The sequence below is a fragment of the Oenanthe melanoleuca genome, chromosome 3 (genome assembly GCF_029582105.1).
Source record: "Oenanthe melanoleuca isolate GR-GAL-2019-014 chromosome 3, OMel1.0, whole genome shotgun sequence".
In the NCBI taxonomy this organism is placed as follows: Eukaryota; Metazoa; Chordata; class Aves; order Passeriformes; family Muscicapidae; genus Oenanthe; species Oenanthe melanoleuca.
Genome location: NC_079336.1, coordinates 34,144,589 through 34,404,884, shown reverse-complemented (window position 1 = coordinate 34,404,884; position 260,296 = coordinate 34,144,589). Strand labels below are relative to the sequence as shown.

General features: G+C 38.7%; 3 protein-coding genes across 3 annotated transcripts; 2 read left to right on the top strand and 1 right to left on the bottom strand.

Moving 5' to 3' along the window:
* Positions 1-22,485: 22,485 nt before the first annotated feature.
* Positions 22,486-24,868, bottom strand: PNRC1 (proline rich nuclear receptor coactivator 1). The gene is made up of 2 exons (XM_056486457.1): positions 24,209-24,868; positions 22,486-23,646 (listed from the first exon to the last, which is right to left on the bottom strand). Exons 1-2 carry the CDS (start codon positions 24,587-24,589, stop codon positions 23,206-23,208), a joined length of 822 nt encoding a protein of 273 aa, XP_056342432.1. The 5' UTR covers positions 24,590-24,868; the 3' UTR covers positions 22,486-23,205.
* Positions 24,588-26,018, top strand: BORCS6 (BLOC-1 related complex subunit 6). Its single transcript, XM_056486951.1, is given in 4 exon segments — positions 24,588-24,653; positions 24,699-24,770; positions 24,772-24,950; positions 24,952-26,018. Coding segments are annotated over 4 exon segments (1,119 nt in total). The 3' UTR covers positions 25,754-26,018.
* Positions 26,019-43,016: 16,998 nt separating this feature from the next.
* RNGTT (RNA guanylyltransferase and 5'-phosphatase) lies at positions 43,017-210,389 on the top strand. Its single transcript, XM_056486456.1, has 16 exons — positions 43,017-43,228; positions 48,980-49,089; positions 54,837-54,940; positions 55,098-55,186; positions 59,771-59,846; positions 62,969-63,218; positions 68,857-68,966; positions 69,701-69,802; positions 85,439-85,574; positions 92,080-92,151; positions 106,256-106,420; positions 123,107-123,175; positions 147,561-147,661; positions 176,861-176,927; positions 204,654-204,777; positions 207,577-210,389. The coding sequence occupies exons 1-16, from the start codon at positions 43,165-43,167 to the stop codon at positions 207,738-207,740; spliced, it is 1,803 nt and encodes a 600-aa protein (XP_056342431.1). The 5' UTR covers positions 43,017-43,164; the 3' UTR covers positions 207,741-210,389.
* Positions 210,390-260,296: the final 49,907 nt, after the last annotated feature.

Genomic DNA, 260,296 nt, shown 5'->3' with positions numbered 1-260,296 from the left:
ATTTAATTACCAGAAATTCCTTTTTATCCACTGTATTCTTTCTCCACAGCTTTTCTGTCAACTGGAGAGGTGCTTTGGTGTGCTGAACTGCAGGTTTCCCCTCTCCACAGAAGATAGGGGAGGTTCTTTTCTTAGTGACACCCAAACCCTACAGGACTCTCAGTGACTCCAAGAAGAGCTCAGGCTCCCATGCCTTACATGTGTCATGAGCTATTTTTACCCTTGCAACATACTACAACAAGTATTATGATTCTGGTCGGTTCATTCCCTCCACCCCTGAATTCTTCCAAGTGGAATAAAGCCATCAACACCAAAACATGCTGAACTTAGTTTGAACTCTGGATACATGTTGAACTATCCTTTGGATACATGCAGTAAGTATTTGGCAACAGCTGAGGGGGCACATACTCAGCAAAGGGTCATGTAATTCAGATCTGTTTGCCAAGGGATTTTTAGGGCTGGAAGCCTTTTGGAGCAGGCAGAATGTTCCTGAGGATAGTGCCAGGCCAGCATTCTTTAGGAACAATCACTCCAGGCTTGCATCAAACTCAATCACTTTTGCACTCATGGAAAAAGCTGGCTCACACTTTAAGTTTTAGTGAGGAGGCGGAATATATTCATAATGTATTTTTTCTTCCCAAGCACCTTGAGGCACTACTATAGTTTTGTATTTCTTCAATAAAAACACAGGGTCCTATTGAACCTGCACAGATTCATTTGGGACACTCTGGGGCTTTACCTACCTGATCAGAAATGTGGCATTACAGCTGAGGATGCTGAGCCTCAGAGCCACAGCTGACAGAAATGGTGAGACTTGGCCATGAAGCAAATTGCACTCTGGCAGCTGCCTCCAAACAAACTGGCTGCTTATTTGGAGGGCTGAAGAAAGTAGAGAGTGCACAGGAATGCCAGCATCTGAAAGTGGGATAGAGTTAGCACTGGCTCCTCCAGGAAAATTTACCACTCGTGGGGAACAGCTAAATTACTTTTAGGGATTATGTTATCTGCTCACAGCTGGCGGTTTTCCTTTCCAACTGAGATATCTCAGATAATCAGAGGGTTGAATTACTAATGTGATCATTGTCTCATTTGCTTGAAAATAACCTTTAGAATATAGTTGGAATCCTCTTTGTCTGCTGTGAGGATTTGTGAAGCATGCAGCACTAAGGTAATAAATTTATAAATTTAAGCATTACAGAGTTTACACCAGCTTGAGAGTTCCAATTTGCATGTTTGAAAACTGGTAATATGTATCATAATTAGTGTTAACCTCAGTTAACATAATAATGGGGGTCTTATTTTGGTTCCAATTCACAATCCCAGATAATTGGCAGACTCTGTGTACAACCTGCAAGTGTGCCTCCTTGAGAGGGACTTACTGACTGGGAGAGTTTCCCTCCATACCTCCTGGAATGGGCTCCTGCTGCTGCTTTTCTTGTGTGGATCCAGCAACCATGTTGCCTTCAATGAGCTAGTTCAGTCAGTGGAAATCTGCTTAGAAAAGAAAAATGGGTATTTTTCATCTGGAAACAGTTTTGCAAGACACAATAGGTCTCTACTTCCAAAAGTTCAGAGTTCCAACATGATTTTCCCTAATCCAGCCAAGAATTTGTGTCCCGCACTAGGCTGTCTTTGGTATTTGTGGAACCTTTACCTGATGCAATTCACTAAAATGGCTCAAAAATAACTTATTCAAAAAGTTTGATAGTTTCCTGTTGGTTTAGTGAGTTAAATTGGGCAAAGATCCACAAAGAGCTGGGACAAGGAAGTTGTAGTGAGACCAGGTGTGTGAAAGCATGAGCTGCTTAGCCAGCTCAGCCACTCTGATAAATCCAACCCTGACAGAGCTGCTGGGAGCATCACTATCAAGGACAGCCCACAGAACTAAAAATAAACACAGCTGCAGCACGTATTAAGCAAAGTCGGGGGCTTGGTTATAAGCAAAGCAAAGAAATATCTTCGCATAAGCTGAAGACTAAGCAAGGCCATAAGAAATTTCAATCTGGCACAATAAAAACAGTGCTGTGACTCCTGAAATCAACCAATTGAGGAAAGACAAAGGAAAAGGTGTAAAGTTCTTTTATTCATAAGAAGCAGAAGCATATTAATGAGGCTTCCATTCCTTTAATAAAGAGCCTTTGCACTCCTATTCTTGTTCCTATTCTGTCTCCTCATCAGTGTGTGTTGTTTGTGTAGAAGGACTACTGGATATTTACCCCAAAGATGGGGTAGTACCTTTCAATTTAGCAATAATTTTCTTGCTCCTTATACTAGAAAATTTCAGGTCTCAGTAATTACACGATCATGTTTTTTTTCTTCTAATTTAGGAGAAGGCATCAGTCTTTTGACTTTTTATGCTGATTTGAAAATTCATTTAATATCTTCAGGAGGAAGACAACATTTATATTCAGTACCTTCATTTTCTATCGGTTGTACCTGAGGTCATGATTACAAAAATGTTGTATTATGTTTGATATAATTTATTAAGTCTAGAAAATGAAAAACATATAACCATAACATGTTGTTTTCTAAGACAGAGGGAACATATTGGTCCATTTTTAAAACACAAGGTTAAAAATACTATGATGATATTTTGATTGTGCTAAACAAATTATAATGGAGCATTAGACTGTTTAAAATAGCTTTACTATACACAGAAAATACAACCCGGGCAACATTTCTTTGGGAAAAGCAAGAATTTTGCATATATTTGTTCATAAATAAACAAGAATAAACCTCACAGCTGCTGATTCAATTCATATTCCTGGAATCAGGCTGTAAACAAATGCCTGTATTTTTGTTTTGGAGGGTGGATGAAGTTCAGTGGCTTTCCATTGGTCTAAAAGAAGGAACATCTGTTGTGGCCATAAAAAACTGGATGATCAAGTTTACCACATCCCACATTAGCAACATTAGGTATTGAGGTTGAAATCCAGATCAGACTGAACTCGGTGAAAGTTTTGCTGTTGAATTCCGGGTGGCCTGGATTTCAAGCCAAAATCCAAAGCTTTAAAAACAATAGCACAGTGAGTATTAAAAACAAAAGTGGGCTGTTGCTGTGTGTAGGAGCTATACACTGGCCTGCCTAAGATAACATTCCAGCCTGGCTTACAAATAACTTTATATTAGGAAGTATGTATCAAGACATACAATGCTACTACACTGAAGCCTATGTTTAAAAAAAAGCATGGTAAGGGCTTCCTTGGGCCAATCACAGTATCAATATCAACATAGAGCAGAAGAATTTTAAGGAACTCAGGAAGAGAAACAGCTTGAGTCACTGAAGCATACTGTCTCTTTTAACCATTACTGGATCAAGGATCCCACTACCTGTCTTATACATTTCTTATTCAGAGAAAAACATACAGGGTAGGTGGGTTCAGAAAAATGAAATATTCTCCCTGTAGACATATCATTCCCACCACTTAAGAGTTAATCACAGTGAGGTCAAAAATACAGAGCAGACTGAGCCAGAAAACATGAGGTTATTGCTCCCTCTTAATGTCTGGTTACATCATGTACCTGTCTGGTTACATCATGTACAATACTCAGAACTAAATCTGAATCCCTCACACTGTGGGATTTTTAGCTATTTGACTTAGTGTTTAAGGCCTCACCATTTGCCCAAATGCTGTGAACCTGTACCAGAAAGGTAAAAGACACGCTTAGACCCTCCCTGAGAAAGCTGTGGCTATTTGCTGCTGCCCCCAGCTCTTTGTGCCTGCCAAAGATGCCTGCCCCAGCTCTGGAGGCAGAATGGGACACAATTGCCTCTGTTTCTTTGCTGTTTCAGTGCAAAGTCCAAAAGCTTAATTCAAGCTGCCCCCTCCCCCTTTGCCATTTTATGCTTTAAATACTGGATTTTATCCTGAAGCAGCTTAGAGTTATCTGTGTTCTCAGTCTGCTGACTCCTCTATGTGGGTGGTATCCTCTGGGAGACAGGCAATAGTATTTTAAACCAACACAGTTATTTTCAAAACAATCACTTTCATGCACCATTAGCCACAGAGGCTGGTATAAGCTTTGCCAGCTTTAGACTGGTTTAACAAACAGTACTTTTCTATCTGATGCAGATTTTCATTTGCACTCTGAAAGCTGCAAGAATGCAGCAAGGGCTTAGCTGTAGCTATTTTTGCCTTTTTTTATTTTTTTTCCAGCTGGGGTGAAATTGTTTTAACAAGGAGTATCAGTTAACTCCAAGAAAAGTTCAAAAATTGCCTGACTTAAACGTTGCCAACTAGAGCAGATAGCTCTAGTATAAAAAGGCAGGGCTAGATAAACTTAGATTTCTTTCTTTGGCTTGTCTCTCTGAAGACTTACATAAAACTTATCAGCTATTATGGGTCTCTTAGAAGTATGCACAGCATAATGTAAACAGAGAATTAGATTACTGATATCCAAGACTTTTAACACACAAAACTTACTGACTACTTGCTCTCTCCTTCATACTCAAATTTTACTTTTGTAACAGCAAGAAAAGTGTCAAATATCAGAGATCTTACCTCAGCAGAAAATGCCTTTGAATACCTCTCTCTCCTCCAATAAAAAATCCTGCTCTTTTGTACTGTTGCATTTTCGTATCTATTTTAATCTGTGATACTGTCATTATTTCACATTATACTATAAGTTAATTGTTACATTTATGTAATTTCTATAGTAGCAGCATCATTATAGTCATATTGCTATCCCAGTTTGAAAAAATTTGTGATGAAAGCAGCCTGATCACATATGTCTCTTCAAGACACTTGATGCCAAAACAGCTCCATGACTGACAACATGAGCACTTTTTTTTTTGTTTTATTTACTTAAGTATTATATTATTTGTTATGTTATATTTGGTTGTAGCTTAGATGCTTAGTTCCTTTCTTCCTTTAAGAAAGAGGCAGATCTTTTGTATTTAATGTCAGACAAATTCAATGATTCATTTCATAGCATTGATGCCTTAAAGACCTAGAAATAAAACAACATACTTTCAAGACAATATTAGTATAGGAGGTAATATAAAGGCTGGTCTTTATTGGAGGCCTCCAAGAGATAAATATGGAAAAATGCCCACTCTGAATAGGGTGAACACAGTTTTATAAGTTTAGAAAATTAGCATAATTGACAAGGATCCCCAATTAGAATCACAAGTGATGAAATGATTGCCCCCTTTTGTTTCCACCTCTTCTGTAGCCCCCCTGTAGATAGGAACTAATCTTTGTTTATGAAAAAGTGTCTTGCAGAGCTGGTTTCAACCGTGGCTTCCAGGAAGAATCAAGATAGGATAGGGGCCTTGAACCCCCCAGGGCTGGAGCTTCTGGAATGTGTTTTGTCTTTCTGCCCATTAGGGTAGGGAAAAGTACTGGAGCTAGCTAGGAGCTGTATAACTCTATAACAATAGTCTACAGATATATGAATAAATATGGAAGAAATATAAAAGCAAAAATCATTCTGGCAACAGCATGACTTACAAACAGCCCAGAGTGGAAGGAAAAGCTGATGATGAGATGTGAAAAGCTCAAGGCTCTATGGCTGCCAGCTCCTTTTCAAAGCCTGAGGTACCTCACCTTTGGGCAGGAGAGGAGCAGGGCAATGAGCAGGGACTGCAGCTTTCCCACTGTACGTGTGCTGGCTGACTCACAGACCACAGCATGGAAAACAAACACACAGAAAACAGGTAAGTGTGCTATGACCACAAACTGCAGCTGCTCTGTCCATCAGTGAACTGCCCTCCACTGCCTCTAAAAGAGAGCTAATCCATCTCTGTGCACACAAGACCAAATGTTTTCCCTGTTAAATCCTGATAGAGCTGAAACCAAGGCAAAAATTGTTACACAGATCTCCACACATTTAATTGCTTCTCTCAGCTCCCAGTTTAAAAATGGTTAATAACATTTTTCATATTTGCAAATATAAGTGAAAAATGAAATCTAGATTGTGTTAAACTTTTCAAATGAATGAAAAAATTTTATCTCTCCTGATGTTAAAATGACCCTTTAGTTAAGCCACCAGTTATTTATATTCTATGCCACTAATGCTATTAGTTATTTACATCCTATGCTACTAAAAGCAGTTTAACTTTGCTATTGATTCAAACAGAACCACAGTTAGGTCCTGGTTCTTTTATTCCCTTGGAGAAAGAAAGTACTTCGTACCTCTTAAAGTTCTATAGTTTTAATACATTGAGCCTTTGAGGTTTTACTGCTGTTTGTTCATAAACAGTATTCTGTTTCTGGATTAAACAGAACAGAATATGACTACTCAACTCAAACAATTTAATATATAATTTTCTATTTTTAAATTTATATTTAAATATAGATGTACCTTCCCTTCTCACAAAATTTACGTGAAAGCCTCGAGTTTGTTTCATATGAGTATACTATTTTGCAGATAGACAGTAAATTTATTATATATTTGCAATCCACAGGAATCTTAAATGGATTACATCTGTTGGACAGATTACTATTAAATACTTTGTTGTGGATTTAGTGGTACTGAGGAGCTATTGAGACAGAAAACCAGCAGCTGACTGTGTCTAATTGAAAATCTCTTTACCCTCAAAGCTTTTATGTTATTTTTTTTAAATCAGAAGTATGATACATTGTATATTAATAAAAACACTTGTATTAAGTGCTGACATTTTTCATAATACCCTGGGAAATTATATTTAAAAGAGTAATTTTTTTTGTTCTTGATTTGTACCAATTATGAAAATACAAACACAACAAGACTTAAGGGTGCTCATTAAAAAGATATTAATTTAAAAAAAATTAATTTTCAAAAAAAATTCAAACCCATACTTCATCCAGTCACGGTGGGAATATACAAAGCAATAACAGTAGCTATAACTACTATAGCACACAATGATTTTTTAGTATTTTTTAAATTTTAATTTGTAGTATCACAAATATAAGTAAACACAGAGTATGTTTGCACTCACCATGTATACTTCTGGGTTTACTTTTGACAAAAAGAAGTGTACAAGTACAGTGAATGTGCAGGTTTCCTGGAATTGTTATCAGTTTTCTGGGACAAAAATAAGCAGATAAGTGAAAAAGGAGAAAAATATATTTGTCTCCAGGGCTACTCGAAATAATCATATTTCTAGTTTACAATACTATGAACTTTGCTAGTTTTGTACAGATGACTCATGAGAGTGCAGTTGGATTTCTTCAAATCAATGCAACACATGTGCAGAACTTTGCCAGAATTTCAGGGTCATTTTGAACTTGTGTAGTCATCACTGTGAAAAGAAGAAAATATGTTTTTAGAATTCAAGGAAACAAAGGCATCCAGTATATCCAGAAACCTGTGAACCAGAATTGACTATTGCAAACAGTAGAAGTCAAACTGTATTACTGAACAAGCTAATTCAGTCCATTTTGGTTTCCACTAATGGTTAAGATGATTTTGAGGTGAAGTCATACATTGCCCAATGATATCTGGCAAACTTAGGTAATGTGTTCTAGTCATTTCTAGCCCAAGAGGGCTTGATCTTTAATTACCTCAGCCTGTTTGTTGTTGCCTAGAGTTAAGCTGTTTGTTTTAAAAGCACATTTTAGAGACGCTGAGCTGCAGTTTGTTGGGGTGCTTTATAACCTTGTTACTGTTAAACACCCAGCTAGTAGAAAAGTGATCAGGGCCAGTTCCTTTAACTAAAAGCCTATCTCCTAAATTCTCAGGCACAATTTTCATGTACCAATATTTGTGTATGCTGTACTATGTTTTATGTATGTTTTATGTCACGTGTATGTGAGTTCCCCTCTCCTTACCAATGCTGCTTACTGTACCACATACCAAGGATATTTGTTATATTTGTGTGCAATGCCAGTGTTGCACCCATGTGGACATGTGCCCTTCCAGAAATTTTCCTGTGGATAACTTGAATATCGTTACTTAAAATCAGTTTTTAATGGGGTTTTTTAAACTCATCCTCGCCGTGTGTGGGTAATTCACTATAAACAGGCACATGGCAGAAAGCTGAGAATGCTGTGCAAGGAGCTTAAAGACAATTGTGAATGTGAAATTCAATTCATTTGCTCACTGTAAGAGAAAAAGAGAAGCAAATTTAACTGCAGCCTGAAAAGACCCACTGTGTACCTATTTGGGGACTGATTGCTCTCCTAAGCTTTCAACAAGGCTGCTGGAGAAGCAGAAAGCAGGTCACGAGCACCTCTGTTGAAAGCAGTATTGCCCAGGATTCAACATCAGCAAAAAATTCAGGCCTTTCTTGTTGTGTTCTCTCCCCTCTCAGCCATACTCACCTCTAGTACATTACTTCAAGACCTGCACATATTTGCCTTATGTGATTGAACAAGCTGTTGTGATCAGTAGTCTCAGTACATACAGCAGCTAGGTAGAGCAACAGGGTATTAAAAATACATGTTAAACTGCAGGAGACCACAGGGAATCTGGAAACCTCTGTGGGTTTTAAGTGTCAACAGATGGCACAGCATGACCTACTTTGGAATAAATAAATGTAAAAAGAAAGGGTAAAGTTGCTCTGTCAAGAAGTTCCTCTGCTGGTACTGGGAAGCTGCAGAGCTGCAGAGCTCAGGGGACTGACAATGGGGTGTCTGGAGGCTGCCAGCTGACTTTGCAGCCCAGGCATCATTAGTATGTGTTGGCTGTTCAGTAGCCTACTCAATATGTGCTGGCAATATTAATCTGGGTTTCCTAGCAGCAGGTGCCTCTATCATAAGATTTTCTAGCCTGATTACTTTGCAGATTGGCAGAAAGTCCAAGGTTTGAGTGACTCAAAATAGCAATATTAAATTTTCAGCCCTAGCAATGTCTCTTCTGGAGTCAGGTACTGAGTCTGTGGTATCACCTTTTAATTTTAAAGGATACTTACGAAAAAAGGCTTCATTCTCCAAAGAAAAGAATACAGTCCAGTACTTTCAATGAGCACCACACACATAAAAGCAATTGTCAGATTTTTCAACTCTCCTCTTATATTTGCTTTAAGGTATACACCATCTATTGGTGCTACTACTGATTTCAGTGGGAAAATCTCAGCATTGTGTTATTACTATAGCATCAAGTGTCCTCACTCTCCTCATCAGCTATTTCACAAATTTCACTTATCTTAATTATTGTATCCGGCCTTTTCCAAAATGCCTCCTAAAAAAAGAGCAAATAAATCTTTCCAGAAGTATAAAGAAAAAAAAAAGCAAAACTGGATAACATTGTCTATTGTAAGACACAATGTGCAGACACAATGTGCAGACAGGTCAGATGCTTTTCTGAGCTCTGCTTCTGGAGTAACATGGACGTGAAGCTCACGGTTCCAGCAGGTATTCACTTGATTTTATGGACAGTTAATGCAAACCTGCTATTTGCTACCTGGCAAAGTGAATGAGTTATCTTGAGCCTGCTGAGCATCCTGTTTGTAGAACAATATAACCAATTAATTATGCAGTATGGATAATTTAGGGTTTTTTTAATCTGTTCAATTTTTTTACAATTTAAATGCATATAAACATTCAGTTCAGTTATTAATACAGTGTGTGTACTTGGCATCGTGTGTGTAACATAAGGATATACTTTCCCACCAATCTGGGACAAATCCTCTCAAGGGACTCTAGACTAAATAACCATTTGATTTTAGATGACAATTGAAGAATCAAAACACTTTATACAAGACTCATTGTGATTTTTAAAATCTGCTTATTTTTTTAATCCTGTTCATTCTTAAACATTTTATATCTTTCAGCCCTTTTAACTCAATATACAGGTAACAGGGAAAGATTGATCTTAAAGCTTTTCCATGTTAGCATTATGGAGATATATTTATACTCTCTGACGGGGAGAATCCTGTATGACAGAGAAAGGCTGAAGGCATTCAGCCATCCAACCCTCTGCCAGGCTCCATTTCAGATGATCAGAATTGGCCCTGAGTGAACCTGGCCTGACCTAGCAGCCACCCCTGCTGTGAGCAGGAGGCAGGACTGGAAGACTCCTGAGGTTCCCTTCAGCCTGGATTACCTTATGGCTGGGTATTGGGAGCTACTGTTTGCATTAGACTTTAATACAGTGAGCCTTAGCAAAGCAATTTTTCTGGAGTGCCAGAGGACCTTCCAAATCTCCAAATGTGCAGATGGACCTGCAGCTCTCCCCATGGAGTAGGTATTCAGCTTACACGAGAAACATCTCGGATACCCCACCTTGGAGCCACACACCTGCCTTGAAAGAGAAGGAGAAATTATTATAACTCATTGATATCCTCAAAACATACATCTCACTTCCCACAACAGCTGTGATGTCACTTTCTGCTCCTTTACTTAATACAAACCATGAGCCATGGCCACTGGAGGTCCCAGGGAGGCACCCTGGAACTCAACCACATCATGCTTGCACAGACCTTCCCATCAAGCAGGCACAAATCCTTGCTGCCCTCCCATGGCAGCAGATCTGATATCACCTCCTTCGCTGGGGAGGGTTAGAGAACTGCATGGCCTGCAGCACACAACTTGTTTTTTCCTGCCTCAAAAGGATGCAAAAACTTTGGATGAGTACATCATTGAGGTGATGATGTAGGAACAACACACCCTCCTCACAAGGAAGGTCTCACCCTAGTCCATGGGGTGACCACTATCTATCATGTTTGCTTCCTTAGTGCCCTTTGTGTAAGGGGAATGAAATGTAAGGGAATGAAAATTATGAAGGTGTAGATAGAGTGTGTGGGGAAATAATTAGTATCTTCATGGTTAGCATGTAAACATAGACCTTTGGTAAGGCCCTGGGCAGGAGCACAGATTCAATACCAGAATGCTCAATTTTGTTCTGAATTGTCACATCACTAAGTCCACTCACCAATAGAAAAAATAAGTATGTGTGTAAGTGTCTGTAGAGTCAGGCCTTTGACCCATGGTGACATTTTCTGTGACTGATTTCATTTGGTGTGCATGTTTGTACTTGTTTTTTCTTAGAAATATCTCTCCCAGCACTTTGAATGTCCTCTCCTTAGTACTGCAGAAGTCCTGCTGTCTGGACAGGAGACCCACACTTAGTTAAAACGCCAAAGGATGAGAACTGTCCAGACATGTGGTAAATCTCCCAGGGTGAGGTGCACTTTATCCCATTATTATGAAGGACTGAATCATTAATGAAGGTTTATTTAGCTTCTTGGCCAGGATGTCCCTAAATTTTTATCTGTTACATATCTCATTTGCTTTTATCTCCTCTAGATTCTTTGCTTAGACAGGAATACTCAGTTTACATGTAGAATATAAAAAAAGTTCTTATGCAATTACTTTGAACAAAGCCCTAGATTCACAAGAATCTGTCAGCACCATTTTCATTTGAGGAGATGGTAAGGATGATGCTGTCTTTTAAATGTTTTCTTCTATCTATTCAGCTGATGATATCATTCAATTCACAGCAATATTTTTTATTCTTCACATGACTAATTTGGTAGCACAAATCAAAACAAGAGTTGTCAGAAATGCAAAGAAATTATTGTTAAATATGAAAAGCAGTGTTGTGAGGTATCTAGATATAAGACTAAGCAATATATATGAACACTGTTTACAGAATTGACAAGACAGATCAAGGATGCATGACTAAGATGTAATTTCTGCTATAAAAAATACTTTAGTTTTCCTGAGGAAGTGCTGTAATAATAGTGTGTTGGGTTTGCCTGTCAGAGTATGGGTGACACTGTGGCACTTCCACAGCTGAGATTTGATAACTGAGATGACAGTCTCAGTTTCACTCCAGATCATTTCCAAGATGCTGTAGATTAATGGGGTGATCAAGGACAAAGTCACAGTCTGAATCATTACATGAAAGGTTAAAGAATGTGGAAAAAAATCAGTGTCAAGCTTCCAGAAAAGGTTCTCAGGTTCAGGAACTGGTGTTTCAATCGAAAAGAGAAAATCTGTCCTGGCACAGTGACACTCCAAAACCCATATTAAATCAGAGTGACTGTTCATGTGAGGAAGCAGAGTAGAAGGAGAACTTCAGTTTCTGATGTTCTGGACCTAGATGCTGCTCAAGTGCCTCTGACATGGAAGTGATGCTATGAGTACCTTCAGAGCAGAGCTGAGGCTGAACTGTCAAGTCTTGCAAAACCTGTCAAAAGCTTTGCTAATTAAAAAAAAAAAAAAAAATCTAACTCAACAAAAGGCTAGGCTGAGTATGAAATAGGATCCATGCTCTGAAGTGCTAGCTCATTTGGGTCAGGTGAAGAGTTGGATTAGTTTCATAGGGTATTGTTACAATGCTTAGGTTAATCACAGTGAAAGGTGATGCACAGGTAAATTAGATGAGTGATCATCTGGTATCTCACATAGAAATTCTACTTTAAAAGTCAAAATTAAATATATTTAGTTAAAAGTGCTTGGGACATTTTGATAAGCTGTAATATTTTTTGATTTATCCTGTGTAGAGGAGGATTTTCAGTTATGATAATGTATGACTTTTAGGCTTTTAACTGAAATGTTAAATGCTTTAACTCGTGTTAATTATAAAGTATGAGTACAGTCCAAGCATACAATTTGGTTGGTTCTAACTTCAGAGTGAGATGTTATATTATAAATAACATGTTTTCAACAATTAGGATGCTTTTAATTAAAAAGAAACTTTAAAATACTTCCTTCTTTTTTCTTAAATATTTTTGTCAATTGAGTAATAGCTCTCACTAGCCATGAGGTTTCCTGTACATTCATGTAGCAGTGAATCTTAATTTGTCACTTAATGGGCATCTAGTCTACAAAATGTAGTGCTTAACAATACTAAAGTTAAAATTCAGGCCTGAAAACTATTGTAACTTATTTACATTTATGAGTAAAATAATTAGCCAAAATAATTACAAATATTTTAAAAAAGGAAAGTTTGAAGGAGAATGAAAAAGCATTGTATTTTATACTACTCTCTAAGAGCTTAAAGGAGATTTCTTTGGAAATATATGACTTGATACCTATCTCTTCTATGTTCTGACTAGGTTAGTACTGACAATGTGTACCAGCCTAGATAAACCAGTGAAGTTCTGAAAAACAAAATTATTTATAACCTCCTCCAAACCTGTAAAAATAACTGCTAGAAATATATATGTCCCCTTCTGTTTGCTGACTGTTAAGTTGAAGCCAGGGTTAGACATAGGTATCTAACTTTCAGGCCCTTGATTTATGACATATTCTGTGTTGTTATGACATATTCTACACTGTGATAAAGCGACAGCATAGAGAGCAACAAGATACAGTTTTATTTACTGAAATTTCCTCCAAAGTTCATAAGTTTGCAGTAGAAAATGTAATTTTTCTAATTTTTTAAAACCCCAGAGGTGCAGTATTTATTAATATGTCATGAGATTGTGTTTTACAAAAGATACTTTTTTTTAGTGTATTTTGTACATTATGCCAAAAGTGCACAGGGTGTTTTCATTTAGAAATTAAGGTTTCCTGCCTAATCCACTTGTTCTAATCTCCAGCTGTCTTTTTGGTAAACCATGAGCTGAAGAAAAACAAAAACATTAACTTTTTTGTTTGTTTTCTTCTCTTCCTTTTTGGTTGCTATTCTTTCATTGTTCTGACACACCAGTACAACAATAATTCAAAATTATTTTTGCCTAATAAATTATTGTCTGCTATTCTCTGCATATAAATACATCACACTGAGTCACAAATACAGATTGAGCTGTTGCTGGCTGTGTTTTTCATCTGCAGAGCCTTTCCCCAAAGTGCCTGACGACATCACATAGATTATTCTGACTCACTGGGATCTCATAAAGCCTCTTCCTAACGCAGGTATTAGCAGCAGCAAATATTAGCAGTGGACATCAACTCAATGAAGCAGCAGAGTAGAGCAGATAGAGCATTTTTAAGAGTGGTTGAGTCTGCATGTGATGAAAAACAAATAGAGGGAAGGATTGATTTAATCTGTTTACATAACTGACTTTAAATTAACTTGCAATTAGGCCCTCACCAAGAATTACTCAGTGATTATACCCTCCAGCTGCCTAATACAAGCATGGGTTCTGGGCAAGGCTGTGGTGGGGAGGGATGAGCTGCTGCTCCCCAGATGGGTCCTTTTGGGGCCCCCCTGAGGAATGTCAAAGCAAGCCACTAGAGTGAACTCAGCCTGTGCCCATGGGGCCTTCACACTGGGCTTTCCCTACTACTCACTGCCTTGGACCCTTGAGCACAGCACACATCCAGCCATATGCACGAGCTTTAAAGACACCTGCAGCAGTAACTCCATCTGCTGAAGCAAATGTAGCAGTGTTCCTCTCCATCACATGTGCACATGGCACATTTCATTTTTTCTGTCAGGAGTAATGTGGTTTTTTAACCTTTTGCCTGTTAATTTCTTTTCTTTCCTCCTCACCTCTTTGTCTACCTGGTGTCAATACCCCCTGGAAGTGAACCAAAAAGTTACTGACGGTGTCCGTGGTTACTTGGTGTGTAAAATGTGTTACCTACATTTCTGGAACAGAAATTAAGGGTGGAGGTGTTCTAGAGGTCCTTAAAAAGCCATATCAGGGAGGCTGCCTGCAGCTGAGGAAGACAGTATGGAGAAAGGTTTCTGTATCAGCAGAGCTCCTTCCTCTGTCATCAGATATCGGCTTCCCACTCCTTCACCTTCTTCAGTATCTCAGTGAAGCCCAGGGGGAAAGCACGTCCTTCCCACATCACCATCTCAGCAGTGCTAAAAGTGAGCAAAGCCCTTCCTAAGAAAATTGTGACTAAGATGACATTTGGATCAAGGCTGCAAGACTTGATCAAGATTATTTTTTATCCTTCCCCCACATCTTCACATTGTTTTCCCATAGTATTTGAAAAATAGGGCATGTATGTGTTAAAAATTATATAAACATGCAGCAGTTTGGAAAACTGGAAATAATCTGTTATAACAGCAATACAGGTTAACTCTTCAGTGTTGCCACAGGAGAGAAGATAACATCAGGGGTTGTGTTGCCTGCACAGAAGTTTCTGCTTCATCTCAAGGCTATTTAAGGGAGTGGGCTATCCTCTCACTGAGTGCTACTTCTGGGGCTGTGAAAGGAAAACTGGAAAACCTGGGGTTTTTTTTGGAAGGCTGCCTTCTTTAAACACTCTGAAATACACTGATACAGCCATCAAAGCTGGCATGTTTCAGAACATTACTGAGGCTGGTGGCTATGAGATCCAGATGGGAGCTTACCAGAACTGGGGGTCCTAACCTCCTTTCACCCCAACACTTCCTAAAGACAGAAATGTCAATGTGTCTGTTGTTTGTTCATTTTTTTGGAGAGCTATGGCTCTCCAGAGTGTCAGCATGTATTCCCAACATCACTGTAGTCAGAAAAAGAGATAAAAATTCATAACTGAAAAATAAAGAGTGAAAATGAAAAGTGTTGAAAATAGGAGTTCAGCTGAACTAACAGTACACAGGCACAGTTAGTTGATCAGAGTTATCTCTCTGGACAAAGTAATGGTACCTGTGTTACCAGTTTCTCTTTATTAAAGTTGACTTACATGCAGCAAGAAGTCACATGACTGCTGTTGAATTCAGTCTCAATGGCTATACATTTGAAAGATGACCCTTGACCCAAATGAGAGAAAACACAAAGGAGCAGTGTAAACTCTTACCTTAAATTGCCTACAACACAACCAGGTCAGAAATGTTTGTCTTACCATGGAACAACCACTGAACACTCAGCCAGCCACTGTCCTACAGCAGGAGGCTAAGGGGGTTTGGACACATGCAGCAAGCAGACTGTATGTGTGACAGGCTCTCCAACAGCAGACCCAGCCTAGAAAATTAGATAAGAAGCCTTGGTTCATGAGTGTCCGAGTTGCAGAATGCATTTTCATCTTCCTGGCACATCCTTCTGCCAGTGACCAGTCCATGTCAGACCTCTCAGACTTCCTGATCTCTGAGGGAGCAATTATTAAACTCTAATTTGGGGTTTTGAGTTGTGGTTGACAGATTAATTCTATGGTATCTGTATAGACCAGTACATCAGTCATTTCTAGTCCTCCAGGATACCAAGTGAGGTATGTTATGGTTATCAAGGCTTGACAGGTCAATTCATATCAGGTTGACAGAAGAAATCTCAAAAGAATCATTGCCTTTTGTAAAAATCTAACTGCCCTCTAGGAAAAAGTACACACTGTCTTGGAGGAATTGTACCCAGAACACAGCAGAATAAAGGTAGAACACTCGATTTGATTTTTCATATTAAAAATCCTACATGTATGAACACTTGCCCAGAAGTGAGGGAAACCGAGAATGATTAAATGCATTAAGGAGGAAATACAAGAAAAAAGACACAGCTGCAGTGAAAAGTAAAGAAAACACTTGGGGAAAGTGATGGGAAAGCTGTGAGGTGTTAAGAAGGACTGGCTGGTGGTAGAGAAAAATTTGATCACATGCAAATTGCATGTTCTGTCCTCCTGGAGGAAGATGCTCTCTCTTGGGAAAGACTGGGCCTCTCTCTTTCTTCCAGGATCTAATGAAAGGCTAAAGATAAAGCAAATGCAAACTCAAGGAACTGCTGGCTGCAGCATGTTTGTACAGTGTTTGTACAGTGGAGAGCAGCAGCTAATGAGCAGAAACTATTGACTTATCACCAGCCTCCCCACTGCTGGTCATGGGGTAGAGGACAGCAGTGGGTATAGATTATATATTGTATCAAAAGATCCAAGAAAAGGTGGAGAAAAGTGTAATAGTCATCTTTATTGTGTGAATTACTAAAACTATTGTGTAATAAAACTGTGTACAACACAAAACCTAGGTGCATCCTGATTTAACTCACCAGTCCTACCAAACTACAAACACTTCTAAGCAGCACCTTGTATTAAGTGCATTTTATATACTACACAGTGAGACAAGACTTGCAGATCACACACGACAAACCATATACACTGGCAAAGGCAATACCTGGCTGGACCTCCAGACACTAGATTCACTTTCTGGGTGAATGAACAGCCTACTGAGAGATCTCAAGCCAGCTAGTTCCCTTCTGCATGCCTGTTTTCCCAGCTGTAAAATGTGAAGGCTTCTAACATTCAGTAATGTACATACTTGATCTGGCTGCTTCTAAAAAACTGTGAAAACCTGAGAGCAGTAAGCACTTGTGCAGCATTTTGTGACACTTGAAGCAGTGCTGACCATTAAGAATGCTGCACCAAGGTGCAATTTCTAGTAATGAACAGTAGGTACTGACCAGTCAGAGAAAAAGCCAGTTACAAGATCTGTCATCTCACGTTGTCATTCTCCAGATGGTCCCAGTCGAGGAGTAGAAGCAAACTGAATTTCTGTGGGAGATAGGTTGTGAGCATAGCGCAGGAGGCAATCTTTCCCAATGAATTACAGATGTACTGGTTACCAAGGAGTAGAAACAGCCTTGCCTGCCCAATGAGGGTGGGTGCTATAAAAGAATGGGCTAGCTGGCCATAAGTTGTAGTTGGAGCTTTAGGCCGAGAGTCTGCTGCATTTTGGGATTCAGTCTGTGATGTGAGGAGGTAAGGGACATGTGGCTGTGCAATGGACAGACAGGGTTAGGTGGCTGGGTTAAGGGACAGCTTGGGGTTAGCCAGTCATGTAGCAGGAAGAAGGAAACTTGCAGAGAGGAGTCAGTGCTCTGTGAAGCTGCCTGTAAGAAAAGGAGTCAGTGCTGTGTGAAGCTTCCTATGAGGGAAGGAGTCAGAGTTGGTTGAAAGAAGGTGTGAAAAGTTTTTAATAAAGGACTCATGATGGTGTCAGTCCAGTCTGTCTTGATATAACTACTACAAGTTTCATCCAGCTATTAAATTTGCAGTAACATCAGCTACCTCAGGAGATAATTTTTTTCTTGCAGTATCTTTCCTTCCGACATTGAACAATGGTGACTTCTACACTGCTTCTCTCATCTCTTAGTTTGCCTTGTTTTTCAGGATATTTTTTTCTACCTGTCTCACCATTTTTTTTTCCTTTTCACACCTAGTACACAGGAGAAGGGGCATAGAAATACATCATCCCTTTTTTATTACTTGCATATGAAGAATGTCTAAAATTTGGACAAGGTCTATCAATTTACTACTCCATTAATTCCTACTTTAAATTCCTATTTTAAATATAATAACATGCAATTTCTGAATATCCTGATGCTAGGAATGAAACTTACAAAAGCTTCATGCCATATACACACATATACAAAAGCAAATTACAGATCTCAAATTATGCATCATTTTAAGTAAGGGCACACCTTATTCTATATCATTAGGCAGTAAAGAACACAAGAATCAGGCAATGAGAGAAACTAGAGGAAAGTCTGGCCCTGTATACTAAGCCCTTTATTAAATGTAGCTTTAGGTCTTGTTTCAGGAAATGAAAAACGAAATAAATTTTATTTTGATGGGTCACTGCCATCACTACATATAAGGACACTGGCAAATTAAAGGGTTCAAAGGCCTACTTGATGAAAGCACACAGCACACCGCTTCATTAAGGGAGTAAATGGTATCTTTAATACAAACAGCAATCTCCTCCAAACCTTTTGCTCTATGACCCTAAGAGTGGCACAACAGCCATGATGATTACACCACTTCTTGAAATAATACAGCCACTTACTGAACTACAAGAGTGAGCAAAGTCTGACTGTATGAGAAAAGTCCTGGATCTTCAAACACTTCCTCTTCCAGGTATAATTTAGGGAAATGACATAAGCGTACTCACCACTGGCAACCTGTAAGTGCACATAACCAGCCTAGTTATCAAACTGAAGACAAAGGTTTATGAACAACTCAGACTAAGTGATGCATCTGCCACACACTTGTAATAATGTCACTAGGCTAAGATTAAATGAAAGTACCAATGCAGCCTTCCAAGAGAGTCAGGGCTTTGCAAAATCTGAAGGCCTGTTTTCTGGGGGTTGAACAAATGAGATTTGATGACCCCATGAGAATAAAAGTTAGAGATGCTGACTTCAACATGGGGAGACTCTGCTATGACATGTTTGTTGTGCAAATTAATTCCTCAGGAAACTTTTTCAAATTCAGCTGAATTGAAGTTGACCTTCCTGTCTTAGCTCTGATAACATTCTCGGTACACTCTCAAAGCAAGCCAGAAAGTTCACAGCCTCAAAATTGCTGATAACATTCTATTGCTCAACTTCAGCACTTAGGTCCTTTTATTGGATAATGTATATATCCTTAATTGATGAATAAGCCCTTCATCAATCTTTTCTAGTGAAACAGCACCTAAATATTTATTTCTAGCTATCAAAAATATATAATGCAGTAGTTCCTATTCAACAAGGTAGCATCAGTTTTTCACAGTAAATGTTTACATTTTACAACTTTACCTCTAACTTAGATCATAGCCTCTTTTGGGCAAGAACTAGCCTACTCCTAATAGAAAACCATCTTAGAAATAACAACAGAAAATAAACTACCTTTAAAAGTTCAATGAAGCATATAATACGAAAAAAAAATTTAAAGAACTCATTGTAAAATCAAAATTCAAAGAGCACAAAAAGTTGTAGAAAAAAATTAGGAATATGTTTAACTCCATAAGGGAAGTGTCAAGTCCTTCCTTCCAGAACCTGAAGGAAGCCTACAAGAAAGTTGGAGAGGGGCTTTTTACAGCAGCATAGAGGGACAAGACAAGGGGCATGGCTTCAGACTGAAAGAGTGTAGCTTTAGATTAGATGTTAGGATGAAATTCTTTGCTATAAAGGTGGTGAGGCACTGGAACAGATTATCCAGAAAAAACTGGGGTTCCCCCAGCCCCTGGGGTTCTCCAGGCCAGACTGGATGGGGTCTTGAGCAACCTGGTCTAGAGGAGTGTCCCTGCCCATGGCAGCAGGGTTGGAACTAGATGATCTTTAAGGCTCCTTCCAACCCAAGCCATTCTATGTAGAAAATAAAGGTAAACTTATTTTCAAAATTACAATGAAACATACCTATTATCTTTAGGCTTCATGTAGTCTATAGAGCTTGTACTTGATTTCAGTGACAGTTATCAAATGTTTTCTAATGCAGAAGCTTAAAAAAAATCTTAAAACAATTAAAGTACTGCTTAAAATTACATGTGCTGCATTAAATATTAATCAGATGAAATAAAATTAAATTTACCATCTCATATGCAGATTGCTTAAGTAATCAGCAGAATTCAGCAAAATCTCTGAAGAGATCCTGTAATAAAGTTCAAATGCACATAGGATTTCTAGCTCCTGTTGCATTAGGAGGCAGAAACATTTTAGCCTTAGCAGAGAACCGAGCCAGCCATTATTAATGAAGCTGTTTAATGGGCTGAGCCTTAGCCACACATGAGAACCCAACAACAGATACTTCTGTCTTCCATGAGATCTAATTTTTCAGGACCATGAATGCATAATATTTAACTGTTCAAAAGTAAGGTGGTAGTTAACTCTCAGTTGATTCCCCTGCAGCTCTGCACAGCATTGCTTTGACTTTTAAACAGAAAGGATTTCCATTATCTAACTGAAGTGCTAATGCTTAATTTCCTTAATGACCTCAGAAGATTTAATAAGCAATTTATTTAATTCCTGTACAGCAGACACGTGACTAGCTGATAACACATCCACTAATTTTGTTCATTTTCTTCCTTAAAGGCTGGTCACTCTGTAATTTTATATTACACTGCAAACAAGCCCTCTAAATATGACACTAATATTTTGCTGGCTCTGAACTCAGAGTATGTTCATGTAATACAATAGCTCCTCTTCAGAGAACTGGGATAAGGAGTCTGTCAAAGTGAAGGAAATCATGAAACTCCCTATAAGATGATATTGTAGAAACATAAAGGAAAAAAAGCAGGAAAGTGACATGTGAAGTGCAGAATACGGTCCTAAAAGATGACCACGTTCTGATTTTCAGCTGGTCACGTGGAAGTGTATGTTGCACTTAGGCCTAATATACAAACCAGACCTTTGTGCAGGATGAGGCTCAGCCCAAAGATCTGGGGAAGACAGAAACATGAAGTGCTGCAACACTTCTGCCAGATCATTGACACAAACGTGTGCTAATTAAACGTTGGGTTTTTTGCTATTGCTTAGAAGCACCAAATTGTTATCTTACCCTTTAGCATCCAACAAGGTATGACAAGTTTTAAGTTTTCAACACTTCAGAAGTCTCAACCACCAGCTCCAAAAGAATGGACTGAGGAGCTGAGAACTATTGGCAATTAACATTTAATGAATTCTTTAACCCTGAGGGATGTGTTGGCAAATCAGGGCAGGAACAAAAAGGTCTGTGACACTAATGAATTTTATCCAGGATCAGAGCTAGCATTCACACTGCGGCTTGGAAGGGTAAGGAGGAGGCTGATGGTAATGAGATAATAATCAGGCAAAAAGGACACATCCTTCTACTAAACAATACCAACCCACAGGATTGATGCAAACTTCCTCTTGTCAAGCTAGTTAGCAAGATTCATGGTGACCAGGCAAAATTAACCATTGCCTAAAGCTATGGGCAATTGTTAAGGCATTTTGCTTTGCACTTGGGTGAAACTCGGGCAAAAGAAAAAGGAGGTGGGGGTGGTGGTGGAAGGCAAAACGACAGATCAATACAGCATTTAACCAAATATAGCAAACTGGGACTTAACAGTATCTTTGAGTCATCCTCAGTGAGATTCCAGTGGAATTTTTCTTTGCCCTGATACTGTTCATTTAAAAAAAAAATAAAATCCCACAAACAGAAAACTAGGATGGGTTTTGTTCATTTTTAGAATAGAAGATGGGGGACACTAAATTATGTAGTATTTAGATTAGGCAGGAAACTGGGGTGTTGAAGCCACACACTTGAGTACACCAATACCAGCCTCTTTTGCAAGACAGTGAACCTCTAATTCCTTGTGGTAAACCAAAACCACAAACATACCTAACGCTGTTTAACCTGTTATCTCTGCAAACTCTGCTCACACTGAGGAGCCACCTCAGCTGCATACAAGCAGCTGTTTTCCTCCTACGTATCACTCCTCTCCTAGGACACTGGAGTATAGAGAGTATGTTGCTTTTGGTGGACCCAAAACTTAAGAATACTTAAATACTTTTCTATCTTATGTAAATGTCACATACTTCCTAGTATTAGTTTTATTTAAACACTACATTAGGAAAATAACTCCAAATCTGTTATCTCCTCATCTCCTCAACATGCCTGACTAATCCACAGTCCGATTCCGTAAGAATTTTAAGTCGGTGAATGTATTTCCCAGCATAGCTATGAGCAAGAGACAAATCTGGTGAAAAATACAAAATTCTACTTGCTCCATTCATTTTCTGTCACTGCTACTTTTCCATAGTAAGTGGTTTAATAGTGACTTACTATGCAAACATTTAAGGAGCATTACTGCATGAATTTCAATGTCTAACTGCCCAAATTGCTTGAACTCTGACAAAGGTGACTTTTTTTAAAACATAATGAATTCTCGGTGAACTATTCAATGTCATGATTTTGCCTGAAACAGTTAAAAGATAAGCATTTCTACCAATGCACTAAAAGGCAATCAAGTGATTTAAATTCACATACTTGAATTAACAGACACACACTCAAAGAAAAACAGAGACATGGATAAGGGGAGGCCAAATTGTTTTATTTAATTTTTTAGTGACCAATTGAATTTTGGCAGAAAGCTCTGCTCTTTCGGGTTTTTTCGGTTTTTTTTGGTTTTTTTTTCTGGTTGGGTTTTTTTTAAACTTCTTTAAAGAAATCAGCAGCGCTCAAATTGTTGGGTGGGAATTTTAGTCAAATTCCAGTTAATTTTAAAAATGAACAGATGAACAGAAATTCCAGATAGTTTCCAGAGTAGAGGGCAAAACTTCACATTTGTATGAAAATTCCATGTTTGTACTTGATTGGGAGAAAGAATGTGAAACTATTGTCAGTAGTGCACGAATAAAACATTCACATTTGATCTGGAAACTTAATTAGAAAGCTGTACTCTCCTTCCAAAATTTTCATTGCCTTGTGCAAAGCAAGTCAAGTCTTCATGTGTCAAGCACACACGTAAAATTGTCCATATTTTATATACAAGACATCTACCAATCAGGCAGTGCAAAATACATCCTTTCATAACAAAACTAAAATGTACCTCTCAAAGTATGAACAAGAATATACACATAATACAAGATGTACATTATTTACACAACCATAAAAAATATAATACAAGGATTTTTTTTTTTTTTATGTGATTGTAAGACTTGACAGTCTTTTGCAATTTTTGTTGCAACAAGGCATGTTTAAGTTTCCTGGATGGAGTTTTCTTTGCCAATTACTTTAGAGATCTTGGAAACTATGCTTGAACTTTTAGGAGAGTTTTCAAGTGGACTGCCATCAGCTCCCTGTTTTGGTCAGACAGTTCAGCTGTGCCACCCACCCAGTGGCTGGGAGGCTTTGGAAGGACACTGGGAGATGGTGGGTCACTAAACTTTGCCCCAGCGTAATTTTCTTTTTGGCTCACTTCATTTAGGGCAATAGGTTTCTTGGACTTGGCATTTCTGAAGTTCTCTGTATTTTTAAGTGGCTTTTTCTCCTGCTTCTGAACTATTTCCGGCGACACAGAATCCTGCCAAAAGTTCTCTATCTTTTTCGCCGAGGCGATCTTCGTCACTGGCGTGTTACACTTACTCTTCTGTCTGTTTATCTTTGGCTGTTCACACAGGTGTAAGCTGTGAACGGGCTGGCCGTAGGGGACGGCCGCCTTCTCTGTCTTTCCCATCTTGTTTTTTAAGAACTGCGGAGACAAAGTAGAGTCACATCAACCACGAACCCTGTCCTCCGCGCTCCCTCACCGCCCCCGACACTTAGTGAGGCGCCGGGGTCCACCTCGGCAGGGGAAGGGGTACGGAGAAACCTTCTCCCCGCTATTTCTCGCTTATCCCACAGCTCCAGCCAGCGCTCAGCCGGCACGGGCGGCCTGAGGGCGCGGAGCCCCCCGGCCGCCATGGGGCGCTGCGCGCCGCGCACGTCCCGCCTTCCGCGAGCGCGGGGCGGGGCTGGCGCGCGGCCAGCGGCAGCGCTAAATCCGGCTTGTTGCTGGGGCGCAGCGCCGGGCGCTCATTGGTGGGCGCCGCGCAGCCAATCGCCGCCCGCGGTTCGCCCTTCAGCCCCGCCCCGCCCCGTCCGAGCGTAACGGAAACTCTGCCGCCCCCCCGCCGGTCCCCCCCTCACCGTTCTGAGGGGGCGCCCCGCTCGCTGCTCCCCCCTACCCCTGGGGAAAGGGAAAACGAGCCCCCGGCTCGCCGGGCTCCGGGAGAGGGCTGAAGTGATGAGAAGTAGCGCAGCCTTGTCTTTACCTCCTTCCTGAGGGGTTTGCCGGGCGCGGGTCTTGAGGGGGCAGGCGCAGGGGGCTCCTCTGGGGGGGCGTCCGTCACCAGGTCTGCTCCCAGCGATGTCCTTCTCCCCAGCCCGGCGCGATGCTGCTGGTACTGCTGATAGCGGCTGGGTAGGAGCCCCGCGGGGCCGGGCCGGATCTTTCCCTTCCTCCGCCGCACCCTCTTCAGCGCGGGGCGGGCGCTGCCCCCCGGGCCCGCCAGGCAGCAGCTGGGCTGGTTCTCGCAGTTGCTGTCCCCGCGCCGGAGGCGCTGGAGCAGGGCGGAGGGCGGCATCCGCCGCGGGTCTTCGGTGCCCGCCGAGATCCGAGCCAGGAAGGGCGGCGGCGCCGTGCTGGTAACCATGGTGGGATGTGGGTACCCAGAGTTGTGCCGGGGAGCGGGGTCGAGCCCAGGCGGGGATGAGCGGGTCGGGTTGCTGGGAGTGTCTGCCCGGGCTTTGTGACGGGCTGAGGAAGTGCTGCTGCAATCAGAGCCGCCGCTAGGAGAACATGGCGGGGGAGTGAGGAGAGCCGCCAGCAGCTCCCCAGTGTTGTTACCCGGGCGCGACCCGCCCACTTCCGCCTCCGCGCCAACCGCCGTGCGCTGACGGCACCAGCACTGCCCCTCCCCGCCTCGCTCCGCCAATCGCGATGAAGCGGCGGCCTCCCTGCCCTCGCTCCAGCCAATCGGAAGCGACACAAACACTCGGGGCCACGCCTCCCTTGGGGCCGCCCAATCCGGGCGGGCACGCCCCCAGTCTCCAAGTCACGGGCTCGCAGTGCGCGGCGGGCGGGCGGCGCTCGCCGGCCAATCGCGATCTGCACCGTCAGCCGAGGCCACACCCCCGCGGCTCGCGCAGCCAATCGCGGGAGACGTAAACAGGCGTCGGCGCGCCCCCGGTGGGCGGTGGCGGCGGGCGGGCACGCGTCGCTCGCCATGGAGGAGCCGGGCACGGCCGCCGCGCCGGCGGAGGGGCGGGACGAGCGGAGCCTGGAGGCGCTCAGCCTGGCTAGCGGCGGAGGGGCGGCGGCGGCGGCGCGGCAGCTACCGGAGGGGCGGCGGGCGACGCTGGCGAGCGCCCTGGAACTGGAGGGGACGGTGCTGCGCGAGGGGCGCCTCACCCAGTTCGTAGCCAACAACCTGGAGCGGCGGATCCGGCTGAGCGGCGCCCCGCGGGGCGAGCCTCCGGCGGGGAGCGGCGGGTCCTCCATCCCCGCCATCGACCCCGGGGCGCTGCAGGACGTGGTGGCCCTGGCCGGGCAGGTGGCGGCGCAGGTGGACGAGCTGCTGCGGAACGTGCACTGCGGGCTGCAGGCGCTGACGGCGCTCAGCGTCGGCTGCATCCAGACCTACCGCGACGGCGTGGAGAGCCTGGGCGAGGCGGCCGACCTCAGCATCCGCGCCATGTACGCGCTGGTGGCGCGCTGCGAGGAGCTGGACCGCGCCATGCAGCCCGTGCCCGCCCTGGCCAAGCGCATCCGTGACATGAAGGGCACGCTGGAGCGGCTGGAGGGGCTCTGCAAGTAGCCGCTCCCGCCGCCGCCCCTCCCGTGCCGGCAGCGGGGTCTGGCGCCGCTGCGCTCTCGCTCCGCCGCTCGCGGCGGCCGCCTGCACATCCTCGCTCGCTCTCCCCGTGCGTGACTTGCCGGCATCAGTGGCCAGATCCACTGTGCTGGTCTGGACGAAGGGAAATTTTTGCGATCGACTAGAGAAAAGGTCCCGGTTGAAAACCGCGGGGTAAATGGCAGATGGTGCTTTTTAGCTTCAGCTCCATTAAAGAATTTGGATTCCACATGCCTTACGCTTTCTATTTATTGAGGGCTAAGAGAAACTAACGATTCTTAATTAAAAGTAGCTTAAATAAAATTCAAAATTCTTGTGAGTATCTGCTTGATACTTACAGGCATATGTGCTAATTTGTAGTTGATTCGGTGCCTGAAGAGTAATTGTCACCTATGCTGTTACAGCAAATAAACTCACAGAACACCACTGTTTCTTACAGGACACAGTTTCAAGAAAAGAGTAAGTTTAATACATGCAGCAAAAACACTTGTTTTCTGAGAAGAGTATAAAGTCCATGGAAGATAACTGAGATTCAGATAAGAACAAACCCATAAGCAAGTTCTAAATAAAAGCCTTCAGATGAAATGTGCTTTGCCTCTATTAATCGTTAAAATTTAAATGGCATCACTGTGAAATGATCCTGTTATTTTTTTAGTTTACTTTTCTGTTGGTTTATTTTTGGGGGGGGGGGGAGTTTTTTGTTTGGTTTTTTTTTTTTTCCAGTTGAAAAATATCTAATTACATGAGGAACACGAGTACATGATGACATTACATGGGTATATGACTGACATAAAGTGACTGCTTTGGAATAATTTATTTGTATAACTTGAAGCTTTTGTATACGCATCACAGTGTGCAGAAGTGATTCTGCTGTATCAGAGAGTGTTTCCTCTGAGACCTGAGAGTAGCTGAATTCTTTACTTGCTAATGTTCCTATGCAAAAAGCCTCTTAGATGATGCTCTTAGCAATTCATTTGGGTCACAAATGTCCCTGTACAAGATTTCAGCAGAAAAATTATCACTGTGGTCTTGTGTAAATGTAATAGTGCTTTTGGTGACGAGTGGCTCCTAAAAACCTTGGAATTAAGGTAAGCAGAAGTACTGCTCAAGTCCTGTAGCTATGTTGAAAAGCAGACATATTTATGATGGGCAGAGCTGCTACCCCACCATAATCTCATTAAAAACACTGAGGGATGAACAGTCATACCCTGTGCTTGTGCATGCAGACAATACTGAATTATAACAAAATAATTCATGTTAATGCCACCCTGTTTTGCATGATGCCAGTGTCTGGCCTGTTCTGAGCCCCTTGGCATGGCCATGTCTTTCCCTCAGAAACAGGGATGTGTTTCATGTGTTGCCCTAGCAACGGGACAAGACTAGACTTGGGCTGTGCCAGGGTAGGGCTCTCTCTGGTACTGTCTGCTGGGGAGTAGCTGTGGCTCCAGAGGGGGACCAGAGCCTTAACAGGAGTTAGGGGGGAGAAAAAGACCTAAACTGCTGCTACAACCCATGGCCCTAGAAGACATTAAAGATTGCTTAACACCACAGCAACAGCTGTACTTGTAATGGTTTTGTTGTTCCTGGGAAAGTTTGAACTCGTCTATTATGCAGATGCAGTAGTTTTGCTAAGTGTGTTTGGTGTACGCCAAGAGTGAACACCAAAGGTTGATCTTGCGCAATTTGTGAGTACTGTTGAAATGTACAGGAAAGACCTGCAAGCTTATTTGTGTAGCCACATATGTACAGCTACTCTTCACTCACACAAGCTAAGGCAAAGCCTTTAAAGTGTTCCAGTACACTCCTGGGTTTTGATAGTGTTTAATTTGCAGTCATCTTCATTCAATGCTAATTCCCTACTAAAATCGTTGAGTCTGTAGAATAAAGTTATTACTTTTATGTTTTTAATTGTTAGTGATTAGTTGTTGTTGAGGTGTTTCATTTATTGTGTTTCTTATTTGGAAAAATAATTTGAAAGCTAATTTAAACTCTGCTCCTGCATCTGCACAGAGGCTTTTTAATGTGATTGCAGAGCTGGTTTCAGCCTAGGTCCTCAGGCAATAATTTCTCACAGTGATGTCATTTACGTGATGAAAAAGGAATGACTGACTAGTGAATTGCAAGCATGAAGAAAGCAGTAATTATACTGTTTGGGTTTGTTTTTTAATATTTTTCTGAACACATCAGCTTTTTTGAAGGGCAGATTTAACTGAACTTGTTTAAGTGACTCCTGTTCCCTGGTGTCTCCCTTGTGCCTTTGCCATCCCTGGGGCAGGCACAGCCGAATTTGATGTCAGCCTGTTCTGTGCCCCCGCGATCGGTATCGATTGGTAACCTCATGGCTGCTGTGGTTTCCAGCCCCCCTGTCCACAGCAGCCCCCATTGCTGCCGGAATGGTGACACTTGCAGCGTCTCTGTCAGCGCAGCTCTGGTGCCAGCCCTGCCCTTGGAATCCCGTGTGAACTGCCTGTGAGCTACGTTCAGCTCTGTAGCTTCTGGTGAAGCCGGTCCTTCTGCAGCCATACACTTCTGCACTGCCCCTTTGATCCCAGTACAGGCTTTCTGGTGCATATCCTGTGTTAGTTCTAGCACCTTCCAGCTTTTGGATGTTTAGAGTGAAAGCTTTCAAGTTCTTTTAGCCTTTTTTGCTTAGTCTGTGGGTGAGCAGTGTTTTCCAAGACATTCAAATGGCTTGCATATATTTTCTTGCTTAGTCACTCAGCTTTACAATTGGCTGCTTTCCTTATCAGCTGCCAAGTGAACTTTCATTGTAACAACATGGGCAAGGTCAGGGAAGAAAATCAGCAAAATAAAATTATGTGCATAGCACTAAGCAAAGCCGTATGCAAAATTAGCTGTGGACTAGGAATGGCTTCTCTACTCTGAGAATCACCAGTGACTGCTGTAAGAATTGGCTTAGTCTGATAATTTTTTTTTTTTTTCAAGTGTAAGGCCTGACTGTGGAAATCCTTTTCCTGATTAAGGTATGGTTGGTTCTGCTTCATTCAGTGCATTTTTAGTCTTCCCTCCTTTGTGAGGTTTCCTATTCCCTGACTGATCCAGTTCCATATCCATGTTATTTAAAGAAGCTTTACCAGATAAAACCTTACTACAGCTGAGAAAAACCCTGGTCACACAAAGCAAGGCAATTCACCTTTAAGACTTTTTTTCCAGTGTTGCTTAACTGCATCAAATGATCACTAAATAAATATATCAATTTTGTGTGTGTCTTGTATCTAAAGTACACAAAATTTTTGGCTGCGATGTGCAGCTTTTTGGTGGTACTTACTCCCATGAGTAAGGTCTTGACTGAGTTACCAGTGTGAGGATCAGCATGTGAGTTGAATCCAAGAGCAAACCTCTTAGCATTTCAGATGCAACTATTTTGAAATGCTTTCAAACAGCATGGTTATACTACCAGAAGACAAAAAATTGCAAAGCTTTCAAATTACCAACAGCTATTCAGAGGAGTAAAATCAATTCTTTTAGCAAATTGTTAGCCAAACATGAGAAGTGTTAAGACAGAGGCCTCTTGCAATAAGGTGTCATCCAACATAACACAGGTTCTGGCTGTCAGATGCCACACTACCTTGTCCTGATCAACACTAGTGTGTACTCATGAAAAAACAACTTTTAAAGAACAGCAGATCATGTTTACAATACTGTCACAACTTGGTTTTATTGCCCGAAAATTACTTTGAGAAAAGAACATTGCTATAAAAATTACAAATTAGTCCAATTAGTACATTTTTGGGAGCATTGTCTGTACTTCTGTCATTGTCCCCACCTGGCCCCATCCTGGAACTTCCTACCATGCATGTAAGAGCACACATGGAAAATTCATGACACTTCTCTTTTAGAAAGTTTGACGCAGTAACTGCATCAGATGCAGGAATTGAAACATGACTGAATTTCATGTCTGCCCCTTCAGCTTAGTGCCTCAGGAAAGCTTTTGTTACTGTTGTTCTCTGTTGTTTGAAGCTCCAAAACTAGAGATGTGATCAATGGACTAGAGCCCACCTTAATGGACTAAGCTTCCACCTTAGCAGTAAAGATCCTTGTTCCCCTTACTGTAGTAACATTACTCTTATCTTGTAACAGGAAAAGTAATAATCAAACTTTGAAACCTTACTGCAGTTCTGGTTCACTTCTACTATTTATACATGTTAGAAGCCATACAACAAACAAACAAACAAAAAACTCATAACCTCTTCACCCAAAGACTCTTAATTGATCCTCTTCCCAAGTCTGAGAGAATGTGAATAGGTTTGCTAGCAGGGTTGGACTGTCACGTGCATGGGCCAGGATGCAGCAGCACTCATTAAGTGGGGGAGCAGAAAAGCAAAGGTAAAACAATCTTGGTTATTTTCCTAGATTACAGCTACAAAGTGCTGCCACTGTAATTGTTTCCAGAATTTGAGTTAACGTTGCTGTGATTAATTACTTTGAAGTACCTTTGTTGAAAGTAGATTTTTATCAGAGAAGGGTAATAATTTATGGCAGTATTTTTATTTTTATGAATGCTAGTTAGAGAGGTAAGAATCCTAGAATTTTATTCAACACTGTATATTTTGTCTCATTGTCACCAAGGAAATTTTTCCATTGTTTACTTTATAGACAAGGTGGAAAAATTCTCACTACTGAACTTGCTAGCAAGACAAAGAGTCATGCCCAGTGAATTGTTCAGAAGGGTTTAGTTAAGGACTTCTTTGTCTAGAAATACATGTAAATTAAGGGGAAAAATTTCCACTAACTTGCCTAATCCTGGGTATCTGGTTTGTTAGTGGCATCATTTTACTACACTCAATAGCTGAAAATTCAAAAATTCCCAGGTTGAAATCTTAGATTTTTAATAAGTGAGTTTCTTTCAATGGTCTAATATCAGCAGTGAAGTTTACCAGTCATTTTCACTCTAATGAGATTTTTCTTGTCTGAACTTGAGCTGATGCCACTCAAGGAAATGCTAACCTGAAAATAAACTCCTTTAAAGCTAAAGTATCATTTGACTTTGTTCCACTTTCTGTTTTCGCTGCCTATGCAGTTTGTTTACTCAGTGGATTTTTTTTTTTTTTTCCCAGGCTGGGACTTTTCCAGTGACGTGTCCTTAGCTGGAAGGTGAGGGAAGTTTCTCACCACTGAGCAACATTGTGATTTTCCATTTTCCAAAACTCTTCCTGCATGCCATTTATAGTTGATGATACCAATCTTGTTTGGTTTTGCTTCCCTCTTTAAAGAAAGAGATGTGCAACTACAAGCCTTTCATCTCTCCTGCTCCGCTGCCATCAGCTTTCTTTTGTCTGCTGAGAGGAACTGGAAAGTTACAACTCTGTCCCCACCCCCTCTTTCCCTCTCCCCGGTCACCATTTTCGACAGGGACCAGCTGTTCTCCATTTCCCCTGGCAAAACCTTGTTCAGGCCCTCATTAGCTCTCCGTGCTATTCTCTGATCCCGCTTATCTTCTGTCCACAATTGTATGACTTACTACATCTGTGTTATCGTTCTGGCAACGCACCATCCTTATTAGCTCAGTTATATCCTCTTCCAGCTGCCCTTGTTGTTTTTCATTCCTGTTTGCCTCAAATTTCAAATGGCTTATCTGCAGGTCCTGGCCAGGGCTTCTGCTGCCTACCTGACCTATTCTCTTTTGATGTCATACATTCCTTTAGCCTTTAAAATGTCACAGTAAATTACCTTATGCTTTCTTTTTCTATAATTCCTTGCTGCTGTCTTCTGCAATGCTTCTTGTATCCAGAATAGCCACCACCAATTGTCTTTAAAATCAAGCCTCAGGCACTGGCAAGTCAGAAACTACATATATAGCAGATAATTATACTAAACAGGAGGCATTATAGAAAAATTAAACATCTGTAATTGGAGAGAACTAGGTCTTTTTATTTGGTTCTGATCTATTTTAATAATGCCAACAAATGCAAATAAAAATTACAAACTGCTTGCAAAATAATACTTGTATAACTGTGAGAGCTCTGATATATCTGATAACAGAGGTGCAAATCAATCAGCTGCTGCTCACGTAGGCTCCCAAGGCTGGGGTTATAGAGCACCAAAGAGGACGTGACATGGTGAGGTGATGCAATATGTGCAAGCAAACGATATTGTTTTTCTTTTTAATCATAGAAAGATTAAGTAAATACTGTAGTAAGGCTACTGCTAAATGACTGGTCTCCCTGCCTTCATTTTGGCATGCATTCACACAGGGCTTTTGCTGACTTTACAAAGAGCTGTATGTATTTTTGTGGAAGTTATGAAACTCAGTGGGATGTGTTATATTTATTACTTGCAACAGACCTTGGAAAGAAATTGTGGTAAAAAAGGATGGGATGGAATGTTCAGATTACAGGATATGCCAAAGCAGTTCCTTTCTTTTGTTCACCAAGAATCACGTGTACATACTTTAGTATGGCAAATCAATTGCTTTTAACAAGATTATTCATACTGTCTGTGCTGCACAGACAATGGAAAAAATGCAAGTCATGACCAAAACACTAATTCTGCATAAGTGATAATACATCTGTTTCAAAACAAAAATTAATGTTGGACTGTATTGAGTAGAATAGCTATAAAAAGTCAAGCATAAAAGTTGTTAAAATTCAGGTTTTAATAATGATCAGCTATGCAGATCTTAATAAGTATGAACAATCTTTTTTATTAAAATACCTATCAGCAATGATTGCAAAGACATCAGTCCAACCTAATGCTAGGGTCTGTTTCTTACACTTTAACTGAACAGTGAGGTAACTGGGACATTCAGCAAAGTACGAGTCATGGAACATGTTTCCCTTACGTGTTAATATAAACCAGAAAATTTGTGTAACTTGGTGATGACTACTGGAAGTTGCGTAGCACTGTAGGAATTTTTGGTTTCGGCATTTATTCATCAGCACTTACAGTTGTGAAATCACTTGTACATGCTCTTTGCCCTTGATTATTTATAAGCTATGCTTCAAGATAAGGGCCAATGCTTTGTCTCAGAAATAGTTCAGCTTGGCTAACAGACAAAACAAGACTGGGACAAAACTATATTTGTTTCTCTACCAATCTGTAAATGAGACTTGAATCAAGTATCCTGCTGATATCCATTTTACAATACCTGGGAAACAAAAGTTTCCTGGACTGAACATAACACCTTGTTACACATACATGGTACACACAGGGCAGCATGACTTGTCACTGCTGCCTGCTAGATAACCTGTCTTTAACACTATGTATTACTTCTATGAAGGGCAGCTGGGTGATGCAAACACTGGGGAGTCCTATCAAAAGGTTTCTCTGTTACGCTGTTTATGTGTTAGGTTTTTTTTTTTCTGATCCCTATTTGGTTCTTAGCATTCTCCAGGGAATGCTACTACTGAGCCCTTTTTTTCCATTCCCAGCTTTCCTTCCTGGTTAGTGGATTCTTTTTTCTAGGTTACACTGTTGTTCTAAATAACTTCTAAGAAAGTAAATTAACAGATGTACTTTGTGCATACATCATGTTGGCTCAGCCAGTGTGCTAGTAGGCTGAAATACTTGTATTTTGGCAACCTGTTCAATAGCAGGTGAGATTGAAATCGAGTTTTCACTGCAGAAGAATTTTTGCCAGTTGCTGCAGAAGTGGCTTGCCCTTAGGGCAGAAAGAGATCAGCGATCCCACAGGGAGCTCTACAAGCTTGGCCCAGGTTGCTTCCCTAGAAGGCAGAATAAAGAATAAATAGGGCAGGTGGTAGATTGCTTGTACCATCACAGATTGGCTGGGGTGGATCTGCGGGGCCGGCAAGTACTCACTGCAGGCCAGCCTCTCCTTCAATGGCAAAAATTACTGTATCTCCAAGGTGACTAATGCTGTTGAAACTGGATACACAGTTACTTATCAGGGTTTTGGATGTTATGGTTCATGTAGAAGAAAATAATATTTAACATTAAACAGATGATGAATGTAATTGAAAACCATCCTTTGCAGCCTTTACCCCATTAAAAAAAAAAGAAAAAGAAAAAGCAATTACAAATTTTTGCACATGTGACTTTGCCACCCAGAAATTAAAAAAAAAAAAATAAATTTATGGTGACAGTGGGTATCAGTAACAGACGGAACAAAATATAGTAGATCAGGAACAACAGAGGATATGACCCTAGTTTGATGACTGTGGTTATGTGAGAACTGTCCTGGGTTTAACTTTGTCTTTTCTATATTGCAAATCTCAAGAGACACAACAATAAAATTCCCTTCACATTCTTCAGTTAAAGTATAAATGACATGTTTGTTTCAAGATCTGGATTACTAATGTCAGTTCTAACTTTAATTAGTTCAGCTTTACGCATAAGGCTGACCTAGATTTCCTTGGTAGATAACAAAACTAAGAAAATCTGAGGCTCTATTTTGATATTTGGCTGCAATGCCAGGCATGTGTTAAAGCAGCCTGAGCAGCTGCTTTCCTGTCCAAGCCATGCCCACTCGTTCCTTTTCATCCCCTGCATTTCCCTCTGAGTTTATCCAGACCCTTGTGCAGCCAGAAACAAACCAGAGTGAGGAACTCCACCCAGCTGAGCCAAGCAAGGAGAGAGTGGAAGACTTGTTTGTTTTTTGGCTGCATTGATTCCCAGCCTTGTCCCACTGCACAGACAGTTGCTTAGCACAAGGGAGGAATCCTTGTGGAGAAGAAAGGGTGTTCCAGCCAGATGCACACAGCTGAGATAAGGGAAATGCTCAGGGAGGGTTTGCAGCTGCTACCACTTAAACCACGTTGACCCACAGCCTACGCAAGTGCGTTGCTTGTTCTGGTGCTTGGGTTGGCCCCAGGAAAGAGGCCCATAGTTAGAAACAGGGTTGCTCTGAAAACAGTTATTAATGCCTTAGAATTTAATTTTGTGCTGTTAGAGATATAAAAACTCTTTTCAGCCTGGCTGAAATTTCAGCTTCAAAGTGGATAAAGAAGATCACCTAGCAACAGCTCTACCCATTTCAAAGCTGATACAACTGCAGTACAGAGAAGAATAGAAAATTATGAAGTGGGCTGTTTTTCAGGACAAAATGTCTTGTCTTTTCGTTTTTTCTGTTCCCTCTGTGGTAATCAAACTTTGTATCTGAGATAAATAATCAAAAGAGGCTTCCCATTTTAAAACAGCATAACCTTGTGTATGACCAGCATTGTGTACATGCTGTTTATACTAATTTGGGCATCTTTATCCCTGTGGTGTTGTTCAATAATTTACATTTAATAAATAATTTTTAGTTCTGTTCATGACTCTTTGCTGTCATATAACAACACGATGGCATATTTTTCTAATTCTCTGTGTTAGAGAACATGTATAGGTCATAAATTCACCAAGACTGGTAAGTCTTTCCCTGAGGTTTAGAAAGCCTAGTATGTGTGACATAGTGGATCTCTGACAAAACATCCAATTATATTAAAAAATACAATATTAAAATAATTTTAGCAGATCTAACTCCTTGAAAGTAGAAGGACATGTGAAGATTTTTCTCCCAAAGGGGATTTTTGAGAAGCTGTTTCTGTAGAACTAAGCTAGATCCAGGACTTCACAAAGTGACTTTTGTGATGAAGTCTTAACATTTTCCAGTAATAGCCTGCACTCTTTCAGAGTATATGGATTGCAAACCCAAAGCTTTAAACTACTCAGAGATCTTGGAAATTCATTTCAAATCTTGGAAATTAATTTCATTTTCTTACCTCCTTCCCTTCCTGGAGGAACTTAATCTCTCTGAGAAATTCCCTAAAATAGTCCTGGGCAAGGACATTTTCCACACAGAGTGAAGGTTTGAGTATAAGGATGATAAGGGTTTTTTTTCATTAATCTTAACCTAGTTGCAGTAGGTAAAACAAGCAGTGGAAAGATGTGGCATTGACTTCAGCTATAGGAGTATGAACAGCAATGGACCACAGGACTATGTTCTCTGAGGCCATGTCTTTTCCATTATGCCCATCACAAAATATTGTTCTGTGAAGTCTAAAGTGGTGAGAATGTGAAAGGAGCATAGGAAGTTACAGACATATTCCAAACAAAAATTATTTTCTCTTTCTCTAAGGAATGCTTGGATAACAAGAATTTACAATCTATTCAACAGCATTATTTAAAATGACATTTGCCAGTTTATTCCTAAAGTTCTCTAGATCAGTGATGCTGCAGATGCAGGATATGCTTCCCTCTCTCTATTTTGGAGTGAGGCTTTTTTGGGAAAGAGTAGCATATGTTCTTGTACAGCTTGTTCCACAATGCGTACCAACAGAAAGCAAAACAAACCTCACAAGAGCAACGTTTGAGCATCTGATTATATATATAACCATACATATGTATTACCATAACTTAATTTGTATAGAATATATATATTCAGATTTGATTTTTAAAAAGCCTGTGGAGCTGTCAGGCTGATCCCTCTGCTTCAGTCTGTATTCTGTTCCTTTGCCTTTGGCCAGTTTCTTGGGGTATTTTCAGGACTTCTCAAGCACCTCAAAAGAGAGACTGTAGTCTTAATTTACTTTTGTACAGTATGTTTCACATATTTTGTATAATAAGGTCTTATAAATATAATAAGGTCTGTATGTATTTTCTCAGGTACTTTATTATAGCTCCTACATGTATTATTCTTCACAGGCTATATATTCATACACAAAATCATAGCATATATATCTATAGGTACAAAATTATGATGCAGAAAGTCTGAGAGAGTGCCTATGGGTAATAATCTTTTCTTTGTGTGACTGATCACATGAGAAAGATTTCTGCCAGTATAGTAACCCAGATCTTAATCATCATGCATGCAGGTTTATAGGCTGAAACACTGCCACTCTCTTTGCTATTTCAGGCTGTAGAGAAGTGGTAACTCTCTAACAGCTATTTCTGCCTCAGTCTGCCTCCTGCTCTAACCAGGACCTCAGTTACTCCATTAGTTTTAACCACAGCCTCCAGTCAGGGTAAGCTTTTTATTAAGGTGTCCATATTCAGGCAGCAGAGGAACTAGAAAGTATAGCATCAGAACACTGCTCTATTTTGTGGAATCCAGTCACTCCTCAGCCCAGCTCCAAAGACTATGAGTCATACTTTCCACTTAATTAAATTAGATGAGTTTCTCATCTATCATGTCATACTTTGCCCTACTGCTAGTCATCTTCCATCGTGACATTTTAATTGTTTGATTGCTTTATCTGTACTCAAAGCACAATACTATCATATGATTCATATTATGCAGTAGAACATATACTCTTCAGTGTTACATGTGGATATTTTTTACAGTGTGGATTTCCATGGAAAAGCATCCTTCAGAGCTGATGCAAGTAAGGCCTCAGCTGTCAAACTGTAACAACACTAGGGAGACCAGTGTTAACTCTTCAGGAATGACAGGCATCTTGCTTACAAGCTTGTTGTCCGGCTTCTTATCTCTGATACATCAAACACACCATCATTTCAGCTGTAGAGGATCAATAGCAAGGCATCTTGTTTTTCAGGCCTGCAAATCAGTGCTTGAAGCCACAGCTGTGTCCCTCTTCAAGCACACCAACCCTCTGGACAGACATCTTCTTCCCAGATAGATCTGCTGAGTAAATCACCTACTAAGTAAATCATCTGCCATGTCTGCATGTCTTTGCCTAAGACAGGTGATGCCCTCCCTTACAGTGGGAGATTTACATGTCATCAGTGCAGGACACACCAGCTTATGGTGATTACCCCAAGCATGATGCCCAGCCCAGGGACCTGGATTTGAATCAGCTCTGTCCCAAGATCACTCTGTGCTCCCTGCTCATACAGAGATTCTCTCCACTGATTGAACTAACACTGTGTTACCTTAGAGGCTTGAGCTGAAAGGAAACTTCATGATTTAAACAGACTTGAAAGGAGGCTGTATATATAGCATCCATTAATCTGTTAACTTTATTACTCTTAAAAAAAGGAGGGTGTAGTCTATATTCTACCGAATGTCTGGGTTGTCCTCTGTTTGAAATTTTATTAAGAACTGTATCATCACCTCACACTAGGGAATGATTCCAGGTGTTGATTTTGCTATTTTATGCTGTTCCCTATTTACTTTGGACAGGAAATGTAACTGTACTTAAACTTACATCATTACAAGTCTGTGAGGTTGTGGTGCCCCCTAATGTCATTAAGACTAAAGACTGGTAATTTTGTTGCTGACTTTCTCTCAAAGCTCTCTGTAGAAACAATACTGTAAATGACATTTTATTTTCTCAAATATATTGTGGCACTCAAAACTTTTTTTCAACATCTCTTTTTCATATTGTATACACATAAGGAATAAAATCCATTTCTTTTTAAATATTACTTTCATCATCAAACCTGAAAACATAATTTGTCTCAGCAGTTAGGTTCCTAAATATGTATTGACACCAAACAAATAGGAATCAATTTAAAATGTTGCATTCCTAGAATTTTCTTTTGATTTTTAAGAGTCAGTGCATACTCATACATTTTAAATGTAGAAGCCTACATATGTATTAGAGAACATAACCATAAGCAACCACTGAAATTTAAAACTATGCTTTAATGTTACTATTTTAGTTGAGTTTTTTTCTTACCATTAGAATGTAGAAACTATTGGAATAAAACACAACTACTGTAACAAACTTAAAATATTTATTCACCAGTACTCATCCATCCCCACAAAAGATTCATGCATGCTGAAATCAGTCATAAAGGAACACTGTACTCCTAAGTCAGCCATGAACATTAAAGCCAATAAGCAAGGAAAAAATCAATTGAATCAGTAAATAAAAGCTGCATTTTTCTATGTTCCATTTACTTATGAGCTTATTGCATCAAGTCTCTTTCCAAGTGAACACCTACACCACAAAGGTGGTGAAAAATAATATATGAATCACATTTGCATACAGTTAGCTTCTTTCACAGTTACTTTCCCTTAACTAAATTCTTTTGCAATTTCAGTTTAGCAAATAATCTCTTTGTTGGGGGGGTTTGCTTTTTTTTTTTTCTTTTTTTAAGAAATGTATTTACTAGATGGAGTCAGAAATGTCTGTTTCATGGAGCAGCCCAAGGGATGTTTTCCATATTACATGCATTATTACTTATGAGCACATGGAAAATAATGCTATACTGAAGCAGAACAGTAATAGGGACATTGACCTGTATCACTATAGAAGAGGGCAACACCATGTGTTCTGTCAGGAGAAGTATCTAATTTATTCATTTGCTGTAGAACAGTTAACTTACATTAATATTATAAGTAGCTACATAATTTACGACATTAAAAGTGTAAAATTATTCATCAACAACAATTTGGGTAAATCTTCAGTATGTAATTAGGAAAAAGAGTTAACGTGTGTGTGTGGTTCCTGTGTGATACTTTTTTATGGTTTAAAGTCAAGGAAGAACAAAAACTGAGCTCCCCACTACCTAAACCAACATGGCTGAGCTGAACCCAAAGTAGTGATACCCATGGCACAGAGGATGAACTGCATCCTGGGAAAGTGACTTCTTGATTGTAGTGTCTGCTCTGCCAGGAAAAGGACTAAAATTGGTGAGCAAAAACCACAGTTAAGTGTACAAGCATTTAAGTACCTCTAAGGTAAAAGAAAATTGATATATAGTAAAGAAGAATGTTACATCACAGATTATTAACACCTTGCAGTTGTTTTCTCAAAGCAATCCTTGAAATGACCACTACAGCCACCCTCACAGTCCTTGTTCAGACACAGCCATGTCAGCTTTGGAAAGTCAAGGAAGACACTAGAGACTTGGATTCCTCTGCTGGTACACCAGAAGAGTCTGATTAACTGTTGGTATAAAAGCAAGCAGGACATGCCTGTTCACAGAGTGTTTGATGTCACATGCAAACATCACCAGATGCCTGTGTAAATAGTTTCAAAGAGTCTAATGGGGCAAAGTCCATATATATGCATATAACACAACATCAGCTGCAAACAATTACTTGACTTGTGCATTGCTAAATAAAATATACCCTCCTATTTTAACAATATATTATTTATATAAAACATTATATTTTTGATGTGCAGCTCTTACACTTGTTTAAAAGCATATCAGAATCTTAAATCTACGTGATGAGAACAGATGACTGCTCATTCATGATATCTTTTTGTATTAATCTTTCCCTCTCCAAATGATTTCGTTCCTAATTTTGCCATACTGCTGAAGTTGCAGCACGTTGCTCCCAATTTACTGAAATCAGATACTGAGTATCTTGCTGTTGCTCTTTGCTTCTCACCCTTTCCGAACATGCCTTGCATTGGGTTCACTTTCTTTTCTCACCAGTCTTCGGCACCACCTGGTGTCTGACTTGTTGCTTGTTTGTTCCATAAAGTAAAATCAGCACCTTATTTCAAACAGCATAAAGTAACATTATAATGGAAGTGCATTTAGTAGCTAGGGAAAATAATATTATTAGTCTTTTGTGGTAGCAAGACCTTCAATTTTAGCTAGGATGAGAAGATTAGTATCTGATGATGACAAAAGCCTTCAAAGATAAAATTCAGAAACTTCTAACATAGTCTGAGAACCTAATGACTCAGTTATGCAAACTACCTAACTGAATACCTCAATTACTATGAGAGGATATTCTAGGAAAGAAACTATGTCTAATAAAATCCAGCTATAAAACACAGGAGGAAAATGTGTAATGAAGTTTATAATAAATTCTAGATGGATGAAATGATTTTCATTGTTTTAATGTATTCACAGAACCTAAGGGCTTCCTATTATATCTGTACACACAGCTCTGGTTAATTCTGAAAGCTGTGGCACCCACTGACTTGCAAAGGCAGCACATCTGGCTTATGGCAAAACAGAAAGTGCAGACAGAACAGTACTGAAATGTAAGAAACAGGAAAATTAGGTACAAAAATAATCTATTGCTGTTGTTTCCTAATGCTTCACAGAAACCACCTGGACTGGTTTTGGCTGATGATGCCTATATAACTTAGATCAAAGTAACAAGGTGCTTATATAGCTTGAGTTATAAGATATCAATATAACCTAAATCATGACTTTGTATATATCAATATAACCTGATATATCAATATAACCTAAATCATTACTTTAATATATCTACATAAACTGAATCATAGCTTTTTATACCTATATAACCTGAAACATCACTTTTTATACAATGTAATGGGTATTATATGGTTAACTAGCTGCTTAATGCTGAATAGGCAAAAAAAGAAGAAAAAACTCACCAGGTGAACAGCTTTAGAAATAGATAAGTATAGTACTAATGAAAATGTAGCAAGTGCAAAGCCAATTAGCCTCAAAACAAAGAATTTAGGCCAGTTAAGACCAGACAAACCAAGGAACACTGTAACTGCACATGCTTCAAAGACAAAATTGGAAAGTTCAGATGTTCAGCCTTCATCAAAGACCCCCAATGACCCTCAAATTGAGGAGATGCAAGTGTAGTGCAAAAGAACTATCTAATAACCATGAGATCATATTCTGTAAATTAGTTCTTGGGTGTATGTGATGATGTTGTAGTGGCACAGTGGTACTAAGCAAAACTTACTGTCTGAATATACGACAGCACTTGACAAGGGTGGGCAAGTTAGGTGGGAGAAATCCCCCTCACCACTAGCACTGCAATAAACAAACACCTGCTCTTTAGACATCAGTCTATGGGGATTTATTTCCAGCCCATCTTTCAGGCATCACTGAGATAGTTAATTTTCATAGTAGTAGCTTGTCAGGTGCTGCATTTTGCATTGGTGATCAAAACAGTATTGGGAACATTGGGATGTTTTAACTAACGTCTTGCACAGCATCAATATATTTTCTGCTTCTCGTGCTGCCCTGACAGTGAGCAGGCTGGGGTGCACAGGAGTATGTCAGGGGACACAGCTGGAACAGCTGGTACAGCTGACCCCAACTGACCAAAGGGATATCCCAGACCATAGAATGTTGTTCTCAGCAATAAAAAATAGGAGAAGGAGGGGACATTTGGAGTTATGGTGTTTTTCTTCCCAAGTCACCATTGTGAATTTTGAAGCCCCTTATTTTTTCCTTATATTTATTTCAATGCTGATCTTTTTCACTTTCACCCTTCTGTAAAATGAAGGAGAGAATAAGTGGCTATCTGGGCTTAGTTGCTACAGGAGTTAAACCAGGCCACACCTTAAATATTCCTTTCACATGGACAAACACTGCAGGGCTACAGTTCTTCAACTGAGTCCGTGTAATAGACCTCTTAAAGCCCAAGGAGAATTTTCACAGGCATTCTGTATTGAAACAAAGGTTTTGTTAAGCATACCTCTCTACATGCCATCTTTCTGGGTGTGCTTTTTCACAAGAGAAACAAAAGGCCCAGGACAGAGTTATCTCTGCTACACTAGCAATTCCTGATTAGAATAAGCTGCACTACTACAAGGATCCATCAATTTCCACATCCACTTCTGGGCATAAGGGAACATCTGGCAAAAAGCAAAAGCTGTCCAAGCCTCCAGCTATTTTCAGCTCAGGGTGTTTCCCAAACCTGATGCAGCCCGCTATTTCAGTAGCCATGGATTACATTCTCTTTTCAGCACCTGCTCAGTCTTCCCCGAGACCTGTGTAAACTCTGCGTTTGCAGCAGCCTTTGCTCACTGCTCCTGTGGCAGGACAAATGATCTCCTCAGCTGCTTCCAGCTGAGGTCCTGCTACTTTCCTGTTGTGGCTCGAAGGTGCTCACTCAGAATCAAAGAATCCATGAGGCTGTAAAATCCTCAGAGATCGAGCCCAGCCCATGACCAAACACCAGCACTTCAACTAGATCATAGCACCAAGTGCCACGTCCAGTCTCTCCTTAAACACCTCCAGGGACGGTGACTCCACCATCTACCTGCGCAGCCCATTCCAATGCCTAATCATCTTTGTGAAGTAATTCCTTCTAATGTCCAGCCTAAACCTTCCCTGGTGCAGCTTATGACTGTGTTCTCTTGTTCTGTTGCTGGTTGCTGAGGGAAGAGGCCGAACCCCAGCTGGTGCAGGCTCCTCTCAGCCAGTGTAGAGGGCGATAAAGTTCCCCTGAGCCTGCTTTTCTCCAGGCTGAACTCCTCCACCTCCCTCAGGCGCTTCTTAGAGAACTTGCGCTCCAGCCCCTTCACCAGCTTTGTAGCCGCCCCCTGCACAGATAGGAGGAGCCTGTAGCAGTCGGTGACCCTCCCCTCCCGGGCTGAGGAGCCCTAGGTAGCGCTGCCCTGTTCCCGGCCGGGCGCCACCCCCGTCCCCGAGCCCCGGAAGCGGAAGCGGCTCCCGGCGCTCCGTGTGCGGCGGCGGCCGAGGCGGAGCCGGCTCTGAATGGAGGCGCCGCGGGCGAGGGGTCGCTGAGCGCCCCGGGGCCGCCCCGCTCCCGCGCCCCCTCCCTGCCTCCCTCCCTCCCTCCCCCCCGGGGCCGCCCGGGCCCCGCCATGTCCTACAACAAGATCCCGCCGCGCTGGCTCCACTGCCCCAGGAGGGGACAGCCCGTGGCAGGTGAGCGCCTGGCCCAGTCCGGCCCTGCCCGGCCCCCTCCCCTGCGGCGCTCCGCTGCCCGCTGGTCCCGCTCTTCCTCGGAGCCGCGGCTTATCGCCCTCTGTCCCGGCCGGAGCTCTTTGTCCCGGAGCTGCGGCTGTGCAGTGTTTCCCCCGAGCTCCTGGCCGGTGTTTGTCCTGGACCTGACTCCCGTTGGGCGGCTGTTCTCCTTAAAGCCCGGCCCGCAGCAGCGCTTCGCGGGCAGCGCCGGCTCGCCCTCCCTTCGGCCGGTGCCCGCTGTGACACGGACTCGCCCCGGCCTCACCCAGAGGTGCAGGGCTTCGGGCCCCCTCCTGCCCCCGGAGCCTTAGTGCTGGGCTCTCGCTTCCACTGGTTCAGTTTCGGACTGAAACTTTTCCTCTCTGTCACATGTGATGAGAGAAGTGACAGCCAGGCTTGCAGAAAGTGCCATACTGGGGCTGCTAAGTTGATCAGAGGCTTGGAGCATTTTTCTTAGGAGGAAAAGCTAAGAGAGCTGAGCTTGTTCAGCCTCGAGAAGAAGTGACTGAGAGGGGATCTCGTTAATGTATATAAATATCTAAAGGGTGGGTGTCAGGAAAGTGGAACCAGGCTCTTTTCAGTGGTGCTGAACAATAGGACGAGAGGCAATGGGCACTGATGCACAGATAGTTCCACCTGAACGTGAGGAGGATCTTTTTTACTGTGCAGGTGACTAAACTGGAACAGATTGCCCTGAGAGATTAAGTCTCCCTTACTGGAGACTTAACTTACTGGAGGTACTCAAGATCCATCTGGATGCAGAGCTGTGCAATATGCTGTAGGATGACCCTGCTTGGCAGGGATGATGGACCAGATGGCCCTCTGTGGTCCCCGCCACCCTGACCAATTCTGTGACGCCAGTCCTCCGTGCAGCATCTTCCATGTTTGGTTCTCTTTTTCCTGAATCTCTGAAGTCTTATCTGTGTCAGTTTGTTACTCTGCCGGCTGACAGTGCTCTTCCAGTCACCAATGTGTTCCTGAGTTCTTTAGCTGGAAAATGAGTTAAAGTGGTGTACTCCAGTGTTACACTTGTATTTCAGAGTTTGTCAGTGGTTGCTGTCTTCTTGGATGTTATATTCTTGCCCATAATGCACTGTCTCAGTTGTTACTTTGTATCTGTCTTTGTATCTAGTATTCTGGCATACAGTGGCAGTGAATTCAGTATCATTTAGACACACATTTTTGATTGTGTGTTAACCATCATACTGACTTCATGTGAATTTTTCCTCTGCTGCCTGGTATGAGATAAAGTAAACAAACATCTCTCTTTTCAGCTTTCTCAAGTTCTTCTTTTCTTTATAATGCAAGCAATTCCAATCCCCAGTTGCTGGGTTTTTTTCTCCAATATTTTCTAGTTTTCACTCCTTTCATATCCCTCTCTGTGATGATGTAAAGGTATGTTTCAAAACACATGTGCTACTCAGTGCTATTTAAACTGGCACTGTGCCATGATTTGCTTAATAGTTACAACTCCTGTGTTTTCTATTGTACATTTCCACATCATCTTACATTTTTTTGATGGCAATTGCTTGTGGAATGGAAGACATTGATGAGTATATTTAGAACCTGGTGAGACATCTCGGTTTAATTCTCAGTAACCATCAATATGCATTATTTGGCATTTATCAGTATTTAACATCAACTGTTCGTTTTGCGGATTATTGGTTTTCCTCAAGTTCCTTGTATTTCTCTGAACTTGGCTCAGTTAAATAACAGTGTTGTTGGATTGCTCATGTCCACTATCTCTTTCTCCTGATCGTGGCCGTGTGCATTACTTTGTATCTAATAAGAAAGATTTGATAGCCTAAGCCTTTGACCATGACAAAAACAGACTAATGATTCTTTATTCTGTGTTTTTCTTCTCAGCAAGTTCTTGATCTCTGTTAGTTGTGGCTTTTGTTTGTCTGTCTTTTGAGCCGTGGTTTCTCAGAAATAGCAACGTAGAGTAAGCACGAATGAGGGTCATCAGTGTGTCATCTGCTGTGCCATCACTGCTTGTGTGTTTGTTTATTCAGGAACTGCAAGGTAATTCTTTTCCATTCCATGCGATCATGTACAGGAAGTTAATGCACAGTAAAAAACCTGAAAGTGCTTGGCTCATTTCTTTGGGTGCTTTATCAGGATGTGTTCTCATTCTCCTGATTTTTAGTTTTTTAGTGTGAACAACTTACCAGAAGTAATGGTATTCTATCAGGCTTCTTCCCTTTTTTGCTGTTTTACATTCAAAGACATCAGCAGTTTTACGGGAGATAATTTTTAGGGTTTAATTAGTGTTGGTACTGTCTCCCATATATTGCATTCTAGTTTTAGTTAGTGTTTAAATCAGATTTCTAAGTCTCTGTATGTGACTTTATTTCCATCTGATAAAGTATTAGTAATAGTGTTACTAAACAAGGTTTGTGTGGCTTCTGTGGACTCATATTCATCATGTGTTTGATCATGATGCTCGTCTCATGGTTGTGGCATCTAGAATTTCTAGATGCAGTGCAAGTACTAATGAGGCCTGGAACAGTTCTTGGTGAGATTGGGTTAATTCAGGTTGACAGGGCTCTTTATCCTGGACAAGGTGAATTCTCCCATTATTTTCAAGTTCACTTCTTTAAATATTGGTAGTTTTGTGCCACTTTCTGGTTTTATGGTACAGGAGTTCCTCAGAATTGCACATTTTCACATTCATTGCATTGTAATAGAACACCAGTCATTTCAATGAAAAGAGCTTTCTCTGTGTAGTTAGATCTGAAGTGATCAGATCTAAGTTACTTCAGCTTTACTGCCTTGGCATCACCATCTCAGCAGATATCTGCCTTTCATGACCATTGAAAACCCATTCTCTTGGCAAATTTGCCATGGAAGGTGCTAGCAAGATATGAAAGAAAAAGCACGAGAAGTGTCTCAGCAGTGGTTTCTAGCCTCCTTCTATTGATGCATATTAGTTAATCCTGTTCTAGACACACATCTAGCATGCAGAGCAGTGGGTATTATGGAAAGCATCCATATTGCATATGAGAAAGCACCTTAAATAAGAGTAATGCTTTTAGTTCAGGAAGTTTCTGAGCTATAGCTTGTTGTAGTTGGGGAGAACGATCTGGTGATGGATTGTCTTTCCCACTGTTTTACTGTCTTTCCTGATTGTCTGTTATTGGTCTGTGTTGGTGATGACATACTAAGTGAAATGGATGCTTTGATCCAGCATAGTTCTCTTGAATCAGAAAACTGTTGCTTTTAAGAGATATTGGTGTTTTTCAATTGTGGATTTTACCATTTAATTTTATTTCTTTAACCTCAGTCACTTTACCCAGTCTAGCCTTCCTAATCAAAACTCAGTCTAAACTACATGGTCATACATAATTATGTATGTCATGCTTTGAATTGATAGCTTCATGTCACAGAAAATTAGGCTAAATTAAGAGTATTTTTTCATTATTTTCATATTTTATTTGGTATACTCTAGAATTTAGATTTGAAGATAAAAATGTGGCAAAGTTAAAGCATGTACATGCAGAAGATGTGATGTCTTACACTGTTCACTTCGATTTTCCTCAGATTTATCCACTTAATGTCTGTGCTCTGATATACTGGGCTCTTATTTTTAGAATTTTTATCTATTTTTCAGCCTAAAGAAATACCATCTGTTAGACAGGTAACTAATTGGTTTTTAATAGCCACTTTCCAAAACTATTTGAAATTTATACTTAATTGTGGAAATAGGTAATAATCAGTTTTCAGTGTTCCAGTAACATTTTGAAGTTAATTTGGAAATTCTATTGAGAAGTTATAATTAGTGTAATAATGTAGTTTAGGTACTCGCATGACTTGGGATGCTTTGATATCCATGTAAAGTATCACTTTGTTACTGTTGGATCACCTAATTCAGCATGTGATTTTTTAATCTTCAAAAGCTTATGCATGGAAGCTTAGGTTGAGTTGGAATCAGCTGTTACTGCATCACTTCTTTAGCATAAGATGTAAGGCAGAACTGTAGAAGAGACAGTAGCTACTGCCTCCTTTATACATGTGCATATTACTCAAAAAGTTAGAAATCTTTTTAGAATTAAAGCTTAGGTTTTTGATAGCTTGATCATGCTTAATGAAAGGCTTGTATGCACACAGGGAAGGAGGTTTTTCAAGCATCTGTACAAAAAACAAATTGCAAATTTTCCAGGTAGAGAAGAAGAAACTGGAATTTATAGAAGCTGAGCACCTAAATACTTCCAAGCATCTGTGTTTCATCTTTGAAAGTCATAGTAAATGGGCTCTATATGAAATATTCATCACTTCCACAGCTGTCTGTAGGTATTCAAATGCTGAAGGGGGATGCTTACTGGACTACTTTGTCTGTCTTTTCCTGTCAGCAAACAGGAGTGTATTTTGGTTGCTCAAAAATAAATCAGAATGCAAGTCAGATGCTAAATCAAGGTTTGCTACTAGGAAGAGAATGAACGTGTTCATTTTCTGTTCCAGAAGATAGGGAACAGGAGAGTCTTCTGTGTGACTGTACAGTCTCTTATGAGATGCTACAGGAAACAATTGTACCCTACAGACACTTTTCCCACTGTTTTCCCAGCATCTTGTAAAGGACTCTGGTTTTCTTATGTAGCCACTGACTCTTTGTCAGTGCAACTCCTATTCCTGAGTGCCTCCGTTGAAGAAGCTTTGTTACATTCTTCGTGCTCCATAATGAATGAGTAGATGTGTTAGTATGAGTGTGACAAGTGGCAAAGTCAAAAAACTTTCAAGCACGGTGTTGTTTTGCAAAAATTAGGGTGATGATAGGTTTTTGTGTTTATATAATGTAAATTTAGGATTTGCATAATCGGTATTATGAGTTAAAGTGGAAAGGCTAATAGAGGCTGAATGATAGTGTTGAAGGTGACAAGAAACACAAAGAAGCAAGAAAATTAGATAGTTGAGGAAATGGAGTGGAGGTATCCAGCCCAACAGCCTTTACCAGGGTGGATGGAGGGTGTGTAGCTGTTGGGATGAAAAGGCAAAGGGCAAGAAAGTGAAATTTTTCTAACAGTCAAACAAGTTGAAGTGACTATAATTATTACTATTTTACGTGATTGTGATTGTATGACACAATAACTCTCTTCTAGCTGTTAATTTTGGAATGGTGTCAGGCAGGTGAACAGTGAAGCTGTTCCTCATGTTGCTCACTAATGTATAATCTGAGCTAACCAGTTGCATAAAGCTTCACAGTTTCCACATCTGTCTTTTCTGTGGTTTCTAATGTCTATTTCATGGAAGATAGTTGCTTATTTGAGAGTATATAGAGCATTGATAATTTTTTTTTGCAGGGATCTTAATTGTATGTTAGATTTGCAGGTAATCAAAGCTGATGTTTACGTGATTGGATGACAAACTGTCGTTTTAAAATTCTGTTTTCATGTTTTCAACTCTACTGAGTTTAAATTTTTTATTTTCTGTTGTGCTGTAGCCCCCCAATTTAAATCATGCTAAAAGTTAGCTAAAAATGTTAAATTACACTGCTTTAGGTGAATTGACCTGTATTTCCTTTAAACTTTTAAACTAACTTGTGAATTCTGAGAACTCATAACTAAAAAATATTCCAATTTACTGTTGACAGTACTATTTCTGCAATTATTTATTATTGAAGGTGAATGTCTAAAACTGCTGAGCATGTTGCTTGAAATGCTAAGTTGTAACTGTACATATGCATAAAATACTGCAAAATTTTATTGTCTTTCATAGGGAAGTTTTTACCTTTGAAGACAATGTTAGGACCAAGATATGATGAACAAGTTGCTGAAGAAAACCGTTTTCACCCGAGTATGTTATCCAACTACTTAAAGAGCCTGAAGGTAAAGTTAAATTTTCTAATAATTGACACATTGCTTTCATTATTAATGTTCACTCAAGTGCTGCTTTTCAGATATAAGTAAAAAGTGCTTGATGGCTTTATTTGGGACACGTGTGCAGAAATCTTTTTTGTTAGTTTACATTTCCAGGTCTCCTCAGCAATTAATGGATTGTGAGTGTTTTCTTACAAGTTGGAATTCTTAAGACTAAACAAGCCCAGCTCCCTCAGCTATTCCTCATAAGAGACTCTTTATTAGCCTTGTTACTTTTCTCTGTTCACCCTCCAGCACCTCAATGTCCTTTTTAAAGTGAGGGGCCCAGAACTGAACACAGCACTCGAGATGTGGCCTAACCAGTGTTGAGTACAGGGGAATGATCACTGCCCTGGTCCTGCTGGCCATGATATTGCTGTACAGGCAATGTGTTGCTATATAGATCAGGTGCCATTGGCCACTTGGGCAGCAAAGTGTTGGCTAATACTGAGCCAGCTGTCAACCAGCACTTCCCTTTCTGCCTCTCAAGCCACTCCTCCCCCTGCCTGTAGCACTGCCCGGGGCTGCTGTGACCCCAGCACAGGACCCTGCACTTTGCCATATTTAACCTTGTGGCAGCCACCACTGCAGACTTGTGGTTCTGGCTTGCTTCTTCATTCTCTGTTTTGCCCATTTCTCTCTGTGTGCTTCAGTTTTCGTGTTCTGCACTGTAGCACAACTGTGACAGTAAAGGTGGAGAACAGCACCTTTCCAGCCTTTCATGTAGGTCTCTGAAGTGTTATGGCCAGTCCGGTGCATCTGGAGATCAGGGAAATGGGATTTTGAGCCTGCCAGGCAAAGAAAGGCCTACCACCTCATTAATTTAATTGGTTATTATATTTTATATAGAAGCTTAATGCCATTAGTTTTTGTCTGTGGGATGATCATACAAGTGGTGTTTTTTCTGTGGGTTTTTTCATTATTTTTTGCTGTTGATTGAGATTCAGTTAATTCTGAATTTGTTTAACAGTATCAGACCTGAAACATCAGAAGAATTACGTGACTAAAAGATCCTCATTTTATTAATCTTATTTAGGCTTAGGAATGAAATAGATGGTAAACTACTCACTGTAGCAGTGGTAGAAGTACCTTTGCAGTAAAGTGATAAGAAAGTATGATCAGTATGAAGCATATGTGCCTGTTCTCAGTGCTTGAACTGGTAGGATTTTTCTTGTTAGAATTCTTGCATCTATGCTTTTGTGATCCACTCTAATCACAGAGGAATTAAACAGAGCTCTCTGTGAATAAAATGGTCAGAATCCTGAGGTTCAAAATATTTCCTAAAACATGATTAGAACCAATCAAGGTTAAATGTTGATACCAAAAAATGGATATAGTTTATTTAACAATACAAAAGCAAAGAGAAAGAAATAGGAAAAAGAGGTGAGTGGGTCACAGAAAGTGTCAGGGACAGATTAAATAGAAAGATATCACCTTTTCGTGGGTCCCAATGACATCTTGTTGCTCCCCTCCATCTGATCTTCTTGGTGGGGAGGGTCCCCTGCCACAAAGCATAAAATCCAGTGGGTTGATACGGGTTTGGGTCAGGTGGGAATGCCCAGGTGACTCCCCTGGGCGGGGGAGAGTTTGATACTGTCCATTGCAAGGCTCTGTGTCAGTTGCGTCATTTTGCATCATGTGCAGTGCTCTGGTGCAAGGTCTGGGGAACCATTCAGGGGGTCTTTGATGGGCCACGACTCCCCCTCTGCTGTCCCTCTCGTGAATGTCCTGTCGATGTGGCTTTCCTGGGGTGGGGCACCCCACAGCTGAGCTGGTCTGTGCAGGGCGGTCACTGCCTCTGCCCGGAGGCTACACACCCAAAAACTCTCCTCCTCCCCCGGGCTGGGGGAGAGTCGGTGCAGACCTGGCAGCTGATAAGCCTGGGCATATGGCTCCACCCCGAAGCTACTGGGCTTAATTCTCCTGTGGAAGTATTCTTGTCCCTCAACCCAGACCTGAGAATAGTATCACTTTTATCTTATCTCAGATCAACTTACGGTCCAGGGCCTCAGTCAGGGGGCCTGTTCAGGTGGGCTTTGGTGATGCAGCTTTTATTGGTGTAGCTTCATTACACAGTTTGAATGGACAAAAATCTTTCAGAAAACGTTTAAACCATAATATTTCAGTCTCTGACATGTGCATCTAAATTTTACTTGAGTTCCTCTTTTATGTATTATGTTATTTTTGACTTTGACTGGATTTGATAGGCATACCTGGAAATTTTCCCAAACCACTCTTATTCATGTTTTAAAGTAATTTAAAATTCTGTGTATATTTTGAAGTTACAGGGAACTTCACAGCCTTACTCAGAATTTCTAAATGCTTGCCTCCTTAGGATTTGATTTGCCACCAAAAATAAATAATCATGGTGAGACTTTGTAGCCTTTCCAGTAGTCACATCCTATCGGTTCTGTTGTAATGCTACAAATTCATGTCTTGAGTGACATTGGATTATTAGAATTTGATAGTAAAATTAGTAGCATGAGGATCCCCACTTTTATTTTGGTAATTTTGATTAACTGGCAGAACATAGAATTTCTCTCAAACCTTCTGTTCTTGTCAAATCTATTACGTTGTATTGGACCCTGGCATTGTTGATGGGTGTTTACTATTTGAAAATACGTATTTCTTTTTTATTTGCCAAGTTATGTAGTGGTTACTGGAGGGCTCTATTTGTAGATCAGCAGTTTACCAACAAGCCAGCAATGACATAAATGTGAAGTTGAGGAGCCCTGTAAGAGTGAGTTTTCCCACCCATGGTGAAAGTAGCTCACTGTCCATGGTTCTTATAATTTTATTGCAGTGTGTTTTTTACTGCTAATATTTTGCAGAATAATTACTTCTGAAAACTGGTGGTTATTACATAAGTCCATATAATTTAGCTCCCAAGTGAAAGACTTCAGCAGAAACTTTTACATCTGAATTTCTGTAATAGTATGATACTGCTATTACCACAGATTTTTGAAGGTACCCATTAAACATTTAAGACAAGATCTGTCTGGGGGAGCTGCCTCTAACAAGCTTCCTGTGTGATTCCTTTTCTCCTGGAGCTGGTTGCTAAAAATCTGAATGTTAGAAACTGATTTGATTAGCCATGGCAGCCTCATTTTTCTTCTGATTGCCAGTATTGGCATAGTATCTTAATGTTCTCTTAAATGAATTGCAGGAACAATTGGTGACAGCGTGAATAATTTAATTTTAAAATTTATTTCTTGAGTTGGTAGGTTAGAACAGTTTAGGCTTTATACAGGTAGATTTATTTCTGTCACAAAGAGCTAGGACATTAGCTAACTCAAAAGAATGTTTGAGTAATTAGTATGCTTAAGTTACAGAATTTCTGTTAGGAAAACTACTTAATGATTTTCAGCCACATTATTGTTTTCACAGATACATTAAATCACTGATCTAAACTATTTTCTTCAAACAAGAAATGCAAGAAAAAATTCCTGAGACTGGAGTGAATTCAGTATATTGTAGTGTGCTCTCTCCTTCCTGGGCAGGATATTTTCAATTTCCAGTGTCTAAGAAAAAGGTTCTGAGCTCATACAGGGGAACCTAGCAAAGCCCATTTCATTGCACAGCAGCAGACAAACACATGCATAAGGTATTAATAGGTGGGGATATCTGGAATGTGAGGAAGTGAGGGGAAGGCTTTTATTTTATTCCAGTGGTACTGGTGGGTGTTTTGCATAGATGTTTTGAAAATCATTGTTGTATACTTTGATATGTTTTATAATCTTCCTGTTCTTTAAAAATTTCTTCAGAATTTTCTTGTGCTTTGCACTCTCTAAATTGTAATGTGTTATGTACAGTCAATCCTGTGGACAGAGAATGCAAATGATTAGGCTTTCTGTAAATCAGGAAAACTGCTTTCAAGTCTCATATGCTCTATACACCATAAATGCCTTCATAGCTTTGGATAAATTACACTCTATGCCTATTTGCCTAACTACTTCATGAAGTGTGTGAGGAACAGTGTCACTTCACATGAGCTTCAGTTCTATATGATTGAAGTTATCTGTAGTAATGGCAAAGAATAGCAAGTCAGAAGTCCTATAGGCCTGAATTAAGTGGTCTTGGAGACATTTGCAAAATGCTGTAGGGAATGAAGAGGGAGGAGAGTAATCACTGAATTAATTGCCTTTGTATAATTCCTACAGAATTAATCACTGACTAGGATGCTGTCAGTCTCCACACTTAGCAGCTCGAGTGACACTTTATATTTGGAGTTTCAGTAGTGTAACATTGTTTTCAGGTGGACCTCCTTGTGAGGTGGTTTGTATTTTTGCAAAACACAGTAATAAGAGTACATAAAATATTCTGAATACAATATGCAAAGTTGACAATGAGAAATTCAGAACTGATCTGGATATTACTTTAGAAGTTGTAATGCTGTTGACATAACATAATGATGCTTTTTAATATTTATTAAATAAAAGTAATATCAAAGTATAGAAATATGAACAAATGTATATCATCTGAAGTTTGACTATCTGGAGATAGAGATGGAGAACTATCTCTGTAGCTAATTGTAAATTTTCATTTAGGTGTCTACTAAATGACATATCCATGTGAAATAGCTGTTTCTGAACTGTATGCTGGTTATAATTGGATTTTATCTTTTCTGAGTTGTATAGAAATGGTGCTTTACTTTGTAATTCTTCTAACTTCACTGCTAAATTATTGCCAGTGTGTTGGTTCTATCTGAAAGCATGACATTGAAGTTTTATTCTCCACAAACAATTGCTTGCACTTACAAGACAGGAAATCAGAAATACATTCTTTGCTCAGGTGTGTTAGTGAGCTGTTTTTGCACAGTGAAACTGGTAGGTTTGTTGCTGGAAATTTTGTTTGGAACAACAATCAGTAGGATATAATTTGATACTCTGTGTTTTGTGCCAGTGGATTTTCTGCTTTCCATCCTTCTTAAAAATGTAATAACTTCCACAGGGCTCTTTGAAAGACCTACTTTCCAGCTATAAAAACAAACACTAAAAAACTAAGTTGATGCACAAGGGGACACATTAGGGTAGAATGGGTAAGGCATCCTGGATTCAGGTACATCCTAATGTCTGAGTGGTTAACACTGCCACCTTAGCTGCTGAGAGCATGTTCGAATATCTGAAGTTGTTTTGCATTTCAGCTTTAAATGAAATGTTTTTAAGAATTCAATTAATTTGAATAATTTTAAACTTGAAAATGTGTTCATTCTTTTGCATTGTTTTACACTCTAATAAGACAGGTAAATTAAAATGAGTTACTATTTCTGAGTGTACTTATATGTAAATCTCAGTAGTCAATTTTTCTTACGGTATATTCACTGTGCCAGTGTTTAGTATTGTTCTGCTTTGCATAAGAGCACTTGATTCCATCACATTTGTCTTTTTAGCATGTTAAAGTAATTCTTTACCAGATTTTCCTGCTGTTAGCAGAATTTTCTTATTTAAAATCATTGGCTGGAGAAAACTGAAGTTTTTGAATTAATGACTAGTGCTAATTTAGACACCAGCTTTCACAAAGGTGTGGATGTTTGTAATGCTGGTAAAATACAGATTTTACAAACAAATGCAAAATTTAATAATTTTTAAACTTAGAAATGTAGTGTAGCCTGTGGTTGCTTTTAATTTTTGTGTTTTTAAACATTTAGTGTTTATGTACTGGTATTTGAACCATGTATATAAGTTTTTTTTTTTTTTTTAATTATTTTTTTTTTTTAGGTTAAAATGGGTTTGTTGGTAGACTTGACCAACACCACTAGATTCTATGACAGAAACGATATAGAGAAAGAAGGAATTAAATATATAAAGCTCCAATGTAAAGGGTAAGTTGTGTGCACTTTAAAATTATTTCTTTGGCTTTTAATTTGAAACATCACACTGAAGAAATATAATTTTTTTTTTCCTCTTTTTTTCCTTTCCCCCAGGAAAAAGGGGAATCTAATCTGTGTCTCCTAATCCATGTGTTTTTGTGTTTTTCAGGCATGGTGAGTGCCCTACACCTGAGAATACAGAAACATTTATCCGTGTATGTGAACACTTCAGTGATAAGAATCCTTCAGAGCTTATAGGTACATCTTATATCCATTTTATGCCCATCATTTGTTTTTATTCTTAATTTGTTTCATATTTGTTTGTAACTGCAGTCTCTTATTCTTAGAAGTCTGAGCAAAGGAATTTCCTCAGTACGGTGTTTGTGCATATGTAAATTTGATTGCTTTTACTGCAAAACTAATAGATTTCTTTTTTTTTTTACAGAAAGTAGTATGTTTCTGCATCCATCAGTTTGATAAGTGCTGTTGACTTAATGTAGAAAATTATACACACCCAAGAGCTGTGTAAAAATACCTGATACTTGCACTATGGTTTTGTAACTTCTGCTGATACAAATGCAAGTTGTGTATTGTGTTGACATTTGGTTTACTTGTAGTCATATTTGGTAACTGAATTATCAGAGACTCTTCAGCACATCTCCCAAAACTGGTAGTAGATACTAGGCTAAGTATTTCTTCTGTGATATACTGTCTTGCAGTGAGTATTTGAATTTCTAAGCATACATTTTCTTCTACTCAGGGAGAAATAAGTTCTGAGTTTAATTTGCATCCGTTCTAGTTTTAGTTAAAACTATTTTACTTTTGTCAGTCATATTAATGTTGATCTCTATCTGCAAGCTATCAGAAACAAGAAATTACTTTGCAGGTGAGTTTCTAGAGTCAGAATGGATGATGTCCTCAATCCTCTTGGATGATAATTTTGCAGCCTTCTTGAATCTGAGTGTCTTGTGACTTAAGAGTACATGGGACAGTTGTTTGTGCAAATGTCGTTGCTAAGAGTTGGTAACCTAAGCTGGTATGTTCATGCAGTTTAGGATTCATCCAGATACATGGTAGGATAGCTGAAGTTACTGGAAGGGATCTGTGGAAATTAGCTACTCAGTTACCCTTCTTTAAAACAGGGCCAGCCAAAGCAGCTTCTTCAGGACTATGCCCATTTGGCTTTTGACCAGCCTCTAAGCTTGGAGAGTCCACAGCTTTTTCTGGTGGCCTCTTCCAGTGTTTGTTCCTACAATATACAGGTGTTTTTTTCTCATGTTGAAACAGAATTTATTGTGTTTCAATTTGTAGCCATTGCTTCTTGTTCTCTTGCAGGATGTGATACCACTGAGATTTTTTTTTTTTGAGTGCTTGAGAGATTTAATTTGGTCACATTTTTTCACCTAGTTTTCTCTTAGATACTTACTTCTTTATTGCACATAGAATGCAGCTTAATTTGAGACTGCTGTGGTTTAACTCCTCCAGCAGCCAAGCCCCACACAGCTGCTCCCTCACTTCTCCACTGGTGGGACTGGGGAGAGAATAGGAAGGGTAAAAGGTAGGAAACTCACGAGTTGAGATGGAGACAATTCCATAGGGAAGGCAGAAACTGTGCACAAAAGCAAAGCAAGGGAAGAATTCCCTGCTTCCCATGGGCAGGGGTGGTTCAGCCATCCCCAGGAGAGCAGGAACCCACCACACCCAGTGGTGACTTGGGAAGGCAAACGCCATCACTTTGAATGGCCCCCATTCCTGTTTCTTCCTCCCCTTCTATGCACTGGGTGTTCTGTGGTCTGGAGAATCCCTTTGGTCAGTTTGGGTCAGCTGTTCCTACTGTGTCTCCTCCCAGCTTCCCAGGTACCCCAGCTTCCTCTCCAGGCTGGCAGCAAAAAAGCGGAAAAAGCCTTGGCTCTGTGTAAGTGCTGCTCAGTAATAACAAAACCATCTCTATATCATCAATCCTGTGTTCAGCACAAATACAAAACACAGCTCCACACCAGCCACTGTGAAGGAAGTTAACTCTGCTTTAGTTGAAACCAGGACCTATATGTTTTTCTCTGAAGGGTAACACAGCTATGTGGTTTAAAAAATGAGGAACTGCTAAATGGAAGTGAGTGGGACCAGCCATCAACAATATCTCAAAACTTAGGCTGGAAGCAAGATATTGCTGGTCACTGATGCCACTCACTTTTCTTTTAGCAATTCCTTGTTTTCAGTCTTTTTTTGCAGTTCTTCCACTTGGTCCTCCAATCATTTTTTAGAACTCGAAATAGTGTCTAAGATCAGCAATTTATATAGTGCATTGATAGCATGATGATATCCTATGATTAGCAGACACATTTAGTTGATATTTTGACTTATAAAATGCCATTTTTAGTGTTGATTCACTAACTTTTTTGCTTTGATGAATTGTGGAATGCTTTTCCATTATTTAAACGTCTCACCTCTATAGGGGAAAAAAGTCAATTAGAAAGAGCCAAGGAGAAAATAGTGTGTTGACTAAACTTTTGAAGAACATGTTGTTTAGGAATTTTCCATTTCCTGTTTGTGAATTACTGAAATTTGTCATTCTGGGGACTTGTTTCCTCTGACAGAGCATCAGAGGTACTGGTATGGAGGATGTTTATCAAAAGTGAAAGTGGTCTACAGCAATGATAATACTGCACTGTGTGTTATCTTTCTTTTCCAAGCCATTTGTTCTCATGCTGAGATCCTTCTTATGTTTGCCATGTGTATAAAATTATTGACAACCTTCTTGGCAGCAGTTTGCAATTTCTTTCTCAGTGTCACAATTAGATATGAAAAGAGACTGAAATGTGAATGATAAGTGATCAAAATTTTCAGTTAATCTAGAACAATATAGGAAGGAAACTTTATTTTTGCAGTGTGAAGGACAGAAGCATGCCTGCCAGCCTTAAGGAAGTGACATGCAAAAATTTTGCTTCAGCAGAAAACAAAGGAGAAATGATTGTTAGAAATAAATTATATTAGGAAGCTAAAATCAATTTAATTTGATGCAAATTACACAGATTTTAGTATTTTTAAATAGTTAGAAATGATGAATCAAAAAAATTAATGTCAATTTTTACCTTGCTTTATCAAGAAGGAACCTTGGCGAGGCAGACACAAAACCTGATCCTGTTACAGTTAATACATATTTTTTTTACCCACTTGAAGTTGGTTTGGTGTTTTTTTCATCAGTCTACTTTTTGTAAGTACTTCCTTGGTTCTCCAGTTGAAAAAGTTTATACTTCAGTGTAAAGGAGTGTAAAAAAAGATAGATACTCACATCAAGGGAATTGTTACTAATCTTACTTTACTAGCTGTGGCAGAGAAATGAGGAAATGAATTAAAGCTTAAGTGGTTTGTTTCATGTTGTTGTCTTGCACTTTGGGTCACAACAACTCCAGCTAATGCTACAGGCTTGGGGAAGAGCATCTGAAAAGCTGTCTGGCAGAGAAGGACCTGGGTGTGCTGGTCTACTGACCATGAGCCATCAGTGGGCCCAGGTGGCCAAGAAGGCCAATGTCCAGCAGGGTTAGGAAGTGATTGTCTCCTGGTACTTGGCACTGGCTCAGGCATTGACATTCTGGAGTGTGTCCAGATGAGGTTAATGGAGCTGGTGAAGGGTCTGGAGCACAAGCCTTTAAGGAATCGCTGAGGGAGCTGGGGTTGCTCAGCCTGAGAAAAGGAGACTCAGGGGTGATCTTATCACTCTCTACAGCTCCCTGAAAGGTGGCTGTAGCTGTGGGGGGGTTGGTGACTTCCCAGGTAACCAGTGACAGGACAAGAGGAGATGGTCTTTAAGTTGCACCGGGGAGGCTTAGGATGTTAGGAAAAATTTCTTCACCAAAAGGTGAAGTTGTCAAGCACAAGAACAAATTGCACAGGTAAGTGGTTGAGTCCCCATCTCTGGAGGTACTTAAAAGATGTGTAGATGTGGCACTTTGGGACAAGGCTTAGTGGTGGACTTGGCAATGCTGGGTTAATGGTTGGATTCAATGTACTTAAGAGCCTTTTCCAACCTAAACAATTCTATGGTAACAACTGAAAAATATTAAGAAGAATTGCTCTTGTGATGTTAGTGGAAACTTTAATGATATTTATAATTTAAAATTAAGTAGGAGGAAGAGGCAACAGCTTGCCTGAATCCTTCATATCATTTTTAATGGCACAAATTTTGAGGCTAGTCTATCACTAGATGGTGCTGTTGCCTTGAGAGAAAAAAATGCAATGCATTTCACTGGGGGGTGAATTCAGTAAAACAGAGGCTGGAAGACTTAATTCTTTTTTTCACATTGAAAAGATAAGTAATTGGAGATGATTACACTGTTGTACAGTTTTCTTTTTGTTGATTCTTTTTTTTCAAAATTAGTAAGTCTGGTCTTAGCATGGTAATAGCGAATTTGAGATAGCATTGTGGTCTATTGGCACCCTTTTCAATTTTGAGGTAAGGTAATCTGAATATGGTTTTTTTGCCTGATGATATGAAATGAATGTCATGCTTGATTCTATTGCCTTCTGACAAGCATTTGAGCAGATTTGTGAATCCTATCTATATTAGCCATATTTCAGTCATGTTAAGTTAGTGCTCTTGATTGTGATCAACTGAATTGTCCTATACCCTTGCTGCTGCTAATTTGCAGGAAGAATGTAATAAATTCCCTTTTAGGCTTATGTGCCTTATGTGGTCTGTGCTGCCATGATGGGAAGGGACCCATTCATGTTTAACCCTTCAGTGTTACAGATCAAGGTGGGAGGATCCAAACCCACACTTTTGATATTAAATATGTTTGTTTAAACCACTTGCAATTGATTATGGCCTTTTCTTGTCTTTTCTAGGTGTCCATTGTACACATGGTTTCAATAGAACTGGATTTTTGATCTGTGCCTTTTTGGTTGAAAAGTTGGATTGGAGGTAACTTTGAATGTTCGCTCCTGGGGATTTGTGGAATGTGGCCCAAGGGTTCTTCAGTATGTTTCACTCATTTTTGGCAGCTATGCTAGTGTATTCACTATTTATTACTTGTTTTGTAGCTGCCTAATTATCTTGAGTAAGCAGCCCATATTAACATATTTTGTGTCATCCCTTGGTAGCTTAGCCTGTTGCAGTCAAGAATTCCAGGTCTAGTAGGTCAAAAGTCAGATGTACCTGCTGTGTGTGGGCCTTTAGCATGGTATATATCATATTGTGTCTCTTTTTCAGGACATGCCTGACATTCTAAGTAAGAATGTAGAATTCAGAGATTCCTGAAAGATTATTTTCCGTATTTTTCATCTTTTTCATGTAGGTGTATGTGTAGGTTTTTGGGCTTTTTTGAGATCTGAAGAGATTAACTAGAGCAACAGCAGAGTAATATACATTCTTGTGAAGGATTGGGGGCAGACAAAACCCTTGTTACTAGCTTGTCTTTTGACTAAAGTCTACAGCATCCTTCTACAGACTCACCCATTTTTTCCATCTTGAAAATATTGGTTCCTTCATACAGAGTAATTATCTTTTTTAGGTAGCATTAGTTTTAAAAGAAACCTCAAACCCAAACAATGCATGTACCATCCTGTTGGACATAACTTCTGCTTAACTTTTGTTTCATAGTATTTACAAAATACTGTTTCCTTCTTGACAGAGTCCTGTGAAAGTCATGTTTCTTGACAAGCCCATTAAACATTCTGATGATAATTCTTATGTGTGGTCCTTTAAGTGAAGAAAATTCTGCTCCTGTTGCAGGATTTTCTTGTGACTGGACATACAGTTATTATGCTTAGCATACACGTGCAAGCTGTTTGCAAAGAACTAGGTCATTCTTGTCTGTTAGTAAACCTGGAAAAAAGACATTGGAGTAATGGAGACTGAAAACCATTGGTGATGGGTGGTTGAATCTTTGCAGGATCCTAGCTGTGTATAGAAGTAGACACAAATGTCTTTATAGTATGATTCTTGTTGTTCCTATGAATTAGAAAACATGTAGGCTTTTAATTAAACAGTTTAAAAGTAGCATGCAATAATCAGACTTAGAATTGATCCTTTGTTCTGAAGAGGAAAGGCACTTGAATGTCTTTGGATCTCCTGCTTTTATGCTGCCTCTACATTTTCAAGCCTTGGTGGAAAAGCTTAAAACTCAACAGCTATGTGTCATTTTTTTTGCTTTGGGAGTTAATTGTATCAAGTTGGTTCATCTCTGACAGATTATTGTTATAGAACATACAGATATACCCTGGTAGGAAAAAATGTCCACAGCAAAAGAAACAATTTTGGCACGATGCTAGTTAATGCTGAGCATTGTATCAAGATAAATCTAATTTGCTGTATCATTCTTTAAAACAAGGCACTGTTTCTTGCTAATGAGGAAATAAGATCTTCCTGATGGAAAAATCCATCTGTATTCATTTGTTAAGCATATGATGTAGAAGTGTTGCTGCTGTATTGTGTACAGTGAGATATATTTTATAGTTAGTTTAGAGAAAGGCCTGAAAGCTCTTCAGCTTTCTGATCTGTAAGGTCAGAAACCTTACTTGATTTTCTTTTCAACAACTCATTTTTCCCAAAGACTGCTGTGTCCTGAACCTGAAAATTGTTTTCTTTCAGCTAGGGTTCTCTATTTGAAATCTGTGCCTCCTGTTTTGGCTTTCATTGCCATATATTCCAGAAGATTTTAGAGCTCTTCTCATATCATCAGAGAAAAATTTGAGCATTTTTCAGACACCATAACTTTTGGTTTGTTTTGTCCTCTCAGTGGCATTCATTAAAGAAGATATGAAACAATTTAAGAAAGATAGCAAAGTAAAAAATGTCTTATGAGAAAGAAAGTAGGAATCTTAAAAAGAGAATGGGGAAGAAAGGTTCTTCTTTGTAACACAGATTCTTAAACTGTCATTTTTGAAATGATACCATGTGGTAGTGTCTTGTTTTCTCCTCTTATAAAGATCAGAGGAGTGAATCAACCTTACTGGTTCTTAGACACTGTTTCTGTCTCTTATGGAAAATTGACCTCTTAAAGTTCTCAGGCTTCATTCCATACTGTACAGTTCAGACAAAAAAAAAAAAAAAAAAAGGCATTTTGAATTAAATATCTGAAAAAAAGTAATGTCACAGGGTATAGTATATGCTTTTGTTCCAGTTTTAAGACACGTACTCATCAAGAAGCATCTCTCTATTTTTGTGGTCTCTCTTCTGTCTAGAGTAAGATTTTAAAACGTTGATCCTTGGAGCATTACTGCTGTTCACAGCCATGATAAATGGAAGACAGAATTATGCCCAATGTTTTTAGTTAAACATTTTCATAGGATCTATGAAAATGGCAACAATAAAACCCTTGTGTTATGCTTGCTGTTGTATATTTTGGAGAGTTTTCCAGTTGGCTGGTAAAGATGCATGACTGTTAGTTTTGGTTTCTAATTTTTTTGTGGTCCAGCTTCCAATTTATTTGAGCAAGATTAAGTATTAAGTGCATAGTAAAAGGCTTCTGAACCACAGTGCTTTTATGAGAAACTTCTGGAAGGAGAAGTAGTTTGAAAAGATTAGAGTGCTTTTTCCCAGTATGATGGCAAAACCTCTAATGAGAGGAAAGACAATTAGCAGAGAAAAATGTAACCATATTTGAATTTTAAAAAAATTGCATTTTTCTTCATTAAGTTTGTTGACATATTTCTTTTGTCTTTTTTTGTGTTCATGCAGTTCTCAGGTATTTACCTGCATGTCACTCATTTCTTCTCTGTAGCAATAAAAAGAGTTTTTTCTGTGATAAAACAGTGATCAGCAGACCACTAGGAGCTACAATAAGGACTCAAAGCAGCCTGAGCTGCTCTTACTTGAGACCATTTGCAGTTCCTACAGAATTATACAGAATCTTGTACAAGAGTAACTTCTACCAGACTGATCTAAGCATGGACTTTCAAATATAAGGAATGTTTTAGCAATTACTACTTCAGAATTTGTATTGATTCTCAGTCCCAGTAATTCTTATGTTTGGTAAAGCATGACATGACTAAGACATGTAAATTAAGCATCCAGAGTGATTTTCTTTTTTATTTTTTTGACAGTATTGAGGCTGCTGTGGCTACTTTTGCTCAGGCCAGACCTCCAGGTATTTATAAAGGTGACTATTTGAAGGAATTATTTCGTCGATACGGTGATGAGGATGATGCACCAGCACCACCAGAGCTTCCAGAATGGTGCTTTGATGAAGATGAAGAGGAGGATGATGATAATGGTAAAACTGGAGGCCCAGAATCAGAACCTGGCTCATCAAGCTCTTCTTTTGGCAAGAGGAGAAAAGAACGCCTAAAACTGGTAATTTTGATTTGGAACTTAATATTCTAATTGCTAAACGTAATTTCATAACTTCATACCCATTAGTTACCTCATTGTACATGTTATATAAGTGTCACTGCTCTTGCAAATGGAAGCATTGTCTCTGGAAAAAATTGTAGATCCATTGTAAACTTTTTTGTATCTGCTCTGTGAACTTTGAATGTTAATATTCAACACCTTAAATATTCTAGTTGTAAAAATGACTTAAACATTTTCTAATTTATCAATTTTTTGAGATAGTAAAGTGCCTTTTAATTATTCAGTCTGTCTTAAGAGATGAAATGTTATTAGAGTTGGGTTCAGTTCTTGTTTTTTTGTAGTCATGGGGATGAAATTCAGAATTTTTAAAATTCAGTGCTCATTTTGGTAAATAGTCTTTCTTTGGGAAATTTTGTAGGATTGAAAATTAGATTAATAAAAGCAATATGAGCTTAAAAACCCAAGGCAGCTTAGAAATCATATTGTGTTCAGAGGTATTTTAGCTTTATAAGGAATATTGCTGATCACTTACTGTGATTTCTGACATAACTCTGAAATAACTTACTGTAGTTACCGTAATATGGAACTAATTCACAAATACAAAGAATGTATTTGTATCATCTGAAGACTAATGACTCAGTTCTCTTCAAATTTCTGACTTGCTTTTGTATTTGCAAATAAAGTAGGCTAGACTATTGCTGAGTGCAAAAATAGATTTTTTTTTCATAATACTGAATTGTTTTACTTGTGTGCTGAGGTGTGTTTGTTTGCAAACACTTGAAAATCCTTATATTGAAATAGGCTTTAAAAATGTATTTTGTTGTTACTGCAGCTGGTCAGCAAGATTTACAGGTGAAATATGGAAAATACTAGCCTGACAGGAATACAAAATCCAGTCTAAAGAAGCAAGATTGACTTTGAAAAACTTTCAAATTATCCCTCATCTGGGATAAAAAAATTACTACACTGTAAGAACAGAGTAGAAGTATATTCAGGGGCTATGGCCACTTCCTCCATTAGCCTTGCAGTAAAACATTGATATCTAAATATTTTTTGGGGGACTAGAACCCTAAAGTTTTTTTGATGTGTCTTCTGATGCGTTAGGAACTGAGGTGTTACAATGAGTTGCAATGACATCCTATTTTCATCAAGTATAAAACTCAGCTGGTCTATTTAGCAGGAATGATACTGGTTTCCTGGGCTTTTTCTTGTCTGCCACCATAGTTTTGTTGAAAGCTGGAGGCTAAATTATACGAATAAGCATATTAATAACAAAAAATTAATTATGAATTAGATAATTTGTGAAAGAATCATCTAGTTAATATGCATATTCGTATAATTCAGTTTTGCAGCTCTGAAGGAACATTCTTTGACACGAAGAGGAGGAGCGGGCAGAATTCTTTGCCATGGTTCTTGGCTGGCAGATGGGACTGCTTCTTACAGTCTATTTGTGATTCCTTGTAAATGTGCGGTCTACAGGGGGAGTGAGTATCAGGTAAATACCTCTTGCTCAGATATTCTCATTTTACTGTCTAAAGGGCTACATTTTCGGTATTATGTTGGTTTCCTGCAGCAGATGTTTCCACCTTTGTAATTAATCTCTTTCCTAAAAGCCTGGGGATAGGCAGTGTAAAACTAGAGGTAGCTGTAGTGATAGCATTGTCCTGAATTTTTCTCATTTTGACCCAAATCTTTGTGGAGACAGAAGAAAAGTTTAGTAGTAGAGGAGGAGAGCCTGCAGCTCCCAGGCATCTTGCTAGGATAATGAATAGTCAGAAGCCACTGCTAGCTAGGCTGTGAAATGAAGTTAGTATGCTGTCCATTTCAGAAACTCTGATGTGAGAAACTTTACTGCAACATTTTTCATTAAAACTTCAATATATTGATGTCAAAAAGTCTTGACAGCCTTTCTTTCTTACACTGCAGGAAGTGTAAGAATCATTAGAACATAAAGCCATTACAGTTTGCTTTGTCATCACCTGAAGGAAGTTGGCAGGTACCAGGAAATCTGCTTGTTGCAGGCTGAGGTGCCACACAGGAAATCCAAACAAGTTTTGACTTTGTCAGTGCATGCAGTACGATTGTAGCATCAAAACAATGTTATTAATTGACACTTAGAATCTCAGTTCAGGGAAAAAATACTTCATTTTGCATATCAGACAAAAAGTTGTAATTCTAAGCCAGAGCCTACAAACCTTTTATGGGTCAAATGGGACCTTTTACTGTTTGTTAAGGAATGTTGTCTCTTCTAGTCCTGTGTAAGCTGCTTTTTTTGGGATGTGAGATGCAGTGCTTCTGAAATGAATGGTGACATCTTAATCTGGAAGAGATGGTGGCTTTTAATGATTTTTTTCATGATTTTGAATGCAGGTGTCTTGTGGTCATCTGTGAGACAGAAGGAAGCAATTAAACTGATTTGACATAATGAGGATAGTATTTATTAGTCAACTACCACAGTACATTGATTCTAAATATTAGTGACTTGGGGTTTTTCTGCCTAACAAACTCTCTTTTGCAAAGTTTAACCCTTGTACTTACTGTTCTGCCTGTGGGCATCTTGAAGGGAAAAATGCTGTTTTTTGATTTGGCATTTTATGTGCTTGAATAAGAGTATAATTTCCTTTTCCATGTTAAATGCTTATTAGTTCACTTTTTCCTTATAGTCCATGTTTTTTGTACTACTGACCTTTCTTGTTATTCTTTGTATTCTGTCATGTTGATTCATGTTTTCCTGATTTTGTGGTGCCTGTAATTGAATGCAAGCCTCTAGTGGAGGCCATCCTAGTAAGGCTTAATAGGGAGAAATTAATTTCACATGTCTTAAGGCTAATACTTCTGTTTATATATCTCAACATAATTGCCTTTCACAAGGCAGAACAATCCTAATGCAGCTTTTGGTCTCTTGCTGCTTCCATGTCTTTTTTCTCTAATTATCTACCAGTGTGTGTTTGTATAATTTCTTATTCATTATTTAGTGTAGAACTCTGTTTATGCTGAATTTCACAGTGTTACTTCCAGCCCATTTTTAAAATTAAGGATAACACTGAATCTTAAACTACCATCCCAGTCTACATCCCTGTTACTAAAATCAGAGATATCACAAAAATAAGAGTGCTAATAGGAACTTTAGTGGAAATTAATTAGTTATCTTATGCCTAAACCAGGCTCAGCAGATCTTTCCACTTTGTTAGTGAAACGTTAACTCCTCTGAACCTGGTTTTGAAACAGGTTACTTTTCTGTTTTATGGAAGTTACATCTAGCATATGTCTTCTGAGTTCCTCTGTGAGGACAAGATAAGCTAACAAAAGACAAACCAAGGCAAATGCATGCAATGCCAGTTCTGTGAAACTTGTTTCATTATGAAAACCAAATGTTTAGTGGAACACCTTTGCTACTGAGAGACAGTCAGTATGATTTTCTTTTCTGCTTGTACATGCCAAGAGGCAGTTACTGTGATTTGATCCTGTGTTTCTAGGTATTAAATCTAAGCTGATGAGTGTAACTCCCTGTCTCTCACTTCCTTCATTTTAGAAAATGTCTCTTCCTGACATGTTTTGGAATGTTTCTTGTCTTCTGGGAGGCAGTCTCTGAGCATACTGGCGCACAGTCAAGTCTGAGTAGCTGAAGACATCTCTCACCCAGGCCTGGTGATAGCTGCTAGGGTCGGGAAGGGGTGTGTTTGGGGCTGTTCCCACTCACCCACTCCTCCAGATGGTGTTTAGGATATGAACCAACACAGGGTGATCCACATTGCACTTCTCCTCCAGCTGAAGTGATGGGTGGAGAAATTCATGGCAAGTGGGGCAAGGTTGATTAGTACAGATGGTGTGAGTTGTGCAATGTAGATACTAAGTGCATGTGGTTTCCTTGAATCCTTTAGGGCTTATAACTCTTGGTTTAGTATCGGTGCTGAGGAGTTGATGTGCTCCTGATGATCTAAGTCTCTGGAGTCCCTGCACTATGGTTTCCAGTGTCCTGTTTCCTAAGGCATTGGTAGCTGAACAGTAGGGTAAAAACTGCACAGGTCTGGCTCAGTTTTAACACCTTATCCAAGGAATGTCCTCATGAAACCTGGAGTGCTAAGTTAGCCAAGCACGAATGCCTGAGTGACTCACATTGTTTTCATATTGCTGTGCTTTAGCTAGTGATTATACTTGAAGCAAATAATCTGCCAGAAAAACTTTCAAGTACAAATTTTGTTTTTATTACTTCTTCTTTTCTGGAAAATCTTTCCTGTTCCCTGCCGGTTACTTCAGTCTCAGCAGTCGTGCTGCCATTCCACTCTGCCATTATTCACAGAAACAGGGCAGAGCCATCTTCCTTTGTTTCCTGGTGCTCTTCACACTTACCAGAATTCAGACAATGTGGTGGCCAGGCACCAGTATCTGTCTGCCTCTCTCGCCCACTCCCCTGCATGCTATTGCCCTGGCTGGTGCCCATATAAATTGTATGGGGTGAGTGACACACAGTCTGTGGAGCTCAAGGTAGGTAAGGTTATGAACCAGTATATTTCTTTAGGATGTTCTGTTCTCAGAATTTGATTTGGTGATGTGACTGAGTCAATATTAGCTAACTGCAGGCTGCGCTGAAAACGGTGGTCCTGCTTTTCCCTGCTTTCCCTTTTTGCTTCCCTTGCACTGGCACTAGTACTGAATTATCCTGTAGTGAGCTAGTTTAGGATGCTGTTTTGGAAGGAGATTGCCAATTTATGGTGTTATTTTTGCCAAATTAGTTTCTAGACTTGCTCAAGCATAGAACAGAAGAGTACCACAGTGTGTGGAAATGCAGAGGAGAAAAATACTATTCCTTTCATCAGTAGTATGCAGCTGGATTTGTTAAAGCTAGTTTAAAGTGCTTAAGAGAGCAGATATAAGATACGTATATCTTCACATGCAGGATTCAACAGGTGAATAGTCATGGTTTGATCTCCTTTGTATGCATTGAAAATTTATTTGAGATTCTGTTGAATTAAATGTGATTGATTTGAGATCTCCATAGAAATCTTTAGTTTTGTAGTTTTAGAGACCTGATGGCTTTCATGTGTTCTGTTATGCAAGATTTGTTTTTGTTCCTCTTGGCATCAAACTTTTTCTAGAATGTACAAGTTATTTTAGAGTTTTCTTTCCAGATTGATGTTTTTGATCTCTACATAGGCTTTTCTGGGGTATTCAGAATAGCAGCTCCACTTTAATAACCTGGTTTAGATTGAGAATAAATTATACAAATATATTTATGCAAATATTTTGTTACAAATCTGCTATTTATATTTTCTCTTCTGTTAAGCTTGTCCTAGATCATTTTTCTTGAGAGTATTAGCTAAGTTGTGTAAGCATCTAAGTACTAGCTATCTCTTCCTTTTACTTTATTCCTATTGCTTTTTCTTTCTTTTTAATTATATTTTTTCCTCACAAATAACTCATTTCAGTTCCTTGGGTTTATAATATGGCTCACCTGTGAGTTTCCTGGCAAAGCTCAGCTAATTATTTTGGCATTTGGTGGTAAATCCTTCAGGAATGTTTAAGTTAATATTGCTCTAGAGGGTTGTAAAAACAATCTTAATCTTGTATTGACATACCCTGATTTGATTTTATGAAGGCTTTAATACTAAATTTTTAACTTTTATTTTATTTTATTTAGGGTGCAATTTTCTTGGAAGGAATAACAGTTAAATGTGTGACCCAGGTGACAACGCAGCCAAAATTAGGAGGAATTCAGCAAAAATGTCAGCAGTTCTGTGGATGGGAAGGGTATGGGACTATTTAGAACTTATTTATACTGTCTAAGAAATAAGTGTTATATTTTGCAGAATGAAACTGCTCATTGTAAAAATGAAAAAGAGCGACCATTTTTCGATGGATTGTGTATAAAAAAAGCCTCAAACACACTTGGCAGTGAAAGTCTTGCACTGTACTATGAAATGGCATGATCAGTTTTTGATGTTAAGAACAAAATCTAGAATTACTTTTCCATTGAGATAACAAAATGTTGCTGTTCAAATTCCAGATATAGCCTAATGTATAAAATTTAGTTTTTTCTCAAGCAGTAGATTTATTTATACCGCTGCTATTACACTTCAGTATAGAGGTTATAATACTCATTTTTATAGCAAACTTGGATTTGTGTCCAGTGCTAATGAAAATGTTTGTTTTAATGTCTATGATTCTTAACTTTTCCATTCCAAAGTTAGTGATTCACACTATTCCTAACTTGTTTGTGCTTATCGTGCCCGTTATTTTTAATTTAAATATCTCTTTCTGCGAAGTTAAAACTTTGAAGTTCCACAGAATTTAGTGTTTGTTGTAAGCAAATAACCTTATTCTTATGAGACAGGCTTTTGGCTTCTATTGCAAAATGCTTTATTGGAGAAGAAGTTCTAACTCAGAGCTAACCTTTCAACAAGCCTGAGTCTGATGTAAAAATTTTATTTACTTGTGTGACCGTTTATTGCAGAACCATTAATAAACATGGTTCTTTTTATTAGGACTGGATTCCCTGGAGCACAGCCTGTTTCCATGGACAAGCAAAATATTAAATTTTTGGAGCAGAAGCCATACAAAGTTAGCTGGAAAGCAGACGGCACCCGGTAAGTTGATTTTAAGTGAAAAAGCAAAACAGTAAATTCGGTAGACAGTTTGTATTTTCTCAGGAAAGTGAATTTGCTTGTAAGAACAAAGCACAGGAACAAAACTGGCTCCAGAAATTAATTTTTATTCTGTCTTGGTTCCAACATTTGCTGAAGTTTGTGGCCAAGTTTCTTTCTAGCAGCTGTTTTGCACGCTGACTGTTAAAGGCAGGTACCCTTATTCTTCTCCATAACCCTTGCCTATCTGTCGGCAACAATGTGCTACCAAGGTCTTATGTATCAGTGAGAGTTTGCTAAGGTTCTCTTACATTCATTGCAGGGGTGCCTTTTGTTTAATAACAAACTACAGCCTAATTGGACTGATTGGACATATTCTAAAGTTTTTCCTGAGTTCTTTATTTTGCTGGGTTTGTTATATTTAATAATAAAGTGTCCTAGATAATGAAAATCCTGGAGAATATGGGGAATTGGAGGCCTTATGAGAATTACCAAGTGGTTCCACATGGAGTCAGTCAGGATTCAGCACAATTCAGCCAGAACTAAGCTGTCATGTATAAAAAAACCCCCAGACTGTTCAAGTGTCTCTTCTGTGTAGTTTGTGCTTCAAGGTTTATTAGCTTGGGCTGAGCATGTTATGAAAAGTCCAAGTAAGCTTGCAGTCAGTATGGCATCCAAGCATTAAGAAATGTATGGGAGTAATTGGTCTACTAACACTGACTGTATGTACAAGCGCTTGGATAGTGCAGTTGCAGGAGTTCTCAGGGTGGGAGGTTACAGCAATGGGATATTGGGAGGTTGAGGCATATTCTCAGAGCAGTACAGGGCATAGGGCATTCCAAAGCTGCTGACCCTGAACAAATGCAGTCAGCCAGCTTAAACTGACCTGGAGAGTCTTTGTCATATCCTATGTTATTAATTTGGAAAATTGATGTCTTATGTTATATTCTCATTTTCTTACTCAAATGTGTGGATGGGATGCCCACATTCTGAGTACTAAAGCTATTATACAGAACATAGTAGGGGACCTGGAAGACTGCTTTAATTTCATTCACAAAATGCATACATGTAATTTCTTGTAAAATTTTCAGTATTTTGAACAGTCTATCCTTTTTAGGATAGACTTTGTTTTTAGCTTTAAAATGGTGGGAAAACAGGATGCATGAAGAATAAAACTGAAGGAACTAAAAAGCTCTTTACAGTTTTTTCAAAACATAATAACTAGTAATACATTATGGAGATACACAGATTGATAGGTCTGAGACTGATATTCAGAGAAGAAAATGGAGCTACAGAGATCCTGTGTTAATGAAACTCACTTTAAGTAATATGAAAGAGAGATTAAAGGTGAAAACCTGAGCTATTATTTGGACGTTTAGACACTTTGCATGATATGTATCCTAATCAACAATGAAAAATTACGATCATTTTTACATTGGACATGCTTCTAATTATTTAGTTGTTCTCCAGTGATCCAGACTCCATATGCAATTAAGCAGATTTTCATTAGTTATTCTGAATGCTTGTGTTGACAGGCGTGACCTTCTTGAATTTAATATTAAGACATCAGTTAGTAGAGACCCATTTATGGATCCTCTGCTTACATTATCTGGAGATGGAATCTCTGTCATCAAATATCTCTGAAGCTATTCTGTTAAAAGTGGTTTAGATGCAGCAGTCTAGACCTTGCCTATTAGAATATTATTAGGCTTGCATGCTTTTTTTTGTTTCTTTGTTCTCTCTCTGCTTAAAAAGCACTGCTTTTTTGTTGACCCTATTGGATTTAAAGAAGAGCAGATGCATAACTAATAACTTTGTTATACTTTCTCACTGAAGTAAAACACTTTTAGTTTAGTTTAGTTTAGTTTAGTTTGAGCCTTTGCTCAACTTAGCCAAACCCTTAAATTTCACTATTTGTTAAATACCTGTATTTTATTTCTGCAGCAGTAGTTTTTCCTAAGTTTCATGACTGAAGCATTTTTTTATGCATTCTCTTAACTGATAAGCATGTCAGTAACTTCACTAAGGACTTCTACTTTTCTTCAAAAGCATTTGCTAATCCTAGATTCTGATTGGAGCTGAACCTCTCATCCTCAGTTTTAAGAGTTCTGTTGGTTTTGGTTTTGTTGTGGTAGTGTTTCTTTTGAGTTGATTTATCTTAATTTTTCTTTCTTTTCTTTCCCCATTGTTAGGGTTTTTTTTCCAGTGATAGTACTGTGCATGTTTTCTTGGTTTCTTAGCATTGTATTTTTCTACCCATAATTTTAGAAAAAGAGAAAGTATTTTCTTAAATCAAGGAGCATTATTTCTCATATAATATTGACTAATAATGTGAAATTGATTAGCTAAATTATTTAGTGATTTATTTAATAGTGATTCTATGGAATATTTTGGGGAGATTTACTGGAGTAGTGTCTTACATATTTTTGTAAGTGTGTGAGTTCTGAGTCTGGTTTGGTCAAAACACATCCTCCTCCATTCTCTTAGGGCTCGGAGTTCAAAATCTTTTGACTTAGCCTTGCTTAGCCTAGTCTGTTGTGATTTGAAGAGTTTGTGCCTTCACTGTGGTCTTGCTTGTTCTGTCTCTGGTTTCCAGGGCCCTTGATGCATAAGTATCAGCAGGGCTCACCTCTAGGTTCTGCTCCAGCATTCCTTCTGGAGCATTTTTGTCCTGAAAGGAAAAATGCAGTGTGAACAAATACTTCTCCCCTCCTGTTTGTAAATGCCAAAATATAAAGATGTATTTGTCTCTTAGTTTAAATCAAAAGATATGTGAAGCACATTTAGCATTGGCACACTTTGGTCAAATATTTCCTTTGTACCAGCTACTTGGTTGTATGTAAATACTGTATGCAAACTCATACTGTTTTGGAGAAAACCACCTCTAAAATCATACCGCTATAAATTATTATTATTTAAATAAAAGTCACTGAGTTCTGCAGCTATTCTGACTGGTTTGGTGTAAATTCTCTATATTTATTGGAACAGCAGTCAAACTACTGGTGTCTTATAAATAATTTTAGTGCTAATCTTTGCATAAGCCAAAGGGCAGATTTCCTACTAGTAAAATTATGCCCTTTGGCTTTGTTGAGATGAAATATATGTTGTGTGTTAACAGTAGCTACAAGGTAGATACATTTGTAAATATGTATCCAATTTTGCAGTGAGGTGTTCCTGAAATAATAGTTAGTGTCTGAGTAAGGTAATTGTAACATCCAAGCATTGTTGGATGACTCTGCATTATCAGCTTTGTACTGTAAAATGATTAGCCCAGGTGGGTAATGGCTTGTTGTATCCCTTCAAATGGATCTCATTAATACTGTTTGTAGCAGATGCTTGTTCTAATGAGTGGAGCTGAATGTTCAGGCAGGTTAAAGTAATGAGACACCAGTTCTGAAGAAGAGACTGCTACCACTAAGAATAATAAAAAGCTTAAAAATGGTTGTGGAATTATTCAAATCGATACAATCAAACAGGACTAGGTTGTACAATGGTAAAATGTGACCTGCACTAAATGGAACCTATTAAGGGGAATAAGTTATTTTCCTACATTTCTATGAGTACTTTTTTTTTATTTTTCACATCTGTACCCATGCAGTTTTAGTGAAAAATAATAAATACGATGATAATACTACGGCTGTTCAATTATGTTGAGGCAGCTATTTAAAAAAATGCGGAACAGGTAGTTCTTGCCAAAGGCTATTAAATTTGAAAAGTATTCATGGAAATTTGATGGCTTGCAGATATCTACCTGTGAATAAGTAGATGCAAAATAAAACACCTCTTTGAGAATTGCTGCTAATTGTCTAACATGTCTTTAACAAAATAGTTAGGTACATCTGTGAAGTTGTTTTTTTTCTTTCATGGTTAGCAAATTACATTTACATTAAAAGAAGGGCCTGTTTGCCTGAGTAATTAACTTTTTGTTGTTATCCTAATAGAAAATAAAAATAGTAAATGTATGCTTAATTGTATGATAAAACTGATGGTCATTTTTTGGATTGTTTATTAAATAAGTTTGATTTATCTTGAATATATCAATCAATATATCTATATATACAGAGTATTGGTTTATATTGAATATAATTCTTTTGATTCAGTTTACTATATTATCAAACTTGTGATAGCTTCCTAGGTTTTTTTAGAAATTGAAGCTTTTTGTAGAAATTGTAGAATATTTCTTTTTTTTTTTTAAAGAAATTTAAAATTATTGGGAATTGCAGCCTTTTCAGAAACATATTTTTGACCCTTACTTGAAGGAAATCTATTCAGTATATTTTAAGGTAACTTTTCTTTAAATGTCATGAAAATGAGGTTGAAGTTTCTCTCTGATTTCCATGGCTCGATAATTTTTCTTTCCCTACTCTTTGATCCTTTACATGATGAGATGAAGCTTCCATGCATAACTGAGAAATTGCAAATTCCTAATATGAAAAGTTATCCAAAAGTCATTTGGTCTAGAGTAAATTGTGAAAAAATCATCACTACTAAAGAACAGCTCTTTTTTTTTTTTTTTTTTTTTTTTTTTTTTTTTTTTTTTTAAAAGGAGAAAACTGAGAAACAGATGTTTATTTGTTTTAGAAATTAGGAGGTAAAAAGTACTAGCCCAAAATTAGGTGGCAGGGATGCAAAATGGTTGTCTGTCTGTTAAGGCTTAAAGAAAAGATACTTAAATGGGTTCATGGAAAAACTATTATCCCTGAGAGAGAGGAGAAGAAGTTGAGATAATAATGAGAATGAAGGAGTCCAGAGAAGATTGGAGAGTAGTACTAATCCAATTAAATCCCAAATCTATACTCTTGAGAACTCATTATTAAGAACAAGAGACCAGATTGTCGTGAAAGCAGATCTTGAGTGTCCTGGGTTTGCAATGGAAAGCTTTTCTCCTGGGAGCAAAGATATTAATGTGGAGTTGAACTTGAAGGAGACTACTGGGAATGAGAAAGAAGCCATAGATTAATTTTCAGATTGTACAACTTACATGACCAGATTCTCATGGATGTGAAATTTTCTGCCCAGTAGTGGAAAGTTCTTGAAGTAGAGGTTTGCACAGTTGATAGTGCATTCTTCTCTAATTTAGAGGAAGGGTACAAAAATGTAGGGTGTTAAGATCTTCAGAAATGGTGTTAGCAGGAAAATTAAGGTCTGTTAATCACAACAAAGCATTTATGACTAAAAGAGTGTTTCTCAAGGTGTGAATACTCTCTCCCTGGGCATCTTGCCTTCTTACCCAGATAGCTACTGAAAAAGCGTATTATTCTAAATTGTGTTTTGAGTGTCTTGTCACTGAGTCCTGTTTAGGGTTAGTACATATTTGTGGTCTTGGAGTAAGGAAGGAATGTTGGCCTCCTAATCATAGCATAGGGTAAAGAACCCACACAAGAATCATCTGGCTGCTTTTAAACACCTTCCTTTCCTTTTCCTTCTCCCTCTCCCCACTTATCTTAAGAAGTAGGCTTAAATATTAACCAGTTTTGCACCATTAGTTGGTAGTGTTGTGTATCCATTTCTGTGTGGCTGTGGCATGTTTCAGTGGTGGGAAATTTTAAAGGATAGAAGTATTCCAGGGTTGAGCATATGCTGAATAGACTTTTCAGGACCAAATGGATTTCTTTTTTAGGAGTGAAAGGTTTTGTGAACAGCTGGGCTTAACTGAAGTTATTTGTTTGCAAGTTAAATGTGCTTGATTCAATTGTACTTCTGTAACTATCAGCAATGGGCAAAGCCTCAACTTGTAATTCTGCATCATTTTTGTGTATAGGACAGCCATTCTTCAGATATTTGTATTATTTTCATTGAATGTCTAAAAGAAGTAGTTATAAGGGTTTTTCTGTTATTTGCATGAAATTGTCAGAATGGGATGACACTTAAAGAAGAGATTTGGAACCAAAAACCTTACTTTAAAGTGACTGTTCTTAATCCACTCATCCAATCTCCACACTGTGTTTTTATGATAAGTTTTTAAGGTCATGGGGGGAATAATGCAGTTTTTGTTTATGTGCCATTGTCCCTTGTGGCCTTTCTTCATAATTATTTTAACTATTCTTTATGGGTAAACAAGCTCACCCATTTTAAACTAGTTCTGTACTAGTATCTGCCTCTCTAGATGGAAGACTCTTGTATGAGAATGAGGCTGCAATCCATGTGGAATTTATTTCACTGACTTTACTTTGAATAATATATCTCAGTGGAGATAGTATATATTTTGTCTGGAATTCAAGTTGTGAAAGTTACTAAAATGTTACAGTAAAGCTTTTACTACCAGTCAAGATTAAAAGCTCTAAATAAATTGATTTTATAAACAACAGTACTAGTAGTTGTTAGGAACCTGCAGTTTCACTTTGAATTGTGTAATGATAACATAATGTCGGAAGCTTCTGCAAAAAGTATATAAAAATCACTTAAATGATTCAGGATTAATATGTATAAAGTGCCTTTCTAATGATTGCTGGAGGGAGCAATTCATAGATGTTAAGCACTCTATACAGTATTTCTCTTAATTTTCTGAAAAGCAAAATACTGAATCCGTGGTTTTATTTTGTGCATTTAGGTAGGAGAGGAAGAGGAGATGGGATGGGGAGGCAGGATGATGTGTTTTGACACTACAGAGTTGGAGGTTCAGGAGCTGTGAATTGTTGCTCACTCTGCCTCTTAATAATTGTTCTGTATAGTTGTGTTGGCCAGTACATTTAGGATTATAAGACTAATACTTGCCTGTTTTCCACAGCATTGGAACCCATAAATATTGTTTGCTTACTTGAGCTTTCATTTTTGAGTGTAAAATAAAACTTTGATAGATTGAGTTTGGATTAAGGGCACTTTGGTTTGTTTAGCATGTCCCTTGTCTCTAAGTAAAGCTATTGTAGCACAGGGCAAGGAAGGCCAAGGTGGCCTCATTATCTCCACCTGTTGCCATGTTGTCCTTTTCCCTGTTTCCTTACTGTACAGGCAATGATAACATGTCTAGGCTCTGGCTAGCAGACTTTGACAGCAGAAAAGGAGCTGTCAGGTTTTGATAGCCAGACTTGAGGGTATTACCAGATAACTCATTAATTTTGTTTAGCTATTCATTTTGAACCAGGAGAGGTCTCTCTTGACTGGGAGACTGTAAGTCAAATGAGGCAGCATAGAATGTCATAAACTGTTGGACTAATATATGGGTATAAAAATAAGTCTGGTTTTGTGTTTGGTTTTTTTTGCAGGGGGCTGGTGATGGTGTACTTATGTGTTTATTACTAAGGCACATCTGTATCACTTTGTTGCTTGTTAATCTCCTGAAATCTTCCTTTTACAGTCATTGAGTTAATGTAGAGGAATGAATAAATAAGTGTGACAGAGCACATTATCCCTCATCTGAATCCAAATTGACTGGAATGGCCAAAGAACGCATTGTTTAGATTGTGGTTTCTCATTTATATGTGCTTGCAACACTGTCAGGACTCTGAAAGAAGGGTTTTGTGTGCTTTCCTTAAGTGTTTAAGGAGCACTGCTGGTGAGATACTATACAGGAAGTGTATTCTGTAGAGCAGCAGGCCTGATACTTCACAGTTCTGAAGCCTTCTGACACACAATTCTGGGTTCTTTGAGAAATGCTACCTAACTGATTATTCATAAGTAACTATTTGAGTGTTTGGACAGATTGTTTTATAAGCAGGCTCTTTTGTTTATTTAGAAAGAGTTAATGCATTAAAGTGCTTATTATGTTGCTTGTGCTATGAATACTAATCTTAGAATATTCAACTGTAGTCCTAAAATGTTCTAATAAGATCTAGATAAAGGGTGTGCCTGCATGTATATCTGATTTTCAGGCAACCAGGATCAGTGATTACTGGCTTATTTATTTATTTTACTTTCTCCCAGACCACTTTTAATAGTGGAACAGTACATTCTGTGCTGCTGGTTCTCCTGGGGGGGATTACAGACCCATCCATGAAGCGTGACGGCTTATGTTCATTCAGGGAAGAATGACATTCAGTTTGTGATCTATACAGATATCTAGGGCATCCCTTTCTCTTGGAGCTGATTATTCTGTGAGCACAAATGGCAGTTGTGTTCCTGCTGTGGCTTGTGCCAGTGTTGCAGGTGGAGTTGACCCAGAATATGCCCTGGCATAAATCAGTTCCAAGTTAAGGGGATCTCCTTTTTCAAAGCTGTGTTACTCTTTTTGTGACTGCTCTGTTACAGCCCTCCATGAGAGACAGTATGATTTCCTTGCTTGGGGAAAGAAGCAGTGTAACTAGTTGTCATCTAATGCTAAATGATTTTGCTATTCTTTCTTAAAGATGTTTTTTCAGCCTGTTGCTTCAGGCATGAATTTTGCCCTAAACCTCCAAGATATTTTCAGACAAAGGTTTATGTAGAGGGATAGAGCCAAAGAAAATCTATCTACAATATCTATCTGCAATAAATAATGAAGATAACAGCAGCAAAAATTATGGAACAATTCAGGAGTTCTGTTGAGCTCGAGATATAGTTTGTTCCATTAATCTTGCAGCTTTAAAAAAAAAATAATCAGAACATTATACCATGCAGTTGTTTTTCAACAGTGTTCCTATTGCTAATTGAGAAATGCACTTAGCATCATTAAAATTCAGGCGAAACAAATAGAATCTAGTATTTAAATTAATCTGTTAGTATACAGGTTGTTACTGGGTAATATATTTTCTAGCTTGTTAACAATTCTTTTGTTTTACATCAGACAAATCAGGTCATAATGCACTATAAGAGCATTTCAATATGTAGTAGTTGTAGTTTAATTTACCCTTTGTTGAAAGTCAAATAATGATTACAATAAAACTTTAAATTTAACCCATAAGGTTTAACATCCTTCTAAAAATAATGTAGAAACAAAACCCCCACAGCACTCTTAATGTAATTAAAACCCTGGAAGACAGACAAGAAAAACACTGTAACTGGATAGTCTTTTTTAACCTTACTAAATTCTTCATTTTACCAGCAGTTTCACAGTCTAATAATACTTCAGATAGAAAATGTAGTTTTACACTGGTTTTGAATTTGCCATCTGTTAAATTAATTAAAGCATCTTTATCTTTGATTTATAAAACAGGAGAAGCTAAAGTTCGAACTCAGTTGCAACTCCAGTACTTTATTAGGAGAAATCATAGTAGTTTCACACTTCTTATACATTTTTCCATGGTCCTTAAATGTTGCTGTTGTCTCCTTTATTCAGAAACTGACTTCTCTTTAATGCTGGTGCACACTATATCCCAGGTGATGGAATACCATAAAGTTGTACCATAATGATGTGACATTATTTCTGTATTTTGTGTTGCCCTGTTCATTATCTGACCTAATTATTTATTTGCTGATTTGTTTTGTTTTGTTTGTTTTCTTGTTTGGCTGCAGCTGCTGTTCTGTGCTCTCACTGACCCCTAAAAAGTAGCTGCTGTATGAGCTTTCTCAGCTCAGTTAATTTGGAACCTAATAAGATGGGGAAGTGTGCTCTTCTCCTCCTGGCTGTGGTACCCTTTGGATATCAAAACTTGCAGTGTTTTTTGCTTTAGTTTTGGGTACATTGAAGACTTCTGTAGTAATTTTCTGTAGTAAATGTCATCTGCAGATCCACTGCCTCACTTTTGGTGAGGTTCAGGGCTATAACAATCACAAAATAATTCCTCTAGACCTTGCATTGTCACGGGGAACAAATGAAAAGGGAAATTTGCATTCAGAGTTTAAAAGAGGGTGGTGGCAGGCAAGAATAAGAAAAAGATTTTGATGCTGAGTGAGATAATTGTGGAGGAGACTAATGAGTAGTAAAAATAATGGAGACTGAAAAGCTGTATAAGGTGTGTGGTATCTCTTAACTTACAGTGGTGACTTGACAAGGTTACTTCATTATCAAAATGAAGTAACCACTTAATCAAATCTGTTGAAAATGAAATTATTTTTTCTCAAATAAGCAGGGTGATTGGTGAAGATCAATTCATCAATGCCTGGAGGTATTTAGAAGGTATGTAGATGTGATACTTCAGGACATGGTTTAGTGGTGGACATGGCAGTGTAAGGTTTACATTTGGACTCAGTTATCCTAAAGGTCTTTTCCACCTGAAAAGATCCTATGAGTATCAAAATCAAGCATAGCCCTTCCATTGTGATATATGAGGCGATCAATAAGACAAGAAAGTTATTTTTTTTCTGTACTAGCATTGACTTAGAGCAGTGGTATCTTGAGCTTATGATTCAGAACATGAGGCTGACTTCTGACTTCTCATGAAATTAGATATTGGTGTAGCAGATTAACTAGGATACCTTCCTTGTCTGTAACATAAATATTGGAAAGCATTCATTTTGTTTAGGAAAGATGCTAGATAAAATATGAGGAATAACATTTTATTTTCCTGATAACTGAAGGGTAAAAAATTGTTACAGAGTTCAGCTTTTTTAAAAAATTGCTACAGGATTGTTAAAGAAAACTTCTGGGTTATTGCTGAATCTGCTGCTGATGCCAGATAAGAGTTGTCACGATGAGCAGACTTGAACATCTAAGCAAGCTGAGTGTCTTGACCTCCATAATAAGAGTTTAACTCAGTTTTGAAGCACAGGGAACTGGTCATTTCACCCCTTGAAGACATCTTAAAATTGTGGAAGTTAACCAGAAGCTGAATTCTGCCTTCTCACGAGAGTGGAGAATTGGTGGAGCATTTTAACAGGTGACAAATCTAGGTGCTTGAGTGTAGTAAGAGATAGACAAGATACATTTATGTACTAAATAAGAGCCTAGTAATTTTAATACTGAGGAGAAAAAAAAAGGTCTTGATTTTAGAAGCTAAATTTGGATCAATCATGCTAAGGCTTTACTTTAAATGTAAATAATTATGATTGTAATGAGAGGTAAAAATAGATAAAAAATGCAGGTTTTCTCTTTATTAAATGACAGATTTGGTTGCCCTAAGGGCAATAGTTAATAGAATTACTCAGAATTACTGTGATTGAGGAATATAGTCTGCAGTATACATGAGGAATGGGATTTCCTCTGGACTCAACCATTTTGGTAGGTGCTCATATAAGGGAAAAATTGTGGTTTTGACCTAGGCAGACTGGTGTATCTCCTGCTTCTGGACTTTGACAAAATTTCTATTTATTAGAGACTATGAGACTAAGAAGATTGTTAGAATTCTAAGATAGGTAAAGAACAGATTGAAAAAAAAAAAAAAAGGCATAGGATGGTTTTGAAAGAAAATGCATAAAAAGGCACTAGTAGAGATCCTGAATATTAATTTTGTTTTATCATTAAGTATTTTGAAACAGAATCCAAGTATGTTCTGAAAAACAAATGAGGGAGATCAGCCACTGAATTCACTAAGGAGCAGAATAATAAAACTGAAAGGATATTTAGTAGTAGAAAATGCAAGGTCATGAATGAAAAACATTGGAGCTGGAGGCTGTTAATTGGAAATGACTGTCAGTCACAGTCTAAGGGAATTTTTGGTTTAAAATGTTGTGGAGATTGTTGATGGCATACTTTAACCTAGAAATAAGTGAGAGAAATACAGAGTGTTGGTATACTCAGAGCAGACTAACTTCCAAAGGCCTGTGTGTGCGTTTTTTAAAAATCTATATGGAATTTGCACTGTTGAATACATAATTCTACAGCAGCTTCTGCATGTAGCAAGCAATGTTTCTTGCTGGCTGGTGTGCTGTGTACGCATGCAAATGACAACATGCGTGCAACTTTGGAGAAGGTGGTTTGTGACAGAACTGTCAGTGTGCTGATTAAAAAGACATTATTTCCTTTTGTTTACATGTTGAAAATAGTATTATAAGTCTTCCTGTAAGTTCCTGTGTTAGTGTCCCTGTATCCAGGCTTTGTCATCTTTGAGGAGGCATCTTTTGAAGCAGCAACCATTACCAGCAGCAATTAATAGAAGAAAGCAAGCTGAGCCTTCCCCATTTATCGGGATTTAGGGTCTTTTGCTCCAAGTGCCACAGGCCAGCTTCAAACTCTTCTAATTTAAGCTTACTCTAAATCCAGTACAGTCTGGATTCGGGTCAGGACATGGAACTGCAGCAGCTTAGTGACACAGATAAATTATCTCCTACTGTCAGTGGATAAAGGACAGTCATTAATTTTCATTCTCTTGGCCTTTTCCTCAGTGTTTGATGCATCTGGCCAGAAGTTGATGCTTTCTTGCCAGGAGGGAGTGGCTGAGTCCAAAGTAAAGCACTCATGTGACTTGGCCTCATCTTAGGTGATCCATCTACAGAGTGGTGACACGCTCGTGGTTGTGAAATGTTGCCAATCATAAAAGGAAATTAAGAAATTGAAAATCATATCTGCAGTAGGATTTCGTTGTTGCCTCTGCGTCAGCGAGCATATTAGAGATGCTAATTGCTATTCAGATTTGGGTAATGCTTATTTGTGTGGGAGGGCAGCACTTGCACAGGACTGAATTCCAGGCTGTGTAATGAACTCCCTTTGGAATGGAGAGCTCTGCTATGTATTTTGTGCTTAAGACTTGATGGTGGAATTTCTTACATTTTGCATTCTTTAATGTGATAATACAGACACAGGCGTATTTAAAAAGCAGTGTTGGCAGCCCTGTGTCGAAATAAATAATCTTCTTTGATATAGCCTGTCTAAAGAAATACTGCAGGGCAAAGAAAGCTTCTAGAGGAGCTGAATTTTTAAGCTTCCTTTGAAACAATATTTCTAATCCATTTGCTACTTGTAGATTTTTTTTCAGAAAATTACTTGTGTGTTGAACTCAAGTTCAGAAGATAGGATCTTAAAGTTCAAGGAAGCTGTGTTATATTTTTGTGCTATACTTAAGGTATTAAAACTCCTATAAAGCACAAAATTAACATATGTAAGTTTACTGCTGAGATGTTGCTGTAATTTTGGCTGAGAGAAAGAAGTTAAGCATAGATAAAGCACATCTCACACAATTGAAGTCGGAGGCAAAACTTCTGTGAGGACATAGGCAATCAATTTTGTGGTAAATATGTTTTGGCAAGCTCTACACTGTGTAATGAGGTACTGTGTTGGGGGAATATTTTCAAATCCAGTTTTGTGAGTCCTTATAATTTGGAAAAGAGGTCAGGGGCCACATGTTCCAGTGGGTACAGTGTTGGATTTGGAGATTGGGAAATGCAGTTCTGTTCTTGTTCCTTAATCTCGATGGGTGTAGATTGATGGGTACCAAGTAATTTACCTTACTTTATGTATTATGCAATATCTTCCTGAAATGAACTTTGAGATTCAGTGATGAAAAATGCTGATCATCCACGTAACGGAGAAGGCTCTGTTTTAAACTTAGGATTTTCAGTGTAGCTCATGTCAGCTTCAAGACTGACTAAAAACCTAAAATCTACCACCACCACCACCACCGAAACAAACTCAACTGAAAATGGAAGTCTAACAAAATAATTCTTCTAGCTTGTGTTTGGGGCCCAACTGATGTGGACTGCATGATACAGGATATATGTGGAGGCAAATGAGCCTTTGATACAGTTGCTTTTATTTGGGTATGCAAAAATTAATTGTTTTCTGAAGAGAAAAATCTATGTGATGGTTGACATTTTTTAAAGTTCAATTTTTAAACTTATTAATACTCTGGTAGGTGATTTGGAGACCTGTTTGTCTAATGCCAAGAACTGTCATTCTGCTAATGAAATTTTCATCCTATTTCCTGAATTATTGTGTTAATAATAATGTCCAATTAGAATTAATAACAGGCCTTGCCTCAGGATCAGAAGTGAATGAAAAGTAGCTTCTAATTTTACCATTTTTATGACTAGATATTTTATATGCTTGTGAGATGAATCTGCATGGACACCGTGACCCTCTATTTCTCAGAATTTCTTGGTTTGTAGTGATAGCACTGACAGTTCTGAGAGATGTTGTTTGTAGCTTAAACATGATTCTCTACTTCCATGAATAGTTTTCAGAGGTGAATGAGCAGTTCTGTTATTGCTCTTATTGCTGCTCTGCCTTTGTCATTTTATTCACTTGTCTGGTTTTACATTTGGATTGAGCCATCTGATATAGGACCATGTCATCTTGTGTACTTGCCCAGAATCTAAAACAATGGGGCCTGGTTACTAATTGGAGCTTTTGGGTCCTCACACAATAGAGGTAATTAGTAATAAATGTACAGCTGTAATAGCAAGTACTGTTCACAGTGGGCAGTGCAATGCATGACAGTGAAGTTCCTGTGTTCTGTCTCTAGTGAATGTGTTTGGGAAATCATCGCTCTTCATTCTTTGCCTTTGTGGTGTTGCCCAGAGGCGTGTTCTCTATTCTGGTGTAAGTGCTTATCTGCTAATACCTTAATTAACTTCTTAAAATACAAATGGCCATGGTGCATCGAAATAGTATTCAAAAATGTACTGTTCAGCAGTCTTCAAGATTGCTCCATGAGTGCTTGTAGTGTCATCTGGAGAAAACTTTAAACCTGACATGAAGCACATGAACTTTTTGAGTGAAACAAGCAAACAAAAAACCTCAACCACCAACCACCTCAAATCCTTCATTAACTGATAAATTCAGTTTCACCAAAACCTTGCCTAGCTCTTGCTTCTTGCACATTTTCAGTTATTAGCTGCTCATAGAACAGTTGTGTTTGTCTGTCCATCCTTGACCAAATTTTTTCTATCTTATGTTGGCAGCAGTTAGAATTTTGATAAATTCTGTTGTTTGGACCACATTCAGTTTTATTTCAACAGTTTATTAAATTGGGAGAGTAGAGGAATTTTCAGCCATTCAGCTAAAAAAAATCTCAAAAAAACTACTTTCAAAATGAGGCAGATCTGGATCAGTTTAATTTCTTTCTCAAGAAAAGAACTTGTTCAGATTCTAAGTTAGACAGGTATATTACCATGAGACCCAGGCAGATGGGTCTACATGAAAGTAATTCACTGTCCTGAGACAAAATTTTTTTGTGTCTTCAAAGTTAGCATATGCTGTTTCTCAGCATCTCTCTGAAGATACAGAATCATAGAAATCATAGGATCATAGAATGATTTGGATTGGAAGGGACCATCCAGATCATCTAGTTATGAAGGAAGATGACATGCAGAGAGCTATGCATAACAAAAACTTTGTTTCCATACAGAATGCCTGTGAAAATTCTCCTTGGGCTTTAAGAGGTCTATTACATGGACTCAGTTGAAGAATTGCAGCCTTGCAGTGTTTGTCCATGTGAAAGGAATATTTAAGGTGTGGCCTGGTTTAACTCCTGTAGCAACTAAGCCCACACATCCTGTAGCAGGATAGGGGAGAGAATCAGAAGGGTGAAAGTGAGAAAGATCAGTGGTTGAAATAAATATAAGGAAAACCAAGGAATTTTTACCCGTTGGCAGGCAGGTATTTAGCCATTTCCAGGAAAGCTGAACTTCATGAAGCACAACAGTGACTTGGGAAGAAAAACACCATAACTGCAAATGTCCCCTCCTTCCTCCTCTTTCTCCCATTTTTTATTGCAGAGAACAAGATCATATGGTCTGGGATATCCCTTTGGTTGGTTTACAGGTTTAAACTTTAAAATGTGAAAAAATCCTTTTAATTTTTTTTTAATGATATCTGTCATGATTAATTGTTTTTAAAACTTAATATAAAACAAAATAATAGAGATTTTGGAGATATATCTGTAATTATAATATCTTACACTGCCTTTGCAGGTACATGATGCTGATTGATGGCAAGAATGAAGTTTATATGATTGACAGAGACAATTCCATTTTTCATGTATCCAACCTGGAATTTCCATTTCGTAAAGATCTTCGCACACATCTATCAAACACTCTTCTAGATGGGGTAAGGAGCATATTGTATAATTATTGTAACAATTTCAGTGCTGTTTGTTTTTGTTCATAAACAGGGCCAAATTTTTAGCGCTGAATCGGTGAATCACAGGATTTTAGGAGGAATATAAGTTCAGTCACTGGCTGAATGTGGGAGTTGCATTTTTTAAGGAATGACTTATCTATGGAATAGGACTGATGACTGCTCTGGGGGGAGCTGTTTGTCTTTGAAATAAATCAAGGTATTGAGATGACATCATCTGAATATGAGAGAAAGCTTGAAGAGAATCTAAAAAAATTATTGTAGAACATCATCGCCTGCTATAGCTTTATATTTTGCAATAGTAAACATGGTAAATTTTATCCAGCTCATGGAAATACTTCTAAAATTTGATAAAATTTTCGTCATGTTTTGATACAGTTTTGTGAATTGATGTCTTTGTTTCTGTCACCTTTATTTTCAGCTGATCTGAATTTCTGAAAGATTTAGAACTGGCTTAGTTATATTTAAGACTAAAACATTTCTAAATTGCTATGCTAATTTAAATTATGTAAACTTGCTAATGAACTTTTTGAGCCAATTGTAAAACAAGCTGTAAAACATATGGATTTGTGTTTTAAAGACTGGGCTGGACTATTGGTGGCAAACTTTTCAGAACCCTAGCCACAAAAAGAAATTATTTATTTCTTGACTTCCTATTTTACATGACAAAGAGAATTTCACTAGCTCTTACACTAATAGATCATGCAGTTTCCTATCATGTTTAGTAGTACAGGAGACTCTACTTTTCTGTAACACCTGCTTGATGAAGTATTTTTGTAGCTGAGATAGCTTCCATATTGATCCTCTGAAGCCTAATGCTCTTTTCAGCCATATTTGTCTTTATTAACTTTCTTTCCTTTCTCAGGCCCTTGTTGTCAGTATTCCTCTTGAAATGTCACTTCTGTGAATGCTGTCTCTTACTGAACGCATATTTACATGTGGTGCGTGTATAAATTGAATCTGTGAGGATAGTTACTGCAAAGAACAAAGTAGCGTCTCAGGGACAGAGAAGCAGATAATGGAATATTTTCCACCTCTGCTTCACTGAAAAATTGAGAGCATAATGCAAGAAGTGCCATGCTGTCAGCTCAGAAGTGGTTGCACAAGCTGTCGTGTCTGGTAGGAGCCTCTTCAGCCAGACAGCTTTCTAATGGTACACATGATATTATTCTAAATGACATACATTAGGTTACATACTTTTGAAATAAAAAGCCTGGTATTGCTGTTTTTCCCCCCTGGTACTTCTAAGGCTCTTGAAAAAGTAATGACTTGCTAGTGTCCATGTAGTGCAGTCCTAGGTGTTCTTGAGGGAAATGGCTGCTCTTTTATTTATTTATTTATTTATTTATTTATTCTCTTTATTTCAAAACAGCTGTTTTAGTAAAGGTGGCTGATGGTGGAAGAGAGGAGTATTGAGATAAGTGCATAATGTAGCTGTGGGGCGTGGAAGAAGGTCTCTGATCTGGTGTGTTGTGTTCCCCAGGTTTATAGTTTGGGTCTCTGAAGAATAACTGAAATTCTCTCAGGTACCCAGGGCATTGAACTATAACTTTGTGTAATTTGTTGTTCTGTAAAAGTTTGACTGTTAATAGTGCATTTTGGTGTTTCACATTATCGGCATCAAATCAGTCTTACTGTGATTTTTTTTTTTTTCTCCCACACTTTTTTAAAAAAAATAAACTGAAAAGAAAATGACATGAAATGAACAAGTACTGATTGAATTAAGTACCCTGAGATAAAACTAAAACCTTTCAGTGGATACTTTTCATAGTACAGATTTCTAAATTTATTTTGGTATGGTCATTTAAATAAAAAGCTGTTGCTGGAATATTTTTTTTTTCAATTGAAATTCCTTTAACAGGTTTGAGGATAAGACTTGCCTATTATTTGAAGCATCAGAGGAGCTTAACTTTGTAGTTGAATATTTGTTTAATGTTGATGCCAAATGAAAATTTCCATGAAAGATCCTTTGCTATAGATATATGCATGATTGATTTTATTTTATTTTTTAAATCCATGGGAAGAAGTTGGCTTTTTCTCTATTAATATATTTTGCTAATTAATGCTTGAAGGGCTATCAAAGTTAATTCTTTAATTACAGGCTGAAGTAGTTCATACTTACTGTCCTTGAAGTAGCTTTCTCTCTTTCAGGGAATCAAAGTATAGAATGAGATGGTCCAATTGGTATGGCTTTGCAATATTCTTAAAAAGATGAGAAAAAAGGAATTATCAGTGTAAAGGAAGTATCAGAAAAAAGGAGTTATCAGTGCCATGTAGCAAACAACTACTGGGTTTAAGAATACAAAAGATTAATGTCCCCCTAACATTATTTAGAATGACAGTATACATGAAACTTTCATAAAGGCAATTTCTATGCTTTCAGGGATCTATTAACTTGCTTTAAGGCCTCTGATGTAAGCCTCTCATGTGGCTGTCTTTGAGAATTTCAGATGCATTTGTGGTTCACTTCAGGCTGAAATTACTCGCAAACGGTTCTTACGTGATCAGTTACATCTTGGGTGATGACAGATCTGCAACACTGTGCCCTTCTCCAGCTTTTCAGTTGTAATCGTTCTCCTATCATGGAAGAAAGTTTTCTGCAAAGCTCATTAAGGCTAATTTAAATTTCACCTACAGGTGACTAGTATGACTTATTCCTTTAGAAGCCAAGCGTTTTGCATCCATGGTGTTATCTGAGGGAATGCATAGAGTTTTGTTCAAATGTTTTGGCTGTCATGCAAAAAACCTAAACAGCTATTTTCAGGAGCTTTCATGGCATTTTGCTTAGCTTTGGAACAGTTGAGTAGAAAATGCAGAGGCATCCTTAGGCTTGAAGTAACTTTGACAATTTTAATACAATTTTAAAATATATTTTATGTTTATGTAAAATACTGTTCACACTTGAAGACTAAAGAGGGCCAGAAACCCCATAAATGGAGGGTGAGATAAAGATTTATTTATGACTTTGTACCAGTAGAGGCTTTGCCTATTTGTAAGCTGTCTCAGAAATTTCAGAACTTAAAACTTTCTGAGTTTGCAAAAGCTGGTGCAAATAGATTTGTGCAAAATAGATTTATGCAAAATAGATTTAAGAAAAAAGACAAGAAACAAAAACTGTTTTCATTCCTGAAATACAGCGGTGACTAGAACTGTGTTAAAGATAAATGGATAAAGGATTAGGAAAAGGCACAGGAGGAAAAGGAACAATAAACAGATGTATTATTAGATCTGATTACATACTCTATGTCAACAAAAAAATATTCTGCAAGTAGCTGGTAAAATTGGATCTTTTGCTTTGTGATTAAATTTTGGATTATTTTAAGTCCAAGTTACTCTCTAGAGATGTGATTTAAGGAGAAAAGTCCATGAGCTCCCAGTCCAGCATCGTTCTTCTGGTACTTGTCCAGCAAAAAGCTCTTGGCACTCTTGCAGATCTAATGCACTGTACAACACCCCAAATTGAGGAGAGTAACAGCAGCACAGTGTTGCCAGATTACATTGCATTAATTGATCACTGGGCCTTGTTCTTCAGGCCCATGGGTTAAGTGGATATCTAAATCAGCAGCTAATGGACAAGCCGTAATAGCACAGGTAGTTATAGAACACACAATACTGTCTGTAAATCTGTATGGAGTCTGTAGAAGGAGCTGCATGGATGCAGGTGTGCCTTATGGATACTTTTATATTATATTAACATGTTATGTGGGTGGATTTGGGTTTAAGTTTTTAGTTATTTAAAAATTGGCTTAAATATAGTCTTATAGTATCAGGTTATTACTCAGGTCAGAACGAGTGAGTTTGATTGTGGTCATTTCTCAAATACTACATTTTCCCATCTTCTCAGAAGTTATCTCTAGGATCTATTCCCTGGTGTATTTTTCAATTCTGATAATTTCAAGGAAGATTCTGAAATCACACTGTAAAATAATGATGTGTTGGAGCATTTCTAATCTGAACCATTCTTATGCTCACTTTACAGCTTTTGCCTTATGACAGTTGTATTGGCGTAACTAATGGAGCAGGGAATGTTGTCATGATGGAGATGAGCAGTGCAGGAATTTGTCATCTCATCTTCTAAGGCATATTGTGCTATTGTTTTTTGCTCTGCTAGCTGGGATTTCAGTCAGGCTGTCAAAGAGAACAGGAGGCAGAGAAGGAAGAGAAGAAGGGAGGAGATGAGGAAGAAGACTTGTTTGATCAGTAATAGAATGAAAATGTTTATGTGTCTGAAGTAGAGAAGAAGTTAAAAATAAACACTTCAAAGGATGTTTAAAAAACAGTTCTTGGTCCTCTTTATTGTATTTTATAATCCTTCTTAAACCGAATATGCAGAGATTCAGATTTTTAAAATTAGGCATAAAATCTTGTAATACCAGGCATTGAAATGTTTTCAGGGTTTTGCATACAAATGCTAGCTTTGCATCAAAGCTGGGGTTCTGAATATGTATGCTGAGAAAGTGAGTCCTTAAACCCTAAATATGTGCTCAATTAAATGTGTTTCAAAAAAGTTGTTTCACCTGCCAGTTCAGCTGAGAGTTCATGAAAAACAGCAGCATTCTTTTGTTTCACTGTTACTTTTTTATTTGTTTCACCTGATTACTTTCAGGAATTTCAGGTGGGGTTTTTATCATGGGGTTTTTTCCCCCTTGCATTATATCTTCATACCCTCTTCCAAGTTTGCATATCACGCCTTCTGTTTCTTGAGTCGTACCCATCTGTTCTAGTAGTTAGTTATAAAATTTGTTGTTAAAGAAGTCATTGCAGCATTGTGTCTGCTCCCCAGTGTCCTACCTAAATATTGGACACTAGAAGAGTGGTATTTTCTTACATCAATTCTATGTAGACCTTTTCTGCACATTATTTGACAGTGACTGTGACTAAATTTTTAGAGGTAAGATATTGTAATATTACAAAGGAATAGTTTTCAGTAATTGGATTAATGTTTTTTCATTTTTTAAAATTATGTGTAATGATATGTAAGGTCAACTCAGGCAGTCATTCATAACGCCTGTGAGTGCTGTGTATGTGGCTTTGAAGTCCAAGTCTCCATCTCAGTGTTGTGTTCACAGAAGATGGGATTCCAAAATATTAATTGGGCAACTTAGATTTCCAGTGGTTTTTGAGAACAACATCTTCATGTCTTCTAGTTCAGTTTTAAATGCTTCAAACTTTGTTTGCTTTAAAACAAATCTATGTTTTTACAACTGAACTACTTGCTTATTTTTCAAAGCAAATTGTGATTAGATGCTAGGTACAATTTAAGAATCTACTTATTGTTGTACAGACTGAAAATCAATCTTACATGAGTCAATCAGACTTTTTTGGGTTTATTTTGTAGAATCTATGGATTCTGAGAGAAATGAAAAGGTTGTAAGACATAAAAATAGCAAGACATTAACTAAACAAAATTAATTTGAGTCGACATGTTCTTTTTCAGAATAATTCTTGAGCTACTAATTTTGTTTTCATAATGAACTGTTTTCATGTTTTTCAGTTGTTTTATCTTGTTTGTGTGAATTTGGAATTTTAACTCCTAATGTTTTAATTTTTTTTAAAAAAAGTCTGTAGCTGATACAACTTATTAGCCAAGAATCAGGGGACGGAGGTAGGGAGAAGATGGATTGCATTTAGAGAAGTGGTTATTTCAGAATTGTCTCTGGAAGAGATCTACCAGTGGTTAGTTGTTACCATTTTCAGTCTTCCTTGGTGGTTCATCAAACTCCATATAGTATGTCTAATTCCTGTCATAGGAAGCCTCAATTACAGACAGATGTAAGCAGCACCATGTAAGGTATATGTATTTTTGTATGTACCATTAAGTTCAGGAAGCACTTGTGTGTTTGGATATTGGTCATTAATGTTCTTTCCCTACTTATTTTCAATGTGATTTGTTGGTGCATATTGAATGCTAACTGACTTCATGTGATGCAGAGAATATCTGTGATATTTCTGTCTGAAGGAGCCATCCTGTTTAGTCACAGTGCAACATTCAAGCAAATTACAGCTCTCGCTGCTGGCTAGGATGCTGTTAAAATGAAAAGATCCAACCTGAGCATAGAAAATGAATGTGAATGCTTGTTCTTTACATCCTCGCTGTTTTGTACTTCTGACTGTGGGCAAGATTTCCAGTAGTGCTTGGTTGGCTTAGGATCACAATTCTTACTGAGGTTTCTAAAAACTCATTATTCACTCAAGATTTTGAAAGCTGTGGGGAAACTAATGTATTAATGTTGCAAATCAGAACGGGAAGCCCTAGCACAGCTTCCTGGTGTTTTGTTGAATGCTTCATGAGAGACTTTTAAGACCACAATAATATTTTTATAATCTTGACCTGTTATAAAATATTTTTTGTAATAAAGACATGGCTGGTGTTTGATTGCATCATGCTTGCAGGTATATGCACTAAGTATAAATGTGGACATTCTTCTTCTATATTTATGAAAAAAAATGCCAATGCTTTCTCTTTTCTTTTAAGGAAATGATCATCGACAAGGTTAATGGACAAGTTGTCCCTCGGTACTTGATATATGACATTATTAAGTTTAATGTAAGTATTTCAGTTTTATTGCTCATCATTAATTATTAATTTTTCAGTTTTTATGTTATTTATATAAGTAAGAGCTTCAGAGTAAATATAAACACCAAAAGCGTTTCAGTATTTTGCATCTTGATAACAGGCAATGTATCAGAAAGAAAAAAATGGCCATTTGAGACAGTCTGCTAGACACTGTTGAAAAATTTTCCATTTCTTGAGCATGTTTGAACTATTTAGGCAGTGAAATCAAGAGGGGATGGAGGAGTTAGCCTGGTGTATTTGTTACCAGAGCTTCACAGTACTTGTTAGGCTGCTCTGTCACCTCCTCAAATATCTGTTTGAAACCAGGCAGCTGGTCCTCTGCTAAGTCCTCAACAGCAGGGTGTCCTGGTGGCACAGGCTGTAGGGAAAATGTATAGTAAGGAAATATATTGTAGAAGTTGTGGAAAATGAGAATAGAGTCTTGGAATAAAGTCTTGGTGATCACAAGCAAGAGCTGTTAAAGAGTACTGGAAATAGATAACTTGTTTTCTATAAAACCAGCTTCCAAATAAAGTAAAGGTTTGAATATCACCAAGGGGCTCTTGCTGGTGTCATTTACAGATTTTTTTTGTTGTTGTTTTCTTCATAGTAGCTCACATTGTATGGTGTTTTGGATTTGCAAATCAGCATGGAATAGTGCTGATAACACAGGGATGTTCTCTGTTATTGCTGAGTATCACTTGCACAGCTTCAAACCCTTTTCTATTTCACCCTACTGCACCAGTGAGTAAGCCTGGGGTGCACGAGGAGTAGGGAAGAGGACACAGCCAGGACAGCTGACTCCAGCTGACCAAAGGGACATTCCTTGACATGTGATTTTGTACTGTGCATATAAAGCTGGGGGAAGAAGGATGTTGGTAGTAGTGGCATTTGTCTTCCCAAGTCACCATTATGTGTGATGGAGCCTGGCTCCATCTCTGAGGATGGCTGAACACCTGCCTGCCCATGGGAAGTGGTGAATGACTTTCTTGCTTTGCTATTTTTGCATGTGCAGCTTTTGCTATAGCTTTGAAATTCTGTTTATCTCAAAACCTTGAATTTCCTCACTTATACCCTTTTGATTCTCTGCCCCCATGTTATTCCAGGGGAGTGAGTGGGTGCAGAAGACTTAGCACCTACTGTAGTTAAACCACAGCAATGTGTTAAATTTAGTCAAAAAAGCCCATGGAGAAAACACTAGTATCTGTTAATGCTTCTGGAAAAACAAAATTATTATTTCAGGGCTCTTAATAGGACAAAAACAGTATTAATAAACCACAGGACATTTCAGCCTTTCTAAACTACCGTTGACTCTTCCAGTCTTGAGTAAGGTACTACTCAGCTCAGTCACTCAGTGTAAGTGGGAATTGCAAGTGTAGGCATGGTACCAGTCACCAGAAGTTACCTAAGTATTCTTGGAAGCATAGTCACACTGTGACTTAGGATAGCTGCTTTCAGAAGGAGTAGTTTGTGGGGAAGACGTGTTAGATTAGGACTAGAAGCTTTTTGTTAACACATTTTAATTCTGTATCTTGATGTCCCTTCTCTAGCCTTTTCTGAAAAGTAGGTGTAAATTTCCTGGATCCCTCCTACCATTAAGACTTTTCCCTAAGCAAGAATTCCATGTACTCTTCTGAAAAATGATCTTCTGTAACCACTTGTGGGTTCTCATTTTTTCTTTACATTTTCTCAGCTGCTGTCTACCTATGGTTCTGTGTTTATTTACCTTCATGTCTTGCCTTGTCTCTGCTGTCCTTTTGAGTCTAACCTGCTATTCACTGCTGTTGCACTTCTTTTGAAGTAAACATGTCATGGAAGAAGTGTACAGTCATTGAGTTTGGTATGTGCATATACTAGGAAAATGGCAGTTTTCAGAACTCATCATTATTTTGGTTAAGCTTTGTTTTGTGGTGGAAGGGGAGGAAACCTTCATTTGTAGTGAAGTGTACAGAATTGAGATGATGAATTCCATTTGGCAAACAGAAAGAATGATCAGCAGGTTTCCAGAGGATTGTCAATGTTTAGGAAAAGTCTGCTTTTGAGCAGTATTTGGTTTTGTTTGTTTTTTAAGCACCCTGGAAATGAGAGAGAGGAGCTAGTTACAATGTCATACTATTTTAAAGTCAAGGACGAATTAATATAATGTTATCAGTATGAGTACAAGCAGGGCTTTATCTGCAAGAAGTCGTTAGCAGTGGCCCTTCTAAAAAGATTAAAAAGCACAGCTGTTTTTAGGTTAATTTTAGAAGCTTAATTATAAAAATGGGCACCCAAGGATGTTTGGCTTGGCAAGAAATGATCAACAGAATTTTATCACTGAGAGAGGTAAATATATTATAACTTGTAAGTAAGTGGCAAGAAAGAGTAAGTTCCTATAAGTTGTGTAAGTTAGGTTTTTGTTAATTTTTTTAGCAGGTCTTCAAATAAAATAATTACATGAAGCACTGGTCCTGTTCAAAACCAGAACATTCCTCCTCCTCCTTCCAAACAAACAACCCCCCACTCAAAAAATTCCCCATAACAGAGGTTGCTGTGGAATTCGGCATTGGTTGTTTTGATCTGGAAAGTAGTTGAATCTTGAAGTGAGTCATGGAGTTACTGTAGTTGCTGTCCATTATGAGTTACAAGATTTGCAGCATGTCCCCTGTCTCACCCTCCACATCACTAGGCTTACTCTACTCTTGGAGATGCATCTTTGCATTCAAACCCCATTGATAAAAACACCTTTGCTCAGGCAAACCTCGTGTTTCAGTCAGGTCTCGTGAACTAAGATATTTTTAGCTGAGCTTATTCTCAAATGCTATTATTTTGCTAGCTAAGCATTGCAGAGTTTTCTGACTCTTTCAGAATATTCCTTCTGAAATATTGCATTCATAATGCAGAGAAGGTGAGTGGATAAGGACCTACCTGTTACAGATTTTAATCCATGTTGTTATCAGTGAGGCTTGTTGTTTCTTACTTTTGATTTTGCTGTAGTGTGTCAGAAATAAACTATAGCAGCATTCTAGAGAGAAACAAAGGAAACTAAGAGAACAGGCTGATTGACATACATAGTGTGTATTTGGCTCTAGATGTCTATACAGGAAAGTCTTAGGAGGAAGGAAACATAAAAATTGACTTTCAGTGATTTAGAGAAACCTATACTTGAGTTCTTAAGCAAAGCATGTCAGTTGTTTTGGTTGTCTCTTTCCATGATAAGTTTTGTATTCAATTCTGATGCTTATCATGTATAGCTGCTGCAAAAGTCTGTCTTCAAGGATGCTTGAAGGGATGGAATCCCTTGACTATTTCTTTTAGTTACAGTTTCTGTGACATCTAGTTTCTAAAAGCTTGTAATACATCCCATTTTGTTGCAAGAGATGTTTGTGTCAAAAACAAATTATTCTTCAGATTTAAAAAGATTTTTATTGTAATTTTTTTCCAGTCTGAAGCATGGCGTTTATTGTTATTAATAGCAACTCAGAATATGACATTGCTGTCTCACTAATTTCATCCCACCTGCTCAAATCCAATTCAGGAAGAAGGCTGTATCCTAGTGAAATAAACATACTTTTGACCTTTGTGAGCTCCATGCACAAGAAATCTGAATTTTTCTTATTCCTCTGAACATAAAAGGCTAATAGGACCCAACATTCCTTACGGTGTTTAGTCTTAATGAGTACAGAGCTAAATCTCTGCAGTGCATGTTGCTTTTCAGCTTCTTGATTTGTGTACATTTCTGTATGTGGTTGAGTTCATCATTATAGTAACTGCAGCTGTATAGCTACAATTTCAGATTTGGTGAATAATTCTAATGGAACAGAGGAAGCTGATAGTAGAATAATAATAGCCTCTTAAGCAAATGCAGGCAAATCCAAGTCCCTTTTCATCTGAAACAGTCGACAAAAAATGTGTCTTCATTCTCCAGTCATCTTGGAGATAGCTTTTCCTGAAAAACCTTGAGAAGCTTTCTCTTAGATAATATTCAGTAGCTACTTGTAAATGTATGGACACTAAACTTTAGCAACTATTTTTTTCCTTAGTTAAGTAACAAAAAGTAACACTGGCATGATGTAGGATCTAATTAATGCATTCTTAGCAAAGATGCTGAAAATGAGTACAACTTTCCTTTTCCTTTCTAACCCTGGCCTTTAAATTTTTAAACTCTAGCCAAGTTTTTGTGAGACCAGATTGCAATGGTAAGTATAGACTGAATGCTTGAAAAAGAATGATTATTTAAATGCTTAGAAAGGAGATAGAATTTAGGTTAAATTTCCTAATACTTTGTGCATTGAATTAAGTCAATATCAAGATTTCTTTGGTTGTCATTTTGCATAGCTATTCTGTTGCTATTGATAAAATTTGTCATTGTAAACAAATATGCTGGTCGTAAATCCTGCCCACAGCCAATGTGCTCATTGAATTAATGCATGAAAAATGTTTGTTTTAAATCCCTGTAAAATATTATCATGTCTGACTTTTCTGTTACAAACCTCATTTTAAAGCAATGTAAGTCTCACAGTCTGTGCTGTCTCTCACTTATTAGCCTATTAACCTTTTCTTCAAGTTGTGCTGGGAAGGTTTTGAGGGCACAATTCAGAGATGCAGCTGTTTAATTGCATCTCTTCTGTTTATAAATGCACCTGGCTGCCAGTCACCCTTCTGCCCTTAATTTTAATTCTGAGGTTCTTTTTCAATTGGTATCACCTGAAAATACAGATCTAAAACGCTTTTGTTACTATTAGTAGTCTGGAAAGTAAGGATGCTATGGGCATGCTTGCTCTTGCACCCTTTGGATTATTTCTTGTGAAAACTTATCTAGCAAACACCCAAATGCTTGTACTGGTGCTCCTGCTGTGTGTTATGTTCTCAGCCTGTCGATGTATATCACCTCATTCCTTCCTGGCTCAGGGCTATCAGGTAGATGCAATATAGACCATCCACTCAGTTGTGTCTTGTTTTGCTTATGGTACTGTTTATTGAGAGCAAGGGCAGGTTGGCCAGGTAATGCATTTGAGTATCTTGAAATTCCAAAAGGGCAGCATTACAGTATAGCAAGAGCAAGAAATGGTGGCTTACAGGATGGAGAATCACCACAGTATGAGAGTGATGCTGCAAATCTTTTGGGTATCTGAAGTAGGACTGACGTATCATAGCTAGTTGTCATTTTAAAGTCTTTCTTGCCTTATTCCTCTTCCCTGTTATCATCTTTTATCCATCATTAAAAACCTGACTTGTATGTCTGAGCAGCACAATTTGAAAATCTTATTTCTTTGGTAAATTTTCAGACAGCTACCTTGTGCTTTCTTTACTGTTACTCCTTGTGTTTCAGTAAAGTGCACAGCAATTGAAAAGTAGCATTTCTGTTAATTTTTGCATCCCTTTTTAAAAAATACTTCTTTTGCCATGATGCATGCAAAAAGTAAACTATTGTTAAAGAGTGTTAATTAGTACATGCTAACCAGGACATCTTTGCTGTTTTCATGCTCTTATTTTTTTTTATCTAACAAGCTGCTTGTTGTTTGGTGCATTCTCTAGTGTTGTAATTAGTTTGAAGCTTTACTGTTTTACTTGCTGGTTAGATTGTGTGAAAAAAACCATTGGTTTCTTTCTTTCCCTCACATCTATTGCTTTTATCCTCCTTTTCCCAACCCAGGGGGCACTATGGATCACAGTGAAGGTGGTTTGTTTTCCGTATTTTCCAAAATAAAGAATGCTTAATAGAGTATTATATAAAAGCAAAAGGGAGTTAATTAAATTCTGTCATTCATGTTTTATTCTCAAACTATGTGTTCTTGTACCTCAACATGAAGCGTGTTTCACCAGAAACTTTTTGAATGGCAGACTATCACTAATTGTCAGAGGAAGAGACACAAAGTGTTGTTGGGAGAGAGATACAGAACAAATACTTCTTCAAGAGCAGCTTTAGAACTTAACACAATATTAAATCCTTTATATTTTTTCAGCTGTTTAGTGTCTGTAGGTTTTATTCTTACTTGGTTACCCTGATATGATACTTTTTCTGCAAACCATGAAACTTGCTAAAAAAAAACGAAAACAAAGTCACACCTGAAAGTTTAAGTTGGGTTGTGAATGAAAATAACTGAGATATTTTAAACCTTAAATACTATGTGGAGAATAAAGTCCAAACCCAACTTTTTTGTTCTTAGGAGGTTTCCTTAAAGAGCTTTTCTCAGTATCTTTGTTGAACAATTTTCTGCTTCTCATGATTTGAGCCTTTAAAAACCCCTCATTTTTTATCTGCAGTATCTTTTTATCTTCTTATGCTACAGAAACTTATGCTTATATAGAAAAACTGTCTCCTTCAGCTCACAATTTATGACAGTCATTCCCATAGTGGACTTAGAGCCAGCTTTTGTCTCAAGCAAATATTCAGATCTCTCAAAAATGTGTCAGTAATCACAGCTGAAGTGGAAGGTGTAAAAATATTTACAGTGGGGCAGGTTTTCCGGTTGCATTATCCTGTCCAGTTTTCTAAGTACTGGCAATGGAGTCTTTCCTTGTCTGCTATATTTTAAAACAAAAATGTATAGGCAAAATACAATATTGGGGAAACGTCATATGGAGAGTGTTCAAATGTTGTGTTGTCTTATTTCTCTTAGTTTTAATTATTCCTTTTCTACAATTAATCTAGTGACAATATTTCATTTTTTCAGCTTTCTCCCTATCTCTTCCCATGTTTTTCCTGTTTTTAAGGGAAAAGAACTAAAAGAGAAATAGTCAAAGTTAATCAGAGGGATATAGCAAATATAGTAACTGTATATTTCAGGATTGGTTTTATAAAGGTTGAAAGCAGCACCTCACTAGTATTTTATTTTCCATGTCTGACTGGGGGAGAGTTGGGATTATTCAGTCTGGAAAAGAGAAGGCTTAGGGGCGATCTTATTCCAGCCTTCCAGTAACTGAAGAAAGCTTAGAAGTGATCTGGAGAGAGACTTCTCACAAGAGCCTGTAGTGATAGAACAGTGGAGAATGACTTTAAACTGGAAGTGGGAAGGTTTAAAATCTGGGCTCTGAAGCAGGTTGCCCAGAGAAGTTGTGGATGCCCCATTCCTAGAAGTGTTCAAGGCCAGGTTGGATGGGACTTTAAACCACTGGGTCTAGTGGAAAGTGTCCCTGCCCATGGCAGGGTGTTGGAACTGGATGATCTCTAAGGTCCTTTCAAACCCAGACCATTCTGTGATTCTGACATGTTTGAATAGCCTGACTGAGAGAATGTGAAGGCTGTATTTTCATCCTCCTTTTTAGAATATTTCTCTTATTTAAAATAAATATGAGGTAGAGTACCACTTTCTCTTGAAATGAGTATTACATTTTCAGTGTTTCATACGCATAAGCTATCCATGTACACAACGACCTAGATCTCTCAAGACAGATTGTGTACTGAAATGATAGATATTTACAAGTCTTCAGGTGTTACAAGCTGATACTTAATTTTTAGTTCTGTCATGGTTTAGGCAGCGTAGGTGGTTCCTTTTCTAAGATAGTTGTTGTGAATAACTGCTGATTGTTACTACTTCCCCCACCCCATTTCTAGTTTTTGCAGGACTTCATACTAACTGTACTAGGCAGTCTTATTTTAAATACCATGAAGTGATTTATATTCTAAAAACACCAGTACCACAATCTTTTCAAGTATGAAACGACCTAATAATGTTTTTAAGATGAAGGAATTTTCCCACGGTTCTTTAATTCACTGGAGTGATAATTCTTTATTCATAAAGACAGCCGTGTGAAAACCCAGCAATAGCTATTCCTATGAAGAGTCATTGTGAATGACTGATAGAAAGGAAGAGAATGTGAGGAGAGTAGAAGTAGAAAGAGAAAATATCGACTGCAACAGATACTAGGTGGTCCAATTAAGGTAAGAATACCTCCATACTACATGCAACACAAACGTTAGGAAAAATAATTAGAAACAACTGAAGCAGTAAAATCCTGTATTTGACTTTGAAGATAGCCTAAATTCAGTGTAAAATAAATTATTAAAACTTATATTCCCATATGCAATCTTTTTGTGTGTAAATATCCCATGGTGATAACACATCTATTTTATAATTAGGGTTTTTTAGAACTGTGACTTTTCCTCTGTAATTGAAATGAGAAGTTCTTCGACTCAGTTTACCTGAGGGGAGGCAACCAGTCTAGACGGAACAGGATTCCTTTTCACTTTAGTCATTTATGTCCCAGTAAAATCCCCTTACTGAGTTCTGGTTTTGAAGGCTCAGAAGGATTTCTAAATGAAGTCACTATACATGCAATCAATGAATTTGACTAAGTTGTCTGTTCTCTGAAAACAGCAGCTGCTAAGCTTTCAGTGCCTAACTGGAGCTTTGTTTACAAAAGAGAGGGCTTAGGTGTTCATCTGTGCTAGATGCCTGTTTCCATAATTCTGCCTCTTTATTGCCCAGTGTTGGTGATGCGAATCATAATTTGGTCGCTTCAACTGATTGCAAATATTCTGCTTTGTATATGTTACCTTTATACAAATGGTATAAAGTGATGCAAATTTATCATCCAGTTGCAATTACAGAGTTTTATGGTTTTTATTGTGAATTTATTTAAAATTTTGGGCAGGCCAAGAAAAGTAAGGGAGAGAGCAATGTTTGGATTACAATCTACTTTTTCTGTTTTGGTTACATTGTTTAGTCAGTTTTGACAGTCTAGCTGTTTTGTTATGTTTACTAATAAAAAAACCCCATGGTTCTATATTTGTACGTTCTGTTAGACCTTGGTGTTATCCATTGTCTACTAACTTCTTGCATTTGTACATTTTAAAATTTATTTCCAGTGACTATTTTTTAAGGAAATACTAGTAATTTAATATATGTCTCAAGCAATATTTCTAATAGGTCTGATTATTCTAACAGTTGTTCCTCTGTGGTAAATCAGAGTGCTATGCCATTGTATAAAACAACAACGTATAAATCGTAATCATGTTCCTGCAGCACACTGGTTGTATTGTTACAATTGAAGTAGTATTTCATGTGCTGTACCTCATTGATGCTAAGATAAACTTTAGAAACTTTTTGAAACTGCTGAATTCCTTGCCCTTGTCATACAGTTTGAATATTGAGTGACAAAAGTTAAAAAAAAAAAAAAAATCAAAATTTTAAATGTAGATAACTGCCAAAATTTAAAAATTAATTTTTAGATTCTATTGGTTGTCATGCCTTTTGCCTGTTAGAAAGAAAAAGCTTAAGGTTCATAATTCTATAACATTTTTCATTTCTCTAATGCTTTGCTTTTAATCATGCTTGAAAAAGAAAACTTCATAGGAAATGAAAAAAGGCCTTTTATGTAGTGAATGTAGTAATAATCTTATTTGGAACTCAAATAGCACCTTTAGATTGTTTTTATATAAAGCTATGTGTACAAAAAAAGCAGCATTTTAAAGCAATGGTCAGAAGAAATATGTGCCAGATCATTAATATAAAATGCAAAATATTGGACTGCATGGTCTTCAGAAATTGGGAGAACTAATAATGGGCTTTCTTTGGGAATGCAGATGTCAGCTGTGGGTGCCTTGAATTGTCAATAATAACGTTAAACACAGGGTAGAATATCAGGCTGAGCATATTCTTTATTCTTCTCTCAAAATCATTAAAGCTAAGACAGTTGTGACATATGTTCCGCTCTGGCTTAGTAAGTGAAGACATGCATGGAGCGTATATCTGTGTGCTGAATTATTCATGTCTCAGGTACTGCTCTGGAGAAGCAAATGGAGCATACTTTGCTGGTGCGTAGGCTTCAGCCATCTCTCATGGAGGAAAATAATAAATATTCTCAGTTTATCCTGGACCATGCTGGCTATCAGCTGTGTGCAGAGGCCTAGGCATTATTTTTCTTTTTGCTATCGCTGCATTGCAGAGAAAAGCACATAAATACCAGAATCAAAGATGAAGGACTTGTATGGAATTTAGAGTCTCTATAGCATAGTGTGTTCACTGCATCCATCTAGGTAAAGGAATTTCTGTGTAAGGCTTATGGAATTCACTGACCTGTGGCCATGAGGTAACCTTGAGGCACAGGGGAAGGGAAACTTAAATGTGCAGGGTGATGGTAGATCCTCAGGGATGCATTTTTCTTTGTGGGGAGAGAAGGCAGGATGTGCAACAGAAATCCTGTTATCCTCTGTATCCCGTCTCAGAGCCTCCTGCCATCTCACTGTATGTAGTGACCTGGGCTTCGAGTTCCTCAGCTGGCGTAGCTTGAGCTTGAGACTCCCACACTGAGGTCTCTGTGAACCAGGAGGGCCGGAGCACAGCCCTTGTCCAAATTCCATCTTCTGGCACCCATTTGGAGCATTGTTAGAGGCACTGGTTTTGTTGGGTGGATGGGGTTTTTTTTTGGTGGTAGCATTTTTTCTTTTCTTTTTCTTTGTTTTTTCTAATCTCCATTCAGCAAATAAATTGCCTTCCCCCATCTGCTCAAGACAATGGATATTAAATGAGCTGCAGACCCTGTTTTTCAGTGGTTTTAAACCTCCTTTTTTGTGATTCTTATGTGACTTGTTATGTATGATTTCTGAGAAATTAAGAAGTTAACTTGAAATAACCTAAGTTTAAATTTAGAAATTTTGAGTCCTGGGTGGATTTCAAAGTTTTGAAGTTGTGTGGAGGATGTTTTAACATCAAAACCATATTTTACAGGCCCACTCTATGCTGTGACCTTAGAGTTTCAACAGGTGAAGAAAATAAATTTCTCAGCTGCTCAAGGAAGAGGTGTTGGTTCAACAGATGATTTTTCTCTTAGGGCTTGTCTACATGATACTTTGCTTTAGGATACATTTTGTTTACAGTGAGAGGGAAGTGTAACTTTGGTAGGAGATACATGCTACTTGTTAATTTTGTTTTACCCTTCCTTTGCTAACGCACTTATTTTGGGTTAAAAATGTCTAGAACTGGAATTATCATTTAATGTACTTCAGTAATTATGCTGTCAAGCAGTAGTGACCCTCATCCTTCTCAGACAAGTAAAAGCCTACATATTGAAATAAGATCTTAATTATCTGAATGCTTAAGTTAATAAAACATCTGTATTGCCTAAAAACATGCTATTACTTAATGCCTGGGTTTAGATTATACATTCATCAATGTCTTGGTTTTTGACACCTTTTAAATGTGTGCTTTATACACTAAATAATCTCTTCCTGGTTTTGTCAAGGTCTCTGAATTATTTATTGCAGCCTACGTTACCCTCCTACTTATTTGCTAAAAGGAAAGTATTTTATCACTTCAAGATTTTGGCTATGTCTGGGATAAACGCATTGTATATTAGGAACATTTTTTGTAATTATGGGAAATGTTCTAATAACAAAGAAAGAGACACTGTCCTCCAACACTGCTTTTATTCAGTATGTCCTTGAGTTATATTCAATTATGTGCTAATTTTCTTATTGCTAATGTCCTGTGCTTTTGTGAGAATGAAATACTCGTTGACTTCTGAGTATACTGGTCTAATGAAGAAATAGCTTGGCAGCATTGTCTGTTTTTCTTTCTCATATAATCTTATGTCAACCTAGCTTTGACCTTTATTTGATGGAACCTAGTTGTAATATACCCTCTAGTTAACAAGCTTTTAAAATAGAAATATATGATTGGCAGAACTGCAGGAAATAATTAATTCCAAGTCTATGAGAAGAGTGAAAGGAATATTTTAAGGAAAAGAAAGTGATTCAGCTGGTTTATGGTGCATATGAAGTTGCCTCAGCTTTTAATTTAGCTGTTCAGGATGGAAATAAATTTAAATCACTGTACAAAACCATTTTTTGAAGGAATCGTTGTGAAAAAAAGCTTTCTAAATAACATAACTGATCACTGGCTTATTGGAACCTCAGATGTATGAAATATTAATTAGTTAATTTGCTTTTTCAGTCCTACTAATAAAATGTGGCTGAGTGAAAAAGGTACTATAGGGAAGAGAGCATGTGCACTAGATCTTGCTGAAATCTACCTAGAGAATTATGGGGGTCTTTGAAGTTATAAAAAAATATATATACACATTTCCCAGGAAAGAATTCTTCAATCAGTTGTTCAGTCAGTTGTTAAAGGGTTTAAGATGTGTTTTAATTACATGTACAAATCAGGACAAGCTCAGTCACTGTATAGATGAGTACTCAAGTATGCTGTACATGGGGGGAGAAAGCAAGGAAGGAAAGAAGAAGGATGGAAAGATGGATTAATTGATTGATTTTCCAACATTTTGTCTGTGGCACATAAAAATCTTTAGATCATGCATCTATATTCTGTGAGAAATTAATAAAGAATGAACCACTCTCCTGCCTCTTGGATTTTTCCATACTCTTAATTTTCCTTTCATTTGAATGGCTCTTTACTGATAACACCTTTGTGTTTGAGAGGAGGACAACACTGAAGGCAACGTTGACAGCCAGCTAAGCTTTCTTCTGCATGAGTATGGATCAGTAAACAGAGATTAGACATTTCACCCATGGTGTCTGCCACAGGCTTTGTACAAGATGTGCTTCCCCACGGAGCGATGGTGGCTGTGCTGCCTGTTCTTACGTAGACTGAAGCAGAGTCCTAAAAGAAAGTGGTTGTGAGATACATGTGGTATGGGAGCAATGCATAATTCTTAAAGCTGTTGCTGTGAACAACTGAAGACTTTTGACAGAGGTCTAGTAGGTTCTAATGTTAGCAAAGAAATACAAGACAATCTTAATGCTGCTTTGGGAGCATGAAATGTCAAGGATTTTGGTGAAAGCCAATATGATTTTGGAAAGAAGTGAATAAATTCATTTTGGTCAAAAATTGGCACTCTGTCTTTCTCCTGATTGAGCTACCTGTTCCAATACTACTTGCTCGCTTACCTTTGTATGCCTCATCAGAATGTCATTTTGCCAATTATTTTTGGCTCTCTTTCCAGTTGACCAGTTCAGATCTTCTCTGATGCACGCTGGAGCAGTGCATTTTTTCTTCGAGCTGCCTTTAGTACAGGAGATACCTGCTAGCAGGTTCTTCTGCTCAGTTATACTACTGCCATTGATGATTTGAATCCCACATCTTCCCAGTTTCCTTTGCTCATTGCTTTCAATTTTTGAAGAATTCTGGTTTGCAAGCCAAGGCTTTGTGAGCTTATTCCCGGTAGGCCATGAAAGAAATGGGTTTTGAAAATTATTTTCTTGTGTGAATGGAGTGGCAAAATGAGGGATGATCTCATGTAAATAACTTTTGGTGCTGTATCATACTTGTAGCAATGCAAATCTACGTGTTTTGTGTCTCATTGTTGTGAAAGTGACACCTCAGATTGAAGCAAGCTTTAGAATTTATTAGTTGACAGTTGCTTGTTTTGTTCTAGTGATATCCATAGCATGTTTTCCTCACTATCTAATGCTCAAAAGATAATAAACTCCATTACAAGCTGTTACTAATCTGACAAATGCGCATTTTGAACGCTCATACTGATCTGGTGCAATGCACCAAATGTAGAAAGAGCAATGTAAAGCTGCTGTTTTATTTCAGATCTTGAAAGGTCAGGGCATGCTGCTGAGGCTTAGCAAAGGGTTTTACTGCCTTTTTGTGACTGAGCCATCAAATATCTTGCAGGGTTTGTAGCCATTGTTTATTGGCACATTTTTCAACTGCACCTATTTTTCTCTTTTCTGTGACAGAAAAATGAACATTAATTAATGTTTCTTTCAAGGCATCAATATACTGCACTAGGGGCAAGGAGTTCACTTAAATGTGTAAATCTCGTTGCCTTGTCATTAAAAGTATTGTGAACAAAATGATCCAAATGACTTCAGAGGGAAGCTGTGTGAAGAGCTATAGCTGCCATATAAAAGCTCTAATTAGGGAGTATTTGAATTATTTTACTTAACTTTAAAGGTATTTAGGTTTTTAATTCATGTACTCTTGAATGCATATTACAGGTTTATAGCTTTCTGTGAACTTTGATTTGGTTAAAACTCTTAAAGCCTGAAAAAAAATGCTTGAAAACTGCAAATTTGGGAAAAAATTAGTAATTTGATAGTATTGCTATGTATCTGTAGGATTCTAAATATTGTGTTACAAAAACTTAGATTGTTCAAATAATTCAGTGTTTGATTTTAATACTGATTTTTGTAACTTGGCAGGGACAGCCTGTTGGAGACTGTGATTTTAATGTTCGACTTGCATGTATAGAGAAAGAGATTATATTTCCACGACATGAAAAGATGAAAAGTGGTCTCATTGACAAAGCACAGGAACCGTTCAGTGTTCGAAACAAACCATTTTTTGATATCTACACTTCCAGAAAGGTAAGCTTGATTTCAGTTGTTTTATGTTTTGGTACTGGAGGCAGTAAAACAGTGGTAGGTGTAGGTTTTCCCTCAGCGTTTTTGTTTTGTCTTCCAGTGAATTCCTCTGCTAACCAAATGTTTAGCAATTGTTGTGGGGTGATTGGCAGCTCGCGATATCCTGAAAAGTGTTTTTTTTCTTTGTTTTATTACTTATCACAGGCTTTTAGAAAACAGTTTTTGAAGTTATCAATAAATCTGAAGTACCAGGTCAAACTTTAAGGACACTGCAATCTGCACTTGAGATGATTGTGTTTCAAATGTAGTTCAGTCAACAATTTTGCCCTAATGTGTTACCACCACCTTAAAAGCATCTTTGAGATAAGAATATCTATACACTTTTAATTCATTGGGATAGTTGGTGTATGGCTTCTTTGTTGTTTTTTCCTTAGATTTTGATTTTTTCTGGTTGAAGTGGGTGTTTTAAGTGTCAATAATGACAGACTCTGAAGCCTTCTACATTTTGGAGTTGAGGTTACACATTTTTCTTTTTGTATAATGTACATTACAGGGTATTTTTCTCCTCATTTAAATCAGCCTTACCTAGTGAAATGCTCCTTTTGCTACGCTTACAACAGAAAGCTTCACAGGAGGCTTGAGATCTGATCATTGTTTTCAATAAGCAAGAAATTTTATGTCAATATTTGAGAATTGTTTATATGCCCTATGAGAACTGTAAAGAGTTTTAGGTAGCAGTACCAGCATTGATGTGGAGTTTTATCTAAGGCAGTACTGGCAAACACTTCAGAGAAATAATTATTGATTCAACATACATTTCAAATCTATATCCGATCGGAAGAATAGTGTTCATAAAAATATATTCTCAAAAGATCAATATATAAGCTAAGAATTACTGTTGCTCTTACCTCAAAATACCTCTTTCATTTCATTACTTCTATGAACTTGATGAGTATGATTCCTGCAGCACTTCCTTAGGGTAATGAAAAAGGGATTGCATTTTCATATTCATCATAACTTAGTGAATTTTTCATTATGTATGGTAAGAATAGACTATAAACAATAGGCCGGTCTATTGAAGCATTGCCCTATTCTGAAAAAAGACTATTTAAAAATAGTGTTGCTTTGCCCAAAGGATCTTTATCCTATTTTTATTCAGTCATCTCTGCAACTATAGCAACAAACGTAGTGATGAATACCTCATCAGTATGGCTGTAAAAGCAGACTTCCTCTTGCATCAGTGATGAATGTCTTGAGAGGGTTTGCCAGCTCTGTGTACAGGGCAGCAAGGTCTGCAGGAAGACAAGGAATTCCTTCTATCCTCTAAGTCTGTTCATATCCATCAATCCCTCTCCAGAGACAGGTACTGATCCTAAAGGATGACAAGTGGGACCTGCTTAGGTAGATCCTTCTCCTTATGTTCAGTTAGACATTTTTCTTTTCCAATGAGGGTTGGATCCTTTCATCTTTAGAAAGGATCTAATGGGATCCTTCCTCTCTTGACTATAATGAGCAGCTTTGTGGTGCTTAGTTGCTGCCTGGGGTTAAACAGTCGCAAGATCTTTAAAGATTTATACTCTTGAGTGGTCTCAGAAAAGCTTTGCTTTTTTTAAGCCTGGGTTTCTTCCCTGCTTTCTTCCCAGAGATGTGGCTTCTTAAGTCACCCCCAAGACTTGTTGTTTTCTAAGATCAATAGAGGTAACAGTCCTTGGTCACAGATAAGGTGGTTCTCTGCTCCAGCATGTTTAAGACTGAAAAAGTGGAAAACCCATACCTGGCCAGAAGAGGTTTCATCCAAGCTTTTGAAATATGATTTGGAGTTTTGGTTGGTTTTGTTTTTTTTTTTTGGAGTTTGGTTTGGTTTTGGTTTTTTAATTATTTTTGCTTGTTCTTTTGTTTTGTTTTGGTTTGGTTATTTTTCCCCCTAGTACAGCTGGGGTTTCCTTGGGATCAAGAAAATAATCAAATGTCCTTCATCATGTCCTATTTTTGTTATGAGAGTCTTTGATTTTTGAAACTTTTTCTCAGGATCCAGTTTGAACCTCACAAAAGAGAATGCCCTAGAACCTTTTTCACAACCTCCCTCCATAATTCCTTTCTGTGATCTGAGTTAAGACATTCAATTCCATTCTTTTTATGAAAATAATGTATCAGTAAATGTGTATTAGATTGTGTGGACTGTAGGAAGATTACTCAAAAGGCTCAGCACTATATTTCATAGCAGAAAAGGTGGCTAAAACTTTTAATTATACCAGAAACAATGAGTGTTTTTCTTGTAGACTTAGTTATTTTAAGTGAAAAAATGGAAGTAATTACTTGAAACAGCAGTAAACTTTGTGCTGTGTTATGTAATACATCCAATAATGAAAATGTTCTCAGAGTTATGGATTCGGAACTTTAATACCACAGTTAGGTACTGACTGATTTTTTTTTTTCCTAATCTGAAAATCAATTTATTGCGAAATGAAATGCACTTTTAAAGTGCAGTTATAAAGTATGGCAGTATTTGTTGTTCTGTATTGAGATTTAATTTTGGATTTTGGAAATAAGGGCTGTGTCTTTATAATGTTGCCTTCAGTGTTATTTAAGATGTTTGGATGGACTTTTTGTTTTTGTAAGACTGAGTTTTAGTAGTAAGACAAAAGAAATGGACAATCACTGAGGAGCAGGTTGTGTCTCTAAAATGTTGCTTTGTTGAACTCTGATATTGATGAAGAAAGCAGTATCACTACAATTTTTTTCCTCTGCAATCAGTTAAGCAGAGATTAGTATTTTAGCGTTAGCTGGAAACACATGTATTCAGTGACAGATTTTTTTCTTTTAGTGTAACTTCCAGTTTCTCTTAGATATTTTTGAGCAAAGTTAAGTTTTTGGTGTTCATCATTGCACTTGCATGATTGGTCACTTTTGTTGTATGGCTTCCTTTCTTTGCATTTATTGGGTTGCATCAGAACTCAAGGAGACGATGTGGTCAAATTCTCCTACCCATTGTGTGAGGATTGCAGCAGTCAGTGGAAGAAGCTGTGTTTTAGGTTAGTGCTTTAAATGCTTTATACTCTTAGGCTTTGAAACTTGGCCTTGTATTTACAGGAATATTAGGCTTTTCAACAAGACATTTTTGTTATATTGAACAGGAAGTACAGGTGCATAGAAATAATTATATTCTTGGAAATGGGCCAGCTCTTGGCTTTCCTTGCTTAAACCAGCTCACAGTTCTCTTGCAAGGGTTTTTTTCTGTGGACTGTGTCAGTCTGGATGTCGTCACTAAAGCTCATTGTCTAATAAAAATTATGTCTAGCAGGAGTAGGAAAAAAGTTCCTTTCTTTGCAGCCTGTGGTCCCATGGAGAATTGTGCCCATCACTCTCAATGGAACAATAGGGCTAAAGGTTAAACAGTGATACAGGTCAAATGAACAACCTTTTGCAAATGTTAGCACGCTGTATGTCAATGACTTGTCAGTTCTTAGACTATTATCTGGTTTTAAAATGACAGCTTGTCCTAAAGGGATTAGAGAGAAGGTAATCTCTGCTAGAAGATTAAATGGTCTAGGATATTCTTAAAAGTTTTCAGTCAAATCTGTGAACTGACAGGTGACTTACTTTGTTCTCCTGGTTTATTTGACATTCTGATTTTTATTTTTGCTTTTTAAAGTGCTTTTGTTGTCAGTAGGAGAGATGGAATGTTTAGAGTTTATACCAATAAAGGTATGGCTCCTGTTGAGACAGTTTGCTTTGGAAAATTAAGTGGCTGTGGACCTCTGATGATGCAGGAGACTGTGTAAGTGCACACTTTTCTGATGTTGCTGTGTTTTGCAGGCAGCTGAGGCGCCTGTAAGCTAGTATTTGCATGCCCTGAAAGAGTGAACCCTGATAAAGGGCAGAATATGCAGACATTGCTCATCTGTGTCTGCCAAGAGAGCTGTTAACCAAAACTGATTGAAAATGATAGAGCCCTGTCTTATATGTGCAAGTTGCCTATGGACAATGTGTGGAAAAGCTTTGCAGTCATGGGACAGAAGACAGGAGAATTGCATGGCAACAATGGTGGGTGCAGAAGTGTCAAATACTCTGTTTATTGAATTTTGCATCTCAGTGGAGAGGGAATGTTACCATCTGGAGGTTTTTATTGCCAAGAAGACTTGTTTCCTCCGTTTTTATTTTTGTTTTCATTTTCTTTGCCTTCAGGAGTAGTTTAATCATCTCACCTTTCAATCCTGCATTTCCTGACCTAGAGTTGGCAGATATTCTTCGGTGTCTGGCCTACATCATATTCCTCCATCTGTTCCATTCCAGGGTTTTGGCCTATTTATCATCTAATAACCTTTTAATTGTCTTCCAACCCATGTCCTCTCTACCATTTTGTTTCTGTTTGTCTTTATTTCTTACATTTCTTCCTCACTTAGTCCTGTTCCATCTCCCCAAAAATGGAAAATTTAATGGTGTAAAAGCAGTATTTCTTTATTCCACCCTTAAATGCATATGTGCTGGTGTAACCTTTACTTAAATCTTCTTTTTGGCATGATTTTCTTCCTGTTAACACAAATAATCATTGACCTGAGGAACCTAGTAAACAAATAGTGAATAAAAAGCTGCAAAAATGTTACCTTATTCTTATACTAGAATTCCAAATCTTCACTTGGCAGCTGTCTTATATCCCAGCATGTAGTACTTCAGCCTGATTGTTAAAAGTTATTTTACCACATGAATTGTAAAGGTAAGTACAGGCAATCAGCCCAAGTGGAAGCTTTATAAATTGTAAGATGAAATAGGTGACTAAACTGCAGATCTTGAGCTGAATGTAGGTTACTGCCACTTGAAACTGGAGCTATTTTGTGCAGCTGGCTGCAGCACTGTAGCAATGTGAATACTGTTTGGTAAACATTATTTCTGTCAGTGGGAGGTTGAGGATAACAGAGGCTTTGTAGGCCAGTGCTGGTGGTGTGTCCAGCTACCTCTGACTGTTCCTTTGCTTTCTGTGGGACAGGGATGCAGCAGCTGCTTGCTTAAGTCTGGGTTCCCTCATGCCAGGGCAAACACTGACTCAGCTGTGGCTAACTTCTCAGCTTCCTTGCTTTGTGGAGTCACTTAAGGAGACCCATTCATGAGCAAGAATCTCTGTCCTTTCCTAGAGTAAACAGAAGAGGATTAGGCTACTTGCTTTTGGTTATTATTATTTGTGATGTTGAAGGTCAAGTATAATATTTCAGCATGGTGGAATTGTAGTTAGGAGAGAAGTTTTTTTCTTTTCATTTAAGAAATTACTCACACATTAGTTACATTTCACATTTTTCAGGAAGTGATCTACTGAAGTTAAAACAAACAGTCTGGATCCATTTCCATGAAGGATTATTTTCATAACTTGTGGCCCATGTTAGATATTGCTAGTAGTACAAATGAAATTAATGTGGAATAATTCAGATGTGGAATATGTAATGAAATTCTGACTTGTCAAACTATAGCATGAGAATGAAAACAATGAAACTAGTGGAAAATAAAGGCTTATGGATGAAGTGTTCTACTTGGTGCACATTGTCAGTTTAAACATCAGGACAGTACATAGCTTTGCTTTTAACACTTTAACATTAGATTTGCAACATTTAACATTTTTGTCAATTATCTCTTCTGTGTTTCATGCTGTGAAAATATTATATACCTTTCCAAGTAGGAAAAGTGTCTTAAACAGTGATTTCTTCTTTCAGTTTTATGGTGTATTACCAAACAAGGGAAATGCAAATCTGTTTGGACCTAATTACCAATTGGTATGTCAGTATGGGCAATTGAATTGTATATTTGATATCTTCTGAATTAGTTAGAAGACTCAGCTGTGGTGACTAAGTGGGTCACTCCACTCATTAATTGAGGGGCAACTGTATAATGCTGTCCATTGTGCCACTTCACAGGCTGTCACTTTCCAAACTGCCTTCTGGCAATGCAGCTCCATAGGGAAGCCATCAGCCTTCTCGTGTTGGAATGACGTTCAAGAGACATGCGCTTAATTTGGATAAAATGAATAAAAGCACAAAGAAAATGGTAAAGATGGGGGTGAAATTTAAGGCAATTTATTATGATGCAAGATTATAGGACACTGCTGCTGTTTCTTTTCTTGTGATATGCCCAATTCTGAGGAAAAAACTGCCAAAACCCGACCTTGTACAAAATAAATCTTTAAAATAAAGAAATGACAAAATCGTAGCATTTTACTATTATGGCTTTACAGTTCTAATTTCAACTTTGTAATAAATAAAGCCCTCCAGTGCCATTGCATAGCAGAAGAATCTGATTTTTTTAAACATCCAGAATATAAAATTAAACCTTATTTTTTATTTTAAAATCAATGACTCAGCCTAGTACAAAATAGCCCAGTTTGAATCAGGAATTGTAACAGTAAATGTATGAAAACATCATATTCTTATATATCAGTTTTATGTCTAATTGAATTATTGTGTATACAGTTTTGTCTTTGTTGACAAGTCTTATTAGAAATGCTTAATAAAACAAAATCCTCAATTATCTGACTTAATTAAAACAGGCCTATCCCTGATTTTGACAACCAGAGGCCAGATTATATTGGAACAATTTACACAGGGGCTGGATAACAGATTTACCCAGGGGCTGGGTAACAGATAAACCTTATCAAGTATGTAACAATAGAAGATCATTCAACCCCCTTGTTCTCAGCCCGGTGCATTTCTTTTCTTTGACATCAGAAGAACTATGGAGTGTAGTATTTGGTCAAACAGAATATTAGGGAGCTTGCAAGCATCAGTGTGATGAGAGCCTTGCTCAGTTGAAGACATTGCAGACTTTACCAAGTGTCTTTCATCCATTCGGCAATGTCATTGATTGCAGCTAATTTGTAAATAGATCAAAGCGTTTGCAAGTTTGCTCTTCCAGCTCCAGCAAGACACTAATCTCAGATAGGTGTGTTCTGCCAAGTAGGAGAGTGTAGGTAGAGTGATGTGGGCAGCATTCCCATGCCTAAAAGGAACAAAATGAAGGCACTGTGCAGTTGAAACAGAGAACTATGAAGAGCACAGTAAATGAATGGCCAAGCTGTGAAATATATTGGTGTTCCCGTCAGGAAAAACAAATATGAAATATTGCTGTTTGGCAGGGTCATTCCTGCAAAGCTTTGAGAAATCCACATTTCTCTCATTTTGAAGCAATCACAAAAGTCAGAGTTTCTTGGAGAAGCTTATTTCTTGTATTTGAAAGAAGCATTTGAAAACATTGTAGTTAATTGATGTCAGTTTCTCAATTGTGTTTTTGAGAAGAGATTGACAGTGAGAAATGCCTCATGCTTATTTTGAATTCAGAAATGCAGATGTGCTGTCAAATTAAGCATTAATACATATAGTGCTTGTGTTGTTCTTGAGTATTGTTTTGAATATATTAGGTGCATAACCTTTGGAGTTGTTCACTCAGAACCAGCACATGGGTGATAGCTCAGTGGGACTTTTACTGTAGCATGCTCTAGGTTTTTCCAAAATGTCTCCAAATAATTAAGAAACATGGCATACAGCTAGTGTTATTAGCATATTTGAAGAGTGCTGTTAATGACTTAGCTGCAAAGCCAAGGAGATACTATAAAAAAAAAATTAGAACCATCAAACTTGATTCCCTGCCACCCTCACAATGGATTTTACTGTTGTTCATAATAGCATTTTTTTTCCTGTGTGGCTGGATAGTGAAATCAAGCTATTGTGGTTCTTAGACTTCAATATCCAAGGTTGCATCCTGACACACACTACAGTGACTTCCAAGTACTCATATATGTGGAAGTGGCTTTTCTTTGAATCTTTTGGGGAGGTAGTAGATTTAAGAAACAGTTTTCAGTAGATGATATATATGATTTCTCTTGAGTTCTCTATGAAAAAACCGGACTCTAAAATTGCCTTGTGAAACTGGCAGCATTTCCAGTAGGAACTGGGAAAGCACCTAAAGTCCAGTGTGTGAAATAGCTTATTTTTTTCCTAAGAGGTGCATCATGACACAAAGCAAGTTGCAGAGCGAGGGGATGAGTCTCTTTGGCTTTCTTGCTTGAGATGTTGCTCATTCCCGGTCACATGAGTATAAACTGGAATGTATATTGCCTTCCTCTTCTGGAAAAAATACATGGACTCAGTGAAGACTTTTCTGCAGAATTGCTGTTCTAAAAGATAATGAAGAGTGGTGTGGTTAAAATGCTAATGATCAGTCACTAGTAGTTTGGGCCCTTGTCAGTCACTGACTATGAAATTACAAGAGCAAATGGTTGAGGAAGACACTCTGCAGTAGTTGTTTTTCTTGGAATTGTGTTATTTTTGGTCTATGGTCTGGTGACTAGCATTAAGTCTTCAGCCTATTTGGCTTTAACAGACACAAAGGAGTATGGGAGCCCTGCACATCACACTTTTCAACAGGGAACAGAATACTTGGAGCTAAAGTACAGATTGCAGGTATCAGTGACAGCCTAGATCTCCAGCCTTTCAGCTTCATCCACTTGGAATGCAAGAGGGCCATCAAATGAGAGCATGTTTATAGTCTGAGAGGGCTGTTGTAGCTATAACATAAGTAAATGTTTCTTTCAATGCTCCTGCTGAGTTTCTAACTAGTTGTAGACAGAGGAGAGTACATAGTTGATGGAGCAAACCCAGAATTAGGTCACCTTCCTTCCTCTCTGTGCATGCACCTGTCTGTTGCCAGTTCATGTTATTTCAGCCTTGCTGCTCACGCTGTTACTAGTGCAGAACTTGTGGAGGCTCTGTGGAAACACCCAGGTGACTTCTTGTCCTGCTGTAATGGGCTGTACATGGGAGAGGTGACCCCTGGTAAAGCTGTCGTCCCACAAAGTGCTGGGAAGTGTGAGAAAGTGACCCTCCCACAAAAGGATTTCTTCTTGTCATTGTCTGTAATTAGAACAAATGGAAAGCTGTCAGTGAATGTATTTTTGTGGAATATGAATTTCAGATTGAACATCCTCTAACAGTGTTTTGCCATTAGAACCATATGTATTTGAATAACGTGAGTGATGCTCTAAAGGGTAAAGCAGTGTATTCTCTACAGGAATGCTTGCTAAACATCCATAGAGGAGTATAGAGAGGAAGCTACATATATTCATCTTGCAAAAAAATATTTGTTGCTAGAAACTGGTCAGTCTATGAAATATTCAGTGTTATTAAACATACCTTTATTTGACCTCTAGAAAGTGGGAAATACGCCTTGCATGCTCAGTTTTTTGGGCTACAAGTTTATCTTTAGCGGGTCTTTAGCACTGGATTCTGATCTGGTGTGTTTAAAGTTTTAAGGGTATTCCTTGTGGTACTCTTAAAACATGCTTCAGTGACCAGTTGTAGCCAATGTGTTTTTGTTGTGGCTGTTGGCTTTTCCTACACCTAACAGATGGCACTTGTGTACATTGACAAGCTGTGGGATAGCTGAGCATTACTAATAAAACCTATCACATGTTAAACTTGACCTGACATTAATCAAGTTTTGAATGCTACAAATGATTCATGGGTAATAATTAGTCTCTTGATCATATTAGTGAGCATCAGTCTGACAATGCTGCCATTATCTGCTTTCATTCTTATAGGGAACAAATCTATTGCCGTAATTAGGTGTTTTTCATGTCTTTTGAGCCAAAATGTTCTGTATGATTAACTTGGTGAAGAGGTTATTTTTAGTCTTTCAGTATGATTGATTTCAGAGCTTCTAGTAAATTAACTAACTGAAATGCTTTCCATAAAATAATATTTTATAAAAAGTATGTATTTTTAAGTTTTATCAACTGGAAAACTTCCCATGCATCTTTACACAGTTCTTTGGTATATTTTTCATCAACATATGATTCAGCTGTTGCTAGAGATTACACAGTTCAAAATAGTGGTGATTTTGTTAAACAGGTGAACCTTGGGAGTTTACTTTTACTCTTTTTGTTTAGTTACTGGTTGACATCAAGTGCTTTCAAGATGTGTTCATACAGACAAAATAGTGTTTGCAGTTTCTCTCTGTTTTTGTCTAGAATTAACATCTTGAGCGGATGGCTGTGTGAAAGCTAGGATTTGAGCTTTGAGCATAAATTTTTTTAAAGGATTTTCATACCATTTTACAGCTCTGATTTTACAGCCCAAAAGCATGAAATTTCTTTTTAAGTAATGAGCAAGTGAGAAGTTTATACTTTGTGTTCCTTATGCAGTTAGGGAAAAGTAGATAATTTCACTGGTTTACTAAAAATGTAGCAGTTATCTTCAATATGTGTTGGCTCCTAATTAGCATAGGAAACTTCTTTAAGCAATACTTCTTTGAGAGCTCAGTTTTTAATTTATTTTCTACAATTTTAATCCTACTTTTCCTTTATGCATATTTTAAATCATTAGCTTAAGAGTATTTAGTATAAGCTGTGGTTTTCTGACTGTACTCAGTTATGATGATGCATTTTCTTTCTTGCCTTTTATTGCTAGTAAGATAAATATCGCTAAATACAATGACTAATGAAGGAGGATGCATATTATAGAATTGGTTGTTACCCTGATGCAGATACACTTCAACTGATACTGTTCTTTCCTCAGTTATTTGACATAAGGTAGTATATCATATTTTGATTAGGAAATGAGACTAATGCAGAGGAAACTGGGTCATGTTAAATTATTGAAAATCTGCTTTTCAACATTTTTATAGGTCATTTGGAGGAAAACTTGAAATCACATAAATGACAGATCACTTGTGGTTTTGAGAGGGGAATAAATGTTAGCATTGAAGCAGAAAGCTTTACTTTATGACCATGTGTTAAGTCACACTACCGAGACCACTTCAGGATCTTCAGTTACCTGGAAGGAGCCACTTGGAGGCAAGCAGCCAATTGTAATAAGCCATTGGCTGGTCAAATACTTTGGCAAGTGCTCAAGTATCCAGAGATCTCCTTGAAATGAAGGAAAGATCTCCTCCTGTGGAAGAGAACCAGGGAGTGCATTTTTTCTTGCTGCTGTGGCCCTTCTGGAATATTCTGTCTAATCTAAATGGCATGGTTTCAGTATAGTGTCTGTAGGATATCTTTTGAGGACATATTGAAATATTTGAGAAGTTACATCTGCTTTCTTGTGAAATGTTTGAAATTTGAACCTCATTTCTTAAAAAAACCTCTAAGAGATTTCTTGGTCAGGGTCTAAAAAGGGGAGCAAGGAAGAAAAGTTGAAGGAAGAAAAAAACTGCTGAGAAATAGGAATCAATTTTTTAATTACACAGGCTGTACTTCATTGGACAACTTAATGAAGACTGTGGTTCTCCATCACAGCATAGTGTAATTTGAGATTGCACAGTTTTCCAAATAAATTACTTGGCACTTGAACATATCACTTGAAGAGGAACTTAAATATGCATGAGAGGAGAAGGTTTCATCCTCATAGATGTCTAAAAGTTGGTCTGAAATGATGATCCAGGTTATTTGTGGTTTGGAGTAGGGTGGGTAGGAAGCAGTAGAGCTACTAGAGGTGTGTCTTTGATCCTCTCCCATCTGCCCCTGGATTGTTAATTACACTAGGTTCGTTTGGATCAGCTGTTCTACTTGCAATGCAGTGTTAAATGAGATGATTGGTATCCAGAATGTGAAAAAGGTAGAAGTCTGCATGGATTGAATTTCATGTGTTTGTTTCTGTCTTTTTTTCCTTTTTAAAATATATATTTTAGAAGATGTGTGCCCCCTTTAATTCCCAAAACCATGAATTCCCCAGAGTCACTAACAATTGTTCTGAAAGTTTTACCATATATTTATAGTAATTCAATCAGTGAACCAAAATCAAAACTTCTCTGCACACTTTGTTTTGGACTCTATTTCTGTTAAAATGTGAACTAGCCAACTTCTATTTGTGGAAAATTTGAGATTCCATGTTTTATTTTTAAATAATGTATGAACTTTTCTCCCCTATGGCATAGTTACTCACATGCTATTTGTTGCTTTTTTTTACTTTGAGACTGAAACCAGCTGTTCCATTCTTGATACCTTCTCTGCTTTTAGACACAAAACAAGCCAAAGATGACATGATGCTAAAGGACAGGGGAAACTGGAGAGATTCTGGTGAGGAGGAAGGAGCAGAGACCACAGCTGTAGCTTAGAGGAACAGCTTCCCTCACTTGACATGAAGCTGCATTTGGTAATACTTTGAAGCATTGCACAGCAGCCTGCATATCATCTGAAAGGAAGCTTATATCCACCAAATGCATGCTTAGTTCTTTTCCACAAGGCCTCCTTTGCAAAATATACTGTTTGAAAGCTGGAGTTTAGGATGTTGGTAGTTTGGATGATGGCTCCTTCATTGCCTGATACAGACTGATTTATTTTTGGGAAATGTGATAGTTCGGATGAATCTGAGTCAGACTATTTTTGCATTATTTTAACTGATCTTAGCATAAAAATCATTCTGTGTGATTTCTGATGTCATTCAAAAACAGCATTTATGAAGATTTATGTGGTAGATTATCTGCAGAGATGTATGAGCTCATGTTTATAAAACTCGACAGTTGTTCGGATGTCACAATTTCTTTAAGGCTGATGGTGAGGGCTGTCATCCTTGGAGAAAGAGGTGGTCCTTTGAGTTGGACTGAAACCTAAGATGGTGAAGATGCTGGCTCTATGAAGTTAGGAATGACTGTAGCCCATGTGTGGTGTTTTATATTCTGGCTGACTGGCAATACAATTAACAGTTTATTTGTAACTAATACTTAAAAGTGAAGTATGTTTCCTGTCACAGCTCTCTGTAGAGTGAATAGGTCCAGATGATCAATAATTTGAAGGTGGATCTGGAAAACTCCATAGGGACTGCAGGCAGAATTGTTCTGTGTTGAAGTGAAGCATATAGCAGTCCTGAAATTGAAAAAGCAAGGAAAAGGGACGTGTATTTGTCTTGTATTATAACATTCAAAGGGATTTTTTTCTGTATCCCTAAGTATTTCAGGAGGCTAGCAAGCAGTGTCAGTTTTGAATCAGAAATACAGACAAAATGGTTAGCAGTATTTGTATATTGTGACACAGGAGATCAGTAATTACAATGTGTGTGCAGGGACCTTAGTAAAATTATTTTGTAGAAAGTCAGTATGAGTTTGCAGAGTCATCATTGTGTGTTGGAATCCTCATAACTCACATTGTGTTTGTTTCCATGAGATTTTTTTTTTTTTGGTAAGAGGAAGGAAAAGGCACAGTAATACCTGCTGGACTTACTTATTTTGTGAATTTATAATACCTGCACACTCATAATTATGTGTCTTGGTTCAGAAATACTGAAACACTAATGAAAACCTACTAGCATTGTATGGAATCTGTATGCACCTACATTTTCTCCTCTTCCTACTGAAGGAGCAAAGTGATTTATTTGTTGAGATAAGTACTGAGAGATCTCTAAAGTGTGAATTTTCAATTATCCACAGAAGAACTACTGACTAGTTCAGTGTTTTAGCAAAATCAGCTTTTGCAAGTTATTAGTGCTCTTTAGGTGACATATTGCGGCTCTTCTCTGTGGTTAAGGAGCAAGGAGAAATCCTGTTACTCATCATACAACTCCACTCAAGCCATGCAATTCTACATTCTTTTACTTAGAGAAGTGTTATTAGATGTAGCAATAATTTTAAATTGAGTTGAAAAGTATGAAAGGAAACATTGTAAATAATAAACTTTAATATGAGTATATGGCTTATTGCAGTGTTCACGGGGAAGAAGGAAGCTGAAAGGAGTGAACAAAGGGGATCTCAGATGGAAATAGATGCCATGAGGCAACAAGGAATTGGATGCCAGAAGAGCTGGTTCACATGCATCATTTACCCATCTTTTATAAAATGTCATTGAGATGCATTGCACTTTATCTGATCCATGGCAGTCATCCCAGTCAAGCAGGTGTGCCATTTATCATGGCGCCGATTAAAAAAGACCATTCTGTTCACGTTAATTAGAAATTTGAACATGTGGAATGTTGAACAATGTTTTTTAAAAGATGAACCATGACATTTGCATTTGAAGTTCATAAACTGCAAAAATTTTGTAGAGTCAAAAATACTTGCTTGTATGTCAGACGTTCCTTTCCTGCTCATTTCTGCAATATTCAATGTCTGTGTATTTTGCTGTTCACAGACAACCTTTACGTAGTTTAATTCTCAAGAAAATTTTTATGGGAATAATGTCAGAGAAAATGTGCGTTCCTTCCTCCCTTCCCTCCCCCCAATTGCTAATCCTTTATTGTCAAAATTCCTTTCTAGAGAGGGTGTTATCATTCAAATACATTTAAGTGACCTAATGAGAATGAAAGTAGAATAACTGCAAGTGCAAAGATTCAAAATCCTTTTGTCTTTAATATCTAGTGGCGCTTGGGAGGAGCTGTCTTAGTGCAAACTCTGTGGACCTCCAAGCTGAGAACGTGTGACTCTGAAACTGGGTGTCATCTTGATGGGACAGATTCCTTTACATTTTGTAATTTTGGCTAAGTAGTGAATGAAAAGTATAAAAGTGTGTTTCTGAAATGGGAAAATTTTAATTTATATTTTCCTCTCCATTTATCAAGTTGTAATAGTACTTTAATGTTATTTTCTAAAACTACTTGTTCATCAGAGTGGAGAGAGTTGCAAACTGAACAGCATTACAAATATTTTCTGCTTTTCTACATACTCCAACTTCTTAAGTTTTATTTTGGGAACGAATACATAATTCAGTTCTGTAAGCTCCAACACTGAAGTAACTGTCTTCTCAAACTGTAATTCCCTTAAGAACTTCAAAAAGAGGCAGAAACAGGGATTATTGATTTCTCTCTTTGCCACTTTGGTTAATACCTTTTGATAAGTTAGAAATTTATAAAAAGTATTCTCAATGAATTTGAAGTTTCTATTTTATTTTTGTTTGCTTGGTTTTTATTTGTTTGTTTTCTAATATTGTTATTCCTTAATATTAACATTACTCAGTGAGAGTTTTTTTGGTACCTGAATTTAATGACATCAGTCTTGTGCATTTTTTAAGTTTGAAGCATGGTCTTTTACAGATGACTGGCCATCAGTTTTGGAGCTGCTAAGTAACTTGGAAGTGACCCACGGAAGACTTAGCTTGTGTAGAAATTTAAAAAACCCGCTATTTAAAAAACTTTTTGACATTTGTTCAAATATTTTTCCTATGCACTCATTGCTCTAATAAAAGCAAAGACTATCGATAGATTTATGAAAAAAATTTGGATTGTTTTATTCTTGTTTTTTGTAGTCATATGGTAGTAGATTCATTACATTGTAAACTTCAGCTGTAAATTTCAAGATAGCAACAGGTTACAACAGCAAGGTGCAGCTTCAAGTTTCAATTATGGGATTTCTCTTCTGAAAAATTGTGTTTCACTGGATAGTTTCTTACTCGGAATTAAATATTCTTAATGTATTTTTCCACTTGAGAGTACTCTCACAGTGTGTTTTTTCCAGCTGAATTGTATCTAAAAGTTGAATAGTGAGTGAAAGCTTTCTTTGTTGTTGGAGCTATAGGCACAAATATAGGCTAATGACTGGGTAAGAGAAAAAGCCAGCTTTTTATAGCAAAATACTCAGTCATTCTGTGCAAACAGTCAGTCACAGGTTAAAGTGAAATACGTCAAATCGTTATTGTTTGAAGTATTTGGCCATCAGGCTTTTGATCCATTAAACATAAAATTGCATTGCTTTTAGTTGTACAGCCTTAGTAGGAAACAAATGTTAGTTCTTAGCTCCTTTCATATTTTATTGACTTAATTTGAATAATTTAGTCATAGTTTGGTCAGCAGGTCATTAAGTTGAGCTCTAGAAAGGAAATTGTACGAAATTGGCAGACCAGGCCAAAATGATGCTTTTAAAACTGACAATGATTTACTGGTTCTGTATTTGCTATGTTTTATCACCATGTGGTTACTTTTATGCCAAATTTTTTTCAAATATTACTAAAAGTATCTAAAACTTGAGGACAGATTCTTCATCTCAACAGTAAAACATAAATTGAAATTAATAAAGATCTATTTTTGTAGTTTTCCTAATTTTTGCTGTTACTCATCAGTTGTAATTCTCCTTGGTTATTTGCTTTTCCTTAGGCAAGTTATAATTTAATATGGAAGTATATCATAAATTCTCATAACTGTTGACTAGCTGGTTTCAATGGTTTGTTTAATTAGATGGTTTTTCTCTGGTAAATTCTTCTTGATGGATATATTTACCTCCATATGGAATTCACAGTCTTTGAAAGCATAAAATAGAATATTCAAGATACAGATGAATTCAAAGAGTTGTTTTACAGTCGTGTAGCTGTGTTACTGGTTTATGCCTTAGTTAGGAAGTCTGTCAAACATGAATTTCAAATGATGCCCTGAGGTATTTTTCAGGAAATAAGTTCAATCTAAAGTGAGTGCTACTTGTGTGTTAAAATGGCAAATGGATTTTTTAATTTGCCCACAGATGACTGTAGTGTCCTGTATTAGAATTGATATTTCTTCATTTTCTAGTATATAGAATCATCTTGATTTCTAAGTATTTCTTTTTGGACAAAGGATTTTCTAGCCTTGAGTATTCTTTGTAGAAACTGCTACTTTGTTGACGTTGACATTTCCCAAGCTCTAATCCATAAATAAGCTGTTTACTGGCAAACGATTGCAGAATCAGCATATAATCCACTGCTACTCACTTTGATGTGCCTTTCTCTATGGAAAAAGAATTTCTTTCTCTTTTGTTCTACAGCTCCTGGAAGGAAACTTTGCCAGAGAAGTTAGCCATGAAGTGGATGGACTGATATTTCAGCCTACAGGAGTAAGTAGCATAAAGAATGTATTTCTCCTTTTAGTCCCAGATGAAATCCTTGCTCTCCCTCCCCACTCATCCATCAACTAGCTAATCTTTGTTTTGGTCAGGATTACTTTGCAGTGTTGTTTCTGAGTAGTTGTTATCTCATTTGTGGTATGTGTGATTTCTTAGTAATCAATGGTGGTAGTTCTCAGGAATCATCTAATGTTTTTTTAGAGTATGTACTATGGATGTGCTGCTAAATAATGAAGAATTTTCTAGGACTGCATGACTTCCATGAATCTTTCAACCATTGATTTGAGTTCTCTCATTATTTTGCTTTTTCAAGGATGTTCACACATTAAAATTTCATTAGAATTTGTGACTCATGTTGTTTTAGTTCAATTGGAGCCTGATAAATTCTTGAACCATGTCTGCCAGTGTAAAGGTATATGAGTGGCCTGGGGAGAAGTTACCAGAAGTACTGCGGACAACCACAAAAAATAATGCAATTGATTCTCAAGCTAGCATGGCCTCATCCATCCTATTACTCCTGCTGTTGAATCAGATACAGTGGATACACTGCAGTGTGTATTGTATATTGGCATAGATCATGGCTGTGGCATCATCCATCTTGACTTTTTTCGTAGCTTGTAAATCATTGGATGGTTTGAGTTGGAAGGGATTGTAGAGATCATCTAATTCCAATCCCCTACCAGAATGGGTTAGGGACACCTTTGACCCAGTTCAGCCTGGCCTTGAACACTTCCGTAGATGAGCATCCACAGCTTCTCTGGCCAGCCTGTTTCAGTGCCTCACCATCCTCATAATACAGAATTTCTTCCTAACATCTAACCTAAACCTATTCTCTTTCAGTTTGAAGCCGTTCTGTCTTGTCCTGTTAATACATGCTGTTGTCAAAAGGATATTGTTAGAATCTAAAGCAGTCGTAAAGATTTCTCAGAAACACTTCCCTGAAAATTAGAGATTAAGCTAAGCAGAATTACTACAGATAAATTTGAAATTACCTTTTCTAGTTGAAATGAACTTACTGAAGAATGTATCTCTTAGTCACTGTTACAGGAAATCAATATCTGATATGTTTTGTGTTTCTAGAACTTACGTTTTCTGATTTATCACACTAAAAAATTTATAACCCAACTAAAACAATTTTGTTTTATAAATGCCCGTAAAGGTTTTTAATCTTTAATGTATTTGTTTAATTTAATGTTCAAATTTTAATACTGTTTCTAAGTTTATGCAATGTAAGTTTGTTGCATCTGTTATTAAACTGATTTTCCTGGATGAAGCAATATGCAGTTTTCTCAGTGTAATGACTTTCTTAGTTGAGAAAGTATAAGTAACATATTTAGAGTGAAAAATATTATTGTAGACTTGTTACTTGGGAAAGAAGCATTAAAGTTGATTAACTGAAAAGGATGAAGCTGCTAGAGATGGCTTTTGTTATGTGACACAAAGGGAATAAATTAATAGGCAACAGTACAAGAGCAACAGTATAACAGTGCATAAATGACCCCTTGAGAATACTAACTGCAATAATTTTTGTGTTGTCGTTGAATGAAAGATGTATGAGATCTTTTCAGAGAGAAAACAACAGCCCCCTGTTGTTGATTGGGGTGTAGAGCCCTGAACTTTGGTTATTGTGAGAGTTAGAGACCTTTATAAAACCTGTTTGTCTCAAGTGAAGAAACCGTGGCATATCCAGAAGAAAATGAAGAAATGAAGAGCTGTATTTATTGACATAATTGCTCTTGCAGAAAGAAAGGATAGACAGAAATGATGCTGAGTTTTTGAAGATCAGGGAAATTCAAGAACATCTTTTGGGAGCCCCTGAAATCCAGTGTGTGTTTTGAGGAGTACAGAAATGTAGACACAAATTGAAACAAAATCACAAAGAAGAATGAAGTGGCAACAAAGGAGGATAAACAGAATGTCAACATGTACAGACAGAAATTTCTTTGGGGAAAATTACCCACACTTACCATATTCTTGATAGGTGAACAGAATGCAGAATTAACTGTTTAATACAAGGAATGTTGAGCTTATTAGTTCATACTATTTGAAAGTCTTTTCTGAGTTTCCCTTCCCCTCTGCCCCAGTTTACTCAGAGATGTTCCTCTTGTTGTCTGGTCTTAGACAAAGGCATCCAGCAGACCTGAGTATATGGATATTCTTCACTAGCTATAGGCAGCACTAGTACTGGGAGTCAGTATGGATGGAGGAAGAATATTTTGTTGTTCTGATTTTCAATAAAACTCAAAATATCCAAAATTATCTATGAAGATACTTTTAGCCTCTAGGAGATCTTTATTTTCTCACTTTTCTATTTGGTTTGAAGAGATTTTGTCATCAAGTGCCTCTGTGTTAGTCCAGTTTTGAGAAATTGGTATGCTTTAATGAAAAGGGATTTTTGAAAAAGTTTACTACTGAATCTGTGGTTTCAGTTAGATGTAAGAGGGCTTGTTTTCTTCTGTTAGTATCCTATCTGAACTCTTACTATTAATAGCAAGGTTCTTATACAGAAGCAGAAATTATTTTGCACTGTGACCTGATGATGGTAGAAACAACATTAAGGAGTAAGGAGATTGTTTTGCAAGATCAGACTAACTGAGCATGATTATTCCTAATTCATAGTTACTTGAGTTACTTATATAGGTCATCAGTGGGGTTATACGAAGGCTTTCATTTCACAGTAACAGTTGAAAGGCTGTGGCTGAGGCAACCCATCTCCTTACCATTTCTTCCCTTCTCAGTCTGAAAGCTTTCACAGATCATAAGAGCATTTTTTGTGGAAGTTGTGGATGTGTTTGCCTCATTCATGATTTAAGAATGCTTTGTAGGTAGCTTGAGGTGATGTGTGGTTCTTATGCAATTTCTGCATTAACATATCATACTCTTAACAATTCTATCACAAGAGACAAATGTCTTTTTACTATTGCTTCTCTTCTTCCTTTTGTCTTTTTCTTTACTCTTTTTCTCTTCATGCATTCTCTTTATCCAGCAGCCCGTTTCTTCATTCCTTTTGTTGCTTCTCCCTGACACGTCTTTTCCCTATGTCACTGTCTATCCGTATAAGATCCTATCACTATAACTCCCATATGCCTAAATCAGCTCTATTCCATCAGATCAGCTTTCTGATTCCCTACCTGTAACAGGCTGGCAGAGCAGGGCCCGAAGATAAGTGCTGAGTAGGAGTAAAACAGCAGCAGGAAACTTCATGAACAGGTATCTCACTCTGGGATCATGCCCCAGACAATGAGTGAATTAGTTTAAAGGTGAAAGCCACATGCCTTATTTACAGATTCCGAATGCTTGTGTAAAGATCAGAAGCCTTCAGTCCTTTCTTTGAAAGTTGCTTCAAAACAGCAAACTTCTTACGTTTGTTTTAGAACACTTGCAGGTTACCAGCCTGTATGTTTTTAATGAAAATCTGAAAAATGGCCTCTTCTAATGGCAGAATTGGCTCTCTGGCCTCTGCCCACTCATCAGTGAAATTACTTTTCATGTCTACCATGTAAATCCTACCTTTGCTGGATATCTCAGACTGTCTAATTTTTATGCTAGTAGTCTCCTAAAAACCAGCTTTCTTGTTGACTGAAACTATTACTTTTCCTTTGCTTCAGGAAATTATGCAGGAATTATTTTGTTACTTTAGCCAACTAAATGAAAACTCACTGGCCATCAGTTAGGAAGGCCTAAGGACAGCTTTTGAACATCTGTGGAAAGCTTGTATCACAATTTAAAAGCTTCTGTTTTGTGTTTGCCTCTGAGCTCTGTTACATTTTTGCATTTGCTCCTGCTGGTTTCTGATTGGTACTCCTCCATGCTCGTATTTTGGGTGAGGAATAAAGTCCAGTTGTGTAGAATTGGGATTTTTAGAGGGAAGGATGAAGGGCAGCTGTTGAGCTCTGTTCTTCTAAGATAAATGTTATTTTAAAGAAGAGCTGAATTATTTAACACTACTGAATACAAATGCAAAGCTTAGCCTTTAAAATGAAAGAAAAATGAGCAGGTTTTTATAACTGAATAACATTGCATGAGTTATTACTATATCTTCCTTCCTTTCCCTTGGCAGACTTAGTGGTGATCTGAAATGCTTGGTTGCCTGTTAATTATTTGTGCTATTCCCATTGTATAATAGGCTGTGTTATTTTCTGTCCTTGTAAAAGTTCATCCAAAATCACTGAAGTTAAAACTGAATTAAATATCTCCAAAAGATACCACCAAATAAAATATCTCCATGATTTGTTTCATTAAGCAGTGCCAGTTTCTCCTAAATAATACTATATAATTGGAAAGACTTTTCTTTCACAGTATATATTTTATCAAATGGTGTGTAAATTTTTAATCATAGACCTAGTCACTTGCTGGCTTATTTCTGAAACTCAGACATCCTGTTTATCAGTGATGGGGCAGCAGTTACGTATTTCTAGTGCGATAGCAACTAATGGCTTCAGGCACTCAGATATACCAAATATACTCTCAATACCAAAGCTGATATATAAAGACTTAGGAAGAATCATATAATAGCTTAGATTTTTTTTGCTTCTAACAAATATATGTTTCTGGATTTAGCTTTCTATTTTTGTAGTGGTTCATGTAAGCTTTGGAGGCAATGGAATAGAATAGAATGAAACAGACTATTTCAGCTAGAAGGGGCCTACGGTGATCATCTAGTCCAACTGCCTGACCACTTCAGGGCTGGCCAAAAGTTTATGCATATTATTAAACCATTGACCAAGTGCCTCTTAAACACTGATGGCTCTGGGGCAATGACCACATCTCTAGGAAGCCTGTTCAATGTTTCACCATCCTCTTAAGTACAGAAAGGCATTCCAATGTCCAGTTTTAAAACTCCCTGGCACAGCTTTGAGCTGTTCCCATGCATCCTATCACTGGCAGAAGATAACAGCTCCTCAGTTTGTTAACACAGATCCTAAGACCACCTGATTTTTTTTTTTCTCTAGAGTTTCTAACAGAAGAAAGGGGAATCTGGAGAGAATAATTTTCATCAGTCTTTTGTGTTGATCCACATTACTAACACCTTTCATCTTTAGAGCATCCCTTCATTAAATGTGATTTCTTCTGCAAAAGGAATGTTGCTGACTGAATCTGTTGCTAGTCAGGGGATGCTATTGTCATACCAGTGTGCAATTTTTGTGCAATTGTAGGTTTTCCTTTAACAGAGAACTTGCTGTCAATTTCCTGAAATGCCACTGAGCTTTGCAACTCTTTTCTGCCTATGAATAGTTGTTACATTCAATTTCCATGGCAATGTTCCTTGCAATTCATCTCTTAAGTAGCTGTTCCTATCTCAAATATACAATTTTTTCATATGCTTTACAAACATACCCAAGTAAATTAGCGGTACACAATATTCCTTTGAGGAATTTTCTGTGACTATACAAGTAAAACTTTTATATCAATTCAAGGTTGTCTTTGCTCACTTGGGGTGACTTGTTTTCTGCTCTTCTTTTCTTTTTTTTTTTTTAGTTGGAGAACTAGAAAATTAAGAAATGCTAACCTGAACACCAGTAATTAAGGTCTAATTAAATTAATGACAACTTATTTAATTAAATTGTTAGACTCCTAGATACAAGTACCATGATTTTTGAATATAGGAGATTTTTATGATTTCCACTTACTTTACGAGAACCTGAGATAACTCACGCCCTAGAAAATATCTACATTTCTCTCTTTCCTTTATGAAACATTTTTAGCTCTAAATATAGTAAGGTTGGGATGTAATAAAAGTTTTTCTTGTTTAACTTTCTGCTCTTGGTCCTCCAGTACATTCAGATTGAAATGCATTTGCCAGAGTTGTTTAACCTGACTTTCCTATTATGCCAGCCTGAATAGATGTCAGTGCATTGAGTCTGATTACCTAAGGAGAGTGTTGTTCCTAATTGGTGTGTTGTCTCATTTGCTTGCTAATGACATGTACTGCCTGACATTCTCTGATTTCTCAGGCAGTGAACTGCATTTATGGGTGCCATCTAAAAAGGTTCTTGAACTTCTGTTGTGCAGTTTAATCATTCTGCCTGCCAGTGGCAGTAGGAAAGATCTTTGTTACATTATGTGTACTAGTCATCCTTCGGATTGTCAGTTGACATTAATATGGTGGTGTCTCTGCATGTGTTGTTTAGGAAAAGAAAAATAGCACTTTCTCTACCTTAAACACGTTCTCTGTTTTAAATGTTGGGAAAATAAAGTAGAATCATCAATCATAAAGGCTTTAAAAATGTTTTTTTGCATGGTTTCTTTGTCTCAAAGCCAGCTGTCAAGGAGCTTGTGGAGTGCACTTGCTGTCATGCTTCTAACTATGGTTGCATGTACTTTCTAACTAAAATAAATAGGTAAATATTAGGAATATATACTGTAAATGGGATTTCAGGTAAGAATACCAACACAATGGTTCAGCTTCTGCAAAACACACATGTTTTAAAAGAGTAGATCTGTATTCCAAAAATTTCATTGATTTATATGTGTTGTGGATCATTTTTGGAAAAAAAAAAAATTTCTTTTATAGCTGGATAGGGAAATCTAAGTGTTTTTAATTGAAGCAGTGAGAACTCTTTACTGAGATTAATGAAGTGGTCACTTGTCTTCATGGCAATGTTCTGACTCATCCTGAAATTTACAGCAGTGTCTCCAGGACTGAGAAGCTGATAGATCAGGAATGATTTGGAAACTGGACAATGCAGTAGAAAGTATTTTGTCAACACTCTCTTTTCTTCAAATCCCAGAATAGATATCCATGAACAGAGTGCTTCATTTAGGATCCCTCTGTACCTCTGTGCTATTTCTATCAAACTGAAAAGATTTAGCAGAGTGTCTGGAAGAACTAGATTGTTGTGATTGTTTTTTCCCAGTTTTTTTTTTTTTTTTTTTTTGTTTTGTTTTGTTTTGTTTTGTTTTGTTTTTTGTACATGGCAGAACAAGACAGCCAACAAACCTTTCAAGTTTTCATTAAGATCCTTCATATTAGGCAGAAGCACAGCAGTAAAACAAAAATAGTGGTATCAGGATAAACAGAATATTTTGCTAGATCTCCATCCTGCTATTTAGTGTAAGCAGCAGCCTAGCATTTCAGGAAAATTATATATATTCCTGAGATGTGAGGAGTGAGAATGACTTTCAGAGGGGTATCAGCACTTGCATTGTGGTATGTGGATGGTCAAAACATTTAAAGACACTTTCTTTAAAAGCAGAATGATTTATTCTACCTTACCCTGTTTTTCATAATTTGAAGTGTTTCCTGGGTCATTGTTCTTATAAACAGCAATTTTGAAAATGCATAATAAATGTCACCAAAGGGTAACTGAATTTTTTAATTACAAGAATATTTTTCTTAGGTGCTAGCATGTATAATTAGATAAATCTTTGAAGGTAACTGTGCATATTGGTGACTGCACATTTAAAATAATTATGTTTATGATACTGTACGGAGCAGTACTCTGCAAGGCTCAGAGATGGAATAATGTTCTGTACTGAAGAGGTACAATGAAACACTGTGTGATTCAGTCTCCTTTTGACTGACAGTAACTTTAGTTTCAGTTATAATTGTACTTTCTGTTCCTTTAGTCAGCTCTCCTAGCCTTTGATATTCCAAATATAGTGAGCTAATTCCATTAAGATGATTAAAAATGAAAGTCTTGAGCTTGATATGAAAGCTATAAATTGCTTCTAAGAAAATTTCATTGTCTTCCATTGAGGTGTGTGGTGAATAATTTAGATCTGATTGTATCATACAGGTCTAATAAGTGTGGAGGTGGAAGGGCAGTGCTGGACTTCGTGCCTTGATTATAGAAGTCAGAGATCAGAAACCTAATGAAGGTTTCCTATGTAATTAATGCAGATATTCCTAAAGCAAAAGCTTATTTTCTTTTAATGCTGCTAGTTGTGTTTCTGAAATGAAATTCAGGTTTTCTCCACGTTACCCTAGAAGCTTTCCACTGAAACAGAGGAATGTACAACTATGACATGTCTGCTGCTTTGTTCCAAAAGGGGAAAATGATTACAAGTCTTAGCTGGAAATGATCTCAGATTTCCAAAATGCAGATGTTCTGTATGCTTTGAATTGTTAATTAAAAACCAGTTAGTACACTTGTTACATCCTATCTGAAAGTTTTGACAAATTTGAACTGACAAACTGGTTGCTTGTTTCCAAACAGTGATCACTGGAAATCCCAGGGAGATCTTGCCTCTGTATATTCATCCAACCACTGAAACAAAATGTGTTTTAAGTAACTTGAGATTCTCTGGAGAGAACTTTTAACTTATGAAAGCAATTGAAATGTGTATCATTGGGACTTGTCAGGCAGTGAATTGATGTTGCCACAGGATCCAGTGCTCATCATGCTCAGAGCACAAAACAGGTGAAAAACAAAGTTTGCTATATGGTTAACAAAATAAGAGTTTCAAGGTTGTTCCTTTTGTCTTCAGGTATGAAGTATAAAATTCCAGCTTCCTGCTTAAATCAATTCTGCAAGATGTCTGATGTATATGATGGTGAGGAAAAATGTAAGTTTAGTTGGAGAAGAGTCTGGCAGAGGTCAGTATTTGCTAGTTTTTAGGCAGCATATTCCTTTGCAGAAGTCTTACCATCAACTAACATTCAGCAAAGCAAATTCATATTTGGCTTTTGGGGTTTCTTCCCCCTACTCTTCTTAGAGGGCTGGCTCCAAGGCCAGTAGACAAAAACATTATTGCTTAGTTTGTTAATTGCAGAATATTTCTTGAAGGTAACAGTTTTAAATAATACAGATTTTTCTGTAAGACAAACACGTATGTAGGGAACCATATTGAATATATTATATTTTGGAAACTTACAGAGGTGTTTTTTTTTTTTTTTTTTTTTTTTGTTTGTTTGTTTGTTTGTTTGTTTGTTTGGGTTTTTTTCCCCCCTAAGCACTAGCATGATTTTGGAAGAATATGTTTGATTTTTGAGTAGAATCAGCTCTACTGTCTAAAATATATATAGAGCATGGTGGGACTACTTCCATGTACAAAGACTGGTAAAGTCTTTTTAAAATTTATTTTCAGACTACTTAAGTATTACAGTAATACAGTTACAATGCTTTTCATTATTACAGGCTTCAGTTTAAACTTTTTATTTCATTAAAGTATTTGAACCAGTAAAGAATGAGTGTAACTTCTCATAACTTGCATATGTACAAGAACAACCTGATAAATTATTTTTGTGATTATTTGTTGACATTTTAAAAATGACTGCAGGATAAACTCTATTTTCTATGCTTGCAAGACCTGGTATTTTACTTGTTAAAATGTCAAAGCTAATGTTTTTCTGTACCCATTTGCACTACTGACCCTTTTCAGTTTCTGGATGGAAGGGACATGTAGTACCATGTGCTAGTAACAGCCAGGGAAGTGAAACTTTTCATTGATCATCAGATCAGAAAATGGGCCAACAAGCATTGCCAAAAAATAAATCAGGATTTTTTTTTTCAGAGAAATTACTTGTGTACAGGTAGTTCACAAACAGGACTGAATTTATCAAGTAAATTTTAATTGAAAATCATTCTCATGGCTCTGATTGCTATGCAATAAGCTGGTCCATCTCCATGGAGAGCAATACAATGCTATACAATGCTAGTTGGAGTCTGTGTTCAGCTGGTTTTGAGAGTTTTGGTTGCTGGGTTGGTTGATAAAAATTTTAATTTTTTGTATAACAGCATGTAATGAGAGTTGCTTAGGTGTAATTATATATTTTTATATTTAAAAAATATATTTTACTTTAATTTTTTGTGTGTCTTACTCTGTAGCTCCTTCTATGTGATTTTTGTAAGATGCTATTGAACATCTGACAATTGTTGCATGGAGTCAGAGAGTGTAGTAAAAACCAGCTGTAATATAATTATTCTTTATAGTGCCATCAGTCTCTTGGCTTTTTTCCCAAAAGGCTGTGTTACTGAGACTTGCTTTATCACAGTTAATTAGTTTGCCCTTATACTTATGTTTGACTTTGGCTTTGATACTGCATTCTTGTGAACTATTAATATTTTTAATAAATCTTTACAGCTGATAGATATATGGAATGTTATGGAAAAAATACTAAATGAAAGCTGGGTTTAAGCTAATGCTTTGTCTTGGAGCATCTTAGAGTGGTAAGCTACAGTGCCACAAATGGTGTTACTATGGAGAGAGCTTCTGTTTCCATGACATTTGCTTGCTATTTTGCTAGACCTTCAAAAGAAGTAGGGTTTTGTCCTGTATCAAATTTGGTGGGTGTTATCCCATTACTTCTGAAACTCTGCAGTGTCTCACTACAATTATATATGAATTAATTTCTTAGGAATATTAATGGTGATTGGACAGGAAAAAAATGGAGGGGAAAAAAGTTATTAAAATTTGATCATGCAGGAAAGCAAGTTTTTTTTGATAATTTTTTACTAGAATAGATATTCCAGCTTAATTTTAGCCAGGTATACTGCTCTGCTCTTACACATCTTGGTTGCTTAAAAAAAACCTACAGCTATAAAGAAGTAGTGTTTTGCTGGTTTTAGAAAAAAATACCTTTAGCTGTATAGCTAATGACTTTATACTTTGAGAGCTGCCTTGTACTGGAGGGGAATTTTTGAATAACAGTAAGTTTTTAATTCAAGTCATAATGTAGCTCACTGTTTAAGTATCAGCTATTGGCTTAGGGGTAAATTACAAAAACTTTTTTTCTTAAGATGAGAGAAGTGGTTTTGTGACATGAAAATTTTGGCAGCTATTCATAAAGGGGAGTTTCTTTAGTGACTGTTAGGGCAATGTCATGGTCATCTGCAGGCAGCTTGTGACTGCTCTCTTGCATTTCTGCCTGGAGTCACACGTGCTCACAGTTCTCTTCTGCAAGATTGCACTTACTTAAATGCACATGGGCATGATCCCCAGGTGCTGGAATAGGAGGGGATAGGGAACAAAACTGGTTGTTGAACACCACTGTGTGACCTATTCTGCTCTTACAAAGGGTGCTGGATAGGAGGGATGCAGGGACTAAAGCACTATTAAGTATTCTTATGCCACTCTGAAGACAAAATTGCTTTCCTTCTGTTCCTAATGAGCAGCTGACTGTTGTTCCCTTTATACACCACTCTTCTGTTCTAATTAGGTTTTAGTGTCCTAGAGTGGTTTTGGTTTTTTAATGGTCTTTCTCTTTTACCCCCAGTTGTGAGGGGGAGTCTAAAGCTTTAGATCCTTTGTAACACCTTCTTGGAGCACATTATTCTGTAATATGTCTGTTTCCAACAGTTATCAACAGTTGTCAGGATCTGAGCTGCTACCCCTTTTGAAACCCATTTTTTTCAGAGCTTTTCCCAATTTCACACATTTCAAAAGCACAAACACACATGTGCAACTGAAGAGAAAATGTACTCAAAAGCCTAATAACCTAAGTGTTGTCTGTAACCAGCTAAAACTTTGATTCACCTGTTTTAGTGCAGAATGGTTCTTCACCTAATAGTCTCCCTTGACTTTCACTGCAATCATTGTTATAGCTCTATTTTAGCTAAGATGTCTTTGATTTCCACTTGAACTGAATTCCTGCATCTTTCTTCCAAAACCAGTACCACTGACTGCCCATCTGCTAATATTCATATTCTTTGTCCCAACTTTAGAATTTAATTTCAGCAAATAGCTTATTGAATGATTTCAGTTTATGAAAGTCATGTTCTCCTTCTGTTGAGAATGTACTGTAAAAGAGAAAAGGTTTTTACAAGACAGCTCATAAAATGAGCATGGTACTTACGGTTCTTGGTGTCATGAGAGATGTAGTTCTACATGGCTCTCTAATTTTTTCTGGAGTACCTGCTGGATCGATGACTGGTGGGCTTGTTCACTTTGTTGTCATCTCTGTACCGCTCACTGCTTTAAGAAAGCTTTTGAAGGATTCTATTGAAGTTGTTTCACAAGTAGGATTGAGCTTCACTGAGATCTAATTTATTAGCTTAGATTTCATACTAGCATACTCATTATCATCTTAGCATTTTAGTAATGTTTACATCAAAGTGATAAACTCACTTTATCTTGCAGGTGGAAGAGATTTTTGTCTTCCAAATGTCATCACAGATTCTTGCTTGAATCGATGATGTTTTCTTTTTCCTATAGCGTTATCAGTTGTGGTTTAGGTTCTAGATGTTAAGGAAAGGACTGTTGCCTTTTTATGACATTAAGAAAAAGGATGCAGGGAAGAGAAATCAGATTTGAAAGAAACTTCTCCTGAACTGGCTCAGGTTTGTCTGCTTTCTTCTCCCAGAATTTCCCAGTGACTGCACATCAGACATTTCAATTCACTTGATGGATTGGTGCTATGAGTTGCAGTTCTCTTTCTTAAGAAATATTATTCTGTTTTTAAAATACATTGTACTTTTGTTTATGGAAAAACTCTGCTTAACTACTCCTTCTATTCTTCCTTGTTAAAATGTTAGACTGTTAAATAGAGCTAAACCTGATGACATTTGTTTTGGCAAATGGTAGTTGTCACTTATCCCTCCCCAAATTCTTTGGCCCTTCAGCTGCTTGCCTTCTCGAAGCATAGCTACATTAACATTTAAACATTTTATATCATTAAAGAACAAACATTTAAGAATAGAAAAAGAAGAAAAGAGTCTGACTCTAACCCTTCTGCCAGCAACCGAATGAAAGCTCCCTGCCAGTTGTGGAGTAGTTGGAACAGGTTCTTCATGACAGTTGCTCAATCCCAGTATTCAAACCAGAGATTTTGTGTTGCATGTCTAATCGGTGTTTGTGTGGTCATGCTCTGTAGAAGGGGTAAAAAAAACTGATGTGGAAGGAACTATTGTTTGGTTACAAGGCAATATTAACAATTTACATTGGAACTGCTACTTTTAATGGAAGAATGCCCTTCCCAAGAAGGATAGCAACTAATTTCACAGTAACTGGAATTTTTTGAGTCATGTTCTAAAAATACAACCTATATTTATTTTCCCTTTACTTACAGTGCTCAGCAAATAGCTACCCTATTCAACTTAACCTGTTCTTACTCAAAGACACTGGCTTGTATGTTTCTAAGTCAGAGCTAGAAGGATTAATTTCACACAAAGAGTGGGCAGGATCCTTTCATTCCGTCATTTGGCATGGTATGTTTTTTCTTCTTAGATGAGGATTTTTCCCTGCTCACTATCCAACTCAGTCTCCTGAAAATGCAGTTTTAAGTTTCATTAGTCTTGTAGGAGACTTGAAAGAGAAAGTTCATACTGATTTTTTTTAATATACATTTTTCCCCACTTTGCTTTTCATCTCTGAGCACATCAGCTTACTACTTGCAAAGTAAAAGCACTGCAAAGCACATGCTGAGTTCTGCTGGTTGAGCTTAACTCCCATGTTGCATGAATGTTTCCTTTTGAAAATAAGCATGTGAAATATGTGGTTTGCTATTTTCATGTCAATGGCTAATGATGAATTTAATATGATTAAAACTCATAATTTTATAATTTATATACTAGAATACATATGAAAATGCTAGTTTCTATTGTTCCATATAAAATGCCACAGGATTCAGCAAGACTCATGAATATTTAATTCAAGGAGATTTGAAGCCCTGTAAGATGTAATAAGCTAGCCCTTAATGACAATTTTGTGCAGCATACATTTAGCAACATGTGAAAAAAAAATCCTGCCGGCAATTCTATGCATCATCTTTCAGGCATATCTGTTCAGCTCTAGGGGCTTTTTAGCTCTGGAATTATAAAGAGAAATTGGACTATGTCTGAGACCAACATGCTGCAATTTCTTAGCACTTGCACATTTCTCCTTATGTTCAGACTAGCTAAAAGCTCCAACCTACTGATTGCCTTTTGATGTAAGGCTTCATTCTTTTTTTTTAAGATTGCGATTCCTCAAGAAGTATTTTGAAATATATTTTTGCATCTTTTTGTGTATGTTTGGTAGTTTTCATTAATCTTCCTGGGCTCTGAGGGTATTTTCTGAAATGTTATTCCTGGGATACTGATTATCATTGTAGCTTACTAAAAATGTCAACAAAACTGATGTTATGATGAAGCCTTGAATTTACAGGTTGGAGCTTCTGCAAATGTGGCCTCTTAATACTGATAAATTACCCAGCTTCCAAATTGGGTTATTGTAGTGAGTCAGCCAAAAGCACTGCTGCTCAGTTCATGGAGATTTTTCATTATACCAGAATGCTATGGCTGTAAGGCTTGAAGCACTGAATGCTTTCCACTGATCCAACCCAATTTTTGTGGGACTTCTAGGAGCCTTTGATCACAAGCTAGCTAGCCACAAAGGAAGAAGTCCTCTGAGACACTGACTTCCTTTTTTCTGTGGTGTAAATTTAAGTGATGACTACAGTTAAGCTTGAGTTAGGACAGAGGTGGTAAAAATCAAACGACAAAAGGTGAAGAAAGATTGGTGCCATTGGGTTTGAGAAACGAGAGAAGGTTTTAGCTAGTATATGCAGCACTTTAAACTTGTAAAGAGACATAAACAGTAAGGCTCATAAAACAAGTGATGCAGTGAAGCAACTACACTAACTCCTTTACACATTGAAAATTGATGTACACATTACTGGCTTCATGTGACCAAGGCTTTTTTCACAGTAAAAGTGTGAAAGGAGGATTAGAAGGAAGATGATCTCCCAAAGAGTCTTTCAAAGATTTGTTGTGTTGCTGGGGCAGAGAGAAGAATAATAAGCATTGCTTTAAGAGAGAAAAAGAAAAGAAAAACCAGTAAAGGAGTGAGCCAGGAGTGCTTCTGTATTATCTTGGTTCTCCCAACAGTTTATGGACAGTTGTTTTAAGCCATTTAGCTTCTTACCTCTGGGTTTGTTTATGTGTGTTTCTAGACAGGTAGAAATTAACAACATATGCCTGAGAAAAAGATCTGTAGATATGAGCTTTTCCATTATATTAATTTCTGGTAAAGGCTGTTAATGAATTGTGAAGCTGAATTTGAAAGAAAATTTCATCTGGAGAAGTAAATACAACTGGTGACAGTTTACACTGCTGATACATGCTGAGGCTGTCTCACTTGAACTTAGTAATACAAAGTGGAATACACAGTAAAATACAGCAATGGAAGGGAAATTGAAGTATCTTGAGTGTTTCTATTCTTGTGTTAATTTTTCAGAAGACTTACATAGCACATATGTAATGAAACTTAGTGATGGTGAAAAATAAGAAAATTGCAAAATAATCAATAGCAATATAAATCTGATATCTTAAGTAGCAACCATAGACCATCCAGTTCATTTGACCGTGGGCACTCTGGTTCTGTTGTCAGGAGATTATTTGTCACAAAGGTAGAGGTATGTAACTCAGCAGTTACCTTAGTTTGCTAAAAATAGAGTTTGTAATCAAAGGCAAACACCAGTTAGTCCATTTTGGATCATATATACGTTAGCCAAAGATATGAAGCCGTTTACTTTTTCAGTTTTGCTTCAAACCCAGGTATTGCAGTTTCTAGGTGCAGACTGTTGTATTCAGTGAAAGAACAGAAATGATCATAAGTAGGTTTCTGCTGCTCATAGTAATGTGCTGGGGGGAGGAGAAAAAAAAATTTGTGGCTGCTACATTTTGATTGCTATAAACATAAAGTTTTGGCTGTGATCTGAACTTCATTTATCAAATATTAATAGGTTTCATATGTAAATGATTTTAGTTATGAATAAAATGTCCTCATATTTTTCTCCTTGCTTAATGGAATATTGAGAAAAGCTATTAGTATAGCTGTGAAACAAGATGTTTAATGAAGCTGGCGGTATAAAGCTAAATTAAAGTGCAAGAGGAGAAGACGTTTAGCCCGCTAATTACCAAAGAAGTCCAATATAAATATTACATTAGCTTGAGGATCAGAGGCAGTTTTGGAAAATGCAGTTTTCTATTAACATATTAAGAAAATAATTTCTCCGTACAGGTTAACCTTCTAAACCTGATTTGCATTCAAGTATTAAAACCCTTAGTATAAAACATAATCTAACAGTATTTAAATGGGTGCATGTTTTGCTTCGTAGTATGGCATGACAGTTAAGCTTAATATTTTATAGGAAATTTTGATTATAATAGTTTTCATTCTATTTAATATAGCATCAAGTCACATTTTCATAAAAGACAAATTGTGTTACAATAACATTTTCTCAAACTGCTGTTCCAGAAGAGCTATTGACAGCTAACAGGTCCTATTGGATTAAAAAGTATAATTCCTACTTAATTCTTTAACTCTCCAAAGGAAAAATTTCTGGAGTACAGATGTGATTGTGTCTTAAAACCTGTTAATTTTTCCTTATTTTGATTTTTAATGTGGAGGAATGGAAGAGTTAACACAAATTTGTTTGACTGTATGGAATTAAATCAGCATGGAGACTTCAGCGACAAGTAATGAGTTATTTAAAACTGTGTTGCCAGGAGTTGGCTCTTATCCTTTTGGCTTAACCATGGACACTGTATTAGTTGAGTTCAGCCCAGGAACTTGTCTCTTTTTGAATCTCTAAAGTTACTGTTGCAGATTTACTTTCAATGATGTGACAACATTACTTTGTATAATGTCTGGAATTCATTAATAACCTTATTTTCGAGCTGATCAAATATTTGTTGAACTTCAGTGTGTGTATTCTGATCAAATCACCGAACCAGGCAAAAAGCTGATGTTTAGTGAGGACTGCAGCTCTTTGATTGTTCAGGTGGTTTGAATCAGTAATTTAGAGCACTAAGCATTAAAAGCAACATTTATTGCTTTCTTTTCATTAAAGGAGTTTTTTTGAAGGGAAGGAATTAGCTTTTTTTTTGTGGTTGGTCATCTTTTAGTTAGGGCGTCATGGCCATCTCTCCATGGTTAGACACAGATTGTGCTTGGTGGAGGGTTTAGTGCAATGCATGAAAACTGTTTGCATAAAAATGGAAAGTGTTTGAATTGTGTTTTGGAGCTATATGAAGTTTGCAGCCATTTTGTGTTCTTACATATTTTCCATTCAGTGTTTAGATTCTTGTGTTTTGTCTCAACTATGAAAATGCCTTTCAGAACTGACAGGTGTCTGGAAAGTACTAGTGTTTATCCAGGAGTTTCTCTTAACCAGATCACTCTTAGGAATACTTACAAATCACATCTCCTGCATTTCCTTTACAAATGTAGGAAAAGTTGTCTCATGTTTATTAAAAGAAGTGCCTGCTTTATTTCCAGAGTTTATATTGAAATTATGTCAAGTGTCTACAAGAAATAAATCAGTTCTTGGTACATTTTATTTATTTTTATAAAGAACAAAGGAATCTTGATAATCTTTGAGACACTGAGTGCTGCTGAAGAAGTTTTTTTTTAAAGCACCTTTTTTCAGTGGAAGTTATCCATCTTTCCATTGCTGAAATGCATTTGTCAAAAGTTTCATCTATTGCATTCATTCATAGAAGTTTCGTAGATGCCTCTGAATTCTTCAGACTTTCTGAGAGTTCTCTTTCTGTCTCTGTGGTATGTGGTGACAGCTTCTTTCCTCAAGTAGATTTTAGTGTTTTGGTTGTATTTTTTTCTTTTGATTTGGTGTGGGGTTTTTTGTTTGTATTTGTCTTTGTTTTTGTCTGTTTGTTTGTTTTTGGTGGCAGTTAAAGAAGTAGATTATCACAAAGGCTTTAAGAGTTTTGGTGGTAGTGTTGGGATTTTGCATATGTTTTTATGGTCATGTTGTTAATTTTTTTAACTTTTTAAGCAAACTTACCTGTTTTCCTGAAAAACCAGTCATGTAGGCTAATTTGATCTTGTGATGGTGCTTGAATACAGACAGATTTCCACGAGTAAATGTGTAAAGTCCCAGCTAAAGGCATGAATCTGAAAATAATTATTTCTGCTAGTTATCAACACCTCTCAGTGCAATGCAGAAGAATACAGATACATTTTGTGTACTGCTGTATGAGTAAGCAATGAAAATAATATTGGAATAGTAGGTTCAGTTCTGTTGCCTACTCTTCTAAAGACTTTTGTGAAATTACACTATGATTATGTGTATGTTAGCCAACAGGGAAATTACCTATGCAGTGAGACTCAGACTTACTTATTTTATCTTAAAAAGGGAAGTAATTACATGGAGAGGCAGGTTTCAGGCTATAATAAGGCATTAACAAGACTCAGTGTAGAAATAAGCGTTTTTAAGCACAACTATAATAACAGCTGTGGTAACTTCCTGAAGATGCATGTTATGATTTCTTCATTATGATATGGTAGGTATTTTTCATAAAGGTGTCTTGTATTTTGAATAGGGATTATAAACTTGAGATAAACATTACTGTGGTTTGAATAGTAGATAGAAGCTTGATATAAACATTGTTCAAGTTTCTCTGTCCTTTATGCAAAAGTCAGCCAATTCAATGAGCCCAGTAATGGTTTCCAGTCTTAAAAATCTATGAGTATACAATTGACTCAATGATTGCCTTTGATCTTGTGGTTTTTTTGATCCATTTTTGTGATTTATTCACATAATCTGTCAACAATGTTAGCAACTTCCATTTCTTCAACTAATTTCTTTATAAAGTCTAGCCTAAAATGATTGATTATAATCAATCCTTTTGGTTCTTTAAAATGATCTAGGGTCTGTAGTGGAAGAAAATAAAAACACATTTTGGGTAATTATTCTGTCTTTATGTTTACCCAACTGAGTGCAAACTATTAGATTGGGCAGACCAGCAGCTGCTCTATGGATTAAGAGGCCTCAGAATTAAGTAGAGCTCTTCAGAGAAAGCATTTAGCACTGTTTTGCATTGTAAGAGGAACAGATTTGTTGTAAGTATAGTTTTGTCATAGTTAAGTTTAATATTTATATTTCATATTCAAGGATACTTAATTGCACTTTATTGCATTTTCAGTATGGTTAGATGCAAATATCATTTGCATTGTGGCAAACTACATTTAATGATTTAAAAGAGCTCCAGTAGGTTCCCAGTCTTGGTTAATGCCCTCCCACCTGCTCAACCCTCACTCCTCAAAGGTACTCAGCCTTCCATACCTCTTGGGCAAGCATGATGATGCAGACAAAGCTTCCCTGAGCTTTCTGTGCCTTTTTTTTTGCTTTCTTTCTAATTTGGTGTGCACCTGAAGCTGCTGGCTTTGCAGCCCTTTGGATACTTTGCAGGGCTATGTCTGACCAGTTTACTGAGGAAATTAGAGCTGACATGCAGCAGTTCTGTGCTACTTAGGAGAAAAGAAAGATCTGGCTTATTTGCTGGCTTCCTGTCATTAGGAAGGAGTGAGGGAAGATACGGAGGAAGGGAAATGTAAGGTGGCCTGTGCTAGCTGCTGCTTGCATTTCAGGAGGGTGGTATTTAGTAAGGGTTATGGGAGGTAGAGCTGGCTGTTTAGACTTTGTAGGGTAGTGAGACATCCACCCTTGCAAAGGAAACCTCCTTTTCCTCTTCTTGATGAGACACGAACTTCTCTCTTGATCATCCCACCACCTCTTCCTTTTCAGTCGCTAAGAGAAACTGTTTGTTTTGTCTAGACTTTAGGCTGAAGTCATTCAGTCTTCCAGGTGGGTGTCTTCATGATGAGTCAACACCACCCCACACCCCAGACTACCTACCCAGAATGCAGTCCCAGACTCTAACCCCACTCTTCCTCCTAAAAAATACTAAGCAGAAACATCCATCCCACGTGGAAGCAGCGATTTGGAGTTAAAGTTTTATCTTCCTTGTGGGCCTCTGATATATCCATTGTCCAGGCTTTCAGCTTTCTGCTGTGCCATCCATTGAATTCAAATGCTGATACGTGGCTTTAAGCAAATCCCAAACCTGTGTGTGAGGCTGCCTGCAGTTGACAAGAAATGTGTTAGCAAAAGTTAAGATAACAGAACCTGAGGTTTTGAGGGCCAGCCTTTCTCTTAATCTTATGGGAAACAAGAAAAAAGTGACCCCCTCTTTGGGCAGCTGTGGAGGAAGCGGGGAACTAGACTTAGTACTCTGGGACAGAACAGCAACCCATAACTATGCCCTGCAGTGCTAAAGTGGTTCTAATAAGGGTCTAACAAAACCCTCATTGTGGTTTGACTAGACCCATTTGAGCCTATAGAATTGAGTTTGGGGTGAGAAATCAATGTGTTTAGCAGCCGAAGAGGGATGCCAGAGGATGTGCTTTCTCTTGAGCTGTCTTCAGTGATGATTCTTCATCCCAGGGCGCTGGATATGCGCCTGAGTTTTAGGGTAATTATTATATTCTTGTCTGAAGTTCAGGATCCCCATTGCAGGGGCACATTTGCAATGCTACTTCTGACACGTCTGTTTCCCCCTAATCTTCATTATCTTAATGAAAGTAAGGGCCTGAGGTTTTGCGAGGAGACAGTGGCCACAGAAGGTAGGACATTTATGTGATGACTGCTGCTACTACTGAAAAGATAGAAATGTTGAGTAGATGGTGAGTGGATGTAAAGAGACTTAAAAAAAATGTAAAAATTGGGGAGCTTAGGGTTCGTAGCTAACTGAAGGCACTGATACCCTTATTTCTTTGAAGCAGCAGTTCAGGATGTTGCAGGATACTTTCACAGCTCAGGTTTGTTTGTTTGTACAAGGTAGCAATGCAATGGAATAGCCTTTGCCTTGGCCTCCAGTGTCTGTATTTTGATGTGAAGGGCATTAGGAGTGTCCCTGAAGGGAAACTTCAAATTTGGTTTTACATTGTTGTAATCCAGTTTGCATGCACCAGAGCTGCCCAGCTATTACAACTGAAGTGTTATAAATTGGAACAACTGGGGGATTTGAATGTTTGTTGTTTTTGCGAAGTAAATTGCACCTAGCATGGCTGCTAAAAGAGCAAGCAAGCAAAGATAGTTTTGTAGAATAATTTAGATTGGAAGAGACTTCAGGAGGCCATCTAGTCCAATCCTTTAAAGCTATTTCAGATAGTTTCTGATTTGTCAATGTAATGTACCTTTTTGGTGTGGAGGTCTAATTTTTGTTCTTAGGTTGGCAAGTTTCAGATTGAAGCATGAACTTTGAGATGACAGGGGATCTGGTATGTTTTTGAAGTAGTCGTGTACATAGATATTTGTTGGGGACTGGTGATGAGGATATCATTGCTATGAATGCTATATTTAAAATGCTAGGGTGTAGTTCAATCTCAAGCAGATTGCTTCATATTTTGGTTTGGAATTAAAATAAAGAGTAACTTCACGCAGAACCGGTCTGCAGTATGCAGTGATTCATCTAAGGTGAAGTTTCCATATATTAAACAAGCAGAATTCTGGTTTGGCTTCAGCTCGTGTTTAAAGAAATTGATTTAGCACTTAGCACTCAAACTCAATAATTTACTAGTGCTGTCTTGTGTGTGTGGACTCACCTGTTAAAAATTAATCTCTTTCTTAGGGATTAATAATATGAATGAATTCTTCTTTTGGGCCAGGATTTTGCGAATTTCTGACTTTCATAGGGGAGCCCAGGGAAGAGCTGTATAAATTGTTCCTTGTACGAGCATTGAATTCTGATGGCTTATCTAAGGCTTTTTAACTGTTTCTGAAAGATATCTATAGCTTACCTGTTACCTTTACCAGGTGTTTAGTTAAAAAATTGCTGTGAAGTAAGAAGGCTGTTGTTTGACAAAACTAAATAGTGGTCAAAGCTAAATGTAATAGTCAAAAGGGTATATTTATTGTTATTGCTTTCTCAGTGAGATATCTTTAAGTAACTTGAGGTGCGCCAGAGATTATTTTTTATTGATGAAATAAAATGTTTATCTGAGGCCTGTCTAACACTATGCTGGTTCTTAAGGTAAAGAAAATGACTCCATCTTATGAGCAAATCCTCCCCCATTCCCTTCAAGTAAGCCAGCCAGTTAATTTTTAACTTGAATCAAAATTGTGGATCGTGCAGTATAATTACAGGTATGCAGGTATATTCTGTCAAAACACTGCTTTTCATTACTGATCTTGGAATAGTTGTTCCTGTCTGTTGTGACGTTGGTTTCTTACTCACTTTTAGGAGGATGTAATTTGTCAGTCTAGGAAAAAGAGTTTGAAAAAATTGGATAGTAGATCCTATGTGAAAATTCTACATTAGTACCTAAGCATGTAAGGTGGAAAATACAATACCAATTTAAAAAAAAAAAAGAAGGTGGGGACAGGTATCATGGAAGATGAGTGAAGAAATAAGCCCTGTAAGCTTCGTATCTGGACTAGAGAAAGGAGTAGAAACACTAGGGAATATGGTAGTTGGTATCTGGGTGAACATTTATATACTTGATGAAAATTGCATACCATTTTGAGAGGAAGGGGATGCCTCTCTAACAAAGGGTTCAAAACTCATTTAAGTAAGGACTGTATGGTTTTTCCTGCTAAGATTTCCAGAAAACCTCATGTCAAAATTTTCTTGAAGAAACTAAAGTAATATGAGACTTAAAAGGTTCTTGCAGCTATCTAATTGGTTATAAAGCAGGAGTGAAGGGATGAGGTACTGTTCAGTCCTCACCAAGGAAGGGAGGGAGTCCTCACCACCTGTACTGTATGTAAGCAAGTATGAAAATTGGATGAACCACTCAGTGAGTTTTTCTTGTTGGATCAGCAAGGGCTGGTCCTAAATGTGGAGAATTATAGTAAGCTCTTACAAGACTGGGTGGCTGAGTTATAAAAGAGTGCATAAACTTTTATGTAGATAAATGTAGAGTAATATAAGTGGAGGAGAAAACGGTAACAGCGCATGTAAAATTATAGCCTCTGAGCTGAGTGCGTTTCTATGCATATAGAGGCAAATGGAACTGTGAGTCTCCCTGGAAACAATGGGGTTTGATTGTTAAGCATCTCTCTTAGTATGATCCCTGGGAAGTGCAAGTCTTCTCAAGCAACAAAAACTTGTTCAAAATAAATAAATGGTAGTGGTTTTATTCCTGCAAGGTAATCAAGCTGTGCATGAAAGGTTGTGCCACGGGCTTTTACAGCTGTTGAGGTTTACATGGTCTTAGTAGGGGGCTATATAAGCTCATGCAGAGAAACTGAAAGTAGCTAAATATGTAGGAATCAGATTTGAATCACATCCATGTCAGGAAGTCTCTGAGCTTCAAAATGGGTAGTTTCTCAAAGAGTAGTAGTAGAAAATATCGTATATAATTGCCTTGCTTTTCATCTTCCCTTAGCACATGCTGTTGGCTGTTGTCTGAGTCAGGATCAAGAGCTCTAGTGAGGAAGGTTTTTATATAGATCAGATGTAGCTTTTCCTCAGAATTTTAGTGCTGTGACTTAGGGAGGTTGGTCTGTCCTTTTTTCTTCATTAAGATTTAATGACCATCTTTTCATCAAGAAATTATTAGTAAGATACTCTGCATTTGTTTTGGAAAGAGTGCCTTTACGTTCTTCAATCAGAAAACAGAAAATTCATCTGCTTTTCTCATTTTAGATCTAGAACTGTTAGGTTTATCATCAATAAAGTCTGTATTTTGAAAATATTTCACATAGCATGAGTGCAGTGTGATGCTGATGACTGTTCTGTTACCCAAAGACAGTGGATGTTCTTGGTTAGTTTTATTTTTTATATAAAATTGCATAAATTTTCTCACTGTATATAAATAAAAAAGTAAAATTTCTCATTTTATGCATCTGCAAATTATTATTTTACTTTTGCACTATTCATGTAAATTCAGATTTTCTCTATTGCCATGAAAGATATTCAGTAAGGAAGGGATCAACAAGTTAACTCTCACTGATAGTTGAGGATGAACAAAATGGCAGCTTAGTAAATGAAAGCAGATGATAAATAGAAGTATAAATAGATAATAGTAGATAAATAGCTTAGTAGATGAAACCAGAGACTATCAAAAACTAAAGCTCTAATTTAAGAGAAAATTGTGCCTTTCAACTTGTGGTTCAAATGTGTACCCTCTCTCTTTAGCAAGAGATGCTCTCTTATTTATATTCTGGTATATCATGATATTCTTTAATCTTTACATAACTTAAATTCCTTTGCTATGAAAGAACATGTTTCTGGTAAGACTTTCTGAGAGCTGGCAGTATGGTGGCTTTTGCCTTTTTCATGTTTTGTCAGCCAACAGCATGGATGACAAAAATATTGTTCATAAAATAGTTCCAAAATGTTGAGATTACTTTAAATGTCTTTTCTGTATATCCTATGAGTGTTTTTCTTTCTTTCTGTGCTCCTATTTTCTTTCTTAAAATTTTCCATTACCCAGAGGGAGATAATGAAGTATGCTGATTTTTATTTCTATTCTCAGCTTTTTATTATATGCAATGGCAGAGCTACAGTGCTAAGCAGCTTTAAAAGGGAGAAGCAAATAAAGTAGTGAAGCACAACTACCTCCATGGTAATGGTATTCATTGTTTCAGTCACTAACTATTGTAATTCATTAGAGACAGCTAATAGAGTCTGAAAGGCTGAATTGTTACTTTTAAAACCAGTGAAAACCAATAAGCATAATTAAACTGCATTTTAATTTACTTCAGAAATACAAGCCTGGTCGATGTGATGATATTTTGAAATGGAAGCCACCCAGCCTGAACTCAGTTGATTTTCGTCTAAAGATAACAAGAATTGGTGGAGAGGGGTATGTAATCTCTTCCCTTTTTAAATTTGTAACACTCGTGTGAATGTCCCTTAGCAGTTAATCTGTCCTCTGAAATTTCTTGACACTTCCTGGGGCTAAGCCTTTATATATTCTCTAGAACTTGTCCATTCAAAATATAAGCAACTGTTGTAATTAGTGTTGTACTGAAAACAATGGCAGATGTTTATATGGTGAATTTACTCATTCTTAAATTAAGTTTGTTCAAATTTCTGAATAAAAGTCCCATTTGGATTTGGCACTAGCCTGTAAGTTTTTGAGACTAGGCAGGCTGTATTAGCTTAAATTCCTAAAACTGTTTTTCATTGATTTTCATCAAAATAATAACAACCAAAGCTTTCTTCTACTTTAGAATTGTGCACAATGACAAACAGTACTTGTTTTCTTGGAGGAAAACAAAGCCTGACATTTTTACTTGTTAGGGATTCTTTGGTATTGTTCTTAAAACCGTTAAAATCTTAATCAAGACCAGTGAGTTTTAATGGCAAAAGACATGAAAATCATTACTTTGTTCCTGTGTACTATTTGCGTAGTTCAGTCACTGCACATATTAAATAGGGGTTATTTAGTTGTGCTGGGGAGGGGAAGGGAAAGACTGAATCACTAGATTAAGCTTGCTTTGGAAAAGATTTTGTTTAAAATGAAATAAATGATTTTTAGGTTGCTTAGTGTTTTAACATCTGGGACTCATTTCAATTGACAGTGTGAAATACTGACATTTAACTTTTCTTCTTCTTTGTGCCACAGGCAACTCAATATGATTAAACAATTAAGACAGATATTGCTTTCATATTCCAGAGTGCTAATAATCACTCATTTAACTTTTAGACATCTCTATGTCACATTAATGAAAACATTTGGTGAATAGAGAGAATCTTAAGAATATGAGGTTTTTATGCAAAATATACTCAACTGATAAGTTCTCAGTGTTTCGTGAGGTCAGAATTATCTGTTCAAATTTTTGTGTTTGAAAATGCAATAATAAGTCTTCAGGAACAGCTTAACTATTTCAGAGAATACACAGAAATACTTCATTTTACTTCAGATAATCAGCTCATTACAACATTTTATGTTTGTTTGCAATTTAAGTCACAGAATAATGTAACATGAAAGATTTATGTAAAAGTTCTTTTAAAATTCCCCATTATTTAATAGGAAGGGGTTTTTTATTAGAGTATTTTTATGACTTCTGCTGAAGTTTACACATATACAGTACTAGCTTGTGCTTCAGAAACAAAATGCAACACATTTTTCAATACACATTAATAAACGAACATTGGTTGATTAGTTATCTCTGATTTCAAGTGCAAAATTGTCAGTGCTGTTTTGTTATGTTTAATATTTTACATCACAGATTATTTGATTGAAACGTGAAAAGGTTATAAAATATGAGCCAGCAAAAAGCTATTTCTGAAAAGTTAGTTAATAGCAAGAATGTTGTTAGAGAATGGCTGATCCATTGTAGAATTGGAGTAACTTTCTAGCATTTAGAAAAGTTCTATCATATTTCAGCTATATGAAAATGAGAGCAGTTCTTGTATTATGGAAATATCTATCTGAATTAATCTGTAAATAATGTAATATTTAAATATGTCAGTGTTTATGCTGCTCTCACATGCATATGGAAAATCTTAGAAATCTGGTATTTCATAAAGTACAGTTCTTCCAGGTAAGTTTTACCCCTTTGCACATGACAATTGATGGCTACTAGTAAATAAGTGCATTCATCCAACAGAAATAAAACTTATTGACATGTGGGGCAGAAAATATTAACTTAACATTCTTGGAGGAGAGGTGTTTATCTTGAATAATGTCCTATGAAGCAGTAGCTTCTGCTTAGTGAAACACAATATGTGATTGAAATACTCGAGGTTTGCCTGCTTCAGTTATTACTTTGGGTAAAATCTAAAGTAATTTGAAGAAACTTCAGAATAAAACAGATTTTGAAATTGTTGACCTGGGTTTTAAAAGAAGCATCTTTAATTTTAGACTGTATAAAGACAGTTCCTGAGTTTTGAGCACTACCTAAAGTTCTGCTTGATTTGATGAGCTGAGTGTCTTGCTACTGCAATTCTGTGACAGCATTGGGCTTCCTGCCTCCTCCCACCACACTGAGATTAAAAGCAAGCATTGATACTGGTTTCCACTTTTTAAGTAAAGAAAATTTACAGCATTACAGAGTGGGTAATGTTGGGGGGAGACCACAGTGGCTTAGTTATCTGGTCCAACCTCCCTGTTCAAGCAGTGATCCTAGAGCTCAGGATTGCATTCAGATGGTTCTTGAATATGTCCAGTGAAAGAGACTCCACCTCTCTGGGCAATCTATTCCAGTGCTTGGTCACTCACACAGTAAAGAAGTTCTTCCTCTTGTTCAGATGGAACTTCCTGTGCATCAGTTTCTGTCCATTGTCTCTTGTCCTATTCCTTGGCACCACCAAGAAAAGCCTGGCTCCAACCTCTGACATCTCCCTACAGACACTGATGAAGTCCCCTCTCAGTCTTCTCTTCTCGAGGCTGACCAGGCCCAGCTCCCTCAGCCTTTCCTTGTAAGAGGGATGCTTCAGTCTGTGCTTGTTGCCCTTCCCTGGATCTGCTCCAGGAGCTGCAGGTCTCTCATGTACTGAGGAGCCCAGAACCAGGCACAGCATTCCAGATGTGCCCTCACCAGGGCAGAGTAGAGGGGCAGGATCACTTCCCCTGACCTACTGGCAGTGCTGTTCCTAATGCACCCCAGGATACCATTGGCCTTATTGGCACAAAAGCACTGCTGGTTCATGGACAGCTTGTACTCCAGCAGAAGCCCCAGGTCCTTCTTTGCAGACTTGTTTCCAGCAGATTGGCCCCCAGCTGTAGTAGCACATGGGGTTTTTCCTCCCCACATGCAGGACTGTGTGCATTTGCCTTTGACGAATTTTAAAAAAGGTTTCTGACCCCCTCTCCAGTCTGCTGAGGTCCTTCTGGAGGGCTGCACAGCCCTCTAGGGTGTCCTCCAGCTTTGTGTCTTCAGTGAACTTGCTGAGGAGGCCTCTTCCCCTTCATCCAAGTAATAGAGGAGTAAGTTAAACCATACTGGGCCCACTACTGAATCTTGGGGGACAACATTAATGACAGGCCTCCAACTAGACCCTGTGCCACTGATCCTGACACTCTGGGATCTGCCTTTCAGCCAGTGAATCTGTTGGGCATTTGACAGTAGAATATTACAGATTTGACTGAAGTATTGTTACAGAATTTACAGAAGTTGTGTGTTGTTTTGGCACAGATTGGCAAACAACATTTAAAGAAATAGGAGGAATGCCTTTGTATTGATCTCTTGCAGACAAATAAGTTAAAGTAGTAATCTCAAATACCTAACAGCTTGAAACAATGTGGACAGGGATTCTTTGTAATTTCCAAGTCCTCTTGTCTGATTTACAGGCTTATCTTTAAATCTTGAAATGTGGATGTAACTAAACCTGTGCTGCAGTTGTGTGTGATCTTATCACAGTTTACAGCCTGGGCAGTAATTTTACAAACTGAACCAAATCATGAAGCTACAACCATGCAGCTCGTGCATGTATAGTTCTGTACTCACTCAAACAGTGAAAAAAACCCCCCCATATAGGAGCATTATTTATTCAGTAGCATGAGATTAGAGTTCTGTTAGCTGTTGGACATGTCTTTTAGATAGCATATGTAATTGAGATCCTGAACAATTGTAAACAATCTTGTGCATTTTTCATCTGAATAAAGGAATTACCTCTGGGGAGTTTGCCAGATTTAAGTCAGTGTGATTATTTTCCATCTATGTAAATTCCCCTGTGTTTTGAGTTGAGCATTTCCATCCATAGATCAGTTTGCAATAGAAGTGTTAACTGCAAAATAGCTGCTGTTTCACCCCAGATGTAGTCCCGTTACGGATGAATGACCAATTGCTTTTATCTGGGCTTCAGTTATTTCACTCTTGATATCGGAGGGAGTTTTGCCATTGAATTAAAAAGGATTGGTCTTACTATCTGTGAAGTACTTTTAGAATAAGCCTGATAAAGATGAAGACTGCACAACAAAAAATAAACATAATGAAAAAATATACTATTGCATCCCAAAGAAAGGCAGGGTTTCTGTAACCTCAGTGACCTAATACTGACACTCCTGTTCAGTGCACATATTTGAAAGAAATTGCATTATTGCACCTTAGTGAGTTACATCTTATCAGCTGAGCCTTGGTAATTGTCTCCTGTGTATTATCATAGTCCAGCCTTTCCAAGCATCAGGATGATGGTTAGATTAACTCTTTTTGTGTTGTGTTTGCAAGAATTTCAGCTTGTGCTCTCTCTCAATCTCTTCTCGTTACGTCAATATAGTTAGGATTAGTTAAAAAAACCCACCATAACCCCCTAACACAAAACCCCTGCAATGACAACCAGCATTTCATTAAATCAGTTAAACAAGAGCATACTTCATTGTTTGTCTCTTGTGAAAAACAGCAGTTGAACTGAAAAACCCTAACATTACAAGTATTTTAAAAAGGCTGACTGAATCCCCAGCACTTCTCTTTCATTTCAGGTTTATTAGAACAATGGCCTCATGTATACCTTGTATTTTTCTAAATTATGATGATACTCACAAAAAAATAAAATGAGAAGGTCTTAAGCACATTAACTGCTTTTCCCAATGACCTATAAGTTAAACAACCTTATCAGTAGAGAATGTGTAGGATATTTATTTTCTGTATGCAGATTCTCACTTATTACAGGGAAGGCTGCTTTTAAATAGTAGAGATGCCTTTTCTCAAGATGTTTGACTGTATGAATACTTCTTAAAAAGCTGAAAAACCCCAACTAACTCTGAGTCTTATTTAAATATCACAAATAACAACTGAAAATGTCACATAGTACCATATTTCTGGTAGCTTCCATAACCAGAATTTCTTAAATGTCCATGCTTCCTTTTACAGATTTTTAATTAGCCTCTGCAAATCCCTTAATTTTATCTATATCAGATTGCTAAAATCAAATTACAAGCAAATTTTTTGCTTTATTAGCTTTTAATTAATATCTTACTGGGTTAATTTGATACCATTTCAAATCACAGTATAATATAGATTTTATATAGTACCTTGAAGTGCTGAAAAACATCAAGTATTTTATTTATCTTTGAAGATGTACTCCTCTAGAAAAAACTAGTAATCTGAAGTAGACATGAACTATTTATGAGTGTTAAGTTTGTATATTTTTTTATTGTATCCATGATTAGCTAGACCATATGGGGAAAACCCTAAACAGTGTTTAGGCACTGTTCTGTTTAGCTTGGACATTATTAAGTAATAAAAAATGGGAGATAAAATACAATACATTCAAGGATAGTGGGGATATCCTTGGAACTACTGGAAATTACAAATCAATAACCAGATATAGATACTATCACTGCAGGAAAGTGGATGTCTTTTTTTTTTTTTTTTTTTTTTTTTTTAAGTGGTGTTTTCCTTTTTGTTTTATAAACAAACTGGACTGGGAAGAAGAGCTGCAACTGGTTCAAAATGGCTGTGGTATTCTTGATTTGCTCTCATATACCTATGTTTCTGTCCTTTTTATAAGGTATTCTTTCTCACTTTTCTGCTTTCAAAAAATAGTAACTGGCTGAAAAATCATATGAGTTAATTGAATCATTGAATCACTTAAAGTAGCAGAACTGATGTGATAGTTTGTATGGCCTGGATGTTGGTGCTCCTTCCTCTCTTCCCATTCCCACTTTTATGTGGATACTGAAGTTGTTAGTTTGGACTCTGAAGTCTTTGCCTTCTCACCTGTTTGCAGAATGTCCATTATCAAAGAGCACAAACTCGTTCTTGTATGTGCCATCCATCACAGAAAGGGACTTTTACAAGTAATACCCTGGTGATAAAAATAACAATCCCATGTTCCCCTAGTCTCTGAAGATCAGTCAGTGTTGGGGCTGCATTGCTGTTGGGTACAGTGAAGTTAGGCAGAATGCAGACGGAGTTGTACAGCAATAAGGGAACAAATAAAGATGAGGTGTTGCACATAGGGGCAAAGATGTTCTGTGTGGGAATGACAGCAGGCTGAGTGCGGGTTTGAATGGGTTAAGTGTGTTTATGGCAGTACTGTTGTTAAAGGAAGCACGTGTGCTTTGGAATTGCTTACTTTTTGTGGAAATGTGAGAGTTGCAAGTGAAAGTAAAGGAGAAATTTGCTTAGCTGTTACCTTCAGGCGTTCAGCTGTTACTAGAGTTGTTCTTCTGAAGAGGAAATGTAGGGGCATGGTTGTGCCAATAGATTGAAGAGGATGTTATGTATAGAAAAATCAATGCAGTGGTGCAGGAAGGGGAAGCCCAAATGCCACCATGGTAGAAATGTGCATGTGCAGCTGCAACACGGTATTGCAAAGGAAACTGGTAGACAGACATTTTAGGGAAGTGCTGTGCTGTAAATATATATGGTATATTGCTTATATGAGGATACTTAAAATCTTTTTGTAAAGCTTCAGGCTTTAAAAACTATTTTCAAAGTAAAGCTTTGACTCTAACCTCTCTTTATACTGTGGTACACTGAAGAAAATCTTGTACCTTCCACAACTAATGCTCAGGATGCTCTCGGAATTTCTAATGTTGTATTTCAAAAATGAAGTCAGCCTCATCTTTTTATATGTTCAAGTGGCAGTCTTGGGCAATCTCCATCTGTCAGATAATTATTCTACTTCAGCTACTCATTTCTCCAGATTTTTAAAAGCTTTGCCTCATATCATCCTAAAATTATCTATGTGCTTGCAAATGGGAATGTAAATTTAGTCTCGTATGTTTTATAGATCCTGTTCCCTTTTCTTGAACTAGCTGCTGCCTTAAAGTAGTCTTTCCAGTTACTTGTGTCAGTCATCATTATGATTATCCACTCTGTTAAGATCCATTTCTATCTCAAGTGAGATCAAGAAAAGCTCCCAAATACCACATCTTTCTTCATACCTCCCATGTAATTCTATCTTCTAATTTACATTTGGAGACATATTTATTCCAATTTGTCCATGTAGCTTAGATTTCTTGCTACTTGTGAAAGTGGAAATGGAGGGCTGATGCCACTCCTAACTGAACTACTGTAAGGTGGTAAAATCTGAAAGGAATGAGAGAAGCAGGCAGTGAAGAAATTATATTGGACTTAGAATGGTTGGCTTTGGCTTTTTCATATAGTAGAGGCAGTATCCCATGTCAGGTACTTTTGAGCTACAGAGAGGCTCAGGACAGCTGGTTGATCTTGAAGAGCAGTTTCCTCAAATGCACAAGGACATACTCTTCCCTATGCAAGAAGACAAGCAGGTGTGGCAAACATGTACAGCTTGCTTGAATGGGGAATTCTTAAGTCAACTCACCCAAACAATGAAATGTATGGAATCTGCAGACAGTGACAGACCTCCATGGAGAATGTAAAAACAGTGTTTGGGTGTAGAGAGAATGAAGCAGGAAAGGCAAAACTATGCTGGAGTTGAAGGTAAGTCACTGATGTCTGTAGGTACCTTGTTAATGGGAGGAAGACTTAAGGAAACAGTTTGAAGCTGATGCAGCACTGGACAGTGGAGAAGATACAAAAAGGCTGAGGGTACATACTGCAGCCTTTGCTTTGGCAAGATCTGTTCTCAGGCTTTTGAGGTCCCTGAACCTCATGGCAGAGTGCCCAGAAGTTGAAGTTAGGGACTACTTAGGCAAACTGGACCTCAGGATACTGGAAGGCAAAACTTTGATATTGGGGCAAGAATTAGCCTTTGGAGCAAAGGCAGCCAATTAATGTGATAGCTGGGCTGCAGTGGAGTAGATGATCCTTCACCTCTATTTGGCATTTGTCAAACTGCATCTGGAGTACTGTGTCTTGTTTCAGTCTCCCCAAAACTGGGGCGGACATTGATGCACTGAAGCAAGTTCAATGGAGTGCCACCAAGACTGTGGGGGGATTGGGGAACATGACATACAAAGAGAGGCTGAGAGAACTGAGTTTCCTCTGTCCAAATAAGAGAAGGCTGTGAATACTGCTGTTTGCTACTCCCTAATGGCACATGATAGAGAAGATGAAGCAACATTGCTCAGCAGTTCATGATGAAAAAATGACAGGCAAAGGACACAAATTTTAGAAGGTCAAGAGGAGAAACAGTGTGATCAAAGTCAAACACTGTAGTAGCCTGGCAAGTTGTGGCATCTCCATGTTTGGAAGCATTCAGAAGTTAATTAGATGAGCCTGTGAGCAACCTGATATAACTTGGAAGCTGACCCAGTCCTGAGCATGAGGCAGATGACATGCAATGGTCTTTGCCAATCAGACTTAGAATTCTAAGATAATTTGCAGATCAGTTGTTAAATATTTTGCAAATAACATGGAACTGTTAGACACTTAAACTAACATGTATTTTAAAACATTCTTAGTTTTCTTTTTTATGATTTCTTTACTGTAAATAGAGATTTTTCAGTAAAATAAAGTACTTACAGTAAGAATACTTATTGTATATATATTTAATTTACAAATTGTGAGATTGTCCTTTTTGAGAAGATTTGTGAGTTGCAAAGTAAAATAACACACAGATTTTATGAAGAGGAATTTGATATTGTTCTATGTTATATACTATAAAGGTTTGCCAGATGCATAATTTAAATGTCATCTAATTTGCACAGAAAAAATGTTAATCTTTTTGCTATAGCTTGAAATAGATACACTACCCTCAAACTTAGTGGAACTCATTTGTAAACATGTTTTTTCCCACCAGTGCATATAAATTTTTTTAATTATAGGACTTAATAGAGAGTATTTGTGAACATATTGCTCAAAGTGCTTTACATGGATTTTAGAAATTGATGTAAGTTTCTTGGAAATGCATTTTATGCATTTTTGCATGTAGTGACTATTTAGTCATTTTCAGCCAAGGGGTATATTCTAGATTTTAAAATGATGTCACGAATGGTAATTTAACTCAGAATATTTTTTCTCCATTAATTGTTTACTGTATGAATTAATATTCAGTTGTTTGGGTTGTTTTTTTTGTTTTTTTTTGGTGGTATGTGCTTGTGGTTTTAATTTATTGCTTAATGAGATTTTATTGTCTGTTTTCTTGAGTTTACAGATCTGTACATCTTAAACTGTGTTTAGAAAGGAGCACTATAGGATTATTACAGATCTGAAAAATAAGTATTTTTCCCTGGTGTTTGAAATTAAAGAATTGTGAGAATGAGTCCAGAGGAGGCCCCAAACATGATCACAGAGCTGGAGTAACTCTCCTAAAAAGACAGGCTGAGAGTTTGACTTGTTCAGCGTGGAGACAGGACAGCTTCCAGTACCTGAAGAAGAGGCAACAGGAGAGCTGGAGAGGGACTGTTTACAGGGGCCTGTAGTGATAGGACATAGGAATGGCTTTAAACTGCAAAAGGACAGGTTTAGACTAAGTATTGGGAAGAAATCCTTGACTGTGGGGGTGGTAAGGCACTGGAATGGGTTGCCCCAGAGAAGCTGTGGAAGCCACATCACTGAAGGTGTTCAAGCAAGGCTGGATGGCACTTTGAGCCAGCTGGTCCAGTGGAAGGTGTCCCTGCTTGTGGCAGGGGATGGAACTTGATGATCTTGAAGGTCCATTCCAACCCAAACCATCCTGTGATTCTATAAAACATGCATTTAAAGGGAAAAAAGCTCAACTCAGATGTCTTCCTTGCCTTCTGTGTTGTAGTTCAAAGAAGAATAAAGGAAACTAAAAGGAAAAAGAAAATTATCACCATGGTAGAGTAGAACAGTCTGGACAGACAAAGATAGTGTACAAGTTTCTGCTCTTCATTGGTCTTGCTCTGAGCATTTTATTACTTAATTTTCTGACAACACCAAACTCACAAATCATATAATAACAGATACAAGTACTAAATAATGAATATATTAAAGATAAAAATAACTTATTACAGTCATAGCTCCAAGACTAGCATTCAGTTTGCTTTGATACCATCAGAATGTTTTGAAATTGGTTTAGGAATTAGAAGCCCAGCTTTTTGTGTCTTACTGAATTCACAAGTACTTTGGAATCAGCAAAATGTGTCAACAAAATAAATGACCCTGATGCAGTTTCTTTGCATTTGTGCCATAACACTATTATCAATATGGTATGCATGTAACTGTGGGCTTCTGAAATACAGGGAGATTATCAGCAGTTTCACCTTCCCTTGTTGATAGCAAAGAGAAACTCTTGGTACATGTGCTTATCTTACAACTTCAGAGACATTGGAAAAGAAACCTACTTAATCCTTTTTCAGGATAATTATCTAGTATTTGGTTTTGTAGGGATTCAAGTTGTGATGATTGACTTCGAAAAACTATGTACATGTAGGATGAATTTTTAAAAATTAGCATTTTAAAGGACATTTTTGGTATCTGTTTAGTGACTTAGGATGTGCCAAGGTTTGGTAAGTCACACTTGCTGTCTTTTTAACTAACACCCAGCTTGTAGCTTTTTTTTTTTTTTTTTTAAAGGGAAAAGATGCTTATCCTGCCATAGAAGCACATTAAAATCAATGAGGTTATGGGTGCATGTGCCTGTCAGTGGGAGATCAGTTTGCATAATCAGGCCCTGATGAGTCAGTGGTAGTGGAGAATCCATGTAGTTCCTTCCCTGAGCGATGGGGAAGAGAACGGTAACTACGGCGTATGGAGCACGTGCACTTATTGCACTTTGAGTGGGAACTTGGAAAAAGTAGAGATATTGTTCCATCTGACAACATGTCATCTTGCTAGAGAATCTTAAAAAGGCCAAAGTTCTGTATTTTCATAGTTGTTGTGCTTGTTTGCTTTTTACAAAGCAGTCATGACAGTGAGCATGGTTTTATACTGAATTATTTTCTGAAATCAACTTCACGGCTTTTAACTTAAACACAAGAAAGATATGTACGTTCATGGGAGCTACTTGACTTTTAGCATCATTGTGTATATGAGAAATAAACCTTTATTTTAGATTTGAAACCCAGATTTCCAGGACTGGAAGCTGGTTCAGCTTCATATGAAATGAATCAGAATTTTAATGTATAAATATACATACCTATATGCACATGTGCATGTGTATGTGTATATGCACACCCAGGTGACAGCTGTTACATTTGACATTGTAAAATTAACAACAAGCAAAACCATAAAGGAATCTTATTGGCTGTTGTGAATCAACTCTTTCCTTCTTCATATTTACATATGGAAATCCTATCTACCTCATTTTCTTAATTCTTAAAGTTTATCCATTTTGTTAAATAATGTTTTTCTCTTTTTAATTTTTTGCCCTCTTCACACAAATATATTTCTTAACTGAACATTCTCCACTTCCTTCTTGTACTTTATTGTTTTATTAATGAGGTTTTCAGTGCCTTGGTTTCATGCTTTTAAGCTAGGTAACTAAGTGATTCTTTACCTGTACTCCACCACCCAGTGTTCCATGTCTTATAAATTAGCTAATAGTGAAGTTTATATAAGTGAAGTCACAAAAGTATGTGAAATATTTGGGTGTGGGGGGTAGGGGTATTAGAGACAGTTCTAATGTTTTTGAAAGATTAATAGCAGTATTATTCCTTTGCTAGTCATCCTATCTGCTGTTAGCCATCCAAGAGAGCTATATGGTAAGAAGTTTTTGTTAGAGAGTTTTAATGAGGTTGCTATTACATTCCCTCAAAAACAATGCATGTATCTGGATCAGTTTTCAAGATGGGATAAATGAATTATGAAGTGGAGAGAAAACTCTCTCAGGGCAGCGTGGTGTGTTGGTAAGAAAAGGACAGTCCTCAGCTGTACCCAGCAGATGGCATTTTTCCCCCTTATAACAACTAAATATTTCAAGGCTATAATCTTTGGCTATTTTCATACTTAAAGCCTTTTCTTCACAAAGTATTAAAAGATTGCACTGTGAGCAAATATTTATCAGTGGATTATAAATTAAATATAATGTGTATATCTCTAATTATAGGATAGAGAAGATTGGAATGAAAAGAGTGAAACAGGATAGTGAATTTAATTATTTTATTTTTTCCCTCTCAATGGGAAAATGTCAAAACCATCATCTCACACAGATGTTTATAAAAACACTCTTTTGGTGAATGTTAAAGCATCAAATATCAAATTCTCAGGATTTTAGTCTTTTTTTCTCAGCAATACAGAATTCTATTTGAAAGTAGATATTCAGTTGCAGGAGATCTCTGGATTTGTGGAATAGATTAAGACAAATAGTTTCACAAGTGAATTGGATATCTCCTAATGAAGGCTCTGAACTATTATCTCCCATTCAGAAGGGGAAATTTCCTATGAACATGATTAACTCTTCTCAACTAAGTGTTAGTAACAATCTGACTTATTTATAATTTAATTTAATTTAATAATTTATAATTAAAATGATGTGAACACCATTGTGACTCAGGACTTACTGTTGATCATTTTTTCAATAAGAGAAGCAGAAATAACTCAAGTTTCACTGGGCAGGATGTTTGCACTTGGTTTCTGCACAATGCTCACTTTTAAAAAAAACTTCACACATTTCTTGTGTGTTAAGAAAATGGTGTTTCAAAAGGTGAATTCTGTATCATGATAAACTGGAATAATGTTTTGGTTTTAGAGGCAAAGGTATGGCATGCAAATGCTGTCTTCCAGCTGAAATAGGCCATAAATACAGCTTGTTTCAACAGCAGAAGGATTAAGCTTCAGTTATTTGAATTATGTCACCAAAACAAAATGTTCAAAACTGGTCATTTTTCTCTTTTGCTCAGCCATTTAATAAGATATGATTAATGGTTTCTGCATGGTGATAATTTCTCTGCTGTTTACTTTAGTTTTTCTCTCATATTAAAAATAAGAGCTATTACACAACTTTCCTTTTTTTTTCATGTATCATATGCCAGTTGTTTCTTTATACATGCAGTATGAAGGAATTTTCCATGTGTTTGCTGAAGATGATATCCTGCCTTTTTCGGAGATTAAGTTAAGATTTTTTTATGTTATTGGGCTGGCAGATTTTGTGTTTTGGTAGAGCCTCTATGGGCAAAAGGCATGCCTATGTCCAGACTGTGGCAAGAGGAGGGACCATTGTTTTACACTTGTAAAACACTTTCATTTGAGTGGAAGTAAATTAGTCCCACATATTTAAAGCATGGTATAACCTGTACCAATTGCTTAAAAACTTGACAAGTTTACTGGTCAAGCCTGGGGAAGAGCTATGCACCCTATTGACTGCAGAAAAGAACTAGTATTGGAATTATACAGCACTTCTATATATTCTTCTGCTTTCCCCTGTATAGACTGAGGGTCATTCATTTCCCAAAGGATTTTGTACAGCATTTGGTCCAAAAGTATTTGTTGCTGAAAGCTGAGTTATGAAACTGATGACTCCTCTAAAATGAAAGTTTCATGCAGAAAGATTTTTAAACAGTCTAGAAATACATAGCATAAAGATGCTGTAGATGTAGACTTTGCAGAGTTGATTATCTTCTGTGGTTTTTTAACAGTGTGATCTAGTTATGTACTCTTGTTTAATGATATGTCTTCTTGTTTAATGATATGCCTTCTTGTAATTGTTCAACTTGAATTTTTCCTTTCATTCACTAAATTTGGCTTAAATACAAATTTCTTGCAAGACAAAGTGCATAGAAGATGTTTCTGACAGAAGGGCAAAAATTTCATAATTATTTAAAGATAATCCAAATGATATAATAGGTCCAGAATGACTTCTTGTTCTTTTTTTAACTTTAAAAAAATCAAATGGGTTCTGAACCTCTAAAACAGCAACTCTGTCAACAGAGAAGCTGGTGTCAGTTTAGTTTGGCTCCTTTTGACAAAGCCTCATCCTCAAGTTTAATTAATAAGGGGACCTGAAAAGACAGAAATACAGAAGTTATGGAATTATATTAACAGTGGGAAAGGTGAGTGGCAGGAAGAGGCAGGGTGGAGAAAACCTAATTCTAATGAGCTTCCTTCTTTGCCCTCATTTTAGGTAATCTGTTATTTATTTGTTGGTACCTATGCTTTCTACTCAAGTTTGATGTAAGTAAACAATACTAACAATAAAAACACCCCAGTCCCCATAAGTCTGACTTTCTGTAGATACCAACCAGTTGGTATATATAAGGCAAGACTGCTGATAAACTTAGACAAAGGTGGGATTTATTGAAAGTGGAGAAAGGGTAATGTATAGTGAGGAGAATAAGTGTAATTTAACTGCAGTACAGTCAGACTGAGTTGAATTTACAGAACTGGCTGGGATATTGGGACAGTTGCAGAAAATCTGTTTGTACCATGAGTGCAAGCTTGAGAAAGTTGAGAGTTGCAAAATTATTTCTTACCCACAAGCTCTGAAATACAAGACTGCATAGTCTTTCCTCCCTCGGACTATTTTAGCCTTGGCATCTTCATAACACCTTAGTGATCCAAAAACCCTTCTTGCATTCTGATCCTAAGAAAAACAATTTAATTTTGCTTTCTCTTAGCTTTCAAGTGTCAAATACAGCAATTATGTTCTGTCTTAGCTTTGAGTGATTTATATCTGAATGAAATGCCTGTTTTCTCTCTGATAATAAATTTTCTCTGCCATAATAACAAGGTGGTGTTGAAATAACTTCAGAAAAGGAGTGATAAAGATTTCTCTGAAGGAACAATTGAAACTTGATTTTGCAGTATTTGTATTTGTTGTCTGATTGATATTCTTTTATTGCTTTAGGAATGTGTTTGCATATAACATTAACTTAGACTTAATTATTTTTCTGTGCATTTTAAATCAATCACGGATAAGACTTCTTCCAGTGTAAATGTCAGGTGCAATAAACTAAAGAAATGTTCTGAACTTGAAATTAAATATTTAGACAAAAAAAAAAAAAAAAAGTAGAATTGCAGGAACTGTCAGTGTAATCCTATTGTCACTAATCTGTGCATGCAAAATGTTGAAGAGGAATGTCCAAAGAAAATAGAATTCTTCCACAAGGAATTGACCCCAGGGGCTGTACTGGGACAGAGCACAGGACCAGAGCACAGATCTGTAGTAGCTGAGTAAACAAAATAACTTCAACCACTCCTAAATTGCACTTCTTTTAAGAAATAAGGTTGTAAAAGAAGATATGAGACACTCAGCTCTTGGGTTTCCCAGCTGATATAAAACTTGACAGCAGAGGTGTGTTAAAATGTAGGTTTCCCATCATCTATTACAGAAATGTGTTCTCTACCAGTCTGCCCTTTTCTCTCTTCTGTGTCTTCTCATTATTCCCAGATAGATTCAATTTTGTGTTCCTGCTGAAGTTCTATTCATTTTCCTTTTTTTCTCTCACCCATATTTGCATGTGAGTCTTCAGGCTTCGTTTCCCAGTAAAGGTGATTATTTTTATTTTGCTGTCACTACTCCAAAGTGATTAAAGTCCTGGTTAAAATACATAGAATTTCCATGAAATAGCTGAAATTTCATTCCTGTATACTGATTGATAAGTTTTTCTCTTTGATGGTCTGAAAATGTAGCTGGTATATAGGAAAAGGTAATTGCTTATATTTTGTTATGCTTATCATAGATGTGTTAAAAAATAGCCAAATTTCTAGACATCAAAGCCTTTTTTCATACTTGATATTAACTTGCATGCTTCATCCTTGTTTACTCTGGCTGTGTTGCTTAGCCTCAGAAAACATACTACTTTTTCTTAGAGACTTTGTCCTGCCTTAAGTCAAACCTGAATTAAGTTCACAATTTTTATAACAAGCAGTGTGAATTTGTTTTCTGTAATACCAGTAGATAATTACAGTTAGCTATATTACTTCAAAAGGCTTTTTATCCATGCAGGTAGCTTATAAAACCACCATTTCTACTTGGAAAACCAAAATATACTGAACCGTGTTGCACTAATTTTTTTAAGCAAGCTTTTTTTTTAACAAGGGTAAATTATAGTCCAAGAGGACATGCAAAATTGCTTGGAGTAAAAAATTATGTCTTGGAGGCATACTGCAAAATGGAAAAATCTCCCTGCTTTACTGTACATTTGTTAATTAATAACTTATTAATTTACATTACATAAATCTTCTCAGAAGGATGTGAAAGAAGAGACAAAGCAGGTCATCCTGATACCAGTTAAATCAGTCAGAGTTTGGAAGTAACCAATTTTTTGTCCCATGCAGTTTGCATTTTATAATAATTGCTCTTTCACTTATGCCCTACATAGTAAGAATTAATCATTCAGTACAGTAAATGAAAATATGCTCTTTTTCTGTAGTAATAGTACAGAAATTTTAATAAAGAATTTAATTATTTTTTCCCATAGTTTATAGAAAAGATACATTTCTGAAAGTTGCTTATCACACAGACTTCGCCTATTTGAGTTTTTAAAGAGTGTGTCACAAAATGGATGAATAATTTTAAATAAAGTCTAAAAAGCTGGCATTGGAAAAGAAGAATATTGATAGCATATGAAGAGCTTGCAAAATGGTTGTATTGGACAAAAAATTTTCTAGAAGCAGCTCCTTAAGATGGGGCTTCCTGGTCCTTTTCCTCACGCAAGGAGATGGATCTGGCTGCCATGACTGTGCGCCAAGTGCCTGGGAAGGAGGGAGCCTGGCATTAAACCTGTGTGGGTTTAAAAGCTGCCTCAGGTTTAAACTGGAGTGGAGATCATGGTTGCTCAGGAGATACTGGAACTGTGGTTGTGAACCTTGGATCTGTGTGTGGAGCAGAGGCATCTCAGAAGGGTTTTTTTCTTCCTGATCCTGTCTGCCTTCCACTTCTTGCATCATTCAAGCTGCCATCATCCCAGTGCATTCCCACTCCTCTCCTGATGGCTCTGATAAAAGTACACTTCCCCTCTAAATTTGGGAGTTGGGGTAAAAGTCATAGAGGGGTGGAATGTGTTGAAAGGACACAGCCATCTTTAAAAGTCTGTAGAAAACAAAACCAAGGGGCAGCTAAACATTAAAGTGAGATATAAAGGAATGATAGAGAAATTGATAAAGTACTTACTGGAGGAGATGTGACTTCTGAAGTGGAGCAGAGCACCCTGATACAGAGCAGTGATTTTCCTTATAGAGAAAGGGGCCTTATGGGTCAGGATATGCATTTGAAATGTTTGTTTGTTTGTTTGTTTTTGAGCAGAATAACACACTAGAAACACAGAGCAGCTTTCCTTCAAATGCCTTGTATATTACAGATGCAGTAATGAGTACCACAGTGTTGTTAGTTGATATTACAAGATAATAATCCTTTATTTTGTCACACCCAGGAAGGCTGCATTTCTTAATACTTCAGAATGTAGAATACTACATTTATGTCTCTTACTACCTGAATAATTTCTAAAAAAGAAATTTCATTTAAAAGTTTGTGCATGACTCTGCTGAGGGATTTTATTTTATAATTGACAGAAGAACTAAATCTTGCACCATCTGTAAAGGTTTCAGTGACGAGCTTGAAGCATTTGGTAGAGTTCATGAAGTCTCTGACAGCCTTTCTACCTTATTTTGGGTGGTAGGTTTGTTTGCAGCAGATGGCTCTTCAGGCATTCTGCTGGTGGCACTTGGGTCTGGATGGAGTAGCAGCTGGGTCCATATCCTATATTCCAAACAAACAATTCATTGTTCATTACAGGCTTCACCTTGGGATTGCAATCTGCATAGTCCCCCATGAACCCATACCTAAGTGGTTTGTAGACTGTAATTCAGTCATTTTTCTGGTTGTGCATGATTAATTAATAAAGTCTTTATTTTGAATAAATGATTAAAGTGGTGTGGAGAAACAGGAAGAAAAAGAAATCAGTTTGAGTGGTCTGGCTGTGCGCACACATATGGCTAAGGGTGCTCTTCCCATGGAGGATCTTTAATAAGAAGATGGGAATTTTCATACTGATTCTATCTCTGGTCAGTGTAGACAGGTGAATTTTGTGTTCTCTGTTTTATTTTAAGGGGAAAGTTTTAGTCTTCTAGATATTTTTATTATGCACATGCATGTCCAATCTTTGTTTCTTTTGCACACCAGAGCAGCATCTATGAGCTCCAGTTTAATTATTTGTTTTGTGATTAAATATTTATCATATTTGAATTCTCACTGAATAACTCTTTGTTCTTTTGTTACAAGAATTAAATACAGATCACCTGATCATTCTTTGGTTTGCCCTGCATTGTTAAAAGGATGCTGTTACCAACTACTTTACTCTGGCTACCAGTGAGGTCTTGCTATCATTGGTGTGGCATGCAGAGCACTGGGAAACCCAGAGAAGTGTTGGAGCATATGTGTTGTCAAATGAAGGGCAGAATGGGGGAAATTATAGCCAAATGAGATCACTCCATCATAACTTCCCTGCCTGTTCCTTGTGATGGTTTTTCAGTAGTAACAGCCTGTTAAAATTGCAGAGTATTCAAATTTCCAGCTCTGCTCTTATGATTTTGAATAGTTGTGCAGGACAGAAGTCTGGGGGTTCAGGTTTTTTTTTGTATGTGTGTGTGTGTGTTTTGTTTTTTCTTTTTTAATTAGAAAGACTAAGAACAAAGGAATGACAAAGCTTCACATGGAAAGAAAATCCAGTGAGCTTTGAAGTCAATCCTTTAAACGTTAGGAAGTAGCAGAGTTCTAGTTGACAGGCTCATTCACATTATAATACATCGCTTAGTTAAATGGTGTAAGTACCTTTCCCTCATTCATACACAAAAGAGCCACACATCATTCACTTCAGAGAAAAGTAATGCTGAGGTGGTATGAGTGATACTAAATACAACATCAGCTTCCTTTCAAAGTGATGAGCTTTGTAATCTGCCTGAAGTTGGCAGCCATTGCTTCATAACTTGCTTCATCGGCAGACTTTCTCTGTTCATGACTTTTTCTGATTACTAATACATATATTAAACAGTGTCTTATATAAATTGAGTAGTCACTTGGCCTTTGCCAAGGTGGAAACTGACCTGTCCAATATCAAGCAGGATTTGGTCCATAACAGTAAGAAGTGTCTTCCATATAAAAGTACTTGCTGCCTAGTTTTATGGCCTTTGAAAAATAAATTACTGTGGAATAAGACTGTAACAGATGCCTTTTGGCAGTCTGAATCGATTATGTCAGTGTGCTGCCTCTCCCGTCCCCCACTACTTTTCAAGCACTCTTTCATTAAAATGATCAAAAGAGAGGCAGATGCAGCCACAGTGTGAGTGCAGGGGATGTGCAACCTCCTAAGTAGCACTGCCATGCGTGGCCAAGGTAGGCATGCTGAACAATGCTGTGCTAAAGGGTGGGGCTCTGGGAAGTTTGCAGAAAATACCCTATTTCTCTGTGTAAGATTGACTTGGATTTTTTAAAACAGCAATTCAGATTCACCATATTAAGAAATGTCAGAAATCTTGGGTATGTTGCATCAGGATTTAGTGATTTATTTCACCTTAATTATCAGTATAACTCCAGAGCTTGCCTTTAGTGCCTCCCTTTTCTGCAGGGATTTCCTTTTGGTGATTAAATAACCCCATGTTCCTGACTAGATGCCTTTGGTTTTTTTTTGTCAGTACAAACAAATCCACTACCTTTTCAACCTCTTCAGTCTCCCTGTCTTTCGTGGTTGTTTCCTGTATTTCCACATGATCAAGTGAATCTACTGAACAGTTTTTTTACCAGCTTTCTACTTTGGCTGTGCTTGAGATTTTTTTTCCCATTATCTCATTTATTTCTTCTATATCTTACATATTGTTAGAAATCTGTTTTTCCTAAGTAGCTCTTGAAACAGCTACTTGAAAATGTCTTTGTTGTGACTTTAAGATATCTGTAATGAGACTTCATATTTTATTGGTATCAATTCTTCACTTAATTCTGGTAGTTGAATTTGCTGTATTGTGGTGTCTGTTATATTTTAAAAGATGGCCAAGGTGAAAGGACCCTATGGGGTCATAGACTAGAATGTGGATTTATGGCATTGCAGTGAGGCCACTGCAGAGCTGTGTGAGTGCTCTTGCTTTGTGATACATGGATAAATCTGAGCAGAGTTGCATCACAGCCAGTGTCAGGCAGATCCTTCAGCAAATTGGGAATAGTTCCTAACTCCTGTCCTATATTTCAGTGAGATGAAAGGGATGATATTCAGAAAGAAAAATTGATGTTTACGATCAGAAATAGATTCTAATAGTGAAATCTCTTGAACTACGTAATAACCTCCCAAAGGAAAAGGCAAGCAGCCTCATTTTCCAGATAATTTATGGCCAGCCTGGCCAAATTGCTCATTATACTACAGGGAGTAATATTCCATTGGTGGAGGAATGGGCATGATTATTTAATAGGTACTTTTTGTTTCTACTTAGTTTTCCTTTCTATTTTTTATGGATAGGTTATATGTAAATGTAGTCAAAATGCTTCTTTATGTTATTTATCTGTAAAACAAAGCCAAGCATGCTTTGGACATTAACAAACATTAAAATATTATCAGCACTAGACATAAATGTAGCAAACAAAAAGAAGCACTGTTTGGAAACATCTGATACTGTGGTTTTATTTATCAAGTGCACGAATGTGCCTTGAAAATATCTCAAAGAAAGTGTTTGTGTACAAACACTCTCACCCCCCTCAAAAGAAACCCACCACAGCCAAACACTTTTTCAAAAACTGATGCAAATTAAACCCTACTAATTGAAAGCAAACCTTCGTATTTGTCAGTTTATTCTTTTTGATGGTCTAGAATCACTTGCAGACCATTACCTCAGATATGAGGTCACTTCAGTTTGCAGTTTCAAACCCTTCAAATGTAATTTTTATTTCATTTGGTATATAACAGTGGTGACATTGTTCAATGGAAGTATGTTTTTCAGGGATCAGTTACTGCCAAGATTCCCATTATCAGTAGTCAGTGACAGATAGTGATTTACTGTAGGGAATGAGGTGGTGCAGTGAAGCCTTTCAAGTACCACACATAAGAGCTGGAAGGGCAATTAGCACATAACATTGATATTGTTGCCTGAGTTGCATGTGCTTGAAAGCACCATGCTTATTAATATGACAAATGGCACATGCTATTGTAGTACTGTTGTGGGAGGGCAGAGGGTGTTAAATTCAAGTCTGTAATTTGTGCTACCCACTGCGTTTTTCCCTGGGAATATTGTTTGGAATATACTTTTATACTAATTGCAGTCACTGTTAACTTGGCTTGGAGTATTCTGCAAATTCAGAATTCTTGGAATGAAAGAGGTTTACTTAAATTTCTGGGGGGTTATTTCTTGTGGAGATGAATTTAGCATTATAAAACTCTTTACAATCTCTTTTTTTAAACTTTAATGTATTCCTTCCCAACCTTTTTTCCCCTCGTGTCCTAAACTAGGGATTTTTGCATTTTTTACTGTGGAAGCAGCAGTGCATAATATCTCTTTCAGTTCTCTCATAACTTTTTTCAGTTTGTGCTTTAATTTAAGGAAGAATGTCCTAAATCAGATATACAGTCTATTTGCTTACTTCTTACCATAATGATTATTACTAGAATAGCTTATATTTGTCCACAAAAAAATTTTTCTTCCTTGACTGATGAGTAACAATTTTTGTTAGAATATTTTCATAGCCCAAACAGGTGGTTTGGTAAATGCACTGTGGAAAGCAGGAGACAGCTCTTCTGTCTTGCCTTTGAAGCCGCTGTGTTGCCATTGTCCTTGTTCTGCATGCACTGCTTCTGTGGAACTGTCAAGTTCTTGACTCTCTGTACTTCTAGAAAAAGATGAGATGCATGCTGTTTGCAGACCATTTATGCATGCCAGTTTAAATTTACAAGCACTGTTACTAGCCATTTTCAGAACTTGTATTGGATCCTTTTCTAAATTTAAAGATATTTCATAATACCTAGTGTAGTATTTTCTTACGTTACTCTTACAGTAGTCTGTGAATTACATTAATGAAATAATTAATGATCTTTAAAAAATTAAATATAGGAAGTTAATTATTTTGACCCTAACATCATTTTTCCTAATTCTCTGTTTATGCTATTCTGATTTTCTTCTTTTTTTTGTATGCCTAGAAAATACATATTAGAGTTTTAAACCAATAGGAAATTATTATCATAAGCAAGAAGCAAAATATAATTGGAATGTCACTAGTAGAATTCAAGTGATTCTTCAAGAAACTACTTAGGAAGCTGCTTATCTTTCTATGGCTATGATACTGCAGCACAGTGCAGTTTTCCCTCAGTGAACACAGGATAAAGGCAGAATATTTATTATGTTCATAAAAGGACATCAACTTCATCACATGATTATGGTGTCCTTTCTGTTGTGTCATAGTGCTTTATTTGTGCTTGGGTCATCATGTGCAATAATGACAGAGTGGAATAATTCCTTTGCACAATTGAATGCAAAATTTATAACATTATGTATGAAAGTTATCTTTATCCTCAAAGCTACCCATGAAGAACATTCAAGCAGTGTTTGAAAATACAGTTACTTAACTTACAACTTACTTCTGTTGTCAGGGCTGTTGTTCATCTGTGTTCATGACTTCTAACAGTCATTTCTGCCCAAAATGTGCAAATGCATCCAGAGTGATTTTCAGAGACAGTTAAAAGCACATACTGAGCATATCAGTGTAGTCTTTGTATATGCTTGTCATAGAAAACATACATTTTAAAATTAAACACAAAACATTCATAACTAGTATTAATCTTCATTATATAGGTATTTTAAATATGAGAGTTTAAACTGTGAGTGTGGTCACAGAGATTTTTCTAAAACTTTATTCTACCTCTCCAATTTATATTCAAAACAGGGTGTGTTGCATTTTTGGCCTTAATCAACCTCAGATGTGTACACTGAGGTGTTCTTAGCAATAAAGATGCAGATGTGCAGAAAGGTCAGAAACCCCACTGAGTGTCAGGATGTTTTTTTCTTTCCATTTTGCATCATAACTATTCCAGTCTTGGCACACATCTTCTCAGGATTGAAATGCTTTCACCATCAGCCTCTGTGAAGAGTGCAAATCTGCTCACAGCATATGAAAGTTGAAGTTGTTACATCAGTTCCCAGCACCAGTGTAGCTGCTTTTTGCTGCTTCTGATTTTAAATTTGGAAGTAATCAGTGTATTTAATCCCTTATCTCATCATCTCATCAGTGGAATTCCTCTTGAATAATTTCTAATAGAACGAGATCCCTCCAAGCAGAAACCAAGGATGTTTCAGGTATCAATCCACTCTTCATATAAACCAGAAAAAAACCTGTCTGAACTGGAGAGAGTTCTTTCAGGTCAAAGAACAGACCACAGCAGAAGCTGCCTCTCATTCTTTGCAGAAAGCAGTCGATTCCATCCATGTTGAAGAGACAGACACACACAGTATCAAGATGAGTTTTAGAAGTTTCTGCAGTTTTGCATGCCCTCAAGTACCTTTGTGATTATAAAATATAACAGTGAAGTTGTATTACATCCCACAAAACTTTGGTGGCAGGCTATAGCAATTACCAAGCTCCTAAAAGCAAGCACAAGCTTATCTAGAATGAAACTCATCTAGACTCATGTGCTCTGGTGGTTGCAGGAGCTGGTGAAACAGGCAACCATCAAGAATAAACCAGAAATAAAGTATCAAACTTGACTTACATGGAGCAATGAACTACTCTTCAAACATAATGTTTGTAGAGTTAAATTTTAGGATTGCATAATAATATTTGATAATAATTATTTCATAAATTGTCATCAATTCTGGGATTTTGTGAGCGCTTTTGTTGAAATGTAAGCATTTTCTGCTTCCTAGGGCAAGTGAATAGCTGAAGCTATTCACTTGGTGGGCTCTGTGCCCACCACTGCCAGTAGCATGGTTGCTTTCTTCCTGGGAAACCAGACACCCCAAGCCATGTGCTTGTTCATTGGTCTTCATTTTCCTTCTACTCATTCCACCTTTCCAGTGCCAATTACCTTTTTTCAGCCCTCCTGAAAAACACTGTGTTTTTCATTCCTACTCCCTGCTTTCCAAGCCTATCTTACCTCTGTGCTGTTGGCTAGAGCTTGCAAGTCTGTGTCCCTGCACAATGTGTCACCAGTCTTGCACCCACCAGAGCAAGCGCAGGAGCTGCTGCCTCGCACAGGAGCAAATTGCCGCGTTCAGCTCATCTGCAGTAACTTGCTCCTGTGAGAGGTAGCGGCTCCTGGCTCCTCCCTGCACCTTTATTTCTCTGCATGCTCCTCTCTGGAAGCCTCCTTCCATAATCTGCACAGCAACACTAGGTAGCCTAGAGGGAAACTCACAGCTGCTTGGCGTACAAACCACTCAAAAGTTAGTGTGTTCAGCTCTAGTTTGGGTGGCCCTGTTTGATAACCAGAGGGGATTTTCAAGGCAGCCTTTGAGTCTGAAGGGGTGGACATTCGGGTTACAGATCAAGGTACACCTCCCAACAAAATATGAAGGAACTCTTTGGCATCTGGTTTTCTGCTTTCACAAAATACTTCTTAATGGCTGGAGTATTGGTGGCTTGGTGAGCAGTGCCTGAATTTTTGTCAGTATTATCTTGAAATCACTGAATGATTTAGGTTGGAGGGGGCCTTCAAGATCATAAAGTTCTAACCCCTTGCCATGAGTAGGGTCACTGCTCACTAGACCAGGTGGCTCAAAACCCTATCCACCCTAATCTTGAACACTTCCAGGGATAGATTGCTTCTCTGAGCAACTTGTTCCAGTGTCTCACCACCCTCACAGGAAATAATTTATTCTTAATATCTAGTCTAATGCTACCTTGTTTCAGTTTAAAGCCATTCTCCTATGTCCTATCAGTACAGGCCCTTGTAAAAAGTTCCTCTCCAGCTCTGTTATTGCCCTCCCCCTTTCGGTGCTGAAAGGGTAATTCATCTTCATCTTAACATGTATTAGTAAGTTAGGAGGAACAGACTGTGTGTGGAGAAGAGGAAATGATCAGGCTTCTTTGAAACATGCTTCCCTCATAAAGTCCATAGCCAAGGGTCAGTGCTTCCATGGCCAAAGGCAATAGGAAGAAGGCAGTGGTACTGGGAATGTCCCAGCCCCGAGAGAAGGTCAGCTATGCTCAGGGAAGATGAGCTCCATGGTAGATCAATTTCTGCTTCTCCCATTCTCTAATCCTTTGGTTTTCTCCAGTCCAGAGCTCTAGCCTAGTGATTTCCAACCTGGAGAGCTGCTTTTTCACTCTTTTATGCCTTCCTTATCCCTTGTGTTCTACATACCCTGCTGTCCCAGAGTGCCTTACTCCAAGTTTCCTTTTACCCTAGCTCTTAGTCCTTCCCTGTGTTTATTTCCATTAATCACCATCACATCACTGTTGCCACTACTTTTTGGATCATCTGGCCTGACCATGCCCACTCTTATGGTCAACTTCCCCCACAAAAAGCAGTGCCTGGTTCCTGCAGCTTGGATTTTGAAAACATTGAGTACATTTATATCCCAGAAAAGACCAAATCTGGGGAAATTTAGTGATAACTATCTAGCAGCATTTTCTTGGTACCGGAAGGGCTTTTAAGACCTTGATATTATATTGTCAAAACTCTGAAATGGTTTATCCTAACACTTTTGGGGTCTTTATCTAATTTCCATTGAAATATAACTCTGCAGCTCTAACAGGCATGTTGAGCTAGAGATCTGCTCACTTGGGTGTATAGGAGAGAAAAGCATGGAGTGCTGTGTTACATATGCACAGCATATCTTAAAGAACTATTGTTTCTTGGTGTCATGTTTCTTTCCTTCAATGTACAGAAAAAAAAAAGGGAATTGTATGGATAACGTATTGAATGGAAGACACTACAAATAAAATATATGACAGTCTGTAAGCTAGGCAACTTTGTATATTGCTACATATTCTTAATTAAAAATAAATGTGTTGGAGTGCCAGTAAGCATCCATATTTTTGATGATTGTTTCTCATAATTTTAAGGTAATTATTTGAAGTGAAATTTAAAGGTAATTGTGCTGTGGAACTGTCATCACTGTTTTATATCGATTTTGGCCAATTACAAGTGATGTCCAACTTTTACCAGGGTTTGGCGTTGAGTACTGCTGATGGTGTTTTAAGAACAGGAGTGTGCAATTGTTTAAGTAAGAAAAAGAAGACTGACATTTAAAAGAAAGCATAGGTATAAAAGTGCTTATAACCAAACCTGCTTACCATTGGAAAGTCTTGAAAGGCAAAGGCAAAGGTTGAGAGTATTTGGGGAGAATATCTGTATCAATTTAGACACATTGACATTTATAAAATAAAGTTAATATTAGGTATTTAAAGGTACACTCTATTATTGCAGTAAAGAACTCCAAAACCAGTTATGTATAGTTTTAACTTTCTGACTGGTGGGAGGTACACCTAAGTGTCATTTAGAGGTCAGTTGTGCTGAGTTTCTGCAGATGAGATGGAGTTTGGCACATACTCCTCTATCTCGTCCCTCTCCTCAATGGTACATGGCTTTTTGGGAGTGCCACTGGTGGCTGCAGAGGTGGCTGCAAAGGAGTAGCTTGACTTATTCAGAGCCTCAGCAGTGACTCTTATCACAGCCTGCTTACCTCACCAGGTTCTTCTGGTGAGCTCAGCCTCTGAAATACAGAGATTATGCTCATAAGAAAGACCCAGAGTAAAATAACTTAGACTAGTGGTGAGATTGGGTATTTTTTTTAATTGCTCAGACCATTTAAGGGCATAAACCCCAGATATTTCAGAACATTAAATTATGATCATATTGGGGTGCTCATTTCAACCTTCTTGAGTTCTTAAATGGAAACTGACTACGTGTTGGTGATATAATTTTGAACTACAGAACTCAACAGGAATGTGTAAACTAGAGAAATATAGAATGTAACCTCTTATTTAAGGAAGAGAGAGCTACAAATAACTCCATTTCCTAAAAATTTTCCTAACATTGCTTTTTGAAGTGCTGTGTAAGTACAAATAAAAAGTTGTAAGTAAAACACTACTTGGCAGAGGCAGTGAAAGATGAATGAATGCTAATCAGCTTGTACTGTGTCAACATCAATCTTATTAAGGAAACCAAGTCTTGCAGTTCAATTGGAGTCTACATCAGTGATAGCATCTTAAAACTATGTAGACAACTGGGCAGTTTCCTGGAAAGACCACTATTAAAGTTCCCTGGATGCTTGTTACTTCTAAGTAAAGCAATCCTAAAGACTTTGATTTTTAATGGTCCTACATTTTTATCTGGTAAAATTAATGTGAAGAAATAACCACATGGGAATTATCACACTGAATATCTTCTCTTTTTTAAGGTCCCTTATTAGAAATACAGATGGTGGATTATTTTGTTTTTCTTTTCTGTCTTATAATAATTACGTGCAGTTCTTTGTAAGGATACTTAGTTGCTTTAAGGTGCTTCTCTCTGAAATATGATGACCTACCTTGAATTCTCTTTGTAGCCTCTTTAAATCTTCTTTGGTAATTACTTCCCATATGTTTCTTTCCATTTAGAAAACCATTGCATATTTTCTTATTTTAGCTCTAGGAGAAAGCTAGATCAATATGCTGGATTCCCTAGTTCCAGACACCTGAGTTCTGAATAAATTTGACTTAGTGTGACTGAAAATGAGCTCAATATGCTTACCCTGACTTATATATACTGCTGAACCACTGCATAACAATACAGGTCTTCCTGATGGAGACTGGCATACTGATAGGGGAAAGGAGGAATCCATTTGCCTGTCTGTACTATGGCTGATGTGGTCTGATCCTTACTGGTCTTTTCTTTCTATGGGTATTTCTGTCGGTGCACTGGAAATCTTTTTTATACCATATCTAATTAGAAAGGTTTTTGAAGAGTGATAGTTCAAACACCTCTTCTTACTTAGCTTTTTATATGTGTGAATGTTTTGATTTTGTAATTTTGCTGAGTTTCATCAATTCCCACTCTTGGTGAACCAGTTTAAAGTCATATATACCATATTGTTGTCAGAACTGGAATGAATCAAGATCATACTAAGGTATGTATGTTCTGTGGGCTCAAAGTTATTTACTTCCATCTGAGTTTCTGTTTTCTTTTCTTTATGAAAACAGGCTTGGCAATGGTGAGAAATGAGTTGAAAATGCCAGGTGACTTAGCTATAAAAAAAATCTCAGTATGAATTATAAGTGTGTGTATATATACATATTTTTATGTATGCTTAATGATGTAAGAAAGACATCTCAGTGTCATTGCTTAAGCTGAGTGATGCCTACATTTGTACTTATTTCTGGCTATTTAATTTAATTCATATGTGAGGCCTTATTGCTAAAGGGAATGGGATGTAAAATAGAAAGAAAAAATAAAATAGCAAACACTAAATGAAAACTTGGAGCTACTGAAGAGTGTGATGGGTTTTCAATGTCCCTTTTAATCAAAACAGAAACTTTCCAGGGTTTGTCATGAAAAAAGTCCTCATTATTATGAGGAACCTGTATTTCAGTACAATGGTTATGAGGCTCTAAACTGGAGGGAATGATTGCTGGGCCTTTGCTTAGCAAGAGGAACATTGTAATTATCCAGTCAGAACAGAACACTGCCCTCCTGCCCTTTTTGCTGGCCAGTGATGTTCTTGTCAGCCTGTTCATAACAGCAGTGCCCTAATGCTCCTCTGGAATTTGGAGTTTTTGTACTGATAGCATTGACTTGCACAGTATCTGCAGAAATCAAACTCTTTTCCAGAAGTATGAATTTGAGACAACTTACCCAGCTGTCCCTCTGGATCTGTCGTCTATGCAACAACTTTATTAAGACTTGAAAAGAACAGCAAGCACAAATTGTATCTGGGGCTCTTTTTATTTAGCAAGCCATTAGGCAGTATTACAGAGATTCTGTGTTATTTCTCTGCTTGTAGTGATGTCATTTTTGTATTACTGTGCATATTTTTATGTGCCTTAATCTGTTTTAACTCATGGGCTTGCTGCTTTGAATGTGTGTGTTCACGATTCTTTTCTCTTGTTGTCTCTTTGTCTCTAATGATCTCTAATAAATAGAAAAGGCACATACCTGCCATTCTTCCACATTACTGAGTGGCACCTATGACAAAGAAGCCTATGAAATGATTTTGTTGAAGACCTGCTTGAGACATAAACACTAATTACTGGTGTGCACCCGTGTTTAATGCACATCTTTCCTTCTTTATAGTAGTTCAAACAGAGTTGTATAATCAGATTTGCAAGGGTAACTCTTGCTATCATGGTGAAGATTGTTGTCCTGCTAGGGTGTTATTTTATTCAATTACTGCAGATGCAGAAAAAAAATATGGATGTAAAGTGATATCTTAAAAGATTCTTTTCATTTTTTTAGGCTACTCACCCAGAATGTTGGTCTTCTTTATGTTGGAAACTTTGACAGACCTTTTGCACAAATTAAGGTATGATTAATAAGCTGGAGGGGAGGGGGCTATTTCAATTATTTCACTTCTGTATGATTTAGAGAACTTCAGGACTTTAAGTTATCAGTACAGCTTCAGGAAAAACAATGGGAAATAGTGCTGCTTTGGTTATGTTTGCCATATTCTGGGTTTGCTTTTGGTTTAATCTGTGCTCTTAACTTGTCAAAGAAGTTTAGTTTTTCCAGTCATTATCTGATTAATTTTGACTCTGGTTTAGTTACCAAAAGGTTTTGTTGTCAGAGACATTGCAAAACTAAGCTGCTTTTGAAGCCCTGTAGTTCTTTAAGTGATCCTTGACAGGGAAGACACTGCAGTAAAAAGCACAGATTGTTTTCCCAGTATTATTAGATTTATTATGAAAGATCATACAATTGCTGGAAAATAATTTGTCTTTTATGACTTATTGTTTCTTTTTCTTTAGTAGAACTATAATAGCTTCAGTTCCTAATTGCCAGTTGCTAATTAGTTATTGCCATGTCACTTGCAAACAAAAATGTCTTAGAAAAATATATGGACTGATTCTGATGAGTGTCGTTGATATTTTCATTAGAACAAAGAGAGGGAGGCATTAACATGTCAGCCATTACACTGCAATGTGGAAATGTGGTATCTGTTTTAGAATGCTGAAGTGTTCCCATGTCCTAGATTATACCTGTAATTATTACCTATTCTGCACTTTTGGCTGCATTATTCCCTCCATCATGTGCATATGCTTGTGCTTCAGAATTTTAAAAACCTTAGTTTTGTTTTATATCAAAATGAAACTTAGTTTCTAAACCTCAGATGTGTTCTTTTGCCATCCACATTATGTTACTAAACAGTATTCCCAACTGTATCTAGCAAATACTTTTTATAACTTAAACCTTGGTACTGTATTAAAATTATTTTAAGATAAGAAATGCATGCTTTTCATTTTCCTATTTACCTTCATCTCCCTGGCTCCTACATGTGTGTTACTCAGTTTGGCTAATAATCAAACAATGAAAATATTACTTGCATGAAGCAGCTTGATAGAAGTTTCTTCAAAAATAACCTTGTATACTTTTGTTGGTACCTCTTAAGACTAGTGCTTCTTTAAAAGCTTTATAAAAGTTAACTATTCTCTGTTCTAAATGAAGTTCCTTTTCTGCTTGCTCCATCCACTTATAAGAATAGTAAGTAGCAAAATGGGAGATTTTTCCCATAGCTGGGAAGAGTTTAAGTCCACTGGGTGGAAGTGAGAGAAAAGAGATGAATACCCCACTTGTTTTCTGCTGCTTGCAGTCAGCAGTGGTACCCCTCCTAATACTTTGGGCAGGGAAGAGACCCTTCTGTTCACAGCACAGCTGCAGAGATGCTGTGCAGGATCCAGCTGCAGGACTGAGGGACAGGCCACTTGCAAATGCTTAGGGAAAGAGGGCACTAGCAGGATAAATACTAAGCATGCAGACAGCATCCTGCAATTTGCATGCAAGGTCTTCTCTGCTGGAAATGGTATCTGCATCCTGTTGCTTAATAGACTCAGCTGGACTTCCCTCCCTCAGTGTGCTTGAAGGATTTTCCACTAAATTTTCAACATAGAAAGCCATACTATCAGTGTGAGTTAAGGTATGTTTTTTTAGTCTTTTCAACCTAATGCCAAATTATTCTTTTTGGATCAACCTACCTCTTATGTCAAGAGAAGTGATGAGCAGTCATTCTCTATTCCTGATTTTTATCTTCCCCTCCACATTACCCCATCTTGCATCTTCCAGACCACAGAAACTTACTCCTAAAATCCAGCCTGTCTCTCCAATTAATTTTTTATTTTACATGCCCTTCTGTATTTCTACTGTTGTGTTTTTAGGGTAGGGGTTGGCATAGTGTTGAAGATACAGGCACAATAACATTTTCTGTTGTGTTTGCAGTTTTTTATATATGGTATCATGCTTGGTAAATACCTGATATACAGTTAATTTGAGAAAGTTAATGCTAGACTTTCTGGTAGCATATCACTGGTGTAGTCTCATCCTAAATGTTGCCTTTGCCACAGAATAGATTAACTGGATAATCAAATGAATTTCAGTTTGCTGAAAAGCCTATTTTCTACTCTAATTATTGGAGATTACATTGAAAAGTTTGAATGAGCTAATTCCACAAGCTGTACTCTATAAAATATAACATTTGTGGAGCTATAGGGATATATATGGGTTTGCACTCTGTTGCTTTGCTTTGCTTCTGGTGCTAAAAGCAATGCTGCAGTGGTGAGCTGATTGGTGTGGCTTGTTATTACCTTCAACTGGGAAATGGCATGTGGTTAACAAAGACAAAAAGGTTTTGGAATTGAAGCTTCTCTCTGATTGCTTGAGATTCTAAAGGGATTTTTGCTGCATGGCATCAGGAGGCACAGGTATGGAGTGATGGGGTCAAAACTTTATAGAGGTCTTTAACGCAAGAAGAAAAGGGAGTAATAATTTACACTGAGAGTTGGTGGTGCAAAAATAAGTTTTTGTACTCTGGGGATGTACAATGATCTTTCATAACTGTTGACACAGGTTTCTTTCATTCTTCCCCCAGCTCTTCTTAAGGTGTTTTATCTGCTTTTGCTAATGGTCCCATCAGTTAAAAGACCAATGAACTACATATGGTCCTTGAATATATGTAAGGCAGAGTCTTTATAACCTTTTAGTTCAAATATGCTTTTACACACTTTGTGATTGATTGGTCTCTCTTGTTATATAAATTACCCACTCATACTCATTTGCAAACATCCCAAGTATTACGTGTTCTATTAAGATATGGCATTTTCTGCAATTGTATGCATTAAGGAATGCCCCAAACCACTACAAGCCCTCTGCCAGTGTAGATTTATTACTCAAAGTGGACCATTATTAGAGAGCAGTACTTCCAGTGCATTTTAGTGCACTTTCAGTTGGACAAGTAGGAATGTTACCCGGTCTTTGAAATATTCATAGCAAACATATAAACTGCCATGCTAGTACTCATATATTCCTGTTTCAGTTTATATGCATTTACAAAACTGAAAAAACAAAAACTCCTTATTGAATTATCCCTTCCCAAAAACAAACATATTTGACTTTCCAAAACTGTGTAGGAGATAATTGCACCAGTGTCTTTGATGATGAAGAATTGTAGATGGCAATTCTGGGAAAAGAGTTTGAAATAGTAATGTCTCTTCTAGGATGATTTTTCTGTGTCTTTCTTTCTTATATCAATAATTCATTAATATACATTAATATTTATAATGTTTCTGAGACATAGCTGAACTGATAAGATTAAGTGAAATTACTTGATCTTCCTCCTCAACTTACTTTCAGTAGTATCAGTGGTTGTGCTAGATAGGTATTGGATATCTGTACTTCATTATGCAAAAGAAATGTGAATAATTTGCTCCTGAAACTTTAGAATCTTGCATCTGGTAGCAGATGGAGAGAAAAAAATGGGGAAAACGAGTTTTCCTGGCTAGAGGGATCTGCCTGGAACTTAACTTTTCTAATAATATGTGAGTTCATAGGTATTTTAATTTATTTCAGGATTTTTTATGTTGCTACTTCGGACAGAGTTTATGATAGAACATTTAAGTTTTTGCACAGTGTTTGTGATTGTGATTATAGGGTAATATTTAGTCAGTTTCAGTAAATTCAGTGACGTATATAAATGATGACTGTTTCAGTTAGCTTATGAGACAATTAATTATTTCAAAATTCTGCTATGGTAAAGGGTTTTAATTTTTTTTTCCAGGAGATTGTTCTTTAAGGTTATATTGAAGGAATCAATTTAATAGAGGGTAGTTACTTTTAATAATTTAGTTTTGTTTCTAAATAAAATTATTCTAAATTATTGTAGAATCTTAATGTCCATTCAGTAGTAGTGTAGAATAGTTTCACCATAAATGTTTGCTTTCAGTATCTTTTCCCATTAAAGCTATGGTAGTAGTAGTAATAGTAGTGGTTACTGTCATACACTCCTGCTGTCTTTCAAAGACCTCTGGAGCAATGCAATGATTTGCAGCTTTCTTTGGATCTTAATTGGTTGTATTTGTTAAACATCTCTTGGAAATTTGATGAGATGATAATGTAAGTGATAATCTTGACCAAAAATATAAAGTATTGTCATCACCTGGAATTAACTGGCATGCTTTCTTCTATCTTTTTCCCTAAATATTGTTAGTATTCTTTTGCTAACAAGGAAGCTATTAAAGCAAAAACCTTATCATAGAAATTTTGTGTTTATTAGAAGTAACTAAATCCATTTTCCCAGTATACATAATAATTGCCCATAATGATGGTAGGGTATGTTACTGGAGTTTTATGATGCATTGTTTTTAAACTTGAGATTTGATCAATGTAGATTACAATTAAAATTTAGCTACACTATATGCAGTAATTATATCTATAAAGAAAATCATACTGCTTAATCAATTTATTAGGATTGTCAGTTTTTGCAGTTCAGTTCCTAGTAGCTTCTGGGGTTAGGGGAAATGGTTCAGTACACTGTGTTCTCCATTATTAATAAGTAATGAAGCTTCTGGCAGTCTTTACTATGAGCTAATGACTAGTTTCATTTTTTGGCTTTCTTAGCACATTAAATTACCATTTAAATAAAGATTAATTACTACTGTTTTATTTTTAGTATTTTAAGAGTAGTTATTAGAAGTTTCATAGTAACTACTACTTTGTTCAAAATAGAATTGTTCGATTTGATAGAATATGAGGAAAGTTAAATTGAAAAGAATATTTTGAAAATAATAATGTGTTATTAGTATTTTGGTTTTGATTGTAGGATCCCAGTGGAAAATTCTGAGTTTTAAGTTTGCTTCTGGGGAATTTGCTGCTGTAGTTACAGCAGTCTTGCTGTCAAGAACTAGCAAGGAATCAAGATCTCTGCTCTGACCTACACCTCTATAGCCCTAATCTGTGATTTTATTAAACTTGAGTACAGAATTCCTGATTGCTGAAGCAGCTAAGCTGACCACCTACACTCCAGGAATGTAGTTTGGTTCTAAGCTATTATTTGTCCAACTGCCTCATTTTCCCTTGGCAAGTAGACTTTTAATTAAAAACATGATAAAGCATAGTAAAGTTCTGCTAGAGAGAGGCCTTGCAGCAGGTAATCACCCCAAAATAATTTCTTTGATCATATCAAATCCAAACCTGTAGACTCTTCAGATACAAATCCATCCATCTGTACTTTAAGATCTGCCAGCAACTGCTTAGCACCTCAGAGAATTTACTGTAATGTTCCCAAGAGCTGAAATCTCATGAGCATAGTTACCTTACCTTTGTTCAAACACGCAGTCTGAACTGATGTCTGAGAACCAAGTCAAACATAATTCATTACTCCTTCAGCAATGTCAAACCTCTGTAGTTGATTACTGAAATAGTTGGCCACAATTTACCAAATAATCCTTTCCTGAAGAAGAGGGAGCCAGGAATGAATTTATGGTCTTGCTGCTCTTAAGAGGTTATTTTTTAAAGCAGGATAAGCTGCTGATTTCTCAACTGAAGCTGGCATGTTTTTCTTCCCTAAGCAATGATGACTTCTACTCCCAGTTAGTGATCCCAAAGCTTGTTTAGGGTACAGGTCTTCAGACCATGCAAAATCTAGGGAAAGAATTAGTGCAGCTTTTACCACACAATCAGTTGCTGTCCAGACAGAGCTCCACAGCAGCAGTGTGGTCTGTAAAGTGTTTTACAAAAAATGTTTAAAAGCTTTCACTTTGAGCATGTTGACAGCCACTAAGAAAGAGTATGTTGGTGTCTTAATTATTTGATGCTTTGCTTACTGGACTTGAATACAGAATCACAGGGGGTTTTGTGTTCACGACCAGGGCAAATAGTAGAGCAAAACAATTTCTCATTTATCATGGTCAAGTCATAACCTGAATTTTGTCTTTGTAGCCTATCTCCCCTTCTTACTGTTTTGTGCTGTTACTGTGTTTTATGTGATGTGAAATGCCATAGAATATGACGTAGGGAAATCATGTCTTCAGCTTGAAGATAGTACAGCCCTAGAATCTCTGAAGTGAAATGTTCCTGAGAAAACAGAAATGCAGATTTATCTGTGTTTGGTTCTGGTTGTTCACATTGAAAGCAAGTAATTTCAAACAGAAAGAGACATCACTGGGTTGAACAGGGGCCTGTCAAATTAAAGACAAAGAGCTGTAGCCTTCTTTAGCTTAGCAAAGTAGTGTCAGAGAAGGATTGTTTCATCTTATTAGCCGAGTTAACATGAGCAGTGAGGGGAAGAAAAACGGGAGATTATTTTTGTCTAGGAAAGTAATGATAGAACAGCAAATGGGTTATCCTGGACAGAAATAATTTTGTTCTGGAAGCTAAAGAATGCTGTGAGAGCTACAGATCTGGATCCAACTTCTACTAGGAACAAATACCTTGACAGTGTTGAGAAGCAGCGTGATAATTACATGATTTCATGATTGTGGAAGAAGAAGAAGAAGATAAATCCAGGTAATCTGAGTCCCTACATTTCATTAAACAGTCGCTCTAAATTAAAATACACAAAATGAGGATAAAGCTGTATAATCTACCTCTTCTGAAGTATAAACTGCATCTTTAGGCCAAAGTAATCAACATTAATCCTATATACTTATTATTGTTAACAGTCTTCCAAGAGAACTGGTGGGTGGCTCTTACATTTTATAGAGTTTTGTGGGATGTTACAGCAGGATTTTCATATCCTCTTGCTACTTGTAGAAGCTGTACTGGGCATCATTGGTATTGCTAGTATTAAGCTACTGAGAAACTGTGTAAAGAAATCCCTCTCTTTATTTTTATTATTCTGTCTTTTGTGGTAACCACCTATACTTGGGTGTTAGGCAGAAGTCAACACATGGAAACAGTTTTAGCACCAAAACTTTAAAAATAGGCTGATGGAGAGATAATATTTCAAAATAAATGTCTCAGTATAGTGAGAATTTTGGTTTTTTTCCTAATGTTTATTGGTACAAGATGACAGTGTACAGTCTTCTTATGGGAAGTTGTACAATGCTGAGATAATGCCTTCTGGAGCCTGAATCTATCCTTTTCCACTCATTCCTTTCTTCTGCACTGTTTCCACATCATTCCACAGTACTGAGTCATATTCAGCATCATCTTTTTTTTTATCTTCAGGGTTCTCTGAGATATATGAAAAATTACCTGGCATAGGGTTGTAGACTGTATTTGCCTTTGGCAGGAATGATGAAAGGTTTTACGTTAAAAATAAAGTTGATAATTCTCAGCAGCAAGATGGTTTTCAGGAGGACACCCTAGGACTTGGAGTGCACTTGGTGGAACTTGGATTTCTTGTGTTTAAGGTGCTTAGACATCTTGGAATCTTCTACCTCAAGCTCCAGATGCCTTTCTTTGTGTCCTAAACAATAATTGGAACATATTCAATAACTAAATTCTGAATTCATTAGAGTGGTAACAGAATCCATGGGAGGTTCTGCCCTACCCACACAGTTGAAAACTTGTAAAGAAGGTGGGGGAAGTGCTAGGGAGAATTTACTGAACTAACTGCAAGTTAGAAAATATAAGGTGCTAGCAAAAAACCACCAACTGCTCATTCCTAAATTATATGTTTGTAAAAGGTAGTAAATTTAGCTCATTTTGGAAAAAAAAAAGGCACTTTTGAACCATTACTTAAAGAATTAATTAGGAAAGGAAAAAAAGTATATGGCTTAATTAATTCTTTATCCCTTGACTTCTTTCTTACCTATCTCTACATTTTGACATTGTTTGCTGCAGCTTTTCTCTATCCTTGCTTCTCTTAAGGGCAAGAGGTCCTCACTGCCTGTGTGTTTCTACAGAGCCTGGAATATTAGAACTCTCAGTCCTGCCTGGGAATTTTAGATATCAATAGTATAAATAAATAGTAATATCTTATGTATTTGCATTTATATTACAGTAAAAGTCAGCATACAGTGGACATATTTACTCTCTGTAGACATATTAAAGAGCAAAAATAAAATACTTTAAAAAAATCTAGCCTTAGAACTGGTGATGTAAACAGAGAATAACTATAAAATCTGCATTAGCACTGCAAAAACTGAAGCAGTGATTTTGTATGCTGTCAGAATTGCCGCCCCTAAGAACAAAATGTTAATGAGCTATAATTTATAAATTCATTCTCTTCTGATGGATCAGGCCTCATTTTGCTTTTTGTCATGATTATAGCCATGAATTCAGTTTAAAAAATGGTTCTCTGTAAAGCATGCAGTGTTCCATAGAAGTCCACAGAATTAAGAATATTACCTCTGCAGTTTTCTCTTGTTGCTGCCAAAAAAATAGAATAATTGGTTTTTTGTTTTGGAATATGACTTTCTTTGGAGTTTTTGGTTGAGTTTTTGGGGGCTTTTTTGTGGGGGGGAACGACAAATTTTGTTTCAGCTCCTAGCAGATTTTTTTTAAAATAAATCAAGTTTGTTCTTGACAAGCATGGGGTGAAATAAGCCTTCTGAAAGATTTAATTGATTCCAGATCTTAATTTATTGAGCGTTTTTTGTTGTTTTCTGTTTACCTCTGCATTAACTGTGTAAAGAAAAAAAGCCTTCAAATGCTTTTCATGAGTATTTTAAAAATGAACAGATTGCAGTTTTTTTCAAGCCTTCCATTTCCTGGGCTTACAAATGCCTTGTAGCAATACAAAATCAGTGTGAGCTTACCTCATTTCTCAAAAAGCTTAGAAAAAACAAGTGCTGACAAAGGAACCTCAGCAAGTTCAGGAGCAGCAAATTCAGAGTTGTGCATTGGGGGCAAAATCTGGAGCCTTTGAGTGGCCACAAGTTGAGCTGAGCCAGCCACATGCTGTGGCACTGGGAAAGGTCAACCCCACCTTGGGCTGTCTTAGCCAGGGTGTTGCCAAGTGGAGGAAGGTCCCTGTTCTCTGCTTAAGCATTTCTCAGAGACATCTTGTGTAACTGTGCACAGTTCTGGCTGCCTGGGGCATGAGAAGCCTCTGGAGTGACCCCTGTGGGGGTCATGGCAAAGGGAAGAGCATATGGCCTGTGTGGAGAAGTTAAATAAATAGTGTTTGTTTAGAAGAGAAGGGCCCTAATTGCAATCCTCCATCATCTAAAGTGAGATTGCAGAAAGAAAGAAAGATACCTCTCAGAGATGCCTGGGGAAGGACAAGCAGGAAAATTCCAGTTGAATGTAAGAAAAATTTTGCTTGGAGGTTGGTTGGGTGCAGCAGCAGGTTTCCTGAAGACACTGTAAAATCTCTGCCTGTGGAGATTTTCAAAGTTTAACTGGAAGAGACCAAGAGCAACCTGACTCATCTTTGAAGTTAACCAGCCTAGAGCAGGAGACTGGATTGGGTGTTGGTTGGGTGTCCCTTCTGAATATTTCTGTGGTATTTTGGAGTATAAGTAGTCACTGCTGTGAAACTTAACTAGTTCATAAGGATATATTATTGGGACATTTTAGAGTTGGATGTTTCTGAACCTCTTCTGTTACTGATTAAATAGAGCTTAATTTCAATCTGTAATATGAGCACACAGTATTCCTGTCAGTTCTTCCTTATCTTTTCCAATGGCTGTGACCACAGCTTGCATTATACAAGGCTTTCAGTACTTCCATTCTTCATATATTGGGATTTTTCCTGTTAAATGTTTACCTTGAAAGTGTCTGCTTTTCTCGTAACACAAAGAATACAAAAAGATGCAACCTTTTTCCATTAAGAGGTAGAATTGCATTATATTCCAGAGATCCTATGGTCATCTTTCAAAGAACATGCTGTGTTTTCTTCACTAAAATGTTTATTTAGTAGAAGAAAGATGGGTGTTTTACTTTGAAGTCATTCTGCAGCTGTTTTCCCATAATGACACAGTATGGATTTTTTAATGGAGTATGCAGTATATGTTGATAATAAAGCATCTCTGGTTTAATCTAAAATTTTGTGAGTCTAACTGGTGCTGAGAGAAGCTGGTGTTCTCAGGAATATCTCTAAAACTCAAGAGGTTTATAGATTGTTCAGAGCCACGTAACTAATTTGAAAAGAAATATAGCAAAGAAGAAAAGAAATTTGAAGTGGCAGCAGTAGCAGCAAAGCTCAGGAGTAGCAGGCTGGAAGAGCAGCCTGAGTAGCTGCTGGATGTAAATAAGCCAAGAGACTTTGTAAGTGTGTGAAATGGAGTTTAACTGTTGTGCATTAGTGAGGGAAGAGGGTGTGTAACCTGAGGAAACAACACTTGTATATGTGCTGGGAGCTTACAAGTCATACTATCTAACATTCATACCTTCCCTTCCCCTACAGTCTTGTCTGTGGCCCTGCTCCAGCAGCAAACTGACCCTTAGGAAAAGCCTCCAAAATTAATCCCTGGGACCATTAGTATTTTCTTCTTCAGTTGTTTTGGATGAGGTACCCCTGTTGTACTGCCCACAAGATTAAGCCAAAATGCAGTTTTTTATCACGTTAGAGATGTTTGATTTGGAGTGTCCCCATTTCCTTTTGTTTGGTAAGTAATGAGATTTGAAACCAGTAGTAGCTAATGTATGTGCCATGAGACTTTAGTGGTTTTTTGTTTTTTTTTGTCTCAGCATTACTTTTACTTAAATTCATTTGCTTTCTTACCTTACTGGTAATTTCCCAAGTATTTATCATTGACCCCCTACAGATACCATTCTGAGAGGTACAGTCCTACAGAAAACTGGATTTTCAGAGCAGTAAGCTGATTATTCTTATGGTAGTTTTCCTATGCCCAGTGGTATGGAAACATACTGTGATGAATGTGAGCATTAGGACATGCAGATTAGGTCTCATTATAATAGCACATTAATAGACAGTTTATTTTCCACTTTGAAAAGATGGCAAAACAAAAGGCTTAAGCTCTGTTTCTGAACCACAAATTTATTGCTCACTATCAACTAAAAATTGCTTAGAAAGATCCTGGAAATGAAAGGTTTGTTTTAGCAGCAGATGAGCATAGATATTGCAGATATTTCTCATCTGCTTTGCGTTGAGCTTTCATGCTTGTCACAGTGGAATAACTGATCAGGTCATTGTAAAACTGCCAGATTTCTTGTGCTGTAGTGCAAGTTGTGCTTTGCTATTGTCCTTGTCCTCTTTGTCACATTGTTCTTTCACAAGCTTCCGTGTTTGAGAGTGTTCTGGCTCCCATACATGGGTGATTTGGGGTTGGCAATGTCTTTAGTTTTGCTTTCTTATGTTTTATAAAAATCATCTGGCAGAGAGAATGATTTGTCCATGATGATTTTAAGCTCTTGAACATGGTAATTTGTTGCTGCAGCTGTTCTTCTGTTATAACTGCACTGTCAAACCTGGTTTGGGTGTGCCTCTGCACATAGAGAGTGTAATTTGTTCTGAATAATTGAGGATACCTTGATGACAACAGCTGTTTATGAGGCCAGCTCCTATGCTTCACTGAGTGGCGGTGGGGACTGTTATTTCCTTTGATGTAGACATCCCCACGCTTAGTTTCCATGAATGTGATTGCATTTGCATTTTCTTTTGACTAGAATATAATAGTCACACAGTGTGGCAGTGTGCTTAAGTTTCTTGGAGTTTTAGGCTATTTAGGAAACTTATTGTAGATAATTATCTTCTCAGAGAAAGTAGTGTTCTAAAATTGTGTGTCTTCATTGTTTCCATCAGAAAATACTTATTTCATAACATGTTTGTGATCATAATTGTTCTTAATTAATCTCTTCTGATTTTTGAAATAAGTTCTTTATCTTTTCTTTCTCTATTAGAGGCTTTTGTTGGTAGTAGAGGCAATTGAAATAAAGGCAGTGGGATGGATAACAGTCAAAGAGAGAAAATAAATAAAAAAATAGAGTCTAAGTAAAATTTTAAATATCAGACACTATTAGAAATTAATTCTAATTGAAAGGGGCAACAAAAGATGTTTTAGGCATTTTTTTTACTTTTTCTTAGTTGTTTATTGTTTTAAAGAATTGGAACATCAGCCAAGATCTGGCTTGAGGGGGGAAAAGAAAGCAAATTGTTACTGTACAGTTTATAGGCAGAGAGTATCTAAATTTATTAAGCTTTTTAGAGGTGAATTATTTTGAATCTGAACTGAACAAATGAGGTTGAACTTGATAAATGAGCTTGAACTTGTAGTACCTTTGCGAAATGCAGATGATAATGTCTTTAAAATAAATTACTCATGAATAAATCAAGACGTTGAAGTTGCAAAGGGTGAGAGATGGTATAATAGGGAAATTCTTTGACTAGGAAATTGTTTCTGAGACCTTTCTTTATAGTATACGTAAAATGAATAGTGAATATCATGAATGAGAAATATTTTAAATGTCAGATACCGATAACATTGGAGAAAAAGAAGTTGATGGCAAAAATTATCGTATTGAGAGGTACTGTGCTGGTTTAGGGCTAGTAAAAGGCAAATGCAGATTAAATTTAGATAAATGAAAAAGAATAGGATTGCAAACAATAACACAGAGGTAGAAGAAATATCAAATGAGATAATTATGCAGGATATCAGCTTTGAAAGAAAACGGGATTGTAGATAATATCCTGTCTAATTAGAATACCTATAAAGAAGGTCACATGATCTAATTTCAGCCACCATAGACCCTGCAGGCTCCTTGTATGGAGGAAAACAGTTGAATCCAAGGGTGAGTCAGGGATCCTCTAAGAAAAGTGCATGATGGTTGTCTCAAGTTGATCTTTCAAATCACTTTCTAGAGGTGCCAGTCTCTCCCTGTGGATTACATACAGGAACTAGTTCCTAAATTTTAGGTAACTAATATAGTGGTGCAAATACTCATCTTGCCTTTCTCTCTTCTAAGTACGAGATTAAAGGCTGGAGAAAAACCACATTCTTATTGTACAGCTGGTTTAGCTGGAAGTGAGCACTTCCAGTAAAGTATTCCCCACAGACAAGTCCTGTAGCTTGATTGTCACTTCAGCTACTGGTAATTGATTCTCAGATATCCATTTTTTCCACTGTTTCTATCCTAAAATAAAAGTCTTCAAAACGAGGTAAGTCCTGCAAGCTTAGAGTCTGTTAGAGCTCTGATGAGAAAATTGGTGTCTCTTAGAGAAGGTTAGCAAACAAGGAGGAAGTTGTAACTAAACTAGATTATGCCCATGAAAGACTGGCCTGTAGGAAAAAGATGAGATTTCATAAGAGAAAAAATAGAAGGATGCTGATCTATCCAATGAAATGATAAATAGCACCTATACACTTTAAAAATGTCCTTGATATCAACAAAACAGTAATTCTAGGGGAAAATGAAGCTGTACATAGACAGTAAATCAAGTAAGATTATTTTTTTCCCGAATTCTTAATTTATTTCTGTATTTGTACAATTTACAGTAAAATATTTAAATTATTTCTTCATCAAATATGGTTTCACAGTTCTCATTGCAAGGGTCACATATACCTTTCCTTGGCAGTTTTCTAGAAGGATTATAGTAAATAATATTGGTAAAGTTTCACATTTGAGAGAGAAATACATATTAAAACTCAATTGACTAAAAGTGATGCAGTATCTTGTTATGTAATGGTCAACAAAACCATTATTCATGTACTTTTTATTTGGCAGTAGTAAAACCACTGCGGTTTTCTCTTTCTAGCATCAAGTGAGAATAAAAGTGAAGAACAGCAGAACTCAGTGGTGCTATTGTATTTCAGCAGATTGAAATTTTCAAAATGCCACTTCTACTTCTCTCCAAATGAAAAAAAGGTTGATTGTAGAGACAATAGCATATTATAACTTTGGGAAAATAGTTTAGAAATATTTGAAAAGATCAGAGATGTGGCAGCATTGTTAGAACCATTGTGCAGAGACTTTATATGAATTGCCAAGCACTGTAGATGTTTTCATTTACTGGGAAGGGAACTGTAAATACGCAGTATTGCTTTTTATGTTACTAACTTCAGTGAGTTAGTGTTTAATTGGTATACAGAAAAATTTCTGCCAGTGAGTTTACTACCAAATGCTATAATGAAATGTCACTTCTTTTTAAAAAGTGTTACTTTCCCTTGGTTAGCTGAAGTACTAAATCCATTTCAGTAAATGAATCTATTGATTTCAGCTTAATGTGTTGTAATAAAAAATATTTGAGCATGTCCTCAGTGGTAGATTCATGAGATGCCATGCTGGATTCTGTATGGCAATGATGTGAGATTTTTCTCTGTTTTTCGTGCATGAAGTAGTGAAGTCAGCATTGTTTCAGAACAGAATTAATGACCTGGGGTCTGCTGAAAGCCAGTTGTCTCACTTAACTGTGCAGAAGCCATCCATGGACTCTCACTGGGTCAGCCAAGACCCTGATGGTGCTTTAAGTGGGAGGCAGTGATGCTCTAGCCAAACAGAGCTCTTGAACCTCTTGGTCCTTGCAGAGGTGGTTAATACTGACCTTGATCCTCACTGCCTTGAGGAGCTGCCCATTGCCTGCATGTTCCTTATGCACCACACAAGAAATAAAATGCCCCATTAGTCTTGTACATTAACCTACCCAGGTGTAATTTAACAGAAATACACACAAGTGCAGCCCAGCTTCTGCTTCATTTCATTAGTGGGTCATGGTTAGCCATGCTTGATTGGTGATCGTTGCAGGAGCAGATTAACTACATGTTGTAGCATTTCTTTTAAACCTTTCTGGGGTGTAGGGAAGAAGCTGATCTGTAGTAGAAGCAATGTAAAGGAACATACAAAAGCAGGATTAGAGACAATAGTGGTTTTGTTCCTTTAGAAAATAATGCAAGGTACAATTATTGCAGTTTACTACATCATTACATTCTCTTTCCACGTGTTACACTTTGGGTACCATTAATGCATAGAAAGGGGTTTAGAATACTTTAACTTCAATAGAAGGAAAGCAAAGGATGTCTCTGATTAATTTAGAAGGACATTTATAGATCAGTGAGTCAGGTTTTGGATTTACAATACTGAAGTTAGTGCAAACACTAAAGCAAACAGACTTTGAATTACTTAATTACTACCTTGTTAATATTTCATTCAGAACTTTAAGGAAAAATCTGTACTAACTAATTACTAATTAGTAATTAGTGCTAGTAGTTATAGCAGGAAACTACAAACCAAGACTTTCATGCATTTCCCCACTGTGTGTGCTCTTGCCTGACAAATCAACTCCCTTTTACTTTGTACTTCTCAACTGCAGAATTATGTACATAAAGCTGTTTTATCTATAGTGTGCTAATGAAATGAGTTTAACATTACAAGTTACTTATACGTATTACAAGTATATAAGAATGCACTTTGAGGTTATTGGATAGCAGTTTTACAGACTTGCCATTGCTGTTACCACGTTTTTCTTTCTCTTTTCCTGTCTCTGTTTTTCTAGGGAAGAGAGCCTTTAAGGATTTTTTTTTTCCTGGATGGAATTGTTAGTGTCACTGGCTGTCTCTAGAAACGGCTTATGATCTTACTTGAAATACTATTACATCATGTGAAAAGCAAAACAAATATTTTTAGCTGCATTTGTTAGCGAACTAAGGCTATTTTGGTCCCTGGCCTTAGGTAGGAGAGGACAGCAGCTCAAACACAAGTTTAGCACTTGAGCAGAGCACTCAAATTAAGCTCAGGATTCTGTGGAATTGAAGAATTGGCCTGTGCAGAGATCTTTGTGGGGGACAGCTATATGACAAGGGTTTTCTTGGAGATGTCATATGGTTAGAAGACTCAGGAGACTTTCGTTAGCTTTGCTTCCTTAGCTATTGCTGACCAAGTGGGTGAAGTCATTTCATGAAATAAGAATGAAGACTAAATGTTGTTGCTCGCTTATTTTGTTGTTGATCCCACATATAATAACAAAATATATGGACAAAGCCATGAAAGCTGTGCTCATGTACAGTGGGCTTTCCCAGATTTCCTATCTTTCAGGGCTTTGGCAGGACCAGCTATTAAACCATTAATTATTTCCTGTTATCAGCACTCACCATTCAAAGTTGCAATCCCTTTTAGCTGATAGTAAAACAAAAACTCAGATGTAGTCCTTATTCATTTGGCTGGAAACACTTCAGCCCAAACAGACCAAGAAGTTTATAGCTTTCTCCGACCACATCTTGCAAAATCCATTATATTTGGTGTAGCCAGCTGTGACCCTTGAAAGTCCATGAATACTGTCCATTCCTCTGCCTTGTAATTACTGCAGTCTGTGTTGCCCCACCCCACATCCATTACTGTGGTGTCCTGGTAAATCTGGCTTCCGAACTCTGCAGACTCATTAATAACGATGCTTGGAAAGGGAAGAGGAGCTTGCAATGAAAGGTAGAGCAGTAAAAGTCCCTCTATAGCCTCATTTATCGACAAATTTGTGCCATTGATAGATTAGCCCTTGCTTACCTTTCTTTCAGCAGACTGACCTCATCAGCTGGCAGGCACCCTAAAACCATTTGCAGTTACTGAGCCACGATTAACTTCTCTGTCGAGCCTCCTACATTCTGTAGCCCCACAATGATCAAGAAGACCTGTGTGCTTAGATACTAGATTGTAGGTCAGATTATACATCATGTCATTAATTGCTTTTGAAGAAGAAGGAAAAAGCTTTCTGTGTCTTAAGCCTCAAAGCCAGTTAGGCTTTGAAGTTTAAAGGAAACCATTCAAGAAAGGGGAGGGAGTTCATGCCAGCTCAATGCTATAAAGGAAGATGAGAAGTGGGTTAGGGCAGTTGACTTACACTACAGCACTTCCTTTGATCAAAGCTAATTTTTGAAAGTCTGCGTTAAGTCAGCAGCTATTAATCTTTTTGTTGTGGTGTATTATCTGTAATGGGAAGAAAAAGATTATTTTCCTTCTAATTGAAATCTTAAAAGGATGAAAAATCCCTAACATGACTTTTGCAGCTTTTTTCCCAACACCTTTCCTTTATTATTTTGATGTCATAGCACTGCTGAGATTGTTTTTGTTGTGTTGTTATCACTGTTTGTCTTCTCTTGGCTTTGTGTTGTATATTATTGCAGTGTTTCATCAAGGCAGTTATCAGCTTCCTCATTCAAGTGGTTCTAACAATCACCTAAAACTTATCCTATTAAAACCTCATTATTTACAAAAATAAAGGTGGAATCAGCAGGGTTGTGAAGTCCAACCTCAGCAATCAGGTGTAAGAATGTCCCCTCAAAATGGCAGAGTTTTAAAAATTATTGTAGTTTGACATTTTTTGTCATGAATTACAAAAATAATGGTTTGTGCTTTATTATTGTAATGGTTTAAGTCCATCCAGCAGCCAAACACTACTCAATCGCTCTCTCATTCCCCCACAGCAGCATCAGGGAGACAATCGGAAAGGTAAAGGTAGGAAACTCACAAGCTGAGATCAAGGCAGTTCCATAGGGAAAGCAGAAGTGTGCACAAAGCAAAGCAAGGGATGAATTCCCTGCTACCCATGGGCAGGGGGTGCTCAGCCATCCCCAGGAGAGCAGGAACCCACCACACCCAGCAGTGACTCGGCAGACAAACACCATCACTGCAAACATCCTCCCCTTCCTCCTTCTGCCCCTGCCTGACAAACTGAGCACGATGTTCCATGGTCTGGAATGTCCCTTTGCTCAACTGGAGTCACCTGTCCTGGCTGTGTCTCCTCCCAATCTCCCCCAGCCTGGCAGTACAAAAATCAGGAAAGGCCTTGGCTCTGTGTCAGCCCTGCTCAGCAATAACAAAAACATCTCTATAGTATCAACCCTGTGTTCAACACAAATCCCAAACACAGCCCAATACCAGCCACTGTGAAGGAGATTAATGCTACTCCAGCCAAAACCAGCACAAATACAAATACAAAACCTGAAAATTTCATTAGAAAATAAGATGTTATTCTGCTGTAAGAGACTTCTCTGATTTCAAGATTTGACATTCTTCTAGAAAAACTATTACATGTACCATGTAAAAGCTAGGATGAGCAAGACTGAGCTCTCTGGCTCAACCCTTTGGTTCTTAGGAGACTTGGCTAATGCCAAACTATTCAGTCTAATTGAGTAGATAGGTATCAAAAGAATTTCTATTTCCTACAAGTGCTGTAAATCTCTCTATGTTCTAGTGTCAGATTTGTGAGTAACTAGGAATTGCCTCTGAAATTTATGAAGGAAAAAGGTACTATTTTTTGTAAATATGTTCTACACAAAAAGTTAAACATTAAATATGGGAGATTAAAAGCAATTTGCTGTTTCTGGTCTTAGTTTATCTGCACATTCTCTCTGTACAATCTCAATGTTTTCAAGTATTAATAGAGTTTCTAGATGTTGAAAGTATTTATAAATTTATAATCTTGCTCCCTACCCCCATTTTTCTAATAATGCTTGCATAGCATGTTTAATAATTTACATATCACTTAGATACCAGTATTTGATAAAGTCAGTATGCCAAATTCAGCCTCCAATGATATATTCCTTTGTTTGCCTACTAGAGTGCAAAGTACAAAGTAAAATTTTGATTATATCTTTCTTAATGTTGTTTTTCAGTAACATTCTGAGGCAAAGAAATTTGAACCATGGGGGAAGCAAATCTGCTAAGAAACCAGTTTGGGCTTTGTTAGGCAGTGAACTAGACATATGAATATATTACATATGATTATCATAAAATTAGGGCCTGGAAATGGAGCAGTCATGCTGCTGCATTTTAGACAGTACATTTATAATAAGCTGTAATAAGGTAAACACTTTGAATGGATATAAGAAGAAGCATTACTTGTGATCACAAATGTATGTTCAGTTCATGCCTTTGAAGCTCAATTTAACATGGCAAACAAATTTCCTTTGAGTGTTGATGCAGTTGTTCTCAGTGGTGAATTTTGATTTATGGGGAAAAAACTTTAAGGAAGTGGTTGTTTGGGTTCTAAATGGCAGAAAAGAATATGATTCTTGATGGCTGTAGTTAGTAAGCTGTGTGTTGTTATGCGTAAAAGTGGGTTTAAAAGACTTACTTGATACTTCAGATTCTATTTAAATTTTTTTTGGTGTATCCTGGTATGATTTGGCATCTTTCTGAAAGAGTATAAACCCATGGTTTCTAGGAACATTTCAGAAGCTAGGTAAGGAATAATGAGAATTAGGTTTGGGGCCTAATCCTGCTGACACTAGTATGGGCTCATGGATCTTCTGAAGCTGCTCAAAGGCAGATAACTAACAAGGATAAGAGCTTGTAGAGCTGAATCTAACATAAATAGTGATCAGATAGTGTCTGAACTTCTTTTAAAAGTAGTTTTTCCTTCCATAGGAAGGTTGCTGGGAAGCTCCTGATAGCCCAGCCCTGTGGAGTCTCCCTCTAACCCATCCCTGGCTGTGTGACAGCAAGTGACAGAATCCCTTGTGTGGTATAAGAAGTACAGGTAAAACAAGATTAGCCTAGTCTTCTACAATAGCAAGAGCTTAGGTCCAGAGAACAGATGAAAAACAGTAATATGAGAAAGTACCCTATAAAATCTAGAGCAGCACAAACACTGATCTGGAAATCCATCCTATTCAAGGTGAATTCCAGCATGTGAAAGGCAGCAAATGTCAGAAAAATTCCTCATCCTATTCTGACACAATCATCTAAGTTCTCTTTCATTTATTTTGAGGTGTAGGAATAGTGTTGCCAAAGTGATTATAAAATAGTGATAGCATTGTTTTGTCTTTGTAAGACCTGTTTGGGTTTCTCTTGATAAATTATTAACAAGATTTCTGCTGCCCTGTGTCACAAGATTTCTTGGTAGCGTGAGTGTAAGTACCTGAGGGTAATTAAGATTGGGTTTAGAGAACCTAATGGGGGGTAAATGCTTTCCCTGTGGTATGGCTGTAAACTATCTCTTTCTTCCTCATTTGCAAACTGAGAATAATAAGCCTTAAGAAATTAATAATTTATGAATGAGCTAAGTGTGTTTTCCAACTATATTCTTTACTAGTAATGTATAACTCTTATCTCCTGGATCTTTGTGTCTCATTATGCAGCACCCCCTGTTTGGGGCAGGCTCCCTTTTGCAAAAGCAGTCTGGGTGAACAAAGCACAAATGAGGGTTAAGACTGGCTTTCACAAGCTTGCTCATGGCAAGTAGAGGTACAGTCCTCAAAATGTATCAGGCTGTGAGTGAAATGTTTTCTCACAGAATAATTTCTATATTATTATTTCATCTTGTTTTTGCCAGATTGCACTGTATATCCTTGTTCTCTTCCTCCTCATGCATTTGCTTGCCTTTATGATGGGGTGGCTTTTTCTTTCAGAAACCTCTTGTGAATTCCTTGTCCTTCACTGAAAGGATTTTGTTTGTTTGTTTGTTTTTTGCAAAACCTGCTGAACAGTTCTGCAGTTTGCTGCAGCATTTTACTACTATGCTTGTATCTGCCTGTTTTTCTTTGGAATTTAAACACTTTCAAGTTTCAGTACTGACTGCAGGGATTATTATTATTAGCACAGTTATTTATGATGTGCCAAAAGCAAGGTGGTCATCTTTGGCCTCTGCAAGGTTACCCCAGGTGCTTGCAGAGCATTGTTTCTACCTCTTCCTATAAATTCATGAGCTGTAGAGCAGGTGAAGCTCTACACCAAACACAAATCCTCTCTGCAGTAAGGTCACACTGGCAGCTTGCTTTGAGAGCTCTATTGCTGCTCTCTTAATGCCTGGGTGTTTCTGCAGTTCCCCTGAGAGTTTCTTGCTCTTTCATCAGCATGCTGAGGGTCAGAATTATATGAGCTGCTTTTTCAATAACACTTTAAGAACTCGTCACAGCAGAGCTATGCCAAGTTCATGAATCCTCAGCACAGAATTCTTCTGTTTCTCAGTTTTTACAGGAGATGTACAGATTTTTTCCCTTTAATCCAGAGACCTGTGATGATAGAGTGCAGGGGCAAGGGATATTGATCTAGGGGGACAATAATTTATTACTTTGTTTCATTTAACTGTTCAAGATGTGTATGGACAACCAAATCTCTGCATCTCATCCTTGATGATGATTAAAGAAAATAGGATTTTTTAAAGCATTAGAGTACTCTCAGGAGTTAGGTGGAGATGGCAGTGTCTAGCAGGAAGGTCAGCTGCTCTTTGAGTAATGTAGGTGCCTGAGTTACAATGACCAGAGTTTATTAGTTTGCCATGGCAAATGACTTGACCATTGGGTAAAATGAGACATATAAAAGTAATAAAAAAATAAAATATAAAAGAGTGACATTGAGCAAAACATTTGTGCAAACACACGTTTATTTCCACATCTTGATCTAAGCAGTTACCAGTTACCTGCTTTGTCATAGGTACCAATGTGTTCCTCTGAGAATCAAAAGCAAAAACTAGGAAAACACTGGTGTCTTACAGATAGTACAAATGCTGTTGCAAAGTCAGGTGTGCAGGAGACCTTCCAGGATACATTAAAAAACCTATTTCCAGCTGGCACTGAAAGCCATTAAACTTATAATAGCACTGATAAGAGGAAGGCATTTTATTTCTGATGTTTCCATATGTCACTTGCCAGGAAAACCCCAGGACTCCAACCCATTATATGTATCAGAAAACAGTATCAATATTTTTAATTACTGTATGTAAGAATGAGAGATTCTTTGAGAAAATACTTTGTGTTAAAAAGAAAGACTAAATCATGAACTGAGAGTGCTAGACACTGGAAATCAAAGACAAACAAAAAAAATCCACAATTTTAAAAAGCCTCATTCTTGTTATTTGGAAACATGATTTTTCTTTTTTGCTTTTTCTGTGGTTCTACGGTGCTTGGTGCTAACATTGTGGTTTGATGAGGCATGAATAAAAAGGCTGAAGTTTTATATTTCTTAATACTCCTTTTCAGGAATGACATCTCAAAATTGGAGCATTTCCATTTCCTGTGTACATAAGAAGCAGCATAGCTGCACTTAGAAGGCTTTATTAATGTTAAATAACCATCTCAACTGCATTGTGTTTACCCAAGCTGATAACCATTTGTTGGGTAATACATTCCTTAAACAAGAAACACAATTGGTATGTCTAGTTTAGCAAGAAATTTATGGTTTGATAAAATAATCTCTTGAATCGTATAAAGAAATAGATATTAAGCTGCATTACAGAATCTGTTTGGGCTTGAGTAAAAATGCAAAGCAGATTAACTGATGAACTTTTTCCAGCAGACAGTATTCACGTGGTTGAGTGTACACCATTTATGTGAACAGGCTTTTAGTAACCATCTTGTAAATTTTTTATTCTTTGAGAAGTTTGACTGTGAAAATCATGAGGTACTTTATGTGAATGGGGAAAAAAGTTCTTCAGAAGCATTTGAATAAACAGTCCAAGAGTTAGAAAGAAGCACTGAATGAACAGCTTGAGATTTGTGTTAGGTGATGGACTGTGCCCTTTAAGTGCCAGGTGCTCTATTAACTTCATGTCTGCTGACTGTCTCATATGTTCTCACTCAAATCAGTCTAATTTCTTATATTCATGACCTCACCAGCAATCACATGTAAGAGTGCTTTCAAAGGATCTGTTTTTCTCACACCTCATTTACTCTCTATTGCCTTGGTTTGATGTGAATGTCCTTGGAGTTCCTCACCTGTAAGTGTTTGGTCTTTAAAAAGATATTGCTTTGAGTTGGGCTTATCTTTCTATCTTCAGAAGTTGTTTTTGTTTTGTTACTGCTGCTTCTTTATTTTTTCTGTCTCCATCTTATTCCTTCAGGAAGTCTTGACCCCTTTTTGTTTCCTCAAATTCCCATGTAATTCTTCTTTCTGTTCCTTGACTGTTGTGATTGTATCTCGCTGATCTTCAGATGTTGTCCTAATACTGTGGAGTCACAGTACCAGTGGGCAGAAGTTTGGAAATAAAGTCTATTGTACTTTGCAGTTGTGGGCAGTCACAGCCCACAACATTGGAGACTAATGCAGAAATTGGAATTTGAGATATGGTCTTTTGCCATAGAGGTTTTATTTACTAGACTGTCATTTGTGGCTGAATATATCCCAATACCCTCACATGAGCTCACTCATGTTGTGGGTTTGGACAGTTCTTACAAAAATATGATTTATTTTTGCAGGGTAACCTCCTCAGTGAGGTATGGGTCTCCAGTTCTTCTGCAGTGGGAGACTAGGAAGCAACCAAAAGGTTTCTCCTTCATGACCACACAGCTGATGATTTATTTTGGCATGTGACTCTTTCACTTGTTTGTTCACTTTAACTGTGGAATTGTATCCTAATGGAGAAAATGTAGTTGTGATACCAGTAAGAGGAAGAATTGCTTTCTGAGCCTTATGTAGCAACTCTAAACTTTTCTCACCTCTAGGCACTGGTACTTGTGTTTAAAAAAAGAAAACAAACAGTTTTTGTGTTTGAAGATATCAAAACGAAATGCCATCATTGCTCATGCTAGCTATAAAAAGGCAAATTCTTCTTAGAAAATAGAAACCCATTGCATTTAGAATCTATCTTGCCTTTATGTTCCTTTTACTTTTTCATTCTATATTTGAAAATTAAGATGTTTTTAATTTTGTGAGTTTTCAACAGCTTCTTTTGCTCATTTTTCTCTCATGGAAGTGAAGGTTTTCTGCATCTACTATTATGATCTTTTCTTCTGGGACCTTAAAAATTGGCTGATTGACTAGGGGTATGGAGTAAGAATAGAAAAGGGTGGATTGAAGAATGTTTTTCTATCTGTGTTTGGTAATGGGGGGAAAGTGCAGCAAAAAGGCATTCAAAGAGAGAAAGAATTTTAAATGGAATGTTTTAAGATTTTGCTTACAAACATCACTTTCTTTAAAGGGGATTATTTACTAAACTGAAATAATTTCAATTACTTTGAAAAAAAGCATGCACATGGAAACATAAGACTTCTTTCAGCCAAGTCTCCATTTATCTAAAGGCTTACCTCCTTTTTTCTTTCTAAAGAATTTGAAAATGGGAAAAGTAGATGCATTTGTAAAGTTTAAGCCTGTCCATTGTAGACACACTTTCTGAAATATTAACTTAATTACCTTAAGATCTAAATTTGCATTGTTAGTGCCTCTTATGTAGAGTAGGAACTTGCCCAGGAATTTCATTCTGCTTTGGGTTTAAGGGTGATGAGACTAATGTTTGAGTGGAATGATGGACCAGTCTGACAGTCAGGTGCCCTGTGGAGAGACCCAGAAAAGCATTGGCTGCTTTTGGTAGTCAGCAGAGATAGTAAAGGCATCTTCATGAGACTGAAGCTAGCTACACTCAATTTAAATGGTTTATTCTCTTTCTCAGCTGGATATATTAGGGTTTTTTTCACATTTTGCTCTGATTTAACATAAACTGTGGCTGCATGTTGCTCATCTCAAAATGACTCTGTATTCAGCCAGGCAAGAAAATTTGAAATGGGTTAGATATTTTAAATTTTTTAAATATGTTTTTCCTTTCTTTCAGAACATAGGGCATAGAAGGAACCTTGAAAATGAGAGATTTCTTAAGAGTTAGCTATCTTAATTTTTAGAAAAAGAAATAAGCTTATGCCACTGGAGTTCTTCCCAGTGAATAGCCCAGATGATGAGCGTGAGGGAAGCCTTTCTCAGCAGGGAGGGGAAGATATAATCATGTAATCTGACATTCTTAGGCAGTGGTCTTGTATTACATCAGTCTGATTTGATAATGAACTATTGCTGAAATGGGGATGCAGTTCAAGCCCACTTTTTTCCAATCACACCTTGCAGACTAGCTGTAATGTAGTGAATCAGCTTCCAAAAGAATGCTCCTCTGTGTTTTTGGCAATTATTTCTGTTGGGCAGATAGGCTGGTTTCTGATAATCAGATCAAGTATGGGCAGGAACACTGAAAATTGCTGCTGCTGAACAATTTCATTCCTCTTGAAAATAAATAAGTGTACAAGTTGGTGTTTGTCCTTGCCCAGGACACAGTTGTTGCCCAGACCAGTGCTACTGGTGCTACTGTTCTGATGCACACCACCTCTGACAGTCCCGTGATCCTTTGGGATTCTAATTCTGACTGGCTGTCCGAAAATAGGATAAGGAATAAATATTTAATTAAGGCAGGCTCCATGGAGTTCTTAGTGTGGTGGGAGTTTCCGTCTTGAAATTGCTGAATGCTGGTTCAAGGCCTTTCATCCACACTATGGCAGGAGCACTGGCACTGTACCAGCACTGAGGATAAGCATTTTGGCTGAGAACTGCCATCATTCCTAACTGACCTTCTGTGAAGCACTAGAAGCTAGAAGTACCTCTCAGGAAGAGAAGTGATGGTGCATTATTTGAATACTGCTATGGACTGTAATATTTAAAGGGAAGAAGGAGGGATGAACACACTGCAAAGGGAGAATCAAGAAGACAATGTGCTGAAGAGATCAGAATTAATTCCCAAAGGGAAGGAATTTCTAGACAGTTAAGTTTGATAGTTTCCCTGTCCCACTTTAAATCTGAAATATGAGAAAGTAGCATGTGCATGATAGGTAGATAGATGGTGTGAATTATGGATACAAGAATCACTGCAGCCTTGTTCAGTCCTTTGTATAAAAAATGCCCATTTAGAAGTCTACTAAGATGCAGTAGTGGAAGAGTGCTTTTAATACTGAAAGTGTGTTTTGCTCAGAATACTTGTAGTTTTAATCAAATGGCCAGCAGTTGCTAAAAGGTTCTTTTATATTAGAATAAGTACCTTTGTAAGACTAGGGTCACTTAACAAAGTACAGGGAAGAGTAGGTGCTGTATTTCTTCCTTTGTAGAGTAATTACTACAACTTACAATTGTTAAAGGCTGTGATCACCAGTTTTCTAATAGGAAAATTCATTTAAGTCAATGCTTTGGCAGGTGTTCATATTTTGTGGAAAGATCCATCTTCCAGATTGCTAATGAATGGCCAAGCAAGTCTCTCGGTAATTAATAATATTGCTTAATTGCTGCAGTCAGATAAAGCTACCATCTAATTTATTGCTATTCTGAGCATCTGAACACTAGAAGAATGATAAGCCATGAGAAAACCTTATGAGGTAGGTGGTTAGTTGAAGTCATTACCTGCAATTTTATACATTTCCTTCTCTGTTAGGTGATCTAATGTTTGCCTGCTTTGGCAGAAAATCAGACGTGGCCATACCCCCTGCTGCCCCCACTTCCACTAGGCAGCTGTTTTCAAACTAATATACCTTCCCAAGGCACTGCACAGCTAGGAGTTTCTTCCTGGGTTTATGTATCCATAGTATGCTGGAAAAGGATGTTGTGTTTTCCTGCATACACCTAATGAAATATAATGCATCCAAAAACATGTGTCAGTCAAACCTCTGGACTGCATGTAGCTTTTCAGTGTGGATGGAAGAAGTGCAGTGCTGTGCAGAGCATTCTGCAATGGAATAGATTGCTAATCTGAGTTATCTAATGATTAACAGAAGACACAAACTTCACTTAAGAAGTAAATGATTTGAAGAAAAAAACTCTTTGCAGGTGCTGGAATGGATAAAGAATAGTGTGTGACATGAAAACTTGGCTCAAACTCTGTCAGTCCTACAGCAGGACTCAATTGTAAGCGAGTTTTACAAAATTTTCTTAAAATGCCATGTTCACTTGACAAGTAGAATCCTAGGGATGCTTATCCAGGAGCAAACACAAGTATTCAGATTAAATACCAACAATGTTAGGATTCTTTTTATCAAATCTTGTACTGTGCAGTATAGGAGGACTTGATCCATGCTCAGGACCACCTCCTTAATTAATTGTCTTTTTCTGGGAGTTAATGGAAAAGGGGTTCATGGGTTTTTCCACTGTATGTGCTATTAAGTTGTCTGGAGACAGCTATGGCCTTTTTTAAATCTGCATCTCTCTGACAGTAGTAAATTCCCATGTCACTGCTCAGGATCAAGTAGACAACAGAGGTGAAAAATTATGCTAATGAATTGCAATAACCATCTCCCTTTTATGAGAGCGCTTATGCATAAGATCCTGAATCCAAAGTGTTACATTACCTTGTACAGCTTTTTATTGGTAAACTATAGCAACTAAACACAGCAGCTAGCAGTTAAATACAGCTTTATACTGCTGAAGAGGCTCTTTGGAACAAAGTGTAGTATATGGGTAAAATTGTTAAAGTGTTAGATAAGGTTCTCAGGTTACCATGGTTACATGAAAATTTTTGCATTGTATCATAGATTAGGATGCATAGGATGAAGTAGCCAAAACAACTATGAAGTCCAATGCATATAAACTACATTTCCAAACCACACGGCATTGCCAAATAGAAAGACAAATAGCTCAGGATATTGGCTGCTGGCAAATCTATGAATCAATAAAGAGAGGCCTGAAGGAGATTTAGAATATATGTCATTTGTAAATCTGCATTATTTTGAAGTTACAGTCTTAATTTTTAAAGACAAATGAAGAAAAAAAAAAGAAGGAAAGAAAATACCTCAGTCATGTAAAGAGTGGAATGGTTTTTTGTAAGCTTTTTCCAGTATTGAGATCTCACATTTTGCTGTGAGACCTTCAACAAAGAAGGTTGATGAAACATGGATAATACATTTCGTGCACTTAGGCTGGCAGTAGCACTTAAACTGGAAGCAGTTTATTCCCATGGAAACCTATTTGCATTTGGGCCAGAAGTGGCTTCTTTCCCCCCTCTGCTAGCACTGCTGATGTTTTAGCATAATATAATTGCTGAATATTGACAGCAAATTTGAAAAGTATTTTTAAAATGTTCAGTAGCTGACCATATGTAAAATGGAGATATATTTTGTGCAATTTTTTTTTTATAGGATGGAGGCATGTTGCTGAAAAATGTTGGGCATCTTTTGATCTTCTATTATTGATGCCTAAAAGAAAGAAAAAATTGTGAATTAAAAAATCTGTTTATCCTAAACAATTTTTTTTTATGCAGGTGACAAAAGAACTCAAACAGTATGACAACAAAATTATAGAGTGCAAGTTTGAGAACAACAGCTGGGTCTTCATGAGACAGAGGATAGACAAAAGCTTTCCAAATGCCTACAGCACTGCCATGGGTGAGTAGAACAATTTGCTCTAGAAGTTTCTCAGCTAAAGTTTTAATATTTTACTTCTGTTTTAAGCAAGAAAGGCACTCTGTTCTCATTTCTGGTCTGAGTCCTGGCTCATTACAGTAATGCCTCATCTTGCAAATGCTTATGTCATCACTAGTTTTTAGATAACATTAATCCTCTGGCTGCAGGGTTATTTGATAAAGTCAGTCATACCAACACTCTGATGCAGAATTTAACAAGTGACACAGAATCAAGTGCCTAAGTCTTTGCAGAATGCAAACACTTGTGCAAAGATGACTTTAAATGGCAGGACATGCCTTTCAAGTCAGAGCCAAGAAAGTTTTTATTTACACTAGCATCGCTTCAGCTGACATTGGTGGCTAGCATTGTGTTGGCTTGCTGGGATGTAATGCAAACTGGCACATTATGAGTGGAATTAGTTAAACAAAAAATCCATTAAAATGCCAAAAACATTATTTGGCAGATGGGGTAGAAAATTAATAGGAGAAAAATGTCATCTTGGGTTTCAATGATAGCTACACAAACAATGAAGCAGGGAAACTAATGAAAGGTGGGGATATATTCATGCAGAGTTGTGAGACTCTTATGTTCCTCCACCAAAAAGTATTGCCAAATATTGTAAATTAAAGGATGTTATTTACTTTCAGATGAAGTATAAGAGTTTGTAGAAATGTGTGCAAGGCTGAGTAGCAATAAACATATTGAAACAGACTTTCGTTAAGTGCCAAAATAAGTTTAATCACATTTAAGACCATGCTAATTACCAGGGCTGATGTAGGATTTTCTCTAGACCCTTCTACTTGTATTTCTGCCTGAGCAGTGAGTAGATTTTCTTGACTAAACACAATGTGGTCATTTTGCCAGGAGATAATAAATCTGTTGACACCTTTGGGAACCAGCACAGAATGTAGGAGAAATACTTGCTGAGCAGTCCTGTTAGGAGAGAGGAATGGACCACAAAAGTCATACAAATGAAACGACATCTCTTTGTGACCATGACCTAAATTTTTATTCTCTGGTTCACCTTAGTGTTCCAGTAGTTAATTTTCCCAGGAGTTTTCATTTTTTCTTCTTTTTTTAATAAATAGCATATTCTTCTTTCCTTCATTCTTAAAAGAATATGTATTTGTCCTTTTTCTCTTCTCTTTTTTCCATTTGTAGAGCAGTTTTGTTATTCCTGACCTTTTTTCTCCCAAAACACAGTGAACTTCCTAAAAATGAAAATTAAAAGAATGCAGGAATGATTTTAAAGATCTGTTTCAAATTTTCTATAGGAATTTTCAGAACAGAAAATTTTCTTTTGGCTTTGAGTTTTCACTTTTGATAATTTTTCAAAATCTCCAAAATGAGATTTTTTTTTTATCATTTGAGGCTTCTTTCTCTAGATGCTCTCTCCTCTTATTAGCTTTCTCTTGATGAAAAATGCTATTTATTTTTCCCCATTCCCTAACAAAATAAGCATCTGTCTGAATCTTGGTTTTGGACTTTGTTGCCTTTCAAGTTGAAAACAGGAAGTCTTTTTGAGTGACTAAGCTAAGGCAGCGCTCAAAAGTTGATAGTGAGTTATACCAGTCATCATGTGACTCAAATTCTGTTCCTAAATTACTGGTAACCATAGTTGTTCCCAACTCCTAAAGTCAAATACTGTGCAACTACTAAAGCACCTTTTCACCAAAAATAGTGAGATAATTAAAAATAATTATAGCAAAGTGCTTTATTAATTGTAAAGTAATCCTTTGGTTCTGGTATTCTGCAGGAAAGAAAGGAATGCTTTTGAGAATCACTGTTATTTGTAACAATGCAAGTACATTTTAAAGAGTTCTAACGTTTAGTACTCTAGGGGGGTCAGTAGATTGTTTTGCATGGAAATTGCATCCTTACTGTGGCCAGCCCTTACATGCTATCAATTATCCTCTGATAATTTTGTGCTTTCTTCCAAGATAGTTGTAGGATTCACACTTAATTTCATCTTCCTTTTTTCTTTTTTTTTTTCTCCTCTAAGTCTCTCAGGAGGATTAATTAGGGGAATGCAATGTTACATAGGAAAGTATTAAAAAATATTTCATTTGTTTAAAGTGAAGTGAGCATATTTATTTGTTCCATAAAATCCCATGGGCCATGACTTACAAACTGTGATCTGGGGAGTCGTGTTAAGTACCCCAAGAGTGCCCACGCATGTGTGCCTTGGCCACCACACAGCACCATGACTGCTCCTCTGTCACATGGTCTGGTGTTCTAGACATGCCATTTGCTTGGTGTCGAGTCTTTCTGCCCCATTAAGGTATATGGGTTAAAAAAAAAAAAAAACCTGCATTGCAGGTTTAGGGTATTTATAGTACTTACTGTTGAAAAAAATAAGTTATCATAATTCAGATATTTTCAATATTAGAAGCCAGCCTTGTTTCCATCTATTTGGATTTGATGTGAATTTCAAAGCCATATCTCATAAGGCCTTTGTTGCTGTTCCTTGCCTCAACAGGATGTCAGTTCTGGTGGTTTTATAGTTGCTTCAGGGAGCCTTACACACACACACACGTGCCTTTAGTTTGTTTTAGAAGGAGACACTCCCATGAGAGTAGAGGCCCACGGCATTGCTTGGCTCTCTGGGGGGCAGAGCAGAGATTCGTGACTCCAGACACAGCCACCTTGTCAAAGCGTGTGTCTAAGGCTTCATACTTGAGCCAGAGAATGTTGTTATTTTGCCAAGAGGGGGTGAAGTTATTGAAGTGCCGACTAGAACAAATCAGTTCAGTTACATGCCAATGTGTGCTTTCTTCCCAGCTGTCTGCAACAGCATCCAGAATCCAGTGACGAAGGAGATGCTGTTTGAGTTCATTGACAGATGTGCAGCAGCTTCCCAAGGACAGACGCGGAAGCACCACCTTGATCCTGACACTGAACTCATGCCGCCCCCGCCGCCCAAAAGGCCTCGTACCATAACATAGGGCCTTGGCCTCAGAGGGTCTGTGTGTGTACAGATCTGCAGAAGGTGACATGCAAGCGTGAAGGCTGGGAAATGAGACATCTGAATTGCTCTACATACTTGTGTGTGTGTTTTGAGTTTGGTTTTTGTTTTGTTTTGTTTTTCTGAATTCCACATACAAATGGACGTTGTTTTGTAACTGATGAATTCAGCCTTACCTTATGGTATTTGAAGATTAAAGTTCCAAAGGTTTAGACAAGAACCAAGTACAATGAAGTCAGTGGAAAGCTGCCTTGTTTATATATGGATCTCTTTTCACCTTTAATTTATAATGTCAGCAGTCTGGAACTGAGGAAATACTGAGATGCTGTACTTTTTAGGAGCTGTGTTCAAAAAAAGCAGAAGTGTTTTTTTTACTGTTGTTATTAAACTGGCTGTGATTTGTCACCCATAGTATAAGAGATCATAGTTTCCCTGCATTTCTGAGATTTGTGTTTAACAGCAAACAGCAATGTTGTTTGTGTTCTCTGTGGATTAAAAACTAAGCCGCCTTAGATTACTCTAATTTTGAAAGTAGCTGGGTTTTTGTTGTTGAAATATTAAAAAAGTGAATTCTTCCTGTAAATAGCATCCCACAGAAACAAGGGAATGTGCTGGACGTTTGCTTTTTCCCCATGTTTGAACCTAATGCCAAATGTATAGTGGGCTGATTTTAGCTTTGCCTTTTTATCTGTAGATCAGAAACGTACCAAATCCTTAGTATTAAGGTCTCTGTTAAAGAGGCTGTTTCTAGTACAGGGCTTAGTTCTCCACAGTGATACCATTGTAAATACTACAAAAAAGTACACATCACTGTGATATGCAAGAGTAATAAGCAGCGCTGATAATGAAGTTTTGCATCCAGGCACAAAATATCAAAACAAATTCCAGGCAACTCCTGTGTAAAGGAGAAGGTAGTTTCAATGGAAGAGAGCCACATCAGACAGAAAGTGTCCTGATTTACATAATTGCAGGGCAAAAGTAAGTCATTTTGGGGCGATGGATGAGTGTCCCAGGGAACAGGACACTCGTTTTAAAAGATGGGGTTGGCTGTCCTGTGGCGCTGTGCTCATCCTCTGGCTGACTTTCTTTCTTACCAAATGAAGAAGCACATGGATGCCCTAATGGCTTTTGTTGCAGCGGACTGGCAGATGTTCATAATATTAGTTTTGAGAAGCTGCTGTCTGGCTGTCTAAGGGAGGAATTGTTTTGAGCTGGGATTAATTGGAAACCAAATGCAGATTTTAAAGTTTACTGTCCATTTATCAAGCAGGGATTGAATTGGCTCTTTCTATCATTTACTTAGTGTGTGAGTCATCCATCCATTCACTAGTCTGATTAGTGAAGGTCATTAATTTGTTATAACTAAAATACATTTCTGTTTAAATGAGTTTTCATGTTTGTTTGTAAACAAAATTTACTCTTGTGGGTTTTTTTTGTATATGAAAACTTTATGACTTTGCTTTGTGGTGGCTTCTCTGGTTATTTCAACCTGTTGTATAAATGCACACACCATCATTTAGATGGCGTTCCTGTTTCTCTTTCTGGGATGTTCCACATGTGTTTTAGAGAACTGAAGGAGTTATATATGTTACTTTTTATACTATGGTAAAACTTGAGGGGAAAAAACGCTTTCATCAAAGTTCTTTTATCAACTGTACATAGTTTCTGCACATTATCTATTGAAAAGATGTAATATCACCTATGCAAGGTTGCAAAATGATCTCTTAAAAAGAGCCTTATTAATTTGATGTGAAAACCTATGCATCCTCTGTGCATCTTGCATTGAAACACAGTTAATTATTTCTTTGCTCGGTATGAATAATTTCCCCCAGATTATACTTGTCAGTGAGATTGTCATAACATACACTTTGTCACTGCTCTCCATGGTTCATGGCAATTACAGTGGTATGATAATTACAGCCTTCTCTGTGAGGTTAGGACATTTCATTTTTTTAAGAACGCGTCCAGGTTATTTCTGTCTTTCTCCTTCCCAGCTCTCACATCTTGTATTTCAGCAAGACCTGGCTTCTGATTTACCTTTTACTTCAGAGCTGCAGCACTGCAAGCTGTCTTCCATGTGCATTCCACTAATGTATATGTTTTGTCCCTTGTATTTTGACAAATGTCTTTTCCCACTCTTGGTTTGAAATGGATATTTTGAAAGAGTAATGACTCTGAGAAGGTAGAGCTCCATGTTCACATTTGACTGTCAAACTTGTCTTGCACTGTGACCTGTAGTTTTTCAGAGAGGTCAATCACCTTTACTTTTCTGTAAGGGGAGGCTCCTGGGGAAGGTTTGAATGAAGGTGGTGAAAACAAATGGACTTTCACTTGGACCAGATGGGTTTAATGCCATGAGAAACGCAAAACTTCTTTCTCTGCTACTAGATATTCAAGAGATTGAAGCTAAAAAGCAAAGAAGAGTCTGTGCCAGGAAAATAATGATGAGGATGAAAAACAATACCCTAACTTGTCTACTCTTTGGTGTACAGCATGATTTCATCCACTGTTTTGTCATTTGTTAAATATATTATTAAAATTTGGGTTCAGTGGAGTTTCCAGAAAATGTAAGTACATTCCTCTAAAAACCATGTATTAAGTATTTTAATAAAGTCAATGGTTTAAAATACTTTCCCTAAAGATGTATCTGCTTTTGATGCCTTTCCAGTGGTATTGTGGTACCAGTGCAAAGTACAAGGATACCTCAGTATTACTGTTGTGCAGTCCTTCAAGAAAATGATCCACATTTTTCTGAGGCACAAGCCCCCCAGCCCAGTGGTGGCCATGGTCCATTGTGTCCTTTTTAAATGCAATTTGATCTTGCTGCAAATTGAACCAAAATGCCCGAAGTACATATTCTATGGCAGGCTAATGTTATGTAGCTTATCAATTCAGTGTTAAGTGCAGCTGCATGAAAAGTTGTGCAAGAGATCTTCAGCAGTCTTCCCTGACAATTTATCATTCAGCATGACCCTACAGCTGGTAGCCCACCTACTTGGATCAGCTCCTGGACTTGTATTGTAGTAAGGCAGTTTCCTTTTTCAAGTTGCAGCTGTCTAGGTGGCACTTTTCAGGAACTAAAAAGCCTGTCTTGATTTTTATCATTTCTTTCTAATTAAAATCCTGCCTCCACTGCTGTTATGTTCTTGTTACATGTACAATTCTTGTGGCGGTTCTCTCAACCATTTCTGACTTTTTAGTGCTTCAGTGCAAATGCCAAACCCGATCTGACACTTGTGCACACCAGGAGAGGTATGATAACTTCTCTATCCCCTGCTCAGTCTTCTCTGCATGCATTAAGGAAGGGGATTGATGGGCCTGGGCCAGCACATCAAACTGTGTAGTTTGTGTTGGCTTGGTTGCTCACTGGAGCAGTCCTTCAGGATCCCTGCTCCTCTGCATGGCAGCTCTTCACTTCTGTGCCTAAGAGGTGTGACTTCATATTTGCATAATGTGTAAGGCATAATTGTCTCAGGGTATTCTCAAAGGTGATGGCACAGCAAGGTAATTTCCTAGGATTCATCTATACTCAGCAGAGAGAGAAAGGGAGCTGAAATCAGATTTGTTCCTCTTGCATCTCTCATGCAGATTTTTGTGTCTTCAGTGCTTCCTCTCAATTCTTTCTCAATCGGTATGATATGTCACATTTTATATTACTCCCCTGTGTTATTAGGATTTTGTGAGAGATGTGTTAAATATTTTTATTTCATAGGATTAAAATTCTTGCAATGTCAGTTAAATTTATAAGGTCATTAAAAATATCCAATTAGTTGGTCAAGAGCTATTTATTTTCAATAGATTATATTGCTTTCCTTTACTCCTCTGTCGTGGTTTAACCCCAGCCAGCAGCCAAGCCCCACACAGCTGCTGCTAAATCCAAGCAGTCCTGCTAACTTGAATGGAAATAACATTTGGCTGAAATGCCTTAAATAGCCAGACCACTTCTGTCCTGTGCTACAGCACAAGGTTTGCTCTCACTTTGCCTGGGTGCTGCTGCAGCTTCCAAGGCTCACAAACCCTGCAGAGGTTAGATTGCACCTGTATCCCTTTGTTTTCAGTGTCAAGTTTCTGTGCTGTGTGCTTCTGGCATAGCTCCCCGAGCTTGGGTTCCTCCTTACACCTACCTACCTGCTTTTCCAGTTGTCCCATGGTCAGGTGTGAGACAGAGAAACCTGTGCCCTGTGACTGGTCTCCCACTCAGTGCTCCTCCCCTAGCTGTGTGCTCATCCCTGTAGACCCCAGCCTTGAGGATCGATGGTAGGGCAGTTCTGTCCCTGTCAGTCACGCTTGTGCAGGGAAATGAAAGCAGCATCTACCAGCTGTGACAGTATCCACTGTATGAGCAAGGAGCCCTTTTCCCCTTCCCTCCCTCATGACCCCATCTCCCTATTTCAAGTACAAACAAAGGTAGGACATACTCTACACTGACATCTGAATAAATTAGTTAATGTTTGCAGTGTGAGTATAGGTTAGCGCTCTTTCTGCTTCCCTGTGTCTGCTGAGCCTCTGCAGAGATCTGTAGGGCTGAGGTTGGAGGTTGAAGGAGACATTTACCAAACAGTTTTACCTCAGTCAGGGCTCATTTTAATCTGGTTCATTTCAATCCAGAATCAGCAATGGAGGGAGCACATGAGCATGAGCCTTTCAGTGATGTTCATGCATCCAGAAGTGTGAAAATATAGAAGACAGCAAACTTGATAACGCAGCAGTAATAATACTCCTTTTTCGGTGTTACAAAGAAACCTAAAGTAAAATTTAAGTGCAAACCGTTTCCATTTCTCTTAGCACTGGATGTAAAAACAATAGACATTTTTAAATCAAATTATAATCAAATCGACTCCCATTATAGGAATTTATTTCATCAGAAATACTGTTCATGTCTCTTTTCTCCTTTCTTCACCCTCAGTATCTTTGTGTCTATTTGACTAGCAGAAAGCATACTAATTGGGTTCAGGAGCATTCATCTATGATACTTTGAGAAAATTAAGTTTTGATTAACTCTTCTACTCAGAACTTCCTCTTATGTGGGGAGACGATAGCATTATCATATGAAATAGGTCTGTATAAATGCCAAGTACATAACACTGGAGGAACAGTATTTTGTTATTAAAATATACTTCAGAAGTTTCTGAACTAATTTAATTGTTAATGGATGGGAAACTTTAATCCAAATGTAAAAAATTCCATTCAAAAAGATAAGATGATTCAACAGAAAAAGCTTGGAAGAAGAGTACAAATTTCCACAGACTGCTGTGGGTGCAGGAGAGGATGCTGAGTGTTTCTGTGGCCAGAAAATCAGTGCATTGCAGTGGGAGCAACTGGAGACCAGCCAACAATACAGAGGACACCATACAGATGCTACAGGTTTGGTCTTGTGGAGGAAAGGGCATGAAAGGCAGCCAGGACTGATTGTATCTCATGTACAGAAGAGGAAGGGAAGAAGTGAAATAATGGTGAGATGGCACTGGGAGTAGGGAACTCCAGTGGAAAGATAAGAGCAGAGCAGCCATCAGTGACACTGAGAAAAGAGGCACTTACACAGGAAAAGAAGTTGGTGAGCAGGGGAAGCAGAACAAGAGAAGGCAGCAAGGGCTGATGTGAGGGGTGAGGATCTACCCTGGAGCCAGGAGACTCAGGTGCACTGCTGAGTGAGAGGGTGGCAGCAGAGGTGGAGGACCAAGAGCCAGCATGTTGTGTCCAAAAACAGCAGAGTTACAGGCAAGACATTTTTCACCTCCTAACAGCTATGCTATTCCTGAGCTCCAAAAGCTTGGGCATGAGCACACTCCCAGATCACTGGGAGTAACACAGTGGGTGTGAGACACATCTCTACATCACATCACAGGGGTGTGGAGACACTTTCGAGCCCCTTTTAGGTAAATCAGTGCTGTACAAACCCACGTGCACAGCCAGTGGAGCTCCTCAAAAAACCCCAGATTTTATTGTTGCAGCAGCTGGGTATGGCCTTGGCCTTCCTGCTGCCTACCCTGGCTGCATGGCAAGGGCAAATTAAATTAGACTCTCAAGTTGGGGCATCTGGGGCCAGGGTATTACATGTTCCACTTGCCTCATATCCTGCCTATAGAAATACACGTTTTACCAGTGTGTGTATTAATCTAAGATGAAGAACTGAGCAGACTCCAGGACTGGAGAGGTAAAAGAATAAATACCAGGCAGCTGTCTTTGCCAAATACTGTTCTAGTGAACTCCATATTAAGAAGCCTCGTAAATGGGCCACAAACATGGCTATGTTGTATTTCTTATCAAGTGGACCAAGAGAAAAGCAAGTCTGCTGAGAGGCCTGGCATTGCTGGATTAAGGGAACACAATCAGAGTGGCATAGAAGGAGTGCAAAACCAGAAACAGGTCTCTTTCCAGGGTAAACAAAAGCTCTGACTTATAATGAGGTAAGATAAGAATAGAAAAACAGTCTTAGTTTGAATTTTGCTTGGCAGTCAGTCCTGTTTCATTGTATATTTTAGTATTTATAGTCTCCTTTGGTTCAGTTCATAGACTTTTGTATGCAAGATCTTTTTAATGAAGAATTCTGGTTTGACAACATGGAGGTTTGAGACCCATAAAATAACTACTTGGAAAGCACTAAGGAGCAAAACAAGTCTCTTTCCTCCATCAGGCAGTGAAAAACATCTCTGAAAGGTTTTCTGGTCTTTAAGCTGTGGTCTTCCAGAATAATTTACATTCTCCTGCCATGGTAGTTTGTTCTTTTAACAGAAAAGATTTAGTATGTTACTCTTTGGCAGAGAAATCAATCGTACGAAATCGATGATAATTCTGCTGCCAGGTAATACTTATCCATGTGAGTCAGTGACCTGCTGGTATTCCGCAGAAATAATCTACAGCAGGCAAATGCTGTAGTTTGAAGCAGTTGTGGTTGGCTTTGCACGTTTCACCATTTGCTGTTTTCATCAAATCCATGTGTTTTATTCCTGAAACTCAGAGGAACCTGTGCCAGCCAGTGTAACCAGCAGCTGGCCTCTCGCTTCCTCTTACAAACGTCAAGCAGAAAAACACAACCTCCTTTGATTCTGCTGTCACAGCCAAGTCATTTTTCAAAAGTGCAGTAGCTGAATGAGGATGTTGGTTTCCTGTTGCTGAGCCTGGTGCACCCATTAGAGGTGGTGCTGGATTCTCCCTCCATGTGGGACATGTGCCCCCCAGGCACAGCGAGAGCAGTGTGACTGCATTAGGGAAAAGGCTGGTGTTGCACCTTCCTTTCCAGCCCAGTCTCCTCCAGCATTTGTAGCAATAAAAGTACAAATTGGCTTTTTCCATCATGGCCTTACAAGAGCGTTGCCCCATGGAGGTGAGCCGAGACATTTGGATGCTGACAGATTTGTGTGTGTTTCCCCACTGCACAGCTTTGGATTGCATGGCTTGGTAATGCTCTTCATTCCCCTGGGCTGGAGGCTTTAGAGAAGAAAGGCACAGCTGTCTGAAGGAGGTGCTTTTGTCTGATGGGGTGGCAAAATCCCTTCTTCCTTTTCCTCAAGAGCACGACTTTATCAGCAGGGAAGGCAAGTTGGTCCCAGGGGAATAGGGGAGGCTGTTTAGCTCCAGTGAGATCTGAAGTGCATGGCTGGGTCATCCTGACTGGTGGAACTGGGCTGAACATCCATCAGTCCATCAGTAGCAAGTATGCAGGCACACAGGTCTGGAGCAAAAGGAAGTCACTTTTAGCTACAGCTCTGTAGTTACCAACTCCTGTAACTCTTGTGTCTTCAATTTACAAGAGCCACAAAGCCCTTGACACAGAGTGGCTGTGCAAGTACTAAGGCCTTGTGGATTTGTGTATAATAACTGTTGTCCTTTAGAAATCTGTCTGTGCCACTGAGGCTTCTTTATGCTTCACAGAAAATTAGAGGCACGCTCATTAAGATTTGGTCATGCTGGCCCAGAGCAGTGAAGGAACAAGGAGTGATCATGAGGCTTGCAGAAATTGAGTGATAACAGCAGCCTGTGACACTGGAACTCCTCACCCTGTTGATGGAGAAAAGAGCTGTGTGTACCTGTGTCTCTGTGGAGCACTGTGCAGCAAATACAAAAACCTGCAACGTCTGCTAATGATAGCTTCAAGGAGGAAAAAGATCAGCTCTCACTGATTATGAAATTCAAAATTTACTGCAGTATGTAGCAGCTCCTGTTCAATCCGTAGGCAAAATATTTTCTGAGTTTGTGGAGATTTGACAAAAATACCTATTCCACCAAATCCAGTTGTGAGCACAGAATATTTCTACTTTCACATACAGCTTCAGGAAGGAAAACAGAACAATTCCTGTACAGGCAGCTGGGTTATGAAAACTGACAGAGCATTGCCTGTGTGAAGAGAGTTTAAATGATGCACAAGGGACTGGTTAGTGCGTAATATGCAAATGCAAATCTATCCGTGAGGCATTACAACTACAAAATGTCTCACAATTATGCTCTTTTCTCGAGAAGTAATTTCTTACTATGGGTTCCTCCCCCCTCACAGCAGCAGGGCTTCATTTCCTGAGTGAACTGGTTCTTCTAATCCTTTATCCCCTCTCCACAGTGCTAAAGCAAATGGACTGACAGCCAAAGGGGTTTCAGCTCTTGCAATGTTCCTTAGAATCATATAACAACTAAAGTATTTTTTAGAACCTCTCTGATCAAGTCCAGGTTCGTTGTGCTACAAAAAGCATGTGAGGATTCTTCTCTGCTAGATGCTGGCCAGCTAGTCTGTGGGGTAAATGGTGATCAGCAATGCCATGCAATGTCCAGATTATCCACAAACACCATGTGCCCTTCAGTACAACACTCAGCAGGTAGAATTCAGGAAATCTTATCTGCTCTTCCCAAAAACCGAATTTTTTCAGCTTTGTTAGATGAGCCTTGAAAATAACTTGCAAGATTCTGTGCAAATTACTTCAGCCCAGAGACTGGAAGTGCCAAGACTCTCATTTCAAAGTTCCTGTACAGATTCTAAGTGACAATGGGACTCAATTTACATCAAAGGAGTGCCTGTTGTTCACTAAAAGAAATGGTACCAGAGTGTCACATCACCTTCATCGTGCCCAGCTGCTGGTACTTTAGTGGCTAAATTCATTCTGACATTCAGGCAGGTGATCAGTGCCACAGTCCTGGCTAAAGGTGACCTACAACACAAGCTTGCATGTATTGTGCTAGGCCTTGGGATGCCAGCCAAGCCAGTTTGTATCACAAAACAGAAATTTTGTTTAGCAGATATAATGGAAGATTTTGTTCAGACATATTCAGAACAAACTCCATGAAACACAGATGATCATGTTGACATAAAGTTACAGCACAGCAAAAATCTGGGTGAGCAACAGCCAAGGTAACTTTCAGGTAGATGTGGTCCTCACAAAACCACAGGGGAGAGGAGGATATTGTTTTTTCTTTTATGGAGCAGGATGTCAGCATCAACCATGCCAAATAGAACACCAAGTCTAGACTCACAGATGCAGACCCCAGTTTGTGCCACCACCCTTGTGGTGACAAAGTCAGGCTGGTCCAAGGGCTCACAAGGTCAGGCAGCAATATGTGTGTATCTTTCCTCAGGGATACACATGCCCAAGGCCCAGCCTTGTGCCCTTTTTGATGGCAGTGTGGAATTTTCTTTCAGTCCTTTACAGAGAGACACATTCATAGTGCTGGTGTTGAGTAAGGTGCAGGAAAGATGAGACCAACTGAAATGTAGCCAGATAAATGGCTTTTGATACCTTATTTTCAGGAGAAATATTAACAAATTTCATGGGACAAGCACCTGTCTGAAATGGCACTCAGTGAGCTCTCATGTTCACATTTTGTAATGAAGTTAAGACATTTCTGCTGCCGGGTGAGATAAAAGCAACTCACTACAGTCTTGTTTGTGCTACTAGCTACAGGTGATGATATTCCCTCTGATGCTGTTTAAAGACTCCAAGATGTTTTCACAAAGTCATGGAATAGCTGAGGTTGGAAGACACTTCCAGAGATTGTTTAGTCCAGCCTCTTTCAAGGGCTGCATTTGTGATTTTTTTTTAATTGAATATTAAAAAGGAAAAAATGTCAGAAGAGGAACATTAAAGAGTTCTGTTTCTCATTAAAACAGGACAGCTAATGTACATACAGTATGTTCAGTGACAGCCCTTAACTAGTCAGCAAATCATCATCCAGAAAACCACAATTTCTTTCTAACATGAGTGAATGGCTGTTGTGCAGTGTCTGGTGCACGTACAGCACATATAGATTAAATCTGAGAGATAGCATCTATACAAGCCCATTGACAATGTCCATTTCACCTCAAAAGCTCTACAAACAGATGGTCTTTTAGAGGTTTTTAATTGGTGTCACAAATACATTCATTGGCAATAATGCTTAAAATAAGCACATTCTGTGTTTCTGGAGTACCCCCACTCATTCTGAGGTCACAAAGGTATTCACTGACATTGAATTATGCTCCTGCAAGATGGTTATTGTCCTGTTCTGCAAATGGGGATAAAAAGCCTGAGGAGTTGCTGTTGGAAATGCCATTTCCATGGCAAAACCTACAGCTTCTCTCTGTTGAGCCTTGGTCCTGTGACAGGGTACAAAATTACCCTCCAAAATCTTCTCCTGCATTTTCCCAAGGTTGCAAGGACTGAAGTACCCACAAGTGCATAAAGCCTGCAGTAATTAGAAGATAATTTTGCAAAAAATATCTCCAATCTCAGCCTTATATTTAAACAGTGTAATTTCCCAGATAGTAACCCAGTCTCGTTCCTTCATGTCTGCGATGCCTAAACCATTGCCACATCTGACTTTCCCTAAATGGGAATTCAAAGCTTCTGGTGCTTTGCAAAGTCTGCCTATTTCTGTTTTGCTCGGTATTGAGGAAAAATCAATTGCTGCAGGTGTAGCAAACCATCTAAAATCAAAACATAGTGATGTGAAGGCAAGAACTTCTATTGCCAAGTTTTGGACTAGGGTTTCAATGTCCTGAAGGAGATAAAACTGTTGCAACCAAGGACTGTGATGGGTCCTGCTGAAGAGAAGATCAATCAGCAGGTTTAAGGTGTGGTATCCAGGCAGGATCAGAGGCAGCTCACAGACATTCAGTTAAACTGGCTTTTCTTGGTTCCTCCTCTATTCCTCTGGATAAAGAATAATTCAGCTTTATGACATCCATGTGACTGGATATGGGGGTAGCATTTTCTACTGCTGTAATTTCCTCAACACACAGGGCTCTATTCCAAAATGCTGGTGGGTAGAGAGAATGATGTGTAAACTGAGATACAGGGAATAAGTATACTTGTTATAGCCAGAAGGACTGCATACTAACTTGTCAGAATGAATGTTTGCCAAGACCATTGTTAATTCCCTAAACCTTCCGAAAATGAAAGAGAATATCAGCCCCAGCAAAATGTGATTGAAGTTAACTGCTTTGATGTTTCTTAGAGAAATCTTTGGGTAATTTCTCAGCCATGTCTGTGCATACTGCAGAATTAAATATTTGTTTCAACTTTACTGAGTCGCAAATTTCTCTGATACCTCGGTTATAGATTTCATGGCATGGTTTTGTCACTCATTAAAAACAGGGCTTAATTAAGCTCCCTTTGACATATTCCATGGCTCTGCCTCCATTTTGCAAGTGAATCCTATTTATATACTGTTCTCTGATGTCCTTGGGCAGCTAATCATTCAAATAGCATTTTATATCTTTCTGAGAAATAAATATTAGAAAAAAAAAGAGAGCCCTGCTGTCAAGATATTTTGTTTGTGTTGGTAACTTTTTATTATTGCAGAAGGTTTTTTGCTTGGCACTCTGTGCTGTAAACAGAACTGGTAATAAGTCACTCCTGTGAAGTGGATTAAGTTTTGTTATAATAGAAAAAGATGTCAGAAAGTTACAGGAGTAAGTCCTAAACTGACTGGAGAGTTGGAAACACTGTTTCCTCCCCCTGTTCTCCCATGTAAGTGTTGCACGTGAGAAGAGGCTGTTTTGAAGTCTTGTGAAGCCTTTGATTTGATGAATTTCCCACTGTTCTTCCTTTTGATTTGATAACACGTAAGAGGTTAAACTAGGACATTTGGTTGCCTCTGTGTAGCAGTCTGCATTTCAAAGGTAAATAGACATTAGAAGGTTTTACTGTACCCAAGCTGTATCTTAATCAGCTTCACAGATGATTTTTCTCTCAAAGTCGTCACTGAGAAAAGGAGATTTTATTGTTCTAGACAAGAGTGTTCATTAGGGCTGAGAGGGAAATGGTAAGACCCACAGCTCCCAGTGTAAGTTGCTCTGCCAACCTCTAGTAAGACATCTAACACCTCCTCTGCTGTGATAGAGCTGTCACTGGAAAGGGGATTTGAATAGTGACTTGCTGATAGGCCACCCATTGTGCCTGAGAGACTGAACTGGATGGATTCTTCACAAATGAGCAACTTCATAAGGAGTTCGATATTAATTTTCTCCCTAGTCTGTGTAATATCCTACTTTGTAGCTTCCTGTGATTAAGAGAAGGTTTGGATGGAATCAGAACCCTTTTCTGAATCCATGTGACCTCTAATGAAACGATTCCATTAGTCTCTTTAGTCTCAACTGACTTGACCTTTCCAGAAAGTACAAGTCATTTCCCTTCAGCTCTCCCCTGTAGGACTCCAGCCATCCAGAACCTACAGAAAACTCATCTGGATCACTGTTTGTGTGGCCAAAAGGTTTTTACAACTCTTTCACATAGGCTGTGTTGTTAAAATCATCTTTCCTTGCTGTCTTGCCACAGGATTCACTTTCTGGAAATGACATTGTTGGCAATGGGACAGTGGAACTTTGGAAAAGTCATTAACACAGCCTGCCCTTCCTGAAAAAGTATCCCTTTGCAAGCCATCTGCTCAGCCTGGAAAGCTTTGTTCTCCTCATAGGTCATCTGAGGATCTGAAAGGAAAGAACACAATCAAAATCATTCAGGCACAGCACTTTATGCCAGGCTGACAACCAGCCTAGACCTGCCTTCAAAGGTGCAGGAGCAGGAGTCAAACTCAGCTTATGTGGGATGGCAAAAATGTCTGCTGCATGAGCAAACTTTGTCAGGAGGACCAATTGCCTGATTGACTCACAGGGAAGCACCAGGTGCTCAGAGAAGAGCCAGACCCTCTAACAGGCAGATACAATAGGCATAAGAAGCAGAGAAAAATGGGTTTGGTTTTGGTTTTAAGGTATGAAAGTTGGATTTGATACTGGGATTAGAAACAATTGTTGCAGCTGTGCCTTCACCAATAAAGGATTGTTTCTCTACAGATCTTCAGGGATGCAGCTCAGGAAGGTGATGTTGAGTGTGCAGGAAGCTGGGAGCACAGAACTGCTGCTGTTCATGAATGCTGAGGGCTCAGCCCTCAACGGGGCTCATTTATCCTCCTGCACAGAAAGGTGGGATTCCTCATTAGCTGGGTCATTGCTGCTTGACCTTGTCTTGTCCTGAGAGTAATGCAAAGTATTCCAACACCTTCATTGTCTGCTTTTTGATCAGTGAAGAACTTTTTCCCACCTTGACTGATACTTGAACTTAGCTTGTACTGCTGGTTAGTAATTCCAGACATTGCAGAAAGAAATACTTAGCCATAGACATATGTCACAGTCTGAAATTAAAGCTTAATTTAGTTTAATTGTCCTTGATTTTATCAAGCATTCAAAATGACTGACTGATTTCACATGCAGAAAATAAATATAGAGAGAGCAGCTCAGAAACATCTTTCTCTTTATGGTAGTGATTTTATATGTTTTCTGGTCTTCCAAAAGAACTTTTGTTTGTTCTGAACCTGATTAAATCTCTTAAATGAAGGCTACTTCAGTGGCATAAGAGGCCAACATAATTTGTGCAAAAGCATGGAAGAGTTTCACTGGATGAACATGGCTTGGGGTGATGATAGTTTTTGTATTAGTTTGCTAATATTTCAATGTTCCCAGAAGAGGCAGGCAATTTGGAGACCTGTGCAGCTCAGGCAGGATTAATGGATCCAGCTCAGCACTTAATCTTGGCCTTTGAGTGAAAGTGACATCCTCCCACTTTCTCTAAAATCATGTGGCCACTTCAGGCTGTTCTGGGAAGATTTTCTAGAGGTTACCTGAATTCTGCAGTATTATTCTCTTCACAGAAATTCTGCTGCTGCTTTTATTGCTGCAGAACCCAAGAGTGAGGGGGATGAGAAAGCAAGAAGCTGGAGGAGGTCATTGCAGGAAGTGTTACAGGATTTTTATGCTTTCATTAGTTCCTGATTTTGTGTCCAGGAGCCCTGATCATGGCCAGGGACCCACTGACAGAAGCCATGCTGTGAAGATCTCACAGTCTGCTCTGAGAAGGGAAGGAGGTAAGAAACTGTGGAAACCTCACCTTCCACCACACTGTTTCAAGAGAAATGAGTGGATGCATCCTGATTTGCAGCAATGGAGGGAGAGATGGCAGGTCCTGCTTCATGTACCAAGGCAAGTACTGAGCAGGCAGCAGGGAGTGCTGTGAGTCTGTAGTCTGTATTGTTTGGATGGATGTGGCTCCCTGATGGAGTCTCCTGCCTCTTGGTGCCCTGAAGCTGTCTGTAACATCAGTGGGAGGTATATGTCCTACAGGAACCCAATTTACACACTCTGAATACTCTCTGGACCAGACATCATCCTTTTGCTGCATCAGTGCCTAAGGTTTTTTAGCTGAATATGGCACCAAGGCTACCAGAATCTTTTCAGATGGCCTTAAGGTCTTTTATCCTCCTTTTGTGCTAGCCTATTCTCAGGCTCATTTGTGTGGTGTCTGCCCCAGCTGGGCATGCTGAGCCCATGCAGGCAGGACATGCATGCAGAGTATGTTGTGCTTTCCAGAACTGCCTGGCTCACTCTAATTTTTCAGAGCTGATCTGTTGCACAGCCCTTGCTCCAGTAGGGTCTGAGGATCCTGTGAACAAACAGAGGAAGAAGCAGGCTCCTGTCCCTAAGGGCTTTATGCAGCCCTGCTCTGGATGCTGTCCCTCCCCCAGGCTCCCCAGAGCTGAGGAGGGAGCAGAGTGGACAGGATATCCCTGGTGGCAGCAGAATGCCATCTGGGAGCCCTCCTTCTGCAGGGCCTCCTGGTCAGTGTGCCATATCTGGGCCATGATGTAATGGCAGCAGTGTCCAAGGGGACAGATGGCAGCTCTGCCAGCCGGACAGGACAGCCCATCTGACCTGCACACTGCTCTGCCAGGGCTGGGGAGAGGGGCCAGGGGACAGAGCAGCTCTCCCAACACTGCCTTTTACTCAGGATCAACTGATCTCCTTTACAGAACACAGAAAGTATTTTATTAGCTATCCCTGCATAAGCTTCCTCTCCCAAATAGTTCCAGACAGGATGCTTTTTCACTTACTAAAGATCTGAGGATCATGTCCTCCATTGTTGGAAACTGTCCTACTTCCTTTGATTCCTGAGGAGCTGTAACAGACTATACCAGAAGAGGATGTGTTTCCTTAGTTTCTTCTTAATGGTAGGAAGGAGGTGAAATTTTCTTGCTAGGAATTGATACCTTTTTTTTGATTCTTTTGTGTAAAGAGAAGGAAATAATGGAATACAAAAATTTTTAAAAGTTTGTGGTACATGAATTACCTCTTTTACCTTCCTTGTTTTTTATAGCTTTGACATAAGACATATGATTCAATTTGGATTAAAACAGAAATAAGCTCGTTTTGCTCCTACACATTTCTTTAAAAGCCTGCACATTCTGCTTTTGATATTTTCCTACCAGATCATTTCTGAAGGGAATACTGCTGCCTCTGGCTTTTAAAAAGTTTAGCTGGTGTTTTCAGAAGCTTAAGAGCTAATATAATCCATTTTATGTGTGCATATGTGTGTGTGCATGCATGGACATTTGTCCATGAAAAGCTAACTGGAATGTCAATATACTAGAATATAAATCTGTTTTTTGTTTTGGTTAGGTTTTTATTGGTTTTTTGGGTTTTTTTTTGTGCACTATTTTCAGTTTCTTTTATTTGAAACTTCTGGAAAACATTACAAAAAAGAAGTTGAGGTTTCTTGCAGTCAGAGCATCGGTGAGTATAAGAGGCAGTGATCACAGTTCTTTCCATACATTTCCATGCATTTATTTATTGTTCCCAGACCAGAAATATCCCCTGGTACATTTTGTGGTATGTCATGCTTTGGATATCTCTAATTTCATTTCGGGGGAAAACCAAAAAAGCAGCCAAACTGATTCCCCAACTCAAGCACAGAATAGCCATGCAGAATTCAGTGGCAGGCCAGCCCTGTGAAATTCACCTTGTAGCTCATTCTTCAGCCATTCCCACCTTCATTGTCTCCTTTGCCTCTCCAGTGATGCCACATCCCAGAAGAAGGCACAGCCAGCCCTGTATCTCGGATCATCAGCTGTGGGCAAACAACCCAGCAGCTCTGTGAGATTCAAAGCAAGCCACCTTGGGCAGCACAAGTGGTGTTTTGAGGCACAGTGTGCTGTCCATGTACTCTGCAGTGCTTCCCAGCCATGGGCAGAGGGAGAGGCTCCTGGGGGTGCCTGGTCCTGCAGGGGCATCATGGGGACACACAGGCAGCCCCCTTGGCTCCTGGCTGTGCTCTCGCTCCTGTGAGGCAGCAGCATCCCACTTGCTAGTCTTGCTCATGCAGTTTTGACTGGCTGCTTGCATTGCCCCAACAGTCTGGAAAGGAATTATTTCCACTGATGGCACCACCAGACCTCCTGGCAAAGGCAATGCTGCTTCAGCAGCAGATTCAGTTTTCCCCAGGGCACAGAAAGCTGTGTGACATGGCACAGCACAGCTGGAGAGCAGATGCCAGCCTCCTGCAGACAGGCAGGGGTGCCAAACAGGCTCAGCTATGGCACAAAGGCTGCAGTGGAATTGCCTCTGTTGTGAATGCTGAAGCTGCCCATGAGCAGCCATGAAGTTTTTCTCCCGCATCACAGTAAATGTAACTGAGCCTTTCCCTGGAAATAAATCAGTGGTAGAGCAGAGTGATGTGCAGGCACAACCAACAAATCCCCTTGGCATGACTCTCCTGATCAGGGGATCAAAGGTACCCACTCTGCCTGAGAGTGTCCCAAGCTGAAATCCAGCCTTTGCTGCCAGACTGAAACTGCTCAGGGAAGCAGGAGGGATTCATGGACCCCCTGTGCCTGTGATGGCCTTGGTCACTGGGAGGTGACCTCCTGGAGGCTTCTGCCCACACCCACCATATCCTGCAGATTCAGGGAAAGCTGGCCTTTCACTGAGTGTTGTGAGGCCTTCTTCAGGCAAGAGAACAGAAATTTGAGTTGGCTTCCCTCCCCTTGCTATCCTCAGCTGTCCTTTGGGGGGAAGTTTTCCCTATGCCTATCCCTATCCCTAAAGCCTTTTCTGGTACAGCAGCTTGCTCTGACAGGGAGCAGTGGAATCAAGCTGCTGGCAGCAATGGGGCACAGCAGAGCCCAAAACATCTGTGGCCAAGGTGGCTTCCCTGGTGTTCAAATGGCTTTGAAAATGGGCCATTAGGGAGAACTTCCCTGTTGCCTCCTCCCACAGCCCCCTTGGTGGGATGCACACACTTAACCCAAGACCCCAGGCTGCCACCCAGAAACCTCTTCCCTGAGCTGCTGCTGCTGTGGGCACAGACCTGTGTGTGCTAATGCAATGCAGAGGAGCCATGCAGCTCTCATCTGTCAGCCCTAGGTACGAATTTAAATTAAAACTCATTTAGCTTGGTGCTCCCTTTTGATTTATTGGCAGACGTTTCTCACTGTTTGAGCCTTGTTAAATTTCTAGCAAACACTTCACTGACCAGCTGTTCCTATTAAGTCAAAAGAGTGCTGCAGAGTGGGGTCACTGCCACCTCACTTTGGGTGGCTCTTGTACATGGTCCCTACAGAGCTCTCTTGGGGAGGGAATTATTCCCAGGGCTCCGTGAGACACCTTGCTAATGCCAGTGAGGCATTCTAGCTTTTGGGCCTCTGTCTCTCATTTTTTGTGCTATGAATCAACAAAACACCTTATAAGCTTCCTGTCAACTGATGTGGCAGGATAATATTCCACTTCAGGCCTTTCTTCTTGCCATCCCATCCTGCTTGCTGTGAGCCAGTCAGTCATTTTCAGGTGGCTGCTGAGACAACGTCTCAGGTCTGCAGTGCAGTTGCAAACATTACTCACTTAGAAGTCAGACTTTGTTTCTGTACTTACAGATCTCAGTGAAGAAACTACAAAGTATTAGTGTTTTACATGCAAAAGAGGATAGCTTTAGCATCCAAGCACATCTCATACATGCAGTAAAGATGCCAGAGCTTTGAATTCTCCTTATTTATCACAGTATTGCTATTTTACATTTAGATTGTGCCTCCCTACTGAAGGATATCAGGGTAGCTCATAAACAACATACACACTTTAATAATACATCATGGAAACACAGCATCCTCTGGGGTGGACAGAAAAACCCAAGGAGAACTCAGTGCATAGCACAGAAAGAAACTTGTCTCAAAGCAGAAAGAGAAGTCACGACTCTTATGCAACACTCTTAGAACTATACTGCTGTGGAGAGAGAAAAAAAATCAAACAACACTGTTTTTTAAAGTTTTCATCAAGAAACCACTACATGGTGATCGCTGTGGAATTCAATTTATTGAGCTCTCAGGATCACAAGTTAGGTCAGCCTTGCCAGGAACTGATGCAGTTTGTAAGTAATCCAAACTTGAGGTGTCAGAGCACTGTTATATTTCTCTGATCTCTTGCCTTACTCTGTTGTTTATTCATGTGGCATATAGCTGTGCTTGGGGCAGGAAAGACACTACTTCCACCCCAGAAGTAGCAATTTCATCTAAAACTGAGAAGACTTAGGAGCTGAGGACCCTCCTTCCCACTCCAGGTGTGGAGTTAATAACTAAATCCAGGCTTGTTTAAAAGTGTGTGTGTGTTATTTGTGTTAGCAGGGATCTTTGCTCTTCCCTGCCAGCTGAATTGGGTGTGTCATGCAGGTAACAGTCCAGTGTCAAATCTGGGCCAGGACATTTGGGAATCTAAGTGGATGACTGCCATTCAGTGCTGAAAATGATGGAAAACCTGCCCCTGACTTGTGTTTGGAAAGGGTCCTTTCATCAGAATAGGTGAGACTTCTAATCTTCATTCAGCAAAATCCTCTTACCAATTTGTTTTGGGTGAGATATTGGAAGATCTTGTTGAGCCCACACCGAAACCAGGGCTTTTTCTGGAATGTACTTTCTGCTGCTGGAAATGCTAGATACATTGAAAGAATAGCTGGGAGCACTTTGTCTTTCTTTTAGCCTGTTGATGAAAAAATGATCCCAAATGGATGTTTGCAACTCTCTTACAGGAACCTGTATGCAAACAACAAAATGCTAGAGACTAATAGAGTACTTAAAATTTAGACTCAAAAGATTTAAGACCACAAAATAAAATCCTATCTGCAGTAGGGAAGAGACATCATCCATATCTGCCCTGTCAGCCATAGTTAGAGTTTGTTAGGTCCCATTAAACTCTGTAGATCTGAACTTGTCATCCTCTTTTTAATTCTAGGCAAGTAGCAAATTGGCTTAAAAATGTAGAAGCTGTCCTTATGTGCATGCACGCTTGCTTCTGCCTTCAGCTTTCAAGCATCTGAAGGCATCCATTAGATTAGTTATCATGTTAATAAGTAGATTTTAGAAATGCAATATATTCACAGCTCTCACTTGGACAAAAACTCAAGTGATTAGAGGTTTCTGTCTAGATGTATCAGGGAACTGACCTCCATTCCTGAAAGAGTAACTTTGAACTCATTTTATCTGCCACACAGAGAGAGGGGAATCTAAGTGCCCTGGTAGCAAAAAGGTACATGGGAGATTAGAGGTGGTTCTGTCTGATACTGAATTCCCATGTCTGGTGAAGAAAGGTGAGGGTGGTTATTGGAGGAAATGCATTTTTCTGGGGAGGAAAAAAGAAAAAAGAAGCAGCCCTTCTGGATCTTTCTCAAGGTAGCAGAGGATTCTTGTCTCTGTTAGCACACATTCCGTGGCTCAGGTTATGGGCAAGGTTGTCCATGCACAATGTGGAGACAGAGAGGATTATCTGTCAGCCATGTGTGAGGAGCTGGGGGCTCTTTGTGGCGGTAAGGGAAGTTCTAGTTAAAAATATTAGCCATCAAACTGAAGGAATGGTGATTTCCCTGCTTCGGTGTGGAATCAGCCCTTCTTTGCATCCTGTTAAATCTCCTCTGCCAGAGATGACTCATCCCTGAGGTTCATAAAAATACTTCTGAAGAGCCGAGAGGTTTTTTTTTTCCTCTTTTCCTTTCTCTTGCTATTTTTTTTTTCTTTTTTACTGTTGAAGTGGACTCATAGCACTGAATATATATATTTACAAAATTATTCCCTAAGGATATGTCAGAATCCTGCTCTTTAATTCCATCATACTTTTAGCATAAATATAAGAATGTCTTTGACACAGGGGATACAATGTCAGCAATGAGCGTAAGAAACACACTTGCAAAACCTGAAATTGTGTTCAATATATTCTGAGAAATGAGAGGAATCTCATTTTCTGTTGTAGTAACTTGGTAAACATAGGTTTAGCTAGGTTGCTTGCTTATTGCCAGAGGGACTGATCAGTTAAGCACTGCCTCGTGTACATGAGACAGCTGGGTGGGGAGCATCTTCCTTTTCTTATGGGGTTGTATTAGGGGACACAAAATCCTATAGTGAAGAAATGTCCTTTACTCCTATGTGTAAAAACGTGCTGCAGACCAGCATCGTGAGCACTCCCCGTGGTCACTGGGGTAATCTGCCTGTCCTGCAAGGTGTTGCTGTGTGCTGTGTGCTCCAGGGAGTGCAGAAATGTGCTCCCCGAGCATTTTCTGTACCGCATTATCCATCAGGGCTGTGGTATGGGAGCTGACCGCGGGCTTTGTGTGCAGGATGAGTCACAGCAGACTCGACCTGCTGCAGGTGGGGGTGCTCAGAAAGCCCCCAAGAGGCTCCAAGTGACAGCACAGGTGACAACCTAAGCAGTTTTCTTCCCTGTGGAAGTGAACAGCAACCAGTCAAGTGGCATCTTGGAATGAGTCATCGCTGTACTGAGCAGCATCATTATTTTGGGAATTAACTGATGGAAGCATATACTCTTGTATTTTAAAGGGCCTAACAATAAAATCTACACCATTATAACCAAACTTCACAGAGTCTGGCAGAGATCAGGCAGGCTCTAAAGTTTCTATTTGCAAAATGCCTTATTGATGTTATTCCAGTGCTTCTACCATTATCTCTTGCACATTCTCTATCCTGCCCTGTGACACATTTAGAAAGTAAATAAGCTCATCAGACACATGTTCCATTTTATGAGAGCAGAGATGAGCACAAGAGCACGAATGAATATGAATAGCCCATTTTTGGCACTACCCAAGCTTTGGAGCTGATTTGTATGACTCAGAAATAAATACTGTGCTAAAAGGGCTCCTCCATAAAAATATGGATGGTGAAAGTAATGGGGAAAGGAGGGAACATTCTTCTCAGAAAATGGCTCTCCCTGAGACAGCTTCCTGAGACATGTGGAAAGTTTAGATGTGGGCCTGGTCTGCATGGCAGCACTTTGGGCTTGCTGACAGCTCTCTGCCCAGGGAGCCATGCCACTGCTTCACAGGGAACAAATGTCTTCAAAATGCAGAAAAAACAGACTTGCCTTTGAAGGGAACAAAGGTGAAAGAGAGTCTCTAAAATTCTCAGCAACTGAAAATAAATAATAATAAAAAAAGCCATACAGAGCTTTAATTTCCTTTCTGGTTTTGTTTTGTTTTGTTTTGTTTTGTTTTGTTTTCTTAACACTTTCCCCATTTCACACTCTCAGTCTTAAATAAGAAGGTGGCCTTGAATACTGCATTTTCACACTTGACAATAAAAATTATTAGACTAGTTAGCATTATACATGAACTGGGAACGACCATAAACCTAATATTTAGGGTTTTTAAACTGTGTCTGCTTTTTAGGAATTATTTTCTCCTACCACATAGGGCATAAGCTTGTCACATTGCTACCAAACCACAGGAAATCATCCCTGCACCAGGGCTGGTGTAAAATGGGCACCCAGAAAGCTGTTGGTTGTGCTGGATTGTCATTCCAAATACATAAGAGAAAAGGGCTTTTTTTTTTTTTTTTTTTTTTCACTGCAGAATTTTGGTGCCCCAAGTTTTTGCTAGAAGGGCTGTAGGAAAAGTTTCTTTTTAAACTGTCTTTATTCAATCACAGCCAAGGGTTTCTGAAGAGTCTTGGAAAGAGGAGAAGGCTTGAGTACTGCCTGGACTGACTCTGTCCAAGCAAGGAGAAGAGGAAGGTTTTGGGCCAGCTCTTTCCACAGCACTGGTTGATAATACTTTCTACTGTTAAAGATTAATGTGACAGGGTTAAGAGTTTTATTTAGTAACTCTTTACTCCTTACTTTATCTTGGTTGTTTTTTCCTGGAAGATTAAACCAGAAAGCAGCATTCCTACAGTGAATAAATGCATCACAGGAACCAGAAACTAGAAAGGCTTCATACCTGGTCAGACTTTGAAGTGCTGCTGCACAAATTCAACAAGTCTTCAAGAGGAATAATGTGGATTTTGTGTCCAGCTGCCACACAGAAGGGAGCTGAGAAGTGGGCCTGGGTCTGACTGTGAACCTGCTGTGCCAAAACCCTGGATGGGGAGGAAGGGACCCACTGATTCTCTCAGAGGAGATGGGCAGGGGATGCCTGGTCTAAAGAGCATGCTGGCCTCCAAAGAGCACCAACAAGGAGGAAAGGAAGGATCTACCCTCAGGTCCTGGGCTGTCAAAAATGGATTTTCAGGACCTGACTGCTAAGCTATTGCTTGGTCTTAAGTGGATTCAACCAGAGACTTTTGAGGGTTTAGAGAGCCCTTGCTCCATGGAGGAAAATGTTCCTCCTAAAATTACTCATTGGTTCACTGTGGCCAGAGAGTAAGGAAAAGGCACAGAGTGATTTTCCTATAGCAGGTAGCAGGTTTTAGATGTACTTGTAAGCCTCTGGTCCTCTATGAACCCAAGGTTAATGTAGGAAGGAATTAATCTATTGCAGCGGGGTATCTATAGTGGCTTTGGGGAAGGCTTTATAGATCTGTGTGCACGTGGAAAAACATCAAAACATCCCCTTCCAGCTGAAGGGAAGAGAGCCCATGTGTGAGAGAAGATCCATTCCAGGCTGCCCCAGACTATGCCACAGTCCTGGCAGTCCTGCCTGTCCCTCCCCATGTCACCCTTGGGCCACCAGCCCTGCCCCAGGGCCAGTCTCCATCTGCCCACAGCCCTGCCCTGCTGAGCCCAGCCCACCCACAGGGCACATCCCAGCTCCAGGTGAGCAGTGAACACACTGCAGGTGACATCCCAGGCACAGGGTCCCCTGGCTGCTTCCTGTCATCACAGCTCTCCTGCTGGGCTGAAATCTCCCAAGTCAGGGAAAAAATACCCGACTAGGTCAGGAATGCCATCATCCATTACACTTCCAACAGAAGGCTTTTTTCTGAGAGCTGGTTGCTAATTTGAGACAAGTTGTTAATGAGGTGCAGGCAGACACCCTCAGCCAGCTATCTTGTACCACTCTGTTCCCTGGAATTAGGCGTGGCACTCACTTCCAGCACCCCTGAAGGCACTAGGCTGGGTTTTGGGTTTAAGCATGCTGGGCTTGAGCTAACAAGGCAGCAGCATTGCTACATCTGTTCCATCTGGAGCTGTATGATACTGATTCACTTTCATTTTCCCCCTACAGCTTCAGCTACTGGAAATAAAGGGGTGCAAAGAACTTCATTCCTTGTCGTTGTTGTTACAGAAAATCCTGGAAATGCAGCTGAGAGTTTCAAATTTCAGGAACCGAAACAAACAAAACCCTGCAACATTTATTAATAAAATTTCAGTTAAGTCTCCCTGGTTTCAAGCCCAGTTACACAATTTCTCTAGGGGGAGGCAGGAGGAAAGTGAATTTATGACTGTTTAATGTTTAAGCCTGTCAGAATTGTATTGAGTACTACAAAAAAAAGGATGGCTGGAAATAAATTTGGGTGCGAATAAGCTGTTTCCTCCACAGGTCTGGTTTACACTGGCAGGGTGTGCTTAACGGTTGACTGGAGAAAAAAAAATGTGACAGACAGGATGGTTTCTTACAAGTTCCTCAGGGAATTTAAACACAAGCTCTGCTCTTCTTCCCTTTAATTCACCCTCTGGTCCCCACAAAATAATTTAGATTCAAGCTTTGGGTTTAGGAGAATTGCTGGTAGAAGGGGAAGGGTTAATTTGTTTACTTGGGGTGGTTTTCTGTTTATTTTGTTTTACTTTTTTTAAGCCCTGATGTGAATTATCCGTTTTGGCAAGTGAATGAGAACAGTTGCATGTACTTGGTATTTTCTGTCACATACACTATTATTAGTAAGAAACACATTTCCTTTTGGGGCGCTAAGGACAAAAATAAGGCTGTTCACATCACCACCCCCCTTACTAACTCTGTTAAAGCAATTGTGCTGGCATTTAAGAGAACTGGCAAATGCGTTTGTTCAGGGGCAAATGTGATGCATTCAACGTTCCTTTCACATGAAGAGGAAAACAGGGGCTTTTAAGCACAGGGAACATAATAGCCAAGCTTTGGTAAGGATTTCTAATATTTTAAAGAGAAAAAGATCTCATTTACTTTTTCAGTGTGAAGGGAAGGGAACAGCTCTATTATCCAAAATCTCCTTAGGAGCTTTCAGTGCTATTTGGTGCACGTTTTCTCTTGTGTAGATAGATCTGCCTTCAGTGACAACTCACTGGGCTGTGGCTTGGACGTGGTGTGCAATGTGGATGGTATTGCTTCATCACCTAAGCACAAGGACAGGACATGTTCCTGTAGCACAAAGTTTATCCACTTGTAGGGCAGGATACCTTTTCTAAGAATGAGTTCTATCATGATACCCAGGTGCTCTGGAGCTCTTTTCATCAGTCATAACAACGTGGTGGGTCATCTTGCTGAGTACCCAAGCAATTCATCTCATGGGGTGCTGAAATTTGCTTCCTTTCAAGGTGCTTTGCTCACTGGTATTGGCTTTAAGTTTGACCCAGATTAGGTTGGTTTGCTGTATTTTCCAACTCTATCACACTTCCTTTTCCACTGATACTGATTAAACAGGATTCTTTGACACTCCAGAATAGATTTCTGGTGCTCATCCCTCACTACCTGTCACTTATCTAGTTGTTTCCATTTGTTGTGGAGAAAGTTGGTGGTCCTAAATCCAAGTAGGGGTTTAATGTTGTCTCTCAACATTGAGAGGAACGAAATACAATGATGGAAAGTGCTACCGTAGCAGATGCACAGGACACTTGTTTACTCTTTTTTTTAAACCAAAAATGCCCAAAAAGCTGGTAGTGATAGCCAGCCAGCCAGTAGTAAAATGCCACTTTATGGCTGATGGGGACAGAAAAGTCATGCAGATATGGCAAAGAGATAGAGAAGTTTACTTTACACTTAGCAATGAGGTATTTTTTCCTGTCTGTTTCAAGGACTTTGGTCTTCATCCACCAGTCTTTAAATATATGCTAAATAGCATTTAACAAGTGGCTTTTAAAATAGGGTGAACTTTTGCAAGGGAAGTATTTATAGAAGTAGCTATTTAGTTTGTTAGTAATTTTCGGTATTCATTTTGCTATTGCTGAATATACAGAACAGGATTATTCACCCACATCACCCAGCTGCTTCTGTTTGGTAACACAATAAAGATTGTGAGGTAAGTGTCTATCCATGGTAATGACTGTGATGTCATGATTCATCTGATGTCACAGGTATAAAGTGGGATCTGTGAGAAAGAATTGTTTTTGAGACAGAAAATCCCCAAATACAAATGTCTTGCATTATTGGTCAAATGGTAGATTAAAATGCAATTCAATTATGGAATATTGCAAGAAATTAATTTTCAGTGATGCACTTGAAAAACTCTTCCTGATATTGGAGTTAACTAAAAAACACAATAGTATCTTATTAAAAGAAGCTGGGGTACTTTTCCAACTATTCTTTTCCTATGGATGAAACTTGGTGATGCCAGAAATTTATAGAAGAAGGTGATAAATTACAGTGCCTAGCAAAGAATATGTTTGGGAGGTAGGGTTGGGATTTTTTTCATTTAGCTTGCTGGTAGTTGCCAGCTGAACTGGATACACACTTGAATTTGGAAGTTCTCTAACCTCTTCAACATCTGGGACTTACAGAATTGTAAACTTGACACACATTTGGATAAGATTTTTCTGGTGCTGCAGCTCCATGGAACTGCAATGAAGCCATGCATGGGAATATTCAGAAATGTAGGTTTTAAGTCAGGTGTATAAACCATTTTCACTGGCTGCTTCAGTGGGTGTTTAGTGTAGAAGTCCTGTAACATTGTTTGGGTTGATCTAACCCAAAATGCAATTGCTTCCTCTCTTCAGAAGTCTATTGAGACAATGTACCATTTCTCTATTTCAGTAATGGGAAAAGTCTCTTGAGCTGGACATGTGCATCACACAGCTGGCTCTGAATGCTGTGCTGGATAATAGGCAAACTTGCTTCTCATCATTTGCAGCTGAAGACTGGAACTTTTCACTGCTCTGTGACAGTGTGCATCAGGTCAGCCCCCTTGGTCATCCATTGACCAGCCTCAGCTGGCATTTGGGATCCAGAACAGGGCAGAGGTTATGTCTAGATCTTGCTGGTGGGTGTCTCAACAACTAGCAAAGCAACCTGTTCAGAGGCACACTTCCAGGACATAGCCTTCACCAATGTAGCTGCTGCCTATTTCAACACCCAACACTTTGGTGTTTTGAGCTAATACTTGAAAATCTGATTCTTTGGAAAAAAATCTTCTGTTTGTTTCTCCCCAGCCTGCTAATATTATCCCAGTTCTATTTCTGCAGGTGACACAAATGTGTGTATAATTAAATAGTAATGAGCTAAATGGTTTTCACTGGCAGCAACATCTACTTTTGTCTTTCTCCATTTGATGGAGCAGCACATGAGCTGCTATACAAAAGAGTGTCACCTCATACTAAGGGAAATATGCTAGGATATGCAGATATCTGCTCAAATTTTCCATTTTGTAAACTCTTGTAGGCAGGCTGAAAATGTAACTGCAGCTGGGATCAATGGGCAAACTCATAGACATTTTATCCCTTGGATCAAAGAGTATGGACAGGGAAAAAAAGTACCAGGAAATTTTTAACAGAAAAGCTCAAATGCAGGAAGACAGCTGTTAAAAATTTCCTGGTATTTTTAAATTGAGGATCTTCTCCATCAAGGTCTCCATTAACACCACATCCTCCAGTGCTATGGATCTTGCTCCACCAGTGAGTTGACTTCCATTACACTGGCATAAATTTGAATGCTAATAACTGAGAGGAGGTTGATACCAGAAAAGTATGTCTGGAGGTGGCAGTCTCCACGAAACCATCACAAAAAGCAAGAAGAAGTTATTGCCTTGGAGAGTCTGCCAAGAACTGTCTGGGACAAGCTGTGATGTGCTTCAAACTCCCAGGCTAGCCCCACACTGACCAGCTAGAGCCTGAGATGCCAGAGGGAGCCTGCCTCTGGGATACTCTGTGACTCTGAGTGCTGGAGACAGCACACAACACCACGGGTAAGCTGCATGTGGCCAGCACTTCTGGAATTATAAGGCAGAGAGAAGCACTGCCAGTGCTGAGTTTTCCGGGAAAATGGAAACAGGTAAGTGAGGAAAGTACAAAGTCAGCTTTAGGTCAATTCTGAAGAGGAAAAAGAACACAATAGACAGCTTTATTTTTGACAATGGCTGATCCTGAAGATGCTTTTAATCATTTTCTATCCACTCAGACAGAGAGAGTTGTCTGTGAAACTGGTACAAATATTTGAGAAATGTTTCACTGCCCATAAAATGAGCAGTGTGTTTTTAAACTGAGAGTGTACAGAGGAGGGGAAGGCCTAACATAGTTGGTGATTGATCTAAGGTTTCCATGTCAATCTTGCAATCTTAGGGATGGTAAAACAGCAGCTTGTTATCTGTAACAAAAAAAAAACTTGCCCCAAACCCTTAAATTCCAAGACAGCAAGAGTGGGAAACAAAGAAGTACTGCTGTGAAGAAAATTAACCCTTGACAACAAAACATACATTTCTTGCACAAAGGACAGCAGCCTAGCTCACATTGAAGCTTAGGGCAAATGTTAATTCTCCCATAGTTGACTTATAGATTATCTGAAATATCTTATCAGAAAAGAAAAAAGCAAGTCCCAAACCCAAAGGCCATAAAAACAGATCATGGAGCTCCCTGAAGTACAGAAAGAGCACAAGGCATGACTTAGAGCCAGTGACTGAAAAGAAACATCCAGGAGCTGCAATGACTTTCTTGTCTTGCCAGAACATGCAGGCATCAGAAGTCATGACAACAGAAAGAATCTGGATGCCCTCCGTGGGGTTCCTTCTTGCTCTACCCTTTATTTTCTCCTGCACACATGTGAGGGAGGAGAAGAAGTTTCTGATGAACCTGTTTGTTTTTCCCCTGGTGCCAGAAGTGAACCCTGGTATCCTGCCTGGTGAAATACAACAGGATGGAGACATACACATCACTAGAGGGACTGAGTGACATCTCTTGCCCTGGTTGCACACTGTCATGATCCGCTCAACCCGAGCGGAGTCGTGATGGTTCGTTTGACCCCAGGGTGCAAAAGACAAAAGGCAAGGGACTCAGGTTTGTTTAGCAGAAAGCAATAATGCAGTTTATTGAGTGCCAGAGAGAGAGAGAGAGAGAGAGAGAGGGTGAGAGAGAGAAAGGATGGGATATAGCTACCAACAGACGGGACGCATCCTCGTGATTGTCCAACAAGACACGTCCTCAATCTGTTGGGGAGAAAGAGATCTCAAAGTCTTTCTGGGGAAAGTCACCTTTTATAGTCCTTTTCCAAAGGAGTGGCCTCTGGCCAAATGGTGGGGAGATTTATGGACTATTGTATGTGGAGGTCATTGCTCCAAGAAACAGGTACACTTTGGGTTCTGTTGGGGGAACAAACCCAAAACAAGCCCAAGCGAGTCCTTGTCGATGAAACAAACACAGGGCGCTCCATCTCTGAGCAGTTCATTGTTCTCGCACCTGTGGGAGCCTTGTCGACTAAACACAGTTCAGTGCACCGTGACTATCCGTAAACCAGTCCTGGTCCGATGGGCACCGCCTGCGAACAATGGCTTGGCGTTCCTCCCATCCCTGGCCAGCGCCTTTAGACTGCAGTTTGAGGGGTCTCCTTGGGCCTCAAGTGAGGGTCGTTGGGCAGAGCAAACGAGAGGCTTTCAGACGGACTCTCACACACACCTGTTGAGTCCCAATGCCATTGGAGTTGCCTGGGTTGATGCTGCTCTTTAGTGGTGCCAGACATTTTTCTGGATGTGACTGGGATTTCCAAACCCTGTCACTGCCCAAGTGTGAATGTCAATGATGTCAACAGAGGATGGTGTCAGGTCCTGTTTGCTCAGAGGTGTTCTTCTTAACAGTGTTGGAGGAGATGCTGAATGGGTTGACCTGAAACCAAGTGCTGTACTGTGGGAGTCCAGGGTATTTCCCTGAATCCTTTGGGGATGCAAAAACCCCCATGGCAGACCCCTCTGAGACCCCCAAATGGTGCCCAAGAGCTGCAGGGGCTGGATTTAGCTCCTTGGGAGAGTTTGCCAACACTGAGGGAAGAATCGCAAAACATGAAAGTTAGCAGAGTGTAAATTAGAATATTAGAATGTAGAATAAGTAGGTTTTTAGATTGTTTATATTAAGGGCCATGTGGTCAAGATGGAGGAACCTGGGTGTGGTGGGCTCCTTCTTCCTTCTTCTTCATGTCATCCATGTTGGGGAGGCATCCTGGGAACCACAGATTGGATGGGGAAAGAACTGGACATTGTAAAGAGATTGCATGGCACTGGAAAGAGTCTGTAAACATTGTATACGTAGTTTTAGGTATAAAAGATTTGGCACAGCCCGCCCGGGGGCAGTTCTGTGATGGTCGCCTTGCAGATCAGACCTGTGTCGGGCTGATTGAAACCTTTCAGAAGATAAGATAAATAAATAGCCTTGCAGCAACACAAGGTCGTCTCAAAAAGCTTTCTTGCTGGGAACTCCGAGAGAAGCCAAACTCCTGACCACCTGCATGTCCTCTCTGAGGAGGTCTCACGCTTTGAGAGACCCTCGGGGTGGGACACTGTACCAAGAATGTCCTGGACAGCCTGCAGGGAACAAGGACACAGGCATTACACACAGTGCTACTGGCACAAAGAGGAATTTTCAAATATACTGTCAGAAAAAGGATAAATTTTATTCCCACTGAGGGTTTATTAGAGATGGGTGTAAGAGTAAGTTATAAAATGTGAGAAATGTACTGATGTTAATAGTCAGAGGCAATATGTATCAGGTATTGAGTCCTTTTCAAGGGACACCATTACTGGAGTGGCTGTGGATCAAAACTAGTGAGAAGTGTTTGAGGACGTCTTCCAAGAGATCAAGTGACATTTATCCTACTGCTCACTATTAGATAAAATGTTGAGAATCCCCTGGATCGTCAGTCCAGCAAAAGTTACCTTCAACTTCAGGTAAAAAAAGGGAATGGAAAGAGGGTGCATTGATCTGGTACTCACTGCTGGGGTAAGAACAGGAGAAATAAGCCTTTTAGAAGAAACTAAAAAACCCCAAAGATACTAAACCCCCAAGAAAACCAAGGAAAATTGTATAGCAATATCAAGAGCTGCTGAGATATACTAGTGTTACCAAACCCCAGAAACAAAGAAGGGTGATTAGGTTCAGAGGAGGTCTTGACTGAATAGGGAGATTTGCCTCAAATATTCTGCCCTCAGCCTACAGCTCTCTGAACTGAAAATGCTTCAAGTCCCAGTTTTTTCCAGTACAAAAGTTTAGGGAGGAAGAAGTAGTTTGATGACTGAAAAATGCTGGAGAATAGGATTGTTTAAATTGGAGTTTGTAATCTCTGAATGTATGATTAGCATGCAAAACCAAACATTAGTCATGATTTATAGCTCCCATCTTATCCCAGACTGTTTAAGCAGGTGACATCCACACCGAGGACCAGAACTAAAGCACTGATTCCGTGTTCCTGTGTTGGATTATTGTCAGAAAAAAATCAAACAGAAACAATCCAGGGCTTTTGTTTCTCTCCCCTCCCAGGCTGATACCTCAGAACTAGGCTGACCAAAGGATCTTCTGCCTGCCCTTCTGCCTCACTGGGCTGTAGCTGTGAAATGCTCAGTGCCAGGAGAAGCTGTGCAGAGCTTTCCTGCCCGGGGTGTGTGATGGCTTGGTGGTGATTCCTCTCTGTGGATGCTGCAGAAGGTTGTTTCATAATCCTCAAATCCTAGAGCACCTCCCCAGCCCAGCAATCAGTATCTGTCCTCAAGGCAAGCCTGGGGTCAGAGGAGCCTGCTAGGCTAGGGGGGCAGTTGGGGAACTGGGAATTATTAGCAGTCTGAACACGGGTTTGTGAAAGAAGACCTGAACTCTATCATATATGCAGCATGACTGGTGGCCAAAGGAGGATATGGAAGATGAAATGTGAGAATTTTCATGTGTAGTGGGCATGCAAGAGTTAGCTGCTTCTGAGATTTGCAGGATTATCTGGAAATGAAACAATTTCTGGTTCAAGAGCTGAAACTGTTTAGAAAAAGAACAAAATCCTGTTTGTTGTTTTTCTTTCTAAGAAAAGTCTGTTGTTTAAGGACAGTGATTCTAAACATATGACAGAGAAAACAGCATTCAGAAAGTCGCTGTGTGCTCAAAATATCCACGCTTAAAAATGTAGCGATTTCATATAGTGCTTTGTTTTGGATTGTTTGACAGAGGCATAAAGTTAGATTTGCTGGGTCCTCAGGTTACTTGTATGAACATTTTATTTGCATGTACAGTTAAGCCCCAAATATATTTTAAGACTACACATTTATGAATTTGGGCCAAGGTCTTAAATGCAAGACAGATTTGGAATAGCATGCATGACTTCCTATGGTACCTAAGACACTGCATTAATCATGTGTCCATATTGAGGGACTTTGAGCTTTTTAATCTCATCCATGTTCATTATAGCATTTTGACTTGCATGAATCCAAAAATGCAAAAGGAAAGTGGGACATGAAATGAACCTCTTCCAGCATCTTTATCAATGCAGTACATTTCTCCCAGAAGGGCAGAGTGTGCCTAATCAGACAATGAAAGGCCAAGAGACTCACCAGGAGACTACAAATCCATTAATTTGGTATCACTTGTGGGAAAAAGCTGGAAGCAATTGCAGGATTTGTTAAGCAAAAGGCTTGGCGAAGTCAATTGATTAGGGAGGTTTCAGAGAAAGCTGTTCTTGCTGAGCTGCCAAGGTAGAAGGTCCAGGAAATTTTAAAGTGTCTTGTTGGCACCATGTGAAACAGAATGGGTGCTGCCATGTAAGAAAAGCTGAAAAGCTGTATGAAGTTTTTGTTGGTTTTTTTTAAAGAGAGGACAAGTATCTGATATTTCACCAGAAATCCACTCCATCCTCTCATTTTGCTGCATTAAATCTCCACAGAGCCCACTGCATACAAGGGACTGACAAATGCAACTGTTATGTAATAAATACTCATTTCAAGTGTTAGAGTAAAGAATCTCTGTCAAGAGAAAAGCCTTTCCTAAGATGAAACTGTTTTTAAATAGGGGAGACTCTCACTCAGCAAGCACATAACTCAGTGTTTGTCCATTTTTTTTTGTTCCTGATCCGCCTCACCAGCTGAAAACTCAAAACCAGGAGAGAGACAATGCTTTCTACAGCATACCAAATTAAAAGCTATCCTCAAAAACTCCAGGATTTCAGAAGGAAGGATGATACATCTCTGAATAAAGTGGAATTGTGTCCAAATCTGCTAAAAAATGAATGGGGAGAAGGTATTACAGCAAGAATTTTCACACAGTCAGCAATCAGATGTAAGAAAAATCTATTGTAGATGGCCTCTGTTTCACAGGTAATGAGGTAAAGAGACCCAGGTTGGTGTCTGGAGAGAAGGAGCTGCTCCCCAGCATCTTTCCAGAGACGGTGTGGAGACATGGGGATGAACTGAAGCCTGACTGCTGTGCTCTGCAAGGCAGCCAAGGTGTCAGCTCCAAGTTGCCATCCTGTTGGTTGTTAGAAAAAACACTTAGGAAAATGAACTCACCTTTTCTGTTGTGTGATTCTCCACACATTCCAAATGGAAAAAGAAATTAGGTATGTGGTTTTTTTTTGTTTCAAGAAGTGCCTACATAAAAAGACAGGTTCCAAGGGAAAAAAACAAAAGACTTCTGACATGCTTGTTCTTTGTAATAATACAAAAATGGTTTAATGTGGTTGGTTGCTTTTTCAGGACTCTTTGCATTTTGCTTTATACAAACAGAACAAAGGGTCAATGACTGGGCTACTGAAAAAAACAAGTTTTGTTTCTCCCCATGGAGGAGAAAAAAGAAACTGAGAGAAGTTCGTGCTCCCCTTGATGAAAAAGACTGTGTAACTTATATTCTGATCTGTGAGACTTGTGGTTTTGACAACAGAGAGGTCAGTTATAAAACCTTCTAAAATAAGCAAAATAATTAACATCCTTTCTCAGGGGCACCTATGAAACCCTCACATATTTATCAATGGGAATAAAAGTTGGACATTTCTGTTCAGGGAGAGGGAGAGGAGAGGAGAGGAGAGGAGAGGAGAGGAGAGGAGAGGAGAGGAGAGGAGAGGAGAGGAGAGGAGAGGAGAGGAGAGGAGAGGAGAGGAGAGGAGAGGAGAGGAGAGGAGAGGAGAGGAGAGGAGAGGAGAGGAGAGGAGAGGAGAGGAGAGGAGAGGGGAGGGGAGGGGAGGAGAGGGGAGGAGAGGAGAGGAGAGGAGAGGAGAGGAGTCATGCTGAATGCTGTGTATAGGGTGTGAGGGGCACATGAAGTTCCCTGGTTTCCAGCTGCCAGCCTGGATGCAGGCAGGGATACAGGCACAATCTCAAGGAAGGTTGCCTGTGCAAGAATTGTGATTGCTTGGCCCTCCTTGGCCGATCTGAAAGGGAGGATTGGTCAAGACTAGCCACTCAAAGCCTGGAGAAATGTTTCTGGGGCCACCTCTCCCTGTTCCTGAGGAGGTGTCCTGCCCTTTTTCCCTCACAGGCATGGTTAATTATCTCTCAGCCAGTTTAATGAGCTGAATCAGTTCACCAAGGCCAGACTGAGAGCAAGAGCTGATTTGAGAGAAGCAGCCAGACACATATCCAAATGCATGCAGGGGAGAGAGGAGGGGAGGAGGGAGAGGGGCTGTGCTTTAGCCATGCCAGTGAGCAGATGCAGTCAGCCTATCCCACCGTGGTAAACCTCACCCAAGGCAGTGGGTGGCCAGTGCTTCAGCCCAGCTGGCTGCTAGGGCTGCCCCAGAGGGGGCTGGGGGAGTCCCACCTTCTCACACTTCTCTTGTTGGAAAAACTGCCTTCTCTGGAGCAGATTCTGCTGCCTGTGTGCCAGGTGAGGCTGTCAGAGAAACCCTGAAATCCCATGTCCCAGGAAACTAGACCAGTTTAGTCCATGTATCTACAGGCATGGGCTGCCCATGACCAAAAACACCTGCAATGTTTTCTGTGCCTTGGCTGTCCTTGGGTGCTGCTTACTTCTCTGAGGAAACTGCTGACATTTCCTCAAGAAACAGAAGCATCACAATGGCACTCTGATTTCTGGTAACAGAGGTTTTGCATGCACTAAAAACAGGCACAGCCACCATGGCTTACTTACAGGCTTGGGAGGAGGGTTTGGCAGGGATGAAATCTCCGCAAAAAGTCTTTTCAAAGCGACCCCTCCTCTCTGTGCTGCTGACAGTCTTGGCACTGTCCAGATCACGACTCTTGGCTGTAATCCAGGTTTCTCCTGGATGCACTTATTGAATCTCCTCCCCTTATTTTCCTCAGTGTGTTTGGTAGACAAAGCCATACAATGGGGTTTAGTGAGAGTTTCATTTTCTGTCCCAAGTGCTAGTTCTCAGGGGAAGAAAAAGACATCCACACCCTTTAATTATGATTAGTTGCTGCCTTTCAGTTTTGGAGACCCAGCCTTGATGCCACACTTTCTAGAGCTCCGGGGTGGGCTGTAATCAGCTCTGGCCAGGCCTCCTGGCAAATGCATCAGTGCAGTATCTCCTTGGAAGATTTTTTCGTCCTTGCAATTTGTCAGGAGTTGTGGACATACTTCCAAGCCTTCTGTTGGCAGAATGGTGCATATGTTTAGTATGAAGCATGTTTGTGTGATTATAGTAAGTTAATATATATCTAAAAACCAAAGGTGTAATAAGATTAGTAAATTTTAAGGTGAGGCATCCAGCCTCAGTTTTGAGGAGAACATATTCCTGGGAGTCTGTAAGGACCTGGCATGCTTGATAAAGTGCCTTCAAAGTATGTGAATGAGATGGTGTCTGTATCTTGGACAAGAGAATCTATTTTTAGGCATCATGTTTTGACATTCTCTCTGCACATTGATGCTTTGTGGGTTCTGAAGAGAAACTCCTCAATCTGGGGCAACAATCATATTGGAAGCCTCACAGGAAGCAGATTTTAAGGAAAGGGTGTATGGATTAGTGATTTGAGATGCAGCAAAGCACAGGGAAAGCAGCTAAACTGGATCCTTGAAGAGTTTGAATTATTTAAATATCAGGTAGCAGGATCACAGAGAGCAAATCCAGGATGATATTTCTCTTAACAAAAGTCGCCTGAATAATCCCATCAGCATGTTTGGCGCTGGGCAGGGGAGAGTTGTGAATGGAGAGCTTGCTGTGCAGCTGGTTCAGTGCAGATCCTTTGTGGAGAAGACAACAGCTCCTCAGCTGGATGGAAGGTAGGTGGAGGGAGGGATTCAATCAGTTCCCACAGCTCCAGGTGTGCCTGCTGAAACTCTCTCTAGAGCGAGAATATCTCTGCGTTGGGGCAAGCTTGCAAATGATTTTGGAGTCCCACATCCACATATAGCCAAGCAATACTGCTAGATTAAAGCGAATTATCAAAGCACATTGCATTTTCACCTTCATAAGACCATTATTTCCAGCTGATCCTGTCTAAAATAAGAACGAAAAATCAATAAATCCCAGATCCATGTAATCTATTCTTAAAATGTAATGGAACCTCATCAGTAATGTCTGGTAATTTGCTATCAGCTTGGTCAAGGACAGACAAATTACTTAATTACACGTAACAGTTATTCTGTAAAGACTTAGGAAAACACAGATAAACGTAACTAATCCCTCTTTATTTATTCCCTGCAAACAAAAGCCTGAGGGTTTCTGGAGGAAAAAAAAAAAAAAAAAAAAAGCGCTTTGCAATTTAGATAATTAGGGACGGCTGTCGCTCAAACCGCGCCGCAGCCCCGGGGCGGGTTCCGTGCAATGCGCGGCCGCTGCCACCGGGCGGCGCCGTGCGCGGGCGGCGCCTCCGGGCGGGGCCGGTCCCGATCCCCATCCCGATCCCGATCTCACTCCCGATCCCGATCCCCCTCCCGATCCAGATCCCCCTCCCGATCCCCCTCTCGATCCCGATCTCGCTCCTAATCTCACTCCCGATCCCGCTCTCTAGCTCACTCCCGATCCCGCTCTCTATCTCACTCCCGATCCCGATCCCGATCCCGCTCCTGCTCCCGGTGCGCTCCGGCCCGCCCATTCCTGGGAGCTGTAGCCTAGGCAGGGTCATGGGTGTTTACAGGTCAGAGAACTCTGCCAGCCTCGCGGTCTGACTCGTAGAAGGTGCAAGGAAAGTTCCCCCGGCGTGCCCGCATGGCTCCCGGCCCCTTGGGCCGGCTGGCTGGATAGGTGGAGGGAGAGAGTTCCCGTAGCTCCATCCAGCTTTAGGTGTGCCTGCTGAAACCATTTCCAGCGGGAGCACATGGGGCAACCTTGGAAATCGTCCTGCAGTCCCATATCCAGCATAGCTGCATGTTGAGCATCCACTGCTTCCTAGCTTCATGCCAAAGCTGCTTCTCTTTACTTGAGAATAAAACATGATTGCAATCACGAGGCACAAATCTTCAGATGACTTGGCATTTTTCTTCCTTGAGTGACTGCATTTCTCCAGGTGATGTCTTTCCTTTTAAAGAAAATCATCACAACAGCAATTTGTGGGATATAGGGTCCGTGCTCTTCATATCAAAACAAGAGGAGTTTTCACTGAACTGCTACCTGATCAGGATTAAAAGATCATATCACTGAAGTTACCTGCACTTCATTCTGCACCCATCTCTGGTTTGCATCCTGGCAACCTGACCTTTCCCCTGGGGTAGGATCTGTGATTCCTGAAGGTACAACAGGTGACCCATATTTCACATCATGCTCTCTCCATGGAAAAAGTGCCTTATGAGCAGCGGTGGTGATATTTGAGGCTAGTTACTATCCAAATGCTGAAGGGATCTTCAGGTTGAAGGGAAGCTGGTGGAATGCCAAAGGAAGCCTTACCTCTGCAGGGAGTGAGGAAGGACTCTCAGCTCTCTGTCCCCTTCTTGGTTATGAACACAGATAACTCCTTCTTGATGGAGACAGTCTTATGTTCCCTTTACAGATTACAGGAACCAAAAAAGACACAGAACAATGAGTGTTCTGGGTGCTAAGTGTTAAAACATAATCACAGCAGAAAAATAAGCAAGAAAAGTCAAAGCAGCCCCTCTGGAGGAAAAAAAAGACTATAATAAATTCTAACCAAAAGACAAAATATTATTCCCTTCCTAAAGCACATGCAACACCAGAGATGAAGAAAAAGGCAGCCTGATTCTATTAACCAAGTATTAACACCCCTGGCTAAAGAAACCCTGCAAAAAAGGAAGGATTAACATTTTCAATAAAGGGGACCAGATATTGCAGGGCTAATCATCAGCACTCTCCACCGACAGAATAGAAAATAATGTTCTTAATAGTGTGAAAGGGAACAGGAGGTACACAGGCAAAGAATCAGAGATTGTGGCTAGTAAATGACAAATAACTTGGTTAGAAAAAAGGCATCACAACTAGGGGATGTCTTTGCAAGAAATAGTAACTATGCAAATTGTCCCAGCATCTCTGTGTCTGGCTGAGCTGCAGCTCTGCCAGTGGGTGTTGTGGAAAGGGTTTAGCACTGAACATCGAGGCCATGTTTTGCATCGCGATTTTCTAGTCACCATTTTTTGAAGAACAGACCCTGAACGTCCTATACATTGCACAATCTTGCAAAAATCGTACTAATTTACTGGGTAGCTCTGAAGTGCTTGTGCTCCTGTGCTGCCTGTCACTGCAGTAGCAGCCTGCCTGTTACATTAAGGTGCATGAGGAAAGATGGGGAATAGTGTTCTGTGATTTAGTGTAAACAGTCACAGTCTCTTTACAACTGAGTTTGCTTGAAGTTGGCCTTCATTCAGCACTGGCCTTTAGAAGCCAAGCAGGACTGGGCCATTCATTCCCATTCCTACAGAGCAGCTTGCCAGGCATTACAGGTAAGGAAATTCTGGGCAGGGATCTCAACTCGGAAGGAGGGATGAGGGTTCTGAGGAGGGCAGCTGAAGGCTTTTGGCTTCTTTCTGCTGCCACCCTTGTTAGCACTGCATTTCTCTGTGATAGTCAGTGGCATCCAGACTTTGGGTATCTGGTGCTATGGGTGCATGTGCACTTTGTGCTGCTTTGTGCTGTAGAGCTGATGTGGCTCTGTGTGTGCGTTGTTCGGTATCATACAGCGTGTGACCAAACCTGCTTCTATCCTTCCAAAAGCCTCCTCAGAGAAATGTAGCTCTTACACGTGCCATGAAGAGAAGACCTGGGTTCAGATAAAATGCATCATTTCTGGCTGCCACAGAACTGGAGCTTTAGGTTATTTTTAACCTCTTTCATGAGATGATAAAATACTGGGGATGGGGTTTTGCTCTTTTCCTGCTTTCATGCAACACTCCAGCACATCTGGGGCCTGTGAGTGCTACCATCATATGACATGATTGAATATAACCAAGAATCCTCTTGCTCCCTACCCTAAAATGCCTGCAGAGCCAATTAACATTCACGTTGCTCACAGGTGGCATTTTGTCCATTTTTGAGCGACAGCTCTTTGGAGAACAATGCAGATACACTTGGTATTAGATTCCCCCACATTTACAGACTCAAGGAGAAAAACTGTCCTCTCTTGAGACTTCCAGGGCATTTAAGCAGGCAGAATTTAATTACTGAAAGCATATAAGGATGTTCTCTGAGCTTCTTGGAACAAGAAGGAAGAAGCAGGAGCAGGACCAGGAGCACAGACAGCCCACATGTTTACTCAGAGGGCTCCTTCCCAAGTTTGCTGAATCATGAACATCTCTGACGCAGGGAATTCTCTCCCTCTGCTTGTTTCAATCTGTGCTGTGTTAGAGTACAGAGCTCTGCTTTACAATGTGTTTTGATTTGGCTGGGGGTGAAAGGTTCTCAGTTTTAAGTATCTTCCCCTCCCCTCCCCATTAGCCCATACAGTATCACAGAGTCCATTGTATCCTCAAAATTTCATTCCTGCATCCAGTGTCTGAGGTTTCTCTGAAGTTTCCTTAGGGGCCCTTCAGTTCACGAGAACACTGTTACCAAGAGATTAAATGAATTAAAAATTGATGACTGTTCTGTACTGAATGTCTTGCAGTCAAGGATATTTAAACAGATAGCAGGGAGGGTGGAGGGAAGATTGTTTGCTAGAGTATTTTTTCCTGTTTTTAAATAATAGTTTTATGGAGAGAGGGAGGAGGATAGGGAAATGTGGCAGAGGGAGTGTCTGATGATTCTGGGTAAGGAAATTCCTCTTATAAATGCAATATTGAGCAAAAATAGAGTGCTCTAATAGGCACTTTGCCTAAACAAGACAGAGGACACTCAGAGACAAATCAGAGAATTTTGAAAATCAAATATAATTTGAGCCCAAAGCCTGTCTTTGCAGGGCTGGACACTTTAATAAAGGGTACTCCCCTGTGTGAGTTCCTTACAGTTTCTGGGGATGGAGTAGAACACAGCTAAGTGCCATGATGGTGGCCCATTGTGGCTGCTTCATAGAGGGGCAGGGTGCAAGGCAGAGTGAATAGGAGAGCCATTTCCCCAAATCTACCCAGCTTCAGTGTTAGCCAAGATTCAGTGCTGCTGTAGTCCCTGCTGGCCATGGGCTCTTGCCGGTGCTATCTGATATATTTTTTAATACCATCTGGTGTGATGGTTCCTGAGATGAGAGGGTGTGTGTAGCTGATGTTTGTGCCTCTGTTTTCCCCAGTGCTGCTGCTGGACGTGGGTGGAGAAGTGACTGGCCCTGTGTCCTGGCCATTCTAAGAGAGTTGCAGGTCCAGGTCTGCTTTAAGTTTATGAGGCTGTTATGATTCACATGATACCATGTTCACAATTCAGATCTTTAAACCAAGACCAAAGTTTTAAAAATGCTGGTGGCTACAGTTCATTTGTCTTCTGATTCCCAGCTGGAGACAATTTTAAAAGAGGTATGCTTTACAGTGTCTGCTCTGAACCTGTTGGGCACCCTCAAAGCTATCATGATCTGAGTACTCCAAAGCATCTCTCTTTTCTAAGAATGATACTTGAACTCCATCTGCACCCCTAACTTCACCTCAAAACCTCAGAAGATGCTGTACTGCACAGAAGGTAAAATGTTCATAGATGAGAACAATTTAATCCTGATGGATCAGATCTGCTAGCAGACAGGGGCGTTAAGTGGTTTATGTGCACTGTCTTTCTGCCTTTATTCCACATGAAACACCAGTAATTTTTGGCATCATTCCAGTCTGGATTGGTGACTGAGTGGCCTTCTTCCTTGTCCTTACATGCATAAAAATAATGGCCCTGTGTCCATGTCAGTAGTAACAGAGAACCTGTCAAGCAGAAGAGGGTATTTTGTGTACTGTGAATTTCCATGCTTCAAGATACATCAGCTATGAATATGAGATTGGAGTTCAAATTCAGAAATTCAGATAGGTGGAACAAACTCCATAGTCCACCAGGTAAAATGCACAAATCCACTGAGCAGACTGCTCCAGGCTCTCCATGTGTGCCTGGAGAGGGAGGGAGAGGACAGGAAATAGTGAAGGAGAGCACTGAAGAGCACCTTGTTTACCATGTTTGGAATGTAAGTTCAAACAAGTGACAAAACTTGTGACATCCAGTCTTGATTGAGAGATGAATGAATGCTTCAATAGGTCCTCAGAATAAAACAGCATTAGATCCTTCCTTGTATGATTCAATATATTGGCTAATTCATTAAAATGAATGGTCTCAGTGACCACCCAAGTTGTATTTTTCTTGTTTCTTTAGAAACTATTAATTTTCTCAGAATTTGAAAACCTATTCATTCAGAAAAGCAGCTATTACACATTCATGTGAGCTGATATTTTTATGGGCCATCTTAGTTGTATTAAAACCACAGTCATTCAGATTTCAAAATGTAATTGACCCAGTTAAAATACAACAGTTGGAATTTATTTTTCATTCTAGTTTTGCCCCATGAAATGAGCCTGTTTTCTTTGGAGAAGAATGAAGAAGGAAAGCCTCAAATACATGGATGTAATTGTCTTCATTAAAAGCTGGCTGAAAAGACTTTATCCTGTGGGGTCTACTCTCTGTCTCTCTGAGGTAAGTTCCCATGTATTTTTAATGGGAAACTTGTTGCCAATCAAACCTGTATTCTTGCACAGATACATGAAAGGGGATGTTCTGTACTGTTTCATCGTGCTGGGTCTCCTGGGAAGAGCAGCTCATTACAGCGTCAACTGTCCCTGCCCTTTGCAAAAAGCCCCACCAAGGTCATATCAAGAGGTGATGGATAAAGGCAAGCTTTAACCCCTGACCTTGACTTTCCTGGTGCTGAGTGTTAATAAATCTACATTTAGGGGTAGATGTTTTCTCCCAGCTGCTCTTTGTTTGGGAAAGGGGGTGACATGCTGTTGCACAACAGGTTGCCTTTCCTAGGGCAGTGCTGCCTGTCCCCAGCACAGAGGATGGCTGTGAGCAGGGCTTAGCTGTGTGCTGGGGCTCAAGCCACATGACACGTCTGGATATTTGGGCTCTCTCATTTCCATAAGGGAGCACTTTGGTCCCATGGAAAACAGCAAGGTTTCTGTTCTTTCTGCATGTCATTGTCTTCCGAGTTCTGTTTGAGGTGACCTTCAGCAGCTAAAACCTTTTAAAAGGAGGTCTCCTCCCTGTCACACCCATGGGAGACCAGCATTGGTGAATACCAGGTGAAACAATTCCTTTGAAAGGGATATCAAGAGCACTCTTCAGCTCTCTTTTTCAACAATCTCTTGCCAGGTGACTAGAAAGCTTTCCCAAAGTTGTTCAGTGCTATAGCTTTACGTGTCCAGGAAGGAGCAACCCACGTGAAGGAGATGCCTCTGTCTTCTTGTCTGCTTTTCTTTCTCTGTTCCTCTGCTTAATTTTCTCCAAGTGCTCAGTCTTTCCTTTGTCTTTCCATTTTTTTCCCTCCCATTCTCCTCTCATTTTCCTCAGTTCTCTTCAGTGAACAGCAGCAGGCTCACTCCATACTCTGCATCATTTTTCCTAGGAGCTGCAATGCTGCTGGCTCTTATGTTTCCCAGTGGGGAAAAGGCCCATTTGGGGCACACCTCAACACAGATTAGAGAATGAGCAAATTAATGTCTTGGGCTGATGCAGTGTGCTTCTGAATCCTTGGCTTCTTTTCTGATGAGAAGTATTGCCCTAAAACTTCCAGTGAATGAAAGCTGCCTGTGATAAGTGAGGTGGAAAAATTAGCTCCTGCATGGAGCTACTCTCAATGGCTCTGGGCATTTAAGTGCTGTCATCTTCCAGGGAAGTTAAATTGCTCTGTTCCCTGTGTCCAATTAGCCTTATAATCAACTTAGCAGAATGTGGAGCAGGAGTGTGCTGAGATGGGGTATAGTCATTTTGTCAGAGGATATATTCAGATTGATCCCAAATCGGGGCAAGGACCCACAAGGGGATGTTGGAACAAAGGGCAGAGATTATACTGAGCTACTTGGAGCCTTTACAAAACTGCAGGAGAGGGAGCAGGGGAGTGCTTTCCACACTGGAGAAGAAATACTGGAAATGTTAGAATTACCAAGCCCAGAATGGCACAAATGCTTGGGTTTTATTAACTCAATGTAAACATCCAAGATTGCTGTAAAAAATAAGCAGCCAGCAATGGCAATGAGAGATCAGCTTTAGAAGTACCAGGGTTAGCAGGTAATTGCAATTGGCTCCAGTATTGTTCCCTCTTGGCTTTTCTAGGCAGCAAGGCTTTGTCCCGTGACTCTGTAATTTGTTTAAACTCCTCTATTGCCAGAAATTCATTTAGCTGTATCTTTTTTTGCTTTCTGATGCTACACAGGATAAAGAGCTGGAATGGAACCTTTATCCCTTCTAAGCCTCCCAGTTTGTGCAAACACACTAGAGGAAGAATTCACAGCCCTGCAATTAATCAGCCAGCACTTTGGAAAAGTGAGATCTTTCTGCACAGCTTCTTTGAAGTGGGCACCAGACCAACATTTGCTGATGTGATTGGCCAAGGTGACAACTGATGTCAGAACAGTTGAATGTGGCACAACCCTTTTGCATCCAGGGCAGGCTCTCTGAGACATCACTGCTCCATCTTTGCATAAATATTTCTGACAAATGCCCATTTGCTCCTTGGATGAGTTCTCTCAAGCCCTGGCATGTAGTGCAGAGGTCAAAACAAAGGCCACAGGAGTACAGCAGCAATCCATAAACCAGAGAACAAGAAAGGCCAAGAGGAAAATATAAAGGCCTTCCTCCAAGGAGGCAACTAAAAATGCAGTAGGTATTTCTTGGCTTTCAGAGTAATCTGTAGAGCAAGGAGGCAGAAAACAAGATGGAGTGGGAATAAACAGAAAAAAATTGCCTTCTGGTGGCAGATGATATAAAAGTATATAATGAGGTATACACCAAAGTGTGTGCTGCCATTCAATGGGACCTTTATAGGCCTGAGAGCTGAGTGGAGACAAACCTAAAAAGGTTCAAGAAGGGCAAGTGTAGGGTCCTGCAGGTGGGGAGGAATAACCCCAAGCAGCAGTACAGGCTGTGGGCTGAGCTGCTGGAGAGCTGCTCTGCTGGGATGACCTGGGAATGCTGGTGGAGGACAAGTTAAGCATGATCCAGCAGTGCCCTGCTGCCAGGAGGGCCAGTGGCACCCTGGGGTGCATCAGGAGCAGCTTGGGCAGCAGCACAGGGAGGTGATCCCTATCAGCCCTGGGGAGCACATCTGGAGTGCTGTGCCCAGCTCTGGGCTCCTCAGCACCAGAGACACAAGGAGATACTGCAGAGGGTCCAGCAGGGGCCACAAAGAAGATTTGGGGTCTGGAGCATCTCTCATGAGGAGAGCCTGTGGGAGCTGGGCCTGTTTGGTGTGGAGAAGGGAGAGGAACCCTCATCAATCATACAAGTGATGAGTGTCAAGAGGAGGGTGCCAGACTTTTCAGTGGTGCCCAATGGCAGGACAAGGAGCAATGATCATAAATTAAAGTACAAGAAGTTCCACCTTAACATGAGGAAGAATTTTTTACATTGAGGGTGGCAAAGCTCTGGGACACCTGCCCAGTGAGGCTGTGGATCTCCCTCCCTGGAGATATTCCAAAGCTACTTGGATGTGTTCCAGTGTAGCCTGCTCTAGGTGACCCTGCCTTCAATTGGATGATCTCCAGAGGCTCCTTCCAACTCTAATGAGTCTATGATTCTGTGATCAGGTCTTGAGGCATGGTTGACCCAGTTGGGCACTGTGAATGGTTGTGTAGTGTTGTCAGTAAAGGCTCATCCAACTAAAATATGAATTCTTATGCTTTTGACCAAGCAGTAATCTCTTATCTTATATTCTGCTTCTTTGTGACCTCATCCATTGAGCTCTTTGATTTTCAAGAAGAGCTGTTTTCTTCATGTTTCTGTCTCATGTTTCCCCTTTTCCTCATTTATGCCTCTGTTGTGGGTGCTCAAATTTTGGTACAATTGGTCCTGTGGCTGTGCTGGCCTTCACTGTAGGTTTTGGGGTCAGGGCATCATCCCCAGTCTCTCTTCTGCTGTCACAGAAAATTAAAACCTTGTGCCCCCACAACTGCATATTAAAATGATATCATTTTAGGAGCAGGCAGTAGTTCAGAGTTTCATATCCAAAGCATGGACTTGATGGATTTGTCTACATTCAGGGACTTCCTGTCATCCCCAGTTTCATCCTATTTGATACAGATCTCCTGCTGAGTGACAAGTGCTGTGAGCTTACTGCAGCAACAGAAGGTGAGTAGTTATTTTTAATGCCCTAGGGGCACCCTTTGTCCAGATTACTCCTTTGTCCTCACTCCATATCACTGTCCTTTAAGGTTCAAAAGTTGCCATGTGTCCTCAGCATGGATACAGGAGGGGAGAGATAAATGAGTTTGTTTCTCTCCCCCGGCTGTACTGAAGCCAAACAAACTTTGCACCTTTTTGCAGACAGCATTTAGTGTTTTCCTCCTGGTAGTCTGCCAAGCAGAATCCTTACAGAAAAAGGCATGGTGATAGAAAAAGGCCAGAGCAGGAGCTGTCTCTGTCTCCCAGGTCAGGGAAAGGTCAATGCACATTAAATGAATATTGCTGGTGCTTCTATTACAACAAGGCCCAAGCAGTTCAAAGCCAGGCTGCATCATCTGTGGCTGAAAATAATTTGCAGTGCTGCTTCCTGAGAAGCAGATTGGCTTCCCATTACACAGGCTAATGAGAAAGTGTCACAAGTGGTCTCAGTAATAATCTGCAGCAGACACCCTCCTGCCCCTTCTCAGCACACTTGCAGAGATTTTGATAGGAGAAAGGAAGAAAGAAAGAAAAAGAAAGAAAAGAAAAAGAAAGAAAAGAAAGAAAGAAAGAAAGAAAGAAAGAAAGAAAGAAAGAAAGAAAGAAAGAAAGAAAGAAAGAAAGAAAGAAAGAAAGAAAGAGATTCTCACAGTGTGTTCTTTTGTATGTTCAGCCTGAATCTCCTATTCAAAGCAATGGGATCAAGAGAGCTGGAAGTGAGGGGTTTGTGTGCTTGCACCACCTCCCTGCTGCTGTTGCACTAAAGCCCTCAGCAAAGCAGAGCTGTTGGCTCCTAAGGGCAGTGTGTGGCATATCCCTGATGTGCATCACCTGATTGCACAGTGGCATTTTAGGATTTCCCAGGTAAAAGTGTCTATTTTTGAGACTTGTCTTTTTGCAACACCTCCACTCCACCTCTCCCTGGGCAGTCTTGCTCCTAGCTGCCAACAACAGAGCACATGGCCTCTGATCCCTGCAGTGTCACACCAGTTTGGAGCAAAAGCTCAGAATCTGGGTCAGGGCAGAAATGAAAAGATGCTGACCATGAATCAGTGCTCACCACTGAGCCTCCCAGTTCAGACAGAGTGAGGAGAGGCACCTGACCTTCTGAGTGTGACAGCATGGGGATTCTGACTGGGCTGGTGTGTTAACAGCAGTACTGAACTGTGACATTACAGACTCTTCCTGGCCATGCTATATATCTCTTTGGGTAGCTGAGGAGGCAGCACAACGCCCTCTGCCCCTTAATCCACTTTTGTTTCCAGGGCAGCTCCAGAGAGGAACAGCAAGAGCCTTTGTAATATACTGCCATGATGCTGACAGGTCAGAAAGCACCATGATCATAAACCACCTCTCTCCAGGCTAAGGCCAAGGCTTGCAAAGATCGATTTTCCTGCTTTGCATGCTTCCAGGAGCCTTCACTAATTGCACTCTGTTACTCATGGACCATTGCATTAACTCTGGCTTTCTAAAAGGCCCCACCAGAAACACTGCAAACATAAAACCACAACCTTGGAATGTAAGTATTCCTCCTCTAATTTATTAGTGGCCCACTACTGTGTATTGCAGAGGTTATGAGAGTAAGAAGGTCCTTACTGCTGCCTTCTGGGTCAAGCCAAAACCTTGGGGGAAGAGGTGAAAGGAGGATGATTTCCTTTTCCCTTAGAAAAGGTGGGCATGGTACAGCTTTCCCAAATTAAGGGTGGGATGGGCAGTGGGCAAAAGGGGCAACAAGCAAGGAACAGACTGAGAAGCATGTGAGAGAAGAAGGAGGCCTGGGAGGGAAGCAGGCTTGCTGCCAAACCTTAGTGGGGTATTTTTGGCTCATGAAGGCACTGAAAGTTAAACAAGGACTGGAGCAAAGTGCCTACCTTTCAAGGACCCAGTGGATAGAAGGAAAGTTTTTTATCAGCCTTTCTAGCTCATCTTTTCCAGTCACTCTTCCCAAATTTTCCCCATTGAAATAATTTACCTATCTTTAAGTTATTAGTTATATGTTTTATTATGGCCTGATTATGAGTATCTGGGATACTCTTGTGTTTTTTGTGTGATGGATCCAGCTGGAAGAGAGAGGAGATCAGAAGTTCTCCCTCCAGTCTCTAGTCTGTTTTGGACACAGACAGCCTGGAAAGTGTGGTGTGTTCAGTAGGGGAGGTTTGCTATTATCAGCATCACTTGAATAAAGAGAATTCCCACAGGCATGATGCCCTACATATGCTCACAGGGCTTCAGGACTGCTTGCAAACTTAGGTCCCCAGTCCCTTGAATATCTTTCTGGACCACCACTGCAGTGCCATCTAAATGTCTCCCCTGGGGACCTCTTCTGTGGTGTCACAGCTCAGTAACTCACTGGCACCTGGGCAGGTCTCACCCTTCCAGCTGAGACTGAAGGAAGCTCTAGGGCTGCACACCAATTTTTCTGCAACCATAAAACAAGTCACGGATTCTGAGCCCAGGAAGCTAAAGCAGAGCATTCTTTATGTTTAATCCTCACCAGAAGTCACAGAAGATCCAGTGCAATCTATGATAAATTATAGACTTTAGATAGAAGATCAACAATGTGCATTTTTATCACTGTGCACTTGCCTTTTTCAGCAAGTCTGATTTGGACTCACAACTCAGTATTTCTTTCAAAAAGTACCTTCTAACCTAAGACATGGCATGAGTCAGACACTGTTCTCCAGAGCAAGTGATTGCTATTATAAAGTTGAAGGGTTACTAAAAAAGTAAGTTTGAATAATTTCTGTGAAGATTTCCTTGGCCATTGGTAAAAAGTTTGCTTTAATTGACTGTGAGTGCTGTTTCAGAAACAGGCCAGTCTAACAACATAAGTCTAGCTACCATCACCTCTCCTTTCTACAACAGATACTTGTACTGCAGCATTGTGAGAATTTAAAAAGGGAGGGGGGGGGGAAAGGGGCAGAGAGGAAACAGGACAGATATTCAAAGAGAGAACAGAATGGAGTCACATTAGCAACCCATCTGGTCACCAAAGTTCAGAGTGGTTTGAGATTTTGAAGACATACATAGGAAATCTCTACATTAATACATATTCTACATTTAATTCTGATTAGAGAGGGATGTTTTTCCCTTTCTATTAGATTGTAAGAAGACATAACCAGATTGTGAGTGCTGTGCCTGACTTTCCATGGGATTTTCTAAGGCTGAGTTAACCAGGAGACCCATGAAATGGGGACCTAGCATTTGGGAGGCAGCCCATTAACTAATCTGTGCTACCTCATGTCTCTTAACCTCAAATCTGGAAGAGACATTAAAACCCATAATAAAACCCCAGGACTGACAATCAGGACATGTTACAGACAGGAACATCACTGTGGTCTAAGCTGTCAAAATATTAGCCATGAATGATAAGAAGGGATGGTTGAAGGGAAGAAAGGTAGTAACTTTCAGGGCATGACAACACTTACAGGTTAATCTGTCTCTGCAGGTTAATCCATCTCTGTGGTCTCCTTGTAATTTAAACTTCTCCTGCCTTTGCCACAGCATAAGAATGGGGAGCTGTAACTGCACAGAAACAGAAAATATTTTAGCCTCTGGGGTTCTGCCTGATCTGTGTCACTGCCATTAAATGTAAACTGCCCTTAAACAGGCATCTTCAAGAGAAAACTACTGGGTGGGAGAGAGGGAGCTGAGACCTCTGTGGCTTGGCCTTCTGGTGCTTTCTCTCTTTCAACAGTGCAGATGTTACTTTCCAGTCGGGTTTAAGAGAGAATCCCCACTGTTGAGAAGATTAAGGGATTAAACAGAAAGGGCTCCATTGCAAGAATTTCTCTTCCAGCTGGTGCTCAATTGGGGTAGAAAGTTTTCTGAGATAGGGAGATACAGATATATTGTGCATACAGATATATTTGGCTCCTCTGATTAATTCAATGTTAATACAGTGCCACATTTTCCCTTTGGAGAAAATTACAGTAAGATAGTGCCACATGCTGTCAGTCTTTAGAGGAAATCTGTAGGGACAATTGAAGTCCTGAAATTATTTTTTTCAGGCTTTTAGTTTAGACTCACGACCCTCCTCCCTTCCCCATGTATTTTAACATTTTTTCTTTTAGTTTTATCACAAGTGTCAAAATTACAAATCTATGACTGGATAGAGTAGGTGAACTGTGAATTTTTCTCTCTTTTGCTGGGTTAAGCCCTACCTTTCAAGCTATTTTATACACAAAGACATTCAGCTGCCTCTGATCTTCATGAGCTTTCTCTTGGTTTCTTTAGAATACAAAAGTGGAGGGCTCAAGCAATCCAAACCCCATTGAATTGAATGGTCTGTAAAGATTAGAATGCCTCTTTCTTACCTCTTTTTGGGGGCAGAGAGTGTGGCACAGAAGACTGGGTGTACTGGGGAGGAAGAACTGTACCCAGCCTTTCCTCTTTGTCAGGTGTTACAGGATTGCTAATGCACTTTAATGGTGGTTTGAACTTAAAAACTCAGCTAAAATACAGAAACACATGTCATTTTGTATTACACTGAACAGGCACCCTGTGCAGTTAAGAAGGGTTTAAGAGCAAACCATGAGCTGGATTGACTGATCCCTGATATGTGGGAAAACTTGCAGCTCGGTGCTGGCTTTTTGGTGCAGCCTTTTCTACCCATCTTCCTTGCTCTACATTATTTCTACTATGCTCCTTCTTTGGATTTACCTTTTTTCCTTCTTTCCACTTTCTTTCTAGAGGGTCTGATCAAGGAGGCCTGTTAAGGACATTGCCATGTTCCAGTTCCAGTTTAAACATGATTATTACTGTGGACACTCCAATAACCTAATCAGCCTTCTTCCTCCATCAGACTCACATTCCCCCTATGGTTGTTTTACCTTCTAAATCTGATTTTCTGGGATAGGAGATTTCAGAATTGCAAAGTTTGGCTGCAAGTGGAAAAGAATGAATTCCCATCCTTTCTAAGTGCCTGGAAAAGAATGAATTCCCATCCTTTCTAAGTGCCTTGAAGGGGAATTATAAAGGCTGGTGCAGTCTCTTCTCAATCAGTTATATGATTACAGGGGCAGTAGTCAGGACAAGGAGAAAAGATATCACATATTCTCTGTACAAGTCACTCATATTTTATAGTCATTCACCCTTTATTTCATAATATAAAAAGAAATCACCAGCACAGTAATTTCTTCCTATTTTCTTGGTAACCACAACAAAGCCCTTACAGATTCAAGGTACATGGGTTCATATAACTTGAACTGGGCATTATTTAAACCAAGAAAAGGAGAGAAATTCTCTGCTCTCCACTGGAACCTTTTTCAGCTAAGGTTTTATCTTTGGTTTTGTTTGCTTGATTGATAGTTTTGGGGGTTTTAAATGAAAAGTAGCAGAATTGCAGTGCCATTAATACATATTTGTTGATACCATCCATGCTGTGGTGGACAGCAGCAGGGTGAGTTCTTCAGGGACCCGTAGATTCATTCTTCCTCAACCCCACCCATTACAGCTGTCAGGCAGTAAATGAACTGGCTCCTCATGTTAGTTTAGCATTGGCTTGTGACCTGTATTTTCCAGGGTGCATTATCTGCCTCCTTACCAGCACTGGGAGTGGCCCAGCCCTGCTCTGGTGGCCCTGGCCAGCTGGAGGGTCCCAGCTGGTGTGCTGCCAGCACAGCCCTGCTGGCTCCACCTGCTCAGACACAGGGCTTGTCACTCAGGGCCACTGACACCAGCTATTAGTCGTGATGGACGCACACTTGACTAGTTCTGATAGTGGTATTTTCTTCCAGGCTGTGACATTATTTGAACAGATCACCTTTGTTTAGCACACACCATGCTCTCATTTGTCAAACAGCTGTCTTGAAACGATGTGACTGTACAAAGTTCCCAAATATGTCTATGTTTGAAGCAAATTCTCTGTTTTTCAGTCCTTCAGGTGCCACTATCAGGAGTCTAAACACCTTTGTGAAAATACAGCTTGGAAATAATTAATTGCCTGCTTGAGCACTCAAGAAGATTTTCCTTATTGCTCCTAACTGCTGGGAGCATGTTCAGCTGCAGCTCAGTCAGAGCTCTGACTGTTCCCTACCTTTTATGACAGCTACTTTGGTCAAATGAAGTTTCTGGAGGGGACATAGCAATGTGGGTTAGAGAGGACAAACTGGGCAGACCCCTGTGTAGGGTATGTTCTTGGTCTCTGGAAAATTGTCCACATTTCCTCATTCAGAAACACTGATGGGCAAGCAAGCAAGCTTCAGAGCCATGTTGCAGCAACAGCCAGGGCAATCAGGTTGGAGCCATGTAGAAGTGCAGTCTTGCCTACACAGAATCACAGAATCAACAAGGCTGGAAGAGACCTTGAGGATCATCTGGTTCAACTGTCCACTGGGCACTGCCACTGTAACCCCTAAACCACATCACCCAGATCCAGATCCAGATGCCTCTTGAACACCTCCACCACCACCCTGGGCAGCCTATTGCAACACCTGACCACCCTAAGAGTGAAAAATATTTGTCTAATGTTTAATCTGAACACCCCCTATCTCAATTTAGGGCCATTCCTCTAGTCCTGTCACTGCAAGCATGGCAGAAGTGACCAGCCCCAAAAACCTCTTTCAGGGAGTGCCAGAGAGCCATGAGCCTCTTCTACTTGAAACTAAACAACCCCAGCTCCCTCAGTGCTCCTCAAAACTTGTTTTCTAGACCTCTCACGAACCTTGCTGCCCTTTGCTGGACAGGGCATGTCTGAGCACTGCTGAAATACAGCTCTGCCAACAGAAAGATGGAAGATGGAAGCAGTCAGAAAATTGCCTGAGTACAATATGTATATTGTGGTACCACAGTTCACTAAAGAAACAGCTAACAACCCTTTCAGTAGCACAAAAACAAGATAACATTTTGTTACAGTACATCGTCTATATCAGCAATCAAAACTCAAAGAACTATTGTGGATACACAGAATGGAAACCAGCTAAAGGTAACATAATACATTTTCATTCTCAGGCAGGCAATTATCTTTGCACTTTTTAGAGAAATAATGCTTTTGAATGCATCAGCAAGCTGAAAATGAAACATGTTTTCAAGATTAGAGGGGACAAATTTCTGGTCAAATTGGAAATGTTTGTGCAATTTTTAAAATCTTAAGCTACTCCCACCCCTCTTCCCAAACAGCCACCATTCATTTCGAGCCTGGTAGGAATTTTTTTTCCTGTTAACTGCTAGAGGGCTGCTAGGGGCTACCTACAGCAACTCAAAGCAGGACTGCCACCAGCAATAAATTAGATAATCTGTGGCTTTGTTTAGGTGAGTTTAGAGATGGTTTGTGGCTTTGCTATTAACTACCAGATGTCTCTGT

Excerpts from the sequence above, each read along its gene's own strand:
- PNRC1 (XM_056486457.1), bottom strand. The coding sequence starts at position 24,589 with ATGGTTACCAGCACGGCGCCGCCGCCCTTCCTGGCTCGGATCTCGGCG. Across the intron at positions 23,647-24,208 it reads GCAAACCCCTCAGGAAGGAG|TTCTTAAAAAACAAGATGGG; the intron begins GTAAAGACAAGG and ends TTGTCTCCGCAG.
- RNGTT (XM_056486456.1), top strand. The coding sequence starts at position 43,165 with ATGTCCTACAACAAGATCCCGCCGCGCTGGCTCCACTGCCCCAGGAGG. Across the intron at positions 59,847-62,968 it reads GTTGAAAAGTTGGATTGGAG|TATTGAGGCTGCTGTGGCTA; the intron begins GTAACTTTGAAT and ends TTTTTTTGACAG. Across the intron at positions 106,421-123,106 it reads ATATCTACACTTCCAGAAAG|CTCCTGGAAGGAAACTTTGC; the intron begins GTAAGCTTGATT and ends TTTGTTCTACAG.